We start from the raw sequence: 233,626 nt of genomic DNA, 5'->3' as shown, positions 1-233,626 counted from the left end.
CCTAAGTATCTCCATATGGTCAGGGAACTGGACTCCAAAAAAAATAAATCCCTGGTCAGCCCCTTCAATATCCTAACCTTGTCCTTCATGAGTTAAAGGGAAAGATCCAAGAGTAGCATTCCAACGCTGAGATGCTTTCTGCACATGGGTCCCTGTGTGAACATTTTAAGCAGTTTTAATTGATGAAACAGTGGAGTAACAAGGGAAGCCCCTTGTCAGTCGAGTCACATTCATAGACATGGCGGGTCTCATTGGCCATCCTGAGGGATTGTTTGGCCAGTCCTGGTCAGATTGTAGGTGGGCTAAACTTGTTAAACCAGAGTTTATTCAAAACTTGCGATATGAACTTTTCGTGCGTACTTTCAACGTGTAACGTAAACTCACCGTCTTTGAAACACCAAGTTAGGTCACTATGATCCGAACAGTACAACTTTTATGACGAATAATGAAAAAATACTTCCAGGTGGGCTTTGGTTTTTGTGTGTGTCTAAGTCCAATTCCTTCAATTTCATAATAACTTTGTACGAGTCGCATAGGCGATCTATTTCAGCATACAGTGACTGAGTAATGGTGCGCCCCTGTGATAGTGTGGTGGGGAAGCTGTTGCTAACGAGAGACTACGAACCAGGCAGGCTTATACGGATCAGTCTGCATAACAGAGTAGGTAGGTGTTCGTACCACCATCAGGTAATGCGGTATTCTGAACACAGGGACGTTTTGTAGTTATTTGTCGTTTTCTTTATAAATATTGGTCCAATTCACATCAAAGTGTTTTAGTGTCTGGCATAGTCAATAAGCGACCATAATCATGAACCACATTCCTCAGAAGGAAAAACTACCATTGTTAACTTCTGGTGCAAGCGGCCGCTTCACGGTGAGTTTACATTATGACACAGATAAATGGACAGTAATGATAACTCCTCCAGAGAATTGCTATGTGAACAATGAAACAATGGACGTGTAGCGTAGTGGTTAAGGTAGATGACTGGGACCCGCAAGGTCGGTGTAGCTACAATAAGATCGGCACAGCCGTTGGGCCCTTGAGCAAGACCCATAACCCATAACCCTGCATTGCTCCAGGGGAGGATTGTCTCCTGCCTAGTCTAATCAACCGTACGTCGCTCTGGATAAGAGCGTCTGCCAAATGCCAATAATGTAACTTATGAAACTTTCACGTGATTCGTGTTGTCTGTGGATTTCCAAAACATGGAAGGTGAGGAGCCCCCATTTTGTATCCATGCATTATAAAATGAGGAACCGTGTCACTATAACATTGGGATCGTAAATTGACCCGAGTTTTAACACTTTCAAAATAAGGACCCATGGAAGCATTATCACCAAGCCTCTTTGTTTTAATCTCAAATGTAGCATGACCAATATCGTATGTATATTTACATTTTATGTGTTATTACACTATCCTTCCGAGAATATTTACAAACCCAGTCCCTCCATGGTTGCCATTTGCTACCCAAATGGCATTTATTATTGGCCTCTCCATTGGTGTTCTTACCATTAGTGCGGATTTAACTTTAGTGATTTGACTTTTAAAATCCCAAAAATTGAATCATTTTCAAAGTTTTATTATTTAAACACAATATTTGTTAATACATTACATTAATTAAATATTACATTATAAACAGTATCACAGTAACTGTTCTCTGTACACATACCAGTATTAATTCAACTGTAAATAGATTTATTTCTTTAAACAGAAACTCTCAAATAGTGTTCAATAATGTCCCCCACCCAGTTTTCTTTTCAAAACATCTAAGCTACTGTACATCTTTCAGCTTATTTTGGAACCTTACATGTTCCAAAATAGGGTTTAAATAGGCGGTTTCTTGATTTGATGGCCTCTGCTTCACAGTGGAACAACTCCTGACCTGCAGCTCCATATGGCGATCCCACATTGCCTGGATGATTTCACAACTACAATCCAAACCCAACCATAACAACCAACAGCCAGTAGACAGGGAAGGAAAAAAAAAACTGACAACAAACATTTCAGCATTTCATCAATTGTAGCACCATCCTAACTCTTCTCCCCAGTATACTACTGGACATACGTCCATTTCCAGCCTTCCAGAACCTTCATGTTTCAAATCACACAATCATAACCTCTGACCTCAAAACCTGTAAGTTCACAATTCACAAACAATTTTGAGCTTATGCTATACTGACCTTGAATATTAGTAGGATGTTTTGTTAGATGAAATAGAATTAAGGTTATTGATTCTGCACTGGTGTCCTTTTTTCTTTTGTTAAAAAGGAAACTAATCTCTATATCCTTATACTGAATTGTATTCCAATACTGGCCTTTGTTAAAGACAAAAGTTAAATGGTTGACATAATATCAATTTAATGTCAAACAACACTACAACAAAGCTAATCCAAGATTACACCGGTGCCTCCGCGACCTGCTGTAATAAAGTATGTTATTATTGTCCACCTTTGATGGGGACATATAGAAATGGATCCAGACAAGAACAATATTCTTGGAGTGACCACAATCTGTATTATATTAGTGGGTGTGAGACCAATCTCTTATTCGGAACTATCGGAATTGGTCTCATAGAAGAAGTGCTCCATCTAGTGGAAGTAAAGTAAACCCCTAAAAACTTCAAAGATCTTAACTTGCCATGCTTGTGTGTGAAATTTTACGGTAGCAATAGGAAATCTTTAGAAAAACCTGAGTGTGAAGATAGGTAGTCAATTGAGAGTAAATGAAAACCGGAAAATGTCAGTCTCACAGCTCTGCTGTGAAGAATAATAAGACTAGACTAAGATGTGTGCAGACAATACAGACGGTTGGCAGTGTTGCTGTTTCACCAGACAGTTGCACCTGCTATTTAACAGCCAAATTTCATGAGAAGCAAAGACAGGGCCCAGGAGAAAAAGGCTGAAAAAACTATGTGAGAGAGCTTTGACAAAAGCCAGTAATGGTGAATAGAACAGAACGTGAATTTGAACATAAATGTTCTTATGTCCACTGCCTCTGAAGATGAAGGATTAAAATAATTAACCATCATATCAGATTTCAACAGAAGTAATGTACTTCAGTACATTCTTAGTTTCACTATAAATAATACTCCACTCTGCCCTCAACAACAGAATAATCCCCCAAATGTAGGAGGTGCTTTTGTGACTCATCAAGCTTTTCATACTGATAACATTCCAGTGCCGGGATAAAGTGCTTGTTGTTTGGGCAGAGCGCCCCCCACAGGCTGTCCCGTGCCAGCAGGATGCCGTGGTGCTCAGCCCTTCCAGTCCCAGGGGATGCAGAGGTCTCCGTCCTGCAGGACGGAGTAGAAGTGGGAGACGCAGAGACGCAGACCCTGCAGCTGCACCGGCCGCTCCTCCAGCAGACGTCTGCAGCACGTCATCATCTGCTGGCTGGACAAGCTGGGCTCCTTCTGCAGCCTGCTGAGGGCCAGCTCCCCCTGACACCAGCGCACCAGCTCCCGCTCCTCCACCTCCAGCCTGCACACAGGTGGTGACAGCAGGTGAGTACATGCACACACATACACACGTGAACACAAATGAACACACACACAGAACCTGTATACACAAACACAAACAAACACACACACACACACACACACACACACACACACACAGAACCTGTATACACAAACATACATACACATGAACACACATGAACACACACACAGAACCTGTATACACAAACACACACACACACACACACACACACACACACACACACATACACAGAACCTGCATACACCAACATACACACACATGAACACACACAACAGAACCTGTATACACCAACATACACACAAACAGAACCTGCATACAAACGTACACACAAACACAGAACCTGTATACACAAACATACGTACACACACACACACACACACAGAAAACCTGCATACACACACACACACACAGAGAACCTCCATACATACACACAGAGAACCTACATACACACACACACACACACACACACACAGAACCTGCATACAAAAAAAAAAATGCACGCACGCACGTGCACACACACACACTCACTTCTCATGTCGTTTGACGCGTCTGCGGGCCTCCTGAGCTTGGCTTTGCAGGACGGTCTGCAGCTGGTGGGTCTCGCAGGCCGTGGGGACTATGAAATGGCCTAGCTCGTGCAGGTAGGGGCTCCAGGAGCCACTGGGGGAGAGGCAGGGAGGGGAGACCTCAATCTCACTGGACCAACACTATGACCCGTCTCCTATCAGCACTGAGCCAGCCAGTCCAATCACATGCAGGGGTGTACCTCTGTGCATCTAGACTCGTGTGACGCTTGAAAATGCCAGTAAAAACACAACCAAGACAAGGTTTGGTCCCTCTGTAAAATATTACAGTTGATTTTAAAAGACAAGCATCCATTGCAAATGTAATAAGGGTGTGGGGAATGAGAACAGTTCCAGTACCAATAACCCATAACAGAGTAAAACTGAGCCCTGCTCCAGGATAAATGGCTTTAAATGCATGCTGTATGTGATGCGAGGCCCATTCCAGCATAAATGGCTTATAACGGAGGCTGCAGGACAGGTCAACCTGTTCAGTGCAGGGATGTGTCTGGTATCAGCATCCAGACACTGCCAGTTCTTACTGTGGCTGGCACCCATGCAGGGTGACACGCAATTTACTCTCTAGTGTCACCAGGGAAGGGAAGGATTCAGTGAACCAGGATGACAGTCTCAACATGCACCAGTGACCCCTACTGGTCATCTGGGCACCTGCAGTCTGCCAACTGAGGTGCACACAATGGGTCTTCCACAGACTCATTTCTGTGCAAGCACAATTTCCAACCTGTGTCAGACTGGCTGACATTACAAGCTTCAGAGAAGAGCACATACCTAGGGGCAGCCTGTAGCCTAGCGGTTAATGTACATGACTGAGACCCGGAAGCTTGGTGGTTCAAGCAACTGTGTAGCCACGATAAGATCTGCACACCTGTTGGGCCTTTGGTCAAGGCCCTTAACCATGCATTTCTCCAGAGGGACTGTCCCCTGCTTAGTCTAGTCAACTAAGTCACTTTGGATAAAGGCACCAGCTGAATAACAAATTATTATAATTATTATAACTGCGTTGATATTAGGGGAATAGCATTTAAATTAATAAATAAATACATGGCTTATAACTAGTACTGAGAGTGAAAGTGCTCTTATTGTAGAGTTGAGTACCTCTCCAGGGTCAGAGCCAGGTCCTGCAGGCTGCGCGGGTGCAGAGCAGGCCTCCGGGGCAGGAGCCTCTTATGAAAGGCGCTGAGAGACCTGTAGTGCTCCTCCAGGGTCAGCAGGGGGCCTCGCCTCTCGATGTGAATCACCTGGACGCCCCCGAGCAGCAGGCTGATCCTCTCCTTCAGCCACTCCGTCTGCTGCCGCAGGGCACGGTAACTAGGCAACCGCTCGAAAAGCTGCACCAACAGACACGCAGAGGAAACTACCTCACTGGTGCTCACAGCATAAAATAATTTTAAAAATGCAGCAAAGGCTATCTACAGCTGACAACCATAGCGTATACTCTCATAATGAAACTTAAAGCAATTTTTAAATTGAGACTAAACATACAACAGCAAAGTATGGTCATACATTTCACTTTACAGAGATGAACTAAGAACATTTTGCTTCCTACTTTAGCCCACTGGTGATGGACATCCATTGTCCCAAGCATCACATGACCAGAGGCGTTCATCCCTGATTGGTCCGTGAATACCAGTGTGTGCCCTGAAGGGACATAGGAGCAAAGTACTTCAACGATATAAAGGGACTTGACTCATCGTTCATAATGTCAATTTGAAGAGAGAAACTACTGGTAGTTTATACTGACTGACCTCTTATCTGATACGTATATGATATACAGTATGCACAATTTCATTAAAACAGTCCAAGGGATAATACAAAACACTGACCATATTTTCATCTGTGTAATTATTAAAGAAACCCCCCTTCCCCCCAAGAAATCCCACAGCTAAATAGCTGACTTTACCTCTCAAATTGTGGAGAGATTCAGGATTTTGCTGTGCGAAGCGACTCAAACTCTGCAACTGGCTGCACCTGTGAGTGACTCCCCAGCTGCGCTGCCACCTGCAGGCGGGAGGAAGAGCTACATGACATCGTTCAAAGATTACCATGCTGAATTAGGCTTGGTTTGCATGGATGTCTGAGGATTTTGTTAGTCTAAAGCAGACCTGCCCAACCTTGTTCCTGGAGATCTACTATCCTGTAGGTTTTCACCCCAGCCATAATAAAGCAGACCTCATTTAACCACTAGAGATCTCTTTCAGCTGCTAGTTAGTAGAATCAGGGCCAAATTAGGGTTGAAATGAATACCTACTGTACGGGATGGTAGATTTCCAGGAAGAGGGCTAAACTGCGCTGGTCAGAAGCAAAACACAGAGTTCCAAGCTCAGTAAACAGCTTAGGCATCCAGCTGGCTGTATAGTTTTTGAGGATTTGCAGGTGGGCAACACCACTCTATCCTAGAGAAAGTCACTTAAACCCCCAAACAGCAGAACAGTATTGCAACTTTTCAGTTAAGTAGCGACCAAGGTCAATATAGTAGCTTTATGGCAACAGCTCTTTTTCTAGCATAAATCACAATGTTCCAGCTACATTGTAAATATTTTTTCTGCAGGAAAACCAATGTTTCTGATCTGACAAAATGAATCATAATTCATTAATTAAAGAACAGCACATGGAGGAAACATTTTCTTGCCAGGCAAATATATATACAAAGCATTTTACAACACGACTGGAATTATGTGGATTATAATGCTGAAAACAGAGGTTGCTACATAATGGGTCTATTCACCACAAGTATATTGCAACATTGAAAAAAGTTGCAATAATGTTATGTGGTAATGGAGCTTAAATGGGCTAAGATTAAAAATGTGGCAGTATGAATTGATGATACTGTATGTAGCAATCTAAACTAAACATGTCATGTTGGAAATATTTGGAAAACAAATAAATAATAAGCATCTTCATGATAATCCTAATCTGTAGAATTTTGAAAAAGAAATTTAACATTCATAATTATTGTGTGTGCACGAGTGTGTACTGTACGTGTATGCGTGTGTGTGTGCACACGTGTGCTGTATGTATGTATGTGTGTGTGTGTGTGTGTGTACTGTATGTGTACGTATATGCGTGCGTGTGTGTAGTGTGCGTGTACTGTATGTGTGTGCATGCGTGGACTGTATGTGTGTGTGTGTGTGTGTGTGTGTGTGTGTTCTGTATGTGTGTTTGTGTGTGTATGTGTGTGTGCATGTGTGGACTGTATGTGTGTGTGTGTGTGTGTGTGTGTGTGCATGTACTGTGTGTGTGTGTACTGTATGTATGTGTGTGTGTATGTGTGCATGTACTGTGTGTGTGTGTACTGCATGTGTGTGTGTGCCTGTGTACTGTATGTATGTGTGTGTGTGTGCCCGTGTACTGTATGTATGTGTGTGAGTGTGTATTTACTGTATGTATGTATGTGTGTGTGTGAGTGTGTGAGTGTGTGTGAGTGTGTGTGTGCGCACGCATGTATGCTCTGTGACGCTGTGCTGACCTGACATCAGTCAGACCCAGTCTGTTACACAGCTCTGTCTTCAGCCGCTTCAGCTCCTCTCTGCGGGGGAGGCTGCTCTTCTGCTTCTCACTGGCCTCCGCCTCATTATTCCTCAGCCACAGGCTGGAAACACACACGCACACACACACAGTACACACACACAGTACACAGGGCTGTATATCACACACAGTACACAGGGCTGTATATCGGCCTGTAGCGTAGTGGTTAAGGCACATGACTGGGACCCGCAAGGTGGTTCAATCTCCGATGTAGCCACAATAAGATCCGCACAGACGTTGGTGGGCCCTTGAACAAGACCCTTAACCCTGCATTGCTCGAGGGGAGGATTGTCTCCTGCTTAGTCTAATCAACTGTACGTCACTCTGGATAAGAGCATCTGCCAAAATGCCATTAATGTAATGCAATGTATATCACATGTACAGAGCTATATGTCACACACTTAAAGGGCTGTATATCCCACACTTAAAAGAATTAGACTACTATAAGTTCTGTCTCCTGTAGGAGGCAATGTCTTTTCAAAACTGATAGATCTAAAAAAGGGGAATCACCAATCACTTTTATACAAGAGAAAAGCTTAAGGCGGAGAAAATTTCCATGAAAGAAGTACAATAAGTGAAATTGCAATGGACTGTCAAGGTTAGCGGTTTAAAAGGTTGCAAGTTTGAGTTTCATGTGGGGTCACTGTTTTTGCACCCTTATACAAAGTAGAATCACTTCAGCAATACACCCAGCTGCTTAAATGACCCATAAGTATTAGGTCTGTACCTGAGTGAGGCCTCCACTCTCTTAGCCTGTTCAAGCTCCTGCTCAGGGTCTCTGTACCCAGTGAAGGCATAGTAGGTCTTATCCCATCTGATAGGTCTGTAGAAGGCCGCTCCTGCCTCCGGGGGGCGCCCATCCGCACTGGACTCCAGACCCTGAATGTGCTCCATGGACAGGCTACAGGAGCGGAGCACGTCCTGCACAGTGCTCAGGATGTCCTTGGTGTTGAGTGTGAAGCTGACAGACCGAAACCCTGGATGACACGACTCACATAGTAATACACATCTGGGTATTACCCCCCCACTCTGTTGGTAGTTGAACAACTACCAGCAGAGTACAGTATATACAGTTGTAAATTCACACATTCAGTCAAATGTAATGGCTCTCACAAAAATAAGTAAATGTTCCTATTTGTGCTTACAGACCACAATTTAGAAGTATAAAAGCAAGCTAAAGTTTCAAACTGACATTTGTGATATTTAACATAGAAGTTCACCTGCGGAAAGAATATCATCTTTTCTCTCGGTTGTTTCCCTGACATAAAAGGTCAGCTTGGTTGGTTTGAGGGACCGAAACCCTGGCTTCTGAAGGTTCTCCAAATAGCCATTGAGCCTCTTGAGAGAGTTCTCGTTCACTTCCTGCAGACCGAGACCAGCAGTATAAAATCTGAGCAGACACCACTTACATGCAGTGAACAGAAATGACCCATCCGAACGCCACTCTCACAGGATCATGCAGGCTCACCCTCTCCCTGGGGTGCTGACCGAAGAAGTCTGGGTGCACCGCGAAGTAGAAGGGGCGCAACGCAGTGATGGCGTCTGCCCCAGAGAGTGCCCTCTTCTGGAGGACGTGCACAGCAACAGGTTTACCGCTTGTTCTGCTAGACAGAGAGAGGGCATTATTTTACAAAACAAGGGGGCATATATATTAGTCACCAGGCCGTGGATTCCAATCACAGTTTTGATTTACAAGACTATTATAGTTTTACATGCAGTCTAGATGCAGTCAGTTGAAAATGCTGTCTTTTTTAAAACTAAGGAAAAAAACAACGACAAATTCTCTAAAAGAATTTCCGAATTTAAATTCAGCTGCAAATACACAACGGAGATCCGAATTGGTTCTGTGATCAGGCTCAGCCGCTAGATCAATACAAATATTCCTAAATAATGCGCTTAAATTGCATGACTCTGTAGCCACTTTTCACTGACCTCATGGTCCAGCGTAGGAAGGTGACCAGAGACATCGCTTAAACTTTCAAATCACGACATCCGCAACTGTTGAATTTCTCCTGAAAACACAAAAAAAACATTTTCTTCTGTTTACAGTCACCTATAAAAAAGTATCTAAGTACGGAGCGCCGTTCATTTTAGGCTAGGTAAGGTTACATACCAGAGAATGTTATGGAACTAATCTATTCGATGTAAGTTGCTGTAACAATCGAATAACGCTAGTTGCTACAGACAGGATGAATTACTCGAATTACTGGGGTAAAAACACAAATGCCATTAGTCCCACATTTACACATAGTAAACGGAAGGTTATGACACGACATTGTGTGGCTAGCTAGCTTCTGAGTTTAACCTACATTCTGAGAATTGCTGAAAATACACAGACCAACAGACTAAACCAGCCACACACCGAAAGTAATGTCAAGTCAAAACAGATTAGCAGTCGTTTCAATTGTATATGTTGCAGCTTCGCTTCCCATTTAAACTCCTCTTTGGCTCTTTTAACATTGCCGCGATTAAAATAAACATTACCCATTCATCGTCGTAGAAATAGCTGCCTTCATTAATCCAAACACGCGAATAGACGAGAGCAATCGCTTTCCTCCATCAGCCATATTCGCATTATGACGCTATTTTCGTCATTGATCTGACAACGAAGCCAAAAGCGACATCTGCTGGTGAAGTGTAAAGTAGACGTAGTCAAGGAAACGGTTCTGCCAAGACGATGGGCAAAACTAACAGTAGGCCCTATGCATGAAAGCAAAATTAGAACGAACAAGAAGTAGGAGTTTTAATGGAAGTCAGTGGAAGAATGGTGTCCATAAGATGTAGTCAGGTTGCAGTCTGTCAGAATGTAAAATAGGCACTGTCCAAGACACTACTAATCATACAGTAACAAAAGCAGAACCTGAGACCATGATGATATGTGCAGGGTGGCCTGTAGTGGTAAATAAGCATGGCTGGTGGTTTGATCCCCGGTGTAGCCACAATAAGATCTGCACAGCCGTTGGGCCCTTGAGCAAGGCCCTTAACCCTGCATTGCTCCAGGGGATGATTGTCTCCTGCCTGGTCTAACCAACTGTACGTCGCTCTGCATTAGAGCGTCTGCCAAATGCCGTTAATGTAATGTAATGTAATTGATGACCAGCATGATCTGAGAACATACATGTGTAGGGTGACCAGACTTCCTGGAGGACTGTGGATTTACAAAGGCCATGATGGTTCTCACTCGCCTGCAACCCCTGGATCTCAATTTCTCAGGTCTTCTTACCTGCTTGCTCTTTTGTGCTTCTCTTGCCCACTCAAATCCACTTACCCACCTGCTCTCTCACGCCACATGAATTTACCGGTCTGCTTCACCTTTCATTGAAAAGCTCCAAGATGGTACCATTCATTTACTACAGCTCATCAATTATATGGGACTTTTCACTATTGGACTTTATATATCGAAATGTATAAATACAATTGCTTTTCTATAAACCCAAGCAGTGTCAAAAGCAGGGAATTGTCAAGTTGATTGATCAATGCCATTTTGTAACACTTATGAAGATACAGGATTACAATTGACTCAGTATTTGTGATTTGCACAAAATATAGCACTACAGTAACATTGCATAGGTATAACATAAACTCACCATGTTCCGAACAGTGCAACTTTCATGACGAATAACTGAAAAATTACTGCCAGATCAGCTTTGGTTTTTGTGTGTGTAATGTATAATTCCTTCCGAACAACGGAAGGAATTATACATTACAAGATGTCTAAGATGAAATTTGATTTATTTATTTTGAACATTGGTGGACTGCCTATACTGGAAAACCATTTGGAAGCTCATCATAATAATGTTGCTTAAATTCTGTTTCTTGTCTTTCTTCCTTATTTGATTCAGATGCTGGTGAGAAGGTGTGAAGACAAAGTCCTAAAGGTGTCCCCAGAACACTGAACAGTTTTTTTCCTGTGCCTGGCCTGCCCTTACTATCACTGCAAGTTTACCGTCCTTCCTCCCCCTTCTCGTTCTGTGAACCCCTGGACTTGTGAGTTAAGAGTTTTTTTTTTTCTACAGTTCCAGCTGTGTTGAGCCACTGCAATGCCAGTGATAAGTGAGTGGAGACTTGTTAGTGTTCCTGCTGTGTTGAACCACTGCAATGCCAGTGAATAATCACTTTAAATAAAAAGTAAATCTTAAGTGGAAGTTCACCTGTCAATTAATTGAAATGTTTAAAAGAAAAAAAAATATATATATTATGAATATCCTTTATTTAGAACAAAAAACACATTGAAAGCTAAGGGCTCATTAACAAGGGTTACCTATTCATGAGCATACAGCAGTACTTATATATGTTAGGGGAACAGGGCAACATTATTATACCATGAAAAAGCGGTATCTGCCAGAAATCGGTAAACCGGTATCGGTCTGCCTGCTGAGTGGGGGCGGTGTCCCACATTGTCCCTCAGAAACATACCCCTTGTCCCACATTGGGCTTATTAGCAGTTGGTCACCCTATACGAGTCACATACGCGATCCATTTCAGCATAGTGATATGGTAATAGTGCTCCACTGTGACATTGTGGTGGGGAAGCTGGAAACTGGAAATGGCAGCGTTCGGACCATTGTGAGCTAAATCTTCCGAGCACTGGGACGTTGTGTAGTTATTTGCAGTTTTCTCTATAATTATCGATTTAATTCTCATCAAAGTGTTTTAGTGTCTGAGATAATCAATAACCAACCATAATCATAAACCGCATTCGTCAGGAGAAAAACTACCATTGAACGGACGTTAACTTCTGGTGAAAGCGGCCGCTGCCCGTGTTCTGTTCGAAACGTTGAGTTTACATTAGCACTACCACTTCATCACATTGCAGCGGGTGGTAAGGAGTGAATAATAATAAAAAAAACATTCACCAGAAAGTTGTCAAAAGTTTTTTTATTGGTGACATTTCAACTCATGCAGAAACTCAAACTGAAAATCTTTTTTAAAGGCAGTTTATTACTGATAAAGCAAAGATATTACCAGCTGTAATACCGGAATCTGCACTGAAATTTGATTTTATGATTTATATCTGAGGAATATAGAACACAAGAATGCCATTCTTAAGTACAGTAATTAGAATACTAAGATTTACATGGTAAATCCATTGTTGAATGCGTCAATTTAAGGCCAAACGTAATTTCCAAGTGCGATCATACACTCTACTTACAAAATACAAGTATTAACATATTGCTTCTACTTAACATTAAGTAAAAAAAAATAATAAAATAAAAAATGAAAATGAAATGCAATATTTCTCCAACTATAACTATGAACCCACTTCAAGTCAAGCCATGACAATGGAAGCAAGATTTCTGCAGCATAGTTGATTTAGTGTATAAAAAAAAGCAGATCCACCCAACAGGTGTGGAGCATTCACCTGAGAGACGGGAGGGAAACACGATGCAATATTGTGAAAAAATTGACTGGAGCCAGAACCCTCGCCCAAGTTCAGAGGAGTTCCAGTTAATTGCGCCAAACTAAGGTTTAACCTTAAAAAGGAAATCAAACAAGTGCTCCAAAGTTTTCCTGAGAAGAACATGCCTGTTACACATGGTAAATGTAGGAATGATGTACAGTTGTGTAGGCCTCTCTAAGTAGACAGAGCTTGGGGGCTGAAGTCGGTCTCTGGTTTAGAGTCTGAGGACAGCCAGACCTTGGAGGCCCAGTTCAAGTTCTGGGAGAGCCACTTGTAGGCAGAAAGGGAGTCCAGGGTGAACACTTGCTCCTTATTCACACTGACAGTAGCATATTTGATCACCAGTTTGGGGTTTGCAGTCTGGGCTGCAGACAAGAGGCGGCTAATGGCCGCATGGTGGTCAGTCTCACTCACCAGCTCAGTGCCCCCTTTCCTGGAAAAAAAACACAAAAAACTGTGGCATTACAGATGTTAAAATGACGAAAGGTTTGAAGTACAAAAGGTGGAGAACAATGCTCACCCCTTTAACACAATCTGAAGGGCATGGGGGAAGAAACCTGGATTCTGGATGTCACTGGCGTTGGACACCATGAACATTTCGAGGGCGAGCGTCATCTCGATTTCACTCAGAGAGTGTGGGACGGGAAGAATTCTGCAGTACTTGTTCATCTGGGTCTGTGGGTAACATCCCACAGATAGTGCACCTGGGACCACAGGACAAGGGCAAGCAAGAGCACTGAAAGGGTGTATTTAATACATTCTTTACCATTCATTGGCACAGGTACTTCCTATCTTTGTGATTGAGCACATCACTTTCCTTGAATTAATATACAAATCATTCAAAAGATTATTCAAGTATCATTCAAAAGATTATTCAAGTAAGTTCCAAGACCCATTCAGCAGAAGCCTGAAGTTCTTCTTTTGTGATTCTAATGTTGGAACAGAAATAGCCAGGGTGTAAGGCATAGGAGGCCATGCAACAAGGCAAGTTTTCTATGGCAAAGGGTGCAGTTAAAACAATACAAAAAAAGAGGTCAAGTTACAAGTGATCACTTCATACATTATTCAAGGAAGAACTATAAAAGACAAGCTTGACAGAATACAGCTCTGTCAGGGAGGACTACACAACTACTCAATCGATTTCAGCGCAGGATGTGGTTGTGGGAAAAATCTAACTGCGTCCATTTGGACGTGAAAGCATCTTAGCCGCTCTATCATCACTAACCCATGACGTTACAAGTTTAAAACATGGTATTCTGTATGGCAGTACTGTTATTCAAGGAACAGCTGACCATACACATTTTCATAAGCAAAATCCAATTTAACATTTAATTTTATAATTTAGCTTAGTGGGTAATTAAAGGTTTTAAAATGTTGAATGTAGCATCAAGGGACCTGATTAAAATGTATATTTTAAAGTAGGCTATTGTATAATTATCCTGGATCATTACTATGAAACCGTGTCATTTATCACATCAGTCCATTAGCGTTATAGGGGTTTTGTTTTTTTATTGGAACATGGTCATTTATCTTGCCTCTAAAAAGGCAATACTTGGTAAAGACGGGAGGAAATCAAAGGGTGCTCAGTAAAGGAAGTGTCAGCGCTTGTAGGGTAATGAAATAGTTAATGAATCAAGACTTGAAAGTGTGGAATGGTTTCAACATGCAATGCAGCGAGCTTGACAGAGCATCATGGCAACTGCTGAGCAAAGAGCCAAATTAGGCCTAAAATCATTAAAATGTGCATCAAGCTTTAGAAATAAAAGGGATTTCACAGGAAAAGGGTGACGCAGGTACTTACTTTTGTAGAGAGAGCGTGCCTTTTGCCAAGAATTTTGCTTTCCAAGCTTGTGTACGAGTGATCGTAGAAGACACACATCCACTTCAATCTTCTTTGTAAACATGACTTCCACTATGTTTGAACCAACAATCAAATTCTGTTTCTCCAAGCAGGCCTTGAGATGCCAGTGAAAGATACTGTACTGGGAGGGATCTACTGCATCTTAGGAAAGGACAGGTATTTTATCATCAATCAGCCTGCAGTCACATGACCTCCTACTGTCAGATGCAGGATGCAAGCCTTTTAACACGTCACTGTACATCGCTCTGGATAAGAGCGTCTGCTAAATGCCTGTAATGTAACGTAATGTTAACAAAAGAAATGTGTAACCCTGGAACCTGTGGAAACTTACAGAAACCAATGACATCAGACTGGGGAGATTTCAAAAGGGTATACGATCAAACACTCTTTCATAAACACAGTATGGACTGACTGACCTGCACAGGTTACATGGGGAATCTCAACAAGTGCATTTTCTCCCTGTGTCCTGCCCATTAGATTATTTCACAACATCGTTTGCAAATTAACTGTCCAAATCCAAGGCTAGACTGCTGTATCTGGTTAAAGTGTGACTAAATGACACTTTTCTCTTGCGTTCTTTGCTAATTATTTTTAGCAAAGTCGAAGCAACACAAGATCAGCAGAATAGCTGACTGTTAAAGCAAGCCAAAGATCGCCCAACACAAATGGTTATAAAGGATTTTAGTAACGTTTAGTTAGCACTATTAAACATGCTAATTTAACGTTTACACCTCTAAGTCACACCTCTAAACGTCTAAAAGATCTTTTAGTGAGGTTTTCTGCAGAGTAGTCCCTGACATATCCGTGCGTGCCACCTGAAGGCTGTTTCTGATCGTTGGGAAGGGTGTTTGCGGGGTTTTCGTCATTATGCAGGTAATTACTTGGTTTTCTGAATGATGTTTCAAACAGTTGATTTTGGTAAGCCTATTGTTTGGCCTATGTGGCTGGCTGTTTTTAAAAAAAAATTATTTCTCAGCCTCATAATTGCTTCCTTTACTGTCATTAGCACAACTCTGGTCCTCATGTTGACAAAAGCCAATAACAGACTCCAAGGGCAATCAAAAGCCTAGAATCAAGACTAGATACTGAAAGCTTTCTTATGCCGGCACTAATAAGGCCATTGAATATACCCAACTAATCAGAAACAGCTAAGAAACCAGCTGTCCAATTACTTTTGGTCCCCTAAATTAGAGAGGGGGGGGTTATCTCATCTGCTGTGAGCTGCTGTTACAGATGAGCAACAGTAATTCATCCTCAGTTTAAGTGTAAATATGAAGAAATGTGATTAATCAAGGACACTTCAATTCAAAGTAACAGCTGTTTATCAAACCCTACCAGTGTTAACTTCATTGGGTGATCAGGCCTTAGTGGAGATCACCCACAGAGGGCTTCCCAGTCCCCTCAGCAGTGAGGATCAAACTCCTCCCTCACCTGTACCATCCGGAACATCAGCCAAATCAGGCAAATTGGTCAAGATCTCCAGTGTCTCCGTAAACATGTTCTTCTGGGTGGTGCACTCTGCCAGACGGCACAGCACACTCTGACGGTGTGCGATGTCCGCCTCTTCACACTGCCACAACAGGGACCTGAGGATCCACTCGTTATCTGAAAGACAGTGCCTTTCTCAATGCCATACAGTCACATGAGTCCTGATCAATCACAGCATAGTGCTCTCTCAGAAACTCAGAACCAGGTGACCAAATCACATCGTTATTGATCACATTCTGCTCAAATCAAGACTACACCCATCCTGTACACTAAGTGTACCATCAAACTGTAAGAGTGTGGTCCCCACTGAGGTACGCTTATTAAGGATCATTTGAGGTGCAGTGCCATACCCCTGGCTCAGTGGCATGAATATTTGTGTTTTACCAGATGTGCGTTTTACCTTTAAGCACACGGAGTGCGTTCTCCATGCTCCCACAACTCAGAAACACCTCGGCAGCCATGCTTATTATCCGGCACCGTGACACGCTGCTCTCTCCTGCAATCAGGCCCTTGAACGTCGAGTAATTAACCTTCAAAGCATTCAGGGCGTCCAGCAGCTTCTTCCCCTGCAAGATACCTCATTAGCAGCGTGCCTTTACCATTCACCCACCCACTGACCATCAGCTGCAGTGCCTTTCTATTTCCAACTCTACTCCTTCCTTACGCTAGTTGTTAGAGTGATGTCATCATCAGGTCTGCCATGGGGATGTGTGGAATAAAAAACATGGAGTAAAGCTCCATGTCACAAAAGCTCAGGTAGCTGCCATCAAGGGCTAAACTGTAAGTCTTCTCAAAATGCACGGCGGTTGTATGGAATCTGCTTGGTCACAATCTGCTTTCAATTCCAATTATGATAAAGTTCATTTTTCATTTTTAAAGAAATGTCATACACTAAACATGCAATGAGACTACAATTTGGATCAAGCTAAAGAATAAACACTGAGGTTCTCTGAAGCTAACATCTGTATCTATTCTTTGTTACTTTTGTACAACACATTAAAATCAGTTGTGTTTCATGCACAATTACTCTTGTTCTATGTGGGGTTTGTGTGATATGTTCTGACCTCGTTTTAGATTTAGAGATTTTAGATAATTCCTTGAACCTCCATTTCTGATTGTTCTGTATTCTACTTTTCAATATTCCTCTCTGATGAATGTGTTGTCTTGGATGTTTTACATGTGTTCTTCAATGTCATCTATCAGTCTTCATTACCTTTGTCCATTGCTGTGTTTTGTAATATCTCAACATCAAAGAAACGCCAATGCGCCCAAGTAAGCTTTTGACCAAACCACCAAGAGAGGCTCCTTGACAAACTAGACAACCAAAAAGAGAAGTACAGGAAACAATTATTTCAACTACAAGTCTCTGCCTGTTTGTGCTATGACAATTAATGGAGGCACTTATTTTAGTAGAGAACATTGTGAGACCAGGGTTGCATTTATTTACAGGTTTCTGTGGAGCAGCTTAACTCACCAGCTTCCAGAAACTGACAGAAGGGAAATGGGGAGGTGAGAGGGGTGTCCATGAGGAGTGCCATGGCGATGCTCCCACTCAGATGGTTCAGTTCGGCCAGGCTGGCTTTGGACGTGCACATAGAGCTGAACAAGGCCCCCAGCTTGGACCAGTCCTGCTGCTCTTTACAGCACTGGAGAGACAGAGCTCAGAGTCAGGGGCAACAGCTGGTATGTTTGAGGCAAAGAGGCCAAAATGCGGATGGAAAAGTTGCCATTGACTGAAAACGGCAATAACCTTGTTCAAACGCCATGTCCAACACAGTGTATGCTATAAATCATTACATGCCTACAAAGCTTCACCTGCATGTCACAATTCAGTCAGTATTTCTAGTTGGGAATTTCCATCGTTTAGTTGCTTGGCAGGCTAACTTCCGGGGTGTTCATTTACAGCTGGACAGTTTCTGAACCCATTCAAGTAAAGCATTTTGCCCAGGTTACAACAGCAGTGGGACCCAGACTAGCATCGGAGTCAAAAGCAAAGATACAAAGGCTAGAACCTGAGTCATACACTAGTGCTCTCTTTCTTCTTCATGATGGTCTAACTTCCAAACAGTTTGTCTATTGACATAGGCCAAACAATGCGTCTCTGTTTTTTTCTTCTTTCTTGTTTCTCAGCCTTATTATGGCTTCCTTGATTTTCCACTGGCACAACTCTGGTCCTCATGTTGACAAATGCCAATAACAGACTCACAATCAAAACTAGATACTGAAAGCTTTCTTATACCTGCACTAAGGAACCAGAAACAGATCAGAAACAGCTGAGAAGCCAAATGTCCAATTACTTTTGATCCCCTGAAATGGTATGTAATTTCTACACAGATCACCCTGGATGCAAATACCCTTAAATTAAAGCGGAGTCTGCACGTTAACCTCATATTCACAGTTTCATTTTAAATCCAATGGGCTAGAGGACAGAGCCAAAAGAACAGAAATTGTATCACTGTCCAAATACTTAAGGACTGCACTGTATATAAATGTGCATATACAAACAAACACAGAAATATAGTTTGGAAAAGGCTTTGCTCTTACCTCTACCTCTGCAAGCGCTATGGGCAGATGCCCAACCTCTGGCTTCCAGGTTACAGCAGTCTCCAAAGCTCTAAGAAAGCACACAAATGTTCCTTTATCATATCTGAATTACTCCATAATACTGTGTCTCACTAGGGTTAGCAGTTTAATACATTTCAGATGTTCACAGAAGAACAGGGGCACCTATATTTAACTGTCATGAAAACTTCCATCTGGCTGCTGGTCGCTTGCAGGAGCTCCAGACGGTGTTGCATGTACTCAAAGTTCTCAGTGGTCAACACCAGACCCGCTTCCACACACTGTGGAGCATAACAGCCACCAAATTACACAAGAAGTGAGACAACTGTAGTCGTGTGAATGTATTCATGCATAGGCGCACCGAGGAAACCACTGCTATAACATACCACCATAACTATGTACTGAATGTTAAGTTTTTATTAATCTGTCATTTAAGTATTTAACCATGTCAATGCCAAACACAAAAAAAGTAAGTTTTACATGGTAAGAGAGACAAATACAGAATGAAACAAGAAATATGTGTGAAGTGAGCATAACTCACCTTGCCGGTCAAATCTATGAGGTCTGAGACTGCTATTTGAAGACCCCACACACTCACACGCTCAAACAGAGACAAGATGAACTCTACTGGTGGCTGTAGAGGAAGTGCCGCAGTGCAAGTTACGAGACTCAAATACACACAAGAACATGTGAAAGATGGCAATTTAAATGCAATAAATCTGCCAACAGAAACTAGAATACTAAAGTAAATGCCAGTTAATTCACTCTACCTGTAAAAAGCGTGAATTATCACAGAAATAAGTATTAAGTGGAAAGCAATTTTACAGTTTCAATATCTTACCAGTATCTGGTGGTATGTCATTACTCTCAGCACAGAAAGCACATCTTTCACAATTCCCTGACTGAACAAAGCTGACAGGAGTGATTTCAGGGTGTGCGTTTCAAAATGGACTCCAGGAGCACACTGCTGATAGTACTCGGTAAACACCGTAGCTGGAAGCAAAAGTAAGAACATATAAAGTGAGTGAATTTACAACCCCAAATCTGAAAATGTTGGGATGGTATTGAAAATACAAATAAAAACATCCAGAGCACCGTAAACAGGTCCCTTTTTATGTATTCTCAGAATCCTCGGTTCCCGCTGATAAGCACAGACTATGCAGGTGGGCCACTGTGGGGACATTACCTGCCCGGTGTAAATGACAGGGCTGACCACTGCAGAGCCTTCGCACAGCAGCCATGCAGAACTGAAAACACAAGGCAAAAGCATCATGGGAAGTAGCTTTTCATAATGACCAGAAAACATGAACATTGTAGTTGGGCCTATAACAACAGGGAACAGATTCTTTGACAATCTTATAGTCTGCCCCTACCTTCTCATCACCCTCTGCAGGCAGGTGCCGGTACCAACATGACTTCCTGAAACAGATGTGCTGTTCGCTGAAGTAATATCTGCAGTACTTCTCACTGCCCTCACCCTGGTTGCTGAACTGTGAAGATACAAAACAAAAACAAAGCAAACATGAGTGCGAGAAACCCAGTAGGCTAGAGAAAACAACACTATAACACCATTTGTTATGTTATTGACAGGGTTCAGTTCAGCTAATGAGATAATTAACTCACTGATCTAGCAGTCCAAACAGCACTCTGAGCACAAAGATCGTTAGTCACAAGAGTCTGCATAGGGTCACCATCCAAACCTAAGACAGACCACACAGAGCAATGCAGGGGTTATTTTTACTTGAAATATATTTTAGCAGTCCCTCCAAATAATAAAATGCAGAAATTATGGATCTGAAATAAATAAATGAGTCAAACATATATCAACAGTCTGCTAGACATATTCCACATGAAGCAGCTCTTTAAGGATACACAAACACCTGCCTATAAGTTACAGCAAGGGATCTTTTTTGTGACAAAAGGGTGGGAGTATTTTCTCTCACCAGCATCAGTGGTAAATGCACCGGCTGTTGCTGAGTTCAGCCTGGCATTTCCCTGGACACTAAAACAGAAAAGCAAGTTAGGTCTTACCTGTGAAAGCAGATTAAAAACTACAGGTGAAATGAAACACACAAATGACAAGCCTTTTTGCAGGTAAAGGCAGACATTTACCTGGTCGCAAAATCAGGCCAGAGCCATTCACTGCTCTGTGCACTCTCAGCTGTACTCTGTTAAAGAAGTCACACTTGCCTTTAAGTGAGCTTAGTGAAAAACTGGAACTTTTATTGCACAAATAAAAGCCTATACACACATCGAGTAAATAAACATCATACTGATATAGCAGACCATTCTTGCATAGGGAGTATCACTACACCAAGATCCAGTGATTTAGCTGGACCACCACATGGCAACTTCTATACCCTCAATTTTTACATTGCACAAAATTAATTTTCAACAAAGCCAAAATGTGGGTCAACATGTTCAACAAGGGAACACATGTCATTAATGAAGGGCTGACGATTAATTTTAAAGACGTGAGAAAACACAGGTTAGCTCACCTGGGCAGGAACACTGCTCTCTGTGTGAACTCCTTCCCCTACTTGGCCATTTAATATGGGTCTCTCACCATCTGCAGAATTATAGTGATAAGAACCAAGAGCAATGATCATGATAAATTGTATTGCAAATGTGAGAAAAATCAGTATATGATTTGCATCACTCCACATAATTCAAATTAATTAGACAATTCCTAATCATAATCATACGAACCTGTTCATAATCACTACAGTAAACACAAATATAGTAAATAATAGCATTCAGCATTTCCCCAACACAGATGGCACAGCACCACTGAATTTCTGGTGCCATTGCGAAACATTTTTTTTCTGGACACCATCACTAAAACATTAATGCTTTTCTATATTGTTCACATTCAGCCGTGAAACTTGGCTGCGCTTATTTACTTTCGCTTTTAAGTCGACTTGCCAAATACAACTTTGGTTTTTGATTATACCAGCAGGTCTCTTGCAGTGTTGTTTGCTACTCCAACTCATCTGAATCCAGTGGTAAACACACGCTGTATGAGCGGTGGATGAATGGCTTTATGGTACAAGCAACAGAAAGGGTGGGAGGAACATTGAATGGTGAATCAGCAGAGGCGTAAAGCGGTGTGCATGTGTGGGGCAACAACTGCCATTAATAATGCAGCACACAGGTATCAGGGCTGAAGTACATCTGAGATGTTAGTGTGGGCATACCCTACCTATCTGAACAGGCAAGAGGATCCTACCAACTCCTTTTTTGTCGTCTTGCTGTCCAAGGTTGTCTCTTCCAGTTGCACTTTATACAGGAAGTATAGAGAATGCAGGAATCAATCTCTCACAGAACCTTTGAAATTCCATGCCATTCAACTGCAAACTGCAGAAATTATAATTATCTTAATTATGAATTATAAAAATGCAAATAACATGCAGCATACCTTAACTTCGCAGTATCCCATATGATCTTTTGGTTGTTCTTCATAGTGTACATCTTCATTGGATGGATAAATGTGGATACTGAAGGGATTCCACTTTTCATGACTGGCACCACATTTGGTACCTCTGGAACATCTCCAAACAGCTCTGGGTCATCCTGAATTACATCTAGGACAATGGCATCCTGCTCATAGGCCTTCAACAAGTCAATCGCCTCCCCAGATGGTCCCACTTCATCAGGGGCAGAGCTCCGGCAGGATCGCCCCACGTCCCGGATCTCGCACATGATCTCGCCACAGGGTGCAAACACCTCATCCATCAGATCGTCATCAGAGGACATGCTGCTGGTGTCATCCACAGACCATCCATGCACAAGAGCTGTGTTGACCTCCAGACTTTGCGCCTGGCTCACACAAGGGGAGAGTTCTACCTGAGCTAGACCAGAAGGCATTGCACACCTCTCCCAGGTGGGAGAATCTGCGGTGTCATTCAGTAAGTGGGAACAGGTTGGTGGGTTAGTCCTAGTAGGCCTTTCATCCTGATCCACAGAGCTGCCGGACTGCTTTGAGGGAGACTTGGTCTGCTGCAACTTCTGCCTAGAGAAGCAGTTAGATTCACACAGCTGTGTCTCTGCTATCTCCTCCGTACAGGTCCCTTGCTCCTGTACAATCTCAGAGGGATGACCGTTGGCAGGGCTGCAGGATGTTGGATCGTGCTGGAGCTCCACAGCTTCAGCAGAGCGCCCATCGTGCTGTAACTCTAACATGATCTGGGTTGACTGACTTGACCCATTAAGAAGACCTGAAGATTCTGGGGTTTCAGAGATACTCCCATTTGTCTCAGATGTCCTCAAGTGTTCGGCGTCATCTCGAAAGTCACTGCCTTCGCTCTGTGATGGGGAAGAGTCCATCTCTTCACAAGACTGGGATGAATTTTGGCTGATAGGAGTGTCAGTGATGGAAGAGTCACAGAGAGGAGAGACACTAAGAGCCACTAAAGATGAGGATGGTCCTGATACAGACTGACTAGTGACACTCACATCCCACCCATTTGTATAGGACAACCGTTCCCTAAAAGGCCAGGAGATATAGACCCGGGCACAGGATGGGCGAGTCGATACCTGTGAAGGGGTCGTTCTCTGACAGGAGGAAAAGCCTTGGCTTTTGTTCTCATCTTCCATTTCCCCATCCACACAGCTATCTATACAAGATTCCCCTGAAAGTCTGCTCTCCTCAGTCCCCATCATGACCATATGGCTCACTACAGGAGATTGGTTACCCTGGACTCCATCGTTATGCATATGATTTTCGGATTTATGCGCTGGGCCAGTGGAACAGAGCAGTAAGGCATCAGACGACGGTCGCTCCTCTTGAGAGGCTGATGCAGTCGTTGAACATGCCATCTGAATAGCAGCATTGGGTTCTTTCAAAATCTCTGAAACGTGAGCTGTATCACCCAATCTTTCCGTTGATAACCTCATTCTCTTTTCAGGCTGACTCCCAATAGCAAGACTCTGACTGTCAACACTTTCAGTTAAATTCACAACTGGAAAAGGCCCATCTACCACTTTGGCTGTGTCTTCAACACTCTGATCAATCATGTGAGCGACACAGTGATTAGTGACTTCCTCTGATTGACTGGCCTCTGCACTAGTGCATGGTCCATCTTGGATATCTAAATGGATCAGATCCCCGCAATTTCTCTTGAAACATTTAATGGGCTTCCTTTTCAGCTCTTCGTTTAAGACATACATTGAATCTAATTGATCAGCAAGAACTTTTGACGATTTCAAAATGTCGCACAGGTTCACAAATGGGTTATTTTCCACGTCAGGATCCCATTTTTTAAATCTCTGCTCAATGGGATTTTTACCTGGGATTTTGCATGGCTTGTTTGGCCTTACTTTGGCAAAACTGTAAATCCTTGGGGGAGCATATTTGAGCTCACAGCATGTTGTGCAGCATGGGCCTTTAATTAATCTCCTGTCATTATCCTCACCGGACTGATCCTGCAATATCTGCAGTGAATATGGGTGAAAAACAGCACTCCCTTCAGTATCTGAAAATAAAACAAATATACAAAATTTAGTCACATATACTCAAAATATGTTCAATTACAAATCACACAAACAGACCCACTTTAGCATTAATTCGGCTACGCATGGTTTGTATAAGGATTACGCATCAACAGCCCTGCATATTTGGGTTGCATTTTTCCAATTATACGTCATTACTAAGTATAAAATGTTGAGATGACACCTTGGTGCAGCAAGTTAGCTGAATAAGGTGAACTGAAGGGGAATTTAACTGAGCATGAAAAAAAATTCTACAGTAAAGCATGACTAAGGTAACTAGCGAATGCCAAACACTTGTCAGAATTTGAAAATATGAATGATGAGTAGCTATTTCAGGTCCAATATATTTAAGTTAGCTGGTTAGCTGTAAATTACAGTGGCAAACACCAAGATCGGTAGCTCCAATTCCTACTCTAAGATAAGGCCACATATTTTTCGCTAGTTAACTGCAGGGACAACTCGCTTGCAAGAACTACACATGGCCTACCAAAATCATCTCGATGTGTAAAAACGAATTTTGTAGTTGGAAAAATAATTGCAGTTGGAAATTACAATTGACTCGGTAGCTTTGAGAAAGATAATTAAGTATTTTGGGCAGTGTAGCTACAACGTTATCTAACTGAACAGCTACCTTAGCTAAATATAGAATTAGCGTTACAGTCAGCATAAAGCATAGCGTTTGCCGGCTAACCTCCCGTTACAGTGCTAAATCATTGACCTTGGGGCATGATACAAATAACTCATTCCAATGGCTGAGTGAAAAAAAAAAAGTGATTTAATGTTAACCAACTCACTAATTAATGTTCAAACGTCTTACTTGGTTTCTTGCCAGGCACTTTGTAAATCCAGTTTTCAGTAATACCACCACTTTTCCTTCTCCTCAGCGCCATGCAATGTGAAGACTTTGCATCCTTCTTAGCTGTCCCTACCACATGTCGTGACGATCGGACCTGCGCGATCTTACCATTGTACCAACCTTCCCTCGTTTGTTGGCAGACGGCCAAAGAACGTATGTGCTTTTCCTTTTTAGTAGTAGAAACGGTTTCACGTCGCTTAGTGACCGCCCAAGGTTGTGATGAGCCATCCGCCACTAAACTGGCTGTACGATGCGGTGTTGTGTTCATACAAGCAGTGGCATCGCTATAGACGTTCGTGTATCTTTTTCTTTGAAATATTAGTCTCTTTGATTGCCTCTTTTTTGCTTTCACGCATGTTCCCTTAATTGGTTGTGTATGCTGAGCGCTTACGAGCAATGCTTTGCCTTCTCTTCGCTTTTCCTTTCTGCCGTCTCGATTGCCAGATCCAACGAAAACGTTTTCAGCCTTACATTTTGATCGGTTCTGGGCAGAATGGTCTTTTTTGGACACTCGTATTTTATCTGAGTCTTCCCCAAAAAGACGCAAAGCAAATGCAAGTCTACAACAAACCTGTTTCCCGTGTCTCTTCACTCTCTCGCTCTTCATTTTTTCCAACTGACAAGCTTTGAAAGACGTTTTCCCCGATGAAGTTTTACTTCTTGTGTTAGGCCCCCCAGCGCGTTCATACATGTTCCCGAAAGGAGAGATGTTCTGGCCCGGACCTGCCCCTCTCCTTCTTAGCTCATATGGTAAATTAGTATCTAATGGCTTTTCTGTACCTTTGCGGAGTCCCTCGGCTTGATTTGGCGAGTCTTTATCCTCTTCGGGTGCTTGCTGTAATTCTACTTTGGTAGATGTTGGGTGCGATGCATTCTCAGGGTTTAATTGTGAACACGAAGGAAATATTTGCTTCCCAATTTGAATATTTATACAGGACAGTTCCAGATTCCCATCTCCTTCATCTGGAATATTGATACTGGACAGTTCCAGATTCCCATCTCCTTCATCTGGAATATTTATACTGGACAGTTCCAGTCCATTTGTTTTGTCTTCGATCGACTCCGGGGCCGTTTTCCGTACGCCTGCGTTTAACGTAAGATTGTCTGGAGTTGGCTCGGTTACAGCTCTATCGGGATTTGTACCCCCAAACGACCGTCTCTTTTTTGGCAATGCATTGCTGTCTTTACTGAGGATGGTTCGGTTTAATTTTACTCTACCAGAAGATGACGATTGAATCATTTTCACGATTAAAACGTTTAAAAATTATTGGCTGGAGAAAAAAAACGTTAGCTAGCTTGAGTAACAAAGCTGGCTGATGAGCGAAACACAACGGATCTAGGTTTACTATTAAAACTAACCACGATGAACGAGCTCGGTTAAGTGAATCGTTGTTTAGTAATGTTATTTCACAATTCCAAGAACTGGTATGCTAACATTATACATGTTTTACCTGGCAACGGTGACTGCATGTATCAAACAAAACAGAAAACGAATGACTACGTTACATTTAGATCAGCTTTGCTGTAGCTAACTGCGTTCTTAGTCGTGCAAAGTTAGTTGGTTAGCTTGCGATATGAAATTACTTTTTAGTTCAGCAAAAAGCAAGAAATATTAGAAATTCTAACTTAACATTACAATTATATTGTTTTCAATCCCCCCTATATCTAATAATGAGCTGTAGCCTACGGAACAAATAAACTAAAGAAACTATTTTCGCCAAATGGGCACGTTTGGCTTGTTACCGCATGTAAACACTCCTAAACATGATTTCAGACCTCCTACACTCCAACCCCACGCTAATCTGGCGTTTGGCTGGATCAAATGGAAGATGACGTCAGTTAGTAGTCCAGGTTTTGGTTCGGTACAGGCCCTCAGTCAGACAAGCATCAAACCAGTGGATACTTTTATGTGTGAACTACAACTGATTGTTCAGTTGTGTATTTAAAATGGCCGAGTTATCACGATTACGTCTGATTGGGCTACCTAATCCAAATAATCGTTGGTCTTTGTCGTCATTAACGTGATATTAGTTTGAACTGAATTAGTGGTTTAGTGTTACTACTACTGTTTGCTATACCCACTAGATGGCAGCAACATAAACAAACACCCATGAACAACTTGAAATGCAACTGTTAACCCTCAGGCGACCAACATATTTCGCACACACAAATGACCAACTGGGGTCAGATACGACCCCGATTTCAAACTAACGAAAAAGAAGCCCAATCAATTCAAGAAACTTAAAATGCCATTAAACATGTAAAAGACATTTCGTTTTATAAAAAAACCCCCAAACAAACTACTATTATATATATACTGTATATATATATATATATATATATATATGTATATATATATATATATATATATATATATATATATATATATATATATATATATATATATATAATTAAAATTACAGCGAATTTAGTACTTGTCTTGAGGAATAGGCAGGATAGTAAGTCATAACACATGTAACCCGTGTGAGGAAAATGTATAATGTTATTGAAGTTACATTGTGACAAATTGCATATATCCTTGTTTTGAATGTGATATGATCTCTAATATTTATTAGTGAATTCATTCAGGGGAGTCAGTGATACTATTCACAAGTATTCACAAGTATCTGTATTTGCTGCTGCTAAACTGTTCGATAGCCACTGAGCCACAGACATCCCCTACTTCATGCTGCAGCACGGAATTGTACAATTTAAACATTTTCCCCACTCTATTGTGCCATGTGCTGTAATACAAAAATGTGAACTTTACAGTCAATGTTTATAACGTAAATATATAAAAATATACCCTCTGACGTATTAATTAAGCACATGCATATAATAATTTTTATTTGGAACATAATTTTACCTTCCAAACAAATCTGTGGGTATGTAATACTTGATATCTTATCCCTGCAGAAATCTGGATTCTTATAAAGATGCCTGAATTTGTTGCTTTTGACTGAGGTCATATATGACCCCATATTAGATGTCATCACCTAATCATCACATCACTCCAAATTAAGGCAGAAACCAGGTATGTAAACAGGTATGTACATTTTAAACAATGTATTTATTGAGGGCATGTTGTTTGACAAAGTCAAACATTTTTGAGGATCAGATATATTACCATTAAGATATCAATAGTTGGTCGCCAGTTGGTCGCTTGAGGGTTAATATAGTTTCCTGGTGTAGGTACAGTACAAACAAACAAATAAACAACCAAATAAGGTTGCTAAGAAAAAAACTAAATATGAACTGTTATTATGAAATGTAAAATGAAGAAATGCAGCCCTATTATTGAGAATGTTTGCAAAATACCATGCTACATAAAATAAATACATAAAATGCTACATTTCATTATTTCATTTACAGTTTCCATCAAATATTTCAAAATATAATGGTGCATTTAATAATTTAATTTTGAGTAAATACAGTATACAGTATCCCCCATACATTACATGTATGACGCCTCATGCTAATCCACAATGAATTATTATTTCACACCATTGTTTGCATACTTCAGTTCCTACTAGGTTATTATACTAAGTTGATCACATTTGGAAAGTTTTTGTTGTAAAAGTTGAAGCAGTTTTAGACCCATAATATAGGACAGGGGGCAGTAATGTTCTTTCAGATGAAGTGTACGAGATTCCACTTCCACATTAGCCTGTGAACATCTTAGCCAGACCATGGTTCCGATTCAGTCTAACCACAGGGCTCTTCATTTGTACTTTCTTTCTGTAATAGCCCACATGTGAGCAACTTTCATGTATGTAAAAAAGAAATTTGAGAATAAAAATGGCATAAATCCTCATTCCGTACTCTTCTACTCTCCGTGGGTGAATAGGGATATAAGAACAAATTGTTTTCATTCAGGGATGCTCACTGAATGTATGCTCTTTTAGGGAAAACACCTTTTGCAAAAGCATGCTTCTTATAGTGAAATATAAATTCAGTAAAAAATTAAGATTTGGTTTTAATTTATGCAGATATAGCAGACTGGTATTGTTGAAGTACAGAAGTGACAGATATGTTGAAACATGTCACAAACCTGATTCCCTATAAAGCTTCTTACTGGAATCTGTAAAATTGGTCAACAAGTCACCTTTCTTTTGTCATTATAAGCCTTCAGATTTCATTTTGAAGTTATGTTGGCCCATTTGTCCATGCATCCTGAATGTTATTAATTCTTGGTCCCTGCTATTACCCTGGGTCTTGAGCACAGTCTCCAGTAATTTGCTGAAATTCTTTTTTGAAGATATTTATGATAAGAGAGATGGCAACATAACTATTCTTATGCCAAGCCTGTTGTAAGGTGTAAAAGTGGATAATTTTAAAATGTCCTTTTTATATTCCGATAGGAACCTCAACTAAGAACAAGTGTCTTCACAGTTGTAGCAGGTGGTAGCATTTGATCACGTGTTATCGAACTGAGACTGGGCATGGTTACATCCAATGTTTTCGTCAATCTTATATACATTAAGCATGTGTGGACTTAAAAAAATTTCAGAAATCAGTAATCCTGTATATCACAACACCGGATTACTGAGTTAGCTGGGTAAATTCACAGAATAAAACCCAGAACAGCTGTTTTTACTGTAGTCCATGTTTTTACACAGTGAACTGATCCAGCTAGCTCAGTAATCCTGCTTCATGATACCCCCCCTCCATGATCACCTAATTACCCCCAATTTAACTGACGTAGTAATTCTCTGCCTCTTTGCTTTAGTTCTGCCACAAAATGGCTGCTGTACATCACTCCAATGAGGGCTGCAAACTGATGGTGGCGAGTAGTCCCCCTTTTACTGTTAAGTGCTTTGAGAACATGGCATGATAGGTCCTCCATAAATATATACAATAATAAGAATTAGAAGAATAATAACAATAATAACAACAACAATAATAATGATAATACTACTACCACTACTACAAATAATAATATTATTAATGATTAATAGTAATGACTGGAGTCTTGTGCTGTGTTTAAAAAATTGAAATCTTGCAGCAAATAATATCAACCTAATATACAGTCAGGCCCATAAGTTCTTCCCTTGATAAATATGCACACAAAAAATAAACGAATAAAATAAAACTGTTATTGACATAAACTTTATTTTCCTACATGTGCAGTAGTGTGCTTTATCAATGACTGAATGGAATCAACCAAAATCTTTCAAATTAATCATTCTTCAAATAAAGAAAAAGAATCCCCCAAAAATTGGTTTCACAATTATTTACACCCCTGGTTTAATAATTTGTGCAACCACCCCCAGCAAAGATGACTTTATAGCCTTATTTAGCTATTTATAGCCTTCCTCACCATATTTCTCCCTGTCTGTGGGGACAGCGTGCACTTGTGTCCTCTTCTTGGCAATGGCTTTATTATCTCTTTACTATCTTTATTATCTTTACCTAACAGCTAGTTAGCTAGATAGCTACCCAGATAGCAAGCAGGTCTGGGCCGGATCTGCACCAATACTGGCCGAAGTCAGCCGAGGTTGTTTGCTATATGATTAGCTTTATTTGCAATAAAGGCTACTAAGTTAACTAACTTACCAGGGGCTTGTATATGCACATGCTCAAAACAATGTGCTATACACAATCATGTAATGCCATTATATCCAATAAGGGGTTGTTATGTCACATGGCACCTGAACCGGAAATGGATGGATGTAGCCGGCAGCAATGCTGACCTTATTTACTATATCTGGGAATAATGTTTATGTATCAGTGCAGCAGCTCATTGAAATACTGAGACTTTAATGTGGTCTTTGGCTCATCAGAATTTCACAGGCAATAGCTGCTGCTACAGATACATGACTAGACTAGAGAACTGAAAACACGCTAAAACAACTGGTTAATTTGCCCCTGGAAGGAGACACATTTGGATCCCTGGTGGGAACACATTTCGCCTGACCTGATCCAGTAAATATCTAACTGTCTGAAATAAGTAGCCACAGAAATCTGCCAAAGAAGGTATGTCATTTGGTTTGTTGTTGAGATCTGGGGGTTTGTGGAGTGGGAGTGGTGTAGGAGGAGTGTCTTGATGAATGGATGAAGTTTGTGGGGTGTCTGCGTAGTCTTGGCCTGGGTACAGTTGAATGGGATGAGGTGTGACCCTGGTGTTGTGAAGTAGCCGAGCCCAACACTATGGCGGCCTGATTCACAACACCAGCTGCCTCACCCCACCATAGTTGCTTTCCCCTGGATGTGGTCCATCCCCTCTCCTGGATCCTACCCTCTGCTCCCAGGGCTTGAGTGCAGCTGTGAAGAGAGTCGATGCACAGATGAGGTCAATTGAGGCCACAGTACACCAGTTACTGTACATTGTTAAAGTAAAGCTGCTGACTTAAGAGAAGAGGCGAACATTTATCTTCCTGGATCCATCAACTGTTGCAAGACCATAGAAAAATAAGAAAGAATGCATTTTAGCAGCTTGTCCTCTTGAGCCACAGGGTCTGCCTGCAAGCTTTCAGTCTGGTCAGGTACCTAACCACACTGACTCAATAGATTCCGCATGGCCTCAATTACCCCAATGAAGCATCACTTCCGAGTGTAATGGGCTTAAGAACTAAACAGGAAAACCTAATGAACTGCTGCAATAGAGGACTGGGGATGTATATCAGTACAGTAGAGAATACATACTTGCATGGAAAACCATAGTGTCTGGAAAACCGTCAATAATATATAATTACAAAACACACAGCTGTCAATTTCATGAAATGACAGAAAAGGTTAGTTCAGAATAACAACCCAAGTTCACAATGGAGAGAGTCATATGAGAAAACTGCCAGCAGATCTGTTGATAGCAGAAGTATCTGGTAAGGGTATTTTATTTGTTTGCAGACATCAGTTGCTAGCAGTAGTTACAGAGGCTGTCTAGATAGTTTAGGTGACTGCCAGTTGAATGATGTCGTTCGTCATGAACACTCCATGTAAACTAACAAAACAAAACAAAACAAAAAACAAAAGAGGAACCCTGATGATTCCCTGATGAAGGCATGTAATACTATGTTAGTAATGATAAGTATTTACACATACAGGTGTGCATAAGCAGAAAATAAAATGCCTTATTTCAGTGTTCAGCCCAAGTTGTGTAAATCACTTAGAAACCATTTGGGAGAAAATATCTGCTTAAAATTAACCCAGCTATGGTCAGTCAGTGAGAGAATTCTACCACGAAGAGCAGTTGCATAGATCCTCAGAAAGCTACACAAGCTATATATATATAGGATGAGTTATTGCTCAGTGCTGGACATTTACTGCATTCTTTTTTATTTTCTTATTTATTTGCGGACAAAAAGTTGATTTAGCACTCAGAGAACCCTTCCAAGGAAGGTTTGGCTTTGCCAGGAGACTGTCATCTTCCTCACCACAACCCCACAGGACTTTTTTAAGATAAGGGAGACAGGCAGGGAACAATATAGAGGGCGACAAACTTCACAGCAATAAGGTAAAGATGTGTTCTGCTCAGGGCTAGCCAAATGGCTGGTTTCCTGTCACAGTCTGTTTATCACACAGCAGGTCAGTGAGGCCTGTCCTTCTCTTATACATTCCCGGCAGCTTTAAGCCCTAAACTCAGATATTGCATATGTAAAAATATTGCCAGAAAAAGCCCATAATGATTTGTATTATTCTGTTATTAAGGCAGGTATGAAAAACGGGCCCAGTAGTTTAGGTCGCGAAAGCAGTATCACAGTGAACACAAAGAGGATCATTTATCTTCACAAAACTTTCACTGCAGCCCCATTTTCCCAGCTGACTGGCTTAGCTGTCTGTGACAAAGGCTCTGTGCTGTTCAGCCACTGGGGCTGAGCCAGCGGCTGTGAAACAGGAGATTATGGCTGGGGCTCGCTGCACATTTAGAAATAAAAGAGGACCCTCTGAACAGTAAGACCACCAACCCCAGGGGATTCAGGGAGCTCCAGTGTCTCAGGTGCACTACTGTTACCACGGTGATAGACAGGTACCTATAATCCCCCTGCCACTTCCTTATGAGCCCCACCTTTTCCAATTCATTTGTTCCGCTGAGACTTAAGGGGATTTAAGCACTTACTTTGCCTGTGAAATAGCTGCGGATTAAAAAGGGCAGTCAAATGATGTTATATGCAAAAGAGTAAGCTCAAAGCCATGAATATTTATTTATTTTTAACAAGTTGCTTGCTTTCACTAATCTGTGTTGCCACGAAGAGAGCTTAACTTTCGTAGTATCCAAAGAGGTAAAAAAATAAGATATTTCACCAAACTTAGTAATGTGTGCTGTGCACTTTGTGATTTGAGGCAGACATTCCTCAAAGCTGTTACAGTTTCATTAACAGAGCTGCAGATCTGAACCTGGAGATGCCAGGGGGTGAGGTTTCCAGTCTCTCAGCCTGAAGCATTCGGTGAGAGAGCTGTGATGAATGAGAATGGCAGCATGACATTTTTTATTTTTAAGAACTGCACCGAGCTGTCTTTGTTTTCTACTTGCCTTTGCTTGTGGGGATTCTGTCAGTGAGAAAGCCTTCCTAAAAACAATGGATACAGTACATCACACAATACCTGTGTCTGAGGTGCAGTGACTGGGGAAAGAGATGCCACCAGCTTTGCTTCACCAGAGGGAGATGGCCTGATTCATATCAACCCATTCTTTGAAAATGCAATACCAGTGATGACTCAAGAAAAGACCTTCCACAATTTCCATACTGTGAAACAAACTCTTTGTCTGCTCTGTTTATCTGTGCCCTTTAGCCTGGCATGGCTACTGCACTCATTACCCAAGTCTGATTTGTACTTCTGCGTCAAATCTACGCAGAAGCTACGCCGTAGCCTATGGCGTAGCCTGATGCGCACCTCCCCAGAAATGTAACTACGCGTCATAGCCTCTGTGTAGCCTACGCCGTACGGAACGTGGCTACACATAGGCTACGCCGTTGCCTCTGCATAGATTCAACACTATGGCATATAAATCAGGGCATTATTCTCCATTGAACTAAAAAAAAGCCCTGCAGACTGTACCTTCCTCAAGAACCTATCAACAAGAAACTATGCAGAGTGAAAGTGAGAGTGTGTACTGTACCTCCTCTATGGATGCAGCTTGTTTGACCCCTGAACACAACCTGTTCGCTGTGACCTCACTGTGACCTCACTGTGACATCACTGTGACATCACTGTTGCCCAGCCTACAACCCTCCTCAGGCCCATCTGCCACACGGTGACTGAGGTAAATATTTTAAGAACTCCACAGCTGCACAAAGGCTATCTAAACTCGCACCTGCCATTGGATGTATGGATGTGACCGGTGGATCTGCCAATGTGACTGATCATGCTTAAAAAATGCAATAAAGCCATGCTGAAATGCATTCTCTGACAGTTCTTTTCAACAATATATTTTAAACGGTCGGCTGTGTGAAAACACCTCAAATCCTGGGGTGAAGAAGGACAATTACAAGCGTTTATCACTAATCTCTTTCTTAGTCTAGTTTAAACTTAATTTACACAGAGATAAATGATGTGTGAATTATCTATATGCTCATTTAGCAGTAATTGAAACAGGAGAAGAAGCCTGCTGTTCCCTACCTGCATTTTCAGACCACTCACCGCAGCAAGAAACAGTACATTTGTGGAGTTTTTTTTTGTAAAAACACGCCGCCCTTTCGCTTCTATGACCCTATTATCCTGCCGTTTTGTCCTTTTGCCTGCTCTATCTTTATCCCCTTGCAGGTCAATCCCAACTAATTCCTCCACCATTGAACATGTCACACAGCATATAATATCCCACCAATACATTTCTTCTAATCCTGTTTTATCAGCTCTGTTGCCCTTTCTGGTCAATCTAATTGCAACAAAGCCCACATAAGGGCTTTTGTGCCAAGAACTTCTTTACGGTTTCAATTAAACGGCCAAGGGACAAGTGGGAGGTGGGCGAGGGACTGGCTGGCCGCCAGCGTCCTTCAGAGGAAGAATGTCACAGCGTTTAATTGGCAGAGCGGCGTTGTGGGAAAAAGCGGGCACACGTCTTGGGGGACACAGCCGTCTTGGCACCCCGCTTCCCCGGGGTACATCAGAACAGCAGCAGGCTATTGTGTTGTTTTGGAGAGAGACAGAGAGAGGTGCTTCACAGCAGCTTCTGCAGAACTGTTTTTGCAAGGGCGAGGTGAAGAAAGGCCAGGCCTATTCACAGCTCCTGCCTTTTTTTTGAGCAATTCCAGTTCCGTCCATAATTTATAGTATACTAATATGCCAGATGCAACAAATCTCAATGGAGATTGAACTTTTTTGGATCAATTTTTGCAGATGCAGCACAGATTTATGGATCTCTAAATCATCTGGATGGTTCATAGCGTTCAGTGGGTTTTCCATGTACTATAAACCTGAGTGAATCTGCACAGTACCTGTGTCGCACTGGGCCATGAAAATACTCCCGTGTCGTGCAGTCAGTGCAGCAATCCCAGCCCATCCTTGTGTGGAAAATAACACAACCCTGAAAAATACAACAGAAAACATTGCACCTGTTCTTAAATAATTACACTAGCCTCCCGTACAGATAATGCTTGACTTTAAGATGTTGTTACTTTTCTATAAGGCACTAAAGGGCCTCATTCCATTCTATATTTCTCAATTGCTTGTTAAATATGAGCCAGCTAGGTATCTTAGGTCTTCTGATACTCACCTCTCAGTTGTTCCTAGGATAAAATCAAAATCTGGTGAAATGGCTTGTCACTATGTGCTCAGTTGTTGGAACAAGCTACCTGTCAATGTAAGGTGTGGAGCAAGTCTAACCAAGTCCATTTTCTCCAGAGCATTCAAATTGATTTATTTCGTATGTTTTTGTATTTTGACTGTTTCTATATTGGTTATTATTTTATTATTGGTTGGTGCCAATCGCTGTTGGTGTGTGAGTGTGTGTGAATGGGTGAATGAGAAGCATCAATTGTACAGCGCTTTGAATAAAAGAGCTGTATAAATGCAAACCATTTACCATTTGTTGTTTTATCAAATATTTTGTAATTGTTATCATTATTATTTTGTAATAATTTTTTATTTGTATTATTATTCTGTGTAGCACACTTCTATTCTGTTTGTATTTTCTGTGTACTGTTGGTCTGTGTTTTTTATTATTATTCTGTGAAGCACATTGTGCATGAAATGTGCTATATACAGGAAATATAGTGAGGCAGTGCGGCAACCTGAACTGAATTATACCACACCGCAAAGATCAGAAGGTATTTTTAATTGGTATCTTTCCTACTGTATATCCTTTAAACACACACAAATGTCATTATAATAGCATCTGAATAATTTACATTCTGCTGAGACTTTGAAACTCACCATTGATTTGAGAGCTACTTATAGGTGGTAGGCATTGTAGTCTTTATTTTGACATTATTAGTGTTGCACCATATTTTTTACCTGGAGATCAAAACGACACAACACAAAAGGCCAAATTAAATCAAGATTTGTCTTTCATTTCCCTCACAATCTAAATATATAGTATTTTTTTCTTCACAGTTTGTCAAATTCATCATGTGCCGTAATGAGTTTGCCAGACTGGTGTTTGTGCAGAAAGAGATAATTGCATTTATAGATAAGGACAAATGCTTGAATCATGGCCATTAGTTTGATTTACACTCTTTCATTTAGTTAAAGGAAAAACAAATGTGGAATTTCTCCATTGATACTAGCAGGAGTGCATTTATGACTACTCCTGAGATGTGGAACCTGTGCTTCATCCATTATTTTACTGTGTACTGCAGCTGTTATAATTCTAGTGTTGAGGTAGTGTGTACTAGTCTCAAATACATCAGAGCGAAAGACAGTTACAGTGTGCTTTAGTGGTAAAACTGATAATAACCAAAACATTGAATGTATGGGATTGCCATTGTACTCTTCAGCAAAATTCTAGACCTGAATTGCTATAGTGATTATCCAGCTGTATTAATGAATATAATGTAAAAATGCTAAATAAATTAACAAAATTAAGAAACTGCAATTGCTGGAAACAGAGTGCACTCTGTGAGAACAGTGAGGTTCTGTTTCTGGATGCATTCCTGAACATTAATGAATTTATGGTGCAATTTAGGCTCTCTGGGAGATTACCCGTCCTCCCTCTGCCATTTCCCTGGCCCTGTCCCAGCACCCCCTCTCGGAGAGGGGTGCGTTTTAGTGCTGATGGACAGATCCCAGCTTCAGACAGCTGTGCTGACCAGACACAATTTAACACTAAGGAGTGTGCTTGTAGGGATAAAAGGAAGCCTTTACTTCTAATGGGGTTCCTCTGCCCATTCTGTCACATGCCCAGAGGCAGACAATCTTCTGCCTCTCATGAAGAGTGCAGTGGAACAATATACACTCAGTGAGCACTTTATTAGGTATTTATTAGACTTATTGGTCTTCTGGTGCTGTAGCCCATCCACTTTGATGCATTGTGTGTTCAGGGATGCTCTTCTGCATACCACTGTTGTAATGTCTGGTTATTTGTGTTACTGTAACCTTTCTGTCAGCTTTGACCAATCTGGCCCTTCTCCTCTGACCTCTCTCATTAACAACACATTTTTGCACGCAGAACTGCTGCTCAATGGATGTTCTTTAGTTTTTCGCACCATTCTATAGATACTGTTGCACATGAACATCCCTGGAGATCAGCATACCATCCTGTCAGGTGCCAACAATCATTCCTCGGTCAAAGTCACTTAGATCACATTTCTTCACCATTCTGACATTTGGTCAGAAGAACATTTGAACCTCTTGACCATGTCTGCATGCTTGTATGCATTTAGTTGCTGCCACATGAATGGCTGATTAAATATTTGCATTAACAAGTTGCTGTACAGGTCTACCTAGTAAAGTGCTCAGTGAATGTATATCAAATATATACATTGTATATGCTATGAAAGTGAAATCACACAGAATCATCACATCTCTAAGCTATAGGGGAATTGCACTTGTTTGTGTATTTGAAGTGCTAAGATTTGGCTCTCCTTTTACCTACTCATGGACATCAATGTTTCTGCCATGGGAGAACTGCAGGTGTCCTTCGGATTGAGAGATTCCCCTTATTGAAAACTTGGATTCTGCACATCTCTTCACTAGGGTTTAAATGTCAGTGCAGATAATGAGCACATCACAGAGCTGTGCTTGCATGGTGCAGACCAGTATGAACGGCCCACCTCTGTCCTAAAATGTATGACATGATGAGGGCATCAAGCAACAGTGATATACTATAATGTAGGTTCTACTGCTGTTTAGTCCTTCAGCTATGTGTAGCTCAAGTGTTGTTAAAGTCTGAATTGAGGTCAGTTCAGTTCTGTTGATATTTTAATCAAGGGGACAGCTTGTCTGCTGCAAATGTAGCACAAACACCGCTAGTACTAGTGATTATCCTCACATGCATCATGATGATATAGATGTAAAGCTACTTTACAAACAAATAAAAAATAAATCCCTGCATTGTTGAGTTTTAAACTCTGTTGATATTGTATAAAATAAAATAGATAATTCTCTAAGTGAGAAAGGTATGGTACAATTTTCATTGCTGATATTTACCTTTTAACCCAAAATGAGTGAAGTTGTCTTAATTGTCACTGATAGTAATCTAGTTAATTGGTAATATATTGATTCTTATGTAGTTCTCTGTTAATTATGTTTACCGCAATGATTTCTAGGAACAAAGAGTGCATACAATTATTCTGGTCTACTCAGGTATGGAACTACACATCTAAGGATTTTAGTATGTACTTGATGTTTTCATACTTTCGGTTCAGGAGTACTCATGGCAAACAATATGGCGGCCATACTTGCTATGAATATGAACTAGTATGTAATTATGCTTAATGGAATGCAGCTCGCATCTGCTGTCTGATTTCACTGTTTATTGTTTATTGGCAAAATAATATTGTAATCCTTACATGACTGGAAATTTTTTTAACAGAAAATGTCATGAATTCATAATTATTCAAATATCACATTTGTCTATGTTTGCATAATTATCTTATTTCCTATTGTAAGTCCACTTAAAATAGGTTTCAAGTGCACAAAACATTTTCAATTCAAATGTAACATACATAGTATACTGTTGCTATTTTTATGTAGCTACAATGGCGCAGTGTCTGAATTTCTGCTGCCCATTAGGTTGTGTCCAGATTTGTGATATCACAAGGTAGCAGTCAGTGGGGAATGCAGAGCACTGAAATGAATGCATCTCTGTCCTGCTGTGCTTGTTTATAGACATTATAGGTGTTACATGTGTCTGTTGATTTCAGCTGAGACCAAACAGACGTAACTCTGCATGAAACATTCTATGCCTTTTTTTTTATTGGTCTTGCTTTTGTTTTTGTAAATACTTTGAGGAGGGACGACAAAACAGTTGAATTTAAAGTAAAAAAGAGTGATAGTGATTAAAATAAAAAAGAAGTAGAAGGGAGATAATGAACAGCTTTAACAGTTGTAGTAGAGGGTGAAACACAGTCTGTTCTTTTCATGTGGGACAAATCCAGTGATGAATCACTGGTCTGAATCTTCCCACATCTTAATCAGTTCCTCTGGGTATACACCAGTCCTGAGCACTCATCCAATACACCCATGTTCTCCCAACAGTGTCTGTGAACACATGGACTGAAGCAGCATCCTTTGTTACAAATCTGTTGTGTGTGTCCCTCCTCCCTTTGCTTCTCAACTCCACTGCAGCTCACATTATATCTGTTTTAGAGGCCAGTGAAGCCTCAGACTCCACTTCTGCCAAAGGGCACAAAAATACTACTAAAATAAAAGATATATACACCTATAAACTGCTATCAACATGGTGGAGGATTATGTTGTTCGGCAGGTGGTATAATATGAAATATATACATAGAAATACATATATTGCAAATACTGGCGACAACACTGTCAATCTTCAGCCTGACTACACCTGAATACAAATAGGGGAAGTAAATAATGAAAGGACACCTACAGGCCACTTTGCAAAAACACTTTATAATATCAGACTTCAATAAAGGCAAATATGTGCTCTCTCTCTATCTCTCTTAGTGTGTGTGTATCTGCTTTTTATGCAGGTTTGGTCATTCAAATTATAGTTACATTTTAATTGAATGTCATATCAAGAATATTATAAGAAATGCCTCCCTTCGGCAAAAGAAGCTAATATCTTTGGACAAAACAAAGAAAATGCATGTGGCTCTAACATAAACAGAGATTAAAGACATTTTTAACTTCTAATTCAAGGATTCTTACAAGTGTTCTTAGGAAATTTTAGGAAAATGTTTTTTTATTTTCGGACACAATTCTAATGCCATTTAGCAAGGCAGATCTACCTCTTCTGAATGGCTTTATTTTACCTTTATTCAGTCTTTTCTTGGCAATGTCTCCTCCTTTGCTGTCCAACCTAAGGAAACATGATTTAGTCAATACACATTTGGACAGGTCTAATTCTACTCTTTCCCTACAACTTGTATACTGAATACTGTTACCACTGTCCACATGAAGATTACAGTCAATGTCCCATTAATTTCCACAACATGTTACTGTTACAATTATTGCTCATGCATGCTTTTACAGTATTTAACTGACATTGTGGTTGCTCTATTTTGTTGGGATGTTTATTAATAGATTTGTATGCAGTAGGAATTCTCAATTCATGTGTGCTATAAACAGACTTTTGATGAAAGTGGGGGAGAGGGAAATGCGGAATGTCATTGTATTACATTATATAAATAATCTATCCTGGACACCTTACTAAGCTTACATTACTGGGTATTATTAGATATTATAATTTATTGTGTTATATTTAAAAGAGCAAGTGGGGGCATTTTGGCAATGCCCCATTTGAGAACAAAGCTTGCAACAATCCAGTAGATTATCATGTGGTTTTCATGTGGATGCAGCACTGACATGATCCAAATCCTCTACCAGTTTCCTCTGTCCAAGTACAGCAGGCAGGCAGCATGAATCGGTGAGTTCAGGGAATTGGGTTTGTAACAGGAATCTTCTTGACCAAGTTAGGATGTATAAATTCTTGTGTCTTTGGACAAGGTACTGAATTGAAATCCAAGTTGAATAAATGGCAAATACTTTCAGAATAATGTGTATTATAGGGCCCACTGCCCTGCTTCTGAATAATGCGTTGTGCATGGATACGCATTTGTGCCGAAATCAGGGCATGTCAGAAAAACTCCAGACGGGCTGCTGGTTAGAGATGCTCAGAATGGCTGGGGCACTGCGTGTGTTGATGTGGGATCCTGACAGCAGTGGTGGTGCCAGTGGGAGAGAAGAGTTGGCGTGTGCTGGCAGACTGAGACTTCATTGTTGTGCTAATCAGAAGGTTTAAATAGATATCACCCACAGAGACCATAGGCTTTCTCTCTCAGCCCTGCGCGCCTTTCAGGCAGGATCAGAGGCCGGCTGAACTCTTTATTAGAGCGCTACGAGGCAGAGAGGGGAGGGGCGGCTGGTGAAGAGTTGAGAGTGCTCTGTACTTACCCCTCACCCCGCTAACAGAGAACAGCGCTAGCCTCACAACAGCTACAAGTGACATGAGCACCCGAGGCTCGTTAAGGCTTTGTTACTGGGTAGAATTTAAGTACCTGCAATTGTTCCCACAGTCCTTTTTGAAGTGTGGTGTTTACAGTAGGTGTCCGTGTGTGTGTGTGTATGTGAGAGAGCACTATCACCTCTTATTATGTTGAAATGAGGGTGATAATTGCTTTTAATGATTCCTTGTGGAGGGGGATCTTCAGGGCCTGCACAAAAACTGTTTTGTAAGCCTAAGCGTACTGCTTTTGCTCCCACTTTTTGACACTAGGAGAACTGCGGTAAAGCACGCATAAACACCAGCTTGGTTCTATCACGTAGCTTTTGTCACAATGCTGTGCCACCAATAACAGTGAGCTTAGAAAGTCACAAACTGTTCACTGTCGGTAACTTGTGATTGGCAGCTCATCAAAAAACTGAGTCAGTGTGTCTCCATTATATATTATCCTTATGATGATAATTCTTTAAATGTAATGTCATCTGTGGAGCATAACTAACGCCATTATTGGATAATTGTCTTTCCTTCTGAATTAGTTGAGTTTCATCTGTGGTTCTCCACAATAACGAATAACTTAATTGGAGGAGATCACCTTTGGGCAACGAGACAGAGGTCCTTTAATTTATTACAAGGTGCATTAAATGATACAATCAGTAATAAAATGAAAATACGTTTGGGCAGGTGGGCAGACACAGACACATTAAACTGGTATGTGAGAGGTGAGAGGGGAGTCCCGTCATAGTCACTGAACAAACAGGACAGGAAGCAGCATAATGAAGGCATGGCAGGAATGGCCTCATTAAGGCCTCAGCTTCTTCACCATTACCCTTTATTCAGAAAAAGGTTTTTCTGTGAATGGCACACAAGAAAGGGCTAAAATAAAGATTGACAGATGAAATGAACAAATGAATTCGAAAATATATACTAACAAAATATATATATATCTAAAAAGTTTTAACAGGGACAAGAATAGCTATTTCTAATGTATAATATATAACAAATTTCATGCCTATATTTTATTACTGAAATGAACTCATACTGATGCCATAAACACTGAAATAAATAGAAACTAAAGGTAACACAGACAACAGATAATAATTCCAAACTAAATTCCACTTGGGATCCCATTGTCATGATAAATATGTTAGAGAATAGAGGTAAGCAGGTTGAGGCCTAACTGTCAAACATACATCAAATTAAGGTAATCAGATATTTTGTACAGACACTCAAGGTGATTGTGACTTGGCATTAGTCAGGATGGAGAGCAAGGCTATATTCTGTACAGACATTCAAGGTGACTGATAACCTGGGATCAGTGAGGATGGCAGGAATGGGTTATATGTCCTTTTCTTTCCATTTACACCCCACAGGTTTCATTAGGTATCCGTTGAATAAACGCTGCAAAGAGTCAGCCTAGCATTGCCGCAGTCCTCCTTGTAAAATAGTGAGCAGGTAAAGTGAGTGGATCATTTTATTGGGCTATGTATTATTGGGACTGTATTATGATGCATTTACTACACAAACCTTGCTGGATTTTAACAAACAAAATAGGACACGTCTCTTCAGAAAGTCAATAGCATTTATCATAATTGCAGTGTCAACAGTAAATAAGCCACCGATGTTCAGTGAGTTACTGGTGTAGAGATAATTGGTAATTTAGATTTAGATTATTTTATTTAGTATGTAATTTTGGTGTTAATTTAGTAAATGATATGTGCTATTTTATTTAAAAAATTGCATTGTAAAATAATGTGTTTAGAATGTATTTGTATTTGCATCACATTGTAAGGCTCTATGTATGTCCTGTGGAATAATGTTTTCTGATTAAACATTTCATAGAGTGTTGGTTTATTTCAGTTAATGTTTAAATAATTTAACACTAGTTTCAGCTAAGCTAACACAGAGAGAGTCATTGTTGATTACAGTGTTTAGGCCAAATCAGTATTACAATGAGGGTCTATCCGAATTGAGGCTGTTCATTATTAACATGACTATTTTGTTTCAGCAATCCCCACTGTATCTGTAAGATATTACAGCACAGCTTGTTTTAGCAATATTGTCTGTCTCATTTGCGAGTATGAAATGTGCCATTATCAATACATTTCATGTCATACTGAGTGATTATAATTCACTTTTATGTCACATAAAAGGCTTGGACTGTCATCCATAAAACTCTTTCCGTCATAGTGAGAAGAGAGTGAACGTTATCAGCACACTTTCCACATTTACTTTTTTATTTTTCAATGAGGTCCTTAGCTGAGCTGATTTCAGTCTGATAAAAGAGTGTATGAATGTGGCAGCTTCAGCTAAACAGAAAGGAGTGAATATTCAGCGAGGGAAGAGAGGGAGGAGAGAGAGGGAGGAGAGGGAAGAGAGGGAGGAGAGGGAGTAGAGGGAAGAGAGGGAGGAGAGGGAGGAGAAGGAAGAGAGGGAAGAGAGGGAGGAGAGGGAGGAGAGGGAGGTTAGCCAGACTGAGAGACTGGCCTCATTCTCTCCCCTTTACCAGGCTTCCTCTTCCTTCAGCCCGGTCTCACTCTGACTGTCTCACTCTGACTGTCTCACCATCTGTTTTATCACGTGAGTGAGACCAATAGACCACAACACACACACGCATACACACACATCCATACACACACACACACACACACACACACATACACCCACATGCATACACACACATACATACATACACATACACACACATGCACACGTACACACACATACAACCACACACACACACACACACACACAGGCATACACACACATACATACATACACATACACACACATGCACGCATACACACACATACATACATACAGACACACACACATGCATACACAGATATACACACACACATCCAGACACACACACACACACACATACACTCACACACACGCATACACACACATATACACACACAGGCATACATACACATACACACACATGCACGAATACACACACAAACACAGGAAAGTGGCAAGAATTTCCTAATTGATTCATAAAATATAAATAAGGAACAAGTTCTCCTTGCAACCGCTACAAATTCTACACTAAGCAGGCGGTAACATGTGATTCGATCAGGGCTACTGAGCTCCAGGTCCAAGTATTTGCTCCAACCATGCACTCCATCACCTGACTTCACTAATGAGCTTGCTTTCTGAACCAGAGAGCTAAAGTAATTAGTGAAATCAGGTTGTGTAGTGCATGACTGTATCCAGCAGGATCTGGAGTTGAGTTGTTCTGCTTTAGATAGATTATAGCGAGGCTTTCATGCGCAAGGGGGTAAGTAACATTTTGGGCCAAAATTTTGGACCAGGAACTTAACTACATTGAAATATATGTGTGACTAAGGTACATGTCTGGACCCGGAAGGTTGGTGGTTCAAACCCTGGTGTAGCTGCGATAAGATCTACACAGCTGTTGGGCCCTTGAGCAAGACCCTTAACCCAACACTGCTCCAGGGTGGATTGTCCCCTGTTTAGTCTAATCGACTGTAAGTCACTTTAGATAAAAGCATCAGCTAAATAACTAATGTAAACTATGGTAAAAATATGAAGACTCATCCCAAAAACCTTGGGTCATTCAAACATTTGTTGTGGCTCTCTGTAAAATTCCTTCATCTCCTGCAGTCAACAGTGGCACAAAAAGCCTTGTGATCCAAAGCCATTTATAACTGGAACAACCTGTACAATTCCCAAGGGTACTGGTGGGGGTGGGTGGATCCTTTCTTTTTTGACAGGCTATGTTGGCATGGTCTTATCCTGCTAATGGTGTTAGCATGCTGCTGAGCACTGACTGTGTTCTCCAGGATTTGCCTCTGACAGCCACGGGCGTGCTGCTGCTTCCTGAACTGAATTCTCAGCCATTAAAGCTGCTGCCTGCCTGCCTCCTTGTATTCTCTGCTGAGTATAATAGTCTGTACAGCACTGGAATAGCAGTAACACTCCTGGAGTCTCTCACCACTTCAAAAATGGACCAGCAAATGGAATTGAGAACTTGTGTGAACTGTTTCATTTTCAGCATCAGACAAAACCGTAACTGACATCCACATACACCTCGGGTACATTTAAATCAATTTAAAATAGTCATTTCTGTTACGTAGGAATATTGCTAATAATTGCCTTTTGTATATGCAGTATATCCTAGTAATGGGCTGATGCAGTGAAGTCAACAAGGCTACTGAGTTACATTTTTGCCATAGTTGAAATGCACAACAATAATTGGGGAATGCATTATATCATCCCCAGAGATAATACCTTTAATAAAACAGGGATTAAGGAATTTAAGATGTGGAAATGTTAAGTAACTGAGGTTTTATGAATTTAGGTTATTGAACCAAAGAATATTTAATGATGCTTAAAAGTAATCCATGCTTGTATTTTTGAAGTGAACATTAAGCAGAATGTGCATGATGGTAATTATAACCATGGTCTGTAAAATATACTCTTTCATAAATGGTGTAAACATTTTTTTCATTTAAAGAAAACACACCATATACACCATCCATTTGAAATCCCCATCTTCCCTCTAATTCAGAATTTTTTACACATTCACTGGCCGTCTTGGGTAAAATTCATGCTTAGAGCTGTTGGTATATATATGTACGGTGTTTTGTTTTGTTTCTGCTGTTTGAGAAATACTCAGCAAAAATGAAAAAAATAATGACAAGATTTGCCTGTGCAGAAGGAAAGCCACAGCTGGAGTGTTCTGTGGCCTGGTGTGAGCAGAGCTGAGTGTGATTTGAGCGCTCTGTGGCCTGGTGTGAGCAGAGCTGAGTGTGATTTGAGCACTCTGTGGCCTGGTGTGAGCAGAGCTGAGTGTGATTTGAGCGTTCTGTCGCCTGGTGTGAGCAGAGCTGAGTGTGATTTGAGCGCTCTGTGGCCTGGTCTGAGCAGAGCTGCGTGTGATTTGAGCGCTCTGTGGCCTGGTATGAGCAGAGCTGAGTGTGATTTAAGCGTTCTGTGGCCTGGTGTGAGCAGAGCTGAGTGTGATTTGAGCACTCTGTGGCCTGGTGTGAGCAGAGCTGCATGTGATTTGAGTGCTCTCTGGCCTGGTGTGAGCAGAGCTGAGTGTGATTTGAGCGCTCTGTGGCCTGGTCTGAGCAGAGCTGGACCAGGCCACAGAGTGGGGCATGCTGAGCTATTTCTCTGACCCTGTGTCCTCTCTCAGCCTGGTAACTGAACACGCACCACTGGGGCTACAGACATTATCACACCACTCTGAAATGAGCCAGCAGTAGGCCAAAGCTGAAGGAAAAGAGACAAGCAGACTGAGACATCAGGGGAAATAAAGACTGAACCGCACAGGGCGGGTGAGGGACGGAGAGAAAGTGAAATGTAAGACGAGATGCATCCAGAGAAATAAAGATAGAAGAGAGAGCGAGAGAGATAATTGATAACTGTGGGAGGGAAAAATAAAAGTGGGGGGATAAAGAGAGATGTTCTTTCCTGAGCTTACTGGATAGTCCTGTGAGGTTCTGTCACTCAATTAATGTCTCCTTTAATCAGCCAATAACATTCATGCACGCTTGCTCTCAACATTATCTGTAATCTGCCTCAGAGAGGGAGAAAATAAGGGATAAATGTGTGTGAGTGGGGGTTGGGTGGAGGAATCAATTTAGCACATATAATGACTTTGCTGGAATACATTTCCTCGTTTTTGGTTTTTCACAGCATTCCTATTTTATTCTTGTTTCACTTCGTATTTTCTTGCCTGAAACATCCTGATGTTAACAGAAAAAATACGCCCAGTGAGCACTTATTTGTTATACTTCTTTTTAGACTTCTACTGCTGTAGCCTATCCACTTAGAGTTATGATGCAGTGTGCGGTTATTTGCGTTTCTGTCACCTTCCAGCTTTGACCAGTCTGGCCCTTCTCCTCTGACGTCTCTCATTAACAAGGCGTTTCTGTCTGCAGAACTGCTGCTCACTGGATTTTTTTGTTTTGTTTTTTACACGATTCTTTGCAAACTATCCAGATATAGAAATCCCAGGGGATCAGCAGTTTCTGAGATACTCAAACCTGTCTGCCACCAACAATCATTCCACGGTCAAAGTCACTTAGATCATATTTTTACCCATTCTTATGGTTGATGTGAACATTAATTGAAGCTCCTGACCTGTATCTACACAATTGGCTGATTAGGTAATGGCATAAGTAGGTTTAATAAAGTAAAAACATTTTTAAAAAATTCTAAAGTGTCCAGTGACTGTAGTATTAGTGTTAAAATATAATGGACTGAAGGCTATTTAAAAAGAAGGATACTGACATTAATTAGTAAAAAATGGCTAATATGTTTTGATTATCTGCATGATCAAAAATACACTATTAATGGTAATGATAACCTGTAGAAATAATTTTCCTTGGACCATCTGGAATGGTCCTGTAAACACACAGATACCAGACGTAGGTAATACTGGTGTGGTGTGAAACATTGGCTCCCATGATGCGGGACTCATAAGAGGAACTGAATGTAACTGAACAGGACAAACATGAGGATTAAAATGACAGACCATAAAATGCTGACATCCTGCTTACCCTCCCAAAACCTTGCGCTACCATCAGGGTGTGAAATCCTTTCAGGGCCCATGCTGGTAGAAAGGATGTCATTGTAATTATTTGCCCAAATTGGGACAGGGGCCTACAGGCAAAATGTTTGCTCACTCTCTTGCTGGGCGGCATGGTCATCATTTCCTTTGTCACGGCTGAGAAATAATTTAGAAAGAGTCTCCTTCACTCTCATACAGAGAGGATACAATAATCATCATGTAATGGTTTTCATGGAAACAACAGGAAATAGCGGAAGTTAAGACATCAATTATGTATAATTGTATCAGAATAATATCTGCCAGGAGACATGTCTGAGCTGTCTTAAGAAAAGCCATTGAAGGGCTGCTGGGTGCTGCACCCTGTTAAGACACTGTTTCAGTTTATGTTCAGCTCTTTTACAGCATAAGCAGCATAACTGACAGAATATTTTCATTCTTGAGAAAATAATGTTATATATCAGTTTCACATGGCCTCTGCAACAGGCTGAGACCAAGAGCTGGGCATGTACATTAATATTAAAATTACGGTAGTTCACCCCTAATGCCCTTCCCCAACTGTGCTGTAATACTCCTTTCAGTGTCAGACATGTGTGACTAGAGTCTGGACCACAAGCTACTCACACGCCACAGTGTAGTAAAATCCTCCAAACCGCACATTTCACATGCAAAGCACATAGCTGTGCATTCAAGGGCATTGGTAAATTGATCTGGTTCTCGGTGCTGGAGATGAGAGAGAAATCTTGTTTTTACATAAAAAAATATTTGAATACTTATTGGATTTAGCATTGTCTCTAAAAATCTTGTTCAAAGTCAAGCGTGACTTGATTAACCTCTTGTGACTATATGATGAGGCAAAAAGACATTATTGACTGAATTAGGTGAGTTATGTGAAGTATATTAATTTTGATAGTGATTGATTAGTGGGTGCACATTAATATGATACTAAATTGAATTTAAATGTGTTCCATTAAAACAAACTGAAAATTTTCCATATTTATGAATCCATAGTTATATAAAAAATAAAAATCATAGTGGACACCAAATTCTTATAATTATCAGATCATTTATGTTATGTAAATATTTCACATTTGCATTGTTTTGAATTTAACAGAATTATTTAACTAAATACTTAATAATTTACATACCTCCTGCAAGAGCTCTAAATGTATCGACTGTATATATTTCTATAAAACCAGGGCCTTAGATTTGTCCAGAAGCAGTTGTCCAGTGTGTGCGTACAATGTGGTTAATTACATGCATAAATGACATTTTCACATACAGTAAAAGGGCAGAACACGCTGTGAATGTGAAAACACTGGTGAAAATGCAAAGTGGCCATGCAGCAGGTTATGCACAATGCTGCTCCAAAGCAGGCCGGTCCTGTGCTGGCTCCCAGCCCCCTGGAGCATGGGGGCACTCATTAACATATTAATGATTCTGCAATCTCCAGCTTCGCTCCAATGCCTGAAAAGCTTTGCATGATACAGTCATGTGGCGGTGGGGCTTCTTGGCATAAATTATCCTCTTCAGGTAGCACAAACTGCCTATACTCTGGTCAAATTAGGAAACTTTGATCAGGGGAAGATTACCAAATATTTCAATGGGGACATACAGTGCAGTCCATAAGCATTTGGACAGTAACACAATTTTTGTTTTTGCAAACCACTGGAACTGACTGGCCATCAATTTAAAAACTGGAGAGTTATGGAACAAACGCCGATGGACAGATGACATGAGTATTAGCCTCAATTGAAGTGATGGAGTGAGAAAAGTAGAGAAAGAAAGGAACTGTTCATGTTCCAGAGTCCCCCCATCTTTAAAACATGGTGGAGGTAGTGTTGTGGCATGTATGATGTGACTGCTGATGGCAACAGCATGATGTACATAAACATCTTATCTGCTCTGATCCAACCAAATGCCTCAAATCTCATTGGACGGCACTTCACCTTGGAGCATGACAATGAGCTGGTAAAGGAACCAATGAGTTCTTGATTCAATCATCTGACCTGAATCCAATTCAACATGCATTTTACTTGTGGAAGACAAGACTGAAGGCAAAAATCCCCCCAAAAAACAGGAACTCAAGATGGCTGCAGTACAAGCCTGGCACCAGGGACGATACCCAGGTCGCAGACTTCAGGCAGCGAATGCAAAGGATTTCCAACCAAGTACAAAATATAATGACTTTATTTAATACTATGTTATAATAAGGCAGAAATTGGACTGTAAATCATACATGGACCACAACATGGATATTATTAAAGCTGATAGTCTGTTCTTGAACCTCATATTCATTGTTTCTTCAGTTAGCCCTGCTATTTGCTGCTTAAAGTGCTGTTCTGCTTTCACAAAACCACCAAAAATGAGAATGTTGTTTTCATTGATGCCCTTGGTGCTAGCACTTTTTATTCTGCTCTGGGAGCACACTGAGAATTGGACACAAAATGGCTGATAATGCCGCAACCACTCTAAATGCTGTACTTCAGGGCTGCAGACACACCCTGTAACACACTTGCTGCATTATTTATTGGCTTTGTCTTTATCCCAGGTGACTTACTTAGAATGTATATATTATTCATTTGTACAGCTGGATAATTATTGTAGTAATTGGGGTTAAATGCTTTGCTTAAGTAGACAACTGTGCTGGCCCTCCCAGGATTCAAACCAACCCAGCTTATGTCCACTATAGCGCCCTGCAGCACATGACTAAATGAGGAATCAGCTGAGTATTTCATATCCCACATTACAGAGGGACCCGGCATCCAACCATTCTATTACTCCAGAATTCTCATATGGAGTTTGTTAAACGGTACTGTAACATATCTCGTGCATTTATTTCTATCATGGTATAGAGCCAAATAAAAATTCTATTTGAATCTTTTTTCACTGAATTTCTTCTGAACTTTCTTATATATTTATATATATTTATATTTTGAACTATTTCTAGAGCCCATTTAACACTTCTTGTGGAATTTGTGCTGTGTCAGTCGCAGTGATAGCCGGACTGACTTTTCTAATATTTTCCAGAAGGGAAGATCCAATTCTCAAGAAAACCCAGGAACAGTACTGAATTGTCAAAACGTCCACCACTAGAAATCTGGACACCGTCTCTTTGCAAGGCCAGCACCTTTATAATAGGACTGGCTGAACTCCAGGGTCCATAATTCCAAGTAATCCTTTCTGCATGCTGCATAGCAGCTGCAATTTGCATAAGTTGCAGTGCCTTTCACTGCACATCTTGTATCAACAAAATATATACTCAGACCCTGCATCCTTCACCTGTAACTGAATTTCTACCGGCAGCTCAGCTACGAGAGTCACAGCGCGAATCAAACAAAGCACTGCAAGCCCAGCAGCCCCCCCTCGACAGGGACGCACTCAGATGGAGGTGTGGTGTGTAAAAATAGCGCATGAATGTTGATGTCGACATGCCATTTCCTCTGTCACTTAGTCATCACTGTAGAGCGGCCCGGAGCTAATATTAGCCATGTCAGGCTCGTTAGGAGACATTTACAGTCTGTAATAGGCCCTTTGGTACACTTCCATCTTTGATATGGAAATGTGCTGGTGTATATCCACACAAGTGGCAGCTGTAGCAGACAGGCACAGAGAGCCGGCGCTCGGGGTAAAATAGGGTCTCTCTCGCTGCGACAGCCAGATCCTTCACATTTCGCATCTAACAGGCGTTGATTTCTTTGCCTCCTTTTTCAAATGTGCAGCTGCATCTGATCTCTATGCACATCTTATGCCTTTTAGCATCGCACGCTGTTCATTAATCATCGGCTGTAGAACCTGAGCTGAACACGTTTCCTGAATTTGCACTCTAATTTTGAGGTAAAAACTGCCATGAAATTGAACACTTGAACATTTGCACAGATAAATAGTAAGAATATTGCATTTCAAAATCATACATACATTATAGAAGAGTACATTTTGATGGTGCTTCTGTTTGACTAAAGCAAAATTACATGAAGCACCTCACTAACAGAATTATGGTTATTCAAGAATCACAGCATGCCTGAAAAAAATAGACAATGAGGTTCTCCCTGTCACATGGAGCAAAGCCTTCATTATAAAGAACTCACACACACACACACCCACACACACACACACACACACACACACACACACACACACACACACACGCCAATGCCTCCCTAACTCCTCCCACACGTTCCTTTCTGTAGAGGAATGTGCAGGAGTATCACAGCAGTGGTAATTCTCCCGAGCGATCCTCAGAGAACATGTTTTACGTTGCCACTGTGAGAAGCGACACCCACTATATACTCAGTCCTCTGCAGCGATACACTCACTGCACACTGTGAACAAACATGTAGACATGCTCACACTCATAAGACAAACACACCATGTGTGTGCCTTTAGAGTCATATACTGCACATGCGTTTGCTGAACAAAGGCAGGTATATTCCTGGAAATGCACACACAGCCAGTTTAATATGCATACTGTACAGCACAGCTATACTATGTGCTGTTTGCATGTGTGTGTGCTTGTGCTGTCAGGTGAACATGTTAAAGGCTGAGGTGCTTACATTAAAAGGAAAGGAAGGAGCACCACAGCCCCCCCTCCCTTATGGTCAGAGGCAGAGGATATAGCACATCTGTTTTACACCCCCCAGGGGAGCAGCGACTGCTGATACTTACCCCCACTGCATTATTAATACATGTTAATGGTCCCATTATACTGAATGGGGGGCAGCTTTGCTGTTTTAACATATAAAATACCGGGAAGTCATGAGACAGCACGCAGCCTGAATATTCTCTATTTCTCACTCTACCCTCCTTCCTTTCATCTTCTCCTCTTCGCTCACATTCCCTCCTAGTCTCCCCTTTTCTCTCGTTTTATCCCTCTCTTCCTTGCTAGCTTTTAATAATCTGAATGTTTCAGCATCCAAATCAATGTGTAGGAAGCAAACTGCTGCTGTGAAGCGGACTGCCAGACAAAGCCTCTGCGTTTCGCTCTCTGTTCATCACTATTTTCCATTCCGCTCATAGTGCTCTTGCTTTTGGTCATTTTTCAGAAGAATTCACTAAAAAAAGAATTCCACAATAAAAATTGAATCATTTGAGAATGCGTGTAGCTATGAACAAGCACAATCACAGGAAGAAGAAAAAAGATGTAGCCTACATTAGTAGACATGCACACACACGCACACACACACACACACACACACACACACGCACAGAAATCGCACGTCTAAATGCAAACAGTAACAGAATAATGATAAGAAATGGAACTATCACCCTCCTCTCTGTCCTGTGCACCAGATATTCGCAGCGATTTTATTTCCACACTCTGAGAGAGTGACTACGCCGTGCTCTATGTGAATATGACAGGTCTTTGTCTGTTCCATCATGTAACTACAGCATTCATGAATATTATAAGCCTTTGTTCCATATAGCTCCAGAATATCACAAACTTTAGTCTGTCTTATATGATTACAGCGCGCGGCTTTATCAAGCCTTTGTTCTATATGACTACAGCATACGTGAATATGGTAATCCATTGTCTTTTCTGTATGACTAGAATGTATACCAATGTGATGGGCTGCACGGGCTGAGCTGTATGGGCAGAATGCTGCTGTCGCCATGGAGTATTCGTATTCTGTCTGTTGAATCCTGCTTCTGTTCTGGTACACAACAGATCACCAGACCTCCTTAATAACACTCTAATATTGCATATGACTTAGCACATATTGTAAGTAACATGATATGGTAATAAATATGTAGCACTGCAATATTGAATGTAATACGACAACAGATGTAGATCTATGATACAATATGTGTGCAAATATGTTCTAAAGCCATGAAAAAAATCCTATATTTATGTGCCATAAATGAAACTGCTTTTGAAAAAATTGCCTGTGTTTTAAAATGTCAGAGAGATTGATATTTCAGCATTACAACCTATGTACCGGAATTCTAATTCTAATCTTTTTATTTATGGTATTTTCTTTTTTTTTGTATGAAATATGGAGCCATGTAATGTGTTTGTATTTATTTTGTACTGTTATAAATTCCAAAATCGGAATAATAGTTGCAATTGAAATATTTCAGTTGAATGTTTTTATGTGCTTCCTTGTCTTGATTTACACATTATACACAGCATAAATATTTTCGTATTTTGATATGTAAAGTAAATTATATATCCATGAAGAAATGATTAATCAGATACTGCAAGGTGCAATAAAAACAATTGAGGTTTTTTTTGTTGCTGTGAGAATATTGAGGGAATCCTGTACTGTAATTTCATTTGAAATTAGAGAGAGGATGGCCATTACCAGATACATTCACATGAGACAAATGATACCTAATGTATTATTATTTTCAGCAAAACTAAGGATTTGCTGAAATAGTCATTTAAAACAATGAACAAAGTGGGCATGTGTGGGAAGGGGGGTTTGCATATATCATTTCACCTTCCACATTGTTGTTTGATTTTTTAACCTTTTCTTTTAAAAATATATGAAATGTAATGCATTATTCACAACACTATGACAACAGGAAATACAAAGTAAACACTCCCATTAAAAAGCTCATTAATTTGCACCTAACTGCCTTTGTTGCTGTCTCCTCCAGAGAGAACAAAGGATTTTACCTTGTGATAAAAACCACTGAGAAACAGCATTCACCTATTTGTATAGGGTTTACTGTTTGTGGATACTAAACAACATGTCTTTGAAAAATGACTGTTATACTAACCATGAAATGGTGTGTAGACAGGAAATACTCAGGGAATATGTGCAGTATACACATGTCTTTGGCAATTGCTTTGGCCAGCTTTAATAGTGCAAACTCATGCATGCATGTGTGTGTGTGTGTGTGTGTGGTATGGGATGACTGAAGTAAAATTCTAGTAAAGACTTCATATTTAAAATATCATATAATTTCTAATATAACTGTCTTTGAACCATGCTTTCAATCAGACAATCAGCTATTTAATTTTCTTGCAATCCCTGGCATAGAACTTATTATAAATCCCTCAGGCTGGCACAGTGCTAAATTATGTTAATTTATGAAAAATAGAAAAGGTCATGTTTTTGCAGTTCTATGAGATATATGGTCATATGAATTAAATGGTTTATGAAATAATTGTGCTCACAGAAATAGAAGGTTTCTTTATTTCCTTGGATTGAAGTGGAACATTAAACACCAGCACCTGTCACACAACTGTGTCTGTAAGTCTGTACTGTAAAGGCTGCTCAAAAGGAAATAAATTCCACAAGCAATCAACAAATGTCTTGAAAGTGCTATTTTATTTTCATAAGAACTAAATTATTAAATCAGTACAGCATAAATGCTATTCTTTAGCCAATTAGGACTAAATTATAACTGAGCTCATGGCATGTATTTCTTGGTATCTAACACACATTGGTACAGCTTTGCATTTCCATCACTTATGACTGCTGGGAGCAATGCAAACTGGTACAGGTATAAGCAGGTTAAAGTCCTAAATTTACCTTTAGAAGAACTTTTTGATGTTTTTTTTGTTTGTTTGTTTTTTTAAATCAATAAACAAATGATGATATCTACTTTTGGGTGTGGCATAGTCCGTAGGGAAGCTGACTCTCTCACTCACCGTACACCAATCCCCACCCCCTTCCCTGCACCTGGGGGTTTGATTTGTCTGTGCTATGAACCCCTCTCTGTCTGTAACCCTGCCTGCCTTCCTCCATCTAATTAACATGGAAATAAATAGCAAGAAGTGGGTGGACTGTCTGCTCATCTAAAAATAAATAAATAAATCAATCAATTTGGTGTGGATATTTTTTGTGCGCACAGCCTCTGCCCTTAGTTCAAACCCAACTTTTGTGGGGGTTACCATGACAACGCTAGATGCCTTAACTCAGTTAGGCATTGAGGCTTTGCATGGACTGCATTGAGCAAAGTGTACTTCTGCCTTCTGAGCAACAATCAGTAAAGTGTCTCTCGCTAGTGTCCTAGCTACCTGTCTCTGTTGAGCCGATGATAAATAAGGTACATTGGTTTTGCATTTATTCGGTTGTGCTAGCTGAGGGATCTGTTTGAGTTGTGCATGTATTCTGTATTTTAAGCACTGGGTTATGTTAATTTCTTCTTATTTGCCATTCCATCTACTGTATTTGCACAGGTGTTTGTCCATGCATATTAATCCAAATTACAATTTATTTATTTATTTTATTATTATTATTTTATTGTTTTTTTTTATTCATTCAGGTTAAAAATAAATTATTTAAAACATTGCCACTGCAATATCTGATTCAACTGATGGGTCAACTTTACTATTATGAAAAGTATCGTATTATATTACTTTTGTTTACTTTGATATGAATTATACAGAATTACCGGGTAAAAGGGTGATGACCTTGATTTCTTCTCATTTCCCACACCCACACCTATAATTATAAGACCAACAGTTAGCTTTACTTTCAGAGATATGATCACTGTGTGTGCTGTGTATGGTTTCTACTATCAAATAATATGTTCTGACGTAATAAAATGTCCAATTGAAGACAAACACAATTACAGTGTTTTTGAAGTCTGCTCAACATGGCTGTTGAAGGCAATAAATTACATAATTGTTGGAAAGTTCTGTCAACAATAATTTTACGCAGTTCTCTGATTGATTAAAAATGGTTTGGTTTTTAGGTAATATTTACAAATTTTTTAATGCGTTTTACTTTTTACAAACCCACTGAGAACTGTAAGTATTCTAAACTATATCATGTTGTTTGTACAATTAACAATGGCTGGCAATCTCTTTTCTCTTTTCTATTGTCGAAAAGGCTGTTTATGTGGTAGCTATGCATTATTAACATAATAGATTTATTTCATTACATTCTCTAAATACTTCCAATTTGCCTGTATGAGAGATACTGTTTTGTCTGAAAATTCCACAACCATTCTTCTTGCTGAATCTAGTTGAATCCTGCCTGTTGAGACTCATTGTGTGATTAGGTTAGTAGGGGATGGGACACGAGAGGTTTGCCACTAAACATTTCTGAAATATTCAGAGTTTGTCCTGCCGTGAACTTTGCTGTATAACTACGCATCAGTTAGCTGAAATGACACGATTGATGACTTTAGCTTGAATTGTCCTCTTGCTGGAAGCAGCCACACATTATGTTTAAGTAAAATACATTGCTTCCTCCTCTTTCATGTTTATTAACTGTAACACTGTGATATATTTTCATACCCCCCTCTCCAAAGGAAAGCATTCTTTGGGAGAAACAAAGAAATGAAATGAAAATTGTCAAGCTTTGGTGACAGCCGGGGTGCAGGCATAGCAGCGGGCTTTCTGACAGCGTAGCAGAAGAGGGCGTAGGGCATGTATCAGTGCTGATAGAGAAGGCAGAACTGGGCTGTTTGAGGAGGCCAGGGGTGGGGGAGGGTGGCAGAGCCAGGGACAGAGTGTGCTGTCTGGAGCGGTTGTCTGCAGAGAATGGGGCTGGCGCGGGCGTACCTGTTAGCACCAGGCGACTTAATGAGGCATTCCTCTAACGGTGACACCACAGGTGTGTCTGTGTGTCTGTGTGTGTGCCTGTGCATATGTGTGTTTGTGTGTGTGTTTGTGTCTGTGCATGTGTATGTGTGCGTGCGCGTATGTGAGTGCATGTGCTTGCGTGCGTGTGTGTGCCTGTGCATGTGTGTTTGTATGTGTGTGTGTCTGCATATGTATTTTTACAGATGTGTGTGTTTGTGTGTGTGTGTGTGTCTGCATATGTATTTTTACAGATGTGTGTGTTTGTGTGTGTGTGAGGATGAGTTTGGTTGAATGTATAAAAAGAATGTATAGCTGGATCTGTGACCCCGCTACAAGAGCCAGATTCACTCTTCACAGCCCATGATTGCACCCCCACAGGATAGACAGTAATTATGCACACAATTACACCCCATGATCAAAAGATGAAGTGAGAGCCTGGAACTCTCACCACAGCAAACACCACGGGTTTACTTCCGTCTTCCAAAGAGTTAATTAACCCAGACGCTACTTGTGTGGTAGGTTTGTACATTTATTTATATAGAGGTACTATTTCATAATTGGCTGCGTGTTACAATTAAATTTCCTTTAAACCAAGGTTAGAGGCTTTTTGATTATGGTGCCATTTCTGTAAACTTTCCATAGTGTTGAAGGAAAGGGTTAAAGGATATTTAGAGAGATTCTCAGGGAAAATGCTCATTAGGTGGCACAAGCTTAAACTGTAAAGTGGCTGGTTTTCTGCAATGTCCCCATTTGAGGTCACACCCGCAGTAACCACCCACCCACTTACATGGAGTCTCCCACACATAAGCATCTACTCACACACACACAAACACACACACACACACACACACACACACACACACACACACACATCACACACACTGCCACAAAGACACACAGAAACACTACCACCCGCAAACCCACCCACGCAGTCACACGCCACCATCCTGCTTGTTTAAAACAGCTCTTTGTGTCCAGGAATTGCATAATAATTTCATGACATTCGTGTCGGACATTATTTGAAACTCACTACTTGCGATTACTTGGTCTCAGTAGCATTTGTCTGTGACTATTTTAAAGAGAGAAACGCACCCTAGAAATATGAACACATGACACAGTATGTATATGTATGTATATAAATGACAAATTGAGTGGCTTCATAACCCCTCGCTGGAGACCCAGCGGGATGGCTGGAGGACTGAAGCACAGGTCCGGAGATGTACAGAGCCGTACAGTGCGACCGCTGCACTGGAGTGCAGTGCAAAGAAAAAGGCTAACTCTAATGCGCTGTGTCCGCATCTGGCACTGATGCACCCCGTGGCTGTGGCCAACAGGAGGCAGTAGTAGTGAGTGTGGAGGAACACCGGGCAGAGCAGACGTAGATGGGGTTGAAGTGCAGCCCCCAGACTCACCTCAGCTCTCCCCCACCACGGGACCCCAGAACGCAGCGGCTGATGTGAAGTCCTGCAGCATCCACAGCTCCCTGCACTGACACCTGAAGCCCCTCTCTGTCTCTCTGCCTCTTTCTCTCTCCCCCCCTCTCTATTTTTCTCTCTCTCACACTTGCCTGCACTCTCTCGTTCTCTCTCTCACTGCGTTCCTCCGCTGTAAAATCAGATCACTTGCTCCACCCTGGCACAGAGAACTGAGGGACACATGGGAGGGGTGTTTTGTAATCTGCCAGGTCGTACCACCCTGGAGAGCGAGCCGAGGGGGGAAGGAGGGATAGCCTAACGCTCTCCAGCCATACGTTTCTAGCATCCCTCTGTCTGCCTTGAGTTGGTTCCTTCCGACTTTCTTTCGCTGATTGGAGGTCTGCGCTTACTCTTCATTAAAATTCAAGGAATCTAAGAGAAAGAAAGAGAAAAAGAGAGATATATATAGATAGAGACAGAGAAAAGGGGTGTCCTGAAGCAGGAGATTGATTCAGTTCAGATCCCTTTCTCCTTATATTGGGCTCCTATTATTCATTACGACACTGAAAATGGAGAAGCTCATCCCTTCCTTCTGAACTTTATATTTATTTTGGCCTGATGCAGGAAAAATGACAATGCTAAAGGCTAAATAACTGCATTCTCTGGACATTACTGTGCCAGTGTATGAATGTTATTGCACCACTACAATATTATGCCAGTGCTGTGACCATGTGGTGCCTCTTTGCATTCGCTGTGGGGTCAGATGCGGTCACACTGCTGAGAGTGTTACTCCTTCTGCATCTGTCCCATAATGCAACTGTCAGCATCTCCCTGATTGCCTAAAAGCAATATGCTGTAGGCTACGGACATCTTTTATATATCGACTCTCCTGGCTATATCTTCTTTTGTTTTTACAGAACTGAAAACTGGACTTTGCTGATGTGGCTGATAACCATGAAAGGATGTGTTGGACTGTTAGCGTTGGCCTCAGCCTGTTACTTTTCCTCAGTCACATGCCTATATTGTGCTTACTCTTTGCTTTGTAGGTTAATTTCTGTTCATTCCTGGCTTAGAGCTGTCACACCTTCTGCCACCAGGTATGTTTAAAATTAATACTTTATCCAATGTGAATAAAACCCAGGCATCATTTCAGTAAATCATTTGGTCACTCGAGTGCAGAAAAGTGAGGAACACATGTAAACCCTTTTACTGAATGTGAAGAAACTAAGAGAAACAGGTTTGGCACGAGCCCTGGATTTCGGGCTTGGTAGCGTGGGGGCACAGGAGGTGAGGTTGTTGCCCCCCCTCTCCACCCCAGGCTGGACCAGAGCTGGGGAGAGCGGAGAGCAAGCAGGGGTGCAGAATGCTGAAACAACAGCGAGGCATGGATGAGTGACCTTTAATGACCGCAGGCTGCCAGTAGATTGGATTGGCTTTCATCAAAGCTCCCATTATTTCAGCCTAATTCCTGGGCTATAGAACCCTGTTTGGATCTGCAGTGCTTACAAACCCAAAGTGGATTTTAATAAACACTGCCTACACATCAGAAAAGAAGAGAATGTCATGTCCTATGTACTGTGAGAACATTCTGTGCTTACTTTAATCTCTAAAAAAATTCAAATCTAAAAGCATAGTACAATGCCTGTATATCTACAGTGCTTGTTTACTGACAGCGAGAGTGTACTTCTAACATTACAGTGACAGCCTCTTAACACATATATTGGGTTCTAAGTGAGAGTCCCTTAAAATAGATGTATGCAGGTTGTGAAGAAGATGTAGAGGCTGATTAGATCATATGAAGAGACAGACACACAAGACCTTGAAGCACTTGTAGGTCTGCTGTGGACCTGGAGATTGCATGGTCAGGGGTCACCAGGAGAGGTGATCAGTGAAATTCATGTATTGTTATTCACATGATAGCCTAGACTGAGTGATCCTGGAATATAGCTGTGAATGCAAATGTTTCATTTTCAAAGAAATTGAGCATTTAGTTTAGGGACTTTGTTTTGTTTCTGTAATGTGTCTTGAAGTACTTAAATGTGTTCTTTTGTGTACTTTCCCAGTATTAGTCAGTATGTTGGTATATTCACATTATTATGTCATTGTTTTAAAATAGAAACAGGACTGTACATTCAGGGTTCCAACTGTTTTCAACTGTGTTAGCAGAATTTTAGGTTTAACAGGATGCTCATAATCATGTCCCCTTAGTTTATTGCTATCAGTTAATTGAAATGTTATTTTTTGATTTGCAACAAGCAGCTACTCAAAAAGAAGAAGAAGGTACCAACTGAAGAAGGTAGAGCCATTTCTTGGTGTTTTATGCTGATTCATTTAAAGGTGTGCCAGTTATATGGAGCCTGTTTTTAATTGGCTACAGATACAGAAACTCTGATATAACACTCCATGCATTGGACATTTAACCTGTTTGATGAGTTATTTCTCTTCCTTCGCTTCATAGGGCATTACTATTGAGAAGACCTTTCAATTCACAATAAGCTGGGAGCTGGTGGCATGTTTACCTGTGTCTGGTGAACATCCACATCACCACTGCAGTGGCTGCTCTGGTCTGCTATTGCAAGAGTGACAAACTGAAGACCAGACACCATATTGGGGTGTCTCTTCTGAATATTAAAAATATTTCCTATGAGGAGCAAATAATTAATCCCCACAAAAATGTGGAGAGCAGGGGTTTACTGTACGCTGGCTCTTCAAATGTACATATTATTTCCATAAGCTCCTGGAAGGTTTAGCTATCGCAGTAACAAAGCATTAATTATCACCAGCATTAAAGAAGGAGTGTGACAGAGCGTTCCTTTCTGCTGCAGCTTTCTGGTGATTCTCCCACACTTATGGGATATTATCTGCCAGTAGAGTGTTGGTGGCAGGCATGAACACATGCTGGAACATTTAAAATTCGAATTAGATACCAGCGGAATCCGACCCAGTCTACTTCTTTGAGTAAAAACGGATCCATATGCAATTTCTTGTGTTCGCACTTCAGACCATTTCATCATTTACTGTGACACATCAGATTTTTCATGAAATTCAATATGTGTCATGAAAAGACGTGTAAGCAGAACCTTTATCATGTATTCTGCCAAACAATTAAGATAATATACTGTATGTCCAGTTCTACAAATACCCTGTGCTTATTGTTTTTGGATGAGCCCTGTGCTTATTGTTTTTGGATGAGCCTTACGCCAGGCTATAATGGAGATAGGAGTCTCACAGTGTTAGGGATCTTGTCCAGACTCTATTGAAATAGCTGCAGCCAGGGAGGGGGTGGGGCAACCAGCTTAAATTTCTTGCTCCATTAATTAAATGATGCTGGCCTGGGTACAAGGATGTATTTCATGTGTGGTTTATTAACTTTATGGCAATTTCTTTTTTTAGTTTGTTTTCAGTCAGCTACAGACTGGTGGGGGGAATGTTAGCAAAATTATTGCACATTAAAATGGCCCCGTCACATTCTTCCTACCCCATCTTCCTACCCCATCCATCCTGTCCTTTCATACAACGTAGGATTGTGACAGATATAAATAGGGTAGCTAATGGGGGGAATCGCGACATGTGGGTGGTCATGGACTACTTCTCCTAGTGGCCAGAGACGTACAGCTTGGTGACGTGGACCATGGCCTGCCTGCTCTCATAGCTGTGCCACAGATTCGGTTGATCCTCTCCATCAAGAGGATCACCTTGTCGGGCAATTATTTCCTAATAACTTATTTGTTCATAGGATATTATCCCTTACGTATAGAAAGCTTACCTGGAGAAAGTAAGGCATTAAGAAAGATGTTGTAATATGTATGGGTGTTTATAATTGCATTATTAATACATTAGCATTATTTTGACAATTAGCCGGGTACTTTTTCCATTAATGCCATTAAATAGAATAACTATAAATAAAAAGCAATGTAATATAATAAAAAGAAGCTTGCAAACAGCTGTGGCTATAAGCACAATCTGCTGATCAGCATTGGCAAACATTTTTTCCTTTTGAGTTTCGGTTCAAGATTAGAGTTCCTCTTTAATTACATTACCTTATTTTCTCTCTAGCCAGGCATGCTTTTAAAATTGCCTTCATTTGTTGAATAGACAGGGGCTATTTGTTTTTCAGTATTACCCATTCACACAGCTGCATATTTACTGAAGCAATTAGGTTTATGTAGTTAAACAATTACTCCTCCCAATTTGGGTGGTTACAGGTGCTGTAGAACAGCTCTTAGCCACCCACTTAACAAAATATATCAATCATTTATTTGTCTATTAAGTGCTCACTGCACACTGCTTTGAGTGCTCTAATGAATAAAACTTGATAAACCAATTTAATCTTCCTTAAGCTCAAGTTACAAATACTTTCCTCGACTTATCCAAATAATTTTCTCAAAGGTTGTATGCTGCTGAAGTGAAAGATTATAGGAACAGTACAGTGCTGTTGCAGATATTCACTGGCGTAATTCAGTGTTAAAGATGTGACTTATAAATTGGCAAACTGCGTATGCATCTGCTATTACACTGCATGAAGATGACAGTGCAGGTTTATAGGTTTTGGTGTGTGTTTCTGTCATAGACTAGGGCTGAGTGTCTGTTACATCACCCACTGACTTTCCAAGGGCTTGTGAAAAGCGTTTTGAAGCTGAGGAAGTGCAGTTTTTGGGCAGCGAAATGTTCTACAAATTGGAGCCAGAGATGCAGTGTCCCTGTTCCTGATCCTTCCACCAATGGCCGACCCCCCCCCCCCTCCTTTTGCAGATCACACGTCACTTCATGCTCTATTTATACAGGTGTTCTCCTGAGAGAAATCTGCATGCTGTCATCCCCAAACCACAACATCCTGTGGGAAACAGGCAGGATTAGAGTTGTTTTTACTTCAAACTGCTTGGTTGTCGTCGCTGTTTTTGAACAACCAAGCTACAATAGTACCTTGCAGGTACTGCTTCCCAAAATCTCATAAAATAGTTATTAGATGCTTTAGTGCACTTTAGAAGCTTTGCAGTGCAGCTGTGTTGTGTGATGGTTATGGCAGTGGGCTTGTAACTCAAAGGTTGTGGGTGTGGCTGGGACACTGCGGTTGTAGCCCACTAGCCCTTAGCAAGGTACTTAACCCGGATTACTTCAGGAGAATAGCTTGCTGTTTAAATTAATTGTATTTAGAACATTTTTTTTTGAGAAAGCTCTGGATAAGTGCTTGATGGCAAATGTATTTATTATTATTTTCTACATTTCAGCCTGAACTTCACTGCAGTGCTGGCTGAGAAACTGCTTGTGAAAGCTGGCCTTGAGAGAAGAAGTGCCACAGAGCAGAGACACCATCCTGTCCTTAGAGAGGTGTAAACACAGGTGACTGAATATTCCAGGGTAGGAGGGGTGAGTAGGACATATACAATGAGTAATCAAGCAAATGCCCAAGATCCACCACCCCCCCCCCCCCCCCCCTTCCTTTTCCAGAAATGAAAAATGTTCTAAGTGCAAGTTTAGGCAACCACTGTCAGTGGCCACTGTTCCCAGCAGATGTGACTCACTGTGGAGTTTATGGTCTATGCGTGAGTCATCTGAGACCCTACAATCATGAAGGAGCACCACTGTTTTGTCTATCCTAGGTGGACATTAATACCAAATAGGTCTGACAAAAACAGACCACCGATGAACTACTGATTGAGTATATGATCACAATTATATTATTGGTATACAGTATTTATATTCTCACATAGCTGTTCCATACTTTATAATGCCCTCAGTATGTGTCCTCTTGTCTGCGAGGTATCAGTATAGCATTATACTATAACCTACTTCTTGACAGTCCACATATTAATACTTTGATTGTCATATCAAAGAAAATTCTCCATAAAATGTACCAAGAAATTTGTTTAAATTAAAGTGCAAAAAAAATAAAGTATCCATTAGCACTCATAACTATTTTCAGTGTTTTTAATGTATTTTGTGGGAGCTCCCCGAACTTTGAAGCTTGTTTGTTTGTTTGTTTTATTTTGTTCCACCTGGAGCTGTGATATTATTTTCATGTTGTAAATGTACTGTATTTCTTCCTCTGGGATTATACAAATATGTTTTCTTCATAAAGCCTTTTCATAATTTGCATCCCCATGTGTATCAGGCAGAGTCAGACCAAGACCAGACTGTTCAAATATTCACCAATACCCAGACCAAGACAAGATTTGCCAGGGCTTCGCAAGACCACATTTAAGACCTTTGACCAAAGTTGGCCATCAAAATTGTGATTGGCTGAGGGGTAGACTGTGAATACCCAATGAAGAGTGGACTAGATGCATATCTCAGAAAAATTGACCCAAATGTATCTAAATCTACCAGAGCCTGAACTCTTCTCATTAAGATACACCTGTGGAAACAATGCATAGTAATAAAATTGGAGCTGTCCCAAACCGTTCACATTGGACAAGCTATGTCAATAAATTGAGAAGAAGTAAAAAAAATAATTTTAATAATATGAAAGGAAAATAAAAATTACATACATTTAAAAGCAAGTTCTGAGAGTCTGTACATGTTTTGCTGAATTGAATTGAAGTAATAAAATAATAATAAAGCGATAGAGAATCCAGGCTCCAGGTGGGAGGTTTCACATTAATGTAAACTCACCACGTTCTGAACACCAAGTTAGCTCACCATTTTCTGAATAGTGCAACTTTCATGACGAATATCAAGAATATTACTTCCAGAAAAGCTTTGGTTTTTGTGTGTGTGTAAAGTATAATTCCTTCCATTTTCATAGAAACTTGGTACGAGTCGCATACATGATCCATTTCAGCATACAGTGACATGGCAATAGTGCTCCACTATGACATTGTGGTGAGGAAGCTGTTGCAAACGAGAAACTACGAACCGGGCAGGCTTATAGGGTGTTCAAACCATCGTGAGCTAACATGGCCTTCCGAACACAGGGACATGCAGTTATTTGACGTTTTCTCTATAATTATTGGTCCAATTCACATTAATCAAAGTGTTTTAGTGTCTGGCATAGTCAATAAGCAACCATAATCATAAACCACATTCCTCAGGAGAAAAGCTAGCACAGAACAGATATTAACTTCTGGTGGAAGCGGCCGCTTCCTTGTGTTCTGTTTGGTGAGTTTCCGTGAGTGGTAAAGGAGCCCATATTAAAGCTCCAGAGGGACTCATCATGTTTAGGCACTGTTTGAGTGCATGGGCAGGCCCCATGGGCTGGCATGGCTTCCTGCCTGTCAGCTACTATACGGCCAGCGGCCCTGTAAGGGGACATAGTGGCTCAAGTGTCGCCCCGGGATGAGAAGTTTTCCATCTACAAGGATGACAGCATCAGGAGTGACTGGTCCTTGGGGCACCTGTATTACATCAGATTACATTTGTAGAAAAAAAAAAATCCTGAAAAATGGCGTAAAATAATATGGATTTAATATTACAATAGATACAAATTCCAACCTTAAAGATCCAACTGATTATTAGGATAATAAAAGGACTGTGAATTATACAACCAAAAACACAAAGCAAGATCGGACATAAGGTGATTTTGATCAGTAATTCTCAAACTCCTGGGTTTATATCCTCAAACTGTGGTTTTGTTCCAACCACAACTGCAAACCCAGAATTTTAACAAGTGATTCATTTTTCTTAATTAGACACTTTTCACAAGAGGAGTATTTTTATTCTCTTAAACCATATTATGTCAGAAATAGCTATGCATACCAAAGCGAATAAAAGTCCCATGTGCTTATCGTGCTGTTCCAAATAATTACATAATGGAGGTAACAATTTTTTTTACCTAATCAAATTACATACTGAGGTGAATCAAAATTCTCCTAATTAGGTTGTTGAACACATTATTACATTTTTCTGAAATGCATTAACACAATGCAGGTTTGGCTCATTGAAATTAGTTTGGTCTATGAATTCTTAATTATCTACCAAATGTTTAGCTTTAGTGGCCAAGTGTCCAAACCTTCACCAATTAGGGGCCTATTCAGCCTCCTTATGTAATCATATACAATATAACATAGTGTGAATATGAAACTTTAATTATTTGTGGCATGCATAGCCTTTTTGGACATAATGAGGCTTAATAAGATAAGTAATCTATCTAAACATGAAAAAAGCCCAATTGAGAAAAAAAAAAGCTTGTTAAAAATGTGAAATTGCCATTGTGGTTGGAACAAAAACCAACATAAACAGTGTTACCCTAGGACAGAGTTAGAGAACAACTTTTTACCCATTTAGACAAGGTATTGCTTATCTGCTGCATTCAATGAGACACTAACATATAATCAACTCAAATTGTTCTTGATTAGATTTAAATTTGAATAATTATTAGCCTTTTATTATCATTATTTATTAGTGTAAAATAAATGTTTTATGTTAGGCTAGCATGAAACATGATGACTGGGCCTCTGACCTGAGTCAAAGTCAAATATAATTTTAATCAGTTAATTTTGCAAAGTGGCATTTCTGATCTATCTTCAGAAGAACCGTGCGACAGATCCAGGCTGCTGGAAGTCCTGGGTTTGTGTGCAGTGTATTTTTAATGTGCAGAACATAAACCCAGATTCCTGGTGTCTGTTCCTTTCCTGTGGTCTAGATTTAATATCTTGCTATATTTATCCAGGAGGAGCAGGCTATTTTTAGCATAACGCGCTTGTCATTGAAATTTCAGCACCGCATAAATCTATAAACAGTCTATGTAATATTATACCTCTGAAAGAAAGAACATGAACATTTGATTGATCCCAGAGGAAGAAATACATTTACAACATGAAAATAATATCACAAGCTTTGTGCATCAACACATTTCCCCAGAAAATAGATTATTCTGTTTCCTTTTCTTCAGCAATACAGACATAAGGCAAATCCATTGAATTAAAAAAGCATGCTTATTATTCAATCATATGTCATTTTCAGTGTTCAATACATTGGTTGGCACAACCACCAGACATAGAAACCATTTCCACATTCTATCCATGTCAATAAATATGATAATTTATAAGGGAATATATTTAATATGCTGCTATATATGTTTTTTCTACAATAATGTTTATTATTACGACATTGTTGTTTACAACTAGGGAATACATTGTTAGCCTTTGATTTAGATATTTGCTTAGGCCTATATTCATTCATAGGCGTGCACTAAAAATACTGTAAATACATGTTGATTCATTTGCTTGAATTTATAGTCAATTTAATTTTAGTCATTCTACACAAGAAAGCACAGAGCTGAGCTACTAGCCTTCATTTCTCAGAAATGTCTTACAGCAATACATAAAGGATAATGTATGTGGTTAACTTAACCAATTAACCATATTAGTAAATCTTTATTTTTGCGCATACAAAACTATACGTATTTCATAAGTATTTGTGGCCATTGAACAGTTGAAATATAGTTCATGCATTTCAACATGAATATGATCTAACCACTGTGATTTCCACGGCTCTGCTGAATAAGCAGAAACTATGGTAACAGTGCTTGCTGACATGTCTCTACCCCAGAATATATTCGGCAGCAGTCTATTCCATGTTCATTATGACCCTGGTACAGGGTCACAACTGCCATTTTCCTTCAATGTGGATAAATCTCTTTGGGGCTGCTATCTCTAATACTGCTGGATTTAAACATCAGTGCTTATGTTCCCTTCTTTCTGGGCCAAAACCAACTGTCTTGAGCTATTTGTAGGTGTAAATGTACACACAGTCATGCCAGAATACATGAATATTTAAACGCATAAATTAGCCAATGTACACTGGAGTGCACACTGTTAAAATAACAGCTTTAAATCCAAATCCTGTACTTTAATCAAGTATCTCATATAAGTTTGAAAGGAAATTCCAAAAACAGCAGGCTGTAATGCTCGCATGACTACATGACAATACAGGCGGCCAGTCATTACCAAAGGACATGCAAAAAAATATTTACTACAATGAACTGTTCACTTACAGTACTAAGATTTACAAATAAAATGTGTATCTAAATCATGTACACTTCACAGAGCGATCACTTAATGCTCAATATATTTTTAAAAATTAACATTGAACAATAAATGCATTTTGATATTTTTTTTTACCCATTTTTAATTATCCTCAAAATGTGCAGCACTCTGTCATATTTTCCAGCCCTTCCCATCACTGCAGCATCCTCCATTAATTTAGGAGATGAACAAGTGCATCAATTAAAGCACCTGCTAACAGCCACCCAGGATGCTGTTCCTTTTCACAATGCAGTCCACCATATGAGCCGTGCGGGCAGCAGCCATTTTCTGCTTGTCTTCCACAGGAGTCCCTGGTGAGGCGTGGAACCCCTGCTGACTGAAACCTTTCCCCGCTGTGGAATATTATGCACAGCACTGACAGCCGTGATCTGCACTGGCACAGTCAGGCTTTGGCTGTAGGCCTTGGGGCATGTCCCTGCACTGAGAACACGTGCCCTAGCTGGACATGCCACCCAGCAGCACATTAATTACTTGGTTAATGTTGTGTTTCTGTATACTTCATTAAAATGGTGACATATCAAAGTCAGACATGTTATTGAAATGATACTTTTCATTAATATTCTATCACTGGTAGTTGTGCACACTAAAGGCCTTGCGTCTAATGACACTAATGCCTTCATCTTTTGGCTCTGAACCCCTTCTCCTGTCACTGTAAGACTCAATACTCTGCATTTTCACCTGAGTAAAGCTTTTTCTGTGTATGTCTTGTGTATGCCCTCAAACACTGGGTGTGTTGTGTGTGTGGTATTTAAGTTTAAGCTCAAGTGTGTGAGTGTGAATGAGAGAGAGAGTGTTCATATAGTAAAGAGTCAGGCCTGATAAAAAGAGAATCTGAGTGTCTACATCAGGTTTGGTTTTAAATGTCAGACAAAGCGCCTGTTATTTTGACATGGCACCACCAGGCAGCTCTCTCCACAGGTCAGCTGTGGCTGTGGCCTGTTGACATTTCCATAAATCAGATTTTCTCCTGATGTCATTAGCTGTGAACAACAGAGAGGCCTTTACCCATAATGCAGTCTGTCTGACTGTCGCTGTGCACAGCTGTACCGTCTCATTCGGTTGGCTCTTTCATTACTCCACTCTGTTCTTCCTCTTATTTTCTATTTCATATCATCTTTCTGTTCACTTTTTCTCTCCTTTATATTTCATCATTCCACACAGCCAGCAGGACCCATACCTCAGGACTCAGATTGGAGGGTTTTAAGCATCTGAGAGCAGAAAGCCCCACCCTCTACCCAAAGCACTTCAGTTGCATTTAAGAGAGAGGCTGTGGTTTGGAAATGGGAATCTCAGCCATATATAGTGACAGGGTGGGGCTGGCTCTGTGCTGTAAATCATCCCTACATCCGGGGTTAATGCAACTGCAGGGGAAGCATTAGGCATATTAGTGCAGGGCTGGCAAGAACGCATTGTAATGCATTTATGCATTAGATGGGCTTATCTGATCAGCTGCACAAAGCTGTGAAATCAACTCTCAAATTCATGGTAGAATACAAGAACTGGGGGGGGGGGGGGTCCGCCATCTTTACAGACATTCCAACTAAATGCTTGCTCCTTAAAGGACCTAGGAATGAGGAGCTAGGAGGATCCCAAAGGATTCTTCAGGAAACACAAGTGTGAAGTATTAACGACCCACCTCTCTCCATCTACCATGTCTGTAATTGACGTAGCTTCAGACTGACGCTTGAAGGAGGGAACATTAGTCTCTGATTGTAATCTGAAGAACCATATATTCTACTATGCTGATACCTACACTTCAAGGGACATTAAATAAAAATAAGATAAATAACATCTTTGAAAATATAAGAACTTGTAATGAAAAAACACATTTTCTGGAGGCAGGAGGATATTCTGTTGAGTCGCAAGTCCATGAGTGAGATAAAATGAGTTTGATAAACAATTGTGAATCACATCTGTCATCCACAAATTGTTTCAAATAATGGCCCTTACAATTGATATTTTCCCATCTGCTATGCTTTGTTTAACCTGATTTTAAAAACAAACTCATTAATCAGATGAGTTAGTCCAATTTGCAGGGCATGTTGCCAAGGGAAGAAGGAGAAAAATGATCAACTTACATATTTGACAGGATTGTGTCATAAATTGTTGAGTATATTGTCATATTTTATGTGACTTTTGGACAAAGTGTGGGTTCTCTTTCGTTTGGTTCATGTGGTTTCAGCATGACTCCTAACTGAACAACAATTTCCACAGCCTCAATCAGCCATTTCTGTCCAGTGTAGTGCATTGTGTGTTACATCCCCTGTACATTTGCTATTTGTCCATCCATCCATTATCAGAACCCGCTTATCCTGAACAGGGTCGCAGGGGGGCTGGAGCCTATCCCAGCATACATTGGGCGAAAGGCAGGAATACACCCTGGACAGGTCGCCAGTCCATCACAGGGCACACACACCATTCACTCACACACTCATACCCACGGGCAACTTAGAGTCTCCAATCAGCCTAACCTGCATGTCTTTGGACTGTGGGAGGAAACCGGAGTACCCGGAGGAAACCCACACGAACACAGGGAGAACATGCAAACTCCACACAGAGAGGCCCCGGCCGACAGGGATTCGAACCCAGGACCTCCTTGCTACAAGGCGGCAGTGCTACCCACTGCACCATCCGTGCTGCCTCTTTGCTATTTGTGTTCTGTTCTATAAAATCTATTACCATGTCCATGTAAAGCAAGACATCGACAACATTTTACTTTTATGTACATTTTCTATTATATTTTCCAACCTTTCATGGGATAATCCTCACAGAAGACACTAATCAAGATGGATGCTCTCGGTATAGTGAAAGTACAATAAAGATGAAGCAGTCAGGAGGACATGGCGAGAAACCATGGAGACCATGGTTCCTTTGACAGCACTGGGCCAGCTTCCTCCGGAGAAATCCCCAACACACATCACTCTCACCCCCTGTTTAGAGCCGTCTGGAACAGCAGATCCACTAATTAACAGATACAATCTTTTTAATTATTCCATAGATGGATGCACAGAGCTTTACTCTGCCCCTCCCCCATTTTTTAAAGAGGCTTCTGCCTGCTAGGCTGAAAATTTAGATTTTAATTTTTATAATTTTATCAAACAGATTTTTAACCATTCGCTCAAAGGTAAAAATTTGAATGGGCTGGGATCTCTTCACGCTAAGCTCAGATTTACTATGCTACATGTACCATCATTTTCAAGCTCAGACTCCATTATTTTTTGCTCAAAGTTTTATATTATTATCCTGCATTGTTTGTCTTTGACATAGACAATGCTAAAAGGAAGGGTTTTTCACTGACTCTGTCTGTCAGGGGTCAGTGTGTCCTCATCTTTGTTCTCCTTGATGATGTCCCTCCTTTTCCCCCATGGTGCAGCGCGCTTTTCTCAGTGTCACTCAGACATTATGTGCACTAATGGACAAAAAACAACTCCACTATGGCATGGAAGTGCAGAGACACTGTAGGACTTCTCTTGATTCTGGTCTTTGAGGTGATCAGCTCATACAGAGCTGGAGCTTCAGGCCACAGAGGCTCATCTGCCAGTACAGTTTGTGGATTATGGTCATTTTGTGGTGCCATGGATACCGCGCACCTGTAGGTTCAGTTCTCAGAGTTTCTGAGCTGGAGCTGACACTTCTCTCTGGCAGATGTTTTTCCCGCTGAAGCATTGACCGCTGGGCTATGGGTGGGGCCTCATTGTGTGGGAGTGGCAGTCAGAGCACCTGGGTCTAGAGTGTCAAGAGCACCATCTGTTTAAATGGTACATACAGATACATATAGCCACATTGAGGACAGCTCTGTGACATCATCACAGTTCTTTCACTGACATTTATATGTAAGTCTTATTGTATGCAGTGTCAAACTGTCCCCAACTGGCATTTCTGATCCTACCCCACCCTACTCACCCACTAAGACCATCAGCCTGGCTGCAGTCTGAGCTGGGGAACTGAAGCCCAGGGGTCATGTAATGATTGATTAATCAGCCTGGCAGCATCCAGTGTTGGTAATGAGAATGAGGGGGATAGAGAGAGGGGTCCCAGAACAGGATGCATGTGTACTGTATGGGGGATGAGAATGAGGGGGAATAGAGAGAGGTCCCAGATCAGGATGCGTGTGTACTGTATGGGTGATGAGGGTTCCTCTGGACAGCCAGGTACCTCAGAGATTATGTCCCAGACCTTGTTTTAACCGGATATATTATTGCAATCTGGCTTTAAAGGATACATCTACTGTAATTTTACAGTGATTCTAATGTGAAGTGTTGACTCACTTTGAGTGGCAGAAAGAGGGATGTGTCAGCACACATTCTGTGGTGTAGTCATAACCTTATGACACAATGAAGACCACATTTCCCAGAGGATACCAGGATCACATTATCTGCCTGGTATGATGGCATCACTGCCACGTCAGACCACCAGACTGAGCAGTTGGTCTCTGTATCATCACTGCACTTGCTGAACCAGATAACTTCCTTTTATTGGGAGTCAGTGAATGGCGAACCTTTGTGGTCCTGCTGAGATATCTTGGGGGGATAGGAGAGGTATTACATGCCGGTGTCTCTGGTCTTTGATAGAATTAAAAGATTCTCAGGTCAGAAATTCAGTCCAAAACAATGAGTCCAAAACATTGTTATGAAAGGAATTCTGAATGGTCAAAACATTATACTGCTGTGGTATCTGCGTAAAGCTAGTGGTAAAGTTAAGTCACCAAACATTGGGTGCTGTGCTATCGATTATAGAGTGAGATATAAATCTGTAATCTCAGGCCTTGTTCAGGTAAGGTGAAATGACTATGTGGTAGTACAATGCTGTGTTCTTGTATCCTGCTGTGATGTCCAATTACTCTTTGCTCTTCTGAGTTTGTGATGTCATGGTTCTTTGTACTCTCACAAGTCTGTTTTGTCCTGTTATACTCCTGTCCTCTCCTGTGTCTCACTGTGTTCTCCTTTGTGTCTCCTGTGTCTCACCGTGTTCTCCTGTCTATCTCCTGTGTCCCACCGTGTTCTGTTTTCTATCTCCTGTGTCCCACCGTGTTCTCTTTTCTATCTCCTATGTCCCACCGTGTTCTCTTTTCTATCTCCTGTGTCCCACCGTGTTCTCTTTTCTATCTCCTATGTCCCACCGTGTTCTCTTTTCTATCTCCTATGTCCCACCGTGTTCTTTTCTATCTCCTGTGTCCCACCGTGTTCTTTTCTATCTCCTGTGTCCCACCGTGTTCTCTTTTCTATCTCCTGTGTCCCACCGTGTTCTCTTTTCTATCTCCTATGTCCCACCGTGTTCTCTTTTCTATCTCCTATGTCCCACCGTGTTCTCTTTTCTATCTCCTGCGTCCCACTGCATTGACTTGGGTCACTCTGTGCCTCTCTGCCAGCTGATGAACCCTGCGCAGCAGAGATTTGCAGAGGGAGAGGTGGCTGCACATTTTAAAATTAGATCTAATGCATGAGCCAGACTGGTATCCTAGCAACCCCGCAGAACTCTGCCTGTCCGGAGGTCTGAGGAGACTCCAGACGCTTAGACAGTGAGCAGAACCGGGTCGGTCATGTGCTCGGTCCCTTTGTGTTCAGGCAGTTCAGAACAAGCACACAGAGTCCTCCAGCAGCCATGAGTTTGCATGTACAGGAGCTGCACACCCACCACAAGCTCACAACATTTTTAACTGTCATGAAATTCTGAGCAACCTCCTTGTAGGGCTTTTAGCCTGAGTGCTGTGCGCTTGGGACTGTGCAGATTTTGCTGTGTGTGGGTGTACATTAGGGTTATGGTGATTAAGGAACAATAGAAAAATTAAGGATGGTTAAAGGTAAAGTGGGGTGAAAAAGCCCACAATTATCGATCATGCACTTAGTCTTGATGTATCAAAATAACTTCCCCCTGCCAATAGGGGCATCACATCATAGATCACTGCTGCTGGCAAGCAGTAGATTCATGCTCTCAGTGGCTTTATGGTGCTGTAATGCAGTGATCAATTAAAAGCTGCGGAGTGATGTTTCAGACTACAGAAGAGGAAGAGGCATGAACTCCAGAGATTTTAACGCAGATCCATTTCAATACTTTACTACCGCTCGAACAGTATTTCACATAGGGTCTCTATCTCCACTACTGTGTGTGCACGCCAACGGCAGTCCATTAGAAGGTTAAATGAATTCCATTACATGCAACTGTGACCTTAGTTAACTCAGGGAAGAAAAAACAACCAATATTCTGTGTGTGTCCTCTAGTGGATGATGGGTGATACTACAGGCAACAGTAATCTGAACCATAAAGGTGGGGTTATCAGCTGTGTTTAGCTTTGATCATGTATGAAATTAAAGTATTTTGGACCAAGACTAAGAAGTGTTCGAAGATAGAGCTATCTCATGCATATATTGGAAGATATCACGAGGTCCAACAGAAATATCACAGAATTATAATTATAGAAAATGGCTTACAATATTCTGGAAGGAGCCATATTTATGCAATGATTTTTTCTTTGTAAAATCTCACAACAATTTAGAAGTTATGCTCCCTAAATATCTTTACGTATTTTAATCACAGAGAGATCAACAACTGTTTTATATCTTCACTTCATTTTCATGAGTGAAAGAGAAGGAGTGACCACCCTCAGTTCCCATGACTTACTATGAAAGAGCTGTCCGACTTGCCGAGGCCCCAAAACAAGGAAGCACCCAGAAGGGAAATACAGGAGCCAATAACGTGGATAATGACCTTTGTTCTGATTGGCCAGCTGACGTGGTCACTGGGAATAGTCACTCCAGCCCCACTCAGAACAACAGCTGCAAGAAATTGAGCAATGGCCAGTAGATTTGGTAAGAGGATTAGCAAATCACTGAACTCTGCTCCATTTGAAAGGAGGAATCACTCCAGATTAGAAAACACTCACAACCCTTGTGCCACCTTAACTTTGTCCCCATGACCAGCTGACGTTTCTCACAGGCTATCTTGGAATGCCAGCGAGCAGGAGCTGATGTTTGGGGCTGTTCCATGAGCCAGCTCATTTATTCCTATTATTGGCCTGTAAAACACTGGGATTATTCAGTAGGTTATTGGCCTGTAAAACACTGGGATTATTCAGTAGGTTATTGGTAGGATTCACGGTATGATTTGTGGGAACATTAGAAAACAAAGATTGATGCGCACCTTTAACCACCAGCAATGTTTCACCATTGAGATTTTACGGGCAACAGTGGAGTTAGAGGAACACTCATGCATGCATGAGTCACTCTCTCTCTTTTTAGATAGATATAGATCATTACATTTATATAGCGCTTTTCTAGACACTCAAAGTGCTTACAATGATGAGGGGGAAACTCGGCTCATGCACCACCAATGGCTTTCTCAGACACACACACGCATGTACACACACACCCAACTATCCAATGACTTATTTGCAAAGAAACATGCAAAAAAACTGCATTTATTTACAAGTCATGTACTATTCACTCATAGAAATTAGAACAGGTGAGCAGTAGCAGTTTGTGCTGACAGAAATGCAGGACTGTGAGACTCAGGACATCACAAAAGTAGCTGAAAATGAAACAAGTATCAGCTCACCTGAGCACTAAAGCAACGAGACTGAGCACGGCTATTTCAGCCAGGATTCAGTAAGGCAGCAGTGAACATTTAATAAATACAAAGATGATGAAAGCAGTCCTACTGTTCCTGCCCAGAGCAGAAATATTGGCACCATACAGGGAATGTCTGTCACTGTGGGCTTCAGTGAGGTTCGAGTCACTACATTCGCCCACCTCGACTTTCAAACTTTGAACACACTCAGTGAAACCATGAAACCATTGGACTAGCATGAGGTAGACTTCAACAAAAATAATACTAATACTAATACTAATAAACTATTTTTTTATTTATTATGAAAATATTATTTTTATATTTTTATTCAACGTCCACGGCAAAGATCTATATTTGTAGAAAACTGTCTTCATTTGAAGTCTAGACCTCCGACGTGGCAGAGATCACATATTGAAATTTCCCAAAAATATAAAAGTATTTTGTTTCTCTCCCTTAACTGGTTTAATGAGTTGATTTGGGGGACTTCAATTTAACTAGGATGGTTCTTTGACTGTAACTTTAAAATACAGAAGTTCTACAAGACCTTACAAGGTCTCAAAAGATTTTTAGATAATTTAAAAAATACATCAATATTCAATCAAACTTGAACCACTGAAATCGGTATCAGCACCCACTGTTCTGACTGATTTCTGTATCACATTCAATGAAAAATAACTGTCAACATGGTAGAGATATTAGCAAAACTATGTGCTTCCAGAAATAATCTAGATTATTATGCATCTATATGTATATCAATATAAAATAGTATTTGTTTCTTGCCTGCACATAAGGTATGGCACTTGCTGAAATAAATATTTCCATGGGAGACTCCATATTCACATCTGAAAAAAAACAATTCTTGGAGCAAACTGGGACCACCCCAATACTACTGTTAAAAAATACACTACCTGCTGTGGCTCTTCGGTTACAAATCTTACCATCTTTCATCATGCAACAGTAATCAATTAAAACAAACCTGCATCTGCACCTGCAAACGTGAACACGCAAGCACAGGCAAAAAGCAGGAGAGCCCCGTCATCCTAAAACTGTTACAACACAAAGATGTAAGCTGTCCACATGGTATACTATTCCTACACCACAGTAATTCAATCCTAATGTTAACAATTCAGCACAAACAAATGCTGAGCAATATACAGAATTTGCAGGCTTTCACATAAAATGATATCAAAATATAATGTAAAACAGAAGTCTACATGTTGCAATATGATCAGAGTAATCAGTGGGATTGCAATATATTGTTTGGCAATTAACCATAAAAACATTTCAAAAAATAATAAAATCTGCAACTCTCTGTCATTAATATGGTGTGAGGACAGTGATTATATACTACATAGTCTATATATATTTCTTGAGAATAACTTGCAAATGGAATAAAATAAAGTAAAATAAAGATCCAGTCAACACATAAAAGTATAAGAAGAGGGTCACAGATATGGTTCCAGATGTGCACCTGAAGCAGATCAGATAATACACCACACATTTTGAAAATAAACGAATAATGAAAGCACACATCATTGCTTTCTTTTACAATTAAAGGTGATACAGTGCAGTCCGTAGTATTTGGACAGTGACACAATTTTGAAGGGCTGTAAATCCTATGCAGTTCACTCCATAATATGGATGTACTGTAAATACCCTGAAATTAACGCTGACAGTGGACATTTTAATGTGGTATTTACATGCATATGGAGTGAACCATATAGTTAATAAAGCCTTTTAAAATTGTGCCGCTGTCCAAATACTTACAAACAGCACTGCATATCCCAATTATCCCATGTCAGTGATCGCAACAGTGACGGTGTGAGGCAATGGGACTGGAAGCTATGCTGGGTCGAGTACTGCAGAAAAGGCACGGGCCCCTTTAGCCCCTGGAGGGCATGCTTGGGGGCGGAGAGGAGAGCCTGTCACCTCTGACAGGAGTGACATCTGTGGTGAGTTTGGGGGCGGAGACAGAGGGGTGACAGGTGTCACTCAACTGTGTCACAGATCCTTAGGATTTGCTGGTTAAAGTCCTCTGGCTGGTCAGCATGCACGTAGTGCCCAGCTCCACGGATTGCCTGGGAGAGGGTCAGACAGACAGACAGACAGACAGACAGACAGGGAGAGGGAGGGAAAGAGAGAGGTGGTTACAGAGCTTTCTGGGGGGACTGCTTTAGAAGTCAACATGTAGCATTGAAACAAACAAACATCCAAAAAAAATAATTAAAACTATTATGCTTGATAAACACAATGGAGCTGTCAAGTAATCCCCTGATGACTCTCCCTGTTTATACAGTGCAATGGAAAAGAAATGGGAAAGGCTGGGGAAAAACCTAACCAATAGCATCCCATTCTCCTGGGATCTGGGGATATAATCAGTAAGGACCACACAGGAAAGCACATATTGTGGACTCGGCGCAGAAAAAGCTTACTATTATCTCCACGTGGGAGTTGGGCCTGAGCTCTTTGATGGCGGTGCCAGAGTTTCCGTTGATGCTGGAGCGGGAGCCATACACCACGGTGATGGGCATGTCCTCCCGAATGAGCCCCACCCTCTGCAGCATCGGGCGCTTCGCCCACCCGTACGGAATCGTCATGTTACTGAAGGCAGTTTCTCCGCTGGGAAAAGACAGGCAGGAAGGCCGTTACCAACCTGGAACTGACTTATGAAGACCATCTTTAAGTTCATAAAGACCCAGGCTAAGAGGGTGAGAGAGCCGTACCTGGGCATCTGCACGTTCAGGTGGTAGATGTACTCGGTGACCGTGTTGTCATCAAACATGGAGGAAAATTTCTTCTTGAAGTCTGGTCTGAGTGTTTGGACTAGCAAAGGACCTTTGACAGTTTGTAGGAAGAGAAGGACAGAGGGAGCAAGGAGAGATAAACAGAGATATACAGGCTATATATATACATATATAGACTGAATGACTTCACTAGTTCATAGAGCAGATCCTTTGTTCAGGAGTGACCTCTCTCCTAAGTCCTCCCAGACTTACCAAGTGGGCCAGCCAGCCTGAGCCCTGCCAGGGGGTTGAAGGGGCTGAGAATGGCCCCCAGGGCTTTGATCCACACTGGGATGGGCCGGTCCTCATCCACCGTGTCGGGGCGCTCGGGAAAGCCCCACGGCTCAACCAGGACCAGGTGCTTCACCCTGCAGGGAGGAGCAGAGCTCTCACACAGAGACACAGGCATGCATATACACTGACCCACACTGAGGTCCCCCCAGTACTACTGTCCTCAATTATTCATCATTTACCCTCTAAAACTGACAAAACTAGTCTTTATATATGTGATGCCCTGAACTTGAATGGCTGCACAAGGAGGCCCTGACTCTGGCTGTGACAGAGCGGGGGACAGAAGACAGGACCAACAAATCACACAGCCATCTGGGACTTTCGGGATAGGAGAACTCCTCTTGCGTTATTGCATTATGGAAATTTATCAGACTGAAGAATGAGAACAGAGTTCTGTTTCAGCTGAGACAGGAATATGGCATTACAAGCAGGGCTAATAGGCCAGAGGAGGGATATAAACAGCAGCGTTTGAGGACACTGATATTACTGTAGTGCATCTGGAACATTCTCCAGGGTCTGAAACTTGTTCAGACTTGTTCACCTAACTGACCCTTCATAACTGGGTTAGGTCCTTGAAGTCCAGCACTAGCTGAGTGTTCTGTTTTTTCTGACAGTGCTGTTCTTATCGTGAGCTCTGCAGTGGATCTTTGGTTAACTAACCTAACTATACTGAATTAAGTTTGTGTCTTTTAAAAACAATTACATAAAAGAATGGAATACTATTTTTTCTTATTTAAATATATATTTATGCCATGCCTTTTGTGTGTGTATACATGAGTATGCATAAGTAAGAGTAAACATAAGAGTAAACACATAATTGATTATTTCCAAAGATATGTGTGTGTGGCCTAAATAAAGGGTGTGTGTGGCTTAAATAAATTTACTGAAACTACACAGGAAACCACACATGCAGGCCCTAACCCCTAGTGCCTCGCGTTCTTGCCCACCTGGAGGGGAACTTGAGCGAGTAGGAAGCAGCCAGAAAGCCTCCCAGGTTGTGTCCCACCAGGACCATGGCCTCCAGCCCCATCCTGGCCCTCCACTGCTCGATGGAGTCCACAAACTGCATCTCGGCCTCACGGGCGTCGCTGCTGAACTGGGGCCGGCTGCTCCGGCCGAAGCCCAGCAGGTCGAAGGCGTAGATGGGCCTCTGCTTGGACAGGGCATCCACGTTCAGCGCCCACAGCCCCACGCCGCCCCCGAACCCATGCAGCAGCACCAGGGGCGTCTTCTCCTGCGCCCGCCCGCTGAACGCCAGCGTCCAGATCCTGTTCCCGTTGGCTATGCACACGTGCTGCCGAGAGAACGTGCCGGTTATCGCTGCAAGGAGGAGAAAACATCAATGAGTGTATTCGCAATGAATTGATTGAAGAATGATGGAGAGAAGGCAGAAAGGGGAGGGATGAGAGAGGACAAGAAGAGAGGGAGGGCACGCACACTGCAGCATCTTCTCCTCTGCCTCCTTCAGCTTGCACAGGGACGTCGGACACCAGGAGGGCAGCCAGCTCGTCACCCACCATGACCTACAGAGAGAGAGAGAGAAAGGGAGAGAGACTTATAAAAACACTGGCACACATACAGTGCATAAACACAGCAGGCAGACACAAACATCATACATATGCTACAGTCACATGACACAAGGCTCTCAGCGTCATCTGCGTTTGTGCCATTTCTGTTTCCGTTTCCCTTAGCTCGCCACATCTGCGTTTGTGCCATTTCTGTTTCCGTTTCCGTTTCTTTTCGCACCCCCTCCTCCCACTGCACTACACAGGATTCCCGGATATTTCCATATTAGGGACCCCATGGGAATACAGCAGACAGCTCTGAGTTGGCTACATCAAAATACTTCTCATCTTCTCAAGACAGTGATTCCAATATAATAATTTGAGACAAAAAAAGTACTGGAATTGGATCTAGAAAATCCAGTCGGAAAGCTATATCCAATTTATTTTTTATTTTTTTAACAAAGCGTAATCTTCAGTTCTGTTCCGTTCTGAAGTGAAAGTCTCATCAGATTTCTCCAGCTGTCCAGGACACAGCGGCAGACGCCTGATATGGATTTTCTTCCCGATGGCGGCTCCGGAGACGGCCGCGCCGCTGTCAGACGGACGGGCGCCGTTAGAGGAGATGCCCCGCGATTAGGCCTCAACCCCACCAGGCCTGCCGCAGCGGCTGACTTTACAGTGCCCGGGTGTACACCACCTGACCATGACTCAGCAACACTAAAAAACACAATATTGCTACTATTATATTGATTTGTCATATGGTTTTCACATATTAATAGTGCTACTAGCACAATTTCTTCTGTGTGTTGGTATACCTAAATTGCATGACATTGAAACAGGTATTGAAATACTTGGATGGAGATTGTAGTTAAATGGAATTATTCTAAATTGAATGTTTTTTTAAATAATCTACGGTAGAGTAGCCTAATGAAAGAGCTCATGCACAGTGCATGTCTGCTGACTGTGAGAGTCGAAAGAGTCAGGGCCTGCAGGAAAGCACCTGGCCACAGTGACGCTGTCGACCACCACCACAAAGAATAACAACATGCAACACTCTAGAAAAAATAAAAGGCTAACAGGTTTGTTTTACTCTATTAATGGAAAGTAGGCACCCACAAAACAGTTTTGGTCTTTAATTGTGTATAAACATGTGACAAATAGGATGACACATTCAATGCACAGGGTCTTGGTCAAGACTCTCCACATGTGGTGCTTTTGAAACAGCCACACCCATCACATGCAGTGAAAATGTTATCACATTTATCACAAACTACTGTCTGGACCAACTGATTCAGTCAAAATATGATATCAGTCCTTGAGAAACTGTGGATAAAGCACTTGGTGAAACTGCTGTTGTGTACAATTTGTTTGTCCTTCCTGAATTAATCAATTTTCATGCTACGCTGTCACTAGGCAGTGATACACTTTGATCTGTGAGTCACTTAGAAAGCATGAACCCCAAGCAGGCACCACCACCCCTGCATGCTGGAGCAAATACATGGCTCTTATCACACTGTATGACACATCACTTGAAGAGTGTCAGGTTAAAGGTCCATGCTTGTGAAGATAGGCAGAGAAAGTCGTATCGATAGAAACAAACTGGCCCTAAATAAAACAAGGAAAAGCACGTCATAGAATACACAGTAAGCAGACGTGTTGTACTTGAAAAAGAGTTTCTCTGCTCAGTGCTGGGCTTTGCCCCACGCACACAAGGCAGGAAAGGTACAAGCTGGGCCTGCCATATGATAGTCCCTCTGCACCCTGCTGGAGAGGAGCTGTCAGGAACACGATCCATCCAGGGGAAGCGTTCACTTGTGCAGCGAAATAAGATGTTGGGAAATGTTGAGAGCTGGGCATTTATCCTACTGCCCTCCCACTGGCCTGGCTCAAGGCAGCACACAGTGGCGTGCACGGTTTACTTGCTCTGTGGGGCAGAAGTATCTCTGTGTTGAGCTGTCCCCCCCCCCCCAGTGTCAAGGTCTAATGCCTGCCCCCTGTAGGAGGAGAAAGTAACAACACCTCTGCCAGTGTTAACCCTGAAACATTTTCCCAGCACACTTTGACTCTGCCTTTGTCTGGCTACCCTTCTCACATTGCCCACAGAATTTAGCTGATATGCAGCACAACCCATACAAGAACACAGGTGGTGACAATACAACATACCGTACTCTCACAGAGGAGGAGAGAGAACACCATAATTCTACACAGGAGAATGATCTACTGTAACACAACTTAGCCTGACAGAAGGTCTAGGGAGCCATAGGCGGCCGGAGGAATCATATTTTGTATTAGGATGCAGTATGTACAGGAAATATTGGACTCCAGTTTTCTTTTCTCCTGGGTAATTACTGATTGGCCAGACTGTCTTCCGACATGACTCCCAGGCAAAGGGAGGATGGAAAACCAGGAATTAGTGATCCAAAACTGTGTGATGCTGCCACAGATGAGTAATGATATCTTGGCAATGACTCAAATATCCAAGGCTAATTTTCTGGTGGTGACATTATAACTTTAGTGATTTAATTATTTAATTAAATTATTTTAATTATAATCACTCACGTCATTTTGGGGTGAACATTATATATGTAAACATGTAACCGATAGAGCTGGTAAAGACCAATAAAGTGATATAAAAGAAAAGGCCATACAGAATGTGCACTACACAGACACAGGATAAGCAAAGCCATGTGCAGCATTATTATGAGAAAGCCATGTGCAAGCACACAAACAGGTCATCACACACTAAGGTGGTCATGTGGTTACCTTGCAGTAGACTCCAGAAACAGCAACAATTTGTAGAACAGACTATGAAAACCGAGATGCACCAGTATTCGGTAAGCAGTTCTAAAGCAAAAAGCAAAAATAGCAGCTAAATTTCTTATACAGTACTGGCAAAAATGTTGTGCTTTAAGATCACGTTAATGTAGCCTTAATTCCATTCAAATGCAGATAAAACATGCAGTTATTTGACACTAAGCATAAATCAATAGTGAAAAACCTATTTGTACTTGCATCTTGTTTTGTACAACATTAAGCATTATTTTTCACTGAATTCAATCAAACTGTAATATTATCCAAGCAAATCACAAAAATATTGGACATACCCAGTCAAATTCTACTGTCTTTGAGTCAATGTCAGGTTTTTACACTATTTAAATGTGTGTTACGAGTGCAACATACTGATTTAGCCACATAAATATTCCTAAAACCAAGAAAGAAGGCACTGTGATGACATCATTTAGTATAAAAATGACCTTAATTTGACTCAATGGTTTATAATGTTGTCTTTAATTCAGATTATGTCAGGATAACATTTAATGTATACTGTGCATTGAATCCAAACTGTACGCAGTGCCTTATAACCTTCATAGTCTGTGCACTGGCCTCTGGAAGAAGTTGGACATTACAATTTCTCTGGTAACTGCTATCCTGCGTGCAGCTATATGGATCATCAGTGGCTGTGATTGAACCATCAATGTTTTGCTACAGTGAGCAAAATCACAAGACTCTCAATCAAGTTGTCGAATGTCTTCATGTTGTAGCTTATGAATAATTGGGGGTTCATGAAATTTCACTAGATTGTTACTGCTTTTGCAGTCATCACTATCCATGCCAGGGCAAGCGTTTTCTCTCACACATTTCCCCATTAACCTTGGGAAAATTCTGGCCATACAATTTATCTGATGACATTTAAGCACAAAGAATTATTAAGCCTTTATTTCCATAAAATACCATTTATCAACGCAAGTTATCTACTGCCTGTTGCCCTAGGTGCCCCTTTACTTAAATAATTTCGTTTCGCAACGTTCTTAGCTAACTGCTGTAGCGTTATATAACAGCATATAGTAGTGTAACAATGTTTTTGGTAGCTAGCTAAAGCCATATAAATGTATATAACGTATAGTAATATAAGACTTACTAGCTATGTACCACTAACTTGCTACCTATAGTATAGTAACGCCTGCAACTAGACAAAATCTAATGACTGTTAACACCAAGAGGGTTGAGACATCTAACGTTAGCTATGTTATGCTAGCTGCTTTCACTTTTTACTTTTTATATGTTAGCTCATAGCTTTAACGCTAGCTGGCTAAGTACATAGAAAGCGAGAGCTTGATTTGCAACTGTGCCAGTGTTAGTTACAATCAATCACATATTTGTTGCGCTGTCTAAAGCTGTAAAGCTAAGATAGCTAAGAAATGTCTTCATTTCTTATTATTTTCAATTGCATGTCCTATGTCCTGGATCTAGACTATTCAGAAGCTGAACGATTGTCACCTAACGTTTTGGACGCAATTCCAAAGCATCCAGCAAATTATTTTTCGTCATAGACTTTTAAAATCTGTTAAATTCATTACAGACAAGTTACAAACAATTCAAAATATTGACAACAGTATCTTACCCCCTCTCGGCGGACACCATCTCTTCTGCCATCTTTCTCACGCAACTGACGTACAATGACGTGAGGTGCTATGTTTAGGGGCGTGGTAAGGGACGCAACATTGCCAGCTGTCAACTGTCAAAATAGAATAGATTAAAACTAACGTGCAATAATTTACAAAATTCAATAACGAAAAAAGATCATCAAATGTAAAGAGTGGGCGTGACAGGTCAGCCATAAAATGCATGTGTTTATATTCAGTTATCCATTTTCGTGTTTAAACCATAGACTGTAGTTGAAATACTTTATTTTAAAATGTATTGTGACTTTACCATGTGTTATAATTTTCACTGTTTTCAGTTTTGAAGGGCGTGCGCATATAGTCCCTCTGCAGATGAGGCCAACTCGATTTTGTACAACAGCTAAGCAATACCAAATATTTTAATGCTAATTTTGTTCAACACCATATGTTCGCTATGTGAAGTAAAGATTCCCCTCGGATGAATTCTGGAATACTGCTGACCACTCAGATGACTGAAAGATAGGTATACCTGTTAAGACTGGATAACACAGCGTAAATTTTATCAAAGATATTCTAAATGTATATTACATTTAGCAGACGCTATTTTCCAGAGCAACTTAAGTAACTTTGGCCTACGTAAAAATTCCAGAACATGGAATGCACAAATCCACTAGACTCTATTTTGGTGGTTTTACGAATCTCACCAACAGATACTAGCTAAACATACGGTACATTTTCATGCATAAGCAAGTTTGAAAGCTTTCACTTCTGTCTAAATGATAGTGAGGTGAATGTAACCTTGTAAAATAAACAATTCAGTGATGCAGAGAACCAGGTGTTTTTGTCAGTTAATTGTCACCACTTTAGTGACTACACTACGTTAGTTTGGTCAATAGTCTGTAGATCTACTTATATCCATTTAATTCAGAACAACACTAAACTGCGTTAGGTATCTTGATGATACTTTAACCGTGTGCTAGCTTAATCAAATGTACTTTGGCCAAATAATTTCCCTTTTGGAACGGACCTCATTCCTCATTCTGGGGCGAGGGTGTGTGTGTGCGCGCACACTGCTCTATCCTGCTGCGCCTGCTTGTCGCTTCAGTGACGTGGGGAAACTATAGCTGCTCTCAGCACAGCTCGCTAATCGCTATTCACAGACTACAGTCCAAAGTCAAGTTCCCATTAAAAGGCAATTAAAGCTTCCACCGTAAGAGGCTAAATTCCATATTCTTAATCGTGGAAGGTAACTGGACCAGTCTGGTAAGTCGCTCGAACTAGTTATAAATGCAATTTGGTTCGCTAAAAGGCCTAGCAGCCACATCCACTGTGTTTTGTAACATATTGGATTAATATAATAGCTATCCTATTATTTGTACTGGGGACAGCAACTCATGCTGTTTCGTAAACCAACAAAACTTAAACTATCGTTACTTTGCCAAAAACCTACAGGGGCATATTGTCGACAGAACAACGAATCCGCAGATTAGGCTCCGCCCTGCAATTCAGACGTGTAATGGTACGTTACGATTTTAAACTGTATTTTTCTACTCGTAACAGAATCAGTAGCCTAACTGTTCAAATGATAATTCCGATGTTGAGACGGGTGAAAATAGCATTTGGGGTGTTGTGCTAGTTAGCCTACCTTCAATTTAAAGTGTAACTTTGGTTTCCATAAATATGCTGCAAAGCATTCGACTACGGTACGATTAACTCTTAAAATCACAAACGTTAACTGAACATGATGATGTTACAATTGAAAGCAGTAATTGAAAGCAGTGGAGCTGTAGAACGCTGACTTAACATTCTGAAAAAATAAAATCCTATTCAAAGAGTTAAGGAATGTGGTGCTCATGACAGAACGTTCTTTCTTTTGGAAGGTTAGTACATAATTCTCGAGCATCACTTTTTGTCTTTATGTAGAACAGAACAAAACAAGCGTGTAGCTATATAACATAAACACAAATGCCATGCGATACTACTTGCACTGATACATGTAATATGCTGATGTCATACGGCAAAGGTAACGTTTTCCTGTGCAGTGGGATTTCACGCGATGTTCTCAGAATGTTTACACACCGGTGTTAACAAGCGCCTTATCATGCACTAGCAACTCCCCCACAACATGGCCTGTTTGACAATGGATGTTGCGTTAACTGTTGCAGAGTATGATTGGGCATAAAAAGAGGAATTGGCAAAACAAATAAAATAGTATTACTCAACCAACGTCAGCTAACAATAATGTATTCATAAAGTTAAAATTTTTCCCTTACCTTTGACGTTTCGCATATTATAACACGTATTCTGAGTAAATTTGAATGAGCAGTTGAGTACGGCAGATAGGCAAATTAGGCCCTACTAGATAACTGCATTGACTGTAAAATGCTCGGTGTGGATTACACGTACTCTATCACCGAGGACCTTCAGGAAACGTTATCATTTTGCGTATTGTTGTATTCTGCAGGGTGAGTAGAAAATGGAAAAAAGTGTGTCAGTTTCTGACAGTGATGGGTCCACGTTCACGCCGCTGGTGGCCATCGAGCTGGCCGAAGACATCAAAGAGGAGGCGGTCGCGTGGCTGCTGAACAGAATAAAGGACAAACAGCAGCAAGCTGGTAATAAACCAGTTGCTAACAGCTTCGCAACATGGAAATATAATAATGCTGTATACCTATCAACATTGCTATTCCTAGTATTGGGTACTTTCATCCGACCTAAGTTATTCCTGTCATTTTTTGCCAAATTTGTTTATTGAATGACCAATTTACTTTTTGTCTTAATGCAGTTATAATTGCATGGGGAAGATTGTGTGATTGTTATGTTTTATGTCAATTTCTACCTGGATTAAAGGTCCAGTTCAGTCTACAGCAGTGTGTAGCCCCACAGTTCTAATTTCAGTCAAATTAATAGTTGCCGTGGCTGCATGTATTGTGTGATTAAATGCCCATGATGTTTACTGTTTTTTGAAAGGGGCTGACTTGTTGGTGGACCAGCTGCCCCGGGAGGGCCTGAGCGATAAGAAGGGGAACCCCAACATATTTATTGTGGGGGCCACGTGGCTGAGGCTGCTGTACGGGGCAGAGGAGGTGGGCCTTGTGAAGGAGTTCAATGATGGATCCATGCGAGGGTTCACATATGCCAACAAGGAGAACTTTAAATCCTTCCAAGGTACACAAGTGTGCAGATATACAAATATTGAAACAAAACTATTTATCGTTTTTGACTGACCAGTATTATCAAGATTGGATTGTTCATAATCTGAAAGTAGAGAGAAGGTCTTTGGCTTTAGTGCCAAAGAATGATGCTCCAAATTTGACACAGACACGGCTGGCTTTTCTTTTAGGTGATGATGTATCAGTGCTGGGGTCTGTGTCATTGCTAATGTATCAGTGCTGGGTTCTGTGTCAGTACTGATGATGTGTCAGTGCTAGGGCCTGTGTCAGTGCTGATGATGTATCAGTGCTAGGGTCTGTGTCAGTACTGATGATGTATCAGTGCTAGGGTCTGTGTCAGTGCTGATGATGTATCAGTGCTAGGGTCTGTGTCAGTGCTGATGATGTGTCAGTGCTAGGGTCTGTGTCAGTGCTGATGATGTGTCAGTGCTGGGGTCTGTGTCAGGGCTGATGTATCAGTGCTGGGGTCTGTGTCAGTGCTGATGTATCAGTGCTGGGGTCTGTGTCAGGGCTGATGTATCAGTGCTGGGGTCTGTGTCAGTGCTGATGTATCAGTGCTGGGGTCTGTGTCAGTGCTGATGATGTGTCAGTGCTGGGGTCTGTGTCAGTGCTGATGATATAACAGTGCTGGGTTTTCTGCTGTGCATGGTATGTATCAGTGCTGGGTTCTGTTTGTTCTATAGAAGACGCTGATATTGGCAGGTACCACGTGAAGTCAGGGCTGTATTCTGTACCATGGCAGTGTAGACTATAAACAGTGCTATTTTAGCAGGTGAGATTTCAATGATGTAAGTGTTCTTGTCATAACAGTACAGTGTTGGTTTTGCAGGCCAGTTTGGATCATAATGATGAACACCACTTATATAGCACTAATTCTGAAACAGAGCTCTTTACAGTCGCTGTTGTCTGTGGCATGCAGGTGACGGCGATGGGTTCCTCAGTATAGCTGAGTGCCAGTACATCATTAAGCATGAGCTGGACACCCTGCGGGCCAAAGAGGAGACCCATGTCCCTGGGTACACTCAGGTGAAGTTGTACCCAGGGAAGTCCATCAGTAAGTCTGCCATGTCCCCGTCTGTCAGTGCTGGCTTTAGTGCCACTCTCCATAGTGTATGGGAATGAACTGTAATTTGTTATGAATTTGTGTAGGGTGTGGGTGTGCAATAATTTATGTGGATGGTAAATGACAGCCGTACAATGTTTAATTCAGCACGCAGGATGCAGTCCAAGGGCATAATGATCCAGATTTTCCCTCTTCATATGAAAGAGGACTTGAAGAGACTCTCACTGTCCTGGTATCAAAAGGTCAAGCTCTCCTTTCAGCCCCTCGGTAAGTGTCAAATGATATTGTGTATATCCTGTATGCTGAATATGGTTTACTTTGTCTTTATATGTCCTTTGTGCTTTAGGTTTTTGTATATATAACTGAAAAAAGGTTGAAAGTCTCTTGCAGTTCACTTTCAATCTGGGGAGAGCAGAAACAATGATCCAAACAAAGTCTAGAATAAAATGCAATCTCCCACATCGACACAATTCCATCACTCATCTTCCAAATCAAAGATTATAGAGAGAGTACTTGATATTTTTCTGGCTTTTACTGTACAAATGAAACTATTCAGCTGTGAACAGGACACGATACTGCTCTAAAAGCTTTTATACTTTTTAAGATGACCTGTTATTAACATCATATACTTTTGAAGTCTTGCAGAGAATGCTTGTTCTTAAAAAGTATTTTTTTATTCCTATTTAGCATTGCATTTCGAATACCTTTTGCAAGAAATTTTGTATAGGGATTTTATCTTTAAATAGTTCAGAGAACAGGCAGCATGTCTGCTTGACAGATTAAATGATTATATGCCTGAAAAACTGAAGTCATAAGTGTCATCTTTGTTGCACATTTCTTAGAATTTTCAGCATGACTAACTGCAGTCAGACACCCCATAGGCAAGTGTTCAGTAGAAACACTGAGGACACCCTCAATATTCTGCCTTGAATGACATCCAAAGTATGTGATTACCAAAAGTAGCCATTTTATATAAATAGTAAGACTATGTTTGACACCATACACTAAAGCAGAATGTGAAGCATTTTGCTTGTCTACCATGCCATGTATAGGCTTTCTTAGGGAAGCGCAAATATAAATAATAATTGTTTAAACCAACCAGGTGGTGCACTCCTGCTTTCTTTGCGTCCTCTTTACTTCCTAAATACAGGAGGTTGAAGTAGGTAATGGGAGTTTCTGGTGCTGTATAATAGTGCCTCAATAATATCCATGTTGAGGCATGTCCAAGGACAGAAAATTAATTTCCACAGTATTATCCTTGCTCATATCACTTGAATATTGATCAGATTAAAAACACTTCAGCTTCAGTACTGGAGACAGAACCTTAAATATTAACTACACAGCAGTTGGTTAGTCAATGCAACCTGTGATTACTGTAGCAAATTAATCTGTCCACTTGCTCCCGCAATCCTCTGGTGCTGTGCAGTGTCTTAGTTTCTCCTCTGATATCAGTGCAAGACCATGTTAGGACAAAACTCACAAGTACACAATCCTGTAAAGTTTGGAGGAATGATTTGAAAACACAACACTATCCAACATGTTTCCATATTAAAACACGAGTAAATCTATGTGTTTAGGTACATACAGTGGGCTCAAGAATTATTGGCACCCCTCACCAGCAATGCACAAACAAGTCTTAAAAAAAAAAAAAAAATTATATAATGATAGAGAAAGGTAATACACCAACATGTGCCAAATACTGTACTTTATTAATGTTTCAATGGAAACAACCAAAATCATAACAATCATTTAATAAAAAATAAATTTCAACAAAATCAAGGTTTCAGAATTATTGGCACCCTTCACCTAGTACTGAGTGCAACCACCTCTGGCAAGGATAACAGCATGGAGTCTCTTCCTGTAATTTTTAACAAGACTAAGGAACACATTTGGAGGGATTTTGGACCATTCCTCTTTGCATATCCTTTCAAGATCCTTCACGTTCTTGGGTTTGTGCTTATCAGCTGACCTCTTCAACTCAGCCCACAGGTTTTCGATTGGATTGAGGTCTGGTGACTGAGATAGCCATTGCAGAACGTTGATTTTGTTGTCACGGAACCATTTCTGTGTGGATCTTGAGGTGTGTTTTGGGTCATTGTCTTGTTGGAAAGTCCCAGACTTCTGGCAGAGGGAACCAGATTTTCAGCCAAAATTGCCTGATACTTGCTGGAATTCATTATGCCATCAATCCTAACCAGTGCCCCTGGACCTCTGGAATTATGAGGTGCTTCTCCTTGTATGCATCTCTGTTCCTACGCCAAACATACCGATGCTTTATCTGACCAAAACGTTCAATTTTGGTCTCATCTGACCAGAGAACCTTGTTCCAGTCATAATGTAAATGATGTTTGGCAAACTCCAAGCGCTTTCTTCTGTGTCTTGTGGTCAGAAAAGGCTTTCTTCTGGCAACCCTTCCAATGAGGCTGTGGTTATGGAGGTGGCGTCTGATGGTGCTTTTTGAAACCTGGTGACCCCAAGATGCCACCAAGGCCTGCAATTATTTCACTGTGATCCTTGGGGATTTTGTTGCTTCTCTCATCATTCTCCTCAGTATCCTGGGGGGCAAGATGCAGTTGCGTCCTCTCCCCATGAGATTTTCAACAGTTCCATATCTTTTGAACTTTTTTATAATTGCTCTGACAGTGCTCAGTGGTATATTCAATCGTTTGTGAATTTTATTGTAGCCATTACCATGTTTATGAAGGTCTACGACCATCTGCCTCTTTTGAACTGCCAATTATTTTGTTTTCTTCATGGTGTTGGATGACAAAAGGATATTGCATGTGTGTTACCTCATTTTTATACCCTAGTGAAACAGGAGGTGATTTAATCACTCAATACAGTTCCTTAACACATAGATAAACTTAAATAAGTGGAATTTAATACCTGGTTTAATTTTGGTAGGTGTTATTTACCATAATCTTTAAGGGTGCCAATAATTGTGAAACATTGATTTGGAGGAAATTGATTTTTAATGAAATCAGTAAATGATTTTTGTTGGTTCCATTGAAACATTAATATAGCACAGTATTTATCACATAAAATAAGATCTGGAAATTTCTTTGAGTATTGTTTGTTCATTTTCTGTCAGGGGTGCCAATAATTTTTGAGCCCACTGTATTTCATATTACTCTCAGGATCTTTGTAATATTCAAATGTTTTCAAAAGACTATTGAAGGGAAAAAACTGGGTAAACCTTTTAGTTCAAACTGCCAATAATTGAATACATATTTTAAATATGTTCCTACTCGCTGCACAGATGACATCCGACAGTATTTTGGCGAGAGCCTTGCTCTGTACTTCGGCTTCCTGGAGTACTTCACCTTGGCCCTGGTCCCCATGGCTTTCTTCGGGATCCCCTACTACCTCTTTGACTGGGAGAGCTATGACAAGTACGTGCTCTTCGCCGTCTTCAACCTGCTGTGGTCGACGGTGATCCTGGAGGTGTGGAAGCGGAACAGCGCCTCGCTGGCGTACGGCTGGGGCACGCTGAGCCGGAAGAAGGCCTTCGAGGAGCCGCGGCCAGGCTTCCATGGCGTGCTGGGCCTCAACCCCGTCACGGGCCGCGAGGAGCCCGTCTTCCCCTACACCAGGCGCCAGCTGCGCATGTACCTGGTGTCCGTGCCCTTTGTGCTGCTGTGTCTGTACCTGTCGCTATATGTGATGATGATCTACTTCGACATGGAGGTGTGGGCTCTGGGCCTGCACCAGGAGGAGCCCACCCTGTGGAGCAGCCTGCTGCTCTACGTGCCCAGCATCATCTACGCGGTGGTCATCGAGGTCATGAACCGCCTCTACCGCTACGCCGCCGAGTTCCTCACCGAGTGGGGTGAGCTTCTCCGCCGTCTGCCTCGATTTTCACTTCTAAGTGACAGTGTAGTATTCTGTTTACCCATATCACATTTCCGAGGTGGAAGTGATTGCTTGTAGAGGATTAAAGTGAGGTTTACTGCATCAGATATAATTCACAAGCTGCTGGGTGCTGTATTATGCTGAAGCATTGCATTCTGTGTTCATGGTGTTCTCAGTGTATGATGTACCTCAGGAATCGGATCCTCAAGCTTTTTTATTTCACACTTGCTGGTTCGGTCGCAGGCTTGGTAGTGCTTAGCTTTTCATCATCTTATTTCACAAAGACAGCACATGCCAGCACAAAATTAAGTCTGACCTATGTAAAATTCATTCAATGTTCAACATCAGCATTTCTCTCAGAATGCCAACTACATTGTATGAAAACTACACATGAATAAATCATGAACAAGTAAAACTCCCTGTTAGTACCTTTTAAAAATATGGGGAAAAGAATCCTGTGTCAAGAAATGAGAGTCCCTCCTTGTTCTTAATTTGCCTCATATTGTCATGAATATTGTTGACTTCAAACCAGTCTTTCAGGTCTAGTGAAATATGATACAAATTAAAAATGTAGCTCAAATGCAGCATATGTTCTTTAACTGAAAGAAGGAAAATCTATGAAGTATGTTGATGAGATGCTGTATAAAGTTAGTTGTTTTTATCCCAGTTTGAATGTTTTGTTCTCTTTTGTTTAGAAAACCACAGATTAGAATCATCGCATCAAAATCACCTGATTCTCAAAGTTCTGGTGGTGAGTACAGCGATCGTTGCGGTTGTATCTGCATGTTGCTGCATGTTTACACAATGTTAGCGAGCTGTGTATCCTGTATAAAAGGCCACTGTACTTCATTTGCTTTTGAAACCGCAGCAGGTTTTGTGTTTGGCAGTATAAACAAGGAAATGCATGCCTGTAATATCAATGGGTTGGGGGATGAAATGTCAGGTGTGGTTTGAAGTATAAAGGTGCACACTATCACACTTGTTAATAGTAATTTTAAATTTTTGCTACAGTCACCAGCAAAAAATTACTATTTAAATTCACAGCTGTAGTTTCTATTGAACCATTGTAATGTTTGTCATCAATATCCAAGTGTGTAAATTTTATTGAAAATGATTTATCTGTCACCTTGCTGCTAATGATTAACCGATTATGTCTTCACAGTTTAACTTCCTGAATTGCTTTGCCTCTCTGTTCTACATCGCCTTCGTGATGCAAGACATTGTACTTCTAAGGCAGGTGAGTCTCGGACCCTGTGTCTCTCTGTAATCCTGACCAAGTGCATACTGTACCTGATACAGGAGTGTGTTTGGCCATTTGGACATTTTTCATTCTCCACCCTCTTCTGTCTTCTCCACTGTTTATCAGTGACTATGTAGACAAAGATGGTGGATAATTGTCATAAGTAGGAAATAAATAAATACTGGGACTGCTAAATTGCTTACTTTCTGTTAACGTTTCTTTGAAAATGTCTTGATCTCATTCTAGTTGCTAGGCAGCTTTTATAACCCCTGGATTTGTCTGGTTCCAGAGTCTGGCTACACTGCTGATCACATCCCAGGTGCTGAATCAGATTATGGAGGCCTTCCTGCCCTATTGGCTCCAGAAGAGACGCAACAAAAAGGTCCACACGAGGAATCAGAAGAGCTTGGCAGAGCAGGAGCTGCCTCTGAGCGAACAGGTCAGGCTGGAGGCTGACATGAACACATATCTGGTGAGTTATTTTCTCAGCTCAGTGTCCATAGCCCGTTTTTGAAAGTCATATTCCTTATTTACATACTTGTGAAACAATTTGGGTTAAGCATAGTAGTGCCTCAGCTGGGAATCCATTCGACAGTCAATTTATTTCCCATGACAGCTTACAAGACTCGCAACTCAATGGATCAGAAATGAGTGGTCAGACCAGTGAGCATGGTCAACACTGACTCAAATGATTAATTTCTCTTTTCTGCTGTAGCCCTCCATAATATTTGGGACAAAGACAAAAAATTGTTTTTCTTGATTTGGCTCTGTACTCCACAATTTTAGATTTGTAATATTAACAATTCACATGTGATTCTTAGCTTTTAAAAAAGGGTATATTATACATTTTTGATTCACCACATAGGAAATTAGAGCAGTTTTTTTATATGTTCTCCGCCAATTTTAGGGCACCATAATGTTTGGGACAAATGGTTTCACAGGTATTTCTGATAAATATAAAAGATCTTTCCATATCTATTCTTGATTATCTTTGGAGTCTGTTATTGGCATTTGTCAACATGATAATCAAGAGTTTTACCAATCAAAGTCAAGGAAGCCAAATAAAATAAATAATAAAAAATAGTCGTAAGCTAAACCATAGGCTTAACAAAATCAACTGTCTGGAACTTCATTAATACAAAAGAGAACACTTGTGAGTTGAGTAATTGCAAAAGGCTTGGTAGGCCAATGAAAACCTCTACTGCTGATGACCAAAGAGTTCTCACCGAAATGAAGAAAAAACCCCAAACATCTGTCTGGCAGATCAGAATCACACTTCAGGAGGCTAAAGTGGGTGCGTTCATGACTACTTTCTACAGAAGACTTCATGAACGGAACTACAGTGGCTACACTGAAAGATGCAAACCACTAGTAAACCACAAAAACAGAATGGCCTGGTTACAGCCAGTACCTAAATGAGCTGTTCTGAAAAAAGATCTTGTGGGCAGATGAGACCAAGATTCACTTGTATCAGTGATGCCACAAGCAAATGTAGAGGCTAAAAGGAACTGCCCAAGATCCAAAGCACTCGCACTTATCAAACCATGGTAGCAGTGGTGGGGATGTTATGGTTTGGGCATGTCGGGCTGACTTGTCTTCATTGATGACGCAACTGCTCATAGCAGCAGAAAAATACATTTTCAAGTGTTCAGAAACATCTTATCTACTCAAGCTCAACCAAATGCCTTAGAAGTCACTGGACAGTACTTCATCCGACAGCAAGACAATAATCCCTAACATATTGCTCAAGCAAGAAAGTTTTTCAAAGCCAAAAATGTGAGAATAAATTTGTCAAACCTGAATCCGACTGAACATGTGTTCCGTATACTGAAGAGAAAACTGAAGCTGAAGCTGAGCTGCAGAGCATCATGGGTAAAGATACTCAGCATCTGCTGATGTCTATGGGTCACAGTCTTCAGGCAGTCATTGAAAGCAGAGGATTTGCGACAAAGTGCTAATCATGACTACTTTCATTTACATAACATTAATATGTCCCACTAATAAAATAGGGACATATTCATATTAATAAAATATACTCTGTGATAAAAGCTGAGAATGTGTACTGTACACATGTGAAATGTTTGACTACAAATCTAAAATTGTACAGAGCTAAATCAAGAAAACATATGTCTTTGTCCCAAGATATATGGAGCTCACTTGCAAGTCTTCCTCTAACATTATGGAGCTCACTGTAACAGTCCAAGCTGTGAAAAATCTATAATTTATTCGGGGTCATGAACAAAGCCCCTTATATTGGAAATGATTGGTACCCAAGGTAAGTTTGTCTGCTGCAAATGCTGAAGAGAACAAATATATTGAAAATGACAAACTCTTGTAATGTGTGATGAACATTTCAACTGCCATCAGATGCTTGCTATGTTCAGACTTATTACCTGTATCTGCACATGGTCTTGCTGCGATTTGCTAAATAAGATCTGGAAATTTGAATCAACCAGGTTTAAACTCTAGGCTTTGTCCAGTTACCAACACTGCCACATAGTGTGCAATGCTAGTGGCTGCACATTCCATGCATTATCTAGCTTTCCCTAAAATTTTATTCATGTTCTGACTGAGGCTTAGACTATAAGGCCAGCATGTCTATTCTTATTTGTTTTTATACATTGAATAACTTTTATGTGTTTAAATATCTTGATATACTGTAATGTGTTATTGTCTGTTTGGAGGTCTTGGGTTATTTGGGGATTTTTATTCTGCCAGGTAATTGAATTCTGTGCAATAAATGAAAAATGTAGTGTGCTCATCAAATGGTTCAAACTTGATTTGAATTTTAAAGGGAAAGCGTCTCGTAAAGCTGGCTAAAAAGCCGGATAATTTACATCCAGGAACAACGGTTACTCACATTTGGCAGTTTCACGGGTGCTCATTTCAGGCCCTGTGAATATATAATGATTACTGGGCTGTGGATAAAATGTTTGGTCTCTTATCTCACTTCTAGGGCACCTTTGATGACTACCTGGAGCTCTTCCTGTTATTCGGTTATGTCAGCCTGTTCTCCTGTGTCTACCCTCTGGCTGCTCTGTTGGTGGTCCTAAATAACGTCACAGAGGTCTACTCCGATGCCTTGAAGATGTGCAAGGTTTTCAAACGGCCTTTCTCTGAGCCTGCGGCCGACATCGGTGTGTGGCAGGTAAGCCTCTCTCTGGTTGCATAACAAACAGTGCCAGCTCTGAAAACTTGCAATACGTAGGTGTCACAAACACCTCGTATCCATTTTGCTTTAAGTTTGATACATAAATGGAAAGGTTTCATCATTAGGTGAACTGTAAGTATTTCACAGCTCTGTGACTAAGATAAATGTGTTAAAAGAAACAAGGTTTTCTCGTTTCCAAAGTTGCTTTGAGTTTTTCTGAATCCCAACCAAATCGGCATCTGCAGTTATTAGCCCCTTGAGCAACCACAGACTGGTTCAGTTGCATTATGACTAGACTCGTGTTGTGGTTCAGACGAGTGAGGTTCTTCTATTTTCTGTGTGCCTTGCAGCTTGCCTTTGAGACAATGAGCGTTATCTCCGTTGTTACCAACTGTGCCTTGATCGGGATGTCTCCCCATATGAAGGCCTACTTCCCTGAGTCAGAGACGCAGCTCATTCTGCTGGTGGTGGCAGTGGAGGTAAGGCCTCATTGAGCCGCAGCTTAACTCACCCTTTGACCACTCCTTCTGTACAACTGTCTGAAACTCTCTGCAGCCTCTGTTTCATGTACCTGGGAAATTAAGGGTAAACCTTTTTGTTAATATTGTTTTTCCGAATGGACATACACCATAAATCTACAACTGCCCTCCTCTTTACATTGCGAGTGAAATTGGTCTGAAACCATCGTGCGGACCACCGTGTTGCAGTAGCTCAGTCTGCCCACGTGGTGGTGCCAGAGAGCTGATGTTACCTCTCAGGAAAAATGACAGCTGAGCATGAGTATGTTTTTGGGCCTGTGAGCGTTGATGCTACTGCGCAGTAATCTCTCTCGAGCAGGGTGCAGTTTACATGCCTGCGGATCGGCGATGAGCAATATCGCACAGCGTGGAGTGAGAGATCAGACCGTGGGGATTGGCTGAAGCAGGTTAGAGCAAGGGGTCAAACCCAGTGGATTGGATTGCATGCTCGGGTCAGTATGGGCGAACCTTTCAGATCTTAAGCCTTTTTTAGCCCCTCTGGTGCATTGCTTGTTGTGCTGTCGAGTCAAATGAGTCTGCGCTGAAATGATAAATCGGTGAGCGTTGGTGCACGCAGGTTCTCTGGGCAGACCTGTCAGGCTCTCTTGCACGAGCGCAGATAGGCAGCAGAGGACAGCGTCTCCCCTGGTAATACTAATGAGCTCTGTGTTAGGGGGCTGTCTGTCAGAGGGTAGGCATAGAGTCCTGCCTCTTCATCTCTGGCAGCTGAGGCACGCTGAAGACCGCTGGCACGGCTGACAGTTCCTCATCAGTACCTGGTGACAGAACGGAAACAGAGGTGGAGCCGCTTCCTCACTGGGCCACGGGAGGCTGAGACATCATCCATGTTAATATAAGTGTGAAATACCGGGGCTCCCTAGCGGCCGAGCCGGTAAAGGCTCTTAGCGTGAGTGCAGGCTTGGCCCTCAGGTTCCAGCCTTGCATATGTTAGCAGCTGACTGTGACGGCTAATCTGCAGTGACGGCGCTGGATTGGCCTCATCATGCCGGGAGTGAGGCGTGCGTAAGTTGGCCCTGGTTTCCTAGGTTACTGCCACATTGTTTTTCCCCATATCCACTTACCAGGTGCTCATAGCTGCTGGCTGTCGTTATTGAGAGGTCCTGAGCCCTCCTGTCAGTCTGTGTGGCCTCTAATCTCAGGCTTAAGCAGGTGCAGGCGAGGAGCGCACGCACGGTCCGCTGCAGCCTGCAGGGCTTCTTGTGCAGCGTGCATGCTGCACAGCAGTTTGTCACCGGGTACAATTTGCAATTCCAAACTGAGAGGAAGAACAGGAAACGCTGTGAACATCTGATAGAAACCAGAGCGAGGTTTCCGCCCCAACCGGTGCTCTTTGCTTTCTCTATTTCACACAACCTGCTGTCCAACATCTATCTGTAATCATGGGCAGACCCTCAGATCTGCTGGTAAAAATCAGTTCAGGAGCAGACACAAAATGAAGTAGGCAGCCATAATTCATATATTTTTGCATGTAAGCTTTTTGGATTCCTTGTAATGGTGGATATAATTCTAATATAATATATATGAGGGACTATAAACTGTTATTTATTTCAGGTTGTTCGGGAGTCACTCTCCACAAAGGCTTGTGCCTGGTTGATTGACACTGCAATGTCCATTGCTCCTTTTCTGGAGCGTGATGCTAAAGTAATTACATTCTGGCTGAGAGCAGTATCTAGGCAACAGGGTGGCCACAGCGACAGGAGCGGTCCCAGGAGAATGAGCGATGGTCGGTTGATTGATTGATTTAAAAAAAAAAGAAAAAAAAGAAATTGGGCTTTGAGGTTTTCAGATCTTAAAACTGAGGCTGGTACTGAAGAAATGAATGATTTGAAATTCCAACTGGAATGGAGTCAATACCATTAATACAAAGGCAAATTAAAAGTATGGCCGAAGCATTCCCTTCACCTAGGACTTTTGGACTGCATAACCTCAGTATAATCAGATTTCCACTTAGCATCTCAGTGTGATTCACACTAACTATGATAAGAGTGTATTTATTTTTAATATCCAACAGTGCCTTATTTGTCTTTTTCATTTGTTCCAATGTTGTGTCTCTGAAGTTAGCACTGTGCCACCCACACCTGTGGACCAAGAGAACTGCATTTGAGTATTTCAACACACAATGGATTTACCTGCAAACCACCATTTGCTTTTCACCTTGTAGGCCACACAGTGGTACAGGAGAGGGCTGCTGGTGATCAGATGAGAGGCACATCTCTTCCTGGTGATAGCTGGTCTCTTGTGCACCTGGCCTGTTGGGGGGAACTAATGTGGCAGTGAAACGAAACCCGCGGAGACTTAAGTCCACTGGCCAGGGTTTATTTGATTTTATTCATTTTATTTATCAGGGACAGTGCACATTAATCAACATTTTCAGTTTCCACATCAATGTACCAGAGTTAGCTAATGAGCTCATTTTCATCTGTAGTCCCTAACCTGCGTGTCTTTGGACTGTAGGAGGAAACCCACGGTGAAGCCAGTCGTGCCCAACTGTACCACTGGAAATGTGGTCATAATACACTGATAACACGGTTCATGTTTGAAACTGTGACTAAAAGGTCCAGATTGTATGGTTAGTGAGTCCCTGACTCAGACACTTGAGAGCCCTTTAGTCTTTTAAAAAGAGCACCGCAGAATAAATCCTATTGAAAGGCAGTGAAGCAGATTGCACAGTTGGCATAAGGTATGGGAGAATATGGCAGAGCCGAGGCCAGCTTATTCAGGCTGTGCTGGGTGTGTCAGCAGGGATGCTGTGTCACTCACCGCTGCAGCATACAGCTGTAGTGGTTGCCTTGGTGCATACACACACGCACACACACAGGAAACCATGCTCAATGCCTGTGAGAAAGATAGTGGGTCTCCCTTCCCCCACCCTTTGTCACATGGGCTAGGCTCTGTCTTATAATAGCTGACAGCCATCGATGAAAGAAAGTGACAGCTTTCGGATTCAATTTGGTCTGTAATTAACAGAGTAAGATCAGAGCGTACAACTGGATGAGATAATTATCAGGAGTGCGTGTAATCAACAGTGGCTGACAGCTGGGCCTGACAGAGTGTGTGTCTGTGTGTCTGTGTGCGTGTGCATGTGCATCTTCTGTGGGGAGTGGCTATATAGAAATTTACTCAGTGATCACTTTATTAGGTAGACGTCCACACCAGCTTGTTAATGCAAATATTTTATCAGCCAAACATGTGGCAGCAACTAAGTGCATAAAAGCATGCGGACGTGGTCAAAGGTTCATCTGTTTTTCAGACCAAATGCCAGAATGGGGAAGAAATATGATCTTTGTGACTTTGAGCGTGGATTGATTGTTGGTGCCAGACAGAGTGGTGTGAGTATCTCAGAAACTGCTGATCTCCTGGGATTTTCACACACAACAGTCTCTAGAGTTTGCAGAATGATGCCAAAAACAAAAAACATCCTGTCAGCAGCAATTCTGCGGGCAAAGACGTATTGTTAAGGAGAAAGGCCAGACGAAGCTGAAGAATCCAAATAACCACACATTACAACAGTGGTATGCAGAAGAGCGTCTCTGAACACACAACACATCAAACCTCTAAGTGGATAGGCTACAGTAGCAGAAGACTTGAAAATAAGTCAGATAAATACCTAATAAAGTGCTCACTGAGTGTATATGTCACTCTCTTTAAACCTGAATGAAGATGTTCTTTGTATATTGCCCAATTATATGACTACTGCCAGATTTGTTGCCTGAGAGCCTGAGAACATAAATTGGTACTCACTATACATGATGTACAGTAAGTGCTGACATGAAACAGAAGATAAAGGTGTTTGTACATATTCAGTCTATTCACTGTCCTGTTTAAAGATGCTGATGCAGATATATTTGTTTACTTCTAAGCCGAATTTCAGAGAGACTAAGGGTTTGGTGTCCTATAAATATAGAAATTTAAGTTCAGCTTTAGCTGCCAAGGTTCTCATAGTCCCAGTGCTGTCATGAGACTCTAGGCTCATCTCATTTAAGAAAAGTTCCTTTATGCTGTCTCTGTGGGATGAAAGATGTTTTGAAACTGTTTTGTGAATGGAAAGTCTGGTCACATGAGCAATGCAAATTTTTCACTGCAGTCAACAGTGAAACACACTGCGGCGAAGGGGTACTGTGCTCTTAATGTTTCTTCATTGGCCACAGTGGAGCTCCACTCTGACTTTTCTTCTGCCTGTGCATGGTGTCTCCGTATGTAACTGCTTTGAGTTCTAGTGGTTCTTGTGTGAATGTCCATTTACTGAATGATGCAAGCACTTCTGTATGAATGTTTAAAGAGTAATTGCACTGTTTCAGCCTGGCTCTGCCTTCTACACAATTTTGAAAAAATGCATGATGGGGTAGGTAGAGTAGGTGTGCCTCATCTCATTTGCATAAATTATTCAATAACAATTCTGACTGTTAGTGAATAATGTCCTGATAGCCCCATAAATGAGCTTTTTTACTGTTTGTACTTAACTTTAGACAAGACGGGTGCCATGACAAGCCTCTCATCCAATCTGAATGTATGGATCTGCAGTCACCATGTCAATGCCCTGCATGCTGTTTTAATCAGCAAGAACGTCTTGCCAAAGGTTGAATTAAAGCATGCTGCAAATGTCAGTGTTTCAATTTCAACATAACAGTGATTGATGGCTCAAATTTGCAGCATTGACATGGAGAAGGCCCCATATTCTGTTGAGGTATGTGCTTGATTGAAAGTAGAAAATGATTCCATTGCTGATTGCAGCTATATTTTTGAATTGTCACTTCAGACAAAACTGACTGGGTTGAAATGATGTCTGAACCTTTATTTAATCAAGGTGAATGAAGAGGTGCTGTAGAGCTGCTTGTGTGAGTTCTCCCCTGCAGTTTTTGAGTAGCATTGTATCTGCTGAGCTGAACTGAACTGAGAATTACTGTCTGAGATCAAATCACTTATTAGGCTGTGAATGTGCTCAGTGAGGTTATGGATTGCATTTTTTTCACTCAATTTTTATATATTAGCCAATCTTCAACAGGATATTTTCTGGTGAAGTTTGGGTTCACTTAGTACTTTGCTCAAGGTTTGAGACTGAAACCTGCTGGCTGTATACAGAGCAGAGAGACTGTTGGCTGTACACAGATCAGAGAGACTCTTGGCTGTGCACAGAGCAGGGAGACTGTTGGTTGTACACAGCAATGAGACTTGGTTGTACACAGAGCAGTGTGACTGTTGGTTGTGCACAGAACAGAGAGACTGTTGGTTGTACACAGAGCAGAGAGACTGTCGGTTGGACACAGGGGAAAGTGAGACTGTTGGTTGGACACAGGGGAAAGTGAGACTGTTGGTTGGACACAGGGGAAAGTGAGTGTTAAGTGTTCTGAGAAGGGAACTGCTGAGATTATGCAGTGATGCACTGCTGGGCTTTGCCTCTCAGAATCAGCTGTCTATTGATTTTTAGATAAGGCTGTCGGAGCTCTTATTTGTTTTGTTTGAACCCCTGAGCATTCCATTTCTCCTGGAAAAATAGTGTCTGTCCATTGTGTATATTTCACACCGTGGAGGTAAAAACAAAAAGACCTATACAGCTCCAAGTCTCCATAAAGCACCTTCCCAAGTCCCTGTCATCAGTTTCATTGAACCTTAATTCATATTTCTTTGGAATGGTGGATTGATATCTGGGCATGTCAAAGCACCACAGACCAAAGGGTGGAACGTTTTGCTAGTATTATAATATTGCTGTTGACATTTGCAGTGTGAAGTGAGGCATCAACTTTGGGATGAAGAGATCTCCTGGATATTCTGCATTTGAAATTATATAAGTAAATAACTTCACATTTGCGAAGCTCTACTTTTCCAAGTGTTACCCTGTGGCCAGTGGAATAGAGGCTCAGCCGGAGAAGGCCTGTTTCAGTTGTTGGGGGAATGAAGCTGGGTCACTGGGCTGAGGGTTGTTCAGCACAAAGGCCTGCACACAGCCACCCCTCCTCCTCACACACACTCCTCCTCACACACACAGCTCCTCCTCACACAGCTCCTCCTCCTCACACGCACTCAGCTCCTCCTCACACACACAGTTCCTCCTCACACACACTCCTCCTCACACACACAGTTCCTCCTCACACACACAGTTCCTCCTCACACACACTCCTCCTCACTCACACTCCTCCTCACACACACAGTTCCTCCTCACACACACACTCCTCCTCACACACACAGCTCCTCACACACACACAGTTCCTCCTCCTCACACACACAGTTCCTCCACACTCACACACACTCCTCTTCACACACACACTCCTCCTCACACACACACAGCTCCTCCTCCTCACACGCACTCAGCTCCTCCTCACACACACAGCTCCTCCTCCTCACACACACAGTTCCTCCTCACACACACTCCTCCTCACACACACAGTTCCTCCTCACACACACACTCCTCCTCACACACACACAGCTCCTCTTCCTCACACACACTCAGCTCCTCCTCACACACACAGCTCCTCCTCCTCACACACGCTCCTCCTCACACACACAGTTTCTCCTCACACACACTCCTCCTCACACACACAGTTCCTCCTCACTCACACACTCCTCACACACACAGCTCCTCACTCACACACAGCTCCTCCTCCTCACACACACACTCCTCACTCACACACACAGCTCCTCCTCCTCACACACACAGTTCCTCCTCACACACACTCCTCCTCACACACACAGTGTCTGCCCTTGCCTGAGGGCGCAGTTTGAGGGCAGCACTTGTGCAGCTCTTCAGTTGCACTGCAGCACTTCCCTGAGCATGCATCCCCTTTCAGCGCCGTGCGTACTCCCCATGCCCTGCTCAGCCCTTGCTGCCTCAGCTGTTTCAGCTCTGTGCTGGCATTCATACCCTTCTGTGTGCTCCTGCCACCACGCCGAGTGAGTGTGTGTGTGCGCGTGTGTGCGCGTGTGTGTGCGCGTGTGTGTGCGCGTGTGTGTGCGCGTGTGTGTGCGCGTGTGTGTGCGCGAGTGTGTGCGCGCGTGTGTGCGCGTGCGCGCGCGCGCGTGTGTGTGTGTGTGTGTGTGTGTGTGTGAGTGTGTGTGTGCACGTGCGTGCATGTTTTATATTCAGTGTAAAAGCCAGTGTCATGTTGAGTACCTCACCTCAGGAACCCACAGGGGATTTCATCATATAGCTCTCATATGTGTTCTAGCCACCATTAACCATTGCATAGTGAACTGTTAATAAACACTGATCACAACTCCACACTACATTACACTGGCTCAGCTCTACAGCCGGTACCCAAAATACATCACACTGCCTAAACTCTAGCCCCTTGTACATTAAAATAATATTGTTAATATTTTTAAAGCCATTTCTATAGACAGTGCTGCTAGTCGTCCTTTTTACTTGACAGTTAATTGGTTGATTAATGTTACTGATAAAAGTCTGTGTGAGGTCACAAAGTCCCAGCATGTTGCTGTTACTGTGCGTTTTTCACAAAATGCAGTCCAGAGACTCATACTGCAGTAACAGGGATCTCTCGTGCTTGCTTGATAAGGGTACTTCTGTGACCATGTACTTAAGGGTACTTATGTGGTGCATGGTGAGTTTTATCTTTAATATCTTAACTTTTCAATAATAAGCTTAAAAAAATCTAATGGAAGACAGTGAAATTAATCTGTCCTTTGTAAATGGGAAATATGAACACATATCAGGGATGAATACACCCCTCTGAATGTAGATAGCTACTGGTCTATGTGCTTTTCTACACTGTCTCATGCCAACCTGTCAAAATACTGTTAACACTGATATTGCAGGGGTGGCAGGAACCCACTCTGGTGTGGCTGTTGGCTTTTGGTAGAGCGTGTCACTTCACTGTCCTTTCGCTGAAGAGACCGCTGTTTAGGGATCCGGCCTATGAAGGACGCATTCGAGCAGCTCTCTTCACCTACATAAACTGGGTGAAATACAGGAGAATTGTGGCCCCCTTGAGGCCTGCGAAAATTGTGAGTCTCTTTGGAAGATTTATACAATATACACTACAATTAATTAAATAAGAGCAGAAAAAGGGCTTCTTCATTGTAATTTTTCAATTGACAGATTTCTAACAACACATGTCCTTTTGCTTGTTTGCTATATTTGCATTATTTGCACTATAACATTTATGTGTTTGATATGAGACTGTTGGCATTTTTCTTGACCATATGTAAGCCTGTTGTTGACAGGTCGCTGGTTTGCTTTCCTATATGTCACATGGCTGGGTTGCCCAGCACCTGGGCATGTTGGCTCACATGAAGAAAAACAATCAAGGAGTATCTCCAGTAGGTCAACATTCTTCCATTTTATAGTCAGTACAGTTTCAAATAAATACAATCTCTACAAAATTTTCCTTGATTTCCATCCTTGTACTTTTGAAGAACAAAACATCCCAGAGGTGAAATAAGGGAAAACAATCTGACACTGAAGCTGCATGAGTCAGTAAACAGCATTTATTATTTATGCTCAGAAGGGTCTAGAAAACTAGGGAAAAGCAGGAACCAAAACAAATCATTACTTTATAATATGTACATTATTCAATAAAAGACAACTTGACAATCCCAGAAATGCTGGTTTTATCATCTTGCCACCAGGATTTTATTATAAACATATAAATTATTTATTGTGTTCACAAATATATCTGCAGTATGGCTGATATGGGCAACCCCCAATGGGTTCTCCCTTACAGTACCCTGCCATGTTTGTTTCCTCTGCTGCAGAGAACGGTGGAGCATGTCTGCTTTAGTTCTCAGTGTGATGGTCTAGTAGACTTTAAAATACCTGTCACTCTATTTTCTCCAACTTACCTACTGCAAAAGCACCGTCTTGACCAGTGTTTTAGTCTTCTAATAAGACGTAAATCTCTTTTTTTTTTCTCTCAAGTAGAAAGTAGCTTGTTTTAAATTAGTGTTTAGAAGTGAGATTTTCTAACCCAAAATTGTCTCTCCTCATTTGATTCTTATTTTGCAGAAATTATATTTTAAGTCTTCATAATGCAACGCTGCAACTTACACCATTAAACCACAATTATGAGCATTTGTTGTTGTTTAGATGCTTTATCAATACGATGACATACTTTGTCAGTCGCGGTAATGTAATGTTCTTTAGAGGTATAGTTCTTATGAGCTTCTAAGCAGCAAGCAATTCCAGGAAACTGAGCAGCATTTAATCAGCTAAGAGATGAACGTCGGAAGTGGTAGGCTTTTGGGCTTTGTGCAGAAGCAAAGAGGGCTGTCAGGCCATAGCTTTTAATAGTAACATACACTCAGTGAGCACTTTATTAGGTATTTATTAGACTTATTTTTTAACTGATGAAGTCTTCTGCTGCTGTAGCCTATCCACTTGGAGGTGTGACGTGTTGTGTGTTCAGAGATGCTCTTCTGCATACCACTGTTGTAATGTGTGGTTATTTGTGTTACTGTCTGCTTCCTGTCAGCTTTGACCATTCTCTTCTGATGTCTCTCATTAACAAGGCATTTCTGCCCGCAGAACTGCTGCTCGCTGGATTAAAAAAAAAAATTTTTTTAACACCGTTACATGCAAACTCTAGAGACTGTTGTACGTGATAATCCTAGGAGATCAGCCGACCACCCTCTCTGGCACCAACAATCATTTCACGGTCAAAGTAACTTAGATACATTTTGATGGTTGATGTGAATATTAACACGAATTAACACTAATAAATTGCTCAGTGAGTGTATGTATAGCCTACTGCAGGGTGTGTGTATGTGTTTCTACAGTTGTTGGGGAAATTAACATATCCATGGAAGCAATTAGCACCTGCTCACAGTATTTTTAGAGAAATTGTCACACTTTCTTAAACCATAATCCAGATGCAACATCTTCCTTCTCCTCCCCTGGTTTGACTGATGATTCCTGTCTGTATGACAGTGTGTCTTTTACAGTCCTGTAGTGGTGTGGAAAAGGGCATCTGAGTATGCAACAGGTTGAACCTCCAAGTGGATAGGCTACTGCAGCTGAAGACAGCACTAGATTAAAAAATAAGTCTAATAAATACCTAATTAAGTGCTTACTGAGTGTATGTGACTATTAAAAGCTATGGCCTGACAGCCCTGGTTTTAAAATCTTAAAGATGGTGGCTCTTTGCTACTGCACAAAGCCCCATTTTTGGTCCCTATTTTTTGATGGGATCAACTGATACATTTGGTATAAACCGCATGTATCAGTTGATCCATCTTGCCTTGTGACAACGGTGCAGGCTGGTGGTGGTGGTGTAATAGTGTGGGGAACGTTGTCTTGGGCCCTTAATAATAAACCAATTGAGCATTACTTTTGACCAGTTGCTGACCACATGCATCTCTTTATAGCCACAGTCTACCATTTTTGAAGTGGATACTTCCAACAAATTAGTCCACCATTTCGCAATGCCCACATTATCTCAGGATGGTTCCACGAACATGAAGTTTACACCAATGACCTGCACAGTCCCCAGATCTCAGTCTAATTCCGGTACCTTGCTGGTTTCATGTTGCAAGGAATTCAGACTATTCTGGAGGCAAAGGGGTGTCCTACCTGGTCCTAGATAGGTGGTAAATGTGGCCACTGAGTGTAACATATTACAAGAGATTCAGATTAACTGTTCTTACTAATACTGGCGACATTGTCTCAGGCGGTAAGAGCAGTCGTCTGGCAGTCGGAGGGTTGCCGGTTCTCACCTAGCGTGTATCAAAGTGTCCTTGAACAAGACAGCTAACCCCCAATTGCTCCTGACAAGCTGGTTGGTGTCCTGCCTGGCAGCCAATCGCCGTTGGTGAGTGAGTGTGTGTATAAATAGGTGAATGAGAAGCATCAATTGTACAGTGCTTTGGATATATAAATTCTAACCATTTACCATTTAATATTGTAATATTTGTTTGTGAAATGCCTGGCCATTTCTTCTAAGAGCCCCACGTTTTATTCACAATGTTTTATTTCACAAAACAAATTCAAGGACAAACTCAGGAGATGAAGGGAATGCATATGCTGTGTGATCTGTGAAGTTTGAACGGGATATTCCACCCTGAATATACAGGAAGCTCCATTTCTTCTTGATTTCTCTCTACTCCACAATTTTACATTTGTAATCAGAAATTCACAATGGATTAAAGTGCAGATTTCCAGCTTCTATTTAAGGGTATTGTACAGTATGCACTTTTGGTTTCACCGTGTAGAAATTCTAGCGCGTGACAAGTTCGGTTTAGCTCAACAGCCACGCAAGACGTTGGTGTTTCATTTCTGTGAAGCAGAGATAAGAAATAAAATATCCTGTCAGAATCTAGCGGCCTTGGCGTGCTTTTCATGCAGACTAATAACATCAAAGAAAAAGATATGAAGCCTTCTTCAGAATAGAGCCTGTTCACCAGTACACTGCCAGTACATATTGCATTATTCTCAAAGCCGTGCCCAGATGTCAGACCAGTCTCATCTGAATGCACCAGTTGCAAACTGTAACGATGGTAATCAGCTAAGAGCCCTGTGTGGGTGGATATCAATCACTCTCACAGTCCCACCCTCTCTCTCCGTTCTCCTGTTACTCTGCCAGTGCCAGCGACTGTTCCTCAGCACACCGTGCTCAGTGAATGTTACACCCGCCACGCCCTTACAGACTGGTTACACGCCGGTGTTAGAGTAAGACCGCTGAACCTAACCAATAACGCAGCCAGGAAAGACCAGGGTCTCGGTCCCACCATTGTCTCTGTCACTCGCCTCTGTGGCTCCTGGCTCAGCTGCCCGTCACAATGTCATTCTGGCAGACTCAAGGACTCCAAGCGGCATTTATCATAACATCGACAGTGGATTTAATTTGCATAATGCTTTTTGCAATGTCAGAGTGCTTCACAGTGAAAAATGTGGCTTGAGGATGTGAGTTTATCTGGGAAAAGGCTCAAGTCACCTCTGTGTATTCCGATAGTCGTGTTTATGTGGGAACCGGGCACGCCCCTTTGGGGTAAGACGTGTTGATAGTGCAATCTTTGCAAAGTTCAAATTCTTTACAGTTGGCAGGTAACCCAGAACTTCAGTAACTGTTGCTTAATAGTTGGTTGGAATGGCTTTGTGCTCACAAGACTGCTGGCTCCAGTCCACAGAATGGAATGGGACAACACTGCTGTACCCTTGAGCAAGCTACTTCAAACTGGTTCCTTATAGGGGAATGGGGCAAACCAAAGTGTGTTTCTCACTCTAGTTTATTACAAGTACTGTTAGACCTCCAAAGAGGGGTTGTCAGTGAATGCTAAGAGATACTGACCTCCCAAAGGGAAAGAGTGAATGCTAACAGAAACACGTGTCTGTTAAAATGGATGAAAAGTTAATTGAGGGATGAAAGTTAGAATTTAGTCACGTAGTTGCAGTTGACTGTCAGTAGTGAGTGCAGTCAGTGCTGGGCAGTTTCCACGTTCTCTTCAGAACAATGTGCTCTTCACTCTTATCTTCTACTTTCATTGATGTGGCTGAAATAAGCACTCGGGTGTGTTTTCCTGCACACAGGACACAGGCTGTGTGTGTGTGGTGCATGCTGTGAGCTGAGGAGACTGTGTACTCAGGGCTCTGGATGTGGCCTCCTTTTCATCATTCACTCTTAACACATGACTTCTGTTTTTTTTTCTTTGAGCCGTTTCCTGTCCTTTAGATTCTGTGGGCTTTAGCTGTAGCGTGCAGCATGAAGAGAGAGTATAATGGCAGGGATGGGAGTGCTGCCTTTTCTGGCTCATGCTGTCCGTATTCTGCTTCCTCTACCTTCCATCTGGTTGTCAGGTGTGTTTTGGGTGAAAAGGCAGGCGCAGTTGGAATCTTGCCAAAAAAACAACAAAAAAACAACATAATAGAATGATCCAATTAAACACTCTGGCAAATAAAAGTTCATGCTGTGACTTGTCCTCAGTTCTCTGCGCTTCTCACAAAGTTATCTTCCACCTCCTGACCTCTGACCCCATGACTCCACCCTGCCCCCTCCACCCCCTCCCTCCCTCCATTCTTATACAACAGAATTATATCCCTTGCTTATCCCAGCCCCAGAGTTTGGGGTAATTTGCACCTGCTCTGCTGTGAGATTGAATCTCTGCATAGTAACGTGCTGTTTTAGTAGCAGGTTAACAGGCCCATAACAGGCCTGTACCCAGGTCTAATCTCTCCATCTTCCTGGCATACTCACTGAGCATACGGTTATTTAGACTGTAAAATATGTATAATCATTTACCCATTGATGGAATTAATGAGTCAGAGAAGCGGCAGTATGGCAGATGATGAGCAGGACCATCTGGAAGCAGATCAAGTGTCCGTCGCAGATAAAGACAGGTTCAGGGTGTCAGCGTTGCCTTGCGGTTATGTACACTCAGTGAGCACTTTATTAGGTGGACCTGTACCCCTGCTTGTTAATGCAAATATTTAATCACCAACCAAATGCATACAAGCATGCAGACATGGTCAAGAGGTTCAGCTGTTGAAAAACAAAAGACATCCAGTGAGCAGCAGTTCTGCGGGCAAAATCATGTTGTTAATTAGAGATGTCAGAGGAGAAGGGTCACACTGGCCCAAGCTGACAGGAAGGTGACAGTAACACATTACAACAGTGGTATGCAGAAGAGCATCTCTGGACACAATGCATCAAAATACTAAGTTGATAGGCTTCAGCAGCAGACCAATAAGTACAAAAAAATGTCTAAGATGCCTAATAAAGTGCTCACTGGGTGTATGTAGCTACTGTATATGAAGCAGCAGCAGGAGGAGGAGGAAGGAAGGAGGAAGGTCTTTGTCTAATACATTTATTATCTGTTTCCATTGCAGCATGTGCTCCTGGCTTTCAAGTTCTTCCTGGCTTTCGTGATCCCAGATATTCCCAAACAGATCCAGATCAAGTTAGCCCGGCTGGAGTTCCAGTCTCTGGAGGCCCTCAAGAAAAGAGTAAGAGCTGTGTGCAGCCAGTGTGCAGCCAGTGTGCAGCATTCGCATTGTAATTTCATAGAACACACACTATGGTTTGATCATTGAGAGTGACCACACACAAAAACTCCCAAATGATATTGGTGTAAGGTGCAGATTCAAAGTTATCACATTATTAAATCTATAATGAAAAGTGATATTTATTTATTACTGACAATTATTAACATGCATTACATTCAAGTATTTAGCAGACACTTTTATCATGAGCAACTTGCAGAGATTATTGTTTGACATATAACTCCTTTATATAGCTGGCTTTTTTCTGAATTAATTCAGGTTAAGTACCTAGCTAAAGAGCTACGTGCCTCAGCTGGGAATCACACCCACAACCATTCTGTTATCTATAAAACTTGGTTTGTGAGTAATCAATAAAAACATCACTATGTCATAGGATGCCTGGATGTATATATATATATTAAACTTAACTTGGTTCACCAGTTTGCACTGCTGTCTCATAAAAAGACATGCCACTGTCACCTCAGTTTTATGCCACAGGATAAACGTGATCTGCAGCAACACTTCACCTATAAACCTACAAAATCCCAGTTTGTTTATGGTCCTTTTATTGAACCACTGCTGGACAGGATCACCCAGAGCAAGAGCATTAATCACAATAGTGTGATGTACCTCTCACTAAAATAGAATAGATGTATTTTTCTGTATTTTACTAGGTAAGTAATGTTTACATCTCAAGATTAAGACATTTTTAGCATTCACTTTTTACTGCCAAAACCTCTGATGTCCTATTGAAAACAATTCAGTGCAGACATTATAATGACGACAGGTAGGTCTGTTGGCCTCTTCTACTGCAGGGAGGGACCATGTTAAGAACAATGTCTGTTATGACTGCAATGTCAACCGGTCTCTGTCAGGAGGCTTTTACTGCATTAAAGATGAAGGTAAAGTGCCCTGTTCTTCTTTGAGTATAGTTTACCATTAGCAGAGAGGGAGGGGTCATTCATTAAACATCTCTAATCTATTGGGCATTTTGGCTCCTTGTACATCCAGTTTTTCTCAACTGCGTTGATTTCTTGATTTGTACAGGTCCCTGGTAGGTAAGTCTTTTCATCTAAGTGTGTAGTTCTGCGGAGAATGTATTGGTCAGTATGTGCCATAAACACACATATAAACACATAAACACAGTGAAGCACTGGATTGTGTCTTGAGTGATGGCAAAGTAGCTTGCTGTTCATTTTTTGCTTGTCAGTTGTAACATTTAACTTGAGTGGCCCTGTGAATTACAAGGTTTATATTGCTTGAATGATGGAATATTTCTTAACTGCCTTTGCTCTTTTTGTAGTTTAACAGCCTGGCCTTGGTATGTTTTGCCTTCTGTCATAAAACTAATAGCAATGCAGTTATGAAAACGTGCACCTGGTAAACTAATGAATAGAAATCCCATCCTCATAAATATCCCATAACCAAGACATAACAATCATAGAAAACAACAATCAATCAATCTCAGAAGTTTTTGTGATGTTTTTTTAAATTCTTATTAGATCACTTTTTCACACGGTGATTATTTTTCATACATTTAAGGAATATCTCTACTGAAAGATAGGTAGTGGTTAGATACTGACAGATATCCTTTTGGTTTTGCCAAAAAGCAGAAATTATGTAAATGATGGCTTGCTGGCTCTTGCATAATTCCAATATGTCATGTCATGACAGTAATTTTTTATTATCCGGAGACATTGATGGAAGCATTCATGTATTTATTTGTGAAAGGTCTTCCAGGCCAGTCTGTAATATTAAGGAGGCAGAGAGAATGAAGGCAGAGCTCATTTTGTGTTCCAGGAGCATTCCAGTGCCCTTCTCTGCACTCTTGCAGTGCTTAACGCTCATTCCCTGTGGACATTGGCTGAGGTCTGAGACTCAGTTAAATATAGAGAGTAATAGCACCTCATGCACCACCAAATATGCCTGAGTATTATTCTCAAAATATTTTTTTTAAATCCAGCTGACAGATGTTGAAGTGAAAGGATTTGACTCTTTCACTTTCTGCATTACAAGAACAGGCAAATATGTGCCACCCTCCTCTCCAGTGTATCTGTAGAATCCCCCAGCTCTGTAGTTTATTCCCTGGATTTGGGGGAGGGTTAACCTCATATAACCTCATATCTTTGAAAATGCCTGGCGTGATGACAGTTTGGTTGAGTGGGGCTTTGTTGGAGTACACTAGTCTGAAGTCAGAGCTCATGTGGTTGAGTTGTGGTGGGCGTACTGGTGAGCAGGGCCTTTCCTGCACCGTTGAGCTGCCCCAGCATCTGATCCTGTCACTCCTGTGTGCTTTTCCACACAATCAGCAGCTTCAGGAGCAGAGGAACCACTCTTTGGGGAAAGCCCCCTCTGGCCCCTTGAACCGGACAGTCTAAAATAGCAGGAAGGTGCTAACTCCTTGCACTGCGCCTAGTCTACATTAAAAGGATCCAGCTATCTGTGGAAGCCGTGGGCTAATGCATTGGATGGTAAAGTTGTGCTGATTTAGGAAATCCTGTATTCAGCGGATCTGTGTTCACAGCAGAGGACAGAGTCAAAGGCAATCAGCTTGATGTAGTCTACAGTAGACTGAAAGGTTGTAGTGATATTCCACAAGTTTGTTAGAAACTGTTGGATACAGTGATCTTCAGCGGTTATCTATAGCTTGAAACATTACAGTTATTTGACTTACAGTTGAATAGACTGTAGCAATGTGGGGTTAAATGCCTTGCTCAAGGGCCCAACAGCTGTGCAGATCTTATGGTGCCTACACCAGGGCTTGAACCACCAGCCTTCTGGGTCCCAGTCATGTACCTTAGCCACTAGGCTACAGGCCGCCACCCAGTCTAAATATCTGAAGCAGTTTGCATTCTGCTGCCACTGTAAATAGTGAGCAGTACCCTGGCAGTGTAACACTGTAACGTGTGAGGCAGATGGGAGCCCTGGCTCAGCCTAGGCGTCAAGAGAGCCAGCAGGATGTCTTGTTGGTACTTGTCTGCTGAGAGCGTTGTCTTGCTCGTGTCCTCAGTCCAGTGCAGGGTTAAACACACTTTCCTCTCTGCCCTGTGCTAATTTCAGTGGAAGGTTATTACTGAGATCTGCATGACACCACTCGATCACATTGGTGAACAGGTTTGCAGTACCACTGTCACCTAAGCATGCTGGGGAACAGGTCTACCCCTGCGAGTGAAAGATGGGATGCTTCATATTCCATCTGTGCCAATGAAGTCAATAGAACGCCTAGTCACACCCTGTTGCGAGTGCGAATTGTGTTAGCTTTGTGGCTAAACACAGTAAAGCCACATTAGATCCTGGTTGGGGGAAGAAATCTCTGGTTTTCTCTGGGGCAGGGAGAATGGCAGCTGGCATCACATAAAAGGGTGGTGATATGGCAGACTGCCAGACACGCTTACGTGCATGTACCTGCCCCTCCACAGGGTTTGCTAAGGCAGGGGGCCATATCAAGTGGGGAAACTGAAACTTCAGCAAAACTGTGCATGTAGTGAGGTGAGATGGGGAGGGGGTTGGAAATGGATGAGAAGCCCCAATACACCCTACCCCTTGTTGATGGCCTTTATCCCAGTGTACATTTTTGATATTACTAAAGGATTACATTGAAATGCATGGATGCTGTGCACTACTTTATGCTACAAACAGGGTGCTTATTGAGCTTTAGGTAGCTAGTCGTAGTAAATCACTTGATAATGCTGACTGCAACCTCAACTAACCCACATATCTGCTGTAGCGCTGTGCCTTCTCCCTGAGTAAATTGGCCCAGAGATAGCGAGGATTCAGCCATCTGCCGCACTGTTTAATTTGATTTATTTCACCATGTGCCTCCTCTTATCTTTGTTCTGGGTAGCTCTGTTCTCATGGCTGTCCATTGTAGTGACAGTGGTTGAACGGCTGATGAGAGCTGGCAGCAGGGCGACACTGGTGTAGTGGTCCACGTTTGAATTATTGGTGGGGGCCCTGCTGTTGTACCATTGAAGAAAGGCATTACATTTAATGGGAATTGCCTCGATAAGTATACAGTTGTATAAATTGGAAATATGTAAAATGCAAGCAATATAAGTTGCATCTGCTGAGCAACTACTATAAATACTAACTTACTTAATGGAGTGTGTTCGACTGTTCATTTGCCACACACCCCCTTGGAATCACCATGGGGAAGATTTACATTAGTGTAATGAAGTCACACTCTGGAAAGCAATTAATTGTAAGAACATGAGAAATATATGAGAACCAATCTAGTCTTGTCATTTAGTCTACAGTATGGAGTGAATTTAGCACTGTATTGTGTTTGTAGATTTGAAGACAATGGTACCTTTCTGCAGGCAGCAAGGTCATCATCATCATTATCATCTCAAAACCATGAATAGGACCATGCTTACTGTCTCGTTCAGTGAGCTTTAGTCGTGCACCGATCGTGCTGTGGGAGCTTTACTCACAGCAGATAAGTCTCCGAATTCCCTTGCATGGCCCAGAACATCCAATCGCCTCCTGCTCTCTTCCTGTAGTTTACCGGTTCAATGATTGGCAGTGCTGCAGACTTTTACTGGCCATGCTGTAAGCTTCATATTAGCGCGCTGATGACATGCTCAGCGGACCGTAGCTGACCTTTCGCCTGCTCATGGTGCTTTCCATCATATCTTAGTGTTGAGCTAATGAAGAGCTTGGCCTATGCAGCTTAATGTACAACTATGTGTCATCTAGGAGATGTGACATCTATTTGGAGCGCGACTGTCCCACTCATCTTCCACTGGAGGGAGAAGGATAGTGACTATGCCCCACCTTCTTGCCAAGAGTACTCTAGCTTTTTACAAGCAGGGCCTGTTCTCTGTATCTCTCAGTAGTAATGGATCTGTGATACACGTTTGTCCAAATAATGACAGGCCTGTGCTACACCCTTATTTCAGTGGTGATCGCCCCAGAAGATACTGCTGATTCACTCCACAAACCATCAGACTTTCTCTTAAAGACCTAAAAGTTAATTTAACATTGCAAATTTTAGGCCAAGAATGTAATTTCCTCTCGATAGCTGAAGGCACTGGAGTTAATTGAATACATTTGACAAATTACATCATGGTCTCGGGAAATGTATTTAATGATGAAAAAACATTTGAAGAATAATCCATTCTGTGTGAGGGTTTGCAGGCAGGGGCAGCGGATCTGGATTCTATTGGTTCTAGTCTCTGTTAATGTGCAAATTCAATCAGCCCTGCCTCCATTTTCATATGAGGAATATATAGACTTGAATATATATATATATATATATATATATATATATATATATATATATATATATATATATATATATATATATATATATATTTTTTTTTTTTTACACATGACAAAATGTAAAGATGAAGACTTGCTCTTGGGTGATAAAAAAACAAAAAAAAAAACCTATATGGTCCCTTAAAATGTCAGGACTACATGCCTATAAACCTACACGGGTCCCAATATGGATGTAAATGCCAGCAAATTGAAGCTGCACTTTTTCCTCATATTCACTTTAACCTCATGTTCATTTTATTAAAATCCAGTGTGCTGGAGTACAGCGCCAAAACAAAAACTGTGTCGCTGTCCCAATACTTTTGAACTTAACTGTATACAGCCTCATTTATGGTGGATTATCTAAGATATATGTGTTTATTTCCAGAAAATGTTGGAGGTTGCATCAGGGATCCCCAATAAGAGCTAATGATGGAGAAGGAAGAGACAAACACCACCGATACTGATGGACCCTCGTCAAGATCCAGGGAAACCGACCACAGCCTGAGACTTTACTCACCGTTTACACGCTGTTCACATGCTGCACTGCAAGACGCCTTATTGAGCAGGATCAAGAACTGGCCTGCTGCTTATTTATTGGGAATGGTGTGTTGAAATCATATGTACCAAAAAGCATTATGCATATCTATGGAAAACCTGGTCCTGCTGAAAAGGAACTGCTTGTTTCGATTTGTGGATTGTGTGTGCGTGTAACATTATGCATGCTCTGTTATGACTGTCTTATCATCGACCCACCTCCCCCAACGGTTAGTCTCATGGAAAATAACTAGACTCCATTTCATTATATATTCATATTCATCAGTACAACTAGAATGTATATCACTAGGACTACAGGGTGGTGTCTAATGGGAAGTCAAAGCAAAGTAGTGGTCTAAATATGGAATCTAAAAATGTCCTCCGCTATGCACTAGGGTTATGTTTGGGGTGATTTTGGTGAAGGTACTATGTACATAACTATGTACATTTCTAGAGTTTGGATTGGGATGGGATGACAAGCTATAATGGGATTGAGATTTCCCCCACAAAAAAATTGAGACAGAAATATAGTTTAGTGGAAAATGAGGACTCTTGAATGAAGACTGCTTTTTAAGCCATTTATTCACACAACCTGTCCACTGGGCTTTTTGTCAGATATTTTCTTTTAAATAAAAATAGAGAAATATACCTCAGAAATAAGCAGGGTGGTTTCTGAAAAGGAATAGGAATGAAAATGTAGTAGTTGCAGAATGTATTGGCAAACCACAGGTATGAAGTATCTCTTGTATCGTCATCAACAGTATTATAGTATGGATGGTTCATGGTAATGATCTGCTGTAAGTAAAAAGGTGTTCATTTCCGTTACTGTAATGACAATATAGGTATTGATTCCTGTTGGTCTTAAATGAGCACTCCAGTGAGAGGCAGTGCCTTTAAATGAGGTGAAATCTGGTGTTGCCTGTTGGCTGTGCACTGTTCTCATTTTGTGCTCTGTAGTCTCCCATCTCACAATACTTACCTGACATATCCTGAACAGAATATATTCACAATTTTACAATGAATGTTTCCCCGTCTCCTTGCATCTGTGTTTGTTTGAGGTCAAATGGTCACAAACCCTCCACACCTCCCAGAGGAGCACGTCTACCGGACTGCGTCCTCTAAAGACACCTTTACACTGCCATTTTGTCTGAGTCTGTCCAGATGGAGGCTGTGAACGAGCTCTGGAATCAGCGCTTCCTGGTCTATAATTATTGCTGACATTTCCCCACAGGAAATACTGGCACCATCTCATTAAATCAATTTCCTGGACCAATCCGGATCGAGCTGTTAGAGAGCTGCGTGCGCGTAGTATCACCTGCACAGTAAAGGGAATGCAGAAGAACGACTGCGCCCTACACAATGGTGAAATTCAGTCACTGTAACTGCGAAACCTGTGTGAACGGCCGACCCAAATTGCATGCTGACGTTTACCTCTCAGGGGCACACACCTCTGTAATGAAAACACATTCTATCACAAGGCTTTGGCATCTCACCATTCTACACTAGGATGTGAGCATTAAGTACCCCTCACCCACTAAGTCTGAACTTATACTCCGTTAAATGTTGTGCGCTAAGGCAGGCTTTGTGAAAACGAGCGTTATGCAGAGAAATGACAGGACTCAAGTTTATAAGACAGTTTTTTCCACATTTAATATTGGACCTTACCATATCTATTTGCAACATTTCAGGAACATATCAGCAATGGCATAAATGTATAGATTTTCGGTCACTTTGTCGCTTCTTTTTTCTTTAACCATTTTAAATGTTTGGTCCAGCAACACATTTTTTGAGCGATCGATCCCTTGCTGTGTGTCAGGACTGCCCAACCCTGCTCCTTCAGATCTACAGTCATGTAGGTCTGCATTCCAACCTGCTCCTTCAGATCTTTTGCACACCAGATTTGACCAATTAGCAGTTGAATGACATTCCTAGCTGTTGAATGAGGTGCACCTTGCTAGGGTTGGAATGAAACCCTACAGGATGGTGGATGTCCAGGAACATGATTGGGCAGCCCTGCTGTATGTAGACAGAATGGAAAACGTACGACACATGCACAGTCAGTCACCTCTTTACATCCTGGTAAAGACAGACACACTTACATTAGCAGTAGTGCCGTTTTCATATCTCAGCTTTCGTTTTTAAATTGAAACACATAAGGCTATATTACAGCTATGCACAAAATGGTCGACAATGTCATCATAAATGCAGAGCAGCATATTTACAACTATTTACAAATATGTCTATGTCCAAGGTGCCATTCTGATGCTGTACAGAATTAAAATATAAAACAAAATATATAGTATATATTTACATATAGCTGCAACATATAGCTTATTGCCAATGCCCTTTTAATATATTCCCTATTGGCTCAGCAGAGGCAGGTCTGCTCATCTAAAACACAGGAGTAAATCCCAACACTGTGATTCAGCTTCGCACTAGACAGCACTTTATTCCTGAAATCTCCCCAGTGACCCAGTAACGTGCTTCAGGGTGGGGTCATCCAGTGACCAAACGGCACAATTCAAACCCAAAGCTGGGTTGAACAGCCATCCCTGCAAAACCCAAAACAAACCCCAACCAAAAAAAAAAAAACTTTTTAAAAATCTACAGACTGTACAAACTCCTTAAAACACATCTCTATGACCCGTGGTACTTAAAATATAAAATACATAAAATGAAAGGTGCAAATGGTTAGGCAGGAATCAAGAGTGGAAGGAGTATTTACAGCATGAACAGCTTATTTAATGTGGGGACTCGTGGGGACTTAGATGGAGGATCAATGAAATTAATCCAACTGCAGTTTAATTTTAAAAATACATCTCAGGAACGTTTGCTAAAGGGACCTGCCATGAATTAAGAATAAAGCATTTTTCAATCACAGTTATCCACCCTGCCTGAGAGTTTGGAATCAAAGATAGAGTTTTAATTTGGTTTTGGAGTCTCAAATGAGTTAAAGTACACTAGTTATATTAAAAAAACCTTTATTTGCAGGTGGGTATATTATCAATTGTCTTAACCTTCAAGTTCTATGAAAATGTTCATTTTAATTTTGATAGTTAAAAACTAAAGATTGTCTAAATGCAGTATAAAGTAGAAGCACTTGCATGACATTCTGCCGTTCAGAATGAAATTACATTGTTCAAAAATAACAGGTAACTAAAATAGATTTCTAAAAGAATAATTTTCTTTCTGGTGATTTTGTTTAAGACTTAACAGTGAGGGCACTTTTCAAGGCCTTTCTCTGCAATTGTCTAGCCTGCCCGACACAAACTGCACACCACAGGAAATGGACAGCATTATCAGAGCTGGTGTAGACTGGTGAGAACCGACTGCAAGTGCTTGTCCAGAAGCTACTGCTCCAACTCTCTATGAATGTGAAGTTTGGTCTTTAGTCCACATTTCAGTTATTCTAATAGCACAGATTCCTCTTAATTGAGACCTGGGTTCTATGCCGTATGGGAGAGGGGGGTGTAAATTTTTTTAAAAAGCAAATAAATTTGCACAAATAGGAAAAGATGTCACCGTAAAAAATAAAACCCAGAAGACAGCAGACAGATGTTTTGGGAGGTCATCCACAGCAGCTGGAGGAGTGCTACAGACATGGGTGGGCGGGGCCTCAGATGACCTGACAGCAGGTGGGCGGGGCCTCGGATGAGCTGGCAACAGGTGGGCGGGGCCTCAGATGACCTGGCAGCAGGTGGGCGGGGCCTGAGATGAGCTGGCAGCAGGTGGGCGGGCCCTCAGATGAGCTGGCAGCAGGTGGGCGGGGCCACAGATGAGCTGGCAGCAGGTGGGCGGGGCCACAGATGAGCTGGCAGCAGGTGGGCGGGGCCACAGATGAGCTGGCAGCAGGTGGGCGGGGCCTCAGATGACCTGGCAGCAGGTGGGCGGGGCCGGGCCGCAGAGCGGGCGGTCCTGGGGGTTGCGGTGTATGTTGACGGAGATGGTTCTGTCGCACAGCGGGAGCTGCAGGAAGCCGTGCTTCAGGTGGAAAGCTCTGCTCTCCTGAGCCAGGTCCAGCGCCATCAGGCTGGGCCCCAGGTGAGGGTCCGGCAGGGGCATGTCCAGACTGCCGCAGGAGCCAGCGTACATCCTCCAGGAGGACACGTCCGGCACCCCCACGCCGGGGAACCCCCGAGGGTCCAGGAAGAAGCGCCCGGCCTGCGCCCCACTCATCCCGCTCAGCTGCTGGAGCTGGGAGCTGAGGCACAAGCTCATGAGCTTCAGGCTCTCCACCACCCCGCCCACCGTCCGCATGGAGCTGCGCGTGGAGCAGCAGGAGGGGCTGCCCTGTCCCCGGCCGCCTGCTCCTCCTCCTCCTCCTCCTCCACCGCCTCCCCCTCCCCCGCCCCCACCCCCGGGAGAGCTGCCCCTGTCCGGCCCGGCCCCTCCGTCCCCGGGAGGCTTGCTCTGCCCTCCCCCGCTGCTGCCCCCCCCGCCCCCGCCCTCGCCGCTGTCCCGCCGGTTCCAGCCGTAGGTGAAGCCGGCGTCCTTGTCCAGCCGGCGGCGGTGGCTCTCCGAGTCGTCGTCGCTGGTCTCCGAGCTGGAGCAGCTGGAGCCGCGGGTCTGGCTGGTGCGGTGCGGGAAGCGCTTGTGCGGCGTTGCCGGGGACGCCACGTTCTTCAGCCGGCTCAGCTTGGGCGGGAGGCCCTCGGGCCCGTCCAGGTCGTCGTCCGACTCGCCCTCCTCCTCGAAGATCTGGTTGAGGACGGGCGCGCTCTTGCGAGACGACAGCCGGTTGGTGACCGAGGGCTTGCGGCGCAGGATCACCTGCGTGGGCAGCGGCGCCGGCTCGTCGTCTTCCTCCTCGTCTTCCTCCACCCTGAAGAGGCGGGTGCGCTGCGGGCTGGGTGCGGGGTCGGGGGGAGGCAGGGCGCAGGCCTGGGGCAGGAGGGGTTCACAGGGCTCCTCTCTCCTCCCCAGCTCCAGCAGACCCTTCCCCCGGTGCCCGTTCAGCAGGCTCTCGGTGCTGCGGGCTGGGGACTGAGGACCCCCGCCGTGAGAGATGGACGAGGCCGCCAGACTGTCCTCGATCTCCTGGTGCATGTCGATCTTCGTCGGCCAGGACTGCCTGCAAACCGCAGGGACGCAGAATGTCAATTTCAGGTGAACTTACAGAGCAGGTGCCCATTCACATAAGAAACGGTGAGAACTAGGCTAATAAGCTGATCCATAGTGTAGGCACTTTATACATTTATTTATTATATTTATTATACATTTATTAAGTAATCCAAGGTAACCAGAAATGTATGACCACGGTATCCTGGCAGTGCACTGCCCTGTTTGAACCACAGACCGAATGAAGATAGGTTTGAACACACAGACTGATAACAAAGCTTGGGTAGATTTACCCAGTCATAACAGAGGCAGCCCACAGTCCCACAAGCATGGACTAGACACCTAAACATCAGACAGTCACAAGGCTTTTCATTCCAGAGAAAGAAGTCAAGGTTTCAAGGTTGTTTTGGGCGTTACTTGTGTTTTGTGGCAAAACAAACCGGTGAATAGAATGTGATGGTCTCTCTCTGTGCTCCACAACCAGGGGCCACAAAAACAGCATTAGCTCTGATACCAGAGAATTCAGCCACTTTCATGAGCTTAAGAGGCTCTAACTCAAAAAACAAAACCTCCAATCCAAAAGATCTGCCGACTACTACCTTTAAACATCTGCAATAGAGATATAATGCCTTACAGTCTACAGTTCTTGTGTTGCTGCTATTAGAGTCACATGAACACTACAGTAACATAAACACAGGATCACAGAGAACACAACAATTATATGAACACTAGAGCAAAAGAGACAAGAGCTCCAGGGGTGCTACTGCTACAAGGTACTCATGAGCTACACCAACAGAAGAGCTACACATGCCCCTGGGTGCTCTAACCTTGGTGTCCATTATTTTGTATTTTACATAACTACGGTTATCAATTCTTCCACCATTTTTCATGTTCTATTTTTGGTGCAAGGCCAGGGACAGTTTGCCTGCACCTTGACATGAAAGCGAGGGCACCTAACTAATGACTGCTACATGTGGAGAGAAATATTTAGCAAGAGATGAAGACAAATCACCCTCTCTCTCTCGCGCTCTCTCTCTCGCGCTCTCTCTCGCTCTCTCTCTCACGCTCTCTCTCTCGCTCTCTCTCTCGCTCTCTCTCTCGCTCTCTCTCTCGCTCTTTCTCTCGCTCGCTCTCTCTCTCGCTCTCTCTCTCGCTCTCTCTCTCGCTCTCTCTCGCTACAAGCTCCCTTTCTGTGCTCTGGCTGCTTTATTTATGCACTCGTCCTGGAGGTAAATGTGACATTTCTATCAGAGTGCACCGTGTGGTGCTGCTTCTAAAAGAAGTACGGATTCATCAGAGCTTGTTTATGACTGAACAGACTCCAGAGAATGCTCTGCTCACAGAGAGATGAGACCTGCCTGGATGCATGGGGGCCCTCAAAGACAATTACCGTTCTGTCCCTTAAACATTAGAGCCATTAGAGTGAAGAGGTACCTGCAACAGCACTGCAGGCCAAGAGTCGCCCTTTTCTGGATAACACCAAAAGGACCTTACAGTGCAAGACTGCACGGTGCTGTGAGATGCCCATTTGCAGCGGAGCGTCAGAGCAGGGTGGGTACCTGAACTGGGCTTTCATGTTGCTGGGGCTGGAGGACCGGGTCTGGATCTCCCTCTCCTGCTTCTCTCTCAGGATTCGCTCAGCCAGCAGGAAGTAGGTGGCAGTGATGTGGTTGTACTTATTCGTCTCCAGGGCCCTGGTGAGTACACACGTGTGAGAAGGTAACATCTACAGAGCGAATGTCAGCCCACTGCATTGACAATCAGAGCCAGTCCAGTGGAACCAGACCAGGGGAGGGGAGTTAGAGACCAGGGGAGTCCAATTAGAGAAAGGCAGCAAAAGGGCACAGGGAGTCTCTCTTACTCGATGATGGCCTCGCGGTCAGCGATGTCCCCCAGCACCATGCGCTGGATGATGCCGTTGTGCTCCTCCTCGGACAGGTTCCTGTGGGACACCAGGGGGGTGCTGTACTTGGTGGCGGGGGAGGGGTCGACGCCCTGCAGCCAGGCGTGGCTCTCTATTTCCTCCAGGGAGGCCCGGCGCTTGGGGTCACGCTGCAGCATGCGGTCGATCAGGCTGGGGGGAGACAGGAGCCTTCTCAGTACAGTATCAGCAGCAATCAAGACCATCTGTTTACCACTCAACACACACAGCAACATGGAATTTCCTGTTTACGCTAAACCACTGTGAAAAGTGCACCGCTGAAAATGCACATACCTACAGGTGAACGGTGAGGAGTTTCACGGCAAGACTTCTGCCTTTTCTGACAATACCACTGCACTGTGGGCTTGAGGTTTCTGATTTTCACTCATCCACGTCAACTTATAGTGACACTCACAGCTCCAACCAGCACAAGCACCCACACCGCAGTAGGACCAAAGAGAGCACAGCAGGACCAGACAGTGCCACACAGAGCCCTGCCTCTAGAAACCGAGTGTTCAATCTCAGCCAACATTTTACACTGAACTCAAATCCATCTCAACACATTCATCCATAAAATATGAATGGCCGACACAAGCCCTTCAGAGTTAAAGGGTGTCACACACCGGTAGTAGGAAGAGACCACTTTCACTCTCACTAACGTATTCTGTTCTTATAGCAGCTCTCAGTTTCAGTCTGTCAGTGACAGACAGGAGAGATGATTCCCACACACAAAATACATCTTTGTGTTTTCAAGCACGTGTCCATTCTGGTCTCAGAGAAAAGAGGAACTGCTGAGGATATTTATAGCGCACATCTCACTATGTTGGAGCTGTTGCTGGATGAGGTAGGTGTCTACAGTGGGCTCAAAGATTATTGGCACCCCTGACAGAAAATGAACAAACAATACTCAAAAAAAATTCTAAACAGTATATTTATAGACAAACTCGAAATACCAACATGTGATAAATACTACTGTGCTATATTAATGTTGATTTCATTAAAAATCTGATTTCATTAAAAATCAATTTCCTCCAAATCAATGTTTCACAATTATTGGCACCCTTAAAGATTATTGTAAATAACACCTACCAAAATTAAACCAGGTATTAAATTCCACTTATTTAAGTGTAACTATGTGTTAAGGAACTGTATTGAGTGATTACATCACTTCCTGTTTCGCTAGGGTATAAAAATGAGGTAACACACATGCAATATCCCTTTGTCATCCAACACCATGAAGAAAACAAAAAAAAAAAAAAAAATTGGCAGTTCAAAAGAGGCAGATGGTCGTAGACCTTCATAAACGTGGTAATGGCTACAAGAAAATTCACAAACGATTGAATACACCACTGAGCACTGTCAGAACAATTATAAAAAAGTTCAAAAGATATGGAACTGTTGAAAATCTAGGTAGAGGACACAACTGCATCTTGCTCCCCAGGATACTGAGGAGAATGGTGAGAGAAGCAACAAAATCCCCAAGGATCACAGTGAAAGAATTGCAGGCCTTGGTGGCATCTTGGGGTCACCAGGTTTCAAAAAGCACCATCAGACGCCACCTCGTAGGAACAGAGATGCATACAAGGAGAAGCACCTCATACCCACAGTGAAATATGGTGGTGGGTCAGTCATGTTTTGGGGCTGTTTTAATTCCAGAGGTCCAGGGGCACTGGTTAGGATTGATGGCATAATTAATTCCAGCAAGTATCAGGCAATTTTGGCTGAAAATCTGGTTCCCTCTGCCAGAAGTCTGGGACTTGGTCGTAGGTGGACTTTCCAACAAGACAATGACCCAAAATCCACACAGAAATGGTTCCGTGACAACAAAATCAACGGCCATTCTGCAATGGCCATCTCAGTCACCAGACCTCAATCCAATCGAAAACCTGTGGGCTGAGTTGAAGAGGTCACTTGATAAGCACAAACCCAAGAACGTGAAGGATCTTGAAAGGATATGCAAAGAGGAATGGTCCAAATGTGTTCCTTAATCTTGTCAAAAATTACAGGAAGAGACTCCATGCTGTTATCCTTGCCAGAGGTGGTTGCACTAAGTACGAGGTGAAGGGTGCAAATAATTCCGAAACCTTGATTTTGTTGAAATGTATTTTTTATTAAATGATTGTTATGATTTTGGTTGTTTCCATTGAAACATTAATAAAGTACAGTATTTGGCACATGTTGGTGTATTACCTTTCTCTATAATTATATAATTTTTTTTTTTTTTTTTAAGCCTTGTTTGTGCATTGCTGGTGAGGGGTGCCAATAATTCTTGAGCCCACTGTATATAAGCAGAGGGAAGAGAGATCTCCATTTCTCCTGGTCTGATCAGCCTGAACCCCACGTTAACCTAATCAGACCTGAGGTAACCACCGGACTGGAGAGCGGACATCTTGGCCATTGGCCTCGTCTCCTCTAATATCCATCCTGACATAACAAGTTCTGCTTTCGGCTTGAAATGTCAGGGTCTGTGAAGTTTCATTCCACAAACTGGCAGTTCCTTGTTAATGATGGAGTTAAGTGCTGCTCATTCACGGTGTGCTCTGGCTCAGCAGCTCCAGAAAAGCAGGCTAAGCAGAGCGGTCCTTCCTGATGAGTGAGTGAGATGAGAAGCACCACCCAGGGGCTACCCAACCAAATTGCTCAAATACAAGCCCAAGGACGTACATGCAAAGACGGGCGTCTCCCCAATGAGTCCTACCTACTCAGCAACAGTCACTCTGAAACTCACTCCACCAAGTACTAATGAACAGGTAGAGAGCTGACAGGCTCTTACAATGAACTGATAATAAGCAGTTTTAAGGAACTTGGCTCGTAATACCACGGCTGCACACTAAATTCTTAGGTGGGGATGCGACATAATCACAATCTAACAAACCTAACTTCGTGTTGCACTTTAACGGCTGAAATCTTGCAATGACATCACATTGATACAATGAGAACATTACTGGTTGACGATACGCTTCAGTTCTAACGAAAAGTGACACTGGAAGCAGTCATCGGATAAAAATCAGACAGCGACATCTTGTAAGAGACCTCGCGTCAGTTATACCTCATCAATCATTCTGTCCCAGAGAGAGCTCTGCACACGCAACTTTCACCAAACGCAGGCAAACCAAAGGAGTGCCAATCACAATCTACCTCCATCACTGCCTCATTTGCATGTAATTAGAGAGGAGCAATGGCTGGTGTTCAGGACAGATGGAAGCAGAAATAAACAAGCGTCAGAAACAGAAGGAGAACAGCGGACACACTGGATTTTTCACAGGCTGCTGGGTTAAGCTGACACGCCGTACTAAACAGCCAATCCCCGGGAATATGTTTACGGAAAGACCTGGGCTTTACTCTAAGAAGTCGCTTAAGGACCAGCGTGACCCAGAGTTTGCGTGGCTTTGATGGATGGCGTGCTGACAGGAAACGACTTGTCGTTTCGCCGTCTCTCGTCTCGGGAGGGATGGTGGACTGACGGCAGGACTTTTTTTCTCCTCTCCGCGTGTCTTATTAGTTCAAGCACCCTTGTCATTCGCGTGTGAAGACAGAAAGGACAATGCAGTATTATGTCCCTTCCTGACAGCCAGGTCACGCATAACGCAGAGTTGTACAGAGAACTGAGGTTTAACAGCAGGCCGGTGCTGAATGAGGATAGGAGCAGTACTGGGAGGGAAAATCTCCTAAATTACACTACAAACCGCCAGGTTTAACGGAAATCATTACCAGCAGAAACGGCACCAGGCCTACAGATGAATCAGGGAGTTCAGGGGTGAATACAATCGACTACATCTTGAATGATTAAGATTTTTAAAAAAAAGAATCAATGCTGTTGAAACACGGTGGCTGGTGGAGGGGGTATCGCACATTTAAACTGACCCAGTAACTTCCGTGTGCAGTTATTTTTGGAGAAAAGAAGAACAGCTCCGTGGAGGTTTGTTGCAGAGTTTTTGCCCTGGGAGGGGCTGGTGGAGCAGTGTGTTCCCAGCCTCCGCTGGGCGCCGTCACAACAAAAGGTCAAACGCTCGCCCGGGGCCGCCGTCGAGCTGCGTCCTCTAGCTGCCTGTTAGTGTTGGCAAACTTGTTTTGTCAGCTTGTAAAACCATCTAAATATGACCCTGGGATAATCACCACCCTGCTGCAATAGCAAGCTCCATGTGGTGCTTTCTCAGCAAGCAGACAGCAGCCCTTTCACAGCCAAATGTAATCAACAGTGAATCACAAGGCCCGCGTTTCCACCACACGGGCCTTGGTCTGGAGGACACTCACAGCCTTCACTATGACCGACTGAGACTGCAGAGGGTGAAATGTCATCTTTCCCACAACAACATATGATGTTCAGGGGCAACGGTGGTGTGCAGGAACGCTTTCTCCTTTTCCAAGGCGTGTCCTGCGTTTTTAAAATGCATTTGTCTGGAAGCCAATGCAACCTGGAGGTACTACTCGACAAATCCAAGCTATCTCAGGATTTTCTCATAGTACTGCTGCCGTTATAGTAAGCGAAACAGTAAATGCACACAAAACCCAGCCCCTCAAACACAGATCTAATATAAATTAAGACTAAGTTCCCAGCTATAAATCTTATATTTGATCACTCCCCAGTCAAAAGGATGTAGCTGCCCCAGTAGAATAAGTGGACTACACACTATTCAAAACTTCCTGACACGTTAGGAAAACAGTATCGGTCCGGAGAACTGAGAGAATTTATGAAAGCAGTGTAAAATCATAACACAAAAATGCATGAGGGAGAAATGTTTTTCACAGCTCAATGTGAATGGTACCACAGCACAGCTCAGCTGCCAGTCTCATAAACATAAATCTCAAAGATAACACATAACATAAATCAGGATGCATGATATTAACTGAAGCCCAAATTCAAGCTCTCGACTGCTTCTTGGACTCAAAACCCATGGCTGGGCTTCAGTGAGTGAACACGGTGAGAAAAGGCAGAGGAGCACAGCACCCCCTTTAGCTCACCGTGTCCACAGCGAACCCCTGCAGCACTCACCATGGAGCCAGGGAGCCCTGCATACCCCCCAACAGTGTGACACCCATCTACCTCATTTAACAATGAGGTCCCCTTCCCTTTCAGTTTGTGAGGTCTTTTTACACTAAGGCCGCATGATTCATCAAATTGGGTTTTGTTTAAATGTAAAAAGGATAACTGCTACTATGGGGCATACAGCTTTTTCTTTTATCACACCTGATGCCACATGAAATTCCTACAAAAAAAATGAATCACTCGTATCTATAGGGCACGGATAAGACAGCCAATCAGCAGCAAGGCCTTGCAGCTTCCAAGCTTCCATGTGACTGAAAACACAAATCGCATGATTATGACCATGCCACTGATTGGCTGTCTTAACACCCAGCAGAGATTAGTGATGTTTTTCCCCATAAGCAGTTCAGCCTCTGAAGATTGTTTACTACTGTATCATGTATGATTAATGAAAATGACCTATCCGCCCAATGACGGCGGTTATTCCAATTACACTTAAAATAAAAGGGCATTTTGCTTGCTTGCTTTGCACTGTGCGTGAGTGCTGTGTTAGTGTCTGTACGCCTGAGGCTCTCACTCTCTGCAGGCCCCGGAGACGTGGTGGGGCGCGGTGTACTTGCAGTCCATGATCATGGTCAAGGTCTCGCTGTCGTTGGCCTCCTGAAAGGGCGGCTGTCCACACACCAGCATGAAGAGGATCACACCCAGGCTCCAAATATCTGCAGGGAGACACAAAGCAGGCGTTTCAGAGCGGGTGACGGGTTCCGGCCGTCAAAGGTAAACGTTCCCACTCACCGCCTTCAAAATGCCGGAGGAAGATGCGGACAGTTTGACAAAACTGCCACTGCCGGAAAGCTATTCAGGGCTGGAATTAATTATGAGTGCAATTAATGCCTGCCCTGCGAATCTAATCCTAATTCAGGAGGAAAATGAAGTCCTTCATGTAGCAGTTGGCACTGATCCTGCATTTCCTGTGCTGTCTAAGGAAGTGGGCTTAAAAGGAGCCTCCAGCTGAGCTGACAATGTTCTACAGAAGAAAAACAGAATCCTGAGGTGGGGAAAAGACTTTCTTTCAGAAAGCAGCATCTCTGATGCGTGAGAAAGCCTGAAGCTTTTATTATTTATGTAGAGACACAGAGGCACTTGAGGGGAAACTACTATAGTATTCATGGGGCTTTGCGCGACGGTGAAATAAAATGGTTTTAAAGATGACATTTTGTTCTAAGAATACATACAAATGCATACGCTATTCCAATAAAATGCCAGGTATGCATACCGTTTAATGAAACGCTTAATGAGGAACCAGGGTATAACAGAGGAGCACACACACACTACTTTCAGTCAAAGACTAGCAGTATTATGACATCAAAAGGAAAGGGAAGAAAATACAAATCCTTGCCCAAAGACCTTTACAGTAGTCCTGAATCGTGAATATGAGACGGAGATGGAGACAATATTTTGTGTGACTTTCCATCCCCATTCATTTTGAAAGACCATTTGGCGAGGCCTAGCATTGCCTGAACCATCCCATCTAGGGACTCTAAATCTCAGGAATGTCTCCCCATCTGCACCTTTCGTCAGTTAGGCTATAAAACAGCAGCAATCACACACACACACCACTGAGACAGTGCAGGTAGTGGACCTGTTTCTACCAACTGGGATGGACAAACCAAACCAACACAAAACAACCATAGTGCCTTGTTACAGCAAGGCTGAGAGAACGCTGTGTGTGTGTGTGTGTGTGTGCGTCGAGTGAGTGAGCCACAGCTCTCTCATTGCAATGTACTTTTCCACAACACTGTGTATAGGAGGCCAGCCACTAAAATTAGTCCTTTAACATGACTAATGAGCAGGACTTCTTTTGGGAATTGAGACCTTTAAACTACCTAGCAAGCAATCTATTTCTTTATTTAAATGTACCATTTTACGAAGTTAAAAACATTATCAACGATGAATGTGGAGCGAGGCAAGAAAGCAGAAAGGGGTTTATTGCGGAAAACACTCACTACTTAAAATACAAAGTTATGATTATGCAATCACCATAATGAAGAGCAACTAGTTCTTCAAAGGGTTAAAATACCAGCATGCCTCATGAAACAAGCACAGTGACTACTGTGAGTTCCAGTCCATCTCTCCACTGTAAGGTAAGGTCAGAAACATAGGCTCCAGCTGGAGGAGCCCTTCAGAGGCATGCCATGGCCACAGGAAGCACCTCATCCAGCCACAATACCTTCACCTCAACCCCCAGCCTCCAATATCCCACTGCACCCCAAATTCACCCTGATCACCCACCCTCCAACCACAACTACACTCATCTGCCAGTGTGCAGCTTGTGGTAGCTCCCTTGGGGGATTTAATGAAGTTGAATGTGTTTTAGAGTGGCAAATAGAATTCTTCATTGACACGAAAGTCTGGGTTAGTTGAAAACCTAAACAAGCTGAAACTATAAAATAACCCTGAAAAGTGAACCATCACTTTAAAGGCCTGTGGTCAGTGTCTCTCGCCCTGCAAGGTCCTCACCAGGTATGCCATCAGATTACATTTGAGATTTATTTCATTAAGTAAAGGAATTATTTCCAATGAGTAAGGGACTGCTTAAAAGCCAACAATGAATCATCATACTTTCAACACATTTTGGATGCTTCTTGTGGTTTGCTACGAACATTCTTTTAGCTTTTAGCCATGCTATGGTCCTGTGTTTATAATCAAATAAATCTACTCCTCCATCCTCAAAACCAACCGACAGAGATCAATCCTACAGGCTACAAAACAGACAAAATTACCAAACGTACAAAATAGTTCTGCAAATGTGAGCAGTGTGACAGGTAGATCTCTCCAGCGTTGTGAGCAGTGTGACAGGAGGCTCTCTCCAGCGTTGTGAGCAGTGTGACAGGTAGATCTCTCCAGTGTTGTGAGCAGTGTGACAGGCAGATATCTCCAGTGTTGTGAGCAGTGACAGGTAGATCTCTCCAGCGTTGTGAGCAGTGTGACAGGTAGATCTCTCCAGTGTTGTGAGCAGTGACAGGTAGATCTCTCCAGCGTTGTGAGCAGTGTGACAGGAGGCTCTCTCCAGCGTTGTGAGCAGTGTGACAGGTAGATCTCTCCAGTGTTGTGAGCAGTGTGACAGGCAGATATCTCCAGTGTTGTGAGCAGTGTGACAGGTAGATCTCTCCAGTGTTGTGAGCAGTGTGACAGGCAGATCTCTCCAGCGTTGTGAGCAGTGTGACAGGCAGATCTCTCCAGCGTTGTGAGCAGTGTGACAGGTAGATCTCTCCAGCATTGTGAGCAGTGTGACAGGTAGATCTCTCCAGTGTTGTGAGCAGTGTGACAGGTCTTATGACTTTACGGCTTTAAGGGGAGAGGAAGTGGGCTGCCTACTCGGTGGGAAACTGTCCCAGGAACCATACCCGCCTGAATTTAAAAGTGTGCAGTATGGGAACACAACAGTACAGCTCTTATGAAGATTGGGCATCTTCACTTCCTGCTGGGAATGTAGCAGGGTGAGAAAGGGATGGAGAGAGAGACAGAGGGAGAGGGAGAGACAGAGAGAGAGACAGAGAGAGAGAGAAACATTAGGCCCCTAATGGAAAAGTTTTAAACCATTCACAGACATGATCTCTCTTTTCATCACATCATTTGAGATAGAGGAAACATCAGCCGTGTTTTCACACCTCCTTCTCACTGTGAGAAAAAGGCATTTATCATTCAAAGGTTCATGGGAAACAGACCACAGAAAAAGCTGAAAACAGTAATTCAACACAAAGTGAAAATGATTTTTTATAAAGCTAGACAGACATTATTTATCAAAACAACATAAGTATCTTAAGAGCAATACCTGCCACCTTTTAACTTTAGACCATTGGGTTATTGTGTGTGTTCAAACATTATAGTCATCATTACATTAGTTAATTATATTAAAATAACCCAACATTCCAAAGGGTAAACTTTTAAAGAATGAAGCTCAAAATGTCCATCTCCCATAGCTAGGGTCCCAGGGAAGTGTACCCATTAGATGAACAAATTCCACATTTGTTCACTCATCTTCATTTGTATCCCTACTGACACAACCACCCAGATAACACACAGCAACATGAACAGACAATAAAGGACTATAGTGTACATTTACTATTGTATATTGTTATTACCATTATCAGTATTATTGAACCATAAATCCTGGCGCATTCAGATGGAGTAGAAGTCAAATGTACTCACTGGCCCATTCTTGTATGGAGAACCAAAGTGTTTTTGTATAAGTATCCAAAAACAGCTTACCCAAACAATTTTAATAATGAGGCAAACTGATCTGTGTCACTAAACTCGCTGGCCAGCTGCACTAAATGGCCAGACAATGTGCTCAGAGACACTCAAATGAAATGCAGCCTCTGCGGTCTCTCAGGGTGGACACCAGATCTGTCCCTCCAGGCTCCCCCGTGCTCTTTAATGAGCCCAGACCACAGGGGGAGAGCACCGACCTGAAAACGCACTGCCGTGAAATAGCAACTGTGTGTGTGTGTGTGTGTGTGTGTGTGTGTGTGTGTGTGTGTGTGTGTGTTCATGCATGCGTCCACGGCGGAGGTCTCTGCAGCGTGTGCCTTATATTCGATGTGCCTATTACTGCTCAGCTCAGTGTCTACATGGTCTGGTCATTCATTCAAGGACAACCCCGGTAATTAAAAATGTTTCAGAATTGCCCTGTGAATATACCAAACCCGAACATGTTTCTATCCAAATCTCAATGTTTCTTGACATTTTCCGACCCCATTTAGCGTGAAACTACGAAGCCATTCATTTCAGTTCTGCGATGAAGTCATTAAATACAGTTCAAGAAGACATATTTCCGTTTTCAGAAAATGGAAACTATCATCACAAAAAACATCTGTAGTGTATTTATTTCATTTTTACCAAATGTAGGCCTACATCAAAAAGGAGCAAATTGCACATTCAGATGGGGACTATTTTCAGGATATGTTGACCACACTGAAAATGACAGGTCTTATCCATTAAAGTCAATGGGCTGTAGGCCAGGCCGTTTCTTCAGAGGGTTTTAAAGGCAGTGTGGTGCTGTGCACTAGGGCAGCTTTCACAGTTTCTTTAAAGGGTTTTAAAGGCAGTGTGGTAGGGCTGTTCGCCTGCGTTTTACAACAGATCAATCACAAACACAAGCGGTAGGCCAACCATACTCCAGCATTTAAATGAAAGGATGAATAATTTCTGAAGTTCTTTGGACAAACTGACAAGGACTAGACTAAACAAAATAAAACTTGGGAGAAACTGACTTGACAACAAATAGTTTTCATGTTCAGATTTAGCGATTTGATGAATTTAGTGACTGAAGTGACAGTTCCAGAAAATTCCTGATTTCTATTGATAATCGTGCAGGACTGCATTTCACACAGGGTGTGTGTGTCTATCCGTCTGCCTGCCCGGGTGTCTGTCTGCGAGTGTCACAATTAAACACTCGTCAATATCCTATATGAATCGCATTGAGCCTGAATGGGCACCAACAAAATGTAGATAAATATGAATGTTTGATTACATTCTGCATTAATTCTAAACCCTTCGTTAGAGATATAATTATACCATCAATTGGTTTCCGGGCATCGTGTGCTGTAATGACGCAATTAGTGTACCAAGCAAATACAAACGTCATGTTTTTATTCATTTAGCACGAGGCCCTTGAAATAATAGGTCAGGTCCTGATTAAGGCTGTCAGATTGATAATGATTCAAAACTTTAAAATTAAAGTCATCAACATTGTATGCCCTCATTGCTTTCCTGAGAACTGTCAGTTCTCCACTTTTAAAGAATATGGCATTTCGTGCCCGTCTCCTACATCGGCAAATTTTGCTTTTGATAAAAGTACAGCCTAGAGAAGCACTTACAAGTGTGAGTTCAGAGAGAAAGAAGAGGCCTTCTCACGCTCATCACTGGCTCCTTCGGAGTCTGGGACGAGTGGCAGTCACACACTCGTGGTCACACACTCCCTCTCACGCGTACAGGTACGGCAAGCCAGCAAGTACAGAGGTGTGCGAGTGAGCAGGGCGTCTGGCCACATTCCCATCAGCAAACTGTGAGCTCGGAGGATCTCCGAGCAGCTGGTGCCTATATAACTACAACCAAACCCTAAACTAAAACTCAAACTACTTCTCCCTGCAGCGGGACAGCTTACAACCTGCTAAATGTCTACAAGATGGAGTCAGAGATAAACCCCCGCCCCCCCTCTCCCCCACCGCCCATGATGCCAGGGGGGGGGGGGCCCACCGCCAGCACTTACTCAACCATGTGCCAGAGCTGTGAATTAATTAGCCATTTGAGGATTTGTCACTTGGCAACTTCCATGCTGCAGTGCATCCAGGATCAGACTACCTCCAAAACAGCTCTGTGAGCTGCAGAAAATAAAAGTACAGAACACCAAGGCAGCAAAGAGACAGAGCGTGTATGAAATGTGCCACAGCAGACATCTTCTGCATGAACCGTGTTAAAGTAAGAGAGGTGTTGGAGAGAGATTCACATGATGCAGGACCTCAGCTAAGTCTAAACACAGGAAATCAGTTCCCTGTCCTCCCAAGAACTCTGGTAAGGTTAAACTGCATATAAATCCTTATGTAACCAAGTCGTCGCCATGGAAACCCAACTGCGTCACCATGTCTGCTCCAGACAATGGTCTAAACACGGAAGCGTAACAGAAATTAAATTCAGATTATTTATAGAGCTGCCCGCAAAACATCATTTTGCTTTATTGGGCAAATAAGGTTCAGCCGTGCTCTCAAAAATGAAATTACACAAAGCCATTTTGTTCAAAGAAAGAAAGAAAAAAAAGGATCTGTGTTGTCAGATATGAAAAAGTCTGATAAGAAAAGAAGCATTTGCTCTCCCATTTGTCTTCACCTTTGGACAACACTTATGTTGACACCCTCTCACCAATTTTGGGCTGGATGATTGAGATTTCTCCATGTTTCACACAGCAGTGTGAGGTGCATAAACTAAGTCATACCCAGTCTACTTCTGTCCCTTCCTGGTGTGTTCTCATAACAAAATAAGTGACTTAGTAAACACTCTTATGCAGAGCAACTTATACATACATTTTAGTATATAACCAGTTATACAGCAGTACATTTACTGAAGCAGTACAGAGGGGTACAACTAACAGAGAGCCACCAAGAATAAGTCTTAACAAGTATCTTCTTATATTTAGACTTGTAGAATGTACACTTACTTTTCTGCTAAATGAGACAAAAAAAAAATGCCAATGAAGCTTGACTCATTTTAAGATTTGCCAATGGGGTGAGAAAATGTCACTTGTCAAGCAAACAATTACTTAAAACAAGCTAATATTTGAAACAAAAAAAAGGCCTCAAGTCTTATTATAATGACGAAAATGCTTGTTACACAATAACAGCTACTCTACTACACTACCACACCCACTAACCATTGCACTACACAGGATGTGACTGCTGAGTGGACAGCAGAAAAGCATGCACCCTCCTCCATACGATCTTCTACTAGCCCCTAATTCCCTTCCCTATACAACCCATCATCTGGGGACTGCAGCCACCGAGCCCCATAAACACACCGCAGAGAGCCGGCCCAGAGTCCCAGGGCCTCGTCCAGCAGAAGAGCTCCCGTGGTCTGATGAGGGCCGGGGGGGGGGGGAAGGGAAGGGAGGGGCAGAATAAACCGTGAGAGATGAAAAGGAAACGGCGTTTCTCTCCTCTCCCTGGGCTCACGCGCTCCCGCTGCAGGGCACACGGGCTCTACAGGACGCCGTGGCCGCGCCGGGCGTTTGTTTGTTCTGCGATGGAGCGCATCAATCACACGCAAACGAGGCCGGGCCCAGAGCGGTCCGAGGCTCCGGCCCTCGCGCCGAGCCGCGTGTTTACAGCACCAATCCTCTCAAACATCCTCTCAAACGGGACGCAGTGCTGCCGAGGGTCAATAAAGGAAGCTGTAATCAGAGCTCAATGCAAACACAGCCGTAGATGCGACTGCGCTAGAGATGGTGCGCAACTAGGTACATGACTGGGAGCCACAACGTCAGTGGTTCAAATCCCGGTCGAGCCACAATAAATGATCCGCACAGCCGTTGGGCCCTTGAGCAAGGCCCTTAACCCCACATTGCTCCCCGGGCGCTGCACTGTGGCTGCCCACTGCTCCTAAGTAACTAGGATGGGTCAAATGCAGAGGACAAATTAACCCACAGGGTTCAATAAAGTATATCTTATCTTATCTAACTTCTACCTCTGCAAGAGCTGGAAATATAGTCCTAAGGCCGACTGAGACACTCATACTTTCCAACAAACATACAATCCAGAGATCCAGCGTTCATGGTTTTTCCACTGGCAGGTTTATCATAATAAGGAGGGAAATGGTAAATATGATTGTGATTCACAAATATGGTCTCTTGCCTTGCCAAAGCTGACTGGACAATTGAATAGCCATATTATAATGGAATCACCTCACATGAACCCTTGCAGCTAATTGTAACAAATGGCAGAGACCAGCAAGATTAGGGAAGTCACATCGCAGTGTTAGTGTGAGTCTATCACAATCTATATTGTAGTCTTCCAGGAAAATCAATGAGGAACCTTTGACACTAAGCCCTAGATGTGGCCAGCTTTGATCAGGGCATAGTAGAATACTGCTGAGCATAAAGTGCACACCCCACCTTCATAAATGGTTAAATTAAATCCTGAAGGCTTAAGTTTGCATCAATCAATGAGTGCAAGGATGAGCGCTGATTTCTACTCAGGGGAACAGCGGAGGAAAGATGCCCTGCAGCACACTGGTGAGTGCGCAGTTTAAACACTTTGTTTAAAAGAGGCAGCTCAGAGGGGGGTCTGCATTCCCTCACTGTGACTCTACCGTCGCTCAACTGAGGGACGCAGGGCCCAATTACACCTCTGTATTCAGGTTTCTGCTCCGCCTCCTGCCACCATTTAGCCCCGTCCCAAACACTGGTGTGCACATGGTGTGGCAGCAGTGCAATGCATACAATCACACAGATACAGGTCAGGAGCTTCACATCAACCATCAGGATGGGAGAAAACATGTGATCTAAGTGACTTTGACCATGGAATGATTGTTGGTGCCAGACAGGTTGGTTTGAGTAACTCAGAAACTGCTGATCTCCAGTGATTTTCATGCACAACAGTCTCTAGAGTTTGCAGAGAATGGTGTGAAAAACAAAAAAACATCCAGTGAGCAGCAGCTCTGCGGGCAGAAACACCACACATTACAACAGTGGTATGCAGAAGAGAATCTCTGAACATACAATGCATCAAACCTCTAAGTGGATAAACTACAGCAGCAGAAGACTTAAGTGTAAAAAAAAAAAAGTCTAATAAAAACCTAATAAAGTGCTCAGAGTGCACACCTGCTTGTTTATTAATGAAACACTATGTACTGTACAGACTTGCATGGAATAACACAGGACGTAGTAACAAAAAGACTCATTTAGATGTTGAGATTACAAATGTGCTACTTAACATATACATGAAGCTTCATATTTTCGTAAAAAATCTGAATAATAGTCTAATTTCAACACAAAGGTGTCACATACGCACTTCATTCAGAATAAACTGGTCCAATCCAACTGAAATGTCATTTGGTTTGAGAGGAGTGGTATAAAACTTTCATATTCCAAACTGATAGGAGAACATTGGCAGCCATGTAACTAAACACTCGTTTGGATCACTTTCTACGATGTTCTGTTATACACATGTTCCTCCCTTGTCGTAAGTGCCGTGTTTGAGTTTCTAGGAGATTCAGAAACTGGTGGGTGCCAAGCAGAACTGGTCACCTGCCAACACAACTTGATTGTTGGATTGTTGAATTCCTAGAATGCTTAAAAGGATTGAAACAATGAATTGTTCCAACAAGTAATGGAATGACTGAACAATGGCTGACGGAAACTATTGCTTCATTAGAAACACGAGTGCTGTTCCAAGCACCTGACGCAGGTCCTTCACTGAAAGAAGAAGGCAAAATACAGGTAGTGGAATGCAGATCAGAAAATCTGTTTTGATTACACTTGGGGCACGTGAATGCACGCTCAATATCTTCAACAGTGCGATACATGCGTTCTTACCTAAGAACAGAAATGAACATAATTGACAGGGTAGGGAAAAATACAGATGTTGTTCTTACCCACAGCTGGAGCGTCATATTCATCCCCGAGTAGGATCTCCGGGGCGGAGTAGGCCAGGGAGCCGCAGCTGGTGGTCAGCTTCTTGCCCGGCTGGAACTTGTTGCTGAAGCCAAAGTCAGTGAGCTTGACCAGGCCCTGCTTCTCGAAGAAGACCACATTCTCCGGCTTGAGGTCGCGGTGGACAACGTGGAGCCGGTGGCAGTAGGAGATGGCGTGGACGATCTGGGCGAAGTACTTCTTGGCCATCTCTTCGCTCAGGCCGTCCTCGTGCTTCATGATGTAGTCGAACAGGTCTCCCCCGTCCGCCAGCTCCAGGATGAGGTACAGCTTGGTCTGCGTGTCGATGACTTCGTACAGCCGCACGATGTTGGGGTGCTGCACCAGCTTCATGCAGCGCACCTCCTGGAAGAGGTGGCCCGTGGCAGTCGTGTCCAGCTTGGTCTTGTCGATGACCTTCACCGCCACCTTCTCCCCCGTGAAGACGTGGCGGGCCAGCTTCACCACCGCGAAGTGGCCACGGCCCAGCGTCTTGTCCAGGTCGTAGAGTCCGGCGATTTTTCCGTCGTACCCGCGCTTGAAGCCCGCCATGCCTTGGTGTTCCCGGGTGCCGGGGAGGAGTTCACAGGGTAAGAAGGGCCTGGCTTATTTCAGCACGTCTGCAGCCAGTCTGGGGCCCATGGTGCCAGCTCTCAAACAGCTCTGCAGGAGTGAGATGGACAATAGAGAAATAACACTGAAAAACTACTGATAGGCATGCGTGGAAACATAGAAAAGCTCCAAAAGCAAGGCTTTTGTGTCAAATGCATGTCTACAAAGCACCAGCCTTACTTTGGAAAAACAGCACCAAAGTATTGATCTGATTATTAACAGCTACTGCTGCTACGTATCCTTGAATTCACACATAGACCTCCAGATCAAGGTCATTAGAAATGAGAGTATTGCATACACACCTGCAAATACATACACACGGAGGGGGAGGGGACAATAAATAAACAGTGGCCTATGATTTAGGTGTAGCCTACATTTTGAGACCCATTTCACACAGTTGTATGACCCTGAAAGATCAGCATCCTCAACCATTACAACCGTGAAATGCTGTTGTGCTCTCTATATCAGCAGAAATAAAAATGAAGCTTTGGTTTCGAAGTTCACCGAGGTGAGAGATCATTGGAAACGCTTAACATCAGTCTTTCAGCCGAAACAAGCACTCGGAAATTCCTTCTTGGTGCGTCACCGCCTGAGGACAGCAGTGCATGCTTTAGCTTGAAGACAACATGCTAGGGCCCATCAACAAGGGCTGGTATGTCCTACAGTACACATTGGGCTGCTGCAAGGAGATCTCTAAACCTGCTTGAGTTCTCCCTCAGCCTGACAACTAATCCATCAGCACATTCTCCACAATTAAACGGATCTGCCCATGCTCAAGTTATGCAATTATAAGACAGGTAAAGCAGATATGGGCTAGGTCTTTTCTGTGCATGTCAGAGAGGTTCTTTAAAAAGCAAAAGTCTTTGTATTGCGTCTAATGCACATAGGGTCATGTAGAGTAAGGAAGCAGTTCAATAATCATACCAAAAATCTGTTTTTACACTGCCACAAAGTCATTATATACTTTAACTAATAATGGACATATCACCCATAAAGGTAAAACAGGGACCCTTGCTTCAAGTCCATGTTCACAAATAAAAAGTGACTTACCAAGAGGCAGAGCCTAGAATTGAAACCCCATCCCATTAACTTTAGTTGCATTGTACATTTCCATCCACATCAAAATGCATTAGATCAGGGGTGTCCAGCCATAGTCCCGGAGAGCTACAGGGTCTGCTGCTTTTTGTTTTTTACTCAGCATTTCATTCATCAAAAGCAGTCGATTGCACAGCTACCTCACATCACCTGGTTCGTGGGTTTGAAGTGGTTTGGATTATTTAAGGTGACAACAAAAACCAGCAGACCAGGGTTGGTCACCCTGCCATATATACCACAGAACTGTAAGCGAGAGGTTAATCACTGTTCCTTTGGTATTCTAGGGGCATATGCAAGCACAGGTAAGCTAGCGCATTGGATTGTACGACACAAAATTGTTCAGTCCTGCAAAGACCCTTCATCCTTCCAGCCCTGTCCAGGGACATAATGTTGTGATAAACTTGGCATTACCACAAAGGAATGAGATGCATGTGATGTTAACCATTGATACCATATATCATGGGTATGCATGTGTAAATGTATACATATATATGTGTGTGTGTGTGTGTGTGTGTGTGTGTGTGTGTGTGTGTGTGTGTGTGTGTGTGTGTGTGTCTTTTGAAACAGTTTTCCATGTGTCTTAATGATCTGGAAAGAGTCATTGGGACAGAATAAAAATGATTTATTACCCTGACCAAACAATTATACCTGTCACTCTTTTTTATGAGCTTTTCTTTCCCAATCACAATTTATAACCCAGATCACTTTTTGTTGGGGCAAATTGAAAAGATAATTTATCGGAAATAGCATTTCTTTGCTATTTAGGGTTATGAAAAATGTTGATGGGAATTTATACTTACATTACATTTTTTGGTAACATTAGTATTGTTTTTGTGGTCAGTATTCCATTATGTGTTTCTAATGCATTACATATTATTTTCCTCTTTTTTCCTATATACCAGTGTTGAAAATTCAAGTCTCTGCCTTGGATCACGAAGATGGGGTGATCAGGTGGTCTGTGACACGTGTATGGGTGTGGGAGCACATGATCTGTTCAGACCTGACAAAGACTCAGAAGCTCAGATGGAAGAAGCTGCCCAACTCCATCTAAACTGAAAGAATGAATCCAGGTGAAATGTGTTTGAAAACCTGTTGCACTACGGAATTTTGTGATCATACAAACCATTAAAACCAGCAAAAGAGCCCAGCTCTAAAGCATTTTGCATGCTAATTATTTCACTTAGTTTAAGACCAAAGGTCTGTTTAAAAAGATACCAGTTTAAGATCAGCTTCCATAATTAATTCACAAAAATAAATAGTGCAAGTGGAGCATGAAGGACCATTTCGGAATGAAAAATCGACATAAAGAAAGTCGTTATACAACAACGACATAGAGATTACATACACATAACTGCTAAAAGAGTGCATACGGCCATGAAGCATTACAAAGTTGAGAATACCAGGAGCCAATTATTATCAATGGACCTAAAATAAACAGACCAGATTCAGTTTAAATGCTGCTTTTCCTTTCAGTAAATGTATGTGCAGCTTAACTGGCTGCAATTCACAGACTTCATTAGTAACTAACAGCTTCAATACACTGAATATTTAATTAAACGGTTTGGAATAGACTTGGGAATTACCATTATAGCCGACTTAAATAGTCTGTGGCCTTCTATGACCCCAGTGCACCAACACACCGAAACAAAATGGAAAGCAATATAGCCTATACCCTATCGCATTCATTTCCACTCTTTTAAGTGAAGGGGACAGTGTAGAGAAGCATTATACGCTAGCAATATGATATTTGGTTGGAAAAACAAGGTTATTTCCTGTATGTACAGTGAACACCATAATTCATTGGACAGCGACACATTTTGTTTTTTCTTATTTTGGTTCTGTACTCTAGCACTTTGAGTTTGAAAGGATACAATGAATATGAGGTTGAAGTGCAGACAGTCAGCTTTAAGTTGAGGATATTTTCATCCATATCTGATTTTACTGTTTAGAAATTATAGAAGCTTTTGAGCATCAAAAAATATTGGAGAGTTTAACATAGAATAACATAGAATAAAGAAATATTTGGTCACATATCCATTGCATGCAATGACTGCTTGAAGTCATAAGCAGATGCTGGGTATCTTCCATGGTGATGCTCTGCCAGGCCTGTACTGCAACCATCTTCAGTTCCAGCTTATTTCTGGGACTGTTCCTTTCAGTCTCCTCTTCAGCATGTAAAACGCATGTTCAGTTGGATTCAGATCAGGTTATTGACAAGGATTTTACACTTTTTGACCGTCAAAACCCCCCTCGTTGGGGCATTTTTAGGTGCTTTTTAGCAAACTAATCTCGCCTTTCTGTTCTTCAGGCCTATCAGTGGTTTGCATCTTGTAGTGTACCCTCTGTAATCCTGCTGGTGCGGTCTTCTACTTATGGCAGATTTTGACACATTTACACCTGCATCAACACTGTCTTCCCCCTGTTGTCACACCTCAACAACAACCTCCAAAGGCAATTGCGAAGTCTAGAATCAAGACTAGACATCAACAGCTCTCTTCTGCCTTTGCTAAAGACACAAATGAATACACCTGCCTAATGAAATGTATCCATGAAGCCAATTCAACAAATCGCTGAAAATAGAGGGACCATGTAAAATAGGTATCCTTTCAAACTCAAAGTGCTAGAGTACAGAACCAATAAAACAAAGAATGTGACACTGTCTAATTAATTATGGTGTTCACCGTACATGTTTCTCTTGTGCCAAGCACACTTTTCAAAGTACCCTAATCCCTCACATTGGTATGAAGCTAATTTACAAAACTTGGTATCGTCACTGACCGCCTCTTGAGTCAAGAGATGGGGAAAATGCGTTCAGGTGAACAACGCCCTTTATGCACTTTTAAATTATAGTTACGGTGAATGAATTCCTTGTTTTAAAGCGATTTTGCAAGTTATATTAATACGGCTGGAACATGGCTGAAAGGCCATAAGCTGTCGTGTAACTAATATTTTTCAGTTGTGACTCGTTTTAGTTCGACGAATCAATCGCGTTGTCGTTCTGTGTTCAGCTGTGTTTAAAGGACCGTTCCATTGCTGAACTTTACTTACTTGACTGAAATCACCAGAAAGCGTTATGTTTGTCATTTCTAAGGGTGCGCAAAATCGCGCAAAATCACGCAAAGAGCATTGTCAGAACGGTACGTTTCAATGTATTGTTTAAACCCTAGCGTAATAAAGCTACGTAGGCTAGTTGAGTTTGACAACTGCATCACTTTACTCAACTGGACAAATCTGACTGCGCTTGCTCGTCTCCGAGCAACCCAGACGTTTTGAACGGCTTGCAGTGTAGCAAACGTTAGGAAAATATATTAAACACCATTCGACTACTAAGGTTAGTCTAGCTAAGGTTAAATTATACATCCATTCGTAAACTAATGCAATGAAAGTTAGCATATTTGTGTAAGGTTTCGAGGTTTTGCATCAAATAAAATAACACCACCATTCCAATTTGCAATAACGACGTCACTTAGTAACTGTGAGCCAAATAATTAAATAATAAGCATGTTTGCCAATAAATGCGTGCATTCAGCTAGACTAGAGCAGTATTACATATCCCACGATGAAAGTATTCGGTAACCTATCGAACGCTAGCTCTCTAGGTAGTTGATAGAGTTAAGATTAAATTAACTGGAAGAACTGAGAAGATTATATCCCAAACACTAGCTAGCTAGCGAAGTTAAGTTACTAGGTTAACTTCGTTAAATTAGTCTATGTTTGTCATTTCGGGTACTAGAGCTACCTAGTTAACGTTAAGTTAGCGGTCCAACGTTACCTAGCTACGAAACCAGCATCCTGCAAAGATGTGATGAAGAACAGACTAGCACTATCTAACGCTACTTAGAAATATCGTCTAGCGATATATAGCTATACATTGTAATACATATATTATTATAGTTGTAGCTAGCCTGGTTAAAACCACGCGTCACACTCATATTTCCCTACATTGCTGTAGAAGTAGTTCCTATCGGGTTAAGCCTGGCTGGCCAGTTACCTGAAACGAACAAAACAAGCTAACTCGCTAGCTAACGTTAGCTCATGTCAAATCAGTTTCCCTGACCGGGAAGATGAATAGCGCTAGTCACATTCATATACGAGTAACAGAAGCTATACCATTGAATACATAACGTTAATTCAATTAACACGAATTGGATGCACAAGTCGCTATATTAGAGTATGTGAAGTTCCTACCGCGACCACACACAGGGAATGATGAACACAGGCCTATCCGCTGCCCTGACGCGATTATTCGGCTTGGCGTTCTTGTTCACCGCGCAGAGCAGCGGCGTAAAAAAGAGCTTCCCGCTGTGACAAAAGAAGGTACAGACCCCAAATGGCTATTCCGTGCCATCTAGCTCGCCAAACAGCAATGCGCGATTCCGATAACTCACCGCTTCGTCCAGAAATCATTTACTTTGTGTTTATAATGTGGAAATCAGAGCCTTGGAGTTGAGGGTCCTGCCTGCCCCGGACAAATTGCGTTTAAATTTGTAGAAAGGACTCTCTTCCGTGTGAACAAGCGTTACCATCACAGCATATACAGCGCATCCAAGCGGTCAATCCCTTGAACTGTTCTCACTGTACTCGCCCTCTTGCTGCAGGAAATACGTCACTCGCTTGTTCGCAAAACGTACTTAATTTATTAAGTAGATTTCCGAGGCCTGAGTGCAAAATTAGGCTGTTATCCTTGTTTAAACTCGTATGATAAATGACAGGTTTATCTGTAGATAAGCATGTACTGAATAACTGAAATTAATATGACATAGGATAAGGTTTGTAGAATTATCAAGCACACACTGTAACCGTGACACATTGCCCTTAGATAGCCAAGTAGTTTGGGGTTTCGCCTCCAAGATTATTGGAATAAATATAGCACCGTGTGTATCAGATAGGATACGTGCATTATCTGCCCCTCCATTTCATCATTTACTGGACTCTGGTCCCCAAAAACATATTTTATACTTTTTGATACTTGTTTTACACCACCAGTGTACCAGCCAATGACATTACAGTATTTTGCACGTCATTTTTTTATGTTCCAAGATGGCTACTGTGCAAACCCAAATGCATTCCTGAGGAAACAATTGGATTGATTGGATTCAACAATTTAAGGTGAACGTTTATTAAAACCTTTAGTTATTAAGGATATTCTTGTACATTAAGTGTTTATAACAGATCGTTCTTGTTTAAAATGGTTGAGTTTTATTCATAGTAAAATCAAGTTAAAAATGTGTGTATCAAATTTGATACGGCAGGTATTTGGGGAAAATAATTAAATCAATCATGTATTGTGCATGATCACATTAAATATCACTTTAAAAGATGCAAGTCCATGGTATTATTCTAAGGTAATGGAGTATGTACTCCAGTAAGTATTCTACACACACACACACACACACACACACACACACACACACACAGACTTCATGCATTTAATTTTATCTGTGTCTATATATCTATCTAAAAATGCATAAATACCCTACACGGCCAAGTACCCTAAGATGGCCAAGATGCAAGTACTCCACAACTGCACATATGCACACTCACACATTTACTGTCTGAAATGTGGGATATATCTCTCAAATGCAAGTCTGTTTCTATGCTCATTATCATGACAAGTGATTCCAAGGCAAATGTATTAATGCAAACAGACAAAACACTGTTTTTTGTGACAATTTGTTTATGGTTTATGGCTTATGGTTCACATTCATTAGAAATACCTACATCCCTAGTAACACAAGGTAATACAAATTTACTTGAATCTAAGTTCACACAGTGTCATTGTTGCATTTGAAAACAATTACATATCTCTCAATGTATGGGATTTTTGTTTTACCTTTCCCGTTTTACTTCATTTCATAAAACTGATGGTGAAAGACATGTATGTACTGTTCTCTTATTTTCTAAAAACAAGTTTGCTTCAAAGTTTTCTAAATTCAGCAGACCAAATATTTTTTTGTGTTCACTATTATTTAAATAAAAAAACTGACTGAAAAAGCCTGCATCAAATATGATACATTTATTATTGACTTGTTATTTCATATATCAGGCTTTATAGGTCATTGGGATTCATTGTGCATTGTATTACCTTGTAACTCTTCAACTCGACTTCATCTCAAGCAACTGAGTCTGCAGACCATGTTTTAACCTGTTATCCACTGCTAGCTTACAGTTTCTCACTTCTTCTCTGGAATTGTATTGAGAAAGGTGTCAGGATAACATATTCCATATGTTTCAAGAGAATCAGTTGCATACTGGCTGTGGTATTGGAGTGCTGTCAATGGTTCTTGGGGACAGAGATTGACTATTGATGATGAATAAACCTGTCTTTAGCAGTCCACCACACTTCAGTGGAAGAAGTCACCTTGTAGTATAGAATCTAGTACTTTATGGTGGTATCTTCAAAAAATAGCTAGTTCCCATTAACGTTGGTCAAACATTGCATATTTAGTTGAAAGTCAAAAATCTGATTTACAATGTTGTGCACTCAGTTTATACCATCCTTGGTGCACATCTGTGTGTTTGTGTGTGAAGATGGAACGTATGCAAATGCAGTGTTCCATTTCCTTCTGCACATTAGTAGACCTTCTGTAGCAGGTTAACCATTGATTTGCATCAGTCCACAATGGTAATGGATTTCTTTGGCATCCTTTGAAAATAATGATTCCCCAAATTTGCCTCTCTTGACATGCTTAGAAAATGGTAACACTGGCTATTGTGTATGACTTATAGTATTTCCTGTCAGAGCTGTGACCTCAGGGCTGTGACCCTCTCTGCCCCAGCTCCTTCCTGGTACATGACTATGGTATATGGTTTATTTCAGCATTGCCCCCTCACTGTTATTTAGATCGAAACCCTATATTTGATCAAAAATTGGTATAAATGGACATTCTGTCCCCTGTCACCTCATCTGTGAAATTCCAGAAAAGATTCAGGAAACATTACAGGAAGTTCAGAGCCACCAAAGGTAAATGCTCTCCTAAACTTTCATACTGTATGCATCCAACTGTAGATAGCCCTAGTCCTCACTCAGGCCTCTGTGTGATGACATCACAATGTTGCTATGTTATGTATAGTAAAATAAATATAGCTACAACAGTTTAACAAATCCATTCCTATCATTGATAAAAGCTCACTGGCATGTTGACTCACCCTCTGCCTGTGTTTATAGTCCTTAAATTCCATCCATCCATCCATCCATCATCACCCGCTTATCCGGAGTCGGGTCGTGGTGGCAGTAGGCAAAGCCAGGTATTCCAGGCGTCCCTCTCCCCAGCAACGCATTCTAGCTCCTCCTGGGGGATCCTGAGGCGTTCCCAGGCCAGGAGAGATATATAATCTCTCCAGCGGGCTCTGGGTCTCCCTCGGGGTCTCTGCCCAGTTGGACGAGCCCGGAAAACCTCCAAAGGGAGGCGCCCGGGAGGCATCCTGATCAGATGCCCGAACCACCTCCATTGGCTCCTTTCGACGCGAAGGAGCAGCGGCTCTACTCCGAGCTCCCTCCGGATGTCCAAGCTCCTCACCCTATTTCTAAGGCTGAGCCCAGCCACCCTATGGAGGAAGCTCATTTCGGCCGCTTGTATACGCGATCACGTTCTTTCGGTCACTACCCAAAGCTCGTGACCATAGGTGAGGGTTGGGACGTAGATCGACCAGTAAATCGAGAGCTTTGCCTTCCGGCTCAGCTCCCTCTTCACCACGACGGTCCGGTGCAACGCCGGCATTACTGCTGACACTGCACCGATCCGCCTGTCGATCTCACGCTCCCTTCTACCCTCACTCGTGAACAAGACCCCGAGATACTTGAACTCCTTCATTTGGGGCAAAGACTCGTTCCCAACCCGGAGGGAGCAATCCACCTTTTTCCGGTAGAGAACCATGGCCTCGGACTTGGAGGTGCTGACTCTTATCCCGGCCGCTTCACACTCGGCTGCAAACCACTCCAGTGCATGCTGAAGGTCACGGTCCGATGAAGCCAGCAGAACTACATCATCCACAAAAAGCAGAGATGCAATTCTGAGGTCACCAAACCGGACACTCTCCTCACCTCAGCTGCGCCTTGAGATCCTGTCCATGAATACCACAAACAGGACCAGTGGCGGAGTCCAACACCCACAGGAAACGTGTTTGTGCCAAGAATGCAGACACAGCTCTCACTTTGGTTATACAGGGACCGGATGGCTCGTAACAACGGCCCCGGTACCCCATACTCCTGCAGTACACCCCACAGGGTTCCCCGGGGGACACGGTCAAAAGCCTTCTCCAAGTCCACAAAGCACATGTGGACTGGATGGGCAAACTCCCATGACCCCGCCAGCAACCCTGCCAAGGTAAAGAGCTGGTCCACTGTTCCACGACCAGGAAGGAAGCCACATTGCTCCTCCTGAATCCGAGGTTCGACCGTCGGTCAGAGCCTCCTTTCCAGCACCCTAGAGTAAGCTTTCCCAGGGAGGCTGAGGAGTGTGATACCCCAATAATTGGAGCACACCTTCCGGCCCCCCTTCTTGAAAATGGGGACCACCACCCCGGTCTGCCACTCTGCAGGTACTGTCCCCGACCTCCACGCGACACTGAAGAGGCGTGTCAGCCAAGACAGCCCAACAATGTCCAGAGCCTTCAGCATCTCAGGGCGAATCTCATCCACACCCGGTGACTTGCCACTGAGGAGCTTTTTGACTACCTCAGCAACTTCCGCTAGGGATATAGGTGCAGATTCCCCCGAGTCTTCGGGCTCTGCCTCTTCCACAGAGGACGTGTTGTTCGGGTTCAGGAGCTCCTCGAAGGGCTCTTTCCACCGCCCGACAATATCCCCAGTCCGGGTCAGCAGTTCTCCTCCCCTGCTGAAAACAGCCTCAGACAAGCCCTGCTTTCCCTTTCTGAGTTGTCGGATGGTTTGCCAGAACTTCCTCGAGGCCAACCGAAAGTCCTTGTCCATAGCCTCGCCGAACTCCTCCCATACCCGGGTTTTTGCTTCGCCGACTGTCGAAGCCGCAGCCCTTCTGGCCACCCGGTACCTGTCTGCTGCTTCAGGGGACCCCCGGGCCAGCCAAGCCCGAAAGGCATCCTTCTTCAGCTTGACGGCCTCCCTCACTGACCTTCTGGCCACAGCTCCTGCTTGCCGCCTCTGCAATGGAGGCTTTGAACATGGCCCACTTGGACTCCATGTCCCCAGCTTCCCCCGGGATGCGTGAGAAGTTCCTCCGGAGGTGGGAGTTGAAGACCTCGCGAACAGGGGCCTCCGCCAGACGTTCCCAGTTCACCCTCACTACACGTTTGGGTTTACCGGGTCTGTCCGGCAGCCTCCCCGGCCACTTGATCCAACTCACCACCAGGTGGTGATCAGTTGACAGCTCTGCTCCTCTCTTCACCCGAGTGTCCAAGACATACGGCCGCAGGTCTGATGATACGATCATCGATCTTTGGCCTAAGGTGCTCTGGTACCAAGTACACTTATGAGCTACCCTATGCTCGAACATGGTGTTTGTTATCGACAATCCATGACCAGCACAGAAGTCCAATAACAAAACACCGCTTGGGTTCAGATCAGGCAGGCCATTCCTCCCAATCACCCCCCTCCAGGTTTCTCCGTCATTGCCCATGTGAGCGTTGAAGTCGCCCAGCAGAACTATGGAGTCTCCGGGTGGCACCCTTTCCAGGATGCCGCCCAATGACTCCAAGAAGGCCGGATACTCTGAACTGCCGTTTGGTGCATAAGCACAAACTTTCCCCCCAGCGACACGTAGTCGCAGGGAGGCGACCCTCTCGTTCCCCGGGTGGAACTCCAACACAGTGGCGCTCAGCCGGTGGCTTGTGAGTATCCCCACACCCGCCTAGCGCCTCTCACCTTGAGCAACTCCAGAAAAGAACAGCCCCTCTCCAGGGGTTTGGTTCCGGAACCAGTACTGTGCGTGGAGGTGAGCCTTTGTATAGCCTTTGTATAACTGTACAATAATTCAAGCTCATTGGTTGAAAAACTGCCACAGCCAATCGTGTTTCAACATCAGCATGTTTACAACGAAGGGGGAGGGATAAACAGTGCTGTGTTGTTGATATTCCTCTCTTGACCGATAGAAGTCCTAAATTACCTATTGTACATTTAAGTCTAAGCCAAAAAATGATGGAGTTATGGTCCCAAATGCACACAATGTGCCTTAACTGAAGCTGGCACTTTAGAGCATAAGACATTTAATCTGCATACAGTGTTCAGGAGGTACGTCTCACTTTCTATTTATGTATATTCACCACAAACTTAATGAGAGCAGTATGGAATTATTTTAAATCAATGATTCAGAAAAGCTCCGCATGGAGGAATGGTTAAAAATCCCACCAAATGTGTTCTCTAAATTTATCACAGGGGTGTACTTGTGGAACCAGTTTTTTGGGCAACACATTTTTTATCAGATGATCCATTGAATCATTAATAAACAGTTTTACACATGTTGGAAGATAAAGCATTTTTCGTGCATATTTCTTTACTGCTATTATGTACTCTTATTGTCATAATTCTGGAGCCCACTATATGTAGCAACAACCGCCAAAAGCTAAAACAAATGCAAGGAAGAAGAAGAAAAAGCTGAACCAAATTAAATTAACCTATGCTGGTCAATAACCAATAACACATTTTGTGTCAATATCTGAAATCAGTAGTTCAAATAGTTTTGACTTAACACAATTGATCAACCTGACTATTTTAATAAATCATTACTGTAAAATATTCAATTTGAAGAGTATGTTATTACAGACTATATTAGGTCCCCATTGGACTCATACAGTCAGGTCCATAAATATTGGGACATCGACACAATTCTCATCTTTTTGGCTCTATACACCACCACAATGGATTTGAAATGAAACGAACAAGATGTGCTTTAACTGCAGACTTTCAGCTTTAATTTGAGGGTATTTACATCCGAATCAGGTGAACGGTGTAGGAATTACAACAGTTTGTATATGTGCCTCCCACTTTTTAAGGGACCAAAAGTAATGGGACAAACTAACAATCAGAAATCAAACTTTCACTTTTTAATACTTGGTTGCAAATCCTTTGCAGTCAATTACAGCCTGAAGTCTGGAACGCATAGACATCACCAGACGCTGGGTTTCATCCCTGGTGATGCTCTGCCAGGCCTCTACTGCAACTGTCTTCAGTTCCTGCTTGTTCTTGGGGCATTTTCCCTTCAGTTTTGTCTTCAGCAAGTGAAATGCATGTTCAATCGGATTCAGGTCAGGTGATTGACTTGGCCATTGCATAACATTCTACTTCTTTGCCTTAAAAAACTCTTTGGTTGCTTTCGCAGTATGCTTCGGGTCATTGTCCATCTGCACTGTGAAGCGCCGTCCAATGAGTTCTGAAGCAATTGGCTGAATATGAGCAGATAATATTGCCCGAAACACTTCAGAATTCATCCTGCTGCTTTTGTCAGCAGTCACATCATCAATAAATACAAGGGAACCAGTTCCATTGGCAGCCATACATGCCCACGCCATGACACTACCACCACCATGCTTCACTGATGAGGTGGTATGTTTTGGATCCTTCTCCATACTCTTTTCTTCCCATCATTCTGGTACAAGTTGATCTTTGTCTCATCTGTCCATAGGATGTTGTTCCAGAACTGTAAAGGCTTTTTTAGATGTTGTTTGGCAAACTCTAATCTGATCTTCCTGTTTTTGAGGCTCACCAATGGTTTACATCTTGTGGTGAACCCTCTGTATTCACTCTGGTGAAGTCTTCTCTTGATTGTTGACTTTGACACACATACACCTACCTCCTGGAGAGTGTTCTTGATCTGGCCAACTGTTGTGAAGGGGTTTTTCTTCACCAGAGAAAGAATTCTTCTGTCATCCACCATAGTTGTTTTCCGTGGTCTTCCAGGTCTTTTGGTGTTGCTGAGCTCACCGGTGCAGTTCTTTCTTTTTAAGAATGTTCCAAACAGTTGATTTGGCCACACCTAATGTTTTTGATATCTCTCTGATGGGTTTGTTTTGATTTTTCAGCCTAATGATGGCTTGCTTCACTGATAGTAACAGCTCTTTGTATCTCATATTGACAGCAACAGATTCCAAATGCAAATAGCACACTTGAAATGAACTCTAGACCTTTTATCTGCTCCTTGTAAATGAGATAATGAGGGAATAACACACACCTGGCCATGGAACAGCTGAGCAGCCAATTGTCCCATTACTTTTTAAAAAGTGGGAGGCACATATACAAACTGTTGTAATTCCTACACCGTTCACCTGATTTGGATGTAAATACCCTCAAATTAAAGCTGAAAGTCTGTAGTCTGTTTCATTTTAGAGCCATCATAGAGCCAAAAAGATGAGAATGACGGAGAATGTCCCAATATTTATGGACCTGACTGTATGTACTCTGAAAGACTGTGATCAACACTGGACGTTTTCCTACAGACGTGTGAGAGAACACTGACATTCTCTTTAAACTCTTGAGGGCACTGTTGCATGTCTTTGCCATACCGTCAACGTGTAAAAAATTTTAAAAGAACTTATGTGAAACAAGGCCTCAGAGAAGCTATTTTTCATATGTCCACATTTGACAGTATTTACCATGTAGTACTCATTTTCCCTTTCTGCATCCAAGTTAATAAACAGACAATTTATTTGTTCCATGGCAAGCACAGTAAATCCAATATTCAATTTTCTTTAGCTCATGATAAAATGGCTATATATCACAATTCTAAGACATCCGCAAGTTGAAAATAACAGGTTTTTCCAATACCGCTGGGTTTTGTGAGAATACAACTGGAACAGTAGGACAGATTATGCTATACACACCTAGGCTATATGCATGATGTGTATCTGCCCATTCATCATTAATGGTAGGTGCCCTATAAGAATATAAGTTATGATTAATGAAATGCCAGGTCTTTGGCACCCAAAGCATAAAAAACCCCAGTGGGGATCAGGACTGGCTTTCTTTCACAGCATGGGCTTTACAAGCAACACATAAGAAAGCAGAATAATAGCTGGTATGATGGTCAATAGTAGGGGAGAGCAGGGGATGTTGTCACACTTTTCAATCTTTCCTACTTTTCTTCGACGCAATACATCACATTGGAATAAATACCAAATGAAAGAAAGAAGTCTCAGGCACATATTTTGTATTAATTACATCTTCATATCTTCAGTACAGAGTTATAGACAGTCAAGTAGATGGTGTGCACTTGTGACAACTTGCCCCATCAGTTGTCACACTATGTGGGGTAAGTTGTCACATTGGACACACATTTTCAACAAATTAGAGCACAACCATATAATCAGAAACATCTGTCAGCCCATTCATCTCAAACATTATATTGCCCTGGGACTATGTAGCCTAAAAATGTGTTGTTATTTCTACATGGTGAAACCAAAATGTAGAAATAACCCCCTTAAATAAAAGCCAATAATCTGCACTTGGTAAACAAATATGTCCCTTTCCCAGATGTAATGGAGGACACTGTATATTGACTTATATTAATTCTGCAAATATTGCAATTCTCACTGTGTCATGCTTCCCTACCATAAGAAGTATGTTGTTCAGTCCACTGTACCCTATTCATAACCTTGTATATATTATATAATGCATGTCCTTTCCCACCTTTCCTGCCATCTCTTCAACATTACATTCCATATGAAAGATTTAGCTTCAGATTTTAGTTATTGGCACTTCCACCCCAAGTATATCCTGATTGTAGGACCTCATAAAAAATGTCCTGTCTATTATGTGATGTAAATGCTTTGTAATATTGAGGGATGAATATACTCAAAACACCACCTTAACTGGCTTCCTTTCCTACACCCATTGCAGTGCTAGACTTATTGCAACCATTAGACAGTCACATGATCTGTTAATATCTTGGTAAAGACTCCAAATTCTGGCACCCCATATGCCGATTCTGTTCAACCCATATGTGAATCTTTTGATTCATCTGTGAACATCTGAATAAAATCATTACATTCCATGCAGATACCAGTAGGCTACCAGTCTCTACCAGATTGACCCAGCAATGAGCAGTTAGGTGTCGGATGAGGCTTAAGACAATGTAACCCCCCACAACACTTACTTTGTACTTTCTACTACTTTCACCACATGCATGGCCCACGGCATTCTTGTATAAACATATACTCATAGAAACCTAAACGACTCTATGCTTTCCAAACTTCTCCCATACATGTTTAGCCCAATGCCCTCTCCTACCTAAAAATCATTGCTTTTGTTTTCTCAAAGTAGAATATGAATACCCATCCCAGTGCCGACTGCTCTACTGCTTTGATGACCGCTTGCCTTTTCCCCAACAGTGTGCTGAACCTCTCTTCCATAAAGTTTCTACCTCTTTTCCACAAAGTTTCAGCCTTTCTTCTATAAAGCTCCATCATCTGCCAACAGTACTTCACTCTCTTCCGAACCAAATTGAGATAGCTTCAGAATCTCGCGAGACTTGAAGAGAGTAGGTCCAACCCTTTCTGTAGGCGGAGTCATTTTAGCAAGCTTGCTTGACTTTTGCAGGATAGTAGCGATGGAAGCAGCTGCAGTGGAAGAGCAAGCATGCGATAACAAATATACTGTCAAACAAAAAAACCTTGATGAATGAATGCAGTTGTCTTTGGTAAAATTACACTATTATAGCTGCATCGGGTTGCGGCAAAGTTGCTGTTGGTACATTCGCTTCACCGAACTCTTGCTGCAGGAAGCCTGTTCTGTTGTCAGTGCTGCTGTTTCTTGCCGAAAATCCCCGAAACATTAGCCACAGCAGCATTGAACAGACCGAATACTCCGGTCAAATCAAATCATAGGTAAGAGCAGTTTGTTATTTTTACATACATAAGAAGTGTATCATGACATTTTGTTGCATGAATAAATTAACTTTTGGTTAAAAGTTTTATTGCTACTTGTAGGTTCTTTCACATTGAAAATGTGTACCGTAACGTTAATTTGGTCATTGCACGTAGTCGTGTGATCTAACGTATTCACATTTGTTGCCTTTTTAAAATTATTATATATCCATTTTATATCGCATGATTTGACATTAAGCTCATCATCATAATTAAAGTACAGTAAAGGATCGACTGAACATTTATTGTGTCGACTTTTTCGATGAAGTCATACAAATTTTCATCTGTAATGAATGCGTAATCGAGCTGTATAGTGGCAGTGGGGTTTGAATAGTGGCACTGCATATAATCTGCGAAATAAAATCCAGTTTATTTTCTGTGATCAGACACGACTAAACGCGTTTCTGTAATCTTCCCTAAGGTTGTAAATAATGTATTATTCACAATGCTTTATGCGCCTGTACAAATTCTGGGTGACTGAGAGTAAATCCCAATTCGCCGTCCGACTTGGCTCGAGGCCGGTGGCGGTTTAGATGTTCAGTGATACAGAAAATTCTTCGCGGAACGAGACAGGGTTGTCTATGGTATTATATCGTATTCGATAATTGCTATCCATTTGCACTAAAACTCTTGCCATTTAATTGTGGCGAACCGAATAAGCTTATTATTAATTCGTGCCATTATTCACAATATGACGAGAGATGAATACAGTATGCGAAATAAAAGGCTAGAAATGTTGTCTTGGGCTGTCGTGTGACCAATACAGGTACATGGGACCTAGGAATTTGTGTTGGTCTCGCTGTCAGGTACTTTTGTGATAGATTATTGAAGCTAGTAGACCAAAGAGCTGATCTAAACTCAAGTAAATAAGCTGTTCCTCTGACAAGTGAACATTTTGGCCTCTATGCTTTAGTACTGTTCCGGTAATCGGTAATTCACATTCTACAGTTTGACAACAAATGTATTAAATTAATTTTATAAATAATTTAAGACAATGATCAGAGGATCATGGCAACCCTGGGTTGATATCCTTCATAGGGGTGACAGCCATCTGGACATTCATGGTTGATATTAAAACTGGTGTTGGAGTACTCAACTGTATTGGCATTTGCCTTTGATTTTATTGCAACTAATATATAGTTTTCTGTGTTTAACATTGTGTAGAAAAAATCCACAATGCAATGTATCAATATGTACCACTTGTCTGTATTGATATGATCTGCTAATAATAGCCAGATTAGTCTAGTGTCATGTAAGGAATAATACTTTTTCCATTCAATATTCCATTGTTCAGATTAATAATACTTAAGTATTTTAATGAAAGTAAATGAAGTAAGAGGACTTTTTTGTTTCCATCACAAATGTAATTTGTGGAGTCATTGGTTGTCTGGTGCAGTTGTTTCAAGTTGGATGCAAAGCAAAAATACTGACAATGGTGTACAGGATTGCCTCCTGGATTTCTGCTAGATGCTGGGAATGTCAACTAGCTTACTGGGTCACATAATTTGCAGGCTGTGTAGTGCATAGTGAATATTCATGCATGCCATCTCTTTCCTCACCATGGTAATTGAAGTGGTTTCAGGACTCTACTACAGTAAAAGTGTTTCACCTCCTCAAATCTTGGAAATCTGTGAGGTCACTCAAAAACTAAGGCTGAAATCAGACAAAAACTACTGGTCCCAGCTGCCAGGCTCAGTGTGTGTGTGTGTGTGTGTGTGCGTGTGCGTGTGCGTGTGCGTGTGCGTGTGCGTGTGCGCGTGCGCGTCTGCGTCTGCGTGTGTGCGTGTGTGCGTATGTGCATGTGGGGAGCTGGATACTGCCATCATGGAGTCAGTTGAGCTGGAGTAGGATGCACATTGTAGAGGGTTGTTTCTTTGACCCAACACACCACAGTGGAATGGAGATTAGATGGATTGGGAGGGAGACATCTTAAGACACCGACGAGGCATGCTGTAAAGCCCTTTTGTCAGAAGGCATATTTAGTGACTGTTCATCACCCAGAAATTGCCCTGCTGAACAAGAATTCAGAACAGGGAAGCTCCAAGGTGATCCCGCGGAGCTCAGGATGTCAGAGAAAGACTAACAGGCGGCCATCGTTCCAGGAGACTCATTAAAATGCATTAGAAATCTGAAGCTGCCCTGCACTAGCCTCCCCCAGTTCTCTGGTGCTTATCATCCACAGAGCAAACCCCCTACATTGAAACTCTTGGGACCTTCACGTTTCTTTATGCCAGGACTGTGACTGAGAGAGGTGGCAGCTGACTCCAAGGAATTAATTACCCTTGGGTCACCAAAGGTGTCTGACACTCATAACCTTCACCTTAAAATCAAATCCAGTATCTCAGCTACAGTGAAGGTCTCTGTGCCTATAGTGACTGTGCCTCTGTGGAGAAAATCAGGTAAAACTGGCAGTAGAACAGATAGAGAGGGGAAGGAGACAGTGATGAAGTGATCAGGACATTCAGGGGCCCTGGTGGTGTTACAGTCTTTCCCATGGCCTCTAGAGAGGTTCAGATCATTAGCTGGTCCAAAGCATTACCTGTTCTGGGTGCACTCAAGTAGCATATGTCCTTTGGGAGTACTGTATCCGGTCCATAATCTTTAAGGAGAGAAGGAAAATTCATGGTAATTCAGAAAATACATTGTGTACATATTTACTTTCCTCTCAAGGTTGACCCGAAATGTTTGGAAGACATTTGAAGAATGAGATTCGGGGAAAAACTGATGTTTAAAAGGAAAATGAATTTGGCGTGCACAATAAAGTGCAGTTTAATCAATCTCTTGACACACTGACCAGTGCCTTTATGAAATAACAGTGCAAGATAAATGGGCACCTGCTCCCCAACCCTTACCCGCTTACAGTCCCGAATACAGATGCAGATACAGATTGTCTCTTCACACTCTTCTACTAGGTCCTGTTTTGTATTCCCAATTTCAATTTGTATCCAGCCAGGCATTAATGGTAGCATTGTACAATTTCACTTGTTTGTTAACTCCTACAGAATGTATTTGTTTTTGTATTGCAGTATTTTTGTCACAGCTGGTTGCTTGAATTTTTAAGTCTCTTTAATTTGCATGTAAAGCACTGCACCTCTTTGTGAACTGGCAGAGGAAAGGTCATTTTTTGATAAATAGCCTCATGTAACAAAAAGGCTTTTGTGAATATCTTCACAAAGGCTTTTGCCTTTCAGCTGATATGCTTTTACATCCATGCTTGTATAATTTGTTCTCAGCATGTCTTTGTGAAGTGAAATATTAACTGCATTAGTAGTATTTATTTATTTATTTATTTATTTATTTTATTTTATTTTATTTTATTTTTTAAACAATTCACCATTTCAAAGTAGCGCAGTCATAGATATTATATGGAACTGCTAGCCAGCATGCATAATGAAGCAAAACATATTTTTTCTGTAGTTAAGAGTGGATGTTGATACAGGTCCACTGTTATATCGCAAGGCAGTGCATTTTGATTCTGGCTATGTAGTTCAGTAGTTTGTTCCTTGTATTTAGCAATTATAGCATTCCCCCTTGTTTCCCCATGAATGTACATTTCAATAATTTTGTTTATAATTTACACAGGTATGTTTTAGACGGTGGGCGGCACGGATGGTGCAGTGGGTAGCACTGCCGCCTCACAGCAAGGAGGTCCTGGGTTCGAATCCCCGTCAGCCGGGGCCTCTCTGTGCGGAGTTTGCATGTTCTCCCCGTGTCTGCGTGGGTTTCCTCCGGGTACTCCGGTTTCCTCCCACAGTCCAAAGACATGCAGGTTAGGCCGATTGGAGAGTCTAAATTGCCCGTAGGCATGAGTGTGTGAGTGAATGGTGCGTGTGCCCTGCGATGGACTGGCGACCTGTCCAGGGTGTATTCCTGCCTTTCGCCCAATGTATGCTGGGATAGGCTCCAGCCCCCCTGCGACCCTGTTCAGGATAAGCAGGTTCAGATAATGGATGGATGGATGGATGGATGTTTTAGACGACCGGTTGTTTGAATACCAGAAAGATAAGCTAAATATCTGTCAATGGGGTTTGTATGACATTTTAACCATACTCTTTTTACAAGGCTAGGAGACTGCCTGCTGCTATGCATCTAACGGCATTTTCATGCCTCTTAAATATCTAATTGCCATGAAATTTGAATGTTCATATAGCAGAAACCCTTACAAACATTCAAAGGGATATTAAATATTGACTGTAGAAGACAAAAACATTTAATTCATCATTGTGGACTCTTAACGTAAATATAATTTATTTACAGGTATATTAATAAATAATCCAAACCCCCAATGGCAGCTAATGTATTGCTACACATAAAGGCCTGTAATATAACACCAACACTGTCTACATCACATTAAAAGTGACAGTGTTTAATGGAAGCCAACTTTGGCAAAATATTGTGAAAGAGATTTAGTTAGATTAGTCATATTTGAGAATCAATTAAACAAGTAATTATAAGTAAGTATAATTATATGTGTGTGAAGTGTTGCCTGAATTTTAAATAAATGTTCCAAGATATATCAAAAACATTCTTGTGTGATTATTGGAAAGATTGTTTTGTTTGTAAGTTCAATTCATTTCCTGGTGAAGAGATCATTACTATGGGCACATTGGGGTTAAATCGAGGCAGTACGTAAGACAAGAACATGTCATAGGGCTGAGTATTGCTGCCCAGATTGGGAACATGAGAACCACACTGAAAGTTCAGATGGCACTCCTGACTGTGCTGCCTTGTGCAGTGTGGTGACTTTACATTTGTTTTCACCCGAGAGCCAGATCCCAGGAAGAGAACAGAATCAATTAACGAGAAAGCACGAGAAGTCAAAGATTCATGAAGGACCGGTATCCTTTTAGGCAAACCCCCTTGTGGAACCTGGCCAACAAGAGAATCACATCTCCCTCCACTACAAAACCTGTTTACTTCATATTCTCCGTGGGCATTTACTTCAATTAATGCCATTTATTATATATAAGCTTTCAATAACAGAAAGGTTTTTTGAATATTGGGCAGAAGGGAGAGTGGGCGAGATAACTTCAGACCATAGTGGGTGGGAGCTCCAGGGAGGAGAAGTGCATGTTGATGGAATGCTGTGTTAACATTGCAACAGATAGAAATAGAAGTCGGACGTGTGCTGCAGTCCCCAGGGTCACCCGAGACTGCGTGCGCAGAGCTGCGGGTGAAACCCTGTGAGATCTTGGCAATTTGATTTTTTTACCCGCAGAATCTGCACTTATTCTTTGACAGATGTGAGCCAAAAACCCCAAACTACCAAAATACACATCTCCCGCTAGATTTTAATGCCCCAATTGTAGTTATAGTCTATATTTTGTGGAGACACTAGGTACTAGGTAAAGTAAATTAGGTGGTATTTATTGATGAAAACAGGATGTCACTGATGTGTGTAATCAAGTCGTTTCTCTCATTTTTGTTGCACAAGTCTTCAGTTAGTACAGCCAATGTAAGTACTTGAAGTATCTGACAATTGGAGCAGCAGTGAAGATTTGCTGAAATCCTCATTTTAAATTATTGGAATTAAGAAGATGTACACTGATTTTCATTTTGAATAAGGGTTATGACACTTCAATGTACTTTGATTCATACATGAGCTCACATAGGATTAGCAACTGTAACTGCTTTGGAAACATGTTGTAAATGCATAAAATTTAAATGTAGGCTTTGATCATGTTAGGTAATCTAATTTAAGCATGTTATTATAGCTAAGATATTGTTAGCATGTTTGAAAGTGAGCTAGCCGTTTGAAGAATCTTTGAGCATGTTGTTACTTTGACATGGCTCAGACAGTCAGAGCAGTCGTCTGGCAGTCGGAGGGTTGCCGGTTCGATCCCCCGCCCAGGCTGTGTCGAAGTGTCCCTGAGCAAGACACCTAACCCCCAAATGCTCCTCGGCACCTTGCTGGTCGGCACCTTGCATGGCAGCCAATCGCCGTCGGTGTGTGAGTGTGTGTATGAATGGGTGAATGAGAAGCATCAATTGTACAGCGCTTTGGATAAAGGCGCTACATAAATGCCAACCATTTACCATTTACCATTTTGTTATATGAAAGCTGAAGCTGAATGAAGCTGAGATCATTGAAGGTGTTTTAATGTTGTTGGGCCAGATGTTGTTAGTCTGTATGATAGTATGGTGTGGTGGAGCTTTGTTCATCTTGATACCAGGCTCTGGTTGGATCGAACATCTGTATTTTGTGAAAGACTCCAAGACTCTATTTTTATTGCTCTCTATCATGCAATTTGAAACATAATGGAGCTGGGAACTGTAGTTACAGAGATATCTGAATAGCCACTGGAGGACACAGTGTTGTACATCTCCTACACACAGTGCAGTATGTAGTACTGCACACTGTTGTGCTGCAGTCCCATTGATGTCCCATTGACGTGTTCCTAACTGGCTCCTTCAGATGCAGCATTGTCATTTGTGCTGTGTAGCTTGTCGTTATACACCTATTTGTACTGCAACTATTTGTGGCACCTTTGCAAATGGTCATTTTTCATTCATAAGAAACGGACACAAAGATTGCTTGTACAACCCCCGGCTTGCTTGTAAGTTGACAAGCACTGCTACTCCATTGGGCTGACACAGGTCAGAATGCCAAAAAACCAGCCTGGTTCTAACTCTACTGTGGAAAGGCAGTATACATTAATGAGCCAGCCTGCTTCCAGCATACTGTGAAAAGGGGGTTAGTGCTTTGGACAGTAGATGCTCTACATTGTTCTGAACCATGTCCATGATGTGACATCTGTGAAATTGTAGCCAACAATCTATGTTGTTTCATATACCTACAGTATATCCATACCGCTTGATAACAAACACTTTTTTCCAGAATATGTGCTATTCTCTATGGCAGTTTGTACTTGGCCACAGAGAGGGACGTCGAAGCATTATAGTTTCAGTGGGATCTTTCAGCCGCTGTGCAACATGGGACAGCTCTCGCAGGCAGAGTGGGTGGAAGAGTGTGTCCATAGCTGCTGCCCAGAAGAATTAGCCACTCAAAGCAAACACACCGGGCTTCAGACATACGGCTGTGCTTCCTTGGCTTTGACAGCACCAACACATTGCCTGCTAATGCAGCTTCTAGGCAGACGTTTTCATTGCTTTCGTAATTTGGCAGAGTGGGACGATATTCAAGACAGCAGGATTTGCCTAAAATTCATTGTCCCTGTCCTTGGCCAAGCCTCTGGGTCTGCTTTACATGCATAAGAGATTGACATGATATTTACCTTTTTATTGCACTCACACATTCTGTGCTTATTAAAATATTAAAGTGCATTGCAATGTGAAAGTTCTTGTTTCCCACAGAGCCAAGCTCCATGTAGGAGGCAGTGATGTAGTTTGCTGTAGGGCTGTATGGTTTTCTCCTAAAGGGCAGTGAGGCTGTCTGCTGTATAGCAGTGAGATTGCTTGTGTGTGTGTGTGTGTGTGTGTGTGTGTGTGTGTGTGTGTGTGTGTGTATCCATAGGTGATTGGAAATGGAGATGTGTCTGAGTGTGGGTGTATTTGCGTCAAAACTGAACCACATGTTTTAAAAAGAGAAAAAACACAGAGAACACATTTGGAGGGATTTTTCAAGATCATTGATATTCTTGGGCTTTGCTTATGGACTGCCCTCTTCAGTTCAGACCACAGGCATTTGATGGGATTTAAGTCCGGAGACTGAGATGGCCATTGCAGAACATGGATGTTGTTTTTACTTAACCGATTCTGTGTGAATTTTGTATGTTTGGGGTCATTGTCCTGCTGGAAAGTCCACCTTTGACCAAGTCTCCCCCTCTTAGCAGAGTCAACCAGGTTTTCCGCCAAAATGTCCTGTACTTAGTGGAAGTAATTATCCCATGATCCATAGCACTCCCTTCCAGTCATAATTCCAATGAGGTTTGGTAACTCCAGATGCTTGCTAAGGGCTTTTTCATGCAGTCCTTCCAAAGAGTTTATTGATATGGAGGGGGTATCTTTTGGTTATTTCTCAGATTTGTTGACCCCATGATACATCTAATGTCAATAATGTCAATAATTTTGATGAAAAACTGAGATTATATAATAAAAAAATTGAAACATCCAACATGTTTGAACATAACATCGATTGTTATCTGTATTGTTTACTAAATATAGCCTTTTTTCTTTATTTTGCGAATAATTCTGGAACCCACTGTATGTTTCTTATAGTAACGAGTGTCTTGCAAAAAGACTTCTAACATTTCACATACATTTAATTGTCAAATAAAATTTTAAAAAAGAAAAACATAAATAAATATATTTGACACTCATATATATATATATATATATATATATATATATATATATATATATATATATATACATTTGACAAAGTGGTGGGTGGCGAGTCTCAAAGAGGCCTTCTTTTGGCTGGAGCCTATTGAGTGTGATGGAAAGTTCATCTCCAGCATTAGGCCCTGCCAGTAGGGCCGTGCCACAGGCAGGAAGGATTAATGGGTTGATACACTGCTCATGCCCAGGAGAATAGTAGTGTGATGGGAAGGAGATGCAGGGGGGTGGAGAAAGCTGGAATGTGGTTTGGGTACATTAATCAGCCTCAATGTTCCATTAATTCTTCTTTACAAGGTCATTAGGACACAAACGCTCTCCACAGCAGGATTTCCACATAAGCATCAGGTTCAGAACCATTCTGATTATATTGGATGTTGAGAGAAGCAGTAATTCAGCCTTTGATATGGGCGAAAATTTTACTTTTTTTTACTAATGTGAATTTGAAATTGCACAATAAACAAGAAATATTTGCCGTATTGCCAAAATATAGATTGTTTTCTCTTTGCGTGTAAAGAACTGCAGCCATTTTCATAAACATTTTTAATTTCCATTTTGTATTACTGTCTTATATCCACCAAAAATGTATGAAACCCCAACACTTACTCTTAATATAATATTAAATCAACAGCTAGTAGCATTGCTCGGACAGCCAACGTTTTACCAAATGATCCATGTTTTGATTAAATTGACCATGGTAAAGTAGAATAAAGTGTGTATTAGAGCATGCATCATTTGATATACCCCTCCCCTCACACATAAATTCTGGCAATTACGATTAAGATTAAGAAGCCTACATATGCTAGTTTATTCTTGTGATCAAAACATGCTTTAAGCGCATCTGGGCCACATGTTAAATTCTCTGGAAAAACGCTGTGGAAAAAGAAGACCACAGAAACAAGCTAAACTCTCATAAAAAATGGTTTTTGGCTGGTCTCCAATGTCTTTTTAGTTCTTTATGGAACCCTCAATCATAGGTGTGAAAACTCCCAGACAAAGAGACATTTTGCCCGACAAAGCACCCTTGAACTAGACAGGGTTCCTTTTGGAACCATTTTTTCTGAGAGTGTACTTCTGCCGCCAAAATGTGTGATATCAGAACAAGACTAAAGGCCTCAGATTGCTGCCCAGTTTGGTCCTCCCACTCTCAGTGGTGCCAAATTTATTTTTCAGCATTTATGAATGTCACACCTGCTTACAGTTTGTAAGCATTTTTTCCATTCACATCTCATTTTTAAGGTTGAGTGCGAAAATATATATCATCTTTGTGATAAATATTTTCAGGTAAACACAATCACATTCACCGAAGAAAGCTAAAAAGGCATTGCTCGTCTTTTCATCTATATGTTACTGAACATGGAAATTAGGAAATAAATGAACACCTAGAATGAGAATTGAGTGTGATGCAAGCATTTTTCTGAATTCTCTTAGTCTACAAGCTAGATTCAGCAAATCACATGACCAGTGTCCTTCCAACATCTAATATTTTTGCTAATAACAGAAATAGCAGTGGGCAGGCAGAACTAGTGGTGAAGAGAAAAGGTGAGAGACTGTTTAATTTGTATGAGGGTGTGCACAATGAAGCTAAACCTCCCGACTGCTCTTAACTTGAGAGATTTGAGGGAGAAGACAGGCCTCTGTGGGTGAAAACAAGCCTTAAGACTCTGCCTGGTGACTGAATTCCAGGAGTCTCAAACTCTAGTCCTAGTGGGCCTTTGTGTGAGTTCAATCCGCACCCAATTTAGGCCTTAAAAACAAAGTGTGGATTATAGGTAATCGATGGTTTAAATTAAGCACTTATATGTTGAAACGCTGAAAAACCAGCAGACACCGCGGTGCTCCAGGATTTGATTTTAAGATCCCTGCTGAGGGTGCTTTGTGGGTGCAGATGGGAGGTGTTCTTTGAGTTTAGATGATGTCTAAAGGCTTTCCAAGTGGATAAAGGGGTCTCTCTGTCTTTCTCTCTCTGTCTCACACTCTGTCTCTCTCTCTCTCTCTCTCTCTCTCTCTCTCTCTAATGTACATACATGCATTTCATTATAAAATACAGGGCTCAATATCATACAAACTGTAAACATTGGAAACATTATCCAAAATATTATTTGAAAATTTCAGGAAAATGGCAGTTGTCAGTGTAGCAGTGTGCTCTGGTGTATTACACTCATTTAAGCTTCCCAGGATTTAGTTTTTTTCTGTGAGCAGTGTTTGTGATTATCTGGGATGAATTCACAAGTCATCGGTCTCGGCAGAGAAAAGCAAGGACCTGAGTGCTAGATGATGTTTGTGCCGTGGAGATGAACATCACAGCTACATCCTCCCAGGAGTTATAGAGGAATGCTCGGTCTACTCTGCGTAATTTCCCCTCGTCTGTGGAGAGCTCCCTTACAGCTTTTTTGCTTTTCTGTGTTGAACGTTCTGCCCAACGGGGGCTCACTTGCTAAGACATCTGAGACGAGGAACAGTCTGGTATTTATGGTAGCATGTGGCTTTTATTTAATATGCAGACAAATTTATATAACAGACAGAGGAGTGTCCGCTCATAATTCAAAACACACAAAATACGTCCCTTTAGTTTGACAGTTCCATTCAGCCTGGGGGGCTTACAATTTATTTTCTCATTGTTCGTATCAGCAGATAATCATTCCGATGTTGTGAGTTTGCATATGCCTAAGACAGCGATGTCACCAGTCCTGTGTTGAAAAAAATGTACACATAACTGCAGTGAGATGTCTCTCGTATGTGACAGATATTAGGTCATTTAGGCATGAAAATTAAGCTAGATAGGATTCTGTGCACTGCATGCAATATTGTCCAGAATAGCCTACAGCAGACAGGGGTGTAAACTGCAACTTGACTGGTTGGCAGAGGCATACAATCGCAAGGCAGTTATTTCACTCTTAGTTATTACTGCACTTACAGTGCTAAGTGGTTTGTTAACCATTTACGTATTTCTTTGTACCCATTACCTGACTTGTGATGGTCAATTACCATCTGTGTCTTCTAAATTGACAGTTCTTTGGTTTTTCCCATACTGATGGTTGACAAAGGGATTTTGCATGCTTGTTACCTCATTTTTGTACTCAAGTGAAACAGGAAGTAATGGAATGACACAATATAGTTTAGCCAGAGAGTCACTAAATTAAAGTAAAATTGTATTGCCAAACAATCATTTTTAGGGGTGCCAATGAGATTATTAAGTAAAAAAAACATTGAAACATGAGAGTAAATGTATTGAAATGAAAGTATATAGTTTTCCCGTATGTTTGAACAGAAAATATACATCATTATCAATGTTGTTTATTCTTGAAGCCTTTTTTCTCCATTTTTATTAAGGGTGCAAATAGTTCTGGAGCCCTCTGTATATGGTCACAATGGGTGTTTTTTACAGTGAAGACGAACATGTGTTCAAACCCTGGAATGTAGCCCTGGATGAGCTCTGTCGATTAAAGACACACCTGCAAACTTCTGAACCAAAACGTTCCTCTGAGGTGTAGTAATGTGCAGCTGCAGTGCTTAAAAATATAACAGGTTCAGGCAGTTGTAACCTGTAACATACCCTTTTCCCAACTTTATTAGATACAGTGTGACTGCAGACCTTTAGTGTGCATTAACCACCACAGAGCATTCCCTTTCATGTTGTTCTTGATGAATATGTTTCCACAGATCCACTTTCTCAGCACTTAATGGGAGTTTTCAGCTTTGTAGCATTTGTTCATGCAGAGAATCCTAAACACTGCAGAGGCCAGTGTGGGGTTTTCACATTTAAAAGCTTTTAGGGACTCCTATATTTCATGTGTCCATCTGTGGGTCCAAATTTCATGTTTGCTTTAAACCAGGAGCCAAAAATGATCTTCTATCCTCCAGACAGTGTCAAGGTTGCTGTCTGTGTAGAGGGTAGATCAAAGCTTTTTTTTATTATTATTCTACCTTGGTAGTTGGCATGGCATAATTGTTGCAGCCTGCTGCTTTCTAAAGGGAGCACTCTCATATTAAGTTCACATAATTTACAGGCCAGCAGGGTGACTCATTTGGTGTGTTGAATTAATATATATACCAGGGGTGAAATTCTATAGTTACAGTGTGTCCCTGGCTTTACTGAAAGGAAAATGTTCCTTGTTTCTTGAAGCATCACTACCTACTGGTGAGGGAAGCACAGAGGAAAACCCCCTTTTTTCTATAAAAATACAGATGAATTGAATTCATATTTATAATCTAACAAAAAAAATTCATTATCATTGGGTTCCGATTGAATGCCACACCATAGTCTATTATTTACTATTTGATATTATTGTTTAAGTTATTAAATTGAATGCACTTTTTATTTTGTTTCCCTCAGAGATTTTTACCCATACAAAGCAATTTCACATTTTTTATAGCAGGCATATCTCATCCCAGTCCAGTGAACTGTAAATATCTGTTTATGTAACAAGGAGAAATCCAAGGATGTTGTATGTCAGTTTATCAGTCAGTCATCTACATTCATGCATAAGAAAAGAGATTCAAATAACAGGACTACATTTATTATTTATTTATTTATTTATTTATTTAATTAATGAATGGTCTAGATATACTCCAAAGATTCTTTGACTAGTTACAGTATGTGGCTGCCAATAGCATATATCATTTACAGTGGACTTGCCAAAGAACTTGTTTTTACTCCATGTTATGCCATTTTGTCCTCCACCTCCCTGCTGGACTCCATTGCTTTAAGTAAGCCATGCATCTGAATGAAAAAGAGAAAATGTGCATGAACATGTCCTAAAATTAGCATTGACGCATTGGGATTACTGCCTGGCACCATTATAAAACTGTTTCAGGTTCTGAAGGGAGAAGCGTTGATTCCCTGGCTGAAAATTTGAGGATGCTATTGACAGGCCTGACAGCATACTGTATATCATACAATGAAGTTATGCAACAAAAAAACAAACACATTTGATGGGTTGCATTTACAGCTGTGATATGTCTGTTCTCTTCAGCTGTGAGTGAAGCTGTTCATTCTCTCTGCCTTCAGCCTCTGCAGGGGCAGCAGGCTACTGTACTGTAACATGCATAACAGCAGCTATTTTAAGCTTAAAATAAACTTGTTTATTGAAGTTTGTGGTAAAAATAGGAACACATCCAGTTTTTTTGAGGTTTCACATTCACATGAGTCATCTCTCACTCAATGTTCTCTCTCTGTGCTGCTGCCAGCTCCTTCTCCATTTGTTCCATTGCCTTCACTGATTAGTGCCCTCCTCCATGTCTGCTCTGCCTGCCCTGCAATTTCTACACTTTCTCTGTCTACCATGTCTGCTCTTGCTCTGGGGTTGGTTCTTTGTCGTGTTCCTGAACCATGACCTGACATCCTTTTCCCGCCCTTTGCTCTGATTGGTGCAGGGTGTGACTCCTGCTTTGGAGCATGAGCGCAGAGGCCGGGGCGAGTGCGGGCGTCCTGCTATGATGCACGCTCTGGGCTGCAGGATGAACCTGGCGGCGGTTCTGAACGGGCTGTTGGTGTCGGTGGTGGCGGCTCTGCTGTGGAAGTACGTGAAGCTGAGCGAGCACAACGCCCTGCTGGAGGAGGAGCTGCTGCTGACGCGCCAGTCCCAGGAGCTGTCGCAGGTACGCATTGACTACCACGCCGCCCTGCAGGAGCTCCAGCAGCACGGGACCCGCATGGTCTGCACGGGCAAGATGCACACGGACCGCGTCTGCCGCTTCGACTACCTGTGCTATTCCACCGAGGCTGAGGAGTTTGTTTTCTTCCACAGCAACGCTTCGGTCATGCTCCCCAACCTGGGCCCGCGCCGCTTCCAGCCGGCATTGCTGGACCTCTCCTCTGTGGAGGACCACAACACCCAGTACTTCAACTTCCTGGAGCTGCCCGCTGCCGCCCTCAAATTCATGCCCAAGCCTGTGTTTGTACCCGACGTTGCGCTCATTCTTAACCGCTTCAACCCCGATAACCTCATGCACGTCTTTCACGATGACTTGTTGCCCATATTCTACACCATGGGCCAGTACTCGGACCTGGATGAAGAGGCCCGGCTGGTCTTCATGGAGGGCTGGAGTGAGGGCCCCCACTTCCAGCTCTACCGCCAGCTGAGCAGTAAACAGCCGCTGCTTAAGGAGCAGCTGAGGAACTTTGGCAAGCTCCTGTGCTTCACCAAGTCCTATGTGGGTCTATCCAAAATGACCACCTGGTACCAGTACGGCTTCGTCCAGCCTCAGGGCCCCAAGGCAAACATACTTGTGTCGGGAAACGAGATCAGGCAGTTTTCTGCATTCCTGGCAGAGAAGCTGAATGTGACAGTGGGGGAGCCGGTAGAGAAGATGGACGAGTATATTGTGGTCTTCAGCCGCTCACTTAACAGGCTGATCCTGAACGAGGCAGAGCTGATCCTGGCGCTAGCGCAGGAGTTCCAGATGAAGGTTGTCACGGTCTCCCTGGAGGAACAGTCCTTTGCAGACATCATTCGAGCCCTCAGCAGAGCGTCTATGCTGGTCAGTATGCATGGGGCCCAGTTGGTCTGCTCTCTCTTCCTCCCTCGTGGCGCCGCTGTGGTGGAACTCTTCCCATATGGCGTCAACCCAGAGCACTATGCTCCATACAGGACACTGACCTCGCTACCAGGCATGGACCTGCAGTACGTGGCCTGGAGGAACACCAAGGAGGAGAACTCTGTGACCTTCCCTGAGCGTGCCTGGGACCAGGGCGGCATTGCTCACTTGGAGAAGGAGGAGCAGGAACGCATCCTTAAGAGCAAGGAGGTGCCACGTCACCTGTGCTGTCGGAACCCGGAGTGGCTCTTCCGTATCTATCAGGACACCCAGGTGGACATCGCATCCCTACTCGATGCCCTGCGCCAGGGACTGACCTCCAAGCCAGGGCCCAAGAAGGCTAGGCCCAGCAGCACAGTCCATCCAGGCAGGGTGAGGGAGCCCAAGTGCCAGACCTCCGTCCAGGCCACCAACGAGGCCAAGCTGACCGTGTCCTGGCAGATCCCCTGGAACCTCAAGTACCTGAAGGTGAGGGAGGTGAAGTATGAGGTATGGATTCAGGAACAGGGGGAGAACACCTACATGCCTTATATCTTACCACACCAGAACTACACTTTCTCCGAGAACATCAAACCATTCACCACCTACCTGGTGTGGGTCCGCTGCATCTTCAACAAAACCCTACTGGGCCCCTTCGCAGATGTCCTCATGTGCAAAACCTGATGCCGGTTGGTCTGCAGGGTTAAGAAAAACGCCACTAATTTGAGCTCTGTCCAGACAGCCAGACACTGCTGAAGTTTGCTCTCAAAATGTATTTTCCATCTGTTGGTACTGTCGCCTCAGTAGTTCTGTATGATCAGAAGAAGCTGGCCCACTGTTGCCAAGGTCCTGACTTGTTCTGTGATGTGTTTGGTGCCTGTGAGATGGAGGTCATGGCTTTCTCTCCAGAGGGTGGTGAAACACAAGGTGAAATGTAAATTAGCTGCTGGGAGTTTTATGGAAATATATAGAGCAGACTGGAAAAGCTAAAAGAAAAAAGGAACTGTTTAAGATTCTGAACCCGAAGGCACTGCTGTAGTTAGTGGCATATGATTCTTTAGAATAAGTGCTATTTAGTCTACACATCTTTTCAGGGGGTACAACTTGTTTTACAAAATAATTATTTATAAGCGAGAGGAAATACATGCATTGTTTTTCATTCATATTTATTAGTCCAGGACACTGAATACTTTTTTGTTTGCCTATTTTAACAGTGAATTGTGTTCGTAAATAATGTATTTTCTTTTTGTAAGTTGTCCATTCAAGGCAGGTTGTATAGTTATAATTCTAGATCTCATACTTTTGTCCAGGCTGATTTATTGAACTGATTGAATGATTTGATGGTAAACTAGAATTGTACGTGTCTGTATTGTACCTTATCCATAGGTTTTGCTGTATTGTTTTTGCAATATGCAGTTGCTGTGTACAGTTTTGTCATACCCGTTTCATTAGTTATTTAATGTTCATTTTTTTGTATAATGTAGCCAAAACCATGAAACCAAAGTACATTTAATGTTTGTTGATTCTAAAGTTTGTGTGTGTCTGTGTTTTTAATTGTGTAATTTTTGGACACTCGTACAATATGTGATTTTGTGAAAATTATTCTGGATAACATGATTGATTTAGCTCAGTGTTCAGACCACAGTCCTCATGTAAAATGTACATCATGACTTCAAGGTTATTCTGTGAGAATGACAATGGCAGTGCTCTGAAATTTGCGTGTTTGCCCATTGAAGAAAGGAGCAAATGTCAGTACTGTTTTACAAGATGTAGATGAGAACATTTATAACCCGTCGATGCTGCAGTGTTTTTTGTAGCACCCATACCTGGAGACGAAAGTGTAAATGGTTGTGTGATCAGAGGAGCTGGGTTCTGTCAGGACACCTGCCATGTTGTGAAATAGGCAGTTGACAGACAGAATCCTGACTTTTTATCTCAGCTTGACTGAAGAACAAGCTTTACACGTACTGAAGAAGTGCTTTATGCAGTAATAGCAGCTTTGACTTGTACAAACCTTACCCACCATTGTAAAAATACTGTGAGTCAGTGAGTTCAAGTCAATGAGTCACACATTTTAGCTCTGTATTTATTTTGCCTAGCAAGCCTGCATTCATAAGGTTTTTGCATGATAAGATAAGATTCATACTAACACTCTATGGCCATTATAATACTGTGCACATCATCTATGCACTAATGAGAGATTACCCTGCTATTCAATAATGAGAATAGTTTTTCTGATATTTACCATAAAACAAGTAATATTTCATATTTGTGACAGAACTGGGATTTTTTTAACAAAAAAGTACTTTAATTTTATTTTTATTGTTGTGGGTTTTTTTTTTCAATTCATGAAAGAAAAACCACAATTTTTTCATATATACCAGATAGTTGTCCCCCCATTGAAATGCAGAAATAGCCCAGAACATAATTTTCTCATTAATATTGATATTAATATTCATGGTTGCTATTATCATTCCATGCAGGTGTGACTATGCTTAAGCCAGTATATAATTACCCCTCTGGTTTCTGTGTGGCAACTGGTTAAGAATGGCAACTGTATCACTTTAATTCCCTGAACTAAACTTTGATGATATCGGATTCTAATGTTGATCAGAGCAGCTTACAGTTTATACTGCAGAAAGATCTGAATTCTAGGCAGTTCCCCACTGTATTCATTTGTCTGTGAATGCCATTGGGGCATCTGGAATTAGTTCTTGGTCCAAATGTGGCATGTTGTTTATTGCCAAAGCATCTGATGAACCAGTGCCATCAGTTTTCTCTCCATAATTAGGACCATTGCTCATATTCACTTCAAATGCAACAGTAAAACAAAGTTTTTCAGACTCAAATAAATGACCTTGATGTTTACTCTGCTTTTGTCAGTGGAAGATATAAATCTATCTGCATAACTCAAGATAAATAACTGATGTTGTTTCCTCAGAGTGCAAACAGAAAGCCCAGACAAGGATGCACTGTGTTGGATGATAGCCAGGCCCTAAGATGTTTTTGTTGTTTTGTTTTCTCTGATCTATGTATTGAGAAAAACCTGGTCCCAGTTGCTGTACTTTTTAATTTAAAATATTTGTTTCTGTTTCTGGTGTAGCAGTGGCGTGTGATGGATGCAGTATCAGAGCTCTTGGCTCAACCCAACACTGTTGTATTTCATGTGGAACAGTAGTGTAGAGGTGTCCCCCTTCAGTGAGGAAATATATTTGCTACAATTAAGTATTAACTACTGTATAACTTGAAAAGCTACTGCATTTGTGTTTGTCATTATAAAAAAACAATGAATATATTATAAACTAAGTTTTAATTATTTAATAAAACAAATTTCTGTTAACACACTGTACTGCAGCTCTTCACATGTTTCTAGATGGTCACGTTCTTATTTCATTTTTACATTTGTTTTTGAATGAATAACAAAACTAAATGTGGCTCTTATATGATGAAGGGATATACAGGTACATTGGATGAAATGCGCAGAAGACACAGTGTTGTATTTGTGCATGAATCAGATCTGTTTCATCTGTTAATTAGCTCTTTCTATCAATATCATAGAGAGAGCAGGCTGTGACTGTGAGGAAATTTTAATTGGTTGAGTATATAATATATATGTAACTTGTGTTCAGTGAGGGAGGATATATAAACAGTCAAAACACTTCTGTTAAAGCAGTTTTTCCCTCAGTATGGAACATAAATTAAAGAACTCAAAGCACTTGCTTGAGTTGCCTCAAACTGAGTTGGTCTTCTTTTTTATGGCAATACAATAATTATGCACGTTATTTCACAATAAATATTTAAATAGTATACATTTTGATATAATCAAATCTGTTATTTTTGGAAAATAAAACAACATAAAAACCACCCTGTTCCACACACTTTTTTTTTATTTTATTTTTAACCTCTCTGTCCCCAGATTGTTTCCACTCTAAGCAAGCCCTCTCTAGGGCCACTTGTTCCCTTCCTCAGGGGCTGTTTTCTGCCATTTTGACTCTGGAGACGAGATCTGCCCTGACAGCCCCAGATGGACCAGCTCTATAGAAGGTGGCAACAGCCTTCAGCATGGGAGAAAGACGAGAGAGAAAAGGTTTTCAGAGCAGATTTAAAAGGGGAGAGAGCCTTCAGACCAGGGAGAAAGTAGTCAGACATTGTCAGACAGAGAGCAAAGCATTCAGAGAAAAGGTTGGATAGAGAAGGTCAGACACATCAGAGATTTTATTTTATTTTATTTTTTATTTTAATGAGTTACACTGTTGATGACTGATTTTGGATTGAAATGTGTGATATCTGGCCTTGGCAGTGTCTGTTAGCTGAACCACTGCTCTACATACCAAGAGGCAGCTTTCCTCCTGAATATAATTCAACAGTAAACGGTGAGGTACTGAGGTACATAACAGCATCCACCAACAGACATGTCATCTTTGATATGTCACAGTGTAGCCATGTACACTGTCAATGTGTCAGTGCACAGGCATGCTCACACATGTTTCTTCAGAACAGAGTTGGGGGCAAGTGGGATGGAGACAGCCATCAGCCCAGGGGAAGGGGGAGAGCTAGATGTGACAGTGATGAGAGATTACCAACAGCTTGCATGAAAGATGAATTGGGAGCTGTTGTGCAGGGTGTTTGTGGAGAAGTCCTGTCATCATGCTACAAAGAGGTAGCATTCTTGTCCAGGCACTATAAACACCTTTATACATATGGGCATTGATCTGGTTTAGTTTATTATGGATAGTTTATTGTTTATTGTCATTCAGCAATAGTCTCCTAAAACAAAATTGTTAAAGACTGAATTTAGGCACCAATACAACATATTGTAAATGTTAAAACTAAAAATGAATTAAACATTTATTCATTCAGAATGGCAAAAAAATATGGCTAGTATGAAATAAGATATTAATACGATTCTCTGACGACCTTGCCTTAGATAACTGCAACAATCATACATTTTGTTAATTTTTTATCAATTTTCCTGTGTTCAGTAGCATTGGTGCTCGTGTCTTTCTACTGTCTTTTGTTTATATAAAAATTGTTTTGTCTTGACAACAGTTTAATGTTGTTGAGCTTTGGTTTGTTCTGGTAAAAGTAATTACATTGAAAGGGCAAGAGATAACGTCCCTTTAAATAAAAAGTGCCCCCTAGGGAGAGGTACAGTGCTCTCCTCCCTGGTGGGTAAAATTCTGAGAGGAGAGAATGGGAGATGCCTGAAGGGGGCAGTATTGGGCTCTTTCTTACTATCGTCAGGCCCTGTGTACCACAATATCCTCCTCTCCTCCTCCTTGCCATTGCACTGGTGGGGTGTGCTTGCTGGTGGAAACAGACCACTTACGCATGCACCCACAGGTCTGCAGGAAGTCACACCCGATCATACCCATGATGCCATCCCAGGAAAAACAATTGTTTGTTCTTTCAGTTTGGATGCCAGTTACACTTTGCTGTCTGCTCGTCACAAAAGTAAACATGCACAGTATGTAAATGTAATGTTTTTGTAGTGACCACTCAAAAGTCCTGAGCCCTCATTAATAAGATCGTCTTACAATCATACAATCAAAGTGTATCTTAAATGGTGACCTGCGCAGAAAACCATGACTTAGTTATTTATAAAACTTTGATTGACATGATCGTAAAAGTTACACTAGACACCAGTTTTACCTGCTGGTAATTTAAGAATAAAATTTGATTTATAATCAAATTTAGGCAAGAAATTCAACCTTATTTAGAGGAAAATTACATATTCATGTGGATTCAAACTGAATTCACACAATTTGACATTTATATGTGACAGGTGCATAAGACACAGATACCTCACTTTAAACCAATGTAACTTTCATGCAATGTCATTTCGGTTGCAGTTATTTTTATAAATCAAGCATAAGCCAAACTTACAAAATGATCTTAAGTTAGTTTAAATACAAGTACATTTTTATAAAAGTGGCCCCTGCTCATTGCAAAAAACACCTGAAATCATTCCTAGCAACAACGGATCATTGCTTCTCTTAGTGCTAGACTGCAGAAGAAATTATATTCTGATTCCATAGTGAACATCACACTTCTACCGGGGGCAGGACTCCAGTGGTGAGTCAGAGCTCTGTTAATTGGCATTTGTAGTTGCTGAAAGAACCCGGAGCTGAGAGCAAGAAAGCAAGGTTAATCTGAAGGTGTTTGAAGTCAGGGTCACATCTCATTGACTTGTATGAGAGAAAGAAGTGTTCCCTGGTCTTTGAATTTAAAACGATGTGTTTTGTATGATTCACAGCCCTTTTTCTTTGAGCAGACCTAAGGGTTAAGGGATGCTCAGAGGATTTCTCATACAGGGTGTACTGTTGTGCTCTTCCAGTACTCCTCTGCTCACTTTGACTCAGAGAAATCTCTTCTGTGAAGCAGGCTGAAGATGTCTTACTCTTTTATCCCTCTCCCCAAGAATATTACATTACATTAAAGGTCATGCGAATGTCATCCCCTATGTCAACAATTAATGTATTGGCACGGATTTGTGTGTCATGAATGACATACATGCATGATGCTTCTTGTTAATCCAATGCAACGCTGAATTATTCCAAGGCAACATTTTGGCAAAAGCGTATGAAGATGAGAGGTATAAATGGCATTCAGAGGTAGCATTTTAGATAAATAATCTTTCATTATTGAGACATAGCGTACTGCATGGAATAGCCGTGTATTATGAACTTCGATCAGCTTCGATCTGTCCATTGTTAATTTCCATTGTTAATTGTTAAGTTTATTTTTCTGTTGATTTCAATTTAAATGTATATTCTGTGGAGCAGATGTGTGTGTTTCTTGGTAAATTGATGTTTACAAAAGGTCCCTAAACATTCCTTGACCAAATGTGGTAGTTTCACAACCAAGGCTTTAATCATTGTAAGGAAAAATACAAGGTGTTTTTGGGTTTGGTTTTCCAAACATAAAATAACATAAATTCTTATTTTATGATTTAAAAAGCAGCCCTCTTCATTGCAATTGGCACCTAGAGCCTTAGACATGCCAGTACAAGCTAGCAATTATAAAAAGGCTGCAAATGGTAATTGCACGTACAGTGGTGGTGTAAACCGGAGGTGTCTATCCTCCTGTTACATGTGGAATGTGTGAAGGGAGGTTAATGCAATAATAAAATAATTAATCACTAGCAACAGCAGGCACAGAGAACACAGCTCAGTGAGCCACTGATAACGGCTCACAGTGCTGCTTATGCAACCACCTCAATGCCACTGATACCACCATCTCCCTCCAGCAGTGCAGTAAAGTCACAGCTGCATGAACCTTTGTCTGAATTATCATTCTACATAATTTGCTACATTTTCAAATGTATTTGCTAAATCGAGAATCCTGAGGTTATTTTCTGGTGAAAATGCAATACTGTGTGAATATCCATGCCAACAGCTTCAGGAAATTGTTGGTCCTTCATCATCAGAAATTGCAGGATGGTTTGTATTGTGAGTTTGTGAAGTGGGTAATACTGCAATGTCTCATATTGTCTGCCAGAATGTTCTGGATGTGTTCACTGTGTTACAGCTGCAGGGGAAAACAAACCAGTGAAGTGGTTCATTTCACCCAGTCAGTATGGACATCGTCCAAACTGGCAAGTGTGTCGGCATGAAGGAATACTTTCCAGAGACTAGTGTGCCACGTGCACGGTGGGTGTTAATATAGTTAAAGACGAAGCCCTAAGATGGCGACGGTTTATGATGAATGACTGCAGCAGACAAACCGCTAAATTTTACTAGCAGGTCCACACTGACAAACAGGTAATTATTAGCTAGTTATGTGGATGCAAGAACTGAACAAAAACAAGGCTCCTTGGTTAATTTATTTATAAACACCTCCTAAAACCTTTGTATTTGTGCTGAAACAAGAATTCCAGCACTAATAATACACAGGAAAAACAGCTCTGTTTACTCAGCTTGTAGGAGGAGTGTAGGCAAGACAATGCCATTGGGGATTGAAGTGAAATTATTTACATCACAGGCTCTAAACAGAACTGAAAAAGGAGATTTATCTTTTCTGTGGATGTATCCGAGTAAGACTTCATTTGATGGTTGGTACAAGGCTTTCATATCCAGTACTGTGCCTTTAGGCAGCAGCTGAGTGTGTGTTGTGTGTGTGGTGTGGCTTTGGGGGTTAATGTCTGTCAATGCATACAATTACACTGTGCTCCAAGATGTAATTACTTAACTAAAATGCCTGCTCTTGCACTCTAGTCATAACAATAATTTTATGATTAATTGAAACAGTTCCATAAAAATAATTGTTACAGTAAACACATTGGAAGACTTCTGTTCTTAGTGCTGAAGCTGACAAAGGAACCTCAGGTACTTTCAGGGTGAAATGATGTGGCTGTTTAGCATGGGATTTGTCTGTTGGGTTTTTGTCTACACTGTATTTATTCAGATCTTGGTTACCTAGTGGCCAGTAAATCTGTAACTAATATTGTATGACAGAAAAAAATGGGTGTCAGTGCTCAGTGGTAAATAACCATCTGCTTGGGTAGAGCACGTGATTATGTCTCTCTCCATATCTCACAAACTGTCAATGTGGCAACAGTAATTATTTTCTTGGGTGTACTTTTTCATTAAGCTGTCTGAAAAAACTCAGAACACAGGGGCAACCAAACAAAAGGCAGCTAACACAGCACTGAAAACCAGGGGCAAATGAAGTCTGGCCTGTTTTATTCTGTACTTTGAGAGTAATCAAGTTTACTGTGGTCTTTGGTATGAGCCGATTTATTTGTTTGTTGTTTATTATTGTGTATTATTTGTTGTTTAGGCAGTTTAATTTCAGCTTTTTTGCTGAGCATCAGGTGGAAATTCAGGAAACCTTTGCTGCCTAACGGCTACATGTTTGTTTTTACTTTTCCAAATGATTTCAGCTGTAATATTCCAGGAGAAATACAATACGTAACATATTCATATACTGTACATGGTCATAGTTCACCATATGCAGCATGTTGATTTGTCCCCACATGATCATCCTGTTACTGCTCTCCATTATCCACTAGAAACCAGTAAGTGGAGCCACCAGTTCATGGTGTTCTGGTCTTCCCATCCTCCCATCTCTAATCTTACTTAGCATTCATGCTGCAAGGCACATAAGGGCCAGAGAAGCACATTCCTTTTCTGATGTATAATTAAAGACACAAGCACTGCCACGTTTTACCCAGTGCTGTGCAGGCCCGGCAAGGCTTTCATTCTCAGTGAAAACAGACTGTCACCCATTATTTGGTTTCAGCTCGTACCAACAGGCGCTTCCTCAGCATGCCAGCCACACAGATCCAGTGTTCAGAGAGAGACTCCCATCTCCTGCTGATTTCCACAGAGAAATCAAATCATCAGAAATCAAAGCAATGAGAGCATTTATTCCACTGCCTGATCTTATAATATGGTACTGTACATTTTTTTTATTTTTTTTATAAATTTTATCCGTTTTTTTCCCTTTTTCTCCCAATTTGGTAGCCAATTGGACCCCGTCTGATTCAATTAGAGCCAGTATTAGATACACCGCCCACACCCCATCCCTCGGCGGCCAACCTCACCTACCAAGTTGTAACCGTGAATTCGAGGCGCCTGAGGTGCTTGTTTTGTGCGGCGATCTACTAACCCTGCCAAGTCCCTCCCTCTGGAGCAGCAAGCCAATTATTGCTGTTCCACGTGAGCCGGCCAAACTTGGCTTTTGGCAGGACCGAGAATCGAACCCCGGTCCCCAGTGTGCAACTGCAGCGAACTGAAACCGCAAGTCTGCTGCGTCTTAGCCTGTTGCGCCACCACGGCTCCGGTACTGTACATTTTACTTTACACACATTTTGATAATCTATGTGTAATTCAGTGCGGTATTGATTATAAAAAGTGTATGTTGGAATTTATGACAGTAAAGAAAGGTAAGGTATAAGCTCATTTAGCTGATCCTGGTTCATTCTGTGCTACTACAGTACAGTACATACTCAACACAACACAAAATATTCAGCCTCAATCCAAGACCTTGAACTTGGAATCGCAGACTATAATCTCTTTCTCTCCCTCTCTAATTATGGATATTTTATTGGCAAGCAGACCATGAGAATGGTTTAACCAATCCGATTTTGGGTACAAAACACAGAATGCAAAATGGAAAATAACAAAGAAGCAGTATGTGGGAAGATTGAAATGAAAGAGTAATGCATCTTGCAAATGGAAGCATACTTCTCTCCTCAGATTTGCCTGATAGAGGCCAGCTCGGAGATTACAGGGCAGGTCTGTCGCTTCTGCCACGGACTCCACAGATGCTCTGCTTGCGTGCCAGGCCTGTGATTGGCTAAGTGACATTTCCTACTGTTGCCAAGGGACCCATGTGATGTGCTGGTTTATATCTCAGCATAATTAAGTTCCCCGTTTGATAATAAGCTTTGCTCTACTGCACCATATCATCAACAAACAGTATCACATCACACGGAAGCTTCTCTATGAGACCCAAATAGAAATCAGAGGAAAACATTTGGTTTGTGTGAATTTTGAATTGTGTAGAAGGAAATGTATTTGTGTCAATGTGCAATGTGCAATGGGCTCCTTGCTTTTCAATATAAATTGGAATAAGATATAAGGATCTTGTCCTAAGGATTCAATATAAAGATGGAATATCAGAGCAAATAATGAAGATGAAGCAAACTGGAAGGCCATATCTGTGAATCTCACGTTAGTGAGGGATTAGCTGTTCATCATATTATCAGTCGCAGAACCCAGTTCAGAAGAGTTGAAGTCCAGACAAAAGCATTGCATTTCCAATTAGGTTTATTTATTTTGTCAATATGACATATTTAGGAAGTATGAACAATTTGTCATGCATTCTAATCATTTTCATTAAAAAATATCAGCACAATAGTAAGAACACTAACTTATCTTCATGCACCTGTCATAGGGTTTGAGTACACAACCTCTTCTCAAGAAGCCATGATAAACCATCAGCCAAGAGATACCAAATGCTAAACTCCATTAAGGGAGCGAGTCAACTTTTTAAATCCTCAAACCATTGTAGGAAAACAAATAAAATGTTGCACAGTCATTAAAACATTAATTGCAATCTTGGAAAAACCACAACTTCTCTCTGATCACGCAGTGGCAGGGAGTAAACAGACATGCTTAAGCTTTCTTTTTATAGAATCCTGTGCCGCAGACAGCAGATGAGAAAACAGGCCCTGACATTTTCAAATCATTCACTTTCATTGCAAGACACGTTTTCCATTCATAGATTACATAAGACAGAGATGGAAGTAAACAAAATAAAAGACTTGTGACAGATGATAACATTCTCGTCAGGGTGATAAGGTAAGAGCTTCCAGTCAGCTGAACACACATTGCAGTCATAACACTGATCAAGTTTTTTTCAACAGCTGTTTGCTACCATTCCTTCGAAATTCTGTATAAACACGCCTGAAACAGTTTATTGCTTACCGCCTTATAGATCACATTGAGTGTCAGGGTCCTTATGAGCAAAAAGAGTTGCTTTTCATGCGCCTACAAGCTGTCAGTTTGCTGGGATTTTTCACAGAATTTACTTAAGAATTCACAGCCTCAGATAACAAAAATACCTGCAAACAAGAAACGCAGCTACATGATGTTCAGCAGTAAGAGCTATGGGATAGCAAATATACAGTACAGTGACCATACAATGCAAGCACAAGTCAAAAATGAATTTATGATTTCTGCTACAAGTGCTTGTGAAAAGAATATCATGGAGAATTTCTCAGAAACAACCATCTGTGTTTCCAACAGGCATGTGGTTTTGGGCACAATCTGGCATATCAGTAAGTGGACCTTACTGGTTTATGCTTAAAATGACTGAAAGACATTGATGAAGATTTGATCATTAAATCCCAAAAAAAATTACAGTACATCACAACTGACACAAGATCCATCCTAATTTAGGCTAATGGGAGCTTACAATTTACAAATTTAAAGTGACTGTAAAGGTAAATCCATGCTTCAGACTACGTTGTATGGAATGCCCTAAGCATCAGGAACAGTCGAGAAATCAGTTGCATCGCAAAAATCATTTAGTATCAGTCTATCTATTTCTATGTGTGGATTAAATGGGTGGAATTCAGTTCATAACCAGACACTATCAGAGCTATTGGGTCCAAATCATTAATGACATCACGAAGGACCTGATCTCATTTGCAATACATGTTTTAGTCTCATTGCATATCTCCTCCCATAGTTTCATGAGATTTGTATGTAAAGTGATTTGTAGATAGAACTATGTAGTGGTATGGTGGTGCAGTGGATAACACCATCACCTCAACAAAAATGTTCTGGGTTTGAATCCCAACATTTTACAAACTTAATCCCTCAGGGTTTCCTAATCCCAGTCTCCCCCCTTCTCCAAAACAATTTTGTTCTGGGTGGAATATTTTGGTAAGAGTTCTGGAGGGAGGTGGGATGGCAAGGCAGTCCAGACCATGCCCATACAATCCTGATGTTTTCAATACAGATTTTATGTGTGACTTGCAGTGTGTGTTATTATAGCTATTGACATTACTTTCAATAGATATTTTGTGGATGTGTAGTGGATAAATCCCTCTATGGTGATAATCTATGGTAATTTCAACTATTCTCAGCCTCTTTACAGTCAGTTTAAATATTTTCATTTTCAGAACATCAATGTTAATTGCTTATATAGTTAACTAGGTAGTTAACTAGTTTTTCATTTTGTAATTAAAATTTGTCAGCATGAGGAATCTTAAGTGCTATCTTTGTTGGGCTTGGCCACTCGGTAAATGAGCATAGCTCATGGAGTTGACTCCTATTCTCTCATTCTCATTTTCCTCCACACAACAAATTTTGCAAAGGCAATATACTAGACACATCACTTAACCTTTTCTTGTCTTATCCATAAGGCATAGGCATGATGGCATTGTTTATATTTCCATTTTTTTATATATATATATATCCTATTGCTTTTTATAATTTTATTTTTAAACTATAAAGAAATTACATCCATATTTTAAGCGCTCAAACAGAAATTTTGGGATTCAGAGTGTCTTTCAGAAATGGAAAAACATACTGCACAAATTAATCTGGAAACCAAGAAAGACAACTGAAAAGCTTAAAAGTTCATAAACTACAATGCACTCCAAAAGTAAGGGAACAGTAGCGTGAAATTTAGTTAATTTTCAAAATATTATATGACTTACTTTTGCACAGCGGAAATAGGGGGCGCACAAAAACAGCTGTTTCTGTTAAATGGTAAAACATATACACAAGTATAGCGAAAGTAACACATTTCATTCAACCATACTTTCAGAGGGCACTGTATGTTGACTAATGACCATTGTGCAAAATGCAGTGATGCAGACTTTTTGAAATCTTTTTGAAAGATTTTTGACATAAATGAAAAAAAGACAATTATTTGGTAAGCTAATATCACCACAAATCAGCATGTTTAGAGATGTCTTTGCATCGCCATCTTCTCAATAGTAAGGTCAAGGCTTAATCTAATCCATTTGAGCACATCATTAAGTTGATGGCTTTTAATGCCTCTGTGTTGTTAAAATGAGACATCTTCCCAGAGTCAAGAAACTGTTTCTAGTTGAATAGTTGGGGACGAAAGTTGAGACTGATCAATTGAAACAGATTTTAAAAATCTGTACCCCATATTATTCACAGTTTTTATTGAGCTGTCCCTCAGTTTTGTAAGGATGGGAGGCACCTGACAGAAGAGCTGTGTGTATGCAGCGTGAGGATCAGGGGTCCCTGCTGAGTCGCAGTTTCTTGTCCTGAATGTGGTGAAGCAGCACTTCTCCTCTCTTTTGCAACACATGAATGAGTGGTCGAAGTCCCAGGACACCGCCCTGACTTTCCCAGAATTCCCTGTCAGTGTAGAGAGAGCGCAGGAGCATGCTCTCCAGACAGCCCGACTGCAACACGGACACTGCCCTCTCTGGAAACCTGAGAAACACACAGACCAGGTAAAGGTAAGGGAGAAGCACACACCATAGAGCAGGTAAAGGTAAGGAAGAAGCACACACCATAGAGCAGGTAAAGGTAACAGAAGCACACACCATAGAGCAGGTAAAGGTAACAAGAACACACCATAGAGCAGGTAAAGGTAAGGAAGAAGCACACACCATAGAGCAGGTAAAGGTAAGGAAGAAGCACACACCATAGAGCAGGTAAAGGTAAGGAAGAAGCAAACACCATAGAGCAGGTAAAGGTAGCAGAAGCACACACCACAGAGCAGGTAAAGGTAACAGAAGCACACACCATAGAGCGGGTAAAGGTAACAGAAGCACACACCATAGAGCAGGAAAGGGTAAGGGAAAAGAAACATACTGTAAGATTTAAAGGTCTACAGTGAGCTCCATAATGTTTGGAACAGATGCATTTTTTCTTGATTTTGCACTGTACTCCACAATTATAGATTTGGAATCTAATCAAACTGTATTATCCGCAAACTATAACCTGGCCATCCTGTTTTTGCAGCTAACTAGTGGTTGTAGCTAACTTTATTTGCAGCTAACTTGCAGTGTAGCCTCTGTAGTTCACAGTAGTCACAGTTCTTCATTATGGTGAGAGGTCTTCAGTCAGCAGCTGTAGAGGTTTGGCATACCAGGCTATTTGCAATTACTGAGCTCCCCAATGCTCTCTTTCTTTGATTCTGGTTAACCTAATCTTTGTCTCTGACTGCTTTGTATTTTTACTTCTCAGCCTCCTAATGGCTTAACTTTCACTCTGGTCCTCATGTCAACAAATGCCAAAAACAGACTTCAAAGGCAGCCAAAAGTCTAGAATCAAGACTAGATACCGAGAGCTCTGTTAAACTTTCACTAAGGAACACAACCTGATTAATCAGAAACACCTGTGAAGCTATTCTCACAAATAGGGGGGGGGGGGGAAGTATTTGTCTCAAACATTATGGAGCTCACTGTATTAGAATAAATAGTTGTTGTGGCACAAAACTTATTACAGCATTTCCTTCCTCTATAGCATTAAGCGAAAATACCAAATCTTGCTCATGTTAAACGCTGCTTCAATGCACTCATTAAAATAAAGTAAATAGAGCAGGATATGGCAGAAAAGGCATAGTTTCACCCTTTGAATCTCAATTAAGATTAGGATTAATCCTTGATCCAAACAGTTTAAACAAAAATGTCTTGCAAATATATTTTTTTACATTACTATATGCATTGCATGCAGCTTTTAATAGCAAGTTGTCGATTTAGCGGGGTATTACTAAAAGTAATTATGCAAATGAACATGGCCGGTTTATGGGATTTCAATGTGCATATTGTATAACTTGGAAGATTTGTAGATCCTTATTCAGACATCTGAAAGTGGGATGTTTGAACAGAAAATACTCTCCATTTTTATAATCTAGAATGCAGGCAATTTCTTATTAACCATAATTACATCAGGCAAATAAATGCTCACATGCCAGATCTAAAGTCAAGACCTACTTTGCCCATGAGTTAACAAACTCACAAAAATAACTTTCACATAATTGTGGCAAGGCTTGATAAATCACACGAGATCAATCATATGCAATACTCTCCTCCTTCCTCATTCTTCTTTTGCAGTATCACATCAAAACTCCCAAAATTAATGAAGGCTCGCTGGCTCAATTTAGAGGCCCCTGTTTTTAAAAATTTAACGTCTGCTAAATTCAGGAGTCCCGATTTAAGAAATATGGATATGTAGTATCTGCCTTATCTTTTATTATCAGATACAGTGGCAAGAAAAAGTATGTGAACCCTTTGGAATTACTTGGTTTTCTGCATTAATTGGTCATAAAATGTGATCTGATCTACATCTACATCTACAAGTCCCAAGTATAGACAAACTCAATGTGCTTAACCTAATACCACGCAAAGAATTATAATATTTCATGTCTTTATTGAACACATCCATTGAACATTCACAGTGCTGGTGGAAAAAGTAAGTGAACCCTTGGATTTAATAACTGGTCGAACCTCCTTTGGCAGCAATAACCTCCAACAAGCGTTTCCAGTAGCTGCTGATCAGACCTGCACAACGTTCAGGAGGAATTTTAGACCATTCTTCCTTACAGAACTGCTTCAGCTCAGCCATATTCTTAGGATGTCTGGTGTGAACAGCTCTCTTGAGGTCATTCCACAGCATCTCTATTGGATTCAGGTCTGGACTCTGACTGGCACACTCCAAAACGCGGATTTTCTTTTTTTGAAGCCATTCTGTAGTAGATTTACTTCGACGTTTAGGGTCATTGTCCTGCTGCATCACCCAACTTCTACTGAGCTTCAGCTGGCGGACAGCCACCCTGACATTATTCTGTAGGATACCTTGATAAACTTGAGAATTCATTTTCCCCTCGATGATTGCAAGCGGTCGAGGCCCAGAAGCAGCAAAGCAGCCCCAAATCATGATGTTCCCTCCACCGTACTTCACCGTTGGGATGATGTTTTCATGTTGGTATGCAGTGGAGTTGGAGTTGTGGAGTGTCAAGGTACTCTTTGGCAAACTTCAGTGATGTTTTTTTTGGAAAGCAGCGGCTTCCTCCGTGGTGTCCTGCCATGGACACCATGGCTGTTCAATGATTTGCGTATGGTAGACTCATGAACAGAGATGTTAACCAGTTCCAATGATTCCCTCAAGACTTTAGCTGTTACTCTAGGCTTCTTTTTTACCTCACTGAGCATTCTGCGTTGTGCTTTTGGAGTCAACTTGGCGGGGCGCCCACTTCTAGGGAGAGTAGCCACAGTACTAAATCATCTCCATTTGTAGACAATTTGTCTAATTGTGGACTGGTGAATACCTAAAGTCTTGGAGATTACTTTGTAACCCTTTCCAGTTTTATGCAAGTCAACAATTTTTGATCGTAGGTCTTCGGAGATCTCTTTTTTGCGAGGCATGGTTCACATCAGCAGATGCTTCTTGTGAATAGCAAACTCAAAAAGTTTGAGTGTTTTTTATAAGTCAAAGTAGCTCTACACCTCGCTCCAATCTCGTTTCATTGATTGGACTCCAGGTTTGCTAACTCCTGACTCTAATTAGCTTTTGTTGAAGTCATTAGCATAAGGGTTCACTTATTTTTTCCACCAGCACTGTGAATGTTTAATGGATGTGTCCAATAAAGACATAAAATATTATAATTGTTTGTGTGGTATTAGGTTAAGCACATTGAGTTTGTCTCTACTTGGGACTTAGATGTAGATCAGATCACATTTTATGACCAATTAATGCAGAAAACCAAGTAATTCCAAAGGGTTCACATACTTTTTCTTGCCACTGTATGTCAAACACAGCACATTTGTTACACGACTCCTCCAAAATGAAACCAATACAAATATGGTAGTTTTACTTAGTACTAATTTATGAATACATTATTAATTTATGTATTTGCTAGTTTTATTTTTATTTGCTTACTTTACTTATGTTACCTTGAAATAGACAGAGCTCCTACAGCTGTAGGAAAATATGTGTCACGTACTGACCTAATATTTCTAGGAAAGCAATAGGCCTATGTCCCAATTTAAATGTGGGGGAAAAAATAAGTACCTGAATTCAGCACATGAAAACAACTGCATGCTGTACTCTTCTAAAGAAAAAAGGGGTTTGGGCTTTTTTTGCATCACTGTAAACATTTCTTGGCAAAATTACTTGGGACACTGTTGGTAGAGCATGGGTCTCTACATAGATTCCCTTCCATATGGGCATGCTTCAAAGTCACCTGAGACTGAAAAAACCTTGAGTATGGATTTTGTAGCAGGTGGAGTGCGTCATACTTACTCCTTGATGCCCTCCACCAGACGGAAGTTGAGGTTGTCATGTGGGTGCTGGGGCCTGCCAGCATTGTCGATGAACACAAGCCTGGAGGGGTCACCCTTCCTCACCTGTGACATACGGGCAGTCTCTCTCACAAGTTCTTTGGAGGCAGAAAAAAGGTTATCCCTTCCTTCCCACTGTCCCCAATTCCCAAGTATTGAAGTGAGGTCAGTGTGTATCTCCACCTAATGGTCAGATCTTGTGTTAAAAAGCAACATGATCTCTATGAAGTGCCTGACCAGCTTAATATCAAACAGAGCTGAAACATAACTGTGATTACAGCGTCACCGGGGTTCTGGAAGACAAAAGAAAGCCTGTTTGCCAAGGGGCTATTAGCAGTGAAGTGCAGTTTGTACTCTATTCTCCACAGACCTCACGTGGAGCAGTCAGGTCTACATTTCCAAAGCAAAGAGTAATTACAACTGATTTGGGATCAGCTGTGGGCACAGATCCAGCCCTTTAAGCAGCTGACTCCTCACTCTTTGAGTTCGCTCATAAATCTCTTCTATGTTACTACACGAGGTGTAGAGAAAGGGCTGTGTGAGTCTGAAATTCAAGTCAAGCCAAAGCCTACATTTATTATAAAGTACACAACATTGCATAACTGTAAAATATGAGCCCATTCATACAGCTTGTTTTTTTGTGGAGCATTAAAGTGAAACCCCAGTGTCTAACCAGAGTGCTCGCACGAAGAACACTAACTACTAGGACAATGAGAAACTGGAGAACAGCAGGCATATGTGGGTGCACACACACACACATATACATACACACACGCACAAAGGCGCTTAAAGATTCATACACAGATGGACACTAATACGCCACTATTCTTTTATTCTTTACTTCCAGAAGGTGAGATGTGCTCCCACACATTCAGTCCAACCAGCAGTTAATTGTTGTAGCATACAGCGTGGACCATGCATGTTGGAGCATTCAGCCATTCTGTATAGCTATGTGCCATACAACACACTTTTGCCTCCTGCAGAATGTGTGTCAGTGGGAGAGACATACCAGAATGTGCACAAGCACCAGGTCCTTTGGGCTCCTGCACTTTATGTGTAGTAGGTTCTCCACACAGGACTCAGAGGGGTCTGGCTCAAACCCGCAGCAGTATCGGTCCAGCCGGTCGCTAACCTGGACGACAGGGCATTCAGAGGACATTTATACACAGGCATCATCCAGAGGTAACGACACCTACTGACTGACAATGAATGCAAATCGGTATCAATCCATTAGAGCTTGTCCAAGCTCATATTCAAAACAGCCACATACTGAACCCACTACAAGAGCACGACAAAATGACTTTCACGCTATATCCAGAGACTACTTTCAATAGCACCCAGGGGAAAGAAGGGGAAAAAAGCAGAGAGGAGACAGAGATAGCAGTGGTGAGAAATAGGGTAGAGACAAAGTATAAAGGAATGGAGGGAGGAAAATGAAGACAGAGATGGAGGTGGTAAGGGAAAGGATTTTTTTTCTTTCTGGCACAGTGTCACTGTCAGAGAGGAGCAGGCAAGGCTAAAAACCAGAGTTAAAAAAACAAAAAACAATTCCCCCCTAAAACACAGACGTACTCTTGCAGAAAAGGCAGCATTGGGCTCATGCAGGATAGAGGCTGCGAACTGGTATTCCCTGCTCTGGAAGGTCCTGGATCTGAAGTCAAAGCAGCTGGATTCTGACAAGGTCTTTGTTGCTTTATTAAGAGAGCTCTTGTAATGGGCCTGCAGGTTCTACCTGGACTAGAGAATATCCCTTCCCTGAGGAGGTCTGTAGAAGAATAAATGAGTGCTCTGTGAGTAGAATACATTGCCCTGTGTTATATAAGTAGATTACATTACTCTCACAAATGTGTATGTGCTTACTTCCATGGTTTCTGCCCAAGACAAAATCTATGACTCAAAGGAAGGTTCCAGATTAGAATGCAAATGAGGGGTTTCCTATTCATCTCTAGATCTAGTGCTGTTTATTTACCATGTAAAATGCACTTTTACAAGTAGCCTTGGCTAAAATCATCTGCCAAATAACTAAAGTGTACAACTATAAATTGTAATTCCATTGTTTACATATTGAAACACATTATTCTACATTATTCTACTGGGATTAATTAAAAAACGAATCTCATTTAGTGGTGTTCATGTCACGGATGTAGTCAAATTAAGCCTGCTTTACACTGTAGGCGCTAACCTGAGCCTGTGTTTCACTACCTCAGGTGTTAAACTAGAGATTCAGGCGAGCGGCTTGTTCAAATGTCTGCCACTTCATGCTTTCACACTTCCTGTCCACATTTCGACCGCCTGCACAAACAGCCTGCTTTCAGGGGGACTGAAAGAGAGCGTCGCTCAGTGCCTGAGTGTTGATGCTGTAAATAACCTCCACGGAATCGACAACCTAAGAAAAAGGGGATGGGATGCAGTACATAAAAAAGAGTGTAGCAATAACTATAAATGTCCTACTGATTCAATAACGTCCTCTAATCATCGCACACTGTTTTGTAAAACTAGTAACTCTTAAGGAGAGCCCTTTTCTATCCTGTTAAGAAATACTGCTTACTTTCATAAAATATTAAACAAAGAAAATAAAGTGTATCTGGCAAATTTCTGTGGCAGAGAGCTGTAAAAGAGATGGGTGAAGGTCACCAATCATCTGAAACACTTGGCATATGACACTACTTTCATGATATTACTTTCATCTACTTTCAAAATGCATAAAAGATCTGTGTTGTGAACCAAATCCACCACCCACAGACCACTCTTGAAATTTCACACCATTCTACAATATTTTGTAACAGTTCAATGTTACCTTTTTCTCAAGAAAAGCCAGCCAAATAAAGTCATGGTCTGTGTGAGTATATCCCATTTACATTAGGGAACATAGTGATGTAGTAAAACAGCTATTTTAACTATTTGTTATCTATTTAATATGCTCTGGATGTCCGTAAACATGCTTTTCTGTAGTCTGGGTTTTGTGGTATTTAGAATGCATTGTGAATTTGCACTGTAGGGTACCCTGGTTAAAACCAGTTGCAAAGCATGATTATGGAATAGTGGAATAGTGGGACGCAATGATGCCACCTAACTTTGGGGTTGCCAAGGCTTTCAGCTGAGAAGCATAGAATAATTGCAATAATGTGCAATTATAGAGCCAAATATTAAGTTTGACTATTTAAGTGAAACTACAGCACGTTATTTCACTGATTAACACACCTTCAACCAGAGAGGAGGGAACAAATGATTGATAGCTGGCTTAGTGATTGGATGGAATGAAAATCAGATGATTGGGCACGCCTGGCCTACATCATAATTGCCCTGATACAGGCACTTCTTTGTTATCTATTACTACATGTTTTATGGAGTCCCTTGGGGACAGGACTTGGCAGTGCATCCTTTTGACAAATTACTAAACACTGAATATAAAACCAGGGGCACATATACATCTCACTTTTAAAACCACCTCACAAAACTTTATTAACACACTGGGGGAAAAAAACAAATTTTACTGCTGACTTTATTTTGGAGTATCATTCATTAGAACATAGCATTACCATCCAGAAACCAAAATCATCAGATCATCCATTAAAATGTTGCCCAGAGATCATCCGACACCTCGGAAACTTGATGAGACTCCATCCTTATCCCCATTCCTTCTACGCTAAGGGAACTCACAACATGATATATCCCAAGGTCTCCATTGACTGATCTCCATGAAACTGGGTGAGATTGCATGCAAAGTATTCCTTTGCTCCCTGTGCTTATGTAATGATCTCTCTGCCTTGCAATTATCTTCACAGCAGAAAATGAACATGGTTGGCTGGCCTTACTGCTGCCAGGAAAAAAGTGGCATATGGAAGCCCCCACAGATACGCACTTAAGATCACTGGTGTTTACTTTTTTTATATACTACTTAGCTAGAGCTCTTCGTTTCTAGGATGCAAGCAAATATTTAATTTAAGCCTGATGCTGTTTGTATACAGTGGGCTCCAAAATGATTTGCACCCCTGATAAATCTACACAAAATGTGCTGTAAACTACAACAACAAAAAAATTGACATAAGCTTTTTATTTTCCAACATTAGTAGTGTGCTGTATTAATGATTCAGTGGAACCAACCAAAGTCATACAAAAATATATTTCCCCCCAAAACTGATTCCACAATTATCGGCACCCCTGGTTTAATGAACACCCCTGACAAAGATGACAGCCAAGTGTGTTTTCCTATAATTTATGATAAGGTTAGAGAACACATTTGGATAGATTTTTGACCACTCCTTCATGTAGAACTTTTTGGAATCATCGATATCCTTGGGATACCTCCCTCTTCAGTTCATTGGATTTAAGTCTGGAGACTGAGATGGCCATTGCATTTCTGCATGGATTTTGATGTACAAGTCATTTCATACTGGACAATCTTCCTATGACCAATACTCAGCTTCCTAGCAGAGGCAACCAAACTTTCTGCCAAGATTTCCTCGTACTTTGTTGAATTAATTGTGCCATTGATCTTACATGGTGTCCGTGGACTGGCAGCAAAACCTCTCCAAAACTGCCACATTTGACAGTAGGTATGAGGTGTTTCTCCTTGTATGCACTGCATTTTGCCACCAAACATGTTGATGGTGTGTACGTCTCATTTGACCATAGCACTCTGTTCCACTCATAATTCCAATGAGGTTTGGCAAACTCAAGAGGCTTGGTTTTGTTTACTGTGCTCAGTAAGGGCTGTCTTTGTGCCACCCTTCCAAAGAGTTTGTTAATATGGAGACACAACCAGTCTCTGCAGTTCTTTAATTGCAATCCTTTGGTTACTTATAGCCTCCCTCTCCATATTCCTTACCGTCTGTGGGGATAATATGCACTTGCATCCTCTTCCTGGCAAGTTTGTAACCATTCCATATGTTTTATGCATTTGTATTACTGCACTTACAGTGCTAAGTGGTATGTTTAACCGTGTATATATATTTTTGTACCCATTATCCGACTCACCCGAAGCTAAACAATGATCACTGCAAGATTTATTGCAAATTGTAAAATGTGTTTTAATACATTTCATAGCTTGGCAGATGCATTTTTGAAGTGGCTGTGGGAGACCAAATACACTCCCCAGAAATAAATTCCACCAAATATTTCTTAAATACATAGACCAATTGGAAAAGACAGATATTTGAAAATCTCTTTTTGCATTTGTGACTTAATGCATTGTAAATTGAATTCTAATCAGATTTGAGCTGAAATGTGTGTACACGCATGCATGCACACACACACACACATACACAATATATATATACATATTAAGCTGCCAAAGGCACAAGTCAATAAGGCACGAGCAGTTTTCTATCTGTTTTATCTGATGTGCAAGTGCGCTCTGAACTGTGATGCATTCTAAAACTATAGAAGCTTTAAAACGATGATGGGCTTTCAGGCAGGACAGAATGGGGACTCTGTGTGGGGGAGGTGAATAACAAAGGACAGCTCTCTCGGTCTCTCTCTGGTCGGTCGATAGCTGTAAAATCGCCAACAGCTAATGGAGATTGATTGAGACTCAAATTACTGACTGAGACTCTGAAACACCTGTTCCTACCTGATAATTTAACACCTCTCAAGCAGTGAGCAGTATAGCGTTGGATTCTGACACTATGTGCGTGTGTGTGCTTGCCTTGTGTCCTTCTTTGTGTTCAAAGAGAGCAAACACATAGTGTCCCTAATCCCACATCCATAAAGATAAACTAAGCATACTTGTGGCACAAACTCCACATTCTTAATGAATCTGCCGTAGTCTGCATCCACAGTTCCACTGCTTCATGGTGACAGTAATCCTTTGGTGGACACTGGAGCGACAGTCTAATTAAAGGCCATTGATTGATGGTCAATTAAACTTGACAATAAATTACAGATCTGTAAGAAGTAAACTTCCATACTCTCCAGACACAGATTCTCCGGGCTCTTAATCAGTCTGAACTGAGGAAATGCTGCGGGGAATGCCTCATTAAGCTGTACACCTAACAAGGCACAGGCAATACCCATACCTGTGATTCATGCAAAAATTAAATACATGGTAAGCAATCAGATCTAACTTCAGGGAGAAAATCTGGCCCTGTGCTGAGGCTGTGGCTTCATCAGAAATGTCTGTTTCAAATATCAGAAACTGTTGGCTGTGAGTCATCTCAGTTATATAATCCCCTGATACACCCAGTAGCACTAAAATGTATGTATCCCTCACCCTGATGGAATCCTCCCTTCAGCCTACCAAACTGTTTAAGAAATATGAAAGTCTGTACTTCTGTAGTTTCTTTCTTTAAAAATTATAATCATTAATTTGATATTAGTTGCCCTATATTTGTTTTCCATCCAGCCCATCTCAGCAGTCAGGATTCAAAACCCCCAAGACAATAATGCAAAACCCTTGTTTTGGTGCATGTGTGTTCATGCTGTAGCATTAAATTACAAAAACAAATTCCCATAATTTCTTTGATGTAGCACAACACAAACTGTATTTCTGCAATAAAAGGAAGAAATGAGTATAATGTCAGCATTCCTCTTACTTGCAGAAGGAAGTCAAACAAAGCCAGTCTTCCCCATTCTGAGTGGTGAACCCCTAGGCAGGATGAGGAATTTGTGGGCGCTCCCTTCCTGCTACAGTGGGCCTTCAGCAGGGCCTGATACTGTGGCCAAGTGAGAGAGAAGGAGTTCTGATCATTGTCATCGTCTGCCAGATGCTGGATGTCCGGGGCCCACCACACAACGGGCCGAGCCGAGCCACTGGTGTACCTGTACGGCAGGAGGTCACTGTGGAAGCTTCGAGACACTGTAGGCAGGCTCCTGTTCAGGCCCAGCACCCGGTCAAGATGGAAAGCAAAGACTTCATACCAGTCATCTGGGCGCTTGATCAGGGCGCAGAGTCCCTGCTGGCAGTGACTCTCGTGTTGGCTTGGTGAACTCCCGAGGCTGGCACCCCCCTGTCTGAGCCCCACCTGTAGGACCTGCCCATGGGAAGGCACTCTGGCCTTACTGACCACCGTGCCGCTGGACAGCAGCTCCATTTTCCGGATGTCATCCTCAGAGAGCCAAGGCAAGGGCCCTGCTGCGCTGCGAATGCTTCTGGTCCCCCCTTCTGGAAATGTCTCCTCGCCCAGCTTCTCACACCAGTCAAACTTCTCCACCACATCCCCCATGCTGGACCTGTTCCCCTCCAAAAAGACCAAGCTAAGGTTCTTGGGCTTCGCATTCTCTGCCTGCTCCTCCTGTGTTCCCGTGTCTCTTTGGGCCTGCTGAGGTCTCACAGGCTTTGCAGCGCGGCCTTCTCCACTGCGCTTGTCAGCAGAGCTGGCATGATTGGACGGCTCAAAGTCTCGCGGCTGGGTATGTCTGGAGACCCTCACCCCTGCCTTGTTTGCTGCATGTGAGCGCTGCCTGGGTGGAGGTAGCTGGATAGCGATGACAGTGTCTCTGCTGCTACTTGTGTCAGTTCTCTGCTGGTGGGCCCGTTTCTCCTCTCTGTCACTGTGCAATGCAGACTCAGAGGTCCCCTGGCTCACACCAGCAGGGCTATTCCTCTTTGGACTCTTCATGACAGCTTGATGACTGTCCAGTTTCTTATGCTTGTGCTGGACCTCGTGCAAACCCTCACCCTCTCTGTGCTTTCCTCTAGCCCGAGCACCCTCTGCTTGGCGTGGAACCCTGCCCCCATGTTTCCCCTCTTTGTACTGGCCTCCAACACCCTCTTCTCGATGCGGGATTGCACCCCGTCCATGCCGCACCCCATCGGTACCACCTCCCTCACCCTCACTCTCCTTTTGCAGGACACTGTCCCGACCCAATTTGCTCTGAACCATCCCTGCTCCATGCTGGACCCCACTCCCTCTGTGCTGGACCCCGCCGCCTCTCTGGTGATTCTGCCTCTCTGCTGGCTCCTTGGCACGCCGTTTTCTTCTGGTGCCCGGGTGTAGATCCAGAGGCAGTGGATGAAAAGGTTCATAAGGGGCCGAATTCTGGCTCTGCCCAGCAGAATGCAGACTTCGCTGGGAAAGGCTGTGGTTCTCCTCCGGGAGAGGTGGAAGGTCACTGATCATCACAATGGACAAGATGAAGAAGAAGATGAAAGCCACGACTGACCTCCGCCTGCAGCACATCTTCGACCAAATTCTGAGGGCCTGGAAGACAAAAGAATCATCAGCAATGAGATGAGCTTCGACAGAAATCAACAAATATCAATAATAATGTACAGTGTAACAAATACAATTGAATTTATATTTTATATAGTCAACTGCTCAAATATAAACAGTTGCTGTTTATTTGATGCCAATACAGCATAATTCAATAAATGAAGACAGAGGTTTCTCAGGGAATATTTAGTGAAAATAAGCTCTATTCAGAAACTTGCTAATCCACAATTTTTACAAACAGAGGATGTTGCACTAATTACCTCATTATCAGCTAGCCGAATTGTTCAAATGGATCCACACAAATCAAGCATATCCTACAAAAACTGTTTTATCATTGACGCTGAATTGTACATTATGGCCTGACTGTTCTGTGACAGTTAAGTCTGCCAAGGCTGTCCATTATCACCACAAACAGATTTCTGAGGGCATTGTGTTCTTCGCTGAATCTTCCAGAAGTTGAATCAGTGCTTTCTCTCAGTGATGCATTCCAGCTGGCTAGACCAGGGCTTGGAACAGCCTTACGGAAATCCCATGGGTAAACACTCCTGTGCTGTCTGTCTTCGCTGAGGCCTCTGTATTTTTTTCTTAAATAATTTGCCACCCAATGAGGGGCTGAACATGTCAGATTTGCACCACTAACGTCCAACTAACTATTGCAATTCGAGCCGTGCTAATGTGCGATCCACACTACCAATTCGGGAGTCAGATACCCGTGGTTCTCCACTGAAAAATGTGGTGTTGCCAGCATACTTCTTTTCACAGCACAGTCCACAGCCAAGCTTGCACAGAGCTGAGTTGGGGGGAGATATCTCACATGCAGCTTTGGCATGCAGTCCATGATTGATGAAGGTCACTAGAGATCAATGAAAAGCAGATCCCTAACTGAATGACACCTCCCGTACCCTGGGTGATGCAATTGCGCATCGCCAAATTGAGCTACTGGTCACAGTTAGCACTGGCATGTTCCAGATTCAATCGGAAATCATGGGCTCACCCATACACCACAACGTGGCGCCTTAACTAAATGAGCCACCCAGCAGCCCCATGTCTGGATGCATTAATAGGATAATTTGTTTCAGACATGGTTGGCTTTCTTTAAAGGTGTAAAATCATCCCAATTCAATCAACATTCCTCCAATCAGTAGCAGTCAGTGTAATTCAAGCGTTTCTTCTTCTTCAAAAATGGTTTGAGTTCAGTGATCCCCTAAATTAACTTAAATTAACTTGCCAAAAAAAAGAAAATAACATTCTGCATTTAACTGCAAGTAAGTTACGGATGTTGACTGAACCCAAGATCATCTTTAGCACAGTTACCCAGGAACATTATCCTCGTTCTCAAGTCCTTCTCCTTTGCGATTGATGAAAGCATGTCGCCATTTACTCTTGCGTAAAATATACCTGTCGCCAAGGTAGTTTAGTCTTCACATTTTGTATTATTTGCCTCTGCAATGCTCCATTTACATGGACAACTATTCATATCCAATGTAGAATTGATATTTGAATCTGGGAAGGAATGTTTCAGAATGGTGCCACCTCTCGCTCACAGTCCATGGGTGTTATGCTTTTCCCAGATCTTCCAGTGAAAGGATTCCATTATGCTCCAGGCAAAGAATGTCTCACTCGTCGTTTTGAAGTTCCAGAGCGGTTTCTGCTGAAACACTATCTGCTGTGGTTCCAGGACAGACCTGCTGCTGCACAGATGACAGCAGGAAGCAGATCAAAACGAGGCCCTCACATACAGGATACTCTAAAAGAGGAAAATCCCAGTCAGGAGCTCAGGGTGCAACAGGCACATTCCGCACGGCACTTTATTGGTCCATCTATTGTGGATATCTCTTGATTAGAAAAACAGTATTAATGGCCCTGCGGTCAGGCCCACACATAACAAAAATAGTACCGTTTAAAAATAGATTGATTCAAAACAGATTAATTTTTTAACAGCTTTTGTAGTGTGTGGCTCCTTTTGACACAGTTTGGCTCACTGAAATTGTGTTCAGTGGTTATTGTTCCAACCAACTTCTCCGAAAAGCTTTTAAAAAAAATTTCCAGCACGTATGTTTCAAATACACATAAATAAGACAGCTTTGGAGCTGCTATAAGGTCTATTTCTTCAATTTGAAGGAGGCTACTTTTTGTATCCATTACAAAAAGTAGCACCATCCCTGCTGTGGTGCGAAGTCTGTCCAGCATTTTTTCCATCACCGCATCTCCAGTGGAACTGCTACACAAGTGAATGACAACAGATAACTAAAATATATTTGGGCCCTAATCATTTGAACCAAATAAGGACTTAAAATGTGTGTGTGGGACAGAGTGTGAGAGCAACTGTGAGAGCAACTGCTGATACAAAGTGATAACAATGAGTCACAGTCTCATGGCTTACAGACAGAAACATCCAGATTACAGGAATCAACAGAGAAGCACTTTTACAATACAAGTCAATTCTGCAAAGCAGCTCAGAGGAGAACACTACTGCTGTGCTACTATCCCATCACCTGGAGGAGAGACAATCAGCCACTCCAGTAAGCCTGCCTCATTGGGGGCTCAAAGAGAAACTGCTTAGCCTAGAGCCCCCAAATCCCACTGCCTACAGCCCAGTCCAGAGACCCCAATACTCACAGTCACTTTCACAGTTAATGTGGTGATTCACAAAATGGTGATTGGAGGGGGGCAGGGTTGAGGAGATGATAAAGGAGATCTGTGGAGGGAAAGGATAAAGGACATTGCTGGGAGATGTGTGCAGTACACAGAGTGACTGCAGTCAGAGGGAGTGTGTTGCTGGGTCATATGTGCAGTACACAGAGTGACTGCAGTCAGAGGGAGTGTGTTGCTGGGTCATATGTGCAGTACACAGAGTGACTGCAGTCAGAGGGAGTGTGTTGCTGGGTCATATGTGCAGTACACAGAATGACTGCAGTCAGAGGGAGTGTGTTGCTGGGTCATATGTGCAGTACACAGAATGACTGCAGTTAATGCACAAGGTCACGCTGTCTAGTGTGAATCACCTTTATGGTGATTTTGTTTTGCTCTCCTCTCCACGCTTGTTATTTTACAATGTCCCAGGTCAGGAAGAAGATCTTTGAACCTACAATCATTATGTTTCACCTCTCCAACTGCAAATGATTTGGCTCTGTTCCACATTTCTCTGCCTCTAGCCATGACAACAGCATGTGGTGAATGCTAATGCACTCTCCTTCTCTTCAGGCAGCAGGTGTTCTCTCATTATTTCTGTTCCATCTATTTTCAATTTAACACTTGAGTAGGAGAAATAATTTTAAAATAAAAAATAAAACTGGGAAGACCATTGGAATGCTTAACTGGAATGTTCTAACCATAGACACAATCGTGTAATTAACACAGTGCAGAGCACAAGAGGTTAAGTAATTATTGGCTAGTAATAATTTTTTTAGGATTTATGGATTAAACAAATAATATCCCATTCAGAGTCAAGTTACAAATGCAGTACAAAAATGATAATCCATTCAAACAGATTCACAAGCCTTGACTCTGAAGCACAAAAGATAAAAGCAAATAAACATAGCCGCTAGCTGCGATTTGGGGGCTTGACTTGCACTGAAATGGGTGAGCGGTGAGCTTAAAAGGTGAGCTTAAAAAATTAAGCCCAGTCTTGTCCCCTTGGCACAGCTACGTAAAGATAAGCAGAAGTATTTATGCCTGTCTAATTTGTTCTACTACTTGATTGACTTGTAAGAAACCAGTTACTGCTCAGATGACATCCTGTATGTAAGTCGACCCATCAATGGTTTTTCACAAACCAATTTTCTACAGAAGTAGCAATTGGATTGACTAAAAATTTCAGTATGCAGAATTTGTTTTTAGCCTTTTTGGATTACAATAACTTTACTCATCAAGATGCGGAACTTATTGATGCAAAGACACAATTAAACAGTAAGTGTATTAGCGCAAAATATAGAATACAATTGTCATACTCCTGGCCAAGAACTATTCATTACTACAGAGCTTCATAGCATGTAGCCAATTTGAGACTTTGCTTATAGCTCAGCTTGTTAAATCTGAATTTGTTACACTTCACATTGTCACTCAGATGGGAGCAAAGAGGAAAACACCCAATGATTGATCCCATAAAAACACACACCCTTTAGGTTTGTGTGTGGTTCTCTGCACTGGAGCACCATCCTGGCAAACATAAAATACACGATGCATCAATTCTGTGAATTTTAAACAGAATCACTGCTTAGACCTACAACACGGTTGGATGAACTCAGTCCATTCACTAGTTGTTCAAAGACAAAAAGTTATTCCCTCTCTGAAAGCATGCATTTGTCCACAGGCACTGAACATTGATTTCCCCTTTAGCACTCTGGTTGGACCCACCAGCAAGTTTCCTTCAGACATTACCCACTCCTACTCCCAACCTCCTAAAAGCAGGCAGACGTTCTTGGATTGGGGAAGGGATGGAGAGGCACAGCATACAGAACTCATAAAGTGCTCTTAAGGCCAGATCTGTCCTGACCAGTTTAGTGAAAAAAAACCACACGCCTCATATTTCCTGAGGAAATTCCAAATGGTCCATTCTGTCCAATGTAAACCTCTTCAGCGACAGCAAAACGCAGTGAGGCAAGAATGTTAGACAGAGGTTGAGAGGTTTCACAAAAATGATTTTTTTTATTAAATAGACTATTCAAGGCCACTATAGGATAATCTTACTGGGGCCAATGAGCATCATTTGGATGATTCATTAGGATTAATCTAAGATGTGAGACCCAACACTCAACCAGCAAGTTCTATCCTCACCAGCAGTATTTCTGCATCTTTAAAAAAAGGGCTGAAGTGACACTGTTGTTTCTGCAGCTGTGTGCGGCTCTAGCTAGGGTTGTTAACGGGTCATACGTCATGCACTGAAATGATAACATTCCTCCCCGTCTCCTTCAGGAACCTGGGCTTGTTTAGACTGCTGTGCTATGAGACCAGATATCACCATGGAATTTGAGCCTTGCTGCTTTCACTTCCACAGCTCGTGAGTTAAGGGCCCAGCTGTGAACACAACTGGCTCCACTGCGTCCATTTCCTTCTGTAAGCGATGGCGCCTTGAAGCTCACATCAGGCAGAAGACAGGTTCCTTAATACACATGCTTTAACAGAAGATCGTCTGGTTAAATCTGCTTTAACAGAAGGTTGTCTGGTTAAAGCTGCTTTAACGAAAGGTCGTCTGGTTAAATCTGCTTCAACAGAATATCGTCTGGTTAAAGCTGCTGTAACAGAAGGTCGTCTGGTTAAAGCTGCTTTAACAGAAGATTGTCTGGTTAAAGCTGCTCAGGCAATTTTCCTGTTGTTTGTTGAAAGGAAATCTGCCCTCTTTCGATATTTTTCTATGATTCTACCATTCAAGTCAAATGAAAAAACCTTATGCAGATGCTTATCATTTGCAGGCAAGCAGTGACGCAGAGCAACACTAACACTGCCTCCGCTCCCACGTGATTCAGAAACTAGCCGATGCGGGATAGATGTGTCTGTACGCCATACAGAGAGCTCTCCGGTGACCAAAACTCATGGACCAGATAAAGCAGAGCAGCGCTAACCACACCGAGCAGTGCACCTTCTCCAAATAATAAAAGGAGTAGACCTACGCAACATGATGCCACTGATGTTGGACAGCTTTTCAGGGTTTACACAATGGGAATATACAAATAAGGCAAACTCTTGCTTGTTTATTCATGGTAGCTAGCTAGCGAGTTTGACGGAACAACATCACACAATGTCCTTGGAGTCTGGTACTGCATTGGTCAACATGAGTTGCCCTAATGAAAGTCTAGGAAGCCATTATGAGGGTGACAAGAAAAAAAAGGCAGAGACATAGGCCAAACCACACTGTACACTTACATCTGGTCTATTACTCACCAGTGCTAGCTTTCTTCTCAGTAATTTTTTTTTTTTTCAGCCTCATAATGACTTCCTTAACTTCCCTTAGCACAACTCTGGTACTCATATTGACAAATGCTCATAACAGACTCCAAGGGCAATAAATAATAAAAGCCTAGAATCAAGACGTATACCTACACTAAGGCAGAAATTGAACACACCCGACTAATCAGAAACCCACGTGAAGCCATTTGTCCCAAAGATTGTTGCTCTGGATTGGGGGGACTATATATAAAAAGTTCTGCAATTTCTACAGGGTGGATAATGTGTATAATAACACCATTTATTAAAAGCTAAGAATATGCACTGTAGCCACATGCAAATTGTTTGATCACAAATTACAGTGGCTGGAAAATTTTAACATAACCATAAATTATCACCAAGGGATGTATCCACTACACATCCACCAAATATCTATTCAAAGTAATGTAAGTAACTAACGATAATAACACACATTTTAATTCAGACAAGAATTCTGCATGTCAGGATTTTATGGGTGTGGTCTGGACTGTCTCACCACCCCACCTCCCTCCCCAACTCCTCCCAGAATGTACCACCACACAGAAAGACCCCCAGTCAGGATTCAATGCAGTTGTTGCAAGGCAACGGTGTCATCCACTGCACAAACCATGCCGCCATATAACTCATCCTATAAATCTCTCTATATACAAATCTCATGAAACTATGGGAGGAGATGTGCAATGAGATTAAAACATTTATTGGACATTCATTCTTGATGTCATGTCAAGAACAGCTCAGTGACCCAACAGCTCAGTGTCTGGTAATGAATTGAACTCCACACATTCAATCCCCACATAGGAATTGATGAGGTTTACACTGATATATGTTGATATTGCAATTTATTTGATTTAACTAACTATGCTGATGCTTAATACATACCATAACGCCATTCAATGTAGTTTGAAGCCACCAGTCACTTTAAAAGTGTACAGAGCCAAATCATAGAGAAGATATGTCTGTCCCAAGACGTATGGTGCTCTCTACATAGGGACTAAAGTAATTATTGGCCTGTTCGGAATTATGCTCCATCTCTGCTCATCTGACATTTTATTAGGAACTGCAGCCTGAGGGGATGTTTGCTTGAATGATGATGAAATTATGAATGCACGATTGCAGGTTACGCAATATGAAATCAACTGTAATCGGTGACACTACAGTGCAGTGAATGCACCGCTCTCAGCAATTCAATCTGCAGATTCCAACGGAAAATATAGCCTACATTTGAATTCAAACAGTTGAATTTAACTTTCTCTTACTGACCAAAAGCTGGACATCATCATTCTACAGATGCCAGGTACGAGACATAACTTTTACTGCGAACTGAGCACTGGTTCTAGAGCCCTAGCTCATGTGGTTTCTACATCTGCTTTTGAGTTTTACCAGCACCCGATTAACATAATCGAGAAGGAACGGGGAGGTGCTACACTTCTTTTTTTGTTTTGCCTCATTTTTCCTCCCTTCAATTTGGAGGTATCTAGGTGTGGTTTAAGGTGATTATGTTTCTTCTATTTCCCCCTGACTCAGCGCTAACATAAAGCAATATCTGATTCTGCAGTAGCCTACAACAGACTACACATCCATGTGAAAAGTTATTCTGCGTGAACATTATACTTCGTTTGCTCTGTATTTTTGAAGCACATGGAAACGCTACAGTGGATTCAAAAACACTAATGTTTTACTTTCTCTATACAATGTTCAGCCATCATTGCATGATTCCACACCATCGCTGCATACCGCTGTCGACAAAATTCAAATAGTGCAAACACAGATGGTCATATTAATCTGTACAGGAATTTGCAACATGACGCGTATTGTAGGCTATTATTTTTGAAGCCGTATTGAATCTTCTTGATGCCACGTATTACGACCGAAACCAGGTGTGAAATGTCGCTGTAACTGTGCTGTATCGAGTGTGACAGGTTTCAACCCCTTTATTATGTAAATCAGGACGACGGGATTATAAAAATTCTATTGTTTGCTGTTGATCGATATCCAAATAGAACAGCACATGGTCTTATTCGATGGAAAGCATTGTAGGCTACCTTTAGCACACGTGCATTTGCAGTTTCATAGTTTTCAGAGTTCAGCCACTATCATATGTGCCATATGAAATTTACAACAGTATATATGTGGATTTATGTAAGACAGTCGACCACTTACCATTCTTTCTTCTGGCTGCAGGACACGTTAACCTCTCTTGCGTGCACAGGTCTTTCGGACTGAAGTCATCTCTATTGAGTTACGCATCATCATTCACATTCAGTTCCTCAGGCATCTCGCGTGCAACTCTCATTCCATGGTGCAAAAACATCTTCTGTACCCATTAAACCACAGCCGTTTCCACCCAAATAAATTGGTAATGTTCTTCACCAATTTTTCATATCTATTATATTTTTCACAACTTGTCAAGCGCAATCAGTATGATTACAGCGTGTTGCAGCAGAGTAGCCTACACGTGTATCATTTAGTTTCATATATTTTAAATGTATAAAAGTCTACAAAAGGAAAGTTGAGAGACGACATTAACTTTTAGCTGAGAGCAATAATAAGTTATACTATTTTCGCAGCCGCAAAGTCAATCAGAACCAGTCGTCCCTCCCGTAAGGTCTGTTCACTTGGAAAGAGTTGCTTCATAATAAAAGCCCTCGACTTCTCGACCGACTGGGTAAGGTCGCTGAAACTCGGGAACAGACTGGCTTCCTAACAATGCGCGATATACAGCTGGCAAATATTGAAGATACACTGCCACATTTCGGCATTATTATTATTATTATTATTATTATTATTATTATTATGATGATGATGTTGTGTTAATTAATATGCAATTCATTGGATTAAACAATTTATTAAAGATGTGCCATGTGTCCCACATCTCTCTTCATCAACTGTGAATCAATCCTGAATCCAACCATCCAGTTTATCCTGATTTTCAGTGTCAAAAGTATGCTACTCTCTAATCAGATGATCTTGACGTTAATATTTAGAACATTTTTACTACTGCAACCCAACAAGATGCTTCAAGAATTTTGCACCAGCATTGTGTTCATTTGGCCAGTTATGGTTTAATCTGATAATAGTTCTACGGATACAGACTCATAACAGGAAGCACAAGAAATGCCCCAAAATTATGGTTTCTTGTATCACAGCTAGCTTTGGGCTTAAAGAATATATTAAATTAAAAAACTGACTCTAACTGTTCTTTTTTCCCGTGTCATTGATTTCAACAGGTTTCATAATGGTGTGATTTTCTTTTTCTTGCCGTGGTTTGGGTGTACTCATCCATCACTGCTTTATGTTTCTGAGTGATAAATTTCACCCTGTGCTGCATGAGCCTGACAATGATGCTTCTCATGCCACAGCTTTCTCAGACATGGAGTCTTATGGGAGATTCTGGAATGATGTCTGAGATGGCATTTTCCACCTCCATCAGCAAGACAATGTCACTTCCCTCACTTCCTGACAATGGTAAATTTTACACCATGGCAGATACAAGCTATTCCACCATCCTAAGTGAGTTCATATTGGTTTCCATTTTGGCCACTACATGTATGTGTACATGTGTGCATATGTTTGCATGTGTGCGCACGCGTGTAAACGTGTATGTCTTTGTTCTGATGAATATGAAAACATCACTATGCTGGATTTTTTTATCTTTTAATATCTTTTGAAATTTCAGCTATTCATGTGACAAGGCCAGATTGACTCAGGCAGATAGACAGCAAGAAATCATTCAGGATAACATACCAGCTCAGTGCTGACTTCCAACTGGGGAAATGTGTTGAGTGCATGTAGGTGACGCGCAGCGCTGCATTGTTTCCTGGGCAATCAGACCACAAGCAAACAACCATCCAGAGTCAGGGGAAATCTTTGAATCCAATCATATGAGTGCCTCTATTTCACTAAACAATTACAGTAAATAAAGTATGTATGTCAACAAACACAGCTGTTTCTGTTCTTGTATCAGAGTTCAGGGATAGATGAAAGTCTGCTTCAAAAATATTTATTCCACATTATGTTGCAGAAACACACAGCCCACGAGGTACCACTTCCAGCATGTTGTCAGCTGGAATGAAATGCTTTTGATTTGGCACAGTATCGTGATTAATTTCTCATTATCTCCAGGATTTCAAAACAGTTTATACATACGTACTAGACTGTGTAGGCAACATTTCTCTAACATAGTCAAAGGGCCCTAAAATAACACAGAATGTATTACAGACTCCTGATGAAAACCCATATGCTGTCTGTCTGAAAACAGATACCTGGTTTATTACTGTCAGAGTATGGATTTGTCTGTGCTTTATGGAGCAGTGCCCCCTGCTGGCTTACTATTTCCGCACTGAGGTAACGTCAGCTGCAGAACAGCTCCTTCTGGCAAATACATGTAGGAATTTCTGGCTATTTCTAAAAAATGGACTATTTCAAATCGTTATTTGATGTGCATGGAATGCTAAAGATCAGCCAATTCTGTGTCAACAGCTGACCTATTTGACAAACTAAGGGGCTTTTCCACCATAAATTAAATCCCACATTCAGATGTAGGTACTGTAATCATTCAGTACTTTATTTGAATATGCATCATATACATACAAACAAAATGTATATATGTGTCTTGCAGACATTGAATAACCTAGAGTCAGGCAAAAAAAAAAAAACGTCATCCAAAACAAATATGATGTAGTGCAATGCAATGGAGCATGAAAGAGGCATACAAGTAAATCAGATTCATCATAGATTATTCTACCATGCTTGTTTTTCTTCACCACAAGTGTATCTGTGGTACATCATATCTGCCCGCCTGGACCACAGTCTGTTGAAAGCAGGAATGTCCTTGGTCCATTCCATCCAGAATAAACAAAAACAAATCAAACAAAATGTTTGGTCTCATTTTAAGAAAGAGAAGACTGTGCATCCATGATCATTTTCCTGCTAGTTCACACGCACTAGCTGCAGACAAATAGGTACTCCAATAGGGCCAATCGTGTGATGGAATGTAGTGGAATTTTGACACACTACTTTGCCCTTTGTTCATTTGCAAACCCAAGCAAAACACAAAGCTGCTTTGCTCAGTTTGGTAGCGCCCAGTGTACCAACCCACAGTTCTTCCTCTTGTCCAGTTAAAGCACTGTGGCCTGAGGATGAGCCCTCTGACAGTTCATGAAATCTCAGCACTGCCCCCTGGTGGATATTAGTAACAGACACGCACAAGTGAAATGATGAGGAACATGAGGCTAAGGATGGCTAAAGAGGAGAAGACGAACAGCAGGCCAGCAAACACTGAGTTATCCATGGGTAGCCACAAGCGCTTAGGCTCTGCAGGGATCATGTTGGAAGTGGTCAGCATGTAGCCCAGGGACCAGGCTATATTGCTGTTTTCCACCTGGGGGGACAGGAAAGGATATATCACTTCACTGATAGAAATCCAGAAGATCTCCATTGTTGTTTCAAAGTTAGGTCATGACACTCCAAAAGACTCAGATATTAGAATTTTTTTTAAATAAAAGTGAACTATCCTTTTAAGTGAGTTTATTGATACAAAATGCATAGCTTATTTTTTGCGATGGAATTAATACTATTTATTGTGAAAAAATGCCTTAATCATTCATTGAAATGCTGGAGTAGTTCTTAGTTCCAGATATTAGATCAAATGTACTTTGCAGTTGCATACAGCATATACAGTACATTCTGAATCAGCCCTGAAGTGAAGTCATTGGGTATTTCAAGATGCAGGATGAAGCAGTTAGGGTTCAGTATCATAAAGGACTAGATATGTACAAATCTATTAGCATGAGTTCTGGGCCCTGTTCTACTGAGTTAGCCAGATAACTATTTCCACTCCAGTGCGTGTTCCAGATTTGTGCAGGATCCAGGTTTTACTCAGTGCAGTTATCTGGCTAACTCTGCAGTAGTCCCGCTATTCTGGAACAGGTCCCAGGTATATTGTGAAAGGAAAAACCCTGAAATGTAATGAATTGATAAAGCTTATTAATACTGGCGAACAACTGAAATGTACTGTGCACAATATGCTACATAATTACAGAATAGTTATGAGTGATTAAAGATATGCAGGAGTCCTGAAAACTATGGCAATTAAATATTGAGTCATTAAGTGCATGACACAGTCAGGAAGACTCACCTTTTTTTTAAATATAATGTTATTCCATGTCTCAGCAGTGAATTTGTATCCTTCAACCAGCAGATTGTAGACATAGTTTGAAGAATAGCAGTACGCTGACAGGTATTTCTCCCTTATTTCATAATTTGCTATAAGCTAAAAAGAAAGAGAGTCACACATTACAAAAGTATATCAATGTCTGCCCTGTAAACAACTGGACTAAATTCAGTACTTGTTTTTGAGAATTACCCACTCTCTGACATGTACAACTGAGAAAACATGCTTGAATTCTCAATTCTCAATTTTAGTAAATGTTATTGTTTTTGAGTATGTTTTTGTACTGTGGCTTTGTGGGTGAATAACATGCTAAACAGCAAAAACAAACCAAAAAAAAGGAAATCTCTTTATATTTTTACAAGGTCAACATAATGCATTCATTTTCAGTTTAAGAAAAGTTAATAATTATAAGCCCTTGTACTCATCATGTTAGATGTGGTTACATTATACTTATGTCACTCACGGTTGTCCAGTTTTTCGAGCAAAAGGCAAAAACAGTGGAGTTGAAGGAATCCAGAGTGAAAGAGCTGTTTAGTTTCAGAGCATTTGCCGTGTAGTAGAATCCAGCATACGCCTGCAATAGCACGTGTTCACAGTGTTACTACACTTTCCATTAACCTGGATGTTATACAGTACTGGTACATTCATTCAAAATCATGCTCAAACATTAGTCTTCACCTATCAGATCTACTGAGAGACTAGCTGGTTAAGACAAATCCCAGTGATCTGGATTCTAAACAACATCTTACTGTCCCTGACTATTTTAGGGAAGGCAAGAGGAAATGTATGTATGATAAATGTTTACTATCCCAAAGTGTGCTAAAGCCGAGTGAGTGATACAGTCCCAATTTAAAAGTAATTACAGATTAATATTTGTACGTGTCTGTACCAAGAAATGTCCAGACAGAGCAGGCTGGTACACGCCATTGAAGGAGCAGTTGGCCTGGCCACGGCAGGATTCCAGGTCAAATATGGTACGGACTACAGCTCTGCAGCGTGCAGGGTCCCCTGTGCCCACCAGGTGGAGCTGTTGATCAGGGTCATAGTCTTGGGGCGTCTCAGTGCAGGGGCTCCCAAAAATGTCCGCAGCTGACATGGTAGTGCTGTAGTCGACAGGGAAGCAGGGATTCTCCACTGTCTTAGAGGGCTTCTGTGAAAGAAAAATACATTAATGAAGAACACATTTCATGAGATAAATGTAAAGAGTGGAGGTCAGTGAAGATTTTGTGAGCATTACGGTAGTGGATTTATTTGGTCTCGAGCAGTAGTTCCTAAACCTCCCCTCGGTTACTAAGAGCTGGGTCCAGGTATTTGATATGTTCCACCACAAGCCCACCTGATGCAACTAACCAACCCCTTGATTCTTTACACCAGGTGTGCTTAATCAAATACCTGGAGGCTAGATCCAGCTGGGGGTACCAGAGAAGAGGTTTGGGAATCACTGGTGTAGAGGGAAGGCTGCCCCCCACTGGTCCATTACATTACATTATTGGCATTTGGCAGACGCTCTTATCCAGAGCGACGTACAACAAAGTGCATATCCATAACCAGGGATAAGTTCGCTGAAAGACCCTAGAGGGAAGTACAATTTGAACTGCTACCTGTACAACAAAGATAAGGATGAGGGCCAATTTTTTTTAATTTTTTTTTTTTTAAACAAGAAACAAACAAACAGAGCAAAAGTGACCAAAGTTAACTATCAAAACACTGCTTACCTAGCCAACTAAAAAATACCGATACACAAAGCAAGTCACAGAGACAACAATTAAGGTTCACAGGGAGGTAGGGAGGGATGGGGAGAGGTGCTGCTTGAAGAGGTGTGTCTTCAGCTTGCGTTTGAAGGTGGGGAGAGATTCTACAGTTCTGACCTCAACGGGGAGTTCGTTCCACCACCGTGGAGCCAGAACAGACAGCAGTCGTGAGCATGAGGTGGAGGTTCGGAGAGGGGGAGGTGCCAAGCGGCCGGTGGAGGCTGAACGAAGAGGTCTGGCAGGGGTGTAGGGTCTGATGATTTTTTGTAGATAAGCTGGGGAAGACCCCTTAACTGCTTGGAAGGCTAGCACCAATGTTTTGAATTTGATGCGAGCCATGACAGGCAGCCAGTGGAGGGTAGTAAGCAGGGGGGTGACGTGCGAGTATTTGGGAAGGTTGAAGACCAGACGAGCTGCTGCATTCTGGATAAGTTGGAGGGGTCTGATGGCGGATGCTGGGAGGCCAGCCAAGAGAGAATTGCAGTAGTCCAGGCGGGACAGAACCATCACTTGGACCAGGAGCTGGGTCGAGTAGGGGGTGAGAAATGAGATCTGCCATCCAGTAACTACTGTACCTAATCTTATCTCTGTTTAGCTTTGACAGGGCTGGTATAACTGGTAAATGTGAGTAGCTTTTACCTCTGTCATTAGAGCAAGGTATGAAGAATCTGCATGGATGTCACTTTTTTTTCAAGTCTATGGTCAGCCACATTTGGATTGCAACACTAGGAGAACTGAGCATAAATCACTGGTCTTGGCTAAGGGCATGTTTAGTGGTGATTTTCATGAGGTGGTCTGTGAAAACATACAGGCACCAGAAATGTGCACCATAGGCATTTTATCTTTAAGACAGTAAAACAGTCTGAAACTCTACGATCAATATGCTGATCCAGTAATGCACCCCCTCTCTGGTCTCTCAAAGCCAGCACTGTCCCACAGCCCAGCATATGGTGGATGTCATGCATTTCTACACTGGGGCATTAATGGACTTCCCAGACAATCCAATGCATTAATTACAATGAAACCAGGCCAGGCACTTAAAATGAAAGGGCAATCATCCTCCTGAAAAGACAGATGGAGGGCATGCAATTTCAGGCTGCTTGTTAGTAATAAAACAAAAATAACAATCCAAGGCAAGAGGGCCAGTACCTGTGCCAGCACCAGAGCAGCCAGAACCTTCTTATGTGCCTCATTCTTGCCATAGCAGAGGAAGCTGTGGGTGTAGACATTGTAGTTGTAACCATAGAGCCGAACCCGTGTATATCCCTCCGCACTGGCACCCTCTTCTATGGGGGTAGTGAAGGCAATCTGAGTCGACGCTCCCCCCAAGTCCATTGATCCAATAGTCTTGGCTCCTTGAGGGTGCAGCCATTCGTTCCACATGTTTCTCTGCCAGTGGGGACAGACTCTTTCACCAACAGTGCAGCAACAGCATGTATTTAAACAGCAGTAGGAATGGCAAGGCAAGATCAAGACCACAAAACCAAATAACATGTCAAGAGCCATGTCTCAAGACAAATCACGAAGTAATTATTTCTATATTGAACAGCCATTAGAAAGGGAAGGATCTATTTTTGTTTTAACTTTACTTCTACTTTTAATTGTAACTTTTTATTGGTTGTGAGATCCTTTTCAGTGGCACATCGTCCCTATTCAAAGGGATACCAATTATATTTATTTAAAAAGCAACAATTCAAGTGGAAGAACGCCATTGAGAGACATTTGTTTCTTGGTTAAAAGGGGACAGATGACATCAACATCATCACAAGGCCCCATCCACAGCAGGGAGAAAACAGTGTCCTCCACTGACCTTCATTTAAAAATCACTTGTGGAAGCTTACGGTACTTTGCTCTGCAGGACTGATAAGACCTGTCCATGGCCCTGCAGCTCTCCCAGGTAGGCTACCCAGAACACCAGACGGGGTGAATGGACAGAACCAGAGACAGGAGCAGCCCAACAGTAGATGTGACAGTTTTCTAATTCTCTGTCAATAGAGTGAAATGTTTGTTCTTCAGAGCTGGGAATTATGTTTTACTTAAAATGCATAGGCACTTTGGAAGGTGTAATTGTGAATGAAAATGCTTAGCACATCCCTAGCTAAAAAGGTAAAGATTTATGTAAATGGTTGGAATTTATATAGTGCCTTTATCCAAAGTGCTGTACAATTGATGCTTCTCATTCATCCATTCATACACACACTCACGGCGATTGGCTGCCATGCAAGGCGCCGACCAGCTCGTCAGGAGCATTTGGGGGTTGGGTGTCTTGCTCAGGGACACTTCAACACAGCCCAGGCAGGGGATCGAACCAGCAACCCTCCGACTGCCAGACAACTGCTCTTACTGCCTGAGCCATGTCGCCCCTAAACATGGTGTTGCATTGATTCTAATGTTGCATTGGCTGCAAATGTAGTTTTTGTTTCCTTACAGTTACATCCATCCATCCATCCATCGTCACCCGCTTATCCGGAGTCGGGTCGCGGGGGCAGTAGGCAAAGCCGGGCACCCCAGGCATCCCTCTCCCCAGCAACGCATTCTAGCTCCTCCTGGGGGATCCCGAGGCGTTCCCTGGCCAGGAGAGATATATAATCTCTCCAGCGGGCTCTGGGTCTCCCTCGGGGTCTCCGCCCAGTTGGACGAGCCCGGAAAACCTCCAAAGGGAGGCGCCCGGGAGGCATCCTGATGAGATGCCCGAACCACCTCAATTGGCTCCTTTCGATGCGAAGGAGCAGCGGCTCTACTCCGAGCTCCCTCCGGATGTCCGAGCTCCTCACCCTATCTCTAAGGCTGAGCCCGGCCACCCTATGGAGGAAGCTCATTTCGGCCGCTTGTATACGCGATCTCGTTCTTTCGGTCACTACCCAAAGCTCGTGACCATAGGTGAGGGTTGGGACGTAGATCGACCAGTAAATCGAGAGCTTCGCCTTCCGGCTCAGCTCCTTCTTCACCACAACGGTCCGGTGCAACGCCCGCATTACTGCTGACGCTGCACCGATCCGCCTGTCGATCTCACACTCCCTTCTACCCTCACTCGTGAACAAGACCCCGAGATACTTGAACTCCTTCACTTGGGGCAAAGACTCGTTCCCAACCCGGAGGGAGCAATCCACCGTTTTCCGGCACAGTTACAGTTTTTACTATATCATGTTTGTATCTCTATATCATGTTTGTATTTTATGTTTCACATGGTCTGCAAATAGGGCGGCACGGATGGTGCGGTGGGTAGCACTGCCGCCTCACAGCAAGCAGGTCCTGGGTTCGAATCCCCGTCGGCTGGGGCCTCTCTGTGCGGAGTTTGCATGTTCTCCCCGTGTCTGCATGGGTTTCCTCCGGGTACTCCGGTTTCCTCCCACAGTCCAAAGACATGCAGGTTAGGCTGATTGGAGAGTCTAAATTGCCCATAGGTATGAGTGTGTGAGTGTGTGAGTGTGTGAGTGAATGGTGTGTGTGCCCTGCGATGGACTGGCGACCTGTCCAGGGTGTATTCCTGCCTTTCGCCCAATGTATGCTGGGATAGGCTCCAGCCCCCTGCGACCCTGTTTGGGATAAGCGGGTTCAGATAATAGATGGATGGATGGATGGTCTGCAAATTACTTGTAGCAACTTATGAAGGTGATATATAAATTGAAAAACAGTATTTTTTACATGGCTAGCAGCCAGTTCTTCACAACCTAGCATTTTGCTTCATTAACACTCGATAACTACTAACTGCTGTCTCTGTTTACATAAGCTGTGTGTTGGCTGCCCCACGTGGGCTATGCTAGGCTTGGTGGCTCATTCGATTGAGAACCCTGTCGATGTATGTTGTTTATCTGTTCTCCTACTTGTGTGAATGTGGTTGTCCGGGTATAGGCCCTGGGGCAGACAGAGGCCTCTATACACTGTTGCTGCACGTAGGGTGAACAATTGTTTAGACACCTTAGGAAAGGGGTGATTGCCACCTATGTCATTTTGGGTTATAGCGTAGATATATATTATTTTGTTACGTGTTTTGGGTTATAGCGTAGATATATATTATTTTGTTACGTGAACAGTTAGTATGTATTTTGTTTTCAGCTCTATTTGGTTTTGTTAATTTCATTGATTTGGCAACAGGTCCCTTGGGCTCGTACCCCATGTGTCTTTGTCTTGTGTATACTTGTTTGAAATCTGTAAATAGCACCTCCACTGTGCTGTTGTAAATACACTTTTATTGCACCTCAATTCTGGTCTGTTCGATTATTTTCACCCCATAACGCTCAAATATATCCTCCCGGTCATTTTATTTAATTATTATTTTGTTGCGTACTCCCTCCTACCCCTGGACGCTTGAGAAACGTAACAGTTACTACCATCAAAAAAAAGAAATCCCATGCTCTGAAGAAGGAAATATTTTCAATGATGGAATGTTGCCTTGACACATGTATTGATAGTGAGAAACAAATCATAGTTTATCTGTGTATGCAAAGCTAAACGCTGGGTATGATCAGACAAAAAGGCAGTTTGTTTGTATGTAGCCATGATGTCTTATCAGACATTTCAAGAACTTATTGAAGTTTAAAGGTACAATAGGTCATTTCGGACTCCTAACGGTCAAGAGACGAATTGCAGACAACATACAACCTCAAACGACAACACTGTTTGTGCTTCCCACAGTCTATGAATATAACGTGTAATATAAATTATTATACAGTTCACTGTTCTCGTGCACTGTTTTGGAAAGCGAACAGTGACAAACGCAACAGAGCCCGCCGCCTTTACGTAGTGTTCTAGTAAGAGTGTTCGCGGAACAGGTGACTTTATGAGATCTTGACTTTGGTGTGCTACATAACACTATTTATAGTTTTCACTTTAGCTAACCAACTACGTATATTGTGAGCAAGCAAGTTATTTGGCTGCGTAACAAGCTGGCAGTATAACTAAAATATGATAATGTACCACAAACGATGCAACTGCAACTTAGAGTTTGAGAGAAATAAAGGTTTACGGATGATTGAACACGTAAAGAGACAAAAGGAACGTGTAGCTGCCCAAATTTCACCCCAGACAAGCGATCACTGAAACACTCTATGCTATTGCTTATCTAGTTAGAAAGCAATACCAGTTCGCTATAACAAACAAATTAGCGATTACTAGTTAGCTTCCCGAATGTACAAATATCCACCTGAAGCACAACGCTTGTGCAATCGCTGCTATGTTCGTATTGCCTATATTTTATTCTAAGTGGATATATTTGGCTTGTTGCTACCGATAACAAACTGGTATTGTTTTATAACTAGATATGTAGTCTTCGCTTGGATAATAAGCAATAGTACACAGGGTTTCAGTGATTGCTTGTCTGGAGTGCAATTTGGGCAGTGACACTAATAATCAGATTAAGCCCCCAGAATACCATTGGCTGTGGCAGTTGGAACCATTTTTCAACCAGTGGCTTTAATTGCTGTACAGCCGTACAATGTTTTGATACATTTTGGCCCGACAAATGTATACTTTGAAACCCGAATTTAAGGACTATAAACACAGGCAGAGGGTGAGTCAACATGTCAGTGAGCTGAGCCTTTTTCAATGATAGGAAGGGATTTACAATGGTCTTGCAACAATGTTTTAACACAAAAATTGTACCTTTAAGGTTAAAATTGTTTTACCAATGACTCAGAACACAGTAGGATTTTTGCGTGGTTGCAACGCTTGAAAACAATAATTGTAATTAAAAATCTATTTATCCATTGAACCAATGAAAGAAGCTGGCAAGCTGTGGCTAACTAGATTTGCCTTACCGAATATTAGCAAAGTAAGCTAGCCTACACATGCTCAAGTGATTATTAAAAGTAACTATGGAGTTAGACTAATATACTATTGTCTACAATAAGAAATATAAGTCAAGAAGGAAAGTATGTCCTAATAACTGAAAATGGCCTATTCTGAATGAAAGTCAATGGGAGACACTGTCTGTTTTTCAACCCACCCACCCCACAGGATCTGAGGGTCACCTGACCTCCAGGAAATTTCCCATCAGGTAGTTGGCTGTGATCCACCCATATAGCCCCTCTTCCGCCCCAGAGATTATGGAAGCATTCCTGAAGTCGAAAGGTAAACTCTTCAGGTAGTTCTCCAGGGACTGCAAGATCTCATCTGAAGCTGTTTCATTCTGAGACCTAGCACACAGATGAAGGAGAGAAAGGAAACGGTCATGGTCCCGCACCGGGGGATATAACTGATGGAGAGAATCAGTAGCTATTCTGTATAAGGCCACAGTTTCCTTGTCATGGGGACATTTGTTCATTCATTCAACTTATATTTAGTTCAGAAGACACTTTGAGGGTGAGAGATTACAACAGATCAGAATCGTAGCATTGCAAAGGGCACTTGTTTCTGCGTTTCTATTCCCAGTGTAATTATATGGATTGAATTATGAATCCCTTTGCTTGAAGAAAGGATGAAGTGATATTCAGAAACTCCCAGGGAAGGAAGATCAGAGGACGCACCAGATGTGGTTCCTGATTGGTTACCTCAGCAGTCTCATGCCAGCTGTTGCACCCAAGAAGATAGGGGTGATGCTGTGCAGTGAGGGAGGAATGATCTCTCTGGCCTGAGCCACACAGTTCTTCAGGGAGCTCCAGGACATTTGGTCCAGACTCGAGTTCTGGCCCAAACTGGAGATAGGCACACCTGAAGATGAAATGCAGAAACAGCTCAGAATATGCTGCAGGCATCCAGTAGTGTTGTATGCTCTGCTCCAAACTGAAAACTTCAAGGGCCAAATCTTGCAGGCAGTTGACAAAACATTCTCTACTGTTGCAGTCTAGTCTGGTGATTAATTGTCCCTGCTGTCACGTGACTTCATCCCTTTGTAATGCTGTGCATCTGATCTCATCTTTCATACTTCTTTTTTTCATTTTGTTTTTTATTTTGCCGCTCCCTTGGGTGCTGGCCTTACTCAGATCTGTCAGGATCCGGGCGCAAATGCGGATCCTCTGTGGGCAGCTGCAAAGTCAAATGCCTTAACCGCTGCACCTCTGCTATCTTCTATACTTCTAACAGCAGAACCACAGTTATCTTTTAAAAGGCGGAGGGGAATTTGACCACAGGAAATGGATATTGATCTGTTAAGTCACTAATGTACCATATTCCTCTTTCAGTGGGAGTGCACCTACAGTAGATATCCAGCAGTGAGGATTGAAGGCAGATTCAGCTGGGCAAATGGATAATAAGCTAGTGGTAGCCTGTTTAAAGTCCAGCTTGTCCTCTGTATGGTCATTTGTAAGATTAACCAATAAGCAGTTATCTGCCTGACATTTCCTTACCATCAACCATGCAGTTGAGTGTCTGGCTGACCACACCTGTGTTGTTCTCCTTCTCAGCTGGCCACTGGTAAAGGTACAGTGTGGTGCGAGATGAGCCAGCATCCAGCACAATTCCAAACTAAATTAAGAGAAAATTCAGAACATAACACACAAGCCTTTACCACGGGCTGATTCAATCCATACCGAGTCCTACAGGAGACATTTCCTCACAATGTGTCATATGTAGAGAGATTGTTGTGTATGTAACATCTGGCTCTCAACCTGAATTTCAGCAGTAATAGCTGTCATTCCTTGGAGTTGGCGCTCCTTGGAGTTGAGCAATCCTTTGGCGATGAGCACAAACATGTGACTAATTACTAAATTATGGGTTAACTAAGAGTTATGCATCAGTACAAAACAAAACCCAAAAAAAGATGATGCTGAATGGTGTTATCAATGTGTGGACTTTGGAGGAAGTGGGACATGAACACACAAATAAACATTGAACATCAAATTAACATCAAAATAAAATAAGAAAATAAAAATGAATTTAATCTATTTTGCTTATAACTTGAAATGCAGGTTCTAATAAATAATAATGTTATTTTGTCTATACTGTATATCCAGGTTTGAAATAGAACCTCTATCAACCAACTGAAATAAATGTACTAATTGCAAGAATGCACACATTTTGAACTGATCACTTCCATGTTCCCTAGTTTTATCTTTATGTTCATGTTGATTCTTGCTTACTTGTAGAATATTTCAGATTATACTTGATGTTCATACTCTGGTGTTTTTCCACATGAACATCAGTAGGGTAATGGCTGAGCACTACCAAGATGTTCTCTCCATGTGTAGTGATGTATTTTACATTTACATAGTAATTTAGCAGAATGCACCTTGCATCCTTTTTACATATAGTCCATTTACACTGCTAGATATTAACTGAAGCAGTTCAACACATTGCTCAAGGGTACAATAGCAGTGCCCCATCATGGGATCAAACCAACAACCTTGAAATGTGCAGGTTGTGTTCCCTCACCATTGAGTGTGTCAAAATCTAGTTTTTGTTACATTGCTAAGAAGCAAGAATGAACTGAGCTCAACCTGGGAAACAACCTAGTAGACCACAGAAGACCATTGTAGTGGATGACCAAAGGATACTTTCAGTTGTGAAGAAAAGACCATAGAATAGATGAACAACACTCATCAGGATGTGAAAAAAACTAAAAGACAAAAACTAGGGGAAACACCAGCATAACCTCATGAGACTCACTGCAAGATGCAAATCACTGGTTAGCCTTAAGTGCAGACAGGCCAGAGTATGTGTGGGGAAAGAAAGGAACTGCTCATTATCCAAAGCAACCCCACTTATCTTTGAAACATGGCGGAGGTACTGTATTCTAATGACTTGGGCATTCATGGCTGCCACTGGATCTGGTTCACCTTTCTTTACTGATGATGTGACTGATGATGGCAGCAATAGGATTAATTCTGGGGCATGTTCTACAAAGCAGGATTACTGAGATAGCCGGGTAACTGCACAAATAAAACCCGGGACAGCTCTTTTTTACTTGGGTTTACCTGGGTTTTTGCAGTTATCTGGCTAACTCAATAATCTTGCTTTGCAGAATACTTCCCTGAAGGATACAGAAACATCTTACCTGTTCAGATCCAACAAAATGCCTCAAAATTCTATGATGGGGCATGACTATGCAGCAGCACAGTGACATCAAACACACTGTTAAAGCAACAAATGAGTTTTTCAGGGCCAAATAGCAGGCTTGAATGACCATGTCCATTACCCAAATTCAACTGACCATGCACTGAAGAACTGAAGATGGCTGCAGTACAGGCCTGGCAGAGCTTCACCAGGTATAATACCCAGTGTCTGATTATGTCTATGGGTCGCAGACAAAGTATTTGCAACCAGCAGGGTTCCACATTTTTTAAACTAATAACATGCTCCACATATGGCTGAATTTCCAGGTTTCATTGCGTGCAGTTATCCCAGTAACTCAGTATATCCTGATGTGTGATACAGGCCTCTTTTCAATTACTGCAGGGGTTCCCAACCCTGTTCCTGGAGATCTCCCATCCTGTTGGTTTTTCTCTCCAAACATAACAAAACCGCTCAGCCCAGTTGTGCTTTGACTGTAAAAATAGAGCCCATAATGTGTTATGCTGCTGTAACTGTAAATTACTCATGGTCTATAACAGGTTTGTGCAAAACCATGAGTGGTAAAGTGCTGATCACTATATAGCCTCTCATAAGCAAATCTCCACAGAGACACATTATTTCCCTGGAAAGTCGTACATACCAGTGCCAGATGGGTGTGTGACAGTGCGTTGCTTGGGTGAAAATGACCGGTATGTTACAGTAGTCTCACCCTCAGCCCTGCAGACTCATAAGTCCTCTTGTGAACCTGGACAACAGCCACGGCAATGAGAACTGCCACACTCGCCAGCAGGAAGAACAGGGCGAGGGAGGCCGCAAGCCTTGATGCCATTTCTGTGTGGACAGAAACATATTCCAGTCTGATCTTTGCCATGCATTAATGACCAGTGACTGTTGTCTGATGGTATCTGCTCCAGCCTAGATTCCATTCATGTTACTGAATATCAGCGTGATTATCGACTGTACCAATAATAGCCAAGGTAGATATACCCTTCAGTTGTTGCTACTGGGAAGTGTTAGATGGCAATATCTATTGTGTAAAAAGTAGCCTGACATTACAGCTGATTAGAAACCTTTACTGCTAAACATGTGGTCAATAATGATAGCTCATGCAATTACAAAACAACAAATAAAGCAAAACAGCATTAAAAAAAAAAGTTCTTTATTGGTGTTAATGCAGATGATTTCATCTTAATCGCTTATCCCTACCATTTTGAAAAGTGCTATGGGACCAATATTGACCGCACTGAGACAGGACCTCAGTTTAATGCCTCATGCAATGGACGGCACAGTGCCTTCTACGAAAAAATATGTAATCCAATATGATGAACCTACATGCATCTAAGATTACAGCCTAGCTGAAGTTACCCTTAGAAGTACCAGACAATCTATCATTCAGACATAAACTAATTTCATCTGGTCACTCGCAAATGTGGCTGTTTTCATTGACATGGTGGAAACTGACACTAAGTGCACATGTTCTGTTATAGATATGAGTCCATCTGTGGCTCACAATGGGCAGAGGAAGACTGTGGCTCCACATACAGTAATTACAAGCCAGTATGAGACGCTTGTCTCAGGTCATCCGGGGAGTGGAGGGGAGCATTCCACCTTCTAAAGGCTGTTATTTCAGCGTGGTTTGTCATAACCACCAGATAGGTGACATTATTTGTGCATAAAAAGGACTCCCGTCAGACACATTATAAGAAGGCAGACGCTGATGTGGGGCTACTTGTTAGTGTGAGTTTATAAATATACACATAACAGCGTTGTCCTCCTTTGTCTGTAGTTTGTAGGAGCACACTATGTTGCTATTTTTAAAAATAGGACTAAAATATATTATTATGAAACATGTACACCATGATAAGAAACACATTTCCCCTTGCTGTGATAGTCACCATTCATACAGTACAGTAGTTAGTACACGATCATTAAATCAGTTACAGTTTTTTAAATCTGTGAAAAATATCATTCATAATAATTGGCCAAGCAAGACGTATCATTAATATTTGTGTACAATTGTTTTGGTCATCTATTTTAAACATTTGGTTCTCTATTGATGCAATATGTATAGCAGCCTGGTGTAGCAGAGAACCAGATTGTTCCCGTAAGGACGCAGCATGGTTGAATTTATATCTGGGAAATGATGGAAAATAACATTACACCACTTGAGGTTCTTAGCCCAGATCTGCAAACCAAGCAGGCAGTCTAACTGCTGAATTGAGTTTCAGATCAGATTCTGTCAATAATAAAAGTAATATTTCAAGTAGTAATAAAAGGTGGCTTCTTTTTATATCACATCCTGTCAAGGTAAAATGTATTGGAGTATTGTAAGAAGAGAAAGTAAGGCACAACTTTTCTTTTTTCTTCCTACAATTTGGTGTCATTGTACTCGCAATACACACTCATTCAACACTTCATTAGGTATTTATTTGACTTTTTAAAAAACTTATTGGTCTTCTGCTGCTGTAGCCTATCCACTTTTTGATGGTTTGACACATTATGTGTTCAGAGATGCTCTTCTGCATACCACTGTTGTAATGTGTGGTTATTTGTGTTAACATCTTCCTGTCAGTCTTGACCAGTCTGGCCTTTCTCCACTGACCTTTCTCATTAACAAGGCACTTTGCCTGCAGAACTGCTGCCCACTGGATGTTTTTGTTTTTCGCACCATTCTCTGCAAACTCTAGAGACTGTTGTGCGTGAAAATCCCAGGAGACCAGCAGTTTCTGAGATACTCAAACCACCCTGTCTGGCACCAATAATCATTCCGCAGTCAATGTCATTTAGATCACTTTTCCTCCCCATTCTGACATTTTGTCTGAAAAACAGCTGAACCTCTTGACCATGTCTGCATGATTTTACACATTTAGTAGCTGCCACATGATTGGCTGATTAAATATTTGCATTTGCAAGCTGGTGTACAGGTCTACGTAATAAAGTGCTCCCTGATGTTTATACCATTTAAAGGTATATACCATTTAGGCTTTTTGCAATACCCTGTTTGTTGTCTTGAGTTTGTTGAAATGGGGTATTAGACTGATAAATGTTAAATAATAAAGAGCTATTATGAAAATAGGCCATTAGTTTTGGCTATTAAAAAGGGGGTGGTGCTGTTGGGTTGCGTTTCCAGCTAGAGCATTCATTTTCAATGGGTTATATGATCTGAAATAATGCTAGTATTAACCATCACTGACAGCACAGCAAAGCGGCGCATAATTGGCCACAGTTTCACCAAGTAAGAAACGGTTTAATTCGGCATGGTATTCCAGTAACTGAACAAGATAAACTTGTCTGGTCATAAGGTGACTGCAATCTGCCTGCTAATCAGCATAGTGCTCTAGGCAATGACCACAGAGCTCAGCTAGTGCAGTGTAAAGGCTGTCTGCACACAAGGTAAGAGAGGTTCTTGTGATTACAATATCATTTACATTTCCTTTGGAAAACCATGCCGTGGCCAGTAAATATTCCTCAGCAGCAATGAACATTTCACCTTTTCTTATAACCTGCAGCAACACTACATGAATACACCAGACCAGGCTGTGTAAAGAGAGCTCATGTGTTACAGGGCACTTTTTAACTATTGCACATAGTATAAAGCATCTCCTGCACTTAACTTTTTCTGTTCTTTCCTCACACTATTAAAATCCACATTTTTGTCTAGACAAGAAAGTGCTCTACCTGTACCTGAAATCCAAATTACAGAAGGCAATTCCCCAAAATAACCACAACTACATATAAATGCCAAGTTTGCATAAGATTACGCTGACTTAAATATGTAAGCATATAAATACTTACATCATTCTGTGACTACTAAGTTTTGTTGGTATTCATTATGAGAAAGATTCACACTTGACGAAAAACTCTAAGTAGTCCTTATGGAGGAAGTTCCATTATGGCACACATACCTCTGGTTATAAATCTTGTACATGAATCAGCCATAAAAACTGGAGAACAAGTAAATGCATGCCCCAGCAGTAACCTTTAGCATTTCTTTGCTGCAGGACACCACTCCTTGAATACCAGACAAAGACATAGTGGATAGTGACATGCTCACCTGTCTCTGTGCCACGCCTTGCTCAGAAGAGGCAGAATCGCTGGCTACTCCTCCAGAGAGAACAGTCTTCACAGATAAAGCTTGAGCAGGAGCACTCAGCCTGCCAAGAGGACTCTTTACATCACAACGGCCCAGTCCCCTCCCACTCCTCCTTGACCACTCCCATATCTTATGCTGGCCTACCATTGGTGAAGCCCTCTCCTCACCAACCACACAATTCTTCACATACACAATATTATTTAAATTATTTACAGTACAGGGGTGGCACAGATGGTGCAGTGGGTAGCACTGCTGCCTCACAGCAAGGAGGTTCTGGGTTCGAATCCCAGGTATGAGTGTGTGAGTAAATGGTGTGTGCGCCCTGCGATGGACTGGCGACCTGTCTGGAGTGTATTCCTGCCTTTCGCCCAATGTATGCTGGGATAGGCTCCAGCCCTCCTGTGACCCTGTTCAGGATAAGCGGGTTAAGATAATGGATGGATGGATGGATTTACAATGCATATTTTCCCAATTATTAGCCACCATAATGGCAAGGTAAGGTTACATTGTTTAACAACCAGCTCAATATCTAAAACCTGATGTCACCAAAAACAAGAGTGTACAAATTTTTATCAAATTAGGAAAATGAATGTGTGGTGTTTTGGAGTGGTAAGATGCAGGGCATTATCAAAGTGAATGAGCTGCCACAATCTAGCACAAAGTCAGAACTGGCCCTGTTTAAACACAGACCTGACTGCAGAATCAGCCCAACTTTCAAGAGTCATTACCCAACTCAACTATTGGTTCCTGTTTGACTCTAGTGTTGTTATCACTCTGGGGGGTGCTTGACCGAGAAAGTAGCTAGTGCAGGCCATGGTGGGAGTACCAATTGTGGACTGGGGGGGGCACAACGGATGGATTTATTCATTTTCCCCCTTCACACCCCCCAGTAGGATACTGCATTACATTATTGGCATTTGGCAGACGCTCTTATCCAGAGCGACGTACACTTGATTAGACTAAGCAGGAGACAATCCTCCCCTGGAGCAATGCAGGGTTAAGGGCCTTGCTCAAGGGCCCAACGGCTGTGCGGATCTTATTGTGGCTATACCGGGATTAGAACCACCGACCTTGCATGTCCCAGTCATTTACCTTAACCACTACGCTACAGGCCACCCCATTTGTTGCTTATGCCTAGAACCAGCTCCCGGCAATTCATTCAAGCATCTGTGGAGAACAGATCAATGGGTATCAGGGTTAACAGAGTCAAGCAACAGAACATATCCATCATAACTTGTGAAATTCAAAGCAGCAAACCACCATCTTTACCTTGTGTAATGAAATAGTAATTTGGTGAACATTCAAACAGTTTTTCCTCAGGATATAAGCCATATGAATTTCAAGTTAAAATGTGTTTAGTTAACTGTCATACCTAGCTGGCTCAGCTTTGATAGCTTTCCTTAATGCTAAAATGCTATATTTGAGGGTAACTTTAAGACAGTTGGAGCCAACATTCTGCCAGCTATTCTTGACAAATTCCATAGCTTATCCCTGATACCTATATGCTGTTTCAACAGATTTTTTAATGTATCAGCACCCCATACCAGACCAGAGCAGTATTTGAAGTAGCTATATAAGGGAGATGCAAGGAATAAGCCAACCACATAGATTAAGAAGGCTATTGATGCCGCAAAATCATTGAGTGAGATGATCGGAAGCAGAAAGCCGCTTACTAAACATTATTTTCTGAACAACAGTCTGCTGCAGGTCAGTAATATTTCATGTTCACAGAAGAAGGGCTTATTCAGCAATCTATGAAATAATATGGTGGCAGAGTGGATTAATTAGCTATTGAGTGACATTTGTAATCAGTTATGCCACAAGGCCACAGTTTACTGTGCATGTGATGTTTAACAAGGAAGCTGACATAAACGATAATGCTCAGCTTGCATTTTGTTGAGGATATTAATGACCAGTTTGAAGACCAGGAAGAGTTGCTTACGGAAAGTAGGCATAGCCATAGATGCCGGCCCACCAATGACAAAAATTAAAATTGACTGGTAGCACTGTAGTAATGGAATATGTAGATACAGCAATCATTCTGCGCTGAATTATTACCACCAGCAGGCACTTTGCATCAAACGCTTGCAATGTGAAAATGTGATATCTATTGCGATTGAGTGCATCAGTCACATCAGATCTTGGGGCTTACATCACCTTCAGTTCCATGCCTTTTTGGAGTAACTTTAATCATGACGTGGGGATGTGTTTTACTTTACAGAGATGTGTTGGCTCTGCAGCGGATTACATCAAAACTATAAATATTATATTTAGAAGAGTTTTTTGAGATTAAAGATGAAGGGTTTCATGGAGGATTGCAGAATGGAAGCTCCTGAACTTGAAGATCCTAAATGGTCGATGGACCGAGCATTCCTAGTTTATATCACTCACAATCTGAACATGCTTAGCCTGAAGTTACATGTCCAGGTCTGCTTGTCTCAGCAGCTTTTGACAAACAAAGAATTCTGTAAAAAAGATGAGGTTATGACAGACCCAGCTTTCTGATAAAAGCCTAAATTCCTGGCTTTCTGGTGTCCTGTGGAGGGGGGCAATTTAGTGCTGCTGCTGCCATCGAAGAGCTTCAGGACACACTTCTGACAGTTGTTTGTAGACCATTTCACTATTGAAGTGGAGAGTGCTCCAAGTTGGCCACAAATAGTTCAAGGCCAAATAAATTCAGACCAGATAGGCACTGGGAAAGACAGACATGTTTAGACAATCTCTGAGAGAATTACCCCTATCCTTCCCAGAGCTGTTAAAAATGTTCACGTGGATCACATGGCTTTTTACATAACTCTGGGAGAAGACACTACCAGTGGCCCCCAGGTCATTTGAGTTATGAGAGCCTCTTATGGAGAGAATATGCATAAACTCAATCACTTGACAATGGGGTACACAGATTTTTGCTTTGCGATTGGAAATGGCTAATTTGTGGAGTTTCTTAAGAATGCCAAAAGAGTGGCCCTATAAGCAGTTGAGAACTTTCCAATGTCTAAAGCAATTCCCACCTTTGTCAACATGCATACAATTTGAGAAAGTACTCTGGATCTAAGTAGAGCTGTGGCTGAACCAGCCAAGCTTAATCACACAAACAGAACCATTAACATCCATTCACTCAGTGCTAGTACACTCTGTTTAACAAAAGGAAAGAGCTACCTGTTGGACTGGTCACTTGTAATAATATTGACTTGAGACTGGATTATGTACTATTAATGTATTAATGAGCAGCATCTTGCAGAGTCAGTTGATTCATTCAAAAGAAAACATACTTTAAGACCAAAAAGGTCAAATGACACTGTCTCCATTCTTTAATACAAAAAAAAAAACAGGTGTGGTGAATTTAGTTTGACTTTTAGTTGACTCAGAGAAATGCCTCATACTACTGAAAGAGTGCCATCCTCTTGATGAGCCTCCATTACAACGTGTGGAGAGCAAGAGGTCCCATTCCTCATATCATGGCATTAGTCCTCTCACTGATGAAGGTGTGAAGGATGTTCCACCAACGTATTGTATGCAAATGCATTTTCATTAACTGTATGAAAGGTATACAGTATATGCATGTTCTCAAATGTACTTGAAATGGATGCGTAAATGACGGATTTTGTGTAATCTGTGTTATGTATTGCACAGTGTATGTTAGGGCAGACTTTAAACAACTATTTGTTTGTAGAATGTATTTGCCTCCCATTGAAACTACAAATACCCGCTAGGGTAGCCTGCAAGCCTGCAAAACCCTGTTTCCAAGTGTTTTAAACAAATAGCTGAAACATTCCCCCCACAATACATTAATGAAGCTTATATGAATTATTTATTTTATCTGTCAAGTATATGCTTGTCACTGCCATTATTTTTGTCCTACAGTTCAGTCCATAAGTATTTGGACAGTGATAGTTTTTGTTGTTTTGGCTCTGTCTCCAACGCAATGATCTTTACCTTGTCTTCAGCTATTGAAACACATTTCAATTCTATTCAGGTCAGTTCCAAAAGCTTATGGACTGCAATGTAAATTTGAACATTTCCAGTATCATTCATATTATCTTGCCATCCACACACCCATGCTACAACAAGAACAATACAATTTCCCAAACCATCATAGCAAATAATCATCAAGATGTCCTATTTGTGCACCTTGTACTTAGTACTCCATTAAAATGCAGATGTGATGTGAAAGTGCTCTATGTCAAAGCACCCTGAATGTGTTTAACGGCTGCACAGTGAAAACACCTCGAATAACAGTCAAGTAGATGAGATGTGTGAAAGACAGAATCCTATACAAGTAGATATTGTATAGAACATTTCATCCTAGTATTGCATTGTGGCCCCAATGAGCTTACAAACATAAGACAAAAGGTCAGCTTTTGAGAAATTGCTTTCACACACTCAGCCTGAATCAGTATATATCCAGCATGATGATAAGCTATGCAAGTCAAACTGGATTAGAGTGTCTGTGAAGAATAAATAAGAACTGCCATTACATATACTTCCCTGTACACTCATCTGTCGGTGGCAGACAGCTTGAACACATCATGGCACCATTGCAGCAAACAGTGCAAGTTCTGTATCCTAGGATTATAACTAATCTCTGACTGAGGACCAGCTCCTGTGAATGCTGTTTTACACACCTGGGAAGTGTATGATTACAGTCATTATGTGAACCGACTTCGGGTGTGTTTCAGGCACCCTCTATGACAGAGAAGTATGACGACACTGGTTCAAAAGAGAATCCAGGGAAAAATTGTCATGAATCAGAAATCCGAATAACAAAAACATATTTACTCATCAGCCCACACTAAAAGGGATTCACTCCCTGCACACTGCATTAGTGAAATTGTTTTACATTCAGTTTTCTACAGTTCTTAACATCCTTTATCAAGTGCCCCGGCTTTCAAGTGATTCAATGTTTTGTATTTCTTGTGTAGGTCAGCACTAAACAGCACAAGAGCACTGTTAACTGTTAACTTCTTAATGGCATTTTCTGGAAACCTTAGATAATAAAATGTTCAGTGTTTAAAATGTGGGATGGGTTTGAGTGGAATATGCACTCCGTGTGAGAGAGCAATCACAATCACTCCGGCTGACTGTGTCTGCTTTACATGTCACCCAATTCACCAGGAACCTCTGATCAGTGGTGACATTGATGCTATGATTGACCAATGCTAGGTGTGGGGTGGCAGGGACAGGCTCAGTACAGCCTATCTGATGAGACACATTGAATTACACTTTTTCTTCATTGTGTTGGGTGGTGAATGAGAGTATTTTTAGCTCCTGGATGTGTGATCTGACACCCATTAGTCTGAAAGCCGGAAAGACAGACCCTCACTATTTGATTTGGAGTTGGGCCTGAGAGCTCTGTAGGATTGCAGAAGCTTCCATCCTTGTTCAGAACGCACATACCCGGGTTCAGAGTTTAAATTCAAGAGATCTTATGGCTAAAATTTAAACAGATCTGCTTTTTGCTCTCAAAATTTAAAATCATTGAAACTATTAAGGCATGCATTGTAATAACAGCTTCATATTGTAAAAGGGCTCGTCCAGTACAGTACAGACTGTGCCTCATCAGTGGATTGGTGCTGAACTCCAAGTCATGTTACACAGCAATGTAAACATAAACTCTTACTGGATGTAGTCTATATTGGTAGTTATTTTGCGATTGCAGTTTATTTGAACAAAAAATATATATTATTAACTATGAACTATTACCTTTTAATGTATTTGTATTTCTTTTGAATTCTTTCCATAGATAGAATGTTGTTTCCTCCCAGTCCCACACTAATAATTTATAACTGATGATTAGCAACTGCAGTAATGAACAAAATAACGAACAAAGTAATGAATAAAATAAAAAGCAATGCCTCAGTTCCTCAGAGGAAATCGTTTAAAGACCCACATTGGTGTTCATGCGGTCTGAAACCAGATGCTCACAGAAGGCATTACATATGGTCTCTGTGATGGCTGACTGATTGCATAGGTGGGGAAATCTGAATAAAGTGCACTTTGCATTTTAAGGGCACTCAAAAAAGCTTCTATGGAAAAAGATACCCTTAAAGAAGACTCCATTTGGACCAGAAGGGATACCACTACAGAATTATTAATACAGCGGAAAATGGATGCATCCACAACTGTGGATTTCCCAATAAATTTTTAAAGAATTCACAACACCACAAACATGTTCAAGTCACTTACCTCATGTTTCGCATTTTACCCAAAAATGTTCTGAACATTAAGGGAAACATTTCCCCATTACAGGACAAAGTGCTGGCCAGAAGAAAAGTGCTGACACATTATCTATGGGGACAAAGTGGGCAGTTAAAGAGACCAGTGCCATATGAAAGACTGCACATCAAGCCTTCTGCTCTGGAACAGGCATTTAAGAGTGAGGAAGACAGACTGCTGATGCACATAGCAACACAAATAAAATTCCCCTGTCATATCTACACTTTTCTTCCATTATGACACAATTCGTAGACAATAATGAAACACCTTACACAAATATCTTACTCAACGAGGAAAAATATGTAAATATACAGAGCCCACAGGACACATAAAGTAATGATTAATTTCAGGCTGACAACACATTATCCATTCCGCCAGAACACTGAATAGGACAACTGCGATAAGATGGAAGGTTGCTCCTAAAATATAAGAGTCAGGCTTAGGGGGTTGAAAAAGGTGAGAGCACACTGTTGCTTTAAATAGAGGGTGATGAGATCATTTGGGTAGCATTTGCCAATGGTGAATGAGATGAGTTTAATCTCATGAGTCAACTTGAGAACATGTGACTGGGAGAAAATCAGTTGAAAGTTGTGTGTAAGACTGCACTCTTGTCTCCCATAACTGGGGAATACGCAATGTATTTTCATCTCAGAACTGTGTGAATGGTGTTTATCAAAGTGTATCTAACCGGTGTTATATAACCAAAGTGCTATGATGATGATGATAATACACAACACAGAAGGGCTTACAAGGAATGTGGGGAACTTACATTGAGCCAAATGTTGCAAGTAATTGTAAACAGGAGAAAAACTGGAGTCATCTATTGGTCAGGATAAGGTATGCATAATGTGCTGGATTACACATACAAATGGATGGCGATAATAAAGTTGATTTCATACATTAATATGAAATATATGTAACTATATGACTTATATGTGGAACTGCCTGCATCACTGTACCATCACTTAATACCACAAACCAGAAGCAAAGAGAAAAGCTGTAGTTCTTTCATTAGATATAAATAAGAAAATCAATAGCAAAACTATTTAATGTCTCCATATAGAGCCCTGAATTCTATAACTAGAGTTGAAATACATTTGTTATAATTCCCAGTAGAGCGGAATATCATTCCCCTTCTACCGTTACTTTAATGTTGGCTGGCTGTGTGGTGGTCTGAGTCCTTCAGAGCATTATATATAACGTTTTATAGATTCATAATTACAATAATAGCAATAGAGTACACAAGAGCAGGCAGAGCAGTCTGGAGAAGTGAGCAGTGATTAAGCTATTCTGTACAGCGTAGTGTGAAGGTTTTGAGATTTTTCTTTAAATACAGTAATAAATAAATACTCACTTATGCCCCTCTGTCTTCAAACTCTCAATATATTTTAGGTACATATGCTTTAGCAGATGCATTGGGCATACTAGGAAAGCCACATACATACACACACACACACACACACACACACACCTTAATGTTTTTCAGTATGAAATATTACAACATATAATATTAGTATGCATACATAATATTTTTGGTAATATTGTAATATTAAAGAAGTGGACATATACAACTAAGAGCATTGGTATTCTTTTTAATCTTATACTCAGGCAGAGACTGCTGAAAACTGATGACAGCATGAAATATATTGAGACCAATCAGATACCGAGGAAACAAAGCGCATTCTGTATAATGAGCGAATAACAGGCTACAAGAAATGGGGAAATTGCATTACAATCTATTAATGAGAAAGAGATTATCAATAAATGAATCTAGTAATTTACCATTTTATAATTTTGTATCAGATGCAGTATTTGTGATATAGTAAATCAATGTAAATTTATTGAATATAATGTAGCTGCTAGCAGTCGAAATAAAGATGAGGTTAAATTACAGTGTGCTGAGGCAATTAAGGCTAATAATGCACTGAAAGTAATTTAACATTACATTAGAAACATCCAGTAATACTGTATATTAAGGGAATGCATGCAGTCTGAATCCAAGTGCCTTTTCATCATTATTGGGAAAATTCTCTATTGTGTCCGACTGGGGAATTTCATTTTCCAGAAGTGGAAGTTCTGTCAGGTACAAATCCAAAAGTCCCATTTTTGTTTTTTCTTCAACACGGCCACATTAGAAATAAATTATTGATGGGACAAACGTCGATTTACCCCATGCAAGGTTGTTAAAAGATAAACAAACATTTATGAAAGGCCTCTTTGCTTCTGATAACAGAACTTATAGGATATATATTCAATTCCTTATCAAGACCTATACACCAACAAGACCCCTCCGTTCTGCCTCTTCGTGCCGTCTGGCGCCTCCCCCTCGCCACACCTGCACTTCACGCTCACGACTGCTATCTGTCCTGGTCCCACGGTGGTGGAATGACCTCCCGGTGGATGTCAGAACGGCAGAGTCTCTGACCTCTTTCAAGCGCAGATTGAAGACTCTTCAGGCTACACCTTTCCCTCCCTAACTCACCACCATGATTAGCCTAGACTGTAATGGCACTTATGTATAGATTGTATAGATATTGTTACTTGTGTAGATATTGTTGTTTTTATTGGCTGTTGTATTGTTGTATTCAGGGTATTCTAGCTGCCA

General features: G+C 41.8%; 8 protein-coding genes and 1 long non-coding RNA gene across 25 annotated transcripts; 2 read left to right on the top strand and 7 right to left on the bottom strand.

Moving 5' to 3' along the window:
• Positions 1 to 1,564: 1,564 nt before the first annotated feature.
• On the bottom strand, positions 1,565 to 10,185 carry tcaim (T cell activation inhibitor, mitochondrial). Of its 5 annotated transcripts, none has more exons than XM_061249686.1 (11): positions 10,095 to 10,185; positions 9,543 to 9,622; positions 9,079 to 9,214; positions 8,831 to 8,972; positions 8,338 to 8,587; positions 7,552 to 7,674; positions 5,986 to 6,083; positions 5,632 to 5,723; positions 5,181 to 5,413; positions 4,030 to 4,161; positions 1,565 to 3,480 (listed from the first exon to the last, which is right to left on the bottom strand). In XM_061249686.1, the coding sequence occupies exons 2-11, from the start codon at positions 9,575 to 9,577 to the stop codon at positions 3,255 to 3,257; spliced, it is 1,467 nt and encodes a 488-aa protein (XP_061105670.1). In that variant the 5' UTR covers positions 9,578 to 9,622; positions 10,095 to 10,185; the 3' UTR covers positions 1,565 to 3,254. The 5 variants fall into 5 exon arrangements, with proteins under 5 accessions (XP_061105670.1, XP_061105685.1, XP_061105677.1 ...); XM_061249701.1 differs by having other exon boundaries at positions 9,079 to 9,211; XM_061249693.1 differs by lacking the exon at positions 10,095 to 10,185 and adding an exon at positions 9,724 to 10,034.
• A 2,364-nt stretch (positions 10,186 to 12,549) lies between these two features.
• topaz1 (testis and ovary specific TOPAZ 1) lies at positions 12,550 to 23,248 on the bottom strand. The gene is made up of 19 exons (XM_061243436.1): positions 22,341 to 23,248; positions 22,125 to 22,201; positions 21,421 to 21,491; positions 21,035 to 21,090; positions 20,866 to 20,924; positions 20,546 to 20,622; positions 20,296 to 20,412; positions 20,109 to 20,169; positions 19,764 to 19,915; positions 19,464 to 19,556; positions 19,088 to 19,203; positions 18,905 to 18,974; positions 17,835 to 18,006; positions 17,574 to 17,674; positions 16,761 to 16,926; positions 16,304 to 16,477; positions 14,813 to 15,013; positions 13,532 to 13,715; positions 12,550 to 13,444 (listed from the first exon to the last, which is right to left on the bottom strand). The coding sequence occupies exons 1-19, from the start codon at positions 23,246 to 23,248 to the stop codon at positions 13,186 to 13,188; spliced, it is 3,114 nt and encodes a 1,037-aa protein (XP_061099420.1). The 3' UTR covers positions 12,550 to 13,185.
• A 12,406-nt stretch (positions 23,249 to 35,654) lies between these two features.
• LOC133123794 (uncharacterized) lies at positions 35,655 to 59,336 on the bottom strand. The gene is made up of 3 exons (XR_009708248.1): positions 59,216 to 59,336; positions 40,583 to 40,629; positions 35,655 to 35,730 (listed from the first exon to the last, which is right to left on the bottom strand). It is a non-coding gene; the product is annotated as an uncharacterized LOC133123794 (long non-coding RNA).
• Positions 59,337 to 76,602: 17,266 nt separating this feature from the next.
• abhd5a (abhydrolase domain containing 5a) lies at positions 76,603 to 85,809 on the bottom strand. 4 transcript variants are annotated; one of them, XM_061234815.1, is made up of 8 exons: positions 85,749 to 85,792; positions 84,110 to 84,190; positions 81,279 to 81,364; positions 80,789 to 81,161; positions 79,764 to 79,918; positions 79,491 to 79,602; positions 79,200 to 79,386; positions 76,603 to 78,845 (listed from the first exon to the last, which is right to left on the bottom strand). In XM_061234815.1, exons 1-8 carry the CDS (start codon positions 85,778 to 85,780, stop codon positions 78,756 to 78,758), a joined length of 1,116 nt encoding a protein of 371 aa, XP_061090799.1. In that variant the 5' UTR covers positions 85,781 to 85,792; the 3' UTR covers positions 76,603 to 78,755. The 4 variants fall into 4 exon arrangements, with proteins under 4 accessions (XP_061090799.1, XP_061090807.1, XP_061090816.1 ...); XM_061234823.1 differs by lacking the exon at positions 84,110 to 84,190 and having other exon boundaries at positions 85,749 to 85,809; XM_061234832.1 differs by lacking the exon at positions 84,110 to 84,190 and having other exon boundaries at positions 81,279 to 82,063; positions 85,749 to 85,788.
• Positions 85,810 to 85,821: 12 nt separating this feature from the next.
• ano10a (anoctamin 10a) lies at positions 85,822 to 119,506 on the top strand. 5 transcript variants are annotated; one of them, XM_061234782.1, is made up of 14 exons: positions 86,642 to 87,012; positions 87,202 to 87,268; positions 88,214 to 88,364; positions 88,720 to 88,917; positions 89,842 to 89,976; positions 90,133 to 90,252; positions 93,245 to 93,814; positions 94,533 to 94,588; positions 95,000 to 95,074; positions 95,367 to 95,549; positions 98,034 to 98,225; positions 98,579 to 98,707; positions 112,536 to 112,652; positions 118,336 to 119,506. In XM_061234782.1, exons 3-14 carry the CDS (start codon positions 88,226 to 88,228, stop codon positions 118,375 to 118,377), a joined length of 1,956 nt encoding a protein of 651 aa, XP_061090766.1. In that variant the 5' UTR covers positions 86,642 to 87,012; positions 87,202 to 87,268; positions 88,214 to 88,225; the 3' UTR covers positions 118,378 to 119,506. The 5 variants fall into 5 exon arrangements, with proteins under 5 accessions (XP_061090757.1, XP_061090776.1, XP_061090786.1 ...); XM_061234773.1 differs by lacking the exons at positions 86,642 to 87,012; positions 87,202 to 87,268 and adding an exon at positions 85,822 to 85,956; XM_061234792.1 differs by lacking the exons at positions 86,642 to 87,012; positions 87,202 to 87,268 and adding an exon at positions 86,233 to 86,272.
• A 602-nt stretch (positions 119,507 to 120,108) lies between these two features.
• Positions 120,109 to 146,917, bottom strand: snrka (SNF related kinase a). Of its 2 annotated transcripts, none has more exons than XM_061263264.1 (6): positions 146,726 to 146,917; positions 140,594 to 141,293; positions 131,025 to 131,166; positions 125,404 to 125,616; positions 125,102 to 125,236; positions 120,109 to 123,555 (listed from the first exon to the last, which is right to left on the bottom strand). In XM_061263264.1, the coding sequence occupies exons 2-6, from the start codon at positions 141,180 to 141,182 to the stop codon at positions 122,349 to 122,351; spliced, it is 2,286 nt and encodes a 761-aa protein (XP_061119248.1). In that variant the 5' UTR covers positions 141,183 to 141,293; positions 146,726 to 146,917; the 3' UTR covers positions 120,109 to 122,348. The 2 variants fall into 2 exon arrangements, with proteins under 2 accessions (XP_061119248.1, XP_061119257.1); XM_061263273.1 differs by lacking the exon at positions 146,726 to 146,917 and adding an exon at positions 146,526 to 146,594.
• Positions 146,918 to 156,849: 9,932 nt separating this feature from the next.
• pomgnt2 (protein O-linked mannose N-acetylglucosaminyltransferase 2 (beta 1,4-)) lies at positions 156,850 to 175,721 on the top strand. Of its 2 annotated transcripts, none has more exons than XM_061247267.1 (2): positions 156,850 to 157,130; positions 170,844 to 175,721. In XM_061247267.1, exon 2 carries the CDS (start codon positions 170,904 to 170,906, stop codon positions 172,668 to 172,670), a length of 1,767 nt encoding a protein of 588 aa, XP_061103251.1. In that variant the 5' UTR covers positions 156,850 to 157,130; positions 170,844 to 170,903; the 3' UTR covers positions 172,671 to 175,721. The 2 variants fall into 2 exon arrangements, with proteins under 2 accessions (XP_061103251.1, XP_061103260.1); XM_061247276.1 differs by lacking the exon at positions 156,850 to 157,130 and having other exon boundaries at positions 170,970 to 171,068; positions 171,218 to 175,721.
• Positions 175,722 to 185,050: 9,329 nt separating this feature from the next.
• Positions 185,051 to 206,436, bottom strand: gask1a (golgi associated kinase 1A). The gene is made up of 5 exons (XM_061241020.1): positions 206,007 to 206,436; positions 196,305 to 197,912; positions 190,781 to 190,903; positions 189,734 to 189,837; positions 185,051 to 185,917 (listed from the first exon to the last, which is right to left on the bottom strand). Exons 1-5 carry the CDS (start codon positions 206,007 to 206,009, stop codon positions 185,713 to 185,715), a joined length of 2,043 nt encoding a protein of 680 aa, XP_061097004.1. The 5' UTR covers positions 206,010 to 206,436; the 3' UTR covers positions 185,051 to 185,712.
• Positions 206,437 to 208,512: 2,076 nt separating this feature from the next.
• On the bottom strand, positions 208,513 to 224,850 carry entpd3 (ectonucleoside triphosphate diphosphohydrolase 3). Of its 4 annotated transcripts, none has more exons than XM_061243010.1 (10): positions 224,770 to 224,850; positions 221,425 to 221,546; positions 219,053 to 219,170; positions 218,258 to 218,417; positions 217,744 to 217,903; positions 212,919 to 213,158; positions 210,908 to 211,168; positions 210,482 to 210,592; positions 209,983 to 210,117; positions 208,513 to 209,226 (listed from the first exon to the last, which is right to left on the bottom strand). In XM_061243010.1, exons 2-10 carry the CDS (start codon positions 221,542 to 221,544, stop codon positions 209,035 to 209,037), a joined length of 1,497 nt encoding a protein of 498 aa, XP_061098994.1. In that variant the 5' UTR covers positions 221,545 to 221,546; positions 224,770 to 224,850; the 3' UTR covers positions 208,513 to 209,034. The 4 variants fall into 4 exon arrangements, with proteins under 4 accessions (XP_061098994.1, XP_061098245.1, XP_061099836.1 ...); XM_061242261.1 differs by lacking the exon at positions 224,770 to 224,850 and adding an exon at positions 224,621 to 224,724; XM_061243852.1 differs by lacking the exon at positions 224,770 to 224,850 and adding an exon at positions 224,511 to 224,614.
• Positions 224,851 to 233,626: the final 8,776 nt, after the last annotated feature.

Source organism: Conger conger, chromosome 1 (assembly GCF_963514075.1).
Source record: "Conger conger chromosome 1, fConCon1.1, whole genome shotgun sequence".
Lineage (NCBI taxonomy): Eukaryota > Metazoa > Chordata > Actinopteri > Anguilliformes > Congridae > Conger > Conger conger.
This window is presented reverse-complemented; position numbering and strand designations above follow the sequence as displayed.

Excerpts from the sequence above, each read along its gene's own strand:
- tcaim (XM_061249686.1), bottom strand. The coding sequence starts at position 9,577 with ATGTCTCTGGTCACCTTCCTACGCTGGACCATGAG. Across the intron at positions 6,084-7,551 it reads CTGGGTCTGACTGATGTCAG|GTGGCAGCGCAGCTGGGGAG; the intron begins GTCAGCACAGCG and ends TCCCGCCTGCAG. Across the intron at positions 5,414-5,631 it reads TCCATCACCAGTGGGCTAAA|CTTTTCGAGCGGTTGCCTAG; the intron begins GTAGGAAGCAAA and ends CTGTTGGTGCAG.
- topaz1 (XM_061243436.1), bottom strand. The coding sequence starts at position 23,248 with ATGGACTCTTCCCCATCACAGAGCGAAGGCAGTGACTTTCGAGATGAC. Across the intron at positions 20,925-21,034 it reads TGGCCTGATTTTGCGACCAG|TGTCCAGGGAAATGCCAGGC; the intron begins GTAAATGTCTGC and ends TTTCTGTTTTAG. Across the intron at positions 13,445-13,531 it reads CTTCAGATTGTGTTAAAGGG|GAAAGGGGGCACTGAGCTGG; the intron begins GTGAGCATTGTT and ends TTTTTTTTCCAG.
- abhd5a (XM_061234815.1), bottom strand. The coding sequence starts at position 85,780 with ATGGCAGAAGAGATGGTGTCCGCCGAGAGGGG. Across the intron at positions 81,162-81,278 it reads AGAGGAGAAGATGCTGCAGT|CGATAACCGGCACGTTCTCT; the intron begins GTGCGTGCCCTC and ends TCCTCCTTGCAG. Across the intron at positions 79,387-79,490 it reads CTGAACGTGCAGATGCCCAG|CGGAGAAACTGCCTTCAGTA; the intron begins GTACGGCTCTCT and ends GTCTTTTCCCAG.
- ano10a (XM_061234773.1), top strand. The coding sequence starts at position 88,226 with ATGGAAAAAAGTGTGTCAGTTTCTGACAGTGATGGGTCCACGTTCACG. Across the intron at positions 98,708-112,535 it reads TGCTGGTGGTGGCAGTGGAG|CATGTGCTCCTGGCTTTCAA; the intron begins GTAAGGCCTCAT and ends TTTCCATTGCAG. Across the intron at positions 112,653-118,335 it reads TGGAGGCCCTCAAGAAAAGA|AAAATGTTGGAGGTTGCATC; the intron begins GTAAGAGCTGTG and ends GTTTATTTCCAG.
- snrka (XM_061263264.1), bottom strand. The coding sequence starts at position 141,182 with ATGGCGGGCTTCAAGCGCGGGTACGACGGAAAAATCGCCGGACTCTAC. Across the intron at positions 131,167-140,593 it reads ATATGACGCTCCAGCTGTGG|ATATTTGGAGCCTGGGTGTG; the intron begins GTAAGAACAACA and ends GTCTCCCTGCAG. Across the intron at positions 125,617-131,024 it reads GTCTCCGGGGCCTGCAGAGA|CCTGATCGACCGCATGCTGC; the intron begins GTGAGAGCCTCA and ends GTCTCCCCCCAG.
- pomgnt2 (XM_061247267.1), top strand. The coding sequence starts at position 170,904 with ATGATGCACGCTCTGGGCTGCAGGATGAACCTGGCGGCGGTTCTGAAC.
- gask1a (XM_061241020.1), bottom strand. Across the intron at positions 190,904-196,304 it reads TGTTTGACTTCCTTCTGCAA|GTTAGCGACCGGCTGGACCG; the intron begins GTAAGAGGAATG and ends CCTGTCGTCCAG. Across the intron at positions 189,838-190,780 it reads TGGTGCTTGTGCACATTCTG|GTGAGGAAGGGTGACCCCTC; the intron begins GTATGTCTCTCC and ends CGTATGTCACAG.
- entpd3 (XM_061242261.1), bottom strand. The coding sequence starts at position 224,654 with ATGGCTGATTCATGTACAAGATTTATAACCAGAG. Across the intron at positions 221,547-224,620 it reads TACAAGATTTATAACCAGAG|AAATGGCATCAAGGCTTGCG; the intron begins GTATGTGTGCCA and ends CTGTCCACACAG. Across the intron at positions 211,169-212,918 it reads CTGCTCTGGTGCTGGCACAG|AAGCCCTCTAAGACAGTGGA; the intron begins GTACTGGCCCTC and ends TTTCTTTCACAG.